At 43.6% G+C, this 288,358-nt stretch overlaps 4 protein-coding genes and 1 long non-coding RNA gene across 10 annotated transcripts; 3 read left to right on the top strand and 2 right to left on the bottom strand.

Moving 5' to 3' along the window:
• Positions 1 to 481: 481 nt before the first annotated feature.
• On the bottom strand, positions 482 to 61,884 carry SCRN1 (secernin 1). 3 transcript variants are annotated; one of them, XM_045062838.1, is made up of 8 exons: positions 61,758 to 61,884; positions 39,131 to 39,290; positions 25,587 to 25,768; positions 21,263 to 21,465; positions 18,119 to 18,313; positions 14,978 to 15,143; positions 6,577 to 6,757; positions 482 to 4,475 (listed from the first exon to the last, which is right to left on the bottom strand). In XM_045062838.1, exons 2-8 carry the CDS (start codon positions 39,287 to 39,289, stop codon positions 4,317 to 4,319), a joined length of 1,245 nt encoding a protein of 414 aa, XP_044918773.1. In that variant the 5' UTR covers position 39,290; positions 61,758 to 61,884; the 3' UTR covers positions 482 to 4,316. The 3 variants fall into 3 exon arrangements, with proteins under 3 accessions (XP_044918773.1, XP_044918772.1, XP_044918775.1); XM_045062837.1 differs by lacking the exon at positions 61,758 to 61,884 and adding an exon at positions 61,590 to 61,727; XM_045062840.1 differs by lacking the exons at positions 18,119 to 18,313; positions 61,758 to 61,884 and adding an exon at positions 61,590 to 61,728.
• Positions 61,885 to 72,922: 11,038 nt separating this feature from the next.
• FKBP14 (FKBP prolyl isomerase 14) lies at positions 72,923 to 85,162 on the bottom strand. Its single transcript, XM_004762562.3, has 4 exons — positions 84,628 to 85,162; positions 81,670 to 81,821; positions 77,892 to 78,019; positions 72,923 to 75,163 (listed from the first exon to the last, which is right to left on the bottom strand). Exons 1-4 carry the CDS (start codon positions 84,879 to 84,881, stop codon positions 75,005 to 75,007), a joined length of 693 nt encoding a protein of 230 aa, XP_004762619.1. The 5' UTR covers positions 84,882 to 85,162; the 3' UTR covers positions 72,923 to 75,004.
• A 46-nt stretch (positions 85,163 to 85,208) lies between these two features.
• On the top strand, positions 85,209 to 145,411 carry PLEKHA8 (pleckstrin homology domain containing A8). Of its 4 annotated transcripts, none has more exons than XM_045062843.1 (14): positions 85,209 to 85,328; positions 104,210 to 104,326; positions 105,294 to 105,449; positions 106,829 to 106,953; positions 109,721 to 109,879; positions 110,860 to 110,900; positions 112,429 to 112,586; positions 114,638 to 114,797; positions 115,167 to 115,252; positions 120,172 to 120,230; positions 120,609 to 120,739; positions 121,360 to 121,430; positions 131,096 to 131,157; positions 135,974 to 141,855. In XM_045062843.1, exons 2-14 carry the CDS (start codon positions 104,305 to 104,307, stop codon positions 136,169 to 136,171), a joined length of 1,428 nt encoding a protein of 475 aa, XP_044918778.1. In that variant the 5' UTR covers positions 85,209 to 85,328; positions 104,210 to 104,304; the 3' UTR covers positions 136,172 to 141,855. The 4 variants fall into 4 exon arrangements, with proteins under 4 accessions (XP_044918778.1, XP_044918777.1, XP_044918776.1 ...); XM_045062842.1 differs by lacking the exons at positions 85,209 to 85,328; positions 135,974 to 141,855 and adding exons at positions 86,743 to 87,214; positions 143,436 to 145,411; XM_045062841.1 differs by lacking the exon at positions 85,209 to 85,328 and adding an exon at positions 86,744 to 87,214.
• Positions 145,412 to 175,790: 30,379 nt separating this feature from the next.
• On the top strand, positions 175,791 to 204,698 carry MTURN (maturin, neural progenitor differentiation regulator homolog). The gene is made up of 3 exons (XM_045062845.1): positions 175,791 to 176,221; positions 186,596 to 186,718; positions 199,289 to 204,698. Exons 1-3 carry the CDS (start codon positions 176,060 to 176,062, stop codon positions 199,397 to 199,399), a joined length of 396 nt encoding a protein of 131 aa, XP_044918780.1. The 5' UTR covers positions 175,791 to 176,059; the 3' UTR covers positions 199,400 to 204,698.
• Positions 204,699 to 253,210: 48,512 nt separating this feature from the next.
• On the top strand, positions 253,211 to 259,142 carry LOC123394819. The gene is made up of 4 exons (XR_006609545.1): positions 253,211 to 254,929; positions 255,798 to 255,879; positions 258,008 to 258,115; positions 258,468 to 259,142. It is a non-coding gene; the product is annotated as an uncharacterized LOC123394819 (long non-coding RNA).
• Positions 259,143 to 288,358: the final 29,216 nt, after the last annotated feature.

Below are 288,358 nucleotides of genomic sequence, written 5' to 3' on the forward strand. Positions count from 1 at the left end.
GGGTTGTTTGCACCTTTTGGCTATTGAGAATAATGTTGCTATCAACAGGGGTGTACAAACATCTCTGAGGCCTTGCTTTCGGTTCTTTTGGGCATCTACTCAGAAGCGGAATTTCTGGGTTATATGCTAATTCTATCTTTTCAACTTTTGTGAGGCACGGCCATACCGTTTTCCATATCAGCCGCACCATTTTCCACTCCCACCAACACTGTACAAGGGCTCCAGTGTCTCCACAGCCTCACCGACACTGTTATTTTCTGCTTTTTGATAGTAACCATTCCGATGGGTGTGAAGTGGTCTCTCACTGTGCTTTGGTATTTATTTTTAAGAGTGACTTATCCACAGAATGGTACACCACGTTGGAAATGCTGAGCTGACTGGGTTTTCTGAAGATGCCAGTCAGAAAAATATATTCCCCATTCGTACATTTTCTATTTTGTGACTGATGTCCACATTTATTCATGAAACACAAGGACATTCATTTGAGTGTTTTTTGTTTTTTCTTTTATTGTATGCTTGATGTATTCAGAGACAATTCCAAGGGCAAGCACTGGAGAGGGAAGTTATCTGGTTCATAGGTGTTTGTACAAAAGGCTGTTAAGACTACATGGTCAGTTCCCACTGCAGGAAACACAAAGATTTTTCTTTTTTTATTATTCCCTGCCAATAGCATTTTCCAGCTCACACATTTAACTTCTCACAACATGATTGCAAACATGTACCTATTCATTCCCATGAGAAATCTGCATGTGACATTTCGGAATGTTTGAAGTCAGTCTGATAAAGCACACTTGACACAAGCCATAGGAGGAGAGCTGGGACTTGGGACTGTGCAGGATGAAATGTCACCACCAAATGCACAGGGTGGTGCTGGGATAGCACGTGCTTGTGACCCGCCACTCCTCCCCCCCATACAAGAATAGTCATCTGGGGGGGGGGGTCTCTCCTCCCTCGTTCTTCCATGTGCTTCCTTCCTAAAGCTGAGAGCTCAGTTGAAGACCTCCCTTACAAATGACCTGACTGTTCTTTAGCTGAGAATGCAGTTCGTGGTTTCCTAGCGGGCACATTGGTCCCACCTGGTTTCCCTGCTGGGCCAGCCAGGGTGGTGTAACACCTGTACCAATGCGGGATGATGTAAGTTAGGGAGCGAAATGGTTTGCCTGATTGGCAATTATTTTTTATACCTAATGATTCACCCAATAGTGAAGGAACTTCACTGCTAATATCTAATATGCATATACCTGCTCTGTTAGCTTGTAAGAAAGACTCTTCTTAATGGTAACACTGTGTCTTATGTTACTGGGCACTAAGGAATCACCATAATTTCAAGTACATCCTTATTCTACCTAAAATTCCAAACCAGCCTCCCAAGAATTAAGAGTACTATTCTGCTTTGCTAATTTACTTTTACTGTAGCCTCTTTCCCCCCGAGGGGATAAGGGGTGTCTTCATCTATGGTAAATCCCATCTACTAGACAAGATGAAATAGCTTATGTTTGGTTATGGGGCATGGGAATAGGGGAAAAATTCCATCGTGGCCATGTCTTCTTTCTGCACAAAGCATGCACAGCTCCCCCATCCAAGTCTTAATGGATACACAAATGGTATTTCAGGAAGCTATTTACACACCGACCTTTAAACATTGCTTTCATAGTTATCTTGCATATTCATTTCCCCACACTGCCTTTAGAAAAGCAATCCCTGGTCAAGAAATCATCCACGTAGTGATAAGCATTTTTCAAAAGCAGAGTCTGTTAGGAGCATTTAAAAAGAAACATCTCACCAACAACCTGCCCAAAATTCAACAACATATTTTAAGCAGTTGACCTAAGTAGATAAAAGTCACAAAAAGTGAGTCCAGGCGCATCTGCAGACTCCTTACTCTCTTGTTTTTCCCCACAACCCCCAAGGCACAAAGATTATTACTATTATTACTACTACTATTACTGGGGGTTTGACTGTACACAGATCCCGACAGCGCCAGAGGGAAGCATCCCAGCCCCATTGAACTTCTGCCAAGCTGTGCCATGGCGGGCTGCCACGCCCCCTGGTGGTAAGACAGGAGCATCACAATTGTGACGTATAGTGTTCGCCAAGACAATTTTCATTTTGGGTTGGCCCTACTTTGAGATGCTGGCCAAACGTCCCCTAACAGAAGTAGCCATTGTATTTCCCACTTCACAGTGGCTAGGGAACACACAGTCTGGATGGGTTATCCATGACCTTTGCTTAGCCCATAATAAGGGAAGCCGTCTCACTAGACTTCTTTTGGTAAAACCCTGAATCACGGTGGGTATCTCTGATCTGATCAAGTATTTCTATAACAGGTGGAACTGAAACCATGTGGTGAAATTTTATGGTGGCTCTTCTTAAATAGCCACTAAGCAGGGGGACTTAGGAGAGGCAAGGTACCTCTGTCACCCTTCCTCCCCCACCAAGCCTCCCCATCCCCTGCCTTAGCATCCGTAAACAGATGCACTGAGGGTGGCTGCTCCCTCTAAGAGAAGGCCCTGCATTCATCGACAGGGAAAGCCCTGGATGAGATTCAGCTACCACAAGCCACCATGAACGGCTGTGTTAACTCTCTCAGGCCAAACATCCTCCCCACCATCTACCACTCATTGTTTACGATTTTACAACCAGAATTCACAAAACTGCTGGACCAAAAGCTCGTGGCGCTCTGACACCCACACTCTTCAAGGGAAGTTGGTAGCCCAAGATGTGTTCTGGTAAGACCCGTGGCCCTCTGTGCCCACATCTGTGTGTGGGACCATGTCCCTTCCAGCCCACACAGCCTACCATGCACTGTGGTCAGCGCAGAGTCCCTAACCCTAGGTCACTTTGAAGAGTAAAAACACTCTCAGTATTTCCACTTGCCAGTTCCTACCAGTGATGAAGTGTGAATGGGCCCCATTGGCATGGGGGAGGCCAGAGTAAAGGAACTGCTGTCCTTCCACTGGTGGCTACACCTGCTCCCCCGTCTATCCATCATCTCTGCCCCCCAAGCATCTCACAGCGCTCGAGAGTATCGATGGCCAGAGCGAAGTCCCCCCACGCCGCACCTGCCCACTTCAGCTACCTTCCGAGAGCAGCTGCAAGCACTAGCAGGAAGGGCCAGAGAGAGCCAGCTGCCTCCTACGTGGCTTTGTGGGCTAGAGCGAGCTGGGCAGGAAGGCTGGGGGTTGGATCGCTACCCCGCGGCGAAATGCTTCTGCAACCATCTGTCACCTCCTTGCCCTCTGTCTTCCCAGTGTGGAGCCCATCTGGTCCTCCTCACACGCTCTTCTATGCTCTGGTGGTAAGTCAAATCCTCCGTGTGAATGCGACGATGGAAACAAATCAGTTTAATTCAAGTCTCTGCGGAGATAATGTCATCGCTGCTCAGATTCCAGCTACTTTAGCTGAAATCTAGACAGTCAAGAGTTTCTCCTTTTCTTTCCCCTGCCAGCTGGGGAAATCCACAGCTTTGTGGGGTGGAACTATGCCCTGGGGCCACTGAATTAATCCTGAAGTAGATGGCCATCCTCGGGCCCGAAATCACTGCACCCAAAGCCACATCCAAGGGGTGGGCACGCCGCTGGGCAGGGAGAGCCACGTGGTGATGCGGGGATATGCCACCATGCGGCTGCCTCGGAGTCTCTCCCGTGGGCACTCCTGACTCCACTAACCAGCTATCCCGCACACACGGGCTGTCTGCAGGTGGCCCGCACACAAGCATGGTGTAGAGACTCTAGTACGATCCTGGGAATCAGGATGAGCTGGGACCACAGAAGGGCTCCCTTTGTTCCTCGCCAGTGGTTTGGTCCCCTCATGTGGGGACACTCTGCATGACAGGCATTCACTCATGGGACGGGAAGCCTGGAAGCTACTCCCTCAAGCACACACAGAAGAGCCCTGTGCCTTCTGTCAACCTGGAAGAAATCAGTACTGGAAGGAAGAATAAGACTTCAAAAGATTTTGCTTTTCCCGCACACTTAAGCGCTGTGCAGCCCCCTCCTGAGGCCTGATGAACCCTCGTCCTCCACGAGAAGGCTAATGTGTCCACTGTCACTGAGAGGCAACCAGAGCGGCTGGAAGTGCACAAGCAGTCATACAGTCGGACGACAGGCAGATGGAGACGCGTTACATTGCAAAAGAAGGGAAGCTACGTGGTAGGGGAAGGGGTCACTGCTGAGCTTCGGGCAGAACGCAAGAGTGTGACTTTAACACATCTGAACTGTCTCATTTTACTCACACAGGAGAGTGGTTTGTTTTGCTGGTAATTTAGTAAGGTGGGAACATTTAAATAAGAAGGGGAAAGATTCGGAATGCTTACTTCACTTAAAGAACTTAATCTCAGTGTCAACACAGTCATAGAAAAGATCCCCCACTTCGCTGGGGTCCAGGGGGTCAGAGCCGGTCAGGATTTCTTCCATGGCCTCCAGGCCTTGCTTCTCTAGTTCCAGCATGGTCTTTCTCAGCTGGCGACCTTGCTCCTGAGGAAGGACGGAAACAGCGCGGGTCACTACAGCGGACAAGAAAGCCTCCCAGAGGCCCCCCAACCCCGTTCAATCTGTTTCCCCACAACTGCTACAGGGACCATTCTAGAATGCCAGGTCGGTTATGGTACTTCTCCCCTTGGCATCCTTAACTCCTCGCTGCTTTCAGGTCAAAATCCAGGCTCTCAGGAGACACTCAGGAAAGGCCTTTTGTAACATACATAGCTCTCTCTTGCCTCCCCTCCTACCATGGCCCTCATGTCTCCTTCCCTTCAGCCAGACTGAATTAACTATGCTCTTCCAACCCATGACACTCCACTCTGCTCTTCCTCAGCACTTGGTCAACTTGTACCCATCTCCAGGCCTCTCTGAACCTTTCCTCTGGGCTCTCTGTCAATGCCTTTACTCAGTCATGGCTGTTCTTTTCCTGTCTTGTTAGGTCTGTCAACTTGCCTGCATGCCCCATTAGCCCACGATCTCCTGGGAGTGAGAACTGAGCTCATCACTATGCTCCACTGCCTGGGACACAGTAGACATTCCCAAGAGCCGTTTGTAGAATGAATACATGGATCAGCGAACAAACGTGTTCCACACATCCCAACTTACTTTCATTCTGAGGTGGGGAGATCTCTTCTTCCACTCACTCACGGCGGATGACCGTGAGAAGCTTTCATGGGCCCAATTTGTCCCAGAATGGAGAAGCTGCCGTCACCACCCATCCACCACTTCCTAACAAGGCTTTGACACAAACCAGTGGTCATTTCTCCATGTCAAAGCCCACCCAACCTCATCGATCTCAACTCTTTGACATTTTATGCAGACTAGCTCAAACACACAGCCCTTTCTCCCTCTGCCTTCCAGTTGCCAAACATTCAAAAACCACCAAGTGGCGTTTTTATTCGGGGCTTGCTATCCTCCCTAGAAAACACGCACAGTTGGGAAGCGAGGTGGACCGCTCTGAGCAAAGCCCAGCGCGGCGAGGTGGCCGCGCTCATGCTTCCAGGGACACGTTTGGCAGGGAAGGCAGATGTGAAAACACTGTGACTTTGACACGTCCAAATGGTTGTTTCTGTGGCATAGAAAAGCAAACTCTAGGAGTAGCAAGGCTACCCTTCTCTGAGATTCTTTCTGGATTTCCCTGGATTTACTGTTGATGTTGCCCTTCTTTCTATGCTTTTCACAGAGTCTGCCAAGCTAGGAAGGAGAAAATAAGCTCCCCCAGTCCACACAAAGGCAGGTACCCATTTGTCTACAAGGTGTCCCTTTCTTCAGGACAATCTGGACCTGTTCTAAGTTGTTAAACACATGCATGGGAGGCCAGTGGGCATTTAACGACCATGTTCCTTCCCCTCCCCTTCAGCAAAACAGAGGCTTGGGGGTTATACATGATCTGTCACGAATGGCTGCCGTGGGCAAATACAGTGTGTGTCTTGTTTGAATTGATGTCTTGTGACTTCATTTACCAAAGCTTGGGCCAAGATGGGTGTGGGAAGCTGCACAAGAAGAATAACTTTTTTTAAAAACTTGGAATTTGGGAATCTTTTTTTAAAACTTTTTAAAATTATAGTAAAATATACATAACCTAAAATTTTCTGTTTTAGCCATGTTTAAGTGTACAAGGTCAGTGGCATAAGGATATTTGCACTGTTGAACACCCATGACCACCATCCATTTCCAGAAGTTTCTCAGAGTTACCTTTTTTTTTTAAAACAACATATGACTGTACCTTTAAGTAAAGTTTTGCCATCTTGTACAACTCTGTACCCCCAAAAGTACAGAAAGATTTTTAGGCAGCAGAAAAGCAGTTATCCCTACTAGGACCACATATTTCTGTTATTCCTAGGTAAACAGTAAATGAAAGAGGGATATTCCAAGCCCACTGAGTTCTGGAACAACATCAGAAGTAAAGGCTTTGTTTCATTTGGATTCAAGAGACTGGCTGGAAAAATTAACAGCAGGCTTCTAGGAAGGGCCTTGGGTACCTGGATTTCTGAAAGAAGGCAAGCTGGTGAGGAGGAAAGTGATGAGTTCCATAACTGCTCCCCTGTCTCCCCTTTTGCAGACCACGCCCCCTCCACAGGCTTGGCACCAGGCTCACCTGGTCACTTTCGATGACAGCACGTGCCCACTCGTGGGCCTTGTACAGCTCATGCCGGCGGTCTGGCTTCTCCAGGAACCGAGGCTCCTTTTTGGCAGGGTCATTGTCCCCAAAACAAGGAGACTGTGCTTTGGGGACAAGTTTCACATCATCAACAAAGATGAAAGGCTTGAATATGGACCTGGAGAGAAAGGAGGGGTGCTTTAGCCAAACTGAACTTGAGGCTTGAAGACACCAGACTGTCCTTCCGCTCAGCAAACACTGCCTGAGCCAGCTCGTGGTGGGCGGTGGGTGGTGGGTGGGTGCCAAGACAGAGACACCACTGCATATTTTAGTAAATATTTTAGTAAAACTGTCATTTACCAGCTGCAAATTCTCCTATTAACAGCAAGGAGACATCAAAACAGACTTGCTTTGTTCTGGGAAAACCATTTGAGAGGCCCCTTTTAGTTATGTAAAGCAAGGCAAACAGACACTTAGTGTCCAGAGGAAAGGGTGCCATGGGCCATCTATTGGCACTGGGAGAGGTCTGCCTTTCTCTACCACAGCTTGCTGAAAGTGGCCTCCTGGAAAGGAAGGGTCTGAGAACCCATCTCTTTTTTTTTTTTTTTTTTAAGGTAACCTATTGGCAGATGACACAAAGGTTCCCAGAGTCCCCAGACACACTACAGAGAAACAGAAGCCCAGTTGTGTGAAAGAGGAGCTCTGGGCATAGGAGGTGACTAATGCAAGAACTCCTTCAGCTCTCTGCCACGATGGTGCACCTTAAGGAAAACGGCTGTGTGGGTGAGCACATGCATGTGCATGCACATGTATCTGTGCATACCTGAGCACATGTACACACATACACACACACACCCCAAAAGAGCCACGTTTCTAAAAAACTGCATCCTGGGATCCCAAGCCAACAGGGAGTGTGGAGAACACATGGGAGTGTAACACAGGGAGGGAGCCCTCTTCTCCTCTCTCTGCACCCAGAGAAAACAGTGCTGAACGACGGCAGTGCTCCTGGACCCCAAGGGTGGCTTGCATGTAGCCGCACATGGGGCAGCACCTGGAATAACAAGAAGACAGAGAAGACTACATCCAGACTCCCACGCGTACTGGTCAGATTTGGGTTCTTTTCTCTCCTCTCAGCCAGTGCCCCTCAGCCATTCCACGCCTCAGGTGGGGGAGCAGTGAGCTGGGACATTGACCCCTGGGCCCTGAGGTGGCAGCCTTGCCAGTGTGCCCCACAAACATTTCCAGGTGTGTCATAATAAGAAAAGAACCAGAAACAATGACCCTGGCTACCCAAATTGTGTCCTTAGATGGGAGGCATCAACAGCCCCCTACAGCCCCAGCCCCCTCCTGCTGGATCAGAACCTGCATGTGAAGAAGGCACCCAGGGGACTCCTGACATACCAGGTCTGAGGAGCCCAGCGAGGTTTCCCCAGCTGCTTGAAAGCAGAACATTCTGAAGGGAGAACATTCCTCGGAAAGCTCTCGTAAGCCAAAACGGCATAAGGCGAAGAAGCAATTACCATTTTGTAACAGCAAAAATCCTCTCGGGATTTCTTGTGTGTAGTGAAAACAGGTACCATACTAACGTCCATCTTTCATACAAGTGAAGTGGGGTAAAGTGAACTTGCAGATAGTGGGGAAAATCTGTAATGAGAACTGACCTCTTAGATTGGTTCCCTGGGGTTATCGAGGGAAGGAGGCTCAGGAGAGGAAGAAAGAGCCAGAAGTCACTCTGCAAGACTGGGCTCCAGCTAAGTTAATGTGAGAATTAAAAGCAGTGAGACCTTCATGCTCCCAGCTGGTAGAGTGGATGGTGCTGACTAGGGATGGGTGCCAGGCACCTTGCTGTCTGCAGGGGATGCGAACATTTACAGGAGTCTAGACCCATCCTCAGCCCCTTCTCCTGGAAGCACACAGTATGTGGGCTTGCCTACTTCCACTGGGCCAAGGCTGCCCAGGACGCAGCGGGGCTACCCTGCACAGAGGGCTGGCAAACCGCCAACGGGCACCTCCTCCAACCTCTTGGACGTACATGGGTCCGACCCTCCCACCCACAGAAGGCAAGCACCCCACCCTTCAGGGCTAAGAGCAAGCCGGGCTCCTGAAAAGTCCGTGTGCAGCACACTGTCCTCCAACAGACATTCAGCTGCAGCCTCCTGGGTGGGCAGGGTCTCGTCTGTATGGGAGGCAGGGTCTGGGCTCCCGCCACACAGTCCGAAGCCTGTGCAGTGCACATCGTTTCAGCCACAGGGTCGCTGGCCAGAAAGGGTCAGAGCTGTGACCTCCACGGGCTAACGCTGGGCGATGGGGCTGGCCCCAGGCCTGGCCTCTGGCAAGGCTTGACTTGACTCTTCATTTCAAGGCCACTCTGGCACAGTGACCCCGTGGATGAGATTGGATAAAAATTGCTGCTGATGACAGATGACAATAGTACTAATATTTATTTAAGTCAGAATGTTGGAATTATAACTCAGGCTTGAATATTTGTGGCTAGGTATCCAAAAAAAGCAGAATGTGGATAACTCAGTGGTCCCCAAACCTTCTGATTTCTTGCCAAGCCTCAGAGAAAATCACACTAAACTTCCAAATAGGTGAGGAGTATCTCTGGCACTTTCCCACACTTCAAGTTCAAATGGTAGCTTTTCAAATGCCACCTGATCGAATCTATGTTCATTATTGGCCCAGAAAGTAGAAGACTTGACCAAGGTCACAGCCAGTGGCAAAGCTAAAACTGTCCCCGGGGTCATAAGGCACCACCCCTCCTAGGCCACCCGGACAGGGCAGGGCACACTTTGTCGCACTTTGGAGCTCTCCCAGGGTGTCCCAGGGTTGGCTCTGATGTGAAACACAGCTGAGGGGGATCCAGAAAGCTGGTTCTGCTCTGTCTTTGGTTTCAGAGAAGCCATCAATCCCGGAATTTACCCTGGTCACTCAGCCCCTCCATGGTGCGCTGTGACAGGAACACAAGCTAATAGGACCAGAAGGGGAAAGTGCTTCCAGTAGCAAAAGGCAGCCCAGCAGCTGGTCAATGAGGAGGTTTAAAGCTGGCTGAGCTACTCTGAGAGACAATCCAGCCTCAGGAGAGACAATGAAACAAAAGAAGCCATGAGCAGCACAAAAGAAACCACGTCACCACAACCATCAGCTCTCCCTGAGACAAATCTCAGGTCTGATGACAAGAAGCACAGCACGGCTTCCACAGTCTGGCTCAGAGGTCTGCAGAATGTTAGCCTTGGAGACACTTGGAGCCACAGCCAAGAAACACACTCCCCTAGAGGAATCTTTGCCATATCTGTCCTTTCTGTCTTCCAAAACCTCATGATTGATGCACTGAGCCAGTGTAAAAAAAAAAAAAAAAAAAATCTGTTTTCCTTTCATTTGTTTTCTCATTTGGAAGGAAAACAAAATTACCATGAAATCCCCTACCATTTTATAGTGTATCATAATTCTCAAAGTGCTTGCCTTCAGTTCTCCTGCTACTCCTATTTATCCATTCACTCATCAGGAAATACGTGTTGAGTGATGACTGAGCAACAGATCCCTGTTCTAGGTGCTCGGGATACAGCAATGAATAAGGCAGGACAAAAATTCCCATCCCATTTTACAGATGCAAAGACTGAGGCTCCTAGCAGCTAAGTGCTTGGTCCAAAGTGGCAAATGGAGAACTAAATTCAGATGTCCAAAGCAGAGGTCAGTTTTTCCCCACTACTTCTCAATATTACAGCCTTCTATTGGTTTTTTATACACATTGTCAGAAAAATGACACCCTTTTTGTGCTTTGGGATTTGGAATTTTATTATCAGCGGCCAGCTAGCACTTCTGACCTCAACCACGGCTCTGTCCTCACTGAAGGTGCAGGAAGTCCCTTAGTGACTAAGCCAGGCTTACCCAGGGCCCCAGAATCCCCAGCAGATCCGCTGAGGGGAGTCTGGAACAGAGCAGGGGAGCAGCACAGGCTTCTGCTCAGATGAATCTATTAAACTTTCAAGCAAGTTCAGAAGAACCCAGAATAGCCAGTTTTCTCTCAATTGCAGGTGTCCCTCTGCATAGGTCACTCTGACATTTTACTGTGAGTCACTTTAATCACACAGTCACAGCCACATCTGGCTGAGAGCAGAACCTATCAGTGAAGAGCCTTTCTATTTAGAGGGAAGAGAACTAGTACTTTTGGAGCATGGGACAAGCTTCGGGCTGGATCCAGACGCTCTGGAAGGTTCTGAAGTCAAAATTGTAGGGTAGGAGAGAGGAGAGAGATGGTGCTGGACAGATTCAGGATGAAATGGGATGGGAGGTTTGCTATTGTACATGGGGCCCTCAGCTCTGTGGGCGTCTGTGCCCTGCACGGGACCAGAGCTGTACTTACAGAGGCTGGCGTGTCCATGGCTCACGGTGTTATCTCCACCAACAAAGAAGTGCCACTCGTTGCTACATTTGAATTAACCAGATGAGACAGTCTCAGTTAATCCAATTTAGCCTCTCAAGCTTGGCACACTGGGAGAAGAGGAGAAAATGCGTGTGCGTGTGTGTGCGCACACACGCGCACACACGTACACACACACCCCAGGTCCCTTGCATCTCCCCAGCTCTTTGCCATTAGCTAAACAAGGTCAAAACCCTGTTTTCCTAGAAATTCTCTATTCTCTGTTTTCTAGGTTTTACAATTAGAGAAATGGGTTGGGAAAGAGCCTTCTAATATTTAAAATGGAACATTTTTCAGGGTCCTCTCCCTCTTGGTTTATCCATCCTATACATTGAGTATTTGTGGGCTTTCTCAGAGGTGGGGGCCTCTTGGTGATGTGCCAGTAGGACAGCTTCATCTGAAACACATAAGCTCTGACTCATGAGGTCTGCCAGTTTCTGCGGTGTGACCCACGGCAAGTTCCCAGTGTGATGTCACTGAGCACAGGGGTTGGCAAGAGAGGCACATAATCAGCTCTCGCCGGCTCCAGCACCCTGCGGGACTCCGAAGGTCACAGTCTCAAAGTGCTAAGGGACTTCTCTACTCTTTCCTTCTCCCAATTCTTCATGTCGCTGAAGTTTTGGCAAGTGTCAGCTTCCGCCAAGGCTTGCAAAGGTCAGAACCGGAGCACTAATGCCAGTCGGTGTCACGATGTCGGTGACCGAGTCACCGGCGGATTCAGCAGAATATTACTATTACGGAATCTGCCTGCTCAGTAAAATTAATGAAAGGTCTCTGGCATCTCCCTGTATTTCCCAATCTCTGACTCCTGCATCTCCATCCAGCTCTCAAACTTGCATAATACCTACTACACGCTAGGAGGGAAGGAGAAAGAGGAAAAGAGAATGCAAGAACAAGTTATTTCAAGAGAAAGATCGGTAATGAACGCGGTGAGCAAAGGGCAGAGAAGTGCTGAAGCAGACAGAACAGTCAGATCACGTCCTTTGGATCCACACATTAATTGGGCGGGATCAAGAAAGAGTCTTGTTCTTGGATCATCATCGTTTGCCACCCCCCTGCTCTGAAATAATTTCCTGAAAACATCTCTCTCATGCATTCAGCGTCAGCAGAAGCCAGCTAAAATTTCCCCGATTTACTACCTAAAAGCCTAAGAGTAGGTAATTATGCTTCCTGCTGACAAAATACAAAATGTTAAGCATGCCCAATTACGGAGACACATGGAAATGTTGAATGTGTGACAGTTCTCACGGTCGCAGTAAGAAATGCTGCTCACTTAGCCCTGGAAGATAAAAACGAATGTCTTCCGGAAAGTCCTTCATCTTCTCAAAGGTCTTTTCAATTAATTTAACCGTGAATAATTTTCTTCTAAAATTACTTGAAATTTTCCATATTCAGTATGAAAAGGCTATTTCCCAGCCTGGTTTTAGAATTGTACAAGGCCGTGTACTTCACTCTGCGAAACAGCATTTCTTTGTATCAGCATCCCGGCCTCACAGAGCCCTGTCTTCTAAGCACACTTGGAGCAGGTGCCTGACCACATCAGAAGCAAAAGGGGTGGTACAGGCTTTCTTCGGTTCAACCCACTCCCTCAAAGGCTCCTGCTTCCTAATGAATATGTCGAAATGCATTGGCAGAGCACTCCCGTCACTTGAAAGTAGGGCTCTACATGCGCATGTGTACCCCTGTGAGCCAGCAGAGAGTGTTCTCAAGAGGAGGCTGAGCCCCCAGTGCTGGGGGCAAGGGAAGTCAGAGTCCATGAGCAGAAGTCCAGATGACGGGGAGGAAGGACGCCCACAGCTGGTGGACCATAAAGGGGGCGAGAACGGGGTCATCCATAAGACCAAGCTTCGAGCCCTGGGAGGTAAGATCAAAAGGAGGCAGCTGGGATCAAACAGGAGTGCATCCTGGGGGGCTGGGTGGAACCCTGTGGAGTGGAGGCTCACAGCCAGAGTCCGGAAGAGGGGCTACATGAGGGCGGCCGGGCTCCTTTACTGGAGGAGTCAGGGTGGAGGAGAGAAGGAAACTCAGCCTCCACTGGACACTGCTTCAGGGCTCTCTGCATTTGCACATGTTCCCTCTGCCCAAAATGCCATTCCTGCTTTTTGCACCTCACAGATTCTTCCTCTTCCCGCAATGCCTGGCACTCAAAGGGATCCTTCCTCCGTGAGGTCGGCTCCTTCATCATCGCCTCCAAACCACCTGTTGCCTTGTACATACTTCATCCCTTGGACCCAACAAGCATGATATTTTGTACACAGTAGGTGCTTAATAAGTCTCAGTGAATGAATGAATAAATGAATGAATGAAAAACTAAGAATAGCTTATACTGAATTTAATAGTCAGCTCCGGCCAGAAGGATTTGATGATATTGGCAATAGTTTAAAGTTAAGGCTGAGGGGTGCTTGGGTGGCTCGGTCCATTAAGTGTCCGACTCTTGATCTCAGTTCAGGTCACGATCTCAAGGTCCTGAGATTGAGTCCCGAGTTGGGCTCTATGCTGGGTGTGGAACCTGCCTAAGATTCTCTCTCTCCCTATGCTGTGCCCCTCCCCCCACCCTACTTGCGCACATGCTTTCTTTCTCTTTCTCTAAACACAAAAAAATAAAAAAGTAAAGAAGTAAGGCCAGAGGGTCAAGAGAGGTACCGGGCTTTTCCCCTGAGTCATTTAAGAAAAAGTCCCTAGATAGACACCGTCACTGTCTTATATTCCTGAAACAATAGGAGAAGAATAAATATGTTCAGCTGGAAGGAATGAAACTGAACAGCTACAGACCTCTTGGTAGCAGTCAAAGATTTGACACCCAATATTCAAATAGTAATGATGGTTTTCAGCCAATGGAACCCCCTAAACATTACCAGTGAAACTACTGGAACAGAAAGTCTTCTAGAGTTTTCCAGGCTGAGGATCAGTCTTAGTTGATAGATTCCTAAGCCCACCTTAAAGATTCTGATACAATAGGTTTGGGTCAAGGCACCTGTATTTTTCAAAAACAGAATTTCAAAAAAATGCTGATAATGAACAGAATTAGACACCATTAGATGGTTGTGTCTAACTAAGCCACTGATGATATGACTTGTGGTATATGTGACTGAACATGACCAGGGAATGGAGCTGCTGTGTGCCTGGCAAATCAGAAATAGTTTTAATAAAGAGAAGTTAAACCTACTGTGTATTTACCTGGATTATCTCATTTAATCCTCCCAAGAAGCATACAAAGTAGGAGCCAGTATTATCCTCATTACACAGTACAGACACTAAAGCTTACAGAGGTTAAGTAACTTACCAGCTACCAAGTGAGACACATGGAAATCAAAATCCTGACAATCTACTCAGACACTGTATTCTTAAACACTGAGTAGTACAACCCCTTTGCTAAGTATATGGGCAGAAAGCATCTCCCTGAAACATCATGTCTTAAGGAAGTAGCTGGTGCACTTGACATTGCTTCCATCTGCATGCCTCTGGACCATTTTGTCCTCTAACTTATAGGACATGATTGCTTTGCTGAATCTTGGGCATTTCTGCATCTGTCTCACTGTGTGGTTATTTATGTTTGCATCCCTCAGATACAGCACAACACTTGGCCCATGGTATTAACTCAATACATACTCGCTGAATTTAAAACAATTTGACTCCATGAATGTCATAAAAATGATGTGACTAAGAGCAAGCACTTGGGTGGCTCAGTCAGTTAAGCGTCTGACTCTTGATTTCAGCACGGGTCTTGATCTCACGGTCATGAGTTTGAGCTCCATGCTGGGCACAGAGCATACTTTAAAAAAAAAAAAAATGATGTGACTAAAGCCGAGAGCTTCCCTTAGTCAAAGTTCTTTGTGCTGCATTGGCCACATTGGACCACGATGGAAAAATGTGACTCAGCTACAGAAGGGGGGGTACAGGAACGCAGTGTACACTTATTGGATGAGCTTTCAAGGGAAGAGCACAATTCCTGCCAACACGACTGTGTCTCAGACAAACCTGGAAGGATCTGGGGTCCCAGTGAAGTAGTGAATGCACGGCAAGCTTCTGTTCTGAGGCAGAACGGACACTACGCTGGCTGTGGTAAGGAAAGACTCAGAGTCTATACAGACGCCACTGGCTTTGTCCCGTAAGATGTCAATCATAGTCTGCACAGTGATACTTTCTGTAAAGAAAAAAAAGAAAGAGACAACAGAAAGAGAGAAACTGTAATAGTGGCAGGTTGTTAACCAAATTCCATTTCTGCTTTAGTAACAGAACCCTTGGATGGATAGCTGGGAACACAACTACCCAGCTACAAACTACATTTCCCAACTTCCCTTGCAGCTACGTGTGACCACAAGACCAATATGACCAATGGGAGATGAAATGACATGGGCAACTTCCCTGTCACACCCATAAAAAGGATGGCTTGTCCTTTTTTTCCCCTCCTGTTGTTGCTGCCTAGGACACACCTGCAAGTGGACCACATATAGAAGTCCTGTGTTCAGGCAGAACAACCCACCAGCTCTGGACTCTCCATATACATCTAGACCATGAGAGAAAAATAAGTTTCCATTTTCTTTAAGCCATATTATTTTGAAGTCTCTTTGTTGGAGCACTTAGCAATTCCTCAACAAGTGTAGTACACAATAGAATGATTATCTATAGGAAGGTACATGCAGTCTACACACACTCCACTAAGCAAGCCCTCTGGTACACTCTTGCTGGTAAGAGTCAATGCGATATTTGGAGAACGTCCTCTCTGAAATGGGAGAGAGTCACATACAGAAGTATCCAGAATATTCAGAGCCATTTTGACTATCGGCTCTGACTTTAATTTAATGTGTCAACAATTCCTTGACTCCACAGGACCCCAGCTTTACATTTTCTCTCTCGGATTAAAATTCATTAAAACTATTCTTTTTTTTTAAATTTTTTATTTTTCATAAACATAAATTTTTATCCCCAGGGGTACAGGTCTGTGAATCGCCAGGTTTACACACTTCACAGCACTCACCAAAGCACATACCCTCCCCAATGTCCATAACCCCACCCCCTTCTCTCAACCCCCCTCTCCCCAGCAACCCTCAGTTTGTTTTGTGAGATTAAGAGTCACTTATGGTTTGTCTCCCTCCCAATCCCATCTTGTTTCCTTTATTCTTCTCCTACCCACTTAAGCCCCCATGTTGCATCACCACTTCCTCATATCAGGGAGATCATATGATAGTTGTCTTTCTCCGCTTGACTTATTTCACTAAGCATGATACACTCTAGTTCCATCCACGTTGTCGCAAATGGCAAGATTTCATTTCTTTTGATGGCTGCATAGTATTCCATTGTGTATATATACCACATCTTCTTTATCCATTCATCTGTTGATGGACATATAGGTTCTTTCCATAGTTTGGCTATTGTGGACATTGCTGCTATAAACATTCGGGTGCACGTGCCCCTTCGGATCACTATGTTTTTATCTTTAGGGTAAATACCCAGTAGTGCAATTGCTGGGTCATAGGGCAGTTCTATTTTCAACATTTTGAGGAACCTCCATGCTGTTTTCCAGAGTGGTTGCACCAGCATTAAAACTATTCTTACAGTCTCTGTTCACAAGGATGGATTCAAAGCATCACAAAGGGAAAATGTCTTAAACTTCCCTAACAAAACTCTGTCTTTATAAGTTAGGATGCTTCCTCAACCGTGGGAAGTGCTTCTCCTTCTGACGTTCTTTCTCCTTCAGACATTGGTGTCTTTGTACTTGTCTTTATGATACTTAGTACAGCCTTTCTTCTACATTTGTAAGTAGAAGTCTTTGTAAGTTTCTATTTGTAATATGTCATACCTAAAAACATTAACAGTAAAAGCCTTGATTTCTTCAACTACCCAGTATTCAAAGGTTCTCATCGCCTCATAAATGAGTTTCTTGCTTTAAATCAAAATCCAATTGGTTGGTAATATATCAAATCTCTTTCAATCTCTGCCTCTCATTTTACTCCCTTGCATTGTATTTGTTGGGCCATTTCTCCTGTAGAATTTCCCAGAGTCTGAACTTTGCAGATGGCATCCCCTGGTGTTATTTAATGCTTCCCCATCCCTGTACTTAGATCCAGAGGCTTCATCAGACTTAGGTGTGATGTTTTGGTCACATGCGGCATTATATACTTTTATCAAACTTGTTTTCTTTTTAACTTTTAGAGGTTTTTTTTAAGTTCCCATTTTTAAATGGGTACTTTCTTACTTTCCTACGCTAAATCCATTAATTAAGCTCCATAGCAAAAGTCCTTGAAGTGTTCTTCTATACTGAGGATCAGCAAACTTTTCTTAAAGAGCCAGATGGTAAATATTTCAGACTTATGGGTCACAGCATCCCTGTGGTAACTTAGTGTTCAACTGCACCACTACAGCATGGAAACAGCCCTCGACAATCTCTAAAGTAAGTGCACATGGCTGTGTTCCAATAACACTTTATTTACAAAATTCTGGCCACCAACATATCATAATCTGCCAACCCCTGTTCTAAATGATCACAGGTTTACCTTACAAAACACATGTGTCACTGGCAAATGCAAAATGTGGCCACGGTGGTTTTCTTTGGAAGGCACCAAAGTAACAAGTTACCCAGTCACTACATTTACCTAATTTGGGATTCTGCCGGAGTCAGTAAAGGGAGGGAAGACAGAGGGTTCGGGAAGAGAATTCAGGTAAACAGTTCAAATCAATAAATGTTCTTGGAGCAAAAAACCATAATGGGCACCACAAGGGGATCCCATGATGAGTCAAGGACAGTGCCCCGCCCTCAAGGCCCAGCAGGCTAATGAGAGCAGAAAACACAGAAGACAATAAGGCAAATCCACAAAGGCTGAGGTAGAAGGAAGGCTATACTAAGTATCATAAAGACAAGTACAAAGACACCAATGGAAATGGAGAAAGAATGTCAGAACGAGAAGCACTTAGCACGGCTGAGGAAGCATCCTACAACGGGAGATACACGTCGTCATCCTGTCGGCTCCTCAGGGCCGTCAGCACAGGTCGGTCTCTATGGATAGGGTCTATTCTCATCTCCTCCTCTTTGCTCACTCTCCTAAAATCAGACATGTTCTCCACAATAGCTGCAAGACAGCAGGTATGAGAGGGAGAATCACACGGGATACACTAACTCACCTTCTTTCTTTTCTATGCTGTCTTTGCCTGCACAGCAGTCTAGATGGTCTTCAGCTGAAGAAAAAACTTTGGAAAAATTGAACTCATCCTCTCCCGTCCACCAGCCTTGACTCTGAGCGTAACTCCGGAGTTCAGGGTGCTCCGCATCGATCTTAGTGGTGAGTGAAAGCTGATTGCAAATGCACTTCACTCCCTCTGTAGAGAGTACAAAGCCCCTTTAGCTGGAAATAGGCTTGCAAAGACTTAATCAAGAAATGGAAATTTACAGGGAATCCCTTCTCTACTCCTCAACTTTAACTCCAGAAAGGAAGAGACTCTATTTTTGAGAGAGAAACACACAAACCTTTGTCCTCTTTTAAGGAGACCTCCCAGAAGTTTTGACCAGTGACCGGGCATTACCACATTTTAAATGAGCAACAGTCACTTGATCTACAATTCACATTCAAAAGGAAACAGGTGAAGCCCTCATTATGGCTAAATGAGCCCCGAGCATTTATTACTAAGGTTTCTTAAAGAGACACAGCACTACTAACAAGACTTATGAATGTCGCAAATATAGAGATTTCCCTTCCCAATTTAACCTTTTTCTACTTGAAGGAAACCTCTACACCTCCACCCTCTGCCCAAATACATCATTTTTGGAAAATACAAATATGATACTTCTTCATTCAGCTTTTTATTTTTTGGGGTGCCAATATTTATTAGAAAACCACAGTGGCACTGATAATGAATTATTCTAAAATAGTGGAATGCACCTGTCAACATGTGTCTTGGAGTATATCAGTAGGGGTGTGTGTGTGTGTGTGTGCACGCGCACACGCGTATGGATGTGTCCGTGTACATATGGGTGTGGGAGATCTACGAGAATTTTTTCTCATAAGAATATAAGTGTGACTAAAGAAGTCTCGAATCAGAAAGACCGGCACTCTGAGTACACTCGGCGGGAAGGCAAGGCCAGAAATCCTCTCAGCTGCTGGCAGGCTCACTCTGGCTCCTCCAAAGCCTCAACCTCAAATACCCTGAGGTTGACTTGGCCTTCAAGCTTCAAAATGCTCTCCAGAACCCTAAAAGGTTATGAGCTATAGTGCAGAAAGGCCCTCCATATTTGCTACTTCCAGGGAGCATGCTGATCTTCTACATTTTTGGACAATGAAGTAGAGGGAAAGAGCTCAAGCCATGGGCCGCAATAAAGCCATGACTGCCTGAGAACCAGATCCGAGAGACAAGGTCAGTACTGGACTCAGTTCTCCAGCATGTTCTGCTTCACTGACTAATTCTTCTAGAGCAAGTATTCCTAGGTGACGGGCACTGGCCTTTTGCCGTTCATCTTTCCATAGGACAACACAAGAATAAAACCACTTTAAAAAATTAAAAATAAAAAGTAGCTCTGGCCTAAATAAGTGATTTTGGCATTCTTCACACTAAGCTATCAAAAAAAAAATCTTGTGCACAAGATTTTTAAGATTTTTTTTTGTCTTACAAGACAAAAAAATCTTGTCTACAGACAGTATGTCCCTCAAGGACTGATTTATAATAGATGTTTGCTTTTGGGGATGGGAGCATTCAGGGACCAGACTGAGGAGATCCTACTCTTGGTACCCTCCTGCAGGGAGTGAGGACATAATCATGCCCAAGGAAAGAGTCCAAGGAATGGCTGGGGCTTTATTACAATAGTTGGGGAAAGACATCACTCATTTTGAGGAGATGGATATTTTTAAGCTGTATCTTGAAGGGCAATGAAGCTTTTGAAAGGCAGGTATAGATCAAAAAGTTTTAAGTTCTACTAAAAAGCAATCAAGGACTACTTCCTTAGCATGGACCGCTAGCCCTCTGGATGGAGCCATTTGATCGTAAGGCTTCGTCCTAGGAGAAATTTTTGGTAAAGGAGTGTTAAGCTCTTGCCCAGCAGGAGGCTTGGTGATACAGTGGCCCACACAGGCTGCATCAGTCCTGTGAGGACCGCAGGAGTAGGGCAGCAGGCACACGTGGGTGTGTGCTGGGCACGTGGGGGTGGGGGAACCCCCTGACATCGTTGCAAGGGTGCCGTCAGCCCATACGACACCCTTGTGAGTATGAGAAGACGCCTTCCTCCTCCAGGCAAGCACCACAAGCCAGCCTCACACAGGACACAACATGCCTGTCGCCCATGGCAACCCTGATCCCCACACTGACGGCGGTCATGGAAAACAATGGGCTTAATTCCCAACTATTACAGTAGAGCTTCTGCTTCTAACTCAGGTCAGATTTGGCTCCAATCCCCCCTAAGGCAGAGATGGAAAACCGGTTTCATCCCTATCATCCCCATCATCAATTCTGAGAAACCTGAAGAGACTTCCCTACAAATTCAGTCGAGAAAAAAATACATAGACCAAGTCTAGGTCCAATACGAGAGAGTGTTACGACCTACCAGCTGTGTCAGGGAATGGCAGCTCACAGTCCACGTACTTGTCATTCAGTCCTAAGGAATGTCAGTGGGGCTTCACTGGCCAATTCTCTCCTCGAACTCCTTGGTCCTCTTGGAAACCCTATAGCCCTTTCTGGGACCCCATCTGGTCCCCAGTGTGAGGCTGCTAAGTGATGAGAAAGGACAACCACACCCCCTCTAACATCTCCCTCAGAACCAACTCAAGACAAATGCTACAGGGAGCGTGGAGCAATAACTGAATGCATCCTTCTGGGTGCATTCCCTAGTCCTCTGCTCTTCTAGAAACACTGTCTCACGGAGAAAAGAGCTTGTTGGCCCAGAGGCAGTCAACGGTCCCCACACAGATCCAAATTCCTCTTTCAGAGGAGCATTCCAAGTGCAAGGAGCTACAGGACTGGGGGTGACGAGGGGCAGCTCCCTGTCGTAGTGGTTCGCTGACTGAACGGACTGGGAAAATCACCATTCCTTTGACAAAGTCAGAGTAACCATTTGGGTCACGGAACTGCTGGTAGTCAAAATTGGGTCCTGCCCAGAAAGCAAATAGAAAATAAGAAATGTCAAGGGTGTGTTTCCCAAGTGCTGATGTCCCCACACCCCAGGCTCATCTCTAGAAGCAGAGCCCAGAGAGAAGGTCCAGCACAGAGAGGGTGGGCACCAGCAGCAGGATTCCTGCACATCCGGCAGTGCCCGCCTTGGCCGCCCCATCCACGCGGGCTCACCTGCGATCTGCTCCGCAGCCCAGTACTTCCCCACGGTCTCCAGCACCCAGGCCTCCTCGCGATCCACGATCAGATATGCGCTTTGGAAGCTGTGGCAGGAGTCTGCGTCTTCATAGTAATTCCCACCTTGTCCGTGTTCTTCCAACAAGGCTACGATGACATCTAAGGCTTCTTTAGCTGTCGTCCCTCTTTCTAAACCAAGCCTGGAGGAAGAAAACCAGAAGTGTACCTCAGTCCTTTCCTAGCATGTGGTTGTTACCACGGCAACCAAAGACCAGGCCAAAGCCGAGCGAGGAAGCCGGCCAACGTGCGTAAACATGTTCCATCCATGGGCTGAGATGTAGATGCAGGGCACTTGAACTCAGAATACATCTCTCCCACGTTTGGTTTCAAATCATGGAGGTGTTTTCTGTCTTTGGGCACCCCCCTCCCACACAGACAGAAGAGTCAGGAACCCAGTGGTTTCTGCCTTGTGAAGGGCAGCTCAGCCTCCTCTCTGTTTCCTTTCTAACTCTGGCTCCCCTGGAGCTAGGCAGCTCAGCTCCAGCCTTATCAAGACCCCCTTTCTGTGGCTTATCCTCCCTCCTGCCTTTGGGCAAAAGGATAGCCCTGGGGACGACTGGGTGGCTCAGTGGGTTAAAGCCTCTGCCTTCAGCTCAGGTCATGGTCTCAGGGTTCTGGGATCAAGCCCCGAATCGGGCTCTCTGCTCAGCAGGGAGCCTGCTTCCCCGCCTGCCTCTCTGCCTGCTTGTAATCTCTGTCAAATAAATAAATAAAATCTTAAAAAAAAAAAAAAAAGGTGGGGGGGGATAGCTCTGCCCAGGGAAGCCCTGATCTGTGCTATTCTACACCAGGTATGTGGCTTAGTGACAGAAGTTTTCCATGACCAGCCACTGTCCTCGGTGCCTATAATTTCCTGAGAGATCTCACTAGGTATGGTGCCTGGTTAGGACATGGATGCTTTTCAACATATCTCTCCTCCACCCTATCGGCCTCCCTCTGCTGGTGTGGCTTAGGGCTTCACTTATCAAAAAGTACATCCTTCGTCTGAAATCAGACAGCAGTCTCCTCCTAGCCCTTCCAATTAATTGGCCCCCTAAAGAGGGCACGGATACTGTCTTCTGCGCAACCTGGGCCAGATGCATACTGTATTGAGCTCAAATTTATGTCCCCTATAAAAAAGTAAGTACCTATATCCTCGGGTTGCCCGTGGGACAGGTTTATGAGGTAATGAATGTGAAAATACAAGCACAACCAAGGAGCTGGGGGGTCCGTTGGAAAGGCAGCCCCCTCTGGCAGAAAAGCAGTGACTCAGAGAGAGGGCATGTCTTCCAGGTCCGGTCCGGCCACCCACTGGCAGCACGACCTTCGATAACCTAACCTTTCTGAAACCTGGTCTTCTCCTTTGCCAAGTCAAACGGGCAGTACATCCCTCTCAGGCTGATTGGAAAGAGGATGACATACGATACGTGCTCAGTACATGTCTATTTGTCCATCTTTTCCTCCACGTTGTCATTCTGGGGGCGGGAGTGCGAGAACCTTGGGGCAGAGGCTGCGGCGCATGCTAGGACGGCAGCGACAGCCAGCTCTTGGTGAACCGCCCACACACCGGTCGTTATTGAAATTCACCCGGCTTGCTTCTTTCTGAAGGGATGTTCCCTGTGCTGCCAGGGAGAGGAACAGATGATGCTACGGATGCATTCTTGTAACAGGCTTATTTTCACCATCAGATCATTGTGATCAATTCATTGGTCATTTCTCAATTTTAGTGTATGTAGGAAGACTTGGTAACAAGCCACTGATTTGCAAAGCTGGTCCCTAACATCTTGGGAGAGTGACCAAAAATAACCTCACCAGAAGATGGAATTAAGTAGACTTTTCTGTTGGTCAGTGCCATCTTCTCCGAAGAGGAAAGGCAGAAGCAAGCAAGCAGTCATCTGCTTTTGGGGATCCAGAGCAAGTAAGTGTGTTATGAGCACCTCTATAGGTCTGTCCAAGCTATTTCCCAGGAGGGTCCCCCTCCTCCCTCCACAGGTCCTTGGAGCCTCTGGTCACACGGCCCCATGCATGCATTCCAAGCAGAAGCCTGTCCCCGGGGCTTGTATGGAGCTCCGATTTGCCCAGACAAACATGTGTGAGCACCATGTGACACCTCGCCAGGGGCACCCCGCCTCCGGAACTTGTGATTTCTCTTGTGCAGGTCTAGCTCACTCTCCCGCTGTGCTGCCTGCTGTGTTCCACACTGAGACTCCCAGTACAGCGCTTGCCCTCCCACGCTGACTCCCACGCCCTCTGTGCCCAGCGTCTGCGGCAGGACCTCGACACCCATCCACAGACACGACTCTGCTCTCACACTCCTCTCCCTGTGCCAGGACCACAGGAAACGATACTCCTCTGTCCGCCTGGCCATTCCCACCTCGCCGCAGTGCCACGGGGCGAGGACAGGACAGCCTGCTCCACGGACTGCCAGTAGCCACAGGGTTACACACCATCCGGCTCCAATGACGGGTGGACACACTAGGGCTACAGCGGTCTAGGGCCCCAAGTCACTCGATGTCAAGACGCCTGTTCCAAAGCCTTTCAGGTGGTCTAGATGGCCTCGTAGATGGGGCAGGTTTGTGTGATTCAGAACGAGAACAGCCTCTCTCTGGCCCCCATGCCTACTTCCACACTGGCTGCTCCACCTCCTTAGGGGCATGACCGGGGCAGGCAAAGGGATGCAATTTACCGGGCCAAAGTTCAAGTCTCGCTCCGACATCTACCTTCGGTACAATCCAGATCCTCCAAAGGCATGTGCTTGGTCCGGGTTTTTTCTGGGTCTTGGAGTTAGCTCCTCCCAAATTCAAATTCTTGTTTTATGGCAAGTCCTTGGAAGAATCCCTGCTTGAGGCCCATGACTCACACAGGTGTGTCAAGCCCCCAGGGCCCTTCCCTGGAAGGTGAACAGATCTGGCCATGGGTTGGTGGGAGCTACAGACCACAGAGGTCTCGGCGTAAATGTGCACGTTCTCCCTACACAACCTACTAAGGGTCAAACCTCTAGTCCTTTATACAGAATGTTGGTTTGGGAAGGTTCTTGAGAGGTCAACCCATCTAAGGCCTCCCTTCAAATAAATGTGGCCCAGAGACGTGTTACCACTTGGTACATTCACACTGAAAATCAAGGCCCCTGGCTCCCAGCCTAATATTCTTTCAACTCGGTCATGATTCTGTTGCATGTCACTGTCTCAGAAAAAAGGAAAGTCGTTTCAGAATGTCATTCCTCTCTCTCTCGCCTTTGGTCATTCAGTCATTGATCAGCCACAACCCTGCAGGACAGGCCCACAACCCAGGCCCACAACCCTTTGGAACAGGCCACTGCAGGACAGGCCCACAGGACAGGCTCGTGGCACAAGGGGAAGCGAGCAAAGGTCCCCATCAGCATCTGCTTCCCCGTTACACAGCAGCTGGCAGAGCAGCGAAAGGAAAACAGATGACGGAGATGAAAAGGGCCGGGAGGGCCACGGCGCTCTCCTTTTTTCCTTTATATCAGGTATTTTATATGATTCCTTCCTTCTTTCCTGTATTTTAGATGTATTTCAAACCATAAACCATAAACTTCGCCCACTTAAAAAAATTCAGTTCAGTGATTTTTAGGGTCTTTGCAAAGTTGTGCAATTATCACCGCAATCTAAATTCAGTAAATTTTCCACAGCCCACACAGAAGCCTCATATCCATTAGGAATCACTCCCCATTTTCCCATCCCAACCCCAGGCAACCACTCATCTACCTTCCACTACCATGAATTTGCCTCTTCTGGACATCTCATGTAAATGCAATCATACCATATGCAACCTTTTGTGTCTGGCTTCTTTCACTTAGTATAATGTTTTCAAAATTCAAGCATGTAGCAAATGGTTGGTTTTTATTACTTACTAATATTCCATTGTAATCTACTCTTTTTTTTCTAACACCTTGAACTTCATATCAAAAGGCACACGTCAGGGCACCTGGATGGCTCAGTCAGTTAAGCATCTGCCTTCGGGTCAGTTCATGATCCCAGGGTCTTGAGATGGAGCCCTGTGTCGGGCTTCCTGCTTAGCTGGGAGCCTGCTTCCCCCCCACCCCCGCCTGCCTCTCTGCCTACTTGTGTGTGTGCACGCGCGTTCTCTCTCTCTCTCTGTCAAATAAATAAATAAATAAAATCTTTAAACAAACAAACAAAAAAGGCACAGGTCTTCTTTGGGAGGCTTGTGTTACAAAATATGATTTTTAGAGGAAAGAAACCCTATCCCCTTTCCCTGCCTGTTCGAGCAGGTGTTTCAAAGAATCGTCTTGTAGTACCTGACCAGATCCATCCCCAAGAAGGCTTCTGTCTCAGCGGCTGGTTCTCTGGCATTGATGGCTTCATTGGCTATGCACACACCATGCTCGTTGGCTCCCATTTCTGCCCCCCAAAGCCAAGCAGGTCTGCTTATCACGATGGCATGGGTCCTGGGGACTTGGTCGATTGAAATGTAAGTGCACTGAAAAATGAAGACAGGAAAAAAAGGACCATCACCTGCCAGGATCTGCTTAGTTTCCACCCTGGAACTTACAGTGAACCACCACATGAGTTACAAACAGACACCCCCCCCCCAAAAAAAAGAAAGGCCTCAGGAACACCAGACTTCAAAAACACCCCAAGTCTTAATGTAGCTCAGAGGTGTCTCTAGCGAGTTGCAGTTTCACTGATCAGATGTCCGTCTCTGGTTCAAGCCCAGCTGATCCACAGGGCTCTCATCTTCTTGAACCAGGCATTCAGCCAACATCTGCCCCGAATATTCTGCCCGGTCATTTCAGTAGGCACAGAGGGCACCAGCATTTGAAACACATATAGTTATTTATGCTCAGAGACAAAAATCCTTCTGGATCAGTGGTTTTCAAACTTCCTTAAAGTTATAGCACCCTCCTATAGGAGACACTTGACCTGGAGGGCTGACATAGAAAGTGGATTAAAAGGAAAATGTGTTGCCTGAAGAACAGGAGTTCTTATGTCCCTGGCAATGATACCGAGTGCTCCCTGGAACCAAGTTTGACAACCTCCACAGCTGCTCTAGGGGTAGAAAAGGGAACATGATGATAGTATTTTATATTAACTAATGCATTAAGTGTGCTTTTATATGCTGTGCTTCCCTGTCTGTCTCATTTGATTCACACACTAAGCCTGTGCAGTGTACCCAAAAGGAGACAGTCCAAGAAAGGCATGTTTCTACTGTTGTCAGGACTGCAAGACACACCCCTTGGCGTGGTCTATCTTACCTTCTCCAGGCTGCCATGTCTCTACGTGGAAAATGAGTGAGCTACTCTAGATCAAATGATCTTTAGCCTCAGAAGCCTGGTTTCACACAAATTCTTACATTGAAGCATGAAAACAATCTAAGTGTGTTGAGGCAAATGGAAGATGGGATGTGAGACCAGCTCACTCAGAGCCTGGCCTGCTGGTTCTTCCCTCTGCCTCTGCACACTGGGCCCATGGGAGAGCTCCTTGGGGGAAATTGGAAAGCCACTAAGCTAGGTTACCCCAAGGGGCCTCCTGACTCTGGCGTTCTATCAGTCTAGGTCTACTCTAGGTAGACGCAGCACGGAATTCAGGGCTCTAAATTAGACGGAGCTCTTTGGCTCTCAGGGGAGAGCAGCAGCAGCAAGCATTTACCTTTTAAATTGGGCACAAAAGCCTCAGTTCAACATGGCCCTAGATCTTTTTCTGATTTGAGACCCAGTTACACTGACTGAGTGCAGCCTGGAAAGTGATTCTGCGTTGATTTTCCATAATCTCTAAACATCAGGTAAGAGCTGAAACACGTGTGGCATTGCACACTCGTTGATCAGGCAACACACATGTCCTCATAATTCACATGAGGTGTTGCTTTGCACTGGGATAATGTTCTTTCACTTGATAAATATTGGTAAACTTACAGCTAATTAAATCCAGAGGCTGTCAAGAGACGCTTGAGTTTTTCATGGCAAATTGATAATAAAATACACTCTTGAAATGTTTTCCCCTATTCAGTTCCCAAAAGTTGTTTACTTTGAAAAACAATTCTGTTAGAGCAAAAACCTAGCCAAAGCAGGAAAAAAACTATGGTCCTCTGTGCTCTTCTAATTTGCAATTGAAATTGACATCTTATAATTGTGTTTTTTCATGTAAAAAGCAGTTCAGGCATTTGACCAATGTTTTCCAAAAGCCCTGTGCTCACTGAGCTCCAGTGACAAATTCTGTCTTGAAAAGAATGAGTAAATATAGAAGGAATTTAAGATTTTTTTTTAAAAGATTTTATTTATGTATTTGAGAGAGCGCACATGCACAAGCAGGGGGAGGGGCAAAGGGAGAGGAAAAAGCAGGCTCCCCACTGAATAGGGAGCCTGACATGGGACTCTATCCCAGGACCCTGAGATCATGTCCTGAGCCAAAGGCAGAAGCTTAACCGACTGAGCCACCCAGGTGCCCCTTAAGATTCTAAGTATAGATTTATCATATTTTAAGGGCAGGAAGAAAGTGAAAATAAGAATGGGTTTATTGGGGGCACCTGAGGGGCTCTGCTGGTTAAGCACCTGACTTGGTTTCGGTGCACGTTGTGATTTCAGGGTCCTAAGACTGAGCCCCACATGGCGCTCCAGGCTCAGCAGGAAATCTGCTTGAGGTTCTCTCCTCCTTCCACCTCCTTCCCTGCTGGTCCTTCCCTCACCCCTCACCCTCTCTCTGTCTCTGTCTCACTCTTTCAAATAAACAAATAAGTAAAATCTTTTAAAAAAATAGACAGGGTTTCCTTATTTGTCTTCAAATTCATGTTTACATGTTCATTTCCATTTTACCATTTACAGAGCACCACACACACACACACACACACGGCACTATGTGCCAAGTGCTGCTGGCAGATAAGGCAGTTGAGGATGCCCAATTCCTGTCCTTTCAGTTGGGAAAGGAGAAGGTACACATGCAAATTACCATGGCCACCAGGCCAATCTCAGTAGCTGTCACCAAGGCCTGTCTACCTAACATACACTGCATCTTCCCCCTCCCCCCACCTTGGACATCTGATCAACCTGATCCTGCTTTCCCTTTTTCACATTCCATTCCACTTTCCCCTTTCCAAAATACTGCATAACTGACTTATGTACTGCATATACTGTGTATTATGTTATCTCCCCCAACTACAAGATAAGCTCCATAAGGGCAGGGAGATAGCTCTGTGGTTTAGTTCACTGACATATCCGAAATCTGGTACATGCGAGGCATCAGTAGATCTTTTTTTGAAAGAATGAATAAAGGGGTGAATGAAGGAATAAGTGAGTAACAAAGATCAGAGGGACACAGTACAGGTTCAAAAGAAAGAGGGAAATTACCCCACGTGGGCAGAGGCTTTATCAAGTGGGTGACATCTGAGTTGATCTTTTAAAATGGGCTAGAAATCAAGGTATTCCAGAAAGAGGTAAGAGCCAGAGAGGAGAGAGAGAGATGGGGATGTCAAAGGTGTGTTCATGGTCCAAGGGCACCCTCCTCTGTGATGCTCAGGGAAGCTACTGCAACAGCGTTGGGTAACAGGACTGCAAGAGCTCAGTAAGTATTGACCGATAAAAATGTTGAAAATTGAATCCAAAAGACCATATGGTCTTCATAGGAGTTCAAAATATTTGCAGCCAACTTGACACTTTTTGGCCAAACTCAGAATGAGGAGGAAGAAAGGAGATGCCCAAGAAGCCAGATGGGCCAAATCAGCTCCTCCTAAACACTGGGCTGAAAGCCAAGGCACCAGATCCCCCTCATATGCTACAGAGCAGGGGGGCAGGGAGATGGGGAGATGGGAGATGCACCAAAGCCTCAGTGAGCAAAACACACACCCCTTAGGGCATCTCTGTCGTGGACTGCAGCAGCCTGGGCTTAACAAGGACCCTTCTGTGGCTGTAATTCACACCCACTCCATTGTGTTTGAGATGTGACTAATCACACCCAGGTCAAAGCCGTCACGCTTGTCTTGTATAGATTGGTTATCTAAAATCCCAGTCTGGGAGCAAACCTCATAAATAGGGAACATTTACAGAAGATGTAATTAGCCAAAGTTTATAAAGTCAGCCATCTAGAACCTGAACTCTGCAGGCAGTCACTTCTTTTTTAAATAAAATTCACCGACCTTCACAGTCGTCACATCATTAATTCATTAATGAGGCGGACAGTACATGTGATTTGAGGCAACAGAGAAGGTCTCACCAGGAAAAAAAAAATCCAAACAGCACCTGAAATCTTCTTTCAGTGTGACAAAAACAATTTTGCTTCAAGTCAGAATTCTATCCAGATTTCTAGTAGAAAACAAAAAGAAAAAAGAATATGTTCACCACTCAAGAGGTCTTTCAAGGAATGGTTCTGGCCTCAGCTTTGGTGATGAAGCTGTTTGGAGGCCTGAAGCTCTCTGCAGGCCTGCAGAGAGGGGTGCCTGGGGGCCTCAGTCGTTAGGCATTTGCCTTCAGCTCAGGTCACGATCCCGGGGTCCTGGGATTGAGTCCTGCATTGGGCTCCTTGCTCAGCGGGAAGCCTGCTTCTCCCTCTGCCTGCCACTCCCCCTGCTTGTCTTCCCTCTTTCTCTGTGTCGCTCTGGTAAATAAATAAATAAAATCTTTAAAAGGAAAAAAAAGTGGTCTGCAAAGAGATGAGCAAACCGTCATGCTGCCCTTTGGCCACTCCCAACCCTCTTTAATAAAACAAATCTGTCAGCTAGCACAACTTCTGGGTGCCAAGGCCACATAACAACCTAAGAATGTCCAGCGTGGGCCGCGTCGTGAGGCACGTTTCTAAATGTCAGCGAGGTTTTAAAGGTGCCGCCTGCACAGAGCCTGTCACTTTCTCAGGCGGCTCCTGGGGACCGATGCTAGGTTGGAAGGTAGCAAAGATGAGCCTTCACAAAGCCCTCAAGACAGAGACAAAAGACGATTCTTCTGCAGAGCAAGCCCTTTCTTATTTTGCGTGATTGTGTTGAAAACAAAAAGCAAAATCAGCTTCACGCTGTTGCCTACCCTCGGCACATTCCAGCGCGCACACTTTCTGGAGATCACCCAGGGAAAGGGGAACAGAGACACACAATAGACGTTTCAATTAATGAAATGCAGCCATTGTGCTTCCTACTGTACTCAGATGGTGAGCACAACCCTGGCACCACCAGTGAAAACTGCTCTGAAATGAGCTGATGAGTCAGCCAGACTTCCTAGGGTGCTGCTTGGGGGAGGGGGAGAAGGCAGGGAAAATGGGACGCTTTGGAGGAATATTTTTAGTTTTAGGAAATTTGCAACTCTAAGGCAGCATTTCTAATTATCACGGTGGTTTTGGGAGGTTTGTTTTTGTCTTTTTTACCCCAGTGTCTTGCCTGCTACTTGACTGGTTTTTGAAAATGTGCCCTTAAGGTTCATTATGACTCCAAAAAGAGACAAAGGAAAAAAAAAAAAAAGTCAGCCACATTTTAGAAGAGCTGCTTTTTATTTCCCTGAAGCCACAATATCTTTGAGAACGGCTCGTGCCAAGGCCTGGGGTCGGAAACAGGAAAAGGGGACACAGAAGGAAGGTCCCTGCTGAGCCATGCTTGCCTGAGGTGAGGGCTGGAGACTCCTGGGGCCAAAGAGAGCAGAGAGGAAGACCGGCACGCAGTCTCTGCCCTTGGCACGGACCTTTGCTCAGCTCTCTCTGATTCCAGAACAACCTGTGCTCTCCGACTGTATAGGAGAATCTTCAGAATTTCAAATTCAGACACTCTCCCCTGCAAAACACATGTCCATCCCACAAACCACAAATAAAGCTGCCATCTGGACCAAGTCACTAACAATGTTACTGACTCTCATTAATGGGTAGTTTTCTATTCTTCCTATAAGTACTCTTATCCAGGAAGAAAAAGGAAATGAGCTACCAACAGCCTGTCCCAAACTCTGAAAGTTGTACCTGGAGATACTGAACTCATACAGAACTTCAGATGGAGGAAAATATAAATAAAGTAAAATTCATTCTCCCCAAAAAAAGGAAACAATGAAGACTTTAAACTTTAAAGGAAGGGGTAAAATGGAGATGAGGTTTATTATATAATAACAAGAGACTTTTTAAAAGCATTATGTGTCAAATCTGACTTGGCTATCAAGAATTCTGTCTCAGCTGAGAGTTGCTGGAGAGGCGGAGGATGGGGGATGGGCGAGATGGGGGATGGGCACTAAGGAGGGCATGTGTTGGGATGAGCACTGAGTATTGTATGGAAGTGATGACTCACTACATTCTATTCCTGAAACCAATGTGACACTGTATGTTAACTAACTTGAATTTAAATTAAAAGAATAAAAGAATTGTGTCTCCACCAATTGGGATAGAATTCTTCTCTGGGGCACCAAGTATAAATCATATCCACTTTAACTGAAATTCATTGTTTTCTCGAACAGTCTTCTAATGTTGGATCCCTTGTTTCTTAACTAGAAAAGTCATCCATATAAGAATAGATACACATACCCATCCACAGGCATGCACACGTACACACACCTTGCACTCATGGAACATCATAATCCAGGAAATTATCCACCGGCTTCCTCAACACTCCTATCTATAGGAAGGAGCAGGGTTTGAGGAAGAGTCGAGAAGAGTTCTGTGATGCACAGGGTTACGGCATCCTCAGAGAGGACAAAGGGCCTTTCACAAATGGATATACATTTTATCTATCCTACTCCTCATCCAATAGTGATTTTGTTAAAAACAAATAACCAAATAAACAAAAACAAAAAAACTCAGAATCCACAAGAGAAAAACTAAAGAACATAAAATAAAATGCAGCCATCTTCCAACTGTGCAGCAAAATGAAACTGAGGAGTGTAATTTTAGAAACTGGGGAATTCTGTTAAGGGACCCGATTTCTCATCCTTCAACCTTCAAGCAAAGAGATCTTGCTGTAGAATGGAGGATCGATGGACAGACGGAAGGAAGAGGAAGGGGTGGGTGAGTGGATGACTTGGAAGGGAAGACTTCCTGGAAGGATGGGCCAACTGGAAGGGGGGGGCAGGTCAGCAGATGAGTCATCAGGATGACTTTTAGTACAGAGTTATTCCCAGAAAATGAATTCCTGGAATCTCAGAACTCAAGTATGAGGTTTCTAGGGAAACTGCAGAATATGTAAGCTTGTAATGTCGTGAAATGGCTAAGAAATAGATGGGATTTTATGAAAAATTCTCACTCTTCATAGTTTAGAAAAATAATTTCCATATGCTAAGGAGAGCTTTTGTGAAAGTTACATGATAGTTGTTAGGGCTCATAAGCCTAGCTATGGAAAAGAACCCATCATTCTGTACTTGGGAAAGTTATAGGTATAACTATAAGGGAACTAAAGGAGTAAGAGTACATTTGAAAAGCAAATTTAGAACCATATGCTACAGACAGGAGTTTGGGATCTCAGACGTGGGGTCACAGAATCTCTCAACCCTAGTTAATTCTTAAGAGAAAAAGAAAAAAGAAAAGAAAAGAAAAAGAAAAAGAACTCTTCCCGATGTTCTCCTTAGAGTTTACAAAGTACTTTTAAATGTTGGTTCCCATGTGTTTCACAAAACACTCTATAAGGCAGACACAGTGGGTTTTATGATCCCTATCTGGCAATTGCATAAACTGAGTCCGAAAGAGGCTCAAAGACCCAAAATACAGGAAATGCAGAAGGCAAGACAGGAAGCCAGGAACCCTGTGTCTGGGGCCAGACTCTTTCCACTGGTTTCAGGCAACTAAAAATTTCCACTGATTTATAATGGCAGAACATGCATATAGTACTACATGTTCATAGAAGGAGGGCGGGCTGGGGCACCTGGGTGGCTCAGTCAGTTAAGCATGTGACTCTTGGTTTTGGCTCAAGTCATGATCTTATGGGTCATCAGATGGAGCCCCAAGTCAGGGTCCACACTCAGTGGGGAGTCTGCTTGAAGATTTTCCCCCTTTATCTCTCCCCCCACTCACACTCTCATTCTCTCTCTCTAAAATAAATGAAAAGATCTTAAAACAAAAAAAAAAAAGAAGAAGAAGAAGGAGGAGGAGGAGGAAGACGACGAGGGCAGGCCAGAGGGAGGTGGGAATTTTGGTATTCGGGCTTTGAAAGATGCCTGAGTCTACCAAGCAGATGAGAAGAGGGGAGAAGAAGGACCTTCTTAGCAAAGGACAGAATGAGTAAAAGCACAGAGAAATACAAAAGTGTGTTATTTGTTCAAGAAATGATGAGCTCTAGTGTGGCTGGAGCCTACGGTACAAGCTGGAACAGAAAAACTAAGAATGAGGATAGAAAAGTAAGCCAGAAACTGTACAACTCTTACGGAGGGCAATTAGTACAAGAACTTTATTGGACGTGTATCTAGCGACTATACATGGACATGGGCAGGATGACTCATGTTCAAGGTTCTTCGTGGCTGACTTTCTGGACTAGCAAACAGTCCCAGTGTCTACCAGCAGAGGACTGACTGAAAAGTTATGGGATAGCTCCACAATGGACAACTACGCATCTGTTAAAAGAAATAATAATAAGAAGAAGAACAATCTCTGTGTACAGATGTAGAAAAATCTTTAAAAAATATTATTAAACAAAGCTATAGACCTTTTTTGTGAGTTTGGAATTTTATACTTAAAAAATCAAGTTTCACAAGACAAAACCGGAGAGGGAGATGAACCATTAAGAGACTCTTAATCTCAGGAAACAACTTGAGGGTTGCTGGGGTGTCGGGGTGAGAGGGATGGGGTGGCTGGGCGATGGGCATTGGGGAGGGTATGTGCTATGGTGAGCACTGTGAATTGTGTACGACTAATGAATCACAGACCCGTACTCCTAAAACAAATAATATGTTATATGTTAATAAAATTTTTTTTAAAAAATCAGTTTCAGAATAATATATATTCTGTGCTACCTTCATGAAAAAAGTAAGAAAATAAGGCTAAATATTCATATTTGCTTGCATTTGCACAAGACACTGGAAGGATGTGTAAGAAATTAATAAGAAGGGCTATATGGGATGGAAATCAGAGTGACTGGTAATAAGGGGTAGAAAGTCACAGTTAACCTTTTTAATATCACTTAATCTTTGAACCATATGAACATGTTACCTATTCAAAATGTTAAATTACATTAAAAAGTAACTTTATTTTTTAGTTAAAAACTAGGTCCATACAAAGACTTGCATACAGGAGGGAAGAAGGGCTAAAAAACAAAACAAGACAAAACAATAAACCGAAAAAAAAAAAAAGTAAAAAAACCCAAAAACCTGCACACAAATATTTATAACAAATTTGTTCATAATTGCCAAATCTTGGAAGCAATCAAGATGTCCTTTAATAGATGAACAGAAAACTAGACCATGGTTCATCCAGACCATGGGATAGTTTTCAGCACTAAAAAGAAATGCACGACCAACCCAGAAAAGGTCTGGATGAACTCTGAAAACATAACTACTAAGTGAAAGAATCCAGTCGGAAAAGGCTACACACCAGGATTCTAACTACGTGACATTCTGGAAAAGGCAAAATACTCTAGAGACAGTGCAAAGACGACTGGTTGCCAGGGATTAGGAAGAGATAAATAAAGAGGAGGAGCACAGAGGATTTTTAGGGCAGAGGAAGTACTGTGTATGATGCTATAATGGTGGATAGGTGTCATCACATACATCTGACAAAACCCATTAAAATACACAACACCAAAAGCAAAACAGAATGTAAAAGATGGACTTTAGTTAATAATAAATGTTATCAATGTTGGCTCATGGATTATAACAAATGTATCACACTAACCTAACATGTTAATAACAGGGAAAGCTGAGGGGGGCCCCAGCTTTCCCAGGGTTATATGGGAACTCTCTGTACTTTCTGTTCATTTTTCTGTAAACATAAAACTGTGCTTAAAAAGAAAAGTGAAGCCTATCAATTTTAAAGAAGAGAAAGGGAAAGGGAGCCCAGTGCCAGCCAGGAAGAGTTCTGAATGGCATACAAATCAGCCCAGACTCTGATCCTGTAAACACAACCGTTTTTAAACGATGCAGTGACAGAGTTGTGCTCTGAAAATCCTGGTGACCTCACAGTCTGAAGGATCTATGAAAAGGAGAGCCAGGGACCAATAAGCAGATGACAGCGGAAGGGAGATGGGGGTGGATCTGAATGAGGAGGAGATGTGAACACAGGACCGGAAGCAATAGGACTTGGTGGCAGCCGTCCCCAAGCATCTAGGGATGCATGGGAAAATGAGGGTCAGAGTTTCCCTCTAGTCTCTAGATTAAACTATGTGGCAGACAAGGGTCTGACAGAGGAAGAGGAATAAGATGGGGAAAATGAATTTGGTTTCTGACCTGTGATGTTATTTTATTACCTGCAGAATACGGATGCGGAAATGTACAGAGGCAGCTCCAAACACAGGTTGGCAGCTCAGAAAGGAGGTCAGGTTGTCTTGGAAACGAATTCTGGTATGGATCAAACTGCACTTGTTTATGCAAGGGGACGTCATTGAACTTCCAGTGTAGGTGAGTGATTACATACCATGCATTAACAAGGGAAAGGAATCTAGTCTACTTTCTAACCTGATTGTACCCGTGAAAGGAAAATACTGGGTTTTTTAGCCTATCCCTCCCAAAATTAAACATATTTTTCTAAAATATCTATTTCAGACATATTTATAAATGGCTTTTGTGTGATACTGTGGTTACTATGGCTACTAACAAGTGACCCCAAGATTTAGTGGTGTAAATCAACCATTTATTATCTCATGAATTCAAAGGGGCAGGAGTTTGGAAAGGGCGCCACAGGGACGGCATGTCTCTACTCCACAGTGTCCGAGGCCTGGAATTGTCTGAAGGGCCATTCACTCAAACATCTGGCGGTTGGCTGTGGGTTGACACTGGCTGTTGGTTGAGGGACTTCGGTTCCTCTCCATGTGGACCCCTCCCTGTGTTCTTCCTACGTGGGCTGGTTTGGGCTCCCTTCACCATAGCTCCTGGATGCTTAGGGCTAGACCCCAAGATTGAGAGACTCCATGCCCAATGCTTCAATGGCTCAGCCCTGGAGGTCACATGGCATCACTTCCACCAGGCTACGCTGGTCAGAGCAAACGTAAGCCCTCACCTAAGTTCATGACCCTCACCTCCCCACCGAGGCATGTTCATCACACTGTACAAAGTACGTGTAGGATGGGTTTTGGTGCAGCTATCTTTGGGAAATTAAATCTGCCCACGGGAAAATCAAAGTGTTGTTTCAGTTGGTATGACTCTTTGAGAAAAAGGAACATTGAGGGAAGACAGACAGGGGAAGTCAAAATAACTCAGACCTGCAAACTTCATTTATGCCCAGTGCACTCGGCTCCAGGAAGGGAGAAACATTCAAATCCAAGCAACATGGACATGGAAACATGAATGAATGAAAACCCACTTAAAAACTAGTGTGATCGGGCACGTGGGTGGCTCAGTTGGTTAGACATCTGCCTTTGACTCGGGTCATGATCCCAGGGTCCTGGCATCAAGCCCCGCATCGGGTTGTCTGCTTAGTGGAGAGTCTGCTTCTCCCTCTCCCTCTGCCTGTCGCTCCCCCTGCTTGTGCTCTCGCTCTCTCTCTCTCTCTCTCAAATAAATAAATAAATAAATAAAGTCTTTAAAAAATATATTTAGGCATTGCAACATTTAATAAATAAAATAAAATAAAACCTAGCACGATCATCAGAAAACCTAGCACTCTTCTCTGCCTGTACGAAAGAAAAGTCCAGAAGTTTAGGGGCTTGGACCTGTTAGTGGCACAGCACAAGAGGAGAGCAGTTCTGAGAAAGTCCTGTGAGAGACAGGCTGTCACTGCCCCAACCGCACACAATCCATACCCCAAGTCACGCTCCCGTGTTGCCAGCCGTGTCCCCGCCTCTGCTCCATCCACCTAACACAGCCACTCCTAACAGAGTTCTGTTGCTCTCTGGTGCTGCTTTGTTGCCTTTAAAGGTTTGAAACAGTTAAAGATTCAGATAGGAAAATAAAACACACATTGATGAATACCTTTTAAAACCTAGCACAATTACCAGAAAAAAATAAGTTTATCTTGAATGCATAGAATGCCAATGAGTAGAGGTTTATGTCAGTGGAAAGAGCTCATCAATTTACCTGCCCCTTTAGTTTTTTTCTCTACATTCTTCATCCTTTAACAAACAACAACCATTGAAACACACACACAAAAATGAATACGCCATAACCAAGACGTTTCTTCTATGAATGCAAAGATAGTTCAATTTATCAGATAAACTGAAAGAAAAAAAATCCAGTGATTATCTCTGTATCACTGAGGGGGGGGCCTTCAACAAAATTTAACACCTATCCTTGAGGGTTTTTTTAACCACTAAAAATAAAAATTTTGATGTATACTTGTTAACACAATAAAACTATGCAAAGCTCAGTTCTCCTCCAACCTTTCTAGTCTGAGTGACTAGAGAATCACTAGAGGTTGCCCCACTCAGGTCAGGAAAAGACAAAGAAAACCACTATCGTCACTAAATATTAACACTGAATCCAAGCTATCAGCCAATCAGATAAGAAACCAGACACGTAAGAACAGACTGCCTCTGTTTGTAGGCATTGATAACAATAAACCTGGAAAACCCAAGAGAATAAATGATAAAAGCTGAAACAACCAATGAAAGAATTTAGTAAAGTAGCAGACTTTAAAATTGACATCAGGCATGGTGAAAGTTTGACGGTACACTCCAGGAATATGGAGAAACAGGCATTGTTCCATCGCTAGCAGAAATGCAGAAGGACACCACCTGTGCAAGCAAATCAGATAAAGTCCAAAAAAATTACACACTTACTTACTCTGTGACCCAACAATCCCACTATTGGGATCCAACAATTGGGATATCCCAGTGAAGGACCGACAAAGATTTTTAAGCACTCAAAATAGGAATTGATGGATAGTCTTCTACCATGATACAATACATAAACCAAGACCAGATATTGTGACCGATACACCAGGCTATCAGCCCCTCCAAAATACAACAACATATCTGCAATAACAAAAGACTGGAAAAACCACCCAGATGTCCAGCAACCTGGGACTAAACCATGATACATCCATAGAATGGAACTCTCTGTATAGCTCTAAGTGAGGAATGAGGAATAGGACCTCTGTTTACCACATGGGGTGATCTCTAAGATATGTTGTTTTTTTAAAGATTTTATTTATTTATTTGACAGAGAGAAATCACAAGTAGATGGAGAGGCAGGCAGAGAGAGAGAGAGGGGAAGCAGGCTCCCTGCTGAGCAGAGAGCCCGATGCGGGACTCGATCCCAGGACCCTGAGATCACGACCCGAGCCGAAGGCAGCGGCTTAACCCACTGAGCCACCCAGGCACCCTCTCTAAGATATGTTTTAAGGTAAAAAAAGAAAAGTGGAGAAAAGCATACACGGTGTGCTACCATTCATCCAAGAAAGAAAAACATATGGGATAAAGGGGCATGTGTGTGTATGTTTGTGTGTGTAGTTTCTTACATGCGCAGGTAATTTTTTAAATGGAAGGACAAACCAAAAAAACTTTCAAGAAAAAGGAAAAAAATAAGTAGAGTAAATGAGACAAAGAAAGATACCAGACTTCTATGAATACACCTTATTTTATACATTTGACTTTGAAACCATGTAAATATTTTACTTACTTATAAAAGAAGGGCTATAGCCACGAATGTAGTATTAGTCCCCATGTGATGCTGTTTTTTAAGGCCACGAACAAACTTGCGTGGGATCAGGAATCACAGAACCGACATGGCAGTTCTGACCAGTGAGCCCAGTTAAGGAAAGGTGCACTGAGCCAAGCCGGAGGAAGGGAATGAGCACCAATGAGAGACTCTAACACGGGACTTACCTCAACCTTGCTCCCGGGTTCATGATCAGCAGCCGAAAAATACATAACCTCCTGTACTTCATCCCTGGGCCGAGCTGAATTTTTCCCAAACACCACCAGCCCGTCCTTAGCACGTGGTGGGAAGGCCACAAAACAGTAACTCGGAGGAGCAACAGCCATCCTGCAAAGAGAGAGAATGCCAGGGATGGCCTGGAAGCAGTTGTGACGTAGAACATTCCAGGAGTGAGTTCTTCAAACACATTGCACCAGCGAAAATAGTTTTCACATTGAACTGTGTGCAGCTCGCTCATTAAGGGATCCCAGCTGGCACATGAAGTTGGGCGCGCGCAGTAGAATTAACACAGCTACTGAGACCAGATAGTGTTTAGTACTCCATGGGATTAAACAAGCTCAGATTTGCAACAAGCTGCAGTCAGGGACAGCCAAAAGCGCAATGACGTAAGAGAAAGGAAAGGAGGTTATTGTTCCCCGCAGAAAACACAAACAGACTGCAATCTGTCACAGTAATGGAAAAATAAATAGCTACACTTGTAACATTGCCCAATGCAAGTGTCTTGGATCTAGAGTTGTGTGGCTTGCACCTAATGGATTTGGGGGTTGTGATGAGGAAATGAGTCTAGAAACAAAGTGACAGATACACCCCCTATTTTATATATTTTTACTCCACCTCAATGACACGACGCTCAGGGATCTCTTGGTTCTCCTCCAACCTTTCCAGTGCTGCTGGGCTGACTCGTTCTCTTTGACCTGGCCAATGAGCTTCCTCACTGCTGTATTCCTCTCTCCTCATTTCATGCTCCTTTCTCTCTGGGAAAGCTCATCCATGCCCATTGGTCACTCATGTGCCCGGAACCTCCACAGTCAATCCCAACCCATTCTTTCCTTCAGCTCCAGACCCGAAGACCCAAATGCCTTCCTGATACCCAAAGCTGATTTCTTCTTCTTCCCAAACATCCAAAACTCAAAAACTATCCTTATCACCTGCTTCTCTATTACCTAGCATATCACCAAATTCCACCTGTAAACTTGCTCTTCTAAATCCCTTTGGAAACTCGCCCCTTCTCCCCATCCACTACCACCACTCTGCACCAGCCAGCCATGTCTAGACTGGATCCCCATAATAGTCTCTTAAAGGGTTACTGCATAACCTCTAGTATTCCCCCTCCAAAACATTGGCACACAGCAACCAAAGCGATCTTTTTAGAAGAAAATTTGACCATGTCAGTCTTGTCACTATGCTTAAATTCCTTCAGGGGTTTCCCACAGTTATTAAAATAAAGACCAAAATCGATCAAGCCTGTGCCTCCTCCCCAGCCTCACCTCCCGCCACTCACCACTCACCATTCTTGCTCTCTCAACGCCAGCACCGAGGCCTTTTTCCAGCCCCTCTGATCCTCCCAGGGCCTTTGCACATGCTTCACTCCTCTCTCTGAGCACTCCTCCCTTTGTTCCCTATACCAAAACTATTTTTTCTACTTAACTTCCACTCCCTCACGTACCAGCTCAAATGTCAGTGGAATTTACGTCACTGTACTGTATGCGTTCATAGAATTCTACCTTTTTCGTTTATAGCAAATCTTAATCTGAAATACTTATGTAATTATTTTATTACCAACAATCAATGCTTGGTCTTTCCCCCCAAAGTCTAAGTTATATGAAGTGGGGGGGCCATGTCTCCTTTGTACACCCCTCTAAACCCAGCTGTATGCAAGGTCTTCTGCAGGGCAAATTTTCAAAAAATAATAAACAAGTGCTCTTTTCTTCTTTCTTAAAACTGAACCCAACCATGCCTCTGTATCCGGCTAGAATGCCCTCCCCTTAGTCTGTGCACATCCTTCAGGGTCTGATTCAAAACTCTTTTCTTTCAGGACGCCTTCTATAATGGACTCTGTCATTTTCTCAGCATCCATTGCCCTAAAGCATCCAGTTTGTTCTGGGGTGATATGTATTTATTGCTAGTAAATGTACTGCTTCAAATGTTTCAAGTAAAGATCCCTGAGGGCAGGGCCCAGACACCCAACTACACAGCCCCTTTCTTAACCTCCTATTATGGGCACTCAACAAACATTATATTTTACACTATCATATTTGTGTCACCCATTATCCGACTTAGGTGTGTTTTATTTTACGATCCCAAAATATGAGTCAGAAGGAAAGCAATGTCCTCAGCAAAGCCCCCTGGGATTCAAAACTCAGCCGCACCACCCACTACTGTGTGACCTCGGCCAAGTCACGTCACCTCTCTGGGCCTAGGTTTTCTCTTCTGCAAATGTCTGGTCCCAGCCCATAAGTTCATCATCCAATGACGTGATGCTTGAGAACAGATTTGGCAAACTGTGGAGGCTGCATGAGTGTAAGATATTTTATTTGGGTTTTGATTGTTCAAACAGAGCCACATCTCAACATTTCTACAGGGCAGGACAACCAAAACCATCTCACGCATAACTGGAGCAGCTATCAAGTCACAGAGTCAGTCACTTTCTGAGTTTGGAACCTTCTTTGTGAGAGACCCTATTGCTAAGTCTGCATCCAGGCTGTTTCACATTAGTCTGTCCCTGTACACACACACACACACACACACACACACACTCACACACACACACACATTGTGCAGGGCAGGCCCCTCTGAGGGTACTGAGAAGCATGGGAGCTCAGAGCTCTGAAAATCATTCCCCTTCTAGTGCAGAAAATCCCCCCCCCGCCCCTTTGTGAGAAAGAAAAGGCAGGAAGATAAAGAAACTCCAGTTCCTTCTCCCTTTATCCTTTCCTAGTTCAACAAAAACGGCATTATCTTCAGACTTGAGGGGTAGGCAGCAATCAACCAAGACTTTGTATGTGTAAGAAAGACCTAGAATAATTATAAGATAAAATGCATTAATAGTGTGTTCCCAGAATTTGAGGGTGGGAAGAATTGCTGGCTGAGCCAAATAAAGTGAAAACCCAGATGAGAAGGTGGAGAAAGGGTACATTCACCTGTGTTTGTTTGCCTGCCACGCGTGATAGGACCTCCCTTCCTTCTCCATCACTGGGTCATTTCAAAAGAGCTGGTGTCTCATCTACGAGCACAACCTTACCTTACTTGGCCCTTAAAAATAGTAGCAATCCACTCTGCATTTATGAGCACCTATTCTATTCTTCAGCCAGGACATCTGCTTGGTTAGCAAGTCATAGGAATCACGTGATCGTGATCTGGATATAGGCGACAGAAGCCCAGGGGTATGTGGGCCCAGAGAGGCTGTCTTTTCCACTACATCTGGTGAAAGACCAGGAATACAAGAAGGGAACAGAATTTTAATGTCTATTTTATTTTACTTTATTTTTTTAAGATTTTATTTATCTATTTGACAGACAGAGATCACAAGTAGGCAGAGAGGCAAGCAGAGAGAGAGGAAGTGAAGCAGGCCCCTCACTGAGCAGAGAGCCCAATGTGGGGCTCCATCCCAGGACCCTGAGATCATGACCTGAGCCGAAGGCAGAGGCCTTAACCACTGAGCCACCCAGGTGCCCCTGTCTATTTTTTTTAATGCTAAAGTAACCAGCAAACTGTGTAACATATCCAGCAGAAAACTAGCCAAGAACAATTATGCATTTTTCCTCGACTACCATTCTACACACTGACTAGCCTCAGAGATGACTTAGCTGGATCCTCTTCCACTCTCTAGAGCAGTGACTCCCAAAGAACTTTCTACCTTGATGGAAATGTTCAAATGTTCTATCTCCACTGTCCAATATGGTGGCCATTAGCTCCATACAGCTATTAAAGTACAGTTAGTGTATATAATATGAACAGTGGTAGCCTGACCATGTAATTCTTTCTGATCTTTTCATATTTTCCTTTAATTTCCAATTTCTCTACAAGTATTTATACTTAACACAAACACAAAAATGATTTTTCAAAAATAAACCCAGTGGTTAGTACCAATCCGGGAATTTTATTTTATTATTTTTTTCTTTTTTTTTAAATATTTTATTTATTTATTTGACAGAGAGATCACAAGTAGGCAGAGAGGCAGGCAGAGAGAGAGGAAGAGAAGCAGGCCCCCTACCAAGCAGAGAGCCCATTGTGGGGCTCGATCCCAGGACCCTGGGATCATGACCTGAGCTGAAGGCAGAGGCTTTAACCCACTGAGCCACCCAGGTGCCCCTTATTATTTCTTCAAAGATATATTTATTTATTTATTTATTTGGCAGAGAGAGAGGATGGGCAGAAGGAGAAGGAGAAACAGAATCCTCAAACAGACTCCCTGGCTGAGATCATGACCTTAGCCGAAATCAAGAGTCAGACACTCAACCAACTGGGCCAGCCAGGCCCCTCGAATTTTATTTTAAAGAAAACACTTTCGCTCTAATTCTATGTCTTGATACATCTAAAGTTTCAAAACTGGCAAATCCTTATGATTTACAGTTATGATGCCATTTGCTATTGAGGTATAATTGACATACATCATATTAGCTTCAGGTACACAACATAACAATTCAGTATTTGGATATGCGGCAAAATGATCACCACAGTAAGTCTAGTTAACATCTGTCACCACACTGGTCAAGGAATGTTTTTGCTTGTGATCAGAACTTTTCAGATCTACTCCCTTAGCAATTTCAAATACACAATACAGTATTATTAACTATAGTCACCATGCTGTACCTGACATCCCCAGGACTTTTTTTTAAATTATTTTTATTAACATATAATGTATTATTTGCCCCAGGGGTACGGGTCTGTGAATTGTCAGGCTTACACATTTCACAGCACTCACCATAGCACATACCCTCCCCAATGTCCATGACCCAATCACTAACCCCACTTATTTTGTCACTGGAAGTTTGTGCCTTTGGGCCACTTTCAGCCATTATGCCCATCCCCCAACTCCCAAGGATGAAATTTTTTTATTCAGCATTATTTACATTTATTCTCTGATACTTTCTTCTACTTTTTTCTACCACCTGCCTAATTCAGAGCTGTTCAAGGAGTACATAAATTTTCCTTCAAGGCCTCTTAATAGCACTATCTCCTCTGTTAAAGTAAAAAGAAAAATAGGCCCTTCCAGAAGTAAATTCTCCCCTGACCCTGAGATGAAATGCTTCTGAAAATGATTTAGGGAAACTGCTCTTTGTTTCTGTTATTGTCAAAATACTTGTTAATATACCAAATAGTTACACTACAAAAGAAAAAAAAAATCTGACAAGTTGACTCATCTATATACTTTATAAAGCATACATTTGGAAATCTTTGTTTACAAGATTTTTATAAATTATTAAATTCTTCATGCATGACACAAGAAACTAAGACTTTTTTTCTCCTTTTCCCTCAGTTACCTTATATAGTATTGTGATGTGATACTCTCCTCCACAAAGAAAAGTAAGCTAAAATTCAATGAACTCCCAATCGCACATGCTAAATAGAAACTTATTGCCTGAAAAAGTGTTCATCATTTATATTTAGCTTTGGAAAGCACAGTCTGCCATTTGATAATGGACTTTTCTATCATAATACTCTCTACTTAAACCAGCATTAAAATGAGTAGACAGAACTCACTCAGAAGTAAAGCCATGATGGCTTTTTTAAAAACTTGCTTGTTTTAGAGTGCCTGGGTGGCTCAGTCAGTTAAGCATGTGCCTTCAGCTCAGGTCATGATCCAGGGATCCTGGGCCCCAGCTCAGAGGGTGGGCCTGCTTCTCCCACTCCCTCTGCTCGTGCTCCCTCCTGCACTCTCTCTCTCTCTCTCTCTCAAATAAATAAAATGTTAAGCAAAAAACAAACAAAAAAACAAAAACAAAAAACAAAACAGGGACGCCTGGGTGGCTCAGTTGGTTAAGCAGCTGCCTTCGGCTCAGGCGTGATCCCAGCATCCTGGGATCGAGTCCCACATAGGGCTCCCTGCTCAGCAGGGAGCCTGCTTTTCCCTCTGCCTCTGCCTGCCTGTGCTCGCTTTCTCACTCTCCCTCTGACAAATAAATAAGTAAAATCTTTAAAAAAAAAAAAAGTTTAAAAAACAAAACAAAACTTGCTTGTTTTAAGATGCAATTTGTAAACCATTTTCTGAGTCATGGGGACCTGAAGAGGGGATGGGGAACAGCATTACAAACCAGGCCTGAAATGGAACCTAAGTGTATTTAAAGTTGTGTTTTCTAAACAGCATGTTGTGGCCCTTTTGAGGGTTATGAAATCAATTTAGTGGATAGGATCAGCGCTTTTTAAATAGGCAAGCATTCTTTTTTAAGATTTTATTTATTTATTTGACAGAGATCACAAACAGGCAGAGAGGCAGGCAGAGAGAGAGAGGAGGAAGCAGGCATCCTGCTGAGCAGAGATCCCAATGTGTGGGGCTCGATCCCAGGACCCTGAGATCATGACCTGAGCCAAAGGCAGAGGCTTAACCCACTGAGCCACCCAGGTGCCCCAGCAAGCATTTTTTAAATAAAATATATGCATCACACTTAATACGAGTAAGTGTTGTTACAAGAAACTTTAATTTGGGGCACCTGGGTGGCTCAGTCGTTGAGTATCTGCCTTCGGCTCAGGTCATGATCCCAGAGTCCTGGGATTGAGCCCCGCATCAGGCTTCCTGCTCTGTGAGCCTACTTCTCCCTCTCCCTCTGCCTGCTGCCCACCCCCCACCACTGTGTGCGCTCTCTGTCAAATAAATAAATAAAATCTTTAAAAAAAACTTAAAGGAACTTTAAGTTTGGGTATACATATATAAACATATAAGTGAGTGCGGGCACTGGGTTGAGATACGACATTTCTCTTACTGTGGGTCTCAAGCAAAAATCTTTAAAAGCAACAGCTTAAAGGGTAGGTCTACTGAATAAGACTTCTTTGTGATAAATACCAATTAGGATTCTTGCCAAGTTAGCGATAAACTAATAGTTCCCATTAATGAAACACTCCAATTCAACTCCCATTGACGGTTAAACTGACAGGCATTTCCTAAGATGTACTTGCTAAGAATATTTTAAAGTACATTTGTCTGTGACCTGTACTGTATATTTTCTCAAACTGGATTATTTCTCACGTTCTATGCTGCTAGAAGACTGGAGACTGGGAGAAGGATGCGAGTGGCACTTATTAAAACATCAGGTAGCTGGTATTGTTTCTGTGGTGGAGAAAAGGAGTCAGATTATTCACCATCAGGAATGGCTCATCTAGCTGGTACTTGCCTTCTCTCAGCCCCCAGCTCCAGGCACGTCTCTGTATAAGCTGCCCGGCTTCCCTTAGATGTGCCCTGTCCAAGAGAAATTTCTGGGATGTTCTGCATTTGTGCCATCTAATACAGTGGCCACTAGCCAAATGGGGCTACTGAGCACTTCAAATATGGCTAAGTGCACCGGGAGCTGAATTTTTAATTAATTTAAAATTAAATAGCCAACATTATACTAAGTGAAACAAGCCAACCACACAAAACAAATACTGTATAATTTCACTTGTAAGAGGCTCCTAGAAGAGTCACATTCACAGAGACAGAAAGTAGAAAGGTAGTTGCCAGGGAGGGGGGAAGGCGGGGTGGGAATGGGGCGTCGTTGTTTAATAGGGACAGAATTTCAGCTCTGCAAGCCAAAAGAGTTCTGGAGGTTGGATGCACAACAATGCGAATATACTTAACACGACTAAACCGTGCACTTAAAAAGTGTCATGAAGATGGGAAATTTATGTTATGGGAATTTCACCACACTCAAAAAATTTTTTTAACTAAATATAGCCCCATATGGCTAGAGGCAGCAGACCCGTAACCCCACAGCTTCAGGGATGCTGCCGACTGCTGGGGTGACGTCCCCCAGAGCTGGGTCTAACCACCACTGTCCTCCTTATCAAGCTTCTTTGGGGCATCATGGCTCCTCCTGAGAACAAGATGCTTGAGCGTCCCTGGGGTTCCCTGCACAGGGGCTCATTTTCCCGCTCGGGCTGGGGACCGTGGGCGGGGTGCAGGCGTGCAGGGCTGGAGCACGGCACCCCTGTAACTAGGAGACCACCTACAGAATGTCTAGACAAGGAGGGAGGAAGCTGCAAGTGAGAAAAGGTCTTTGTCCTCAAGCCCAGTGAGTTGTTGCTGCAGGGCACGAATGCTCTGCGCTGCTTTTCTTCGCCTGACTGCCAAACTGCCCATGCCCCCTCTGTCTCAGAGCAGCCCCGGAGTGGCTGGCCCTCATCAGCCACCTTACCCAGTGAGAAGAAAGCCTTAAATTGCCTGAGAGGAAGCAAAGGACTGTCTCTCTAAGCGAGAGGCTTATTAACTGTCACGCAAGGAATGGTGACAAAGTGCTTTTACTTGCACACAAAAATGAAACCCAAAAGTCCAGCAAGCTTCCTTACTCTGCGAGCTCCCAGGCTGACCGAGCAGACTGGGTAAACATAAATCCGGGTTCTGTGAATTACCAGCCTCCAGAAAAGCCAGGGAGATATTATTTTATTATACTCTTTATTGATAAATTCATTTGATTATTGACGTTTCTACTGAAGTGAAAACAGGACAAAGGAGAGGCACTTATGAATTGGCTTTTCTGTTGTGGATCTACTGCTGGGATTGTAGAGAATAAATAAGGTGTTTGGGAAAGGAATTATCGAACTAGAAATTGGATGTAAATGCTAACCGAAACCAATGAAAGGTTCAGCAAGCTCTGCCTGGAAGAAAGTGTTTGGTTGAAAAGTTCCAGATAGAGCATAAGGCTTTGGGAGCCCACAGCCAGGGAATTCCAGTTTCTAATACTCAACACCTTGAACAAGGAACTATTTCACAGGAGAAAGACCACACAGGGCACTAAGTAAATAAGCAGTTTTGAAGTCAACCTAGGTTTGAATCTCATACTCCTGTCACCTTTCTATGACAGGATAACAACGAGCCGCAATGAGGTGAAAATGAGCTGAAACTTGCGGATTCGTATAAAGTGTTCAGTCCCCATCCGGGACACAGTAAGGACTCATAGGTCCTCGTGAGGATGAGAAAAGGCCGTTGAGGAGGGCTGTTCCTTTGTCAATCAAGGTCTGATCTGTTCAGACTTCAGAAACTGGCTTTTTCCTTGACATATCTCAATGTTCTGTCACCTTTTGAAGATTTTGTTCATTGTTACTTGATGCCTTGGCCCTTTCTCTAATTTCAGGGCCAACACCTCTCTGTGACAGTTAGCTGCCTTGGTCATCAGCCCAATCTTCAGCTGATGTACCTCCCAGCAGCATGTGGTGGGACGGGGACGGCAGGCTGCACGTTGGCTTAGTGTGGCCCACGATGTTGTCCTCGATAGCATTTTCTAAAAATCTGAACTAGCAGCTAACATTTTTGGATCTAGAGCTTTTTCACAGAAATTCAGATACTTGCCTTCAGAAAACTGGCAACCCTGGGTCCACATTCCTGCAGGCCGTCAAGACTGGAGCTCAGCAGGGGCTCCTCCCCACAGTCCTCTCCACCCCTTGCCTCAGACACCAAAGACAGTGACTCCTAGCCTCACCCTAGGGCTATTGCTTTTTTCATTCTTTCTTTTTTCCACGTTGGATCAGCTGTACTCATTTACCATGCCTACGTGGCCCTGAAGCCCCATGGGTACAGAGGCAAGAGAAGGATACACTTTAAGACAAACAGACCCTTCTTGCTCATATCCTGACTCTACCCACCAACTGCAAGAGACAGGCAGATTCTGAACTCTCTGCTCCAGAGTTTCCACATGAGAAAATGGAACTAATCCCGTATACACAACATAGAACTTGCGTTTATGGGAGAGCATATGGAAAGCACCAGGCCCCGTGGCTGTATACAGTGGGCGATAAATAAACATTTACTTTCCTCCCTCTTACTCACTGGTGATGGTTTGCCACCATAATGCCAATCCCTACTATGGCTTTCTCACCCTTTATCGCCAACGGTTTACGCTGACAAATCAGACACACGGTCCAAAGTGTAACTAAAATGTAAGGAATTGCACTGCAATGAGAACATCCAGATCTTAACCGCCGGTTTACAGAGAATGCAAATGACACCAGAGGGAGGCAATCCAGAAAGTCTAGAAGAACTAGAGAAACTATAGGACAAATCTGATTTCTTCAAAAACGACAACAAAAACTGCAAGGGAAGAAAGAGTAAGAGACAAAGTTACTGAAGAGATCTATCAACTAGTAGCACTTAATTGAATTTATTTGGGTCCTGATTTAAATAAATGGTGCAAAAACTTTATGAGACAACTGAGGAAATGTGAACACTGATTGAATATTCGATGATATTAAGGAATTCTTGTTTTAGATACTCAGACATTGTAGCTATGTCTGAAAAAAGAGCACGTATCTTTTAGAGATACATGCTGGAATATTTCCATGTGAAATGACACAATAAAAGTAATCCAGGGTGGGAAGAAACAGTGGAAGTTCAGATGAGACAAGTTTGGCTATGTAATAAAAATGGCTGAAGGTGAGTAATGGGTACACAAGTGGTTTAATATACTGTTCTATACCGGATATGCTTGTCATTTTCTACAATAAATAACTTTTTAAAGCAAAGCACAGGAGGAGTGCCTGGGTGGGTCATTTGGTTAAGAGCCCAACTTTTGATTTCAGCTCAGGTCATGATCTCAGGTCCTGAGATAGAGCTCCCGTTGGGCTCTGCACTCAGTGGGGAGTCTGCTGGAGACTCTCTGCCCCTCCCCCTGATCACACACTCTCTCTCTTCCTATAAAATTAAATAATAAATCTTTAAAAAAATAAATAAAATAGAGCACAGCACATGATGAGATGTTCAAATTTCTTTTAAGGTTAGAAACAGGGGCGCCTGGGTGGCTCAGTGGGTTAAGCCTCTGCCTTCAGCTCAGGTCATGATCTCAAGGTCCTGGGATGGAGCCCCGCATCGGGCTCTCCACTCAGCGGGGAGCCTGCTTTCCCTCCCTCTCTGCCTGCCTCTCTGCCTACTTGTGATCTCTGTCAAATAAATAAATAAAATCTTTAAAAAAAAAAAAGGTTAGAAACAGCACTAGACTGATCAAATACAGGGAATGTTTTCTTTTTCTTTTTTTTTAAGATTCTATTTATTTATGTGACAGAGAAAGAGATCACAAGCAGGCAGAGAGGCAGGAAGAGAGAGAGAGAAAGAGAGAGTGGAGGAAGCAGGCTCCCTGCTATTTTCTAGAGTTATTATTTGTAACTTGTCTGGGACTCAGATAACCTCTCTGAGAAAAGACTTTTGGGGAAAGGGATGGAGAAGGATCTTAGTTTGGGTTGGTGTATTTGTGCAATGGGGGAAAAGGTGAGCCCGTGGTTCCCGCCACCCTGCTGTACCTCTTTCCTTCAAATTTCAAGATGTCTGCCTCTGCTCATCAGCCTGTAATTCCCATGAAGGCAAGAACTCTTGCATAAGCCCTTATTTCCCTGGCATCTAGCACACAAGCTGGCACATAATAAGACCTCAAAAAACGTTTGTTGAATAAAGGAAGGGGAAGGGACATAGCTATATTTTACCTTCAATGAGAGAAAAAGAGCAGGAAAATCCCATTTTGCCAAGGTGTTCCCATGCTGTGGTTCAGTCCATGGGATTCATATTTGACCACGCATCAAAATCATCTCGGAAGTTTGTTACAATGGCAGATTGCTAGACACACCCTCCCTGTAGATTCTGTTCAGCAGATCGAGGCTGTGATTACAGGCAGGAGATCTCTAACGAGTGCCCAGGGGATTCTGATGCAGTCAGTTCACACCGGTGTGTGATACCCACTGGTGCAGATGATTTAACTTCTTCGCTCTTCAGAAGCATTACTCATTTTTTTCTGCCTGGCTCTGACTCTGAAAATTTGCAGCACACACATAACAGGACAATAAACCCCCATAAGGCATCCACCAGCCTCAAAGGCCATCAACTTTCTGTCTTCTTTCTCAATTCTATTTTTAAGGAAACCATTTAATTTTAATTGAATACCGCTGAATTCTCTCTGCCCTCAGGACAAAGGTGGGTGAAACCCATCCCTGATTAACTGGAGAAAGCAGGGTTTTCTTTTCCCTAATAAGACAAATGGTGGGGGAGGAGGATATGCTTTCTTGGTCTCTAGCTTTAACACAGGGAAATCAGAGTGCATGATAATGAGGAAGATTTGGGTTGTTAATTGTTATTTCAATGTCTTGCATTTTTTACTACTTTAAAGAAGTCAAGTTTCATCCAACTCTTTAAAAATACCTTTTAAAAAAAATGTTCTTCGTTGAACAAATGCAAGATAAGCAACTATTATGACTCCTCTGCCTTGGATAGAAAGTGAGAATTTGAGACAGGAAAAAAAGAAGAGTTAAATATTTCGAGTAGCTGAATATTCTTAAATCAGTAAAATGGCTAAGAAATATCCTCTTGTATACTTTTTTTCTTAATGATTGAGATGATCACAAAGTTAGTTGTTATTCATCCCAAAAATACTGCTAATAAAGGTTATTAGCTACAAGAAATGAAAAGAGTGTCTATTTAAAAATTCAAAACCAGAGTGCCTGGGTGGCTCACTCAGGTAAGGGTCTGACTCTTGGTTTTGGCTCAGGTCACGATCTCAGAGTCATGAGACTGAGCCTGGTGTTGGGCTCCACGCTGGGCATGGAGTCTGCTGGAGATTCTTTCAGGGCGGCTGGTTGGAGCAGTCAGTTGGGCATCAGACTCTTGTTTTCTGCTGGGGTTGTGATCCTGGGGTTGTGGGATTGGACCCTGTGTCAAGCTCTTCACTGGGCATGGAGACCCTCACTCCCTCTGCCTCTCCTCCCACCCTGCCCCCTGTTCTCTCTCTCCCTCTCTCTCTCAAATAATAAATAAATAAATCTTTAAAAAAAAAAAAGATTATCTTCCACTGTCGCTGCCCCAGCTCACGATTTTAAATAAATAAAAATTGTAAAACCAAAATTCCAGATAATGAATGACTATTCAATTTCATCATAACCCCTGATAATTTAATGGGCCACTGCTGCTTCATTCGCCTCTCCCAAAATACAGCCATTTAGATTATCATGAGTCAAAAAAATAAAACAAAGCAAAACAAACATGTGATACGTCATTGGCTATCTGTACATAACACGGAAAGCCGGAAAATATATAAACACACAGAATTGGGGTGTCTGGGTGGCTCAGTTGGTTGGGTGACAAACTGTTGGTTTCACCTTGGGTCATGATCCCATGAGGGTCATAGAATCGAGCCCTGCACTGAGCCCTGCCTCAGACTCTGAGCTCAGTGCAGTCTGCATGGGACTCTTTAAAATAAATAAATAAACAAACAAACAGAATCAACCTGTTGAAATGAAAAGAGGTCATACAAATTAAATATGGTACCATTCGAATGATGTATGTTATCTAAATAGATGAAGCAAAAAGATCATAAGCAAATGCAACAAAATTTATAAGAGCTGTAGTATCTCCTGAGTTGCAGAATCACAATTTCTTAACCTCCATATATTCAGGTATTTTCAAATTTCCCACAGGAGAGTACAGAATTTATAATGAAAATATTTAAAAAGAAAGAAAGGAAGGAAGGAAGGAAGAAAAGGAAGAGTTGTAATCAAATAATCTACTACCCTAACTCACCGCAGGTAATAAACACAGTCTCTCACTAGGGCAGAGACCCAGGAATTGAGGAGAACTGTATGGTCATGGCAAATGAACTCATTTTACATTTGGGCCAAATCTGATTCTGCTTCATTTGCAATATATGGTCACATTGAGAAATATGAATAAAGCAAAATGTCCAACGTAATCATTCATGTGACAAACTAACAGCTAAGGAAATGTAGAGTTTTTTATATATAGTCAAACAGAATATTGTGTATCAAAACCTGAATTTATTCATTGAATACATGGTAAATGGTCACTTCACAAAAGTATTCTTCAAATCACTCCGGAATTTCTCTATAACACAAAATATTGTAATATGATGTGTTCCAACTTACAGATGTCAAGAATTTTTTCATGGAAACCCCCAAATAACAGTCATTGTAGTTGGCTTTGGTAATACTTCCAATGAATTTGTATGTACTAAATGGCAAGAGAATCCTATACTACTTGAAAAACAGTAGTGCAGATACATATGGCTCATTATTTGTGTACGTTCAAGGTTGGGACACATGAATTCAAGGACCATCTGCAAAAACTCTACCACACCAAGTGGCCTGTCCTTCACTCCTGGTATTTAAAATATGGTACCACTTACAAAAAAAACTCAGGCTGCGAGACTGGCGACTATCATGACTCCTCTGCCTTGGATAGAAAGTCAGAATTTGAGCCAGAAAAAAAAAAAATGTCCTTTTAGGGATTTTAGAGTGAAGGAAAAAGGAAAGATTAGTTGAATAGCGTCCATTTCTTATGGCTATAACAATTTTTTTAATGGCAGGAAAGACTAGATAAATAGCACAAACAAGATTAATTTTCTACTGGAGCTTGCCAAATTAGAACAATATAGTCAGATCAAGTTCATTGTAAGGAAGATGTTTTCCAGTACATGGCATATGGGAAGACATTTTCCGTCTTTCATAGTAACACAAAGAAAGAAAATGACTTGTATCACATTAATGATATAGGTTAGAGTGTACAGTTAAGTTACTCTAAGAGGTTACATTATAGCTTTTTAAGGAAAAATCAGACACCTCCCAATTCCATGTACAGCTCCTCCACTTATTAAATTCTTTCATCTATGAAGTGTAGCCATGATATTCACCAGGAAATAGTATGGGGATTAAATGAGATAATATATATATAGCATATACGGAATAGACAAACACTCAAGGCTTGCTCCTTTAACTTGTTCTGGAAGAATGTGTTTGAGATAGGCAGGTATGTGGTTAGCTACCAAAAGCATTATCTGTGGGAACGATCTTGAAACTGCTAAGCAAGCCACATCTAGGGTCCTTTCATTTCCTTCTTTTCTCATTTCTGACATTGCTGCCATTGTGTCCACTAATTTGGCAAGGTTGCTTTGAATCATGACCTTCCTACTCCCACCATCTGTTTTCTTCTCCCATCTAAATAATGCATTGTCTAGTCTCATCTTTTCCCATTAATGTGATTTGATATGTACCTGTTAACTCTACAAAGTGGGATTTCAAAAACTCTTCTCAATCATTCTTAAAATGGTGATTTACATTCTGTCTCTGTAAAAAACTGGCCAACTATTCATTTCCTACAGAAGAAACAAAGTAGTAAGACTTAAATCTTGTTGGTAACCAGGGGATAACTTTATTATATCTAGCAAAATTTGATCTAAAAACTCCTTTGTAAATACCCATTAATGCTAGGGCCATTTGCTGTGTTTTGCCTTCAGAAAATGTATCCCATTTATTATAAAACAAACAAACCTGTATTTGTATATGTGAATATATACATGTATATTTGTATATACATATATGTATGTGCACACATACATTTATGTAAATATAAGTATATACAAAAGGGAGGAAGAGAGAGAGAGAGGGAGAGAAGAACCTAGAAGGACTAATGGATTACTATCTAACAGAATAGGCAGTGAAAGTAAGGACAGGATACAGAGATAGAAGCTTTAAATTTTACTTTATCTAGTTATGTCATTTTAGATTTATAGAAAGCTCATATTACTTTATTGGGCTTTTAATTATTTAAAAAAATCTGTTGCTTTAGTGCTTAAGAAAGACATTTTAAGATTTCATTTAATTCTTTTAGGTCACTAGGGCACTTCTAAATGCAATTTTAAAAATACACTAAGGTTTTACTTTGAGAGGAGAAAGAGATATTCAGAGGAGCCTCTGATCATTACATTATTTTAATTAGAATTTTAAGAAGTCAAATGAATTACGAAAATGTACTTTGAGCCCCTAACCACCTACAAGCACCTTGTTCAATCCGGAGGAAAATGAAACTAAAACGATGTTTTCAAGGTCTTTATCACCTAGAAGAGGTGCTCATGAACACAACCAAGAGAGAAGGGCAGCGACCTAACTTAAAATAATGATTAGAAATCCTTATAGGAGCTTTCAAGGATATGTAGCTCACTTGAGGGGGTTATAGTAAGCACTGGGAGATTTAGGCTAACTATTAAGGACAGAAGGGAACATTAACCTCTCTCTGCTTCAGGTGAGACTCAAGCTGGTTGGCCCTCAGCTCCCTCCCCTCCCGGTCACCTTGACTGAGTAACCTGACACTCCACCCAGTTCAGCTCACCACCATCCCAGACTGGGCTGACGATGTGGGAGCTTGTAGAGGAGGGTGTGATTAACGCCTACATCACTCCTGCCTTCTTGGATAGCAGGTTGCTCTTCTGTCCCAATGGGAACAGGACATGTCATCTTAGCCATCCCTCCCACTACAAAAGCTCTGTAACCATCCTTTAGAGTTGCTGAAAAGACTGTTCCGAATAAGGCACAGACTAGAGGTAAGGATGACAGTGAGGATAGAAGAGACCCACAGAATGATGGGAAAGGATGTGCCTGTCCCTGGCACAGGGCAGGGACAATGTGCTAGAGGGCTGTGGCTGATCTACCTTGGAGATAAAGCAAGTATAGATCCTACCTCACCCCCAATAACTATCTTCCACATTTCTTGGCTCTTCCAACCATTTCTTTCCCAAGTTCCATTAAACTTTTTAAAAAGTTGGCAAAATGTTTCCAGAGCCTCTGAGGACCTATGATCCAAAAATGATACTGGCTTTACATATTCATTTAACCAGGAGTAACTAAAATAATGAAAATCACAGAATCTTATATTATTACATGTAATAATATAAAACACATAAAATATTACAATCTTACATATTACTATTGAGTATGAAGCATTCACTATGTGCTTAGTAACATGCTAAGCAATACATGTAAATATATTAAATATATAAATAATAAAATAACTTAATCCTCACAATGACCACTTCACAAGGTGTTACTATCCCCCTTGTTTAAAATATTTTATTCATTTATTTGAAAGAGAGAGACTGAGAGAGCATGCACATGAGCACGGAGTGGGCAGAGGGAGAGGGAGAAGCAGACTCCCCACTGAGCATGGAGCCTGACACAGGACTGGATCCCAGGATCCTGAGATCATGACCTGAGCTGGAAGTCAGATGCTTAACCAACTGAGCCATCCAGGTGCCCCTTATTATCCGCTTTTTAAGGGTGAGAAAATTGAGATCAAGAGTGGTTAAGTCTTGTCCGGAATCATATAACTAGAACATAGCAGAGAGAGAACCCAGACTCTAGAATGCCCCAAGCACCCAGACTCTACCTGCTATCCAAAGTACGAAGCGTCCCTGTTGGTATGGGCTCTGAGCCCATCCTTGGAGTTCTGTAGTTTTCTTTATAGGGCTTGGCTTCTGCCCACTTTCAGATAAGTTTACCAGAGAGAGATGTACAAATCCTCAGTCGAGGAAACGGTAAGGGTTTATGGGGACACAAGAGAAGGTATGAAGAGCAGGGAGAGATGCCTGCGTTTTGCTGGGAAGATCCAATACTATATGGAGGTGTCAGTCTTCCCTACAGTAATCCATGGAGTCACTGGGCAGTCATCAATCTTGGATACAACCATGACCAAAAACGACCCTGAAGCTCATCTAGAAAGGATGTGGGACAAGCCAAGAAGTTTCATAAATGAAAACTAATGAGGAAAAACTAGCCCCACACGGTATTAAACCATGTTAGGAAGTTTTAATAATTACAACCGTTCAAGACTGACACAAGAACAGACAGATTGACAGAGCAGACATTACTGAAATATACTCATATAATGTAGGAAATTAGCATATGATGAAAGCTGAATTTGAAAGCAAGGTGAAAGGATGTACTGAACAGTAAATGTTGTTAGGATAATTAACTATTTGGGATGGGGAAAGCAGGGGAGAAATCTGGGCAGATCACCAACTCACTCCTAATCTCCCCCCTCCAAATACTGTTACTCAAATTTTTTAATTTTTAGAACACATATTGGTAGAACCAGAGGAAGGCTGGTCTTCTTGTCCTTGTTGTCATCTTATGCACACGTGCATAAGGAAAAGTGATCTCAGTGTGTAGTGTTGTAATAAAGTAATGTAAATTCTAATAAATCTTTGTGTTTTAATGTCATATCTCATCCCACAGAAACCACCCAGCAAGTCAGGGGACAGTTGTCATTCACCCCATTTTAAAAAGGAGACTGAGGGGCACTTGGGTGGCTCAGTCAGTAAAGTGTCTGCCTTCGGCTCAGGTCATGATCCTGGAGTCCTGGGATCGAGCCCCACGTGAGGCTCTCTGCTCAGCAGGGAGTCTGCTTCTCCCTCTCCCTCTGCGTCTGCCCCCTGATTGTGCCCTTTCACTCTCTCTCGTGAATAAATAAATTTTTTTTAAAAAAATCTTTAAAAAAAAATAAATAAAAGGAGACTGAGAAGCATCTTGATGAGTGACTGGCTCAAGGTCACACCCCCTAATTAGAGGCAGAACCAGAGCTTGGACTGTGAATGAGATGTGTTCACCTCATTTTGATGTGCTAGATATGTTTGTGAAACCAGCCATCTCAGATGTGGAAGTCACTTTCCAGTGTGACATGTAGTTGTGTCCACGCTGCCTTTCCACCACCCTGGTTCCTGTCCCACCACCACAAACCCTACCAGTCACAGTTCCAACCAGTCCAAACCCTGGACCACTGCACGCTCTGCTTTTTCCACCTCAGAACTCTCATAACTCAGCAGCCCCCAGGTACTTCATATTCATGCTCTCCAACTCCCTAGGGTCCCCACGCACTCCCTCTTCATAATCTCCCTCCCTCTTCTATCCAAGTATCTCTCTCCTTATACACACAGTTCTGTGCACAGTACCACACACCCCAACCAAACTCCGCTTTCTGCTAATGCAAGACAGATGCAAACCACATCGTGTAATCTTATGTTTTCTAGAAGCCACATCTAAAAAAAGAGAAACTGGTGAAACTATTGTTAATAATATAGTTTACTTGAACTGGATATATCTAAAATATTACCTCAATATATAATCAACACACAAATTATTAATGACATAAATTCTTTTTTTATACAAATTTTGAAATCTGGGGTGTAGTTCACACATCTTTGTGGACTAGCCACATTTCAAGGGCTCAAGAGCCACATGTGGATAATGACTACTGGCTATTGAATTGGACAGCACAGACCTAGGCTGTCATTCCAATGAAAATGGCTTCAATTACTGCTGGATAAAGAGATCATGTGTGACTTTTTTTTTTTTAAGATTTTATTTATTTATTTGACAGACAGAGATCACAAGTAGGCAGAGAGGCAGGCAGAGAGAGAAAAGAAGAAGCAGGCTTCCTGCTGAGCAGAGAGCCTGACTCAGGGGCTCCATCCCAGGACCCTGAGATCATGACCTGAGCTGAAGGCAGAGGCTTTAACCCACTGAGCCACCCAGGCACCCCATGCATGACTTTTTAAAAAATAACTGAATTATTCTTCTTCAACAAACACAAATTGCTCATGTTCAAGAATCTCCAAACCTTGTGATTTTAAGTATCTTTGGCATGTCAGGGGGATTAAGTGAGTAAATCTTCAATTCAGGCTCTAAGGTAAGCTCCTGCTTTTTTAAACAGCACGTGTGGCATCATCTGTCTTCCTTTGCACATAATCATCCATACCTAGCTCCCATCCGCTTCTCCACTGTGAATTATCCTCCCTCTTCCCTGCAACCTGTGCAACTTCTTCTATAGATCATTGGCCTGAAGAAATGGAATGCACAGAAGAAATATTTTGTATCCTCATCACTTCCATGCAAATATTAACCCATTTACACTTTCCAATCTGGCTTTAGTAGATCTTTGGTTACTGGTATATGACCAAGAGAAATCAAATTCAAATTCTAGAAAAAGCCTCTGTATGCAGTGCTGCTTCAAAGTTATTTTAAAACAGTCTCGTTCACATTTTACTTAAAATTCGACATACTCAAAAGCTATTATATATCCCACTTTGGTTTCTTTTAAAAAGAAGTTGACCCAATGATTCTCCACAAACACGAGCCACACATTTCTTAATCCAAGAATGCATGTCTCACTTTAAAGAATAGGAGTAAAATTATGTTTTTGGTGCTTAACTATATAAGCAGTCTAGTCACTGGAAAATGTGGAGATAAGGTGCATACAACTTAATAAGTTAAATGGTTTTGGGATGCCTGGGTGGTTCAGTGGGTTAAGCATCTGTCTTCAGCTCCGGTCATGACCCCAGCAGGATAGAGCCCTACATCAGGCACCTTGCTCAGTGGGGGGCCTCCATCTCCCTCTCCCTCTGCTATTCCCTCTGTTTGTGCACATGCTCGCTCTCTCTCAAATAAATTAAAATATTTTTTTTAAGATTTTATTTATTTATTTGACAGACAGAGATCACAAGTAGGCAGAGAGGCAGGCAGAAAGAGAGGAGGAAGCAGGCTCCCTGCTGAGCAGAGAGCCCGATGTGGGACTCGATCCCAGGACCCTGAGATCATGACCTGAGCCGAAGGCAGCGGCTTAACCCACTGAGCCACCCAGGCGCCCCTAAAATATTTTTTTAAAGTTAAATGGTTTTGAATTTGGAAACTAAGATGTAGTCACTCACTTTAAATATCCATTGATTTTTATATTCATGTTACAGTTTGCTTTCGAATTGCTCTGCTTGCCATCCTAGTAATGACAGGTCCGTCCCTTTTTCCCTAGGCTGTGAAATGTGGCATGTAGAACCCTGACCTGGGCAGTTACGAGACCTGGATTTCGATCCTCACTGCCAGTTGCCAGCCAGCTATCTGACCTTGGGTGCAGCCCAGTCACCCTGCTGGCTTCAGCCTCCAGGGCTGTAAAAAGACGGTTGACAGCAGAGTGCTTCCAGATCGCCATTCCTGACCGAAGCACTAATCTTCCTCTATTCCCATTATCCCTGAAACACTTGCCTCCTCATGCATCCCATTCTTCCTAAATGAGAAAATGGCTGGCAGCACAGCAGTGAAACCACAAGGAAAAACTGTTTAAAAAAAAAAAATCCTAAAATGAGTCACCTTTCAAGAATTTATCATTCTCTGATGCCTGGGTGCTTGATCATGGAGCTGTATCAGGTCTTTCATTGAACTTGCTCTAAATACCTGGTAATTGTTATGTATCGTTCTTGGGTGATGTTTACACTAGACACTCAACCCTTTGAAGATCCACTGGTAGGTATAAAATAAACAGAAGTGAGTTATGCATCAAACAGACATAAGCAGCCACATAAATTGTCCATAGTTGAGCCTGGAGAAAAATTAGCTCAAAATCACAGAGAATTCTAATTAGGTCTTTGCACCAGCTTTCAATAAGTTAGAGAAGATAATTACAGCTCCCCAAACTTCCCACTTCACCTCCCCATGACCCTGCTGCCCCCTTAAAATCTAGCCTGCTGCAAGAATCACTCCCTACCCCTTAGGACCAGCTGCAGCAACACCCAGAAGAGCCTTCCCAGCAGCCTATATCCTCACCAAGGCTTAAGTCGGGGCAGCTGATGTGAGCTGTGGTCTCAACGGCTTCCGCCTGGCCCGACTTTTTCATGCTGCCATTTTGAATTAACATAGATTTCCTCTGCAACCCATGGCATCTTCTGGTCAGGCTGGGAACACAGTTGCACACACCCACACACACACAGCTGGGGAAGCTGGACACAAGTCTAATTCAAGACTAAATTGCAAGTCAGAATTAAACAGCAAATCCAGAAAGCCCATATGGAAAACCCTACCAAGTCAGTTTTGAGTCAGTGAATAACAGTTTCCTTAGATGCACTTGGGTTTAATGGACATTTTAAACCCCTAAATCCGAGTGCTCGTCAATTCTCTAAAAGTTGAAGCCTTCCCCCTGTTTTGCAGACCCCACCAGTCTCAGACCTCAGCAATGATGTCGCCAAATAATCAGCGCCCAGACCAACAAGCGAACCGAGGGCTGACCAGCTATTTCATAGCAGAAATGCTATTCTGGCGCCACCGCGTACCTGTCCTGACACCCCACCCCCAACTCCAAAGAACCGAGTGTGGCTGGGGGCGGGGGATGTCGTGTCAAGTCCTGCAGCCCGCTCAGACGACAGTAACAGCCGTTAAGGGGAGGGCAGTCCCCTGGACACGATTAGCGATCGCAAACCGGATGGACGTGGGCGCAGAGCCAGGTCAAGGACAGCGGGCCCCACCAGGCAGCCATGTTCGCGCTACCCGGGTAGCAGGTGCGCTACCTCCCGGGAAGGTGCCAGGCCCACTCCGCCACCAACGCTGCCACCATCGAGCGAGCTGCGAACCCCGGGAACAGCCCAAGAGGTGGAGGGGTGGGGGTTCACAGGCACACACCCCAGCGGAGCAGCAACTTGGCTGCTAGTTAATGGAAACACAGAAAAAGCACCCGGAGGTCAGAGTAAAGGATGGGGTTGGGGTGTAGAGCGGGGAGACAGAGTCAAACCCGGCGGCAGTGCCCGCGCCTGGGGTGGGGCGTCCCTGTCCTGCGCCCCCTCAACCTCCTAGCTCGAGTCATCCGCACCCGGCCCGAGGCCACATCCCCATCCCCCCATCCCCCCAGAGTCCCCAGCTTGCCTGCCACCACCCGCCGGGTTTCAGCCCGGGCTCTGGCTACCCGCGGGTTCGAAGGGACAGGGGCCGGCAGCGAGGCACAGGGGACGACGATGGCGGACGCGGCTGAAACGCTCGAGGAGAAGAGGCGGCAGACGCCCCGCGCTCCCAGCCGTGCCCGCCGCGGCTCACCTGCCGGGCGGCGGGCTCCGGGCTCGGCTCTGCGGTGCTGATGCTGCGGCCGCCGAGGGTGCGGGTGCTGCCGCGGCGGCGATTACTGCGGCGACATCGGCGGCTGTAGCTGCAGTGGCGGAGGCGGCCGTCGGGCGCTTCCCCCTCCACAGACTCTGGGCGCTGGAGCCCGCCGCCCCCTGCGCACAGCTGGCCCGGATCACGTGACCGCGGGGCCCACCCCCGCCTCCCCAACCCGGGCCCCGGGGCCGCGCCGCACCCGCCGCGTCTGGGCGCCGGGGCTGCAACGCCGCGCTCGGGCGGTAGGGGAGGGTGCTTGGGAGCAGGGGCCCGGCTGCGAGGGCGGCTGTCGCCGCAAAAAGTGGCTCGCTCTAGGCTCGATTTCAAGTTCTTGGTTACGGCCGGGATTTCTGCTCTCTCGAAAGCGAGAACTCGGGCTGTACGGAGCCAGGCCGCACTCCCGCCGCGCGCACTCAGGAACTCCGCAGTGGGGTTGCTACGTGCGGCCTCAGTGCCTAAGCAAAATTTCCCCGCGGGAAAAACGTTTCCTGAACGTCGTGGACTCCCAGGTCCAAGCCGACTCCCTGGTTTTAAAGGTGCTGTCCTGCACCATGTTGCTAAGAGGGACCCTATGCTGGATATTTAGACATTGAAGCCAAAAGAGGTTAAGAACTTCGCCCAAGATTACACAGCAAATAGCAAAGCCAAGATTCCATACCTTGGGTTAATAAATACGCAGACAGGTGACAGGTGTGTTGATGCTGGCATCAAGGTCATTGATCAGGACATGACCATCTGTTACCAGATCACAGATTCTACCTCTAACAAACTGAGGAGAAAAGCCCAACTCAAAGGATATGAAGAGGTAGTTCACAAGAAAACAAACTCAGTACCACTCAGGCACATGAAAAGATATTCCGGTTCACTTAGCTGTTAATCAAATATACAAGGTAGCATTTTCCATCTATCAGATTAGCAAAAGTAAAAAATTTTATAGCCTCCACAGGGGACAATTTTGCATTATGTCCCCAAATAACAAATAAATATATAATCTTTGATCCACTTCTGTAATTTATCCTATGTATATACTGATAGAGGTGTGAAGTGATGTGAGTACAAGGTCATCCATTGCTACATTATTTGTGCTAATGAAGACTGGAAGCCAATGTCCATCAATAAAGGACCATTAAGGAGTGCCTAGGTGGCTCAGTCGTTAAGCATCTGCCTCTGGCTCAGGTCATGATCCCAGCGCCCTGGGATAGAGCCCCATATCCTGCTTGTCAAGGATCCTGCTTCTCCCTCTCCAGCTTCCCTGTACTTGTGTTCCCTCTCTTGCTCTCTGTCATAAATAAATAAAAATCTTTAAAAGCATAAAAAAGTAATAATAAAAAATAAAGAACCGTTAAATATATTGCTACATATCATTACAATGGAATGTTATTCACCTATAAAAATTTTAAAATGGGGAAGCTCTATCTCTGTGTACTGATATGAAAGATTCCCAACCCATACTAAGGGAGGTGAGGGGACAGAATCCTGTGTGTGTTACCATTTGTGGAGAAAAAAACAAGACCATACTCATATTTGCAAATGCATGGCATATCTTTGGAAGAATACAGAAAAAACTGTAATAATAAATGGCACCAGGAAGAATTGGGTGACAGAATTCAGGGGAGGAAAGGAGACTTTTCTTTCATGTCTTTTGAATGTTACCCCTGTGCTTGTGGTTTGCCACATGAGTGAATGGACAGTGGGAGAAGACTGAGGGGATCAGTGGAATACTGCAGGGGAACAGTGGTCAGACACTCTTCAAGCACAAAAGGACCATATTGTGCAAATAGGCCAACCATGGAAAACATCCTTTTACTTTGAACCTATTTCTCCCTTTATGTTAGTGTAGGTCTTTGGTTTTCTGTTTTGTTTTTGGTTTTGGTTTTGTTTTGACACACAGAGAGAGAGAGATCACAAGTCGGCAGAGAGAGAGGGAGAAGCAGGCTCCCCACTGAGCAGGGAGCCCGATGCAGGGGCTCGATCCCAGGACCCTGAGATCATGACCTGAGCCAAAGGCAGAGGCTTTAACCCACTGAGCCACCCAGGTGCCTGTTGTCTTTTTTTTTTTTAAGACCAAATATAATTGGATCCTGCTTTTCATTCAGACACTCTTTGTGTTTTAGTTAGAGTGTTTAGAGCAGCAGCTCTTGACATTTGGCAATGTCTGGAGATAGTTTTGGTTGTCAAAATGGCAGAGGTAGGGGAGGTCTCTCCTGGTACCTAGTGCACGGAAGTGAGAAACGCTATTAACACCCTAGGACACAAAGCCCAGCCTCCCACACCAAGAGTTATCTGGCCCTAAATGTCAATAGTCCTGACATTGAGAAAATCTGGTTCAAACCATTGATTTTTAATGGAAATATCAACATGGTGGGTTATAAATATAACATCTTGATGCTTCCATTTGTTCCATCTGTTCTTTACTTCTCTGCCTCTTTTTCACTTTTTATTTGCCTTCTTTTGAAGACTTGAGGGTTTTTTTAGCACTCCATTTTATATCCATTGTAGATTTATTAATCATACTGTGAATTTTACTTTGGATAACTCTAGGATTTACAATATGCATCTTAAACCTTGCACTATCTACCTTCAAATAATATAATTTCAGGTATAGGGGTGCGTGGGTGGCTCAGTGGGTTAAAGCCTCTACCTTCAGCTCAGGTCATGATCCCAGGATCCTGGAATCGAGCCCCGCATCAGACTCTCTGCGCAGCAGGGAGCCTGCTTCCTTCTCTCTCTCTCTCTCTCTCTGCCTGCCTCTGCCTACTTGTGATCTCTGTCTGTCAAATAAATAAATAAAATCTTAAAAAAAAAAAAAAAAAAGGATGAGCTTGGCCCGTTTAGGGCTTGTTTATAAACTATTTAGGACAGGTCTAGGGTAGCTTTAACTCTAGGACTACTACAGCCCTTCGACCAAGGTATGACTCACACGGGGGCTCTAATAAATGTTCCATGGGATCCATAACGTGATCCCAGCTGGTAGAAACGTGAACAAGTCCCAGTTTTGTGTTAGATCTGAAAGTTGTGGAGGCCCAGTTCCCAATGGTTATTCTTTCCTCAACCTTGTGGAGATCCCTCTGCTGCAAGCAGAGACTGGTATTCAATCAATGACTAAAATGAAGATTTCTGAATTTCTTTTCCAGCTAGTTTTCTACAGAACCCTACCCTACAAACTCTAACTGCTTTGACCTTCCTGAACTCTGATCTCCGTTTCCTCAGCCCCACAAGACAACTGGGCTCTGTTTTGTTTCCCTTCTCTTTGCTGTGCATGGTTCAGGAATTGCCTCCAAGCAGAAAGCTGAGGTAATTGTTGGACTCATCTCATTTGTTTCCTTTCTCTTGAGAAACAGTCCTGTTATGCCTGCTGTCCAGTGTCTGACCCAAGTTGTCTCGTGTGCTTCGTTCCAGGTTTCTAGTTGCTTACAATAGGACAGCAAGTCTCATAGCAATTTTCCCTCATGGGCAACTTTGGAAGTCCAGGAACACTGATCTTACTGCCTGTAAGGAACCAAATGTACTGATATAGAATCAACTAGGCCCATTATTTTATAAACTATAAATGCATAGTTTACTTATAGAAGTTCTTCAACATGCCTAATTTAACAAGAGTCATTTATGGAACACCTGTACCAGGAACTGCATTTTTGCTACAAAGATGTAAAAGGTATGTCATAGGCTCTCCTCTCAGAAGACAGAGGCAAGGGAGGAAATTAATTAAGTATAAAGGTAATATATGCATATATGCTATGCTCCTGTCAGAGTGACCTAAGTGTCCTGCACAGATAAATCTGTTGATCTAGCATACTGGGAACTGTGAACAAATGTGAAAGATGATCATAAATGAGGGTTATCCAAACAGAGACCATTAAAAAAAAAATTATTGGGGCGCCTGGGTGGCTCAGTGGGTTAAAGCCTCTGCCTTCGGCTCAGGTCATGATCCCAGGGTCCTGGGATCGAGCCCCGCATCGGGCTGTCTGCTCCGTGGAGAGCCTGCTTCCTCTTCTCTCTCTCTCTGTCTGCCTCTCTGCCTACTTGTGATCTCTGTCTGTCAAATAAATAAATAAATAAATTCTTAAAAAAAAAAATTATTGATAACAATGTTGCCTTTTTTTTTTTTTTAAAGCAGAACTGCTGTCTAAAGAACTCTACCCTGGGCAATGATTATGAGGAGCCGAAGTACATGAGTAATTGAGAAATGCCTTTAACACATTACTCATGGAGATATTTTCCACTTAGTGCTTCTTTTAGTGTATAATTGCAGCAGGGAGAAAAAGATCTGTCACTGGGCAGATCTCATGGGGATGAACAGCAGACAGTATTATGTGAATGAGATACTCACAAATGGGTAAGAAAGCCTGTGTAATTGCTTTGTATGTAATCTTATGAGAACCAAAGAAGCTGAGAGAAAAGCCATGGAAAAAGGAGAAAGAAAAGCACCAGTTAAGATTAGTCAGCCACCTGCCTTAATCCTATGACAACCATCTTTAAGAGGTTAGTGTTCTGAATTTGGTTACCATAGAAACAAACCTTTAGAATGCCCTTAAATCAATTTACAGAATTACTGCCCATATTGAGTATTGGCAACCCCAAGAGATCTTAAGTATTAAAATCTATTTATTTTTAGAATTTAAATGATCCATCAAGCCTTTTGAATATGTAATTAGATAGCTAGAATGGTTTACTGTAAGGATTTTTCAGATTGTCAGTTTTTCTTTACTGTGAATATAAAGAAAGAATTGAGCTTTAAGAATTATTAGGAAATTTCTAGAATAGGCAAATAGATAAAGTAGTTTGGTAGTCGCTTAAGGAGTTGGGGGGGGATTTCTTTTTAGTAAAAAAAAAAGTTCGAAAATTAATTGTGATGGGAGCTCCTGGGGGGCTCAGTTTGTAAATGTCCAACTCTTGATCTCAACTCAGGTCTTGAACTCAGGGTCGTTGAGTTCAAGCGCTGAATTCAAAAATTACTTAAAAAGCTTTTGTAAAATTAATTGTGATGGTTGCACAACCCCGAGAGCACTAAAATTTATTGAACTGTAAAAAAATTACTGTTACATATTAATTTTAATTTTTAAAAAGTACCCTACCTAAAAAAAAAAAAAAAAAGACAACCATTGCACATTGCCCAGCTCAGAAGAAATAGGTCAATGACAGAGAGTGAATGAATACTTTTGAAGAATTATTGCCATAGTAATAACGTTAGGAAAAAGGAGTTCAAGGAGCAGAGGTGATTTACTGTTCAGTCTTAATGAGAGTAAAAATCAGTTAACTTAGTAGGCTGCCTTATTTTCTTAAAAATTGTAACACAGAAAACCTTGAATACTCATGCATGTGGAAAGAAAAACAAAGGCACATGACACTTCATAAAAGATTATTTATCTTATAAAATTTAGCCAAGGGGCACCTGGGTGACTCAGTGAGTTAAAGCCTTTGCCTTTGGCTCAGGTCATGATCTCAGGGTCGTGGGATCGAGTCCCACATGGGGCTCTCTCCTCAACAGGGGGCCTGCTTCCTCCTCTCTCTCTGCCTACTTGTGATCTTTTTCTGTCAAATAAATGAATAAAATTTAGCCAATACAATATGTGGAAAAACAGGAGAGAATAATTATGCTGTGGGGAAATTTGACAATTGAAATAGGGATTTCATGGAAAGATCCTTTTTGCTCTTCTCCATTTTCCTGCAAGTAAAATGTTTCTTATTTTAAGGCACATTTCCTGTATTTATACTAGTCCTCTTCATGGTTATTCTAGAAAGTATTTTACCCATTTAATTTAGCTCCTAACTTAAGAGCTTAAAAAAATCTTAAACTTAAAAAAATCTAAACTGTCTCATGCAAAATGTGGTCTGTACAAAATAGCTGCACAGCAATTCAAGGAGATATGATCATAACAAGGGAAAAACCACCAGTATGTGGTTGAATGTTATAATACTTAGTCTCCTGCCCAGAGGTAAAATTATAATCAGTTATATTGACATAAAACACACTCGGGCAGAGGAAGTCCAACAAATGAGTGAGAAAGTGCTCTAAGAAATTGGAATTAAGGTCCAAAGGGTCTCCTTACCCTTACTTCATTTTTTATGATAATAAGAACTGTCCCTCAATGCCTCAATTCGCATCGTGTGTGGCCCTGTTTCTACTGCAACTGTTTATTGGACAGGAAATTACTTTTATCCTATAGCAGTGTGGAATTTTAAATTAAAGAAATGACTTGTAAATTCCCAGAAATCCCCAAGTGGGATATAGTTTAGCTGTTACTACAGACCAAGGGGATAGCATTCACTTTAGATTTTTAGAGTAAAACCTCAGCAAATATCTCATGCAATTTGTGTTTAGATCATAAAATAAAACTAATGTGAGTCTAGCTCCTAGGCACTTAGATTGGCTTTGTAAATGATCAGCTGACTCGTACTCACTGAAGTCATCCATTTTATGCCAGAGGCTTTATTAGTGGTACAAGAACACAGAGCATGGGTAAACAAAAGAATCTGTGGAGAGTATGCTAGGTGTTACAGATCTCTCGAATCTTCCAAATGTTTGTATTTGTTTCTTTTCCTCAACAATGACCTACGTATATCAAAATGAGTCACTTCATCACTTTAGCAAACCAAAGCTGAAGGGATTAAAAAAATTACTGTTGGTTTTATATGGAGAACTATTAGGAAATTTTACCTAAATTATAAGAGAAATATAGAAATGCAGGCAAAGCACAGAAAGATTCCAAACTGACCAAATGGAATTTTAGCTGCATGGTCAAGGCAAGTCTTCAGAGCGGGGAAATCATGTACTAGAGAGAGCATGTCAATTACTATCTTTGATACAAAACTGTATACATACATATATGCTTATGTATGTATATAATATATATAATTTATTTATATGTATATATTATACACAGCACATAGTTTATACACTACACCTAAACACACATACATACACATATATTTATATTTTTAAGAGAATAGTTTTACTTTTTCCTATATCTCTTGACCATATATATTCTTCTCAAGGGATAGCCTATAGATAATTCTGAAAAAATAATATAGAACAATAATTTGGAAAGTCTGGGACTCTTTCCTCTCTTCTAGTAGGAAAGATGTTCACAAAAACATATTTACTAATGATCTAACTTTTTGCTGTAAGAATTCAGAGTCATAAAAAAATTTCCAACTCTGGAGGAAATACTATCTCCATACAACTTACCCTTTTGACTGTATGTTCAGTTTTTTTTTTCTTTTTTTTTTTTTAAGATTTTGTTTATTTATTTGACAGAGAGAGATCACAAGTAGACAGAAAGGCAAGCGGGGGGGGGGAAGCAGGCTCCCCGCTGAGTAGAGAGCCCGATGCGGGACTTGATCCCAGGACACTGAGATCATGACCTGAGCCGAAGGCAGCGGCTTAACCCACTGAGCCACCCAGGCGCCCCGACTGTATGTTCAGTTTTAGGCAGAATTAGTTGCCCCAGTGACCAACATTTTACAGAAGACAAAAAAAAAAAAAAAAAAAAAAAAAGACTATTAAGAGAAAAATATCAGAGACTATATATTCAAGGGCAGGGAAATAGTTAATCGTCTCTCAAATTAAGATTCTTAGGCCACCAGTATCAGTATCATCTAGAAAGTGGGTTAAAATGCAGATTCATGGGCCCAATCCAAGGATTAATCAGAACCTCTGGAAAAGGGTTTAGGAATCTGGCTTTTTAACACATATTACATGCAATTCTGGTGTACACTAAATTTGAATGAATGCTACATTTCCGCAACATTTGGGAACCAGAGCATACCTCTCCTTGTATTTGAGGGTGGAACTATGAAACCAAGGTTCGTAAGGGTCTTTCTCTGCTGTCAGCCTGGAGCTGGAGGTAGCAGAGGCAGGGCTAAAAGCAAAGGCAAAACAATATTTTTTTCCAGATTTTTAAATTTAGAGCAAGAGTACAAGAGCATGGGGTGGAGGTGAGGGAGGCAGAGGGAGAGAATCTCAAGCAGACTCCCCACTGGGCAGGGAGTCCCAAGACCAGGACTTGATCCAGAGATCTTGACCTGAGCCGAAATCAAGAGTCTGACACTTAAGCCACCCTGAGCCCCAAAGCAAAACAATTCTTTTAAAAGATTTTATTTATTTATTTGTCAGAGGGAGAGAGAGAGAGCACAAGCAGGGGGAGTGGCAGGCAGAGCAGGCAGAGAGAGAAGCAGGTTCCCTAATGAGCAAGTAACGCGATGTGGGACTTGATCCCAGGACCCTGAAATCATGACCTGAGAGTCGAAGGCAGCCGCTTAACCAAATGAGCCACTGAGGTATTCCCAAAACAACATTTTAAAGACAGAAAAGAATTTACTTTCCAAGAAAGACTCCAAAACCAGATATAAGAATGTATGGATTTCATTGTACTAAAGGGATTATGCAAATTTTACTAAAAAGAATGCTACAAATATTAAGAGAAGTACTATAATTTTCATGTTTTCAAATGGGCATATGAATGTATAATCATGTTTGACATTTTAAATTTCAATTAAAAAAAAGTGGGTAAGAAACGAAAACAAAACAAAATAACCTCTTTGGGCAAGTGCTTCTGCATCTCTTGAAAATAAGTTCCTTGTTATTTTTTCTCAGGGTAACTATTACAATGATAATTTATTTTTTTTAATAGAAAGGTGAGAGACTCTCCCAAACACTCCACCAAGTCCCTTCTTCTCCTCTTGCAATTTCCAAACAACACTGAGAAATCACCCATACACTCAATTCAGTGGGGACAGATAGCATGCTGAAATCTTAAGAGCATTATAGATGTACAGAATATCCTATAAATCATGAATGAGTACAAATTCATTTCCACAAGTGAAGATTCAAATGGCTAATTCCCCATCTAAATCAGAAATCATTTTCTTATTATTTTTATGGCAACCCAGCATTTCATTTAATTACATAATGTATTTTTATAGTGCTCATTTACTCTCTGGGCATTAATTATAATGTCCATCTCTGACAAAATAAAATCCCAAACCAAAACAATAGTGATAACTACCACCAAAACTGAACAACTAAACAAAACCCAACACACACACTTTCTCCAGTAACAAATATTCACTAATAACTACTGCCTGCAATACTCAATATTAAATGCTTATTTCAAAACTATTTATTTTTTTAAAGATTTTATTTATTGTCCGCAATAGCCAAACTATGGAAAGAACCTAGATGTCCATCAACAGATGAATGGATAAAGAAGATGTGGTGTATATACACAATGGACTACTATGCAGCCATCAAAAGAAATGAAATCTTGCCATTTGCGACAACATGGATGGAACTAGAGCGTATCATGCTTAGCGAAATAAGTCAAGCTGAGAAAGACAACTGTCATATGATCTCCCTGATATGAGGAAGTGGTGATGCAACATGGGGGCTTAAGTGGGTAGGAGAAGAATCAATGAAACAAGATGGGATTGGGAGGGAGACAAACCATAAGTGAGTCTTAATCTCACAAAACAAACTGAGGGTTGCTTGGGGGAGGGGGGTTGGGAGAAGGAGGGTGGGATTATGGACATTGGGGAGGGTATGTGCTTTGGTGAGTGCTGTGAAGTGTGTAAACCTGGTGATTCACAGACCTGTACCCCTGGGGATAAAAATACATGTTTATAAAAAATAAAAAATTAAAAAAAAAAGATTTTATTTATTTATTTGACAGAGAGAGAGGGAACACAAGTAGGCAGAGAGGCAGGCGGGGGGTGGAGGGGAGCAGGCTCCTCGACAAGCAGAGAGCCCCAGGTGGGGCTTGATCCCAGGACCCTGAGATCATGACCTGAGCCAAAGGCAGAGGCTCAACCTACTGAGCCACCCAGGTGCCCCTATTTCAAAACAATTTAAAAGGAAACACAGCTTTCCTTATAAATATATCTAAACAGAATACATAATCAGAGGCACATTCAAAGTGTCACCCTCTCCTACAACAACTTGTCCATCCTCCCCATCTAGTTTCAACATAAAAATCAAAGGAAACAGTCAAGAAAACAAAGAGGCAACCCAGAAAATGGGAGAAGATATTTGCAAACATCTTCAAATATTCACTACAGAAAAAGGGCTGATATCCAAGATCTATAAAGAACTTCTCAAACTCAACACCCAAAGAGCAGATAATCAAGTCAAAAAAATAGGCAGACATGAGCAGACACTTCTCCAAAAACATACAAATGACTAGCAGACAACATGAAAAAACGTTCATCATCATTAGCCATCAGGGAAATTCAAATCAAAACCACACTGAGATACCACCTTACACCAGTCTGAATGGCAAAAATCAACAGGGCAAGAAACAACAAATGTTGGAGAAATTGTAGAGAAAAGGGAACCCTCTTAAGCTGTTGGTGGGAATGCAAATTGGTGCAGCCACTTTGGAAAAAAAAAAAACAGTGTGGAATTTTCTCAAAAAATTAAAAATAGAGCTACCCTATGACCCAGCAATTGTACTGTTGGTTATTTACTCCAAAGATACAGATGTAGTGAAAAGAAGGGCCATATGCATCCCAAAGTTCATAGCAGCAGTGTCCACAATAGCCAAAATGTGAAAAGAGCCAAGATGCCCTTCAACAGATGAATGGATAAAGATGTGGTCCACATACACAACTGAGTATTACTCAGCCATCAGAAAGGATGAATTCCCAAGTTTTGCAACAATGTGGATGGGACTGGAGGAGACTTTGCTAAGTGAAATAAGTCAAACAGAGAAAGTCACTCATCATACGATTTCACTTATTTGTGGAACATATGGAATAGCATGGAGGACATTAGGAGAAGGGAAAAATGAAGAAGGAGAAATCAGAGTGGGAGACAAACCATGAGAGACTATGGACTCCAGGAAGCAACCTGAAGATTTCGGGGGGGGGGGCAGGGGGATGGGTGAGTCTAGTGATGGATATAAGGAGGGCAGAGATTGCATGGAGCACTGTGTGTTATATGCTAACAATGAATCATGGAACACTACATCAAAAACTAATGATGTACTGTATGGTGACTAACATAACACAATTTAAAAACAAACAGAAAACCCTAGAACAATAGTTAGGAACATCAGTAAAGCTGCTGAGGAAACAGGTACTTGAAGAATTTTTCCCAAAACCAATTATTCCCCAAATAAAGTTTATTTTGAAAATATAACATAGTCATATAAATTTAAATAGGACACATCTAGCAATACTAATGAGTCAAATTATATTACAAGTGAGTTTGCCGTTCATGTCTGATTATTCCAGTGAATGGAAAGACACAAAGTTGCAGCTAAACCAAAGGCAGATACTTAAAAGCATCGTAACTTATTTGTATGTTTTCATTTCATACTTGTGACTACATATTTAGACGGGAATAAATGTAAATTCACATGAGATAAAGAAATACACTGCCCAAATAATGAAAATTATTTTTACTTTTCCTGCTCAACCAATAATGTCTATACAAGTAGCACCCCTTGACAAACTCATTCCTTCCCAATGAACACAGCATAAGGCTTTCAGTACTGTGGTTCCTAACTTCTCCAGGTTGAGGAAAACCGCGGTGACAATTTAAGAGTTTTCTACATATAGCTGATTTCATCAGAGAAAGGTGTTATATATGCTCTTCCCAAGACCTTTATGTTTTAGTGAGGAAAATGCAATATACAACTAGTGAAAATAGCCTGTATATGATATAATAATTATTTATAATTCTCTAAAACAAACAAACAAACAAAAACCCTAGAGGTAAACAAGAATGAAAGAACTAAGACACATATCTCGACCCTCTCACAGTACAGGGTTTTTGAGGCAATTCAGTGCTAACCCCAACAATGAACCCAGAGCCAGTTCTAAATTAGAGGGAGAATTCAAAAGCACCCAAAACAGCCAGTAAACCATCTTCAAAGGATAAGGACCCAAAGACAAAAAACAGCACCAACTGTTGGGAGTACAAATTGAAGAGAAAATGAGGCCCAGTGAAGTCAAAGGAGGGCAATATAAGATACTGAACTTGGGGACTGCAATCTTGATGCACAAGTTAGCTGTAGACCTCAGGCAAAACAACCGATCTCCTCGAAGAATAACTTCCTCATCTATTAAATAGGTACACTAAGATCCACCAGCTTTGTTCATAGGCTTCAGAACAACTAAAATCAAAGACAACAATGCACTTGAGATCACATTATAAACGATAAAGAACTATTCTTAGTAAATGAAGATTTGGAGGGTTTTTCAAAGTAATAAGAATAAAAGCTAATTTCAGGTAAAATTAGAAAATCATCCATTTTTTAACCCAGGACAGATTTCTATGCACTAGTAGCTGCTGTGGGAGTGTGTCATATTTTTGTAAGCAGAAATGGGAAATATCAGGAGGGAAATAAATTTCCCTCATGATATAATGTTATTGTAGTATAATACACTAGTTACAGATTTTATTCATTAGTAAATCAGGAAAGGTCATTGGCTAGACTTAAAAACTAAACACTAACTAAACATACTCTTCCTCAGTTACAAAATTTTGACACATTAATACAAAGAACCAGACATAAATAATTTGTCCTACCAACTATTATAGGTTATCAGTCTATAGGAATGGAACCTTATACAGCTAAATCCTGCGTAGAAGGTTTCAATGTATACATATTTATAAGTCATTAACTTTGTTACTCACTTCAGCATTGCACATCTCCTCAGTAGAGCAGGAACTACTAACAAGGCCAGCTCAACAACCATTTCCTCTTTGCTTAAGCAGACTCAAAGGCAGTCACAGACACACTGTTTCATTATAACGTGAAAATAGTAAGCCCTGGATACTACACATGGCTTTTCAAATGTTAGTGTCTAACTTGGAGAAAAAAGAGGGAAGTAGATAGGGGGAGCTAATTCGTGCTACAACCTGGTCTTATGTTGGACATGCTCCCAGCTGCGCTATTTTAAAATTACAAGTAAATAAGTAAAACAGAAGGCTTCATGTGTGAAAGTGGAAAATGGTCCAGAAGTCTTCTATTAAAGACAAATTAATTTTTTCTTCCCAATAACTCACCAGAAAGAAATAGGCACTTAGGAATCTTAAGGGCTTCTTCGAATAATAGTCAGAAAAATATATAAAAATAAAAAACAGAACAAGAACAGCACATTATAAAAAGTAAGACTTTTAAAGAAAAAATGATTGTCCTGTCTTTAAGGATGCATGCCATATAAAATGGGCACATGTATCTCTATAACTCATCATGTTTATATGTAAATTCTCTGGCAGATATAAATCCATCTTTGTCTTCATCTTCTTTATCAAAAATATCCTCCACCAAAACATCATGATGACTTTCATTCACCACTGCACCATGCTTTTCAAACTCCTTCTTTAAATACACTTTCACCTACAAAATAATGGGTCTCATTAATAATTCTAATTCATAAGATACCCACATCAATCCAGTTAATATCACAGAGTGGACTGGTAGTTCATTTGATTAAATATAACAATGACTGAACAGCTACCATATATTTCTAATGACAGTAAAAGAATTATAAGGAATTTTCTCCCCTTAAAAACTGTTGCTATAGTGTTACAGTAGAGACACAGAATATTGCTCAGAGGCAAAGATAAGGCTTATATTATCTGAAAAACACCCAGTGAAAGCATATTATCTATTCTTAATCAGAGTCTAAATAAAGCCAAGCATTTGAAAGGCTGTGGTCTTTCACTCCATTGAATTATCCAGATCTCATTTTCTAACTAGGGTCAGAATTACAGATATTTCTACTAAAATATGATTAAAGGATTAAAGATTAAAGGACATTTTTTAAAGTTATTTTTTAGAATTTTTTTTTAAAAATTATTATTTACAAAAAATCCAGTATAACATACAGTGTTACTTAGTTTCAGATGTACAATATAGTGAGTGATTCAATAATTCTATACATCACTCAGTGCTCATCACGGTAAGTGTATTTTTAACCCCCTTCAGTTATTTCACCCATCCCCCACTTGCCTCCCCCACTCCTAACAGCATTTTTAATTTAAGTAAGTGTTTGCTAATAGTACATGTTGTGGACCTGACTATGATCATGCCTTATGACCTTCCAATCTCAGAAATTAAAGCAAAATCCAGCTTTATGAGTGCTTAGATTAAAATTTTCCACTCTCGTTCAGACATTTAAGGATATAAACATAATGCCGCTCTTAATTACTCACTAGATTCACCATAATGCAGTTCAACCTGCATTTTCATTTTTCATCAGATCTCTAGGACTCCTTCTGTTAGATAAGTAATTTCAAATCCTTCCCCCCTTACGGCCAATATATAAACATATGACATACATTTACTTTTAAGATTCAGGAGATTTAATGAAGTTGCAAAAAAAAAAAAAGGATTAGTAAAGCTACATGGATTAATATAGAATATATCTCTAGGATTCACTGCAAATAAAATAAGATGCCAAATATTATGTATATCATGTTACTTTTTGTGTAAGAAAAGGGGAAATAGGAAAAGGTATTCATGTTTGTTTGTATTTGCATAAACACTAGAAAGATACATTAGAACCCAATAAAACTGCATGCAGAAGGGGAAAGATCACACAGTAGAATAGGATGTGGGTGGGAGAAAGACTTCCTATTAAACACCTTTTTTAATTGGATTGATTTTTTTTTTGAACCATGTGAATGTGTTGTATATTTAAGATTGTTTTCACCATTTTTTTTTCTAAATTTTTAAATTTTTTTATAAACATACAACGTATTTTTAGCCCCAGGGGTACAGGTCTGTGAATCGCGAGGTTTACACACTTCACAGCATAGTTAAGATTTTTTTTTAATGAAAGGTAACTAAAATTTATCTTGGACATCAAAAAGTCCTATGACTGGTAATAATATGATATGTTATAAATTGAGTTACTGTAGCTCATGACTCTGTGAGTTCCTAACAACCGTACTTATTTAAGACTTAATCATTTCCTGGCCATTAGAGGGAAATTGATCAAAACATAAAAAGGGACCTGATTTCTGACCAGCCAAGGGAAGATGGAGAACATGGGCAAGCAGAAAAATACAGAGCAGATGTCTACCTCCACTTCTTTCCCCACAGCTGCCAGACCAAGACAGGTATGTGTAAAAATGGCTGCAAAAGCCCAAATAAATGTTAGAAGACTTCTTGCTTTCTCCTTACTCAGATATCAGGATTAAGAGGGGGCTGAGAAAGGTCTGGTTCTTCCAGGTCTGAACCAGAACAAAACAGCATGTGGGTTGTTTGCAGTTAATTGCTAGGAAATTACAAGTACATTTAACAGCCAGTTTACAGTTCTAAACAGAAACCATCAACATGAGATATTTCTCATGACATCTATGTTTCTTATATAGCAATTCCAAAATGGGAATTGTCTTAGCAAAATGGATCTTTCAAAAACTCAGGGTGAGGGCAAGAGACAGTGAACCTTAAATATGGTATGGATGAGGGCAGGTGGGGGCAAAAGAATGAATGATGTTTCCTAAGTCTCAATATATTTCTCTCCAAAACAAGGATTTCCCCTTCTCTGCACAGCCCTGGGTCAGTCATTAATGCCTATGCACTCCGGTCTTCAGATTTTCAGTGAGGCTTATTCCTATCCTCCCTACTTCCCAGTATTGTTTCGAGAATAAGAAGGCAAGAAGGTACTTTCCTATACATTATTGCCTTTAATCCATAAATAGCTGTTAGAAGTAAATATTTTCAGGTGAGGAAATGTAACTCGGGGGATCTGTGATTCTGTTGTTGCTCTGAGTGGTGGAACGGGGACTCTCACTGGGTCTGCCTGATTCAAACCCTCCCCAACCACTGTATTGCTTCCTGGACCCTTTACCAGAGGAGCTGTCATCCCTGAAATGTCCACATGCACAGAAAAGGGTGGAAAAAACCAACCAACCAACCAACCAACCAAACAAACAAACAAAAACAAGGATTTCCTATTTTTTAAAAAAGCGCCAACATTCAAAGCATTAGTATTTTTTAAAAGCTTGTAAATATTTTATCCAAGTAAAAATAAATTTTCATTAAAAATATATTTTTTAAAAAGTGAGAAGAAAGAAAGAAACAAAGAAAGAAAGGAATATGACGAAGGAAAGATCACCTCAGCTTTAGAGAGTTTCCAGTCATCATTAAGATCCATTTCTTGGAATGACTCATGGGATCTTGGTCCATTCCGAATCTCCAGGAGATCGATGTTGAATATCAGTGTACTCTCTGGGGGAATTTTACCTGACATGAGAAGAGAGGGAGGTTAACTTTTATTTAAACAACCTCAGAGTTTTTATGACAGAAAACTTATGACACTGAAAAATATTCTTTTGATTGAATTAAATGAAGAGCCTTCCTAACATTATCACACATAAATTATTTTATAATTATATTTTACTCAAGTAAATAGAGTAGAGAAGGAATAATCCAAAGTAGTAGATCAAAAGCAGTCTGTTTCTGACTTTGCAATTACAAATTGTGTTGTGCACACAAACATACACATACGTACAGATATACCCAGTGGCCTGGTATTGTTTCAAATATAATTAATATATTACGTATTACATGCAAGAATGACTTAAAGGGCTTTAGATAATTCAGAGTTAATTATAGTACAAGTGATTTACTAATTTGAGGGTCATCAAAAGTCCTGACCTAGAATATACCGTCCTGCCATTTTGACCACTGGGAGGCAGTATCTAGCTGAGTGAGAACTGGTGTCACACTAGCTGGTATTAAAGCTTACTCCGGCCCTGGTTTAAGCCTATTTCCTCATCTGAAAAATGCAGAATCTGTCGGGAGGATGAAGGAAGATAAATCCATGCAAAATATTTAGCATAATACTTGGTAAATAGTGAACTGTCAGTATATATTAATAAGACAGAATTCTCCTACAGGCTTAAAAACAATACAGAAAGTTTCAACAATTTCAGAAAGTTAGGCAACATCCCCTCTGATATAGAACATTATACCTATTTTGAAGAAATTTCATTAGAGAAGAAATTAAAACAGATTTCTGAGAAGGGAGATAAAAATCTTTAAAAATGAAAAGAGCTTTGTTAAATTCCCAGGGACCTTTAAAAAAAAAAAAAAAACTTTCTGGGAAATACAAACAATTTTTTTCAACTTATTTCCTTACAACTATATTTAACATACAGGTCTGGGTAAACATTACAAATATTTCTTAATTCCCCTCCACTCACCCACCCAAATCCCACATATTTTTATGAAAGATCGTTTGTTAAGTATTAAAGAGAACAAAACTTACACTGTGTGCCCAAGCTTACCATTCCAGATCTAGACAGAGAAGGGGCATATACTAGGTCGTTGAAAAAACTGGTGTCTTTCCAGAGGCATGCAAACATGGTACCAAAGGACGACAAAATTAGTGTTAAAAACATATTAGCACAGTTAGTTTCACGGCTCTCAGTTTGGAGGAAATGACTCAAATTTAGATCTCTACCTGTTATAAAGTAAAATTGAGTTAAAGACAGTATGGAGGAAGAATAATGGACTAATACTACCTCTACATTAAAGGTGAGACAATAAAGATACAGCGGGAAGGTAATAGAATACATCTGAACATCAGAGAAACATTTTCTAGATATTTGATTTTCTTCTCTAAAGAGATTATTAAAATAAGTATTGAATTTGGTTAGTAAATCCCATTCTGTGCATAAGATTTATATAGCAAGTTCCATTTTAGAACATACAATGCTTCACAGATGGCACTTACTTTCTTCTCAGGAAACTGGGGCTAGGATTCTCACTTTGTGAATGGTTAAGCTTAGACCTAAGGATACTGTGCAGTCTGTAGAATCACAGTGATTCTATAAAATCTGATTCTATAGAATTAGAGTGGTTCCCTGTCTGGATCTGATGACTGCTCAATATTATTTGGGGGGTGAGGGTGGGCACCTGGGTGGTTCAGTCCACTAAGAGTCTCATTCTTGGTTTTGGCTCAGGTCATGATCTCCTGGGGCATGAGATCAACTCCTGGGGAGGGCTCCATGCTCGGCCGGCAGTCTGCTTGAGATTCTCTCCCTCTGCCCCTCCCCCTACTCATTCATGCATGTGTACTCTCTCTCTCCCTAAAACAGATAAGTCCTTTAAAAAATATTTTTTTCCTGGGGTGCCTGGGTGGCTCGGTGGGTTAAAGCCTTTGCCTTTGGCTCAGGTCATGGTCTCAGGGTCCTGGGATCGAGCTCCACATCGGGCTCACTGCTCAGCAGGGAGCCTGCTTCCTCCTCTCTCTCTCTCTCTGCCTGCCTCTCTGACTACTTCTGATCTTTCAAATAAATAAATAAAAATCATTAAAAAAAATTTTTTTTCCTTCATTATGTAATACATTCCCATTGTAGGCAATTTGGAAGAAACAGAACCAGAAACAAAAATAATTCCCAGCCATCCACTGTCACTATTCTTAATTATTTCCTTGTGATTCACTGTATATGTGTATATACTTTTTCCTAATACTTACTCTTGCATATACTATAGCTTTACTTTCCACTTTTACATATAACATTATATCATACACACTTGGATATATATATATATTTTAATCTTTGAAATGCCATTTTAAAATAGCTGGGCCCTATTTTATTTAGCTAAAGCCTTCCCATTATCCACTGAAGTTTTTTCCAGGTATTTTTGCTATTAGAAACAATGTAGTACTAGACATCACGGTTCATGAATCTTTCTCCTGACACCTGATTATTTCCTTAGGTTAAACTAGATAGGATAAATAAATTAAAAAAAAAAAATCTTAAAAATAAATAAATAAATAAAAAAAACTAGAGAGGAAATACGGGACATGTGCATATCCTATACAGAAAACATCATCTGGCCTCTTGTAAATAGCCCTTTGGAAAGCCGCACGGCTTCCCACACCAACCATGAGCGTGCATGCCTGCCCGGCAACAAACTAGCACAAAATCTCCTGGAATAAGCTAGCCCATTTGTTTCTGTTTTATTAAACTCATTCTATGTCACTCCATTCATTTTCTTTTTTTTTTTTTAAAGATTTTATTTATTTGACAGAGAGAGAGAGATATCACAAGTAGGCAGAGAGGCAGGTAGAAAGAGAGAGAGAGAGGGAAGCAGGCTCTCCACTGAGCAGAGAGCCTGATGCAAGGCTCAATCCCAGGACCCTGAGATCATGACCTGAGCCAAAGGCAGAGGCTTAACCCACTGAGCCACCCAGGTGCTCCCGTACTCCATTAGTTTTTATAAATGAATGTTTAAAAAGTTACAAAACAACTTTAAAACAAGAGTGAAAACAACTTCCAAAAAAACCCAAAAAACCTTTGTTGTATAAAACTTCAGTTGTAAGTCACCAGCAGTCCACATCTAACCCTCATTCAATACCTTAACCATCTACATTTTACATGTTCAACTCATCAAAACATGTCTGTTGAATAATCTTTCTTTTTGCATTGTCAAAATAAGTTGATGAGTTTCAGCTGGAGAGAATGAAAAAGTTTTGGAAGTGGATAGTGGTGATGCTTGTACAACCATGTGAATGTTCATAGTGTCACTGACTTGTACACTTAAAAAATGGTTAAAAGAGTAAACATTACGTTATGGGTACTGTGCCATAATTTTAAAAAACAAACAAACCATTATTTGGGTTAATATGGTGGTTAATTGTTAATGATAGAGTTGAAGGTTCCAGAACTTTTTATCATTAACTCAATTGACTATTAAGATATAATGGCTTTAATTTGACCATTTCAAATGATAATCAAGACACAATCACACTTCCAAAAAAAATACACATCCTCTACTTACTTTTAGGGGGGAAAAAACCCCATATAGTAGTTACTTTGATTTTGGTCTCCTAATCCAGAGAAGAACTCCAATGCTATAGTATAAAGGAGAATTGTTATTACCTTTTCCTTCTTTTCCATAGCCCAGGGCAGGAGGAATGGTGAGCTTTCTCTTCTCTCCTACACACATTCCCTTCAAGCCCTGGTCCCAACCTTTGAGAGCCTCCAAGATGCCCAAGGTAAACCAAATGGGCTGACCATTGTTATGTTTGTGACTACAACAGAAAACAACAACAACAACAACACATTAGAACTGTTTAGAAACTTTATTGCTGGTATATATTTTTTCTACCCATAAGTGATTAAATTTGGAAATTAACAAAAACAGTTATATACATACACAAGTCAATTTTGTAATTCACTGCCCATATTTCTTGACACAAATTTCACACAATTGACTCAGATAGAGAAGGGCAGAGGGAATAATAATAAAACAGTTAATAACTATTTGTGATTTTTTTGTGTACCAGGTATTACCCTAAATGCTTTGCTTCTTTTAACTCTAACAATGACCATAGGAAGTAAGTACCATTATTCCCCTTCCCACCTGCCCATTGTACAGAGGAAGAAACTAAAGTGTGCCAGTATATAATCCAGCTCCACAAAGTTCAAGGTCTTAACCACAGGGATGCTGTCCCAGGAAAATTGTAAGGGGGCAGAAAAGGGAAAAATAATGGAAAATGGGAGAGTTGGGGAAGGAAGATGAGAAGCTAAGGAGAATTTACTGCCAAGACACATGGGTTCATACCTACATGGACACTGGAGAGTCAGGAGCACAGCACCTTACAGCTTACCCACAAACTGTCCTGATGTACACCCTGGTGATGGCTCTGATAGATGGAAAAGGCTGTTCTTCAACCCTGAACCCCTAGATGCTGGCTGCAGGCATCTTCTGTGGGGCTCTGCAGGGAAGCCTGGAGGAGTGGTCCCTCAAAGACTGAGGGAGAACGAAATAGTCAAAGTATCCTGGCTTATGAGCTGGAGAGAGGCCAGCCTAAGAAACCAGCTGGCAAGCTGCTAGGGGGCTTGTGGGCTGAGCAGGACCTGAGCCCCAAATAGCTCCCTTCAGTGTAATAAGGAAAGTGTTCTCAAAGATATCTTAGAGGTGAGAACAAGAAACGACGCTGCTAGGTTTCATGGGCACCAAGGTTAGTTACTAAATCCAGGTAAAGGCCATTACTTCCTCTTTTCCTTAATTTCCCCCTATTACTAAAGAAACAAACTGCCAACGGTAGAACACTTGGAAGGCTAGAAAAGAATAAAGTAGGAAGAAAATAATCTGCCACCCAGCACTGAGTACAGTTTGAACATATTTATTTTCACAGCTAAAGGATTTAAGCTATTTACCACAAGGTCATCGTTCTAGAAATGGCAAATGTGCTTTACGGTGGACCATTTGATGGTCACAATGCTCGGGGTGAGCAGTTCCTGACCATTTACACTGAAGCCACATGACAACAGTCCCCTCATCAGATACTATAACTTTAGTGGCAAACTGCTAAATAATGTCTTATGGCTACCATCAAAGTCCACATAAGTTCTGAGACCTGAAAGAAATCAGGCTGTGTCAACATCGAACTAAAAATAAACATGTGATAGAAAATTTAAAACACAAACCTTAATATTGTTTAACATTCACTGTGGTATTGGCTTGGTGGATGAGAAGACAGAGGTGTTGCAAATTCTATGGCAAGCCACTGTTTTGAAAGTTTTAGAAGGGCTAACAGAGTTCAAAGAAGGGTGCCATTCACTTCTCTAAAGACAGACCAGGACTGAATGCTCAATGATGGCAGGTTATCAAAAATCAGATCCAGGAAAGGCCACAAAGTTACACTTCTTTAGTTCATGCCATTCTCTACCTGGCATGTCCTCTCTGCCCCCATTCTCCACCGGAAGGAATCTTCCACCCATCTTTCAAGGCCCATCTCAATTATGGTCTCTGAAAAGTCTTTCTCTTTGTCCACATCTCAGATCATAAATAAGGCTCCATTATGCCTTGTGAACATCTGAACATTCTGTACTATATAGCATGAGTTACTGACTTGTCTTCCTCCCCTCTGTAGATGATGTTCTGCTGAAGGACAAGGATCCACTCTTAATCATCTTTGCATCCTCAAGGCCTGACTTGTGGGCACTCAACAAGGGTTTGTTAGATGGACAGATAAATGAATGGACAAGGATGGAGAAGCAAAAATTTTTTAATCTCCCTAGTATCAAGCATAAGGCCTAACATAAAAGAAATGCTCAATAAACACTTTTGGAATGGAATGAAGAGAATCAATGCTTAATTAGAAATCAGTACACTTGTAAAACTTTTCCATGTTGCAATTTCTTTGTTTATAGAACAGAAATAATGATAGTGTAACCACCTGAAAATCCTTCACTGTAGGTATTGGATTAATCTTCCATAACCACACCCACACCCATCAATGAAGTCTTTGAATTTCTAGAAAGAAACAAATAATGAAACAAATCATGGTACTGTGCCTTGACCAAAATGTTATCTGTAAGTACAAAGATTAAATAGACCAATGGACTGGATTAGCATACCCTACAACAAGCAAATAAATGATTGTGTATACGTCTCATGAAGTCGCTGTGTAAAGTTTTAAGTAAATTTCACTTACACCAAATAAAAAATGGAATTGAGACCTTTTTCTCTCGGGAATGAAGTATGAAAAATATGAATTCCTTTTTTTTTTCTATGTACCGCCTAACTATACATCTAGATATTTCTGCAGTATTTCAAAGATTCTAGCGCGAATTTTTATAATAAAAAATTAACCCCTTATCCTTACCACGTTTCCAATAAGAACTTCACAGGCCCCGTTATATAAGATTGTGGTTAAACAATTTCCTTTCCCAAAGAAGGAAATAATATATTGCCTATTTTTTTTTTTTTTTTTTTTTTTTTTTTTTGTAAGAGAGGTGAAAACTTGGTGCAGGCTACCTCTCCTGCCCGAGGTCTGGCATAGGTGGGTGGGTTCTTCACTACTTCGCCTTCAGGGTACAATTACTTACGTGGAGTGAAATAAGGAGCCATCCTTTTCTAAGTAACCTTCATAGTGGACCAACATCAAATCCCCCCCTTTGGTCTTGCGATGGCAGATGAAAGGTTTCTGGAGCACCTCAATTTTCACTTCTGGTTCAGGGATCAGAGCCCCGCTCAAAGAAGTGACCAACAGCGTCAACACCGCGTTGCACAAGAAAAGCCTCATGTTGCTGGAGCTGGAAAGAAGTTCCCACAAAAACAGAGAAAGGACCCCCCACTTCATAGAGCTAGGAATATAGTTGAAGGCGTAAGGACAACGGCCTCTGGCACGTTCATTATTCCCGGATCCTAGCAGACGTGGCACATTCACTACAACTTTCCCACGCACGGCGAACCCATCTCTAAAGAGTTAAACTCCAAACCCGGGTCTAACTGGCTCACATACCTCGGCCGCCGGAGAAAGGCGACTTCCCATTGGCTTACGGTGCTGTCCGCTGGAGACCCTCAAACCAATGATGCTGCAACAATTACAGCGGGGCGGAGCTGTCCGCGGGTCTGGCTGCGAACCGCAGGGAGTGGTCCTAGAGTTCGGCGGATTAAAGAATTTCACAATGTCGGACTTCTGGGGACCCGGAGACGCGCGGGGCTAACCGGAAACGCCTCCGGCCGATTTACATCTGTAAAATATGCGGGCTCAGCTTCCTGGGAAGAGTACTGGGCCGGGTGAAAGGTTAGCGGTTTCCGGAAACACTAGTTTACTTTCGCAGATGCTGAGAGGCCGCCCCCAGGATTCCACCCTCCTGCTAATGTGATTATTTAATTTACGGTATAGACGATAAAGACTTTAATAGTTCTGTAGGGTTTGCAGAGCGCGTTGCGTTCCCGTGCGTACACACCTCACAGCACTGCGGGTAAAGCAGGTTCTTTAATCCCAGTTGAATGATAAGTATATCTGGGCTGGGAGAGGTTAAGGTCCCGTTTAAAGTTGTTCAGCCTCAAAGCAGTTGAGCTCCGCCCTCAAACCCGATCCGTTGCGTTCTACAACGCCGCGTAATGTTATGGCTGCTAATATTTATCACAAGGTGGTAACCGTAGTGTAGAGGGTCAATGATAGCTTCTAGCGTGGATAAGGAGGCGCAGACCTCCACTTTAAAAAAGAAACAGTCATCACGGTGATGAAGTACATGGGCTTATTTTAGCTTAAAATTACTTGTTTTACCTTTTTAGCCTAGTTTCAAAAGCAAAACATGTTCGTTATGGTCGATTTGGAAGAGACTGGAAAACACGAAAGTAGCTTTTCCGGTTAAAATACAGGAGTCGAATTAAATATGAATTTCAGAAAATAACGAATCCATTCTGTATTTTACATGCTAAATCTGGCAATCTTATGCTAAAGAAAAAGAGAGAAAAAAAGATCGTCTATAGCGCCACCATCTACAAATAATCACCTTAACATTTTTGGTGCATGCTTCCCTGACATAAACCTAAAATAATTTGGACCAGATTGTACACTTTGTTTCGTACTCTGCTCTTTCCACTTAATCTGTTGTTAACATTTTCCCTGGACAAATATCCTTAGCACAGTAATTTCTCACACTTTAATATGCTTAGGAATCCCCCGGAGAATCTTGTTTAAAATGCAGATGTCGACTCAGGAGTCCTGGGCTGGGGGTGAGATCCTGCGGTTTTGACAAACTCGTAGGTGCCGCCAATGCCGCTGTCCGTGGATCACACTTCCAGCAGCGAGGCCTTAGGGTTTAGACAACATGTTTACTAGCCTCACAGTATCCTATTGTGAAATTCCCAGCAACTCTGTAGGCTCTATTGCTGGCTAGGTCGATTTTGTGGGATTAATTACCCTTGAGCTAAGAATTGGACCCTGGGAAGTAGAACGCAGGAGGCACCCCAAGGGGTCACATTGACCCCCAAACACAGAGTGGTGGGTTCTTCCCAATCTATGGTACCGTTAACATGATTGTATGCCACACTGATCCTTCGGATCCTCAGACCCTTCGCTTACTCCCAATCCCGCCTCCCAGGACTCAATTTCCCTGCCTGCCCCTCCCGCTACGTCAGCCCTGCCGCCGCCGCCGCCGCCGCCGCGGTTGCTGCCAAACTCCGGAGTGGATTTTGGGAACGTGCGCACGGACGGCGCCCTGGGCATGCGCAAGCGGGCCCCGGGCCCGGCGGGTCGGGGACTCAGGTAGCTTGCGGTTGCACCGCCTGCGACCCGCTGCCTAGCTAGCTGCAACTTGGAGGCTGCAGCCACCACTCGGGCCCACAGGGTGCCTTGGCCTCCTCGTGGTCAGTGCGCCGGCTCTACCGCGCGGGCCCCCTGGCCAGCCGCTTCCTCCGTGCCGAGGCAGCCGCAGTGACCCCGCCCCCGGGCCGAGGATGTGAGAGACTGGCCAGGCGTCCCCGCACCGGGCCCGGGCGCCGGGAGTCGGCGGCTCGGCAGCGCTGGGCTATGGCCCTGCTGCCGGTGCTCCTCGCTTCCTGGGGCTTGGGGCAGTGAGGTGCCGGCGGGCGAGGGGAAACGGCCCTGACGCGGCGGGGACCAAGGGGCCTGGGGCGCCATGGAGGGGGTGCTGTACAAGTGGACCAACTATCTGAGCGGTGAGTGGGGGACGCGCTAGACGCCGGGTCCTTTGTTTGAGCAGCCGGAGGGCGGCGTCGGGACGCGAGTCCTGGGGGTCGGGGTCATGGTCCCTCCTGAAACCAGAGAGGCCTGCATGGCCCGGGAGTATTTACCCAAAGGTATTCTCACAGGACCGTGTCACCCATGCTCTTCGGATACAGACCTCTGTTGGGGCTCGATGAGGGCCTTGGCTGCCCTTTCGCTTCAGGAGAAGCTATGAAATACTGAGTTTTGGGGTGACTTGAAAGGCAGGATGCCCTCGGTGTCAGCGGGAGGGGGCCGCTGCCTTCCGCAGTGGGGTCTTCTGGGAGTCTGTCGAATTCTGGCCAACGAGCTGGTCTCGCCCGGCCAGCAGATAGGTTGGAAGGTTTCAAATGAATGCCGAAGGTGAGCTGGAATTCCGGAGGTAAAAGGTCCTTTTTTCAAACAAAGTCCCCAGTGCAAACACTTTCTTTTTGTCACCTTCGGAGTCAGCTGGGCGGACCAAGGTATCAAGAGTTCCATCTCAACAGTTCGAACGCTCCAAAGTAGGTACACGGTTTTTGCTTTTCTCACTGAGCATTCTTTTTGTTTTACAGACTCACAAATTACCATAATGAAACCGTAGCAACTGTTTTGTTGCACTGCTGAGCAGAATGGCTTAAAAATAGTACCCCGCCCCCTTTCCCATGTGTGGAAGTACTTAATTTCGTATCTTGGAAGGTCATAACTATTCTCCAACTGTGAATATGATTCAGAACTAGCTTTTTTTTTTTTTCCCCCCCATTTGTGCAACCAATGTTTAGTAAAAGCCTTCTGCTTGCTGGAAACTTGTGTTACTCACCTTTTGGGAACTGAACTTTGTTGTGGAAAATGAGCTGGACACTTATTAATTTTTGTAGCACTGTATTTGAAATCAAAAGTATTCCCTGTATATCTTATAGTGGGAGAGATATATTGTCCCACCCGTTCTTTGATAGAACAGTTTTTAAACGTTGTAATGTGCTGATGCTCTGGGGTGGTTTAAGGACTGATGTGTCTGGGAGGATCAGTTGGCATAATGACTTTGATGAGGTTACATAGCCCAGCCAAAAGTGCACCTGTTGGGTGTACCCAGAATCTCTTCCTTATGCAAACTATGGTTAGGAGTGAGTCCTGTTTATTTTTCGAATAATCATTAGTAGAGGCTGATTGAGGAGAAGTGTTAGAAGATCTTCCCTTTGCTTTTGAGGACTTTCTTTGATGTCAGAGGATTAAACTAGATGTGAATAACTCGTGGCTGGGCTTTGGTGAATGTCCAATGCTGGTTAACACTCTTGTAAGCTAAAGGGAACATGCTTGATCAGGTAATTTTCCTTTGAAGTATCTCCAATTCCTGAGATATATAGCTCTTATGTCCTAGAGTAATTTTAGTTCCTGGTTTTTCACTCCTTTCCATCACACTTGCTTTTTAACTTTTTTTCTTTCATCCTGAATACTCATCTTTCTTTTCTTCTACCTCCTCTCCCCCCCCCCCCCCCCCCTTTTTTTTTTTTTTTTTTTTTTTGCTTCACCTTTCTTCCTCTCCTCATTTATATGGAAAGGTTAATCTCTGGGTACAGTACCTGCTTCCTGTTGTGAAATGCCATTTTTACCACCCCCTCTCCACTGTTGTTATGTATCCTTCAATAAATTGAAATTCCTCTAGAAGAATCTTTTGGAATCTTTATCATGTGATGCTTATACCATCTGTCCTGTTGGAAAAGCCTTTTTTTTTTTTTTTCCTGCCCCAAGCACATTCTGCGAGTGTGCCAGGGTGAAGCCCTAAAAAAAGGGGGCTGGAGCCATTGCCAAAGGCAACTGTCCTTATATCATGCTGCTTGTTCCCTTGAATCAGGTGTCTCCTCATTGTGGTCACACTGTTCATAGAACCCCATCACACCGCTGGGTACTTTTCCTGAGTATACTTATAGTTATGTTTCAGCACATTGTCTTTCATCAGGACAGCAATTTACTTCAGAAAGGAGCAGTATAGCCTAGGAGGAACAAATGCATTCTTGTTTCTTCCACCCTCCTATGTGAGTTAGTATCCCAAAAGAGCATAGTGTGACTGTTGTTGTTGTTGTTTTTTAAGATTCTGTTCATTCATTTGATAGAGAGAGCGCACAAGCAAAGGGAGCAGGAGAGAGAGAAGCAGGCTACCTACTGAGCAGGAAGCCTGGCATGGGGTGCGACACAGGGCTTTATTCCAGGACCCTGGGATCATGACCTGAACCACACAGGCACCCCATGAAGCTGGTTTTTAAAAGTAATATTTTGTCTTAAGGTTTTGCATGTAGTAATTTTAAAATACATATAATCCGAACTCCAGTTTTTGTTCATTCTAAATTTTTCTCTAAATCAAAGCTGCTTGTGTAATTTTGTCATGCCCACAGCTTGATATGGAAACCTTTTGTCAAAGTTGAGTGGACCAGTTAAGAAATCAGTTTATTCGCTGATCCTTTGACTACTTGGAGGACATTGTTAATTTCATTCAGCACCTGCGGTGTCCTGGGCACTGTGTTAACCACAGGGCAAGCAACATTGAGGAAGAGACACAATCCCAGCCTTCCTTGAGCTTATAGTCTAGGGGCAAGAAAGACATTCGTTGAATAAGTACTTAGAAGCATGTTCCAAGCGTGTGTGATTTGGGGAAATGTGAAGGAGAAAAGCTAGTCTGTGTCATTGGTGAAGGCTTCTCTGAAGAAAAAACACAAGCAGAGCCTGAAGGATAAATAGAAGCTAGTTAGCAAGGCCAAGGCAGAGCTGCAACTGGAGGTTGCGAAGAATTTTTAGCTATAGGGAATGTCCGTATGGAGGCCCCAAAGCAGCATAGAGACAGGCAAGTGAGGAAAGGAAAGAAGACCCAGAAAGCTGCAGAGTTTAGAGTGAGGCTGAGGTTCCAGCAAGGCTGCAGGAGTCTCTAGGAAGCTCCATAGGCCCCTGCAGGGCTTCTTACACTGGTTTGAACACTGTGGAGTGGTTGGAGTGTGGGAAAGAGAGAGAGATGATGAGAGGATTGTTTAAAAGCTTACTTTGATTGCATTTATTGTATTTTGCTAAATACTGTATTTTATGAGTTTCTCTTGCCTCTTGAAATAAACTGGTAGGTATCAATTACTGGAAGTTGGAAGCATCATCAAGCCCTGAGAATAACATCTAAATTGTTTGCATGAGTATAGTGCTAAACTACAGAAATAGAAGCAGTCCCTTTTCCTAGTATACTAGGTATTATATTCAGGTACCCCGTGCTCCTTAAAAGGAAAATGAAAAAAAAGAAGAAGAAGAAGAGAGAGAAAGTGAGAGCTTTTGTGTATTTTCTTCTTCAACAGCCCTAAACCATTCCACTTTTTAAGCATCAGAACATTGGACTTCCTGGGATTTAGTGTCAAGTCCTCTCTTCAACTATTAGATTAAACCTGGAATAAAGAGGAAATGGATCAGACATTTCACAAACACCTGTACTGTGTGAGATGCAGAGCTAAGCATTGTATGTTTGTTATTTGTATCTTTCAAGCCCTAAAAGTTGGTCAAGGAATATTATATATGCTCGGTTGTAAATGGATGCTCTACAGTAGAGCTCTAGTTGAGGAGTCCACTGATACCAGCTCTGTCACTGCCAGCTTCAGAGTCGCTTTTCCATTCTGAGCTTAGCATCTTCCTCTGTAAAAATGATGAGATTTACCAGTTAAACATTATAAAAATAGTAAAAGACTCAGTAACGGTCCAGGCATTATTCTAAACATTTTACATGGATAACTCATTTAATCTCCATGGCAATTTTAAGGAGCAGTTGCCTTTATTATTCCCATTTTCCAGATGAAGATACTGAGACACAGAAAGGTGAAGGAACTGGCCCAAGGTCACACAGTTAGTAAGTGGCTTCAGAGTCATTGCTCCATTACATAATACTTTGAAAGGTCCTTCCTGCTTGATCATTATATAATTCTAGCTGATTCATAATGCACCTATATTTAAAGTATGTTGACCTAGAATAGCAGACTCAATTTGGGGGTAGGAGGAAGAGAGGAGCTCAGGAGTGAGGAAGACTTTGCTCAGCGTTGTGCATATGTTTTGTCACAAGGAAATTTTCTGAGCTGTGCTGTGAGCATTCTGCTTTGCAGTTTTAGGTCCCTTTCCTGCTCACTCAGCAAACAGGAACACTGCTGCCCTGAGCACTATCCACTGCAGACTTCATGGGCCCAACCAGCAGGTTAGGGCACAAGCATATCGTAGTACTGCCTTCCAAAAATAACAAAAACTTGCATCATGCTGACCAGATGTTTGTCTGAGGAGGTGCTATAATTTTGCTTACTACCTCCCAAACCCAGGTGGAGGAAGGTTACTCTTGCCCATATATGTCTGTGCTGTATAGACAGTGCCAAGAGGACCTCTAGAATGTGAGTGATCCAGAGTAAGATTCTCAGGGTCTCATAACCACTGGTCAGCATTTTTTTGTTGTTGTTTTAACATTTTTATTGAGATGATGATTCACTTACCGTAAATTTCATGATTTAAAGTATACTTGTTAATAGTTTTTAGTGCATTTACAGAGTGCAACCATCACCACAATTTTGAAACATTTGCATTATCCCCAAAAGAAACCCAGTTAGCAACCATTCCCACCCCACCCCTTCTTCTCTTTGACAACCACTAATCTTATGTCTGTGTAAACTTGTGTATTCTAAATGTTTCATATAAAGGGAACCATATATTATGTGGTCTTTTGTGACTGACTTCTTTTTGGGGGGGGGCTTATGAATGTATAACATGCATCAGTACTTCATTTCTTTTTATTACAAATAATATTCCAATGTACTAATATACCATTGTTTTGTTTATCTGTTCATCAATTCAAAATTTCAGTTGCTCTATTTGTTTTGATTATTATGAGTAAAGGTGCTGCGAATATTTGTGTCAAGTTTTTATGTGGACATGTTTTCATTTCTCCTGAATTATAAACCTAGGAGTCCAATTGCTGGGTCATACAGTAACTCCGCTGAATAGTTTGGGGGAACTACCAAGCTCTTTACCAAACTGGCTGTTCCATTTTACATTCTTAACAGTAATGAAAGAATGTTTCTATCTTTCCACATTCTCATCAACATTCATTATTATCTACCATTTTTATCTTACCCATTCCAGTGAGTGTGAAGTGGTATCTCATTGTGGTTTTGATTTCTGTTTCTCTGATGACTAAGGAAGTTGATCATCTTTTCATGTGCTTATGAGCCATTTGTCTATCTTCTTTGGAGAAATGTCTATTTACTGCCTTTGCCCATTTGTTGACAGAGTTATTTTGTTATTATAGAATTGTAATACAGGTTCCTTATCAAATATATGACTTGCAAGTATTTTTCCTGTTCTGTAGTTTACCTCTCACTTTCTTTTTTAAAGATTTTATTTATTTATTTGACAGAGATCACAAGTAGGTAGAGAGGCAGGCAGAGAGAGAGGAGGAAGCAGGCTCCCTGCTGAGCAGAGAGCCCAATGTGGGGCTCTATCCCAGGACCCCGGGATCATGACCTGAGCCGAAAGCAGAGGCTTTAACCCACTGAGCCACCCAGGCGCCCCTACCTCTCACTTTCTTAATGGTATCATTTACAGCACAAAAGTTTTTAATTTTGATGCCCAGTTTATCAGTTTTTTGCTTTTATTGCTTGTGCTTTTACTGTCGTATCTTAAGAAACGATTGCCTAACTTAACCCAAAGTCATGAAGATTTACTCCTGTTTTTTTCCTAAGTTTTTATAGTTTGAGCTCCTACATTTAGGTCTGTGGTCCATTTTGTGTATGGTATGAGAGTCAAGGGTCCCCTTTATCCTTCACATTCTCTGTCATATCCAGTGTTCAACTCTTTTTTCATAATTTCAGTGATGGGATCATGGGCCAGTATATTTGAATATTTTAAATGCAAAGGTTTGAAGTTGGAAAGGCCTGAATTCAAAGTTCCGCTTGGCTACTTACTAGTGCTGACACCTTGAGTAAGTTACTTAATCTCCCTGAGCCTCAGTTTTAAGATGACAGCAAGAATAATAGCCATACTAGGTCTATTATGAAGATGAGATGGGTAACATTATATGAACCTGCCTGGTACATAGTTTGCTTGCTGTTAGGTTAATTTGACAACTGTTTGATTAATGATGCCAGAAAAATTCAGTTGTTAATTTTATCTGTGTGCAAACTCTGGCTCCTCATGGCTTCTGAGAATATTTGTATCCTGAATTCTTTAAATCCTCCTTTTGGGAGTTGGGAGTGGTATAATTTATAAAGGAAGATATTCAAATGAACCCTCAGAATCTTGAAATTGATGGAATTGACTCTGTAGTCCTATGACTGTCATTCTTTTGAATGAATGCTGATTACAGATCAAGTAATTTTGTGTATTACTGTACTTTTGCTTCTAGCAAAAATTAATAATCTGGTAAGGAACATAAGACATGTCAGACCATTGCCTCATTGGCACTCCATCAAAAGCAGTACCAGTCTTTCCCTTGATTCTCATGTGTGATGTAGCTGGGGATGTTAGGAGTATATGACTGTGGAATCTTATGTCTGTAGACTGAAGAGGTTTGGGGACCATTTTTCTCAGACTATACTCTCAGCGTTTAATCTCTGCCATTTCCTGTTACCATTACTTCCATCTTATTCAGAATTGAGCAAAAGATAGTTGAATTCCATTAGGAATAGATTTGAGACAGACAAAACATGCAATGGAGCTCTGTTGTACATAAGACAGATGAATGAGACAATGGGGAGGGTAAGTCCAAGAAAAATTCCATGGTGCTTGGGCGTTTCTCTCCTTAGATCTGTTTTCAAGTTTGTGGAGGGTATAACAGTACCAGGAGAGATGGAAAAATGGCTGACTTCAAGTGTTAGCCAGAGAGGAAACAAAATATCATTTGCTTGAGAATCTATTCCATGCCCTTTAGGTAGAATTGTTCTTGTGTAATCCAAGGCAAGGATAGCTCTGTCTTGGTTTTTAAATACCTGAGGAATGGTTTCAACAATCTACTTTTTAACACAGTCTACTAGCCCCCAGTCAGCCAATCATTCATTCACTAAGAATGAATGAAACAGTAAGTATCAGCTTCTTACTAGACCCTGTGTGTATGTTAGGGATACTGTTTTGAATAAGACATGATCTGTTCTCAAGGAGATCATAGTCTAGTGGATATCCCTCTTAACTATGAAAAATGCCCTTCTAAATTCATGATTTTGACCCTTAAACCTTTACATAGTTGTTTCAAGGCTGTGGCTTGACAGGCCTAGAAGAACCACATTGCATATCACTGATCCCTAGGTGTAGTTAGCTGTTAACTATCAGCCTGTGTCTATACTGGAATTTTAAAGGCAAATTTGGGGCAACCTTGACAGGCTGGAATGTTAAAGTCTTTGGTTGTCCAAGTTGACATCACACATGTCCTTTTGCTTTTCTGCCTCTACTGGCCATTATATGCAGCTTGGATGGAGACCAGCCCTCCATCTTCTGAGGCCCATGTAAGCAGCCAGAAATGATACAGGGAAGAAAGAATATGAGTAAGGTATAAAACTGGTCCAAGGAAATAGGCATACCTTTGTTAAGAAAAATGTAGGAATCCTAAAAAGAAGGGAGGGAGGAAGAAAGAAAGGCATGGGGGAGGGAGGGAAGGCGGAAGGGGATGGGAATAGAAAGGAAAATGTAGGAATCCTTTTTCAGAAGTGGTCAGGGAAGACTTCATGGAAGAGGTGGGACCAACAGGTGGGTGGAATTGACCTGGGCAGCAGGGAAAGGCGAGGGAACAGAAGTGACTCTCAGTAAGGAAACCAGCAGTACTGAAAAGGAGAGTTCTGTCCTGAGAGCAGGAGGAAATACTGGGGTGTTGTTGGGTTAAGCCAAATCAACCCTGATAGTTTTTAATTGGTAGGGAGTTACTTGGAGTTTCTCAATAGGAGGGAAGAACAGGTAAAAACAGTACGTAAGGAAGATTTAGCTGGCTAAAACATAATAAGGAAGGAGGGAAAGCTGAAATACAGGACAAGATGATGATGGAAGAGGAAAAGGGAGGCAGTATCCTCCATTTCACAGATTAATAAACCAAGGCTTTTACGATAAATAATTAACTTAGAATCACACAGTATGGGGCACCTGAGTGGCATAGTTGGTTGGGTGTTCAGCTCTTGATTTCGGCTCAGATCTGATCTAAGGGTCATGAGATTGAGCTGTGTCCAGCTCTGCACTCAGCAAGAAGTCTGCTCAGGTTTCTCTCTCTCTCTCTCTCTCCCTCAAATAAGTAAATCTTAAAAAAAAAAAAAAAAAAAAAAAGAATTTGCACAGCAAATAAATCTTGAGCCAGGTCTGCCTGACTTCATGTCCTTCCCATGATTTTATGCCATATGCCTCAGCATGGGCATGGTATAATGTTGAAGCCAAGAGTGAAAATGAGGGCAGTTGGGAAAGACTTAGAGACTGAACTGGAAGGATGGGGCAGAAGTGGCCCTCAGATGTGGAGCTAGGATAGTAAGAGGATGCTGGGTTTGTTAAAAGTGACATTATAGTCAGAAGAAAGATGACATGTTAAACCTTAGCTATTCTGTTTAGTCCACCTCTTTCATTTATAAATGGGAAAATAATGCCCAGAGGAATTAAGTAATATGCTCAAGATGACACATCTAGATGTTATGAGTCTGAACTTGAACCAGTTTCCTATTTTCTTGATTAAGGTGATGGTAGGACATGTATCAGAAGCATTGCCTAGAACAAGTAAATATAACAAATACACGGTTCCATAGCCCAAAGCACACAGCAGAGGTAACTTACAGCAGGCTCAACAGAAGAGAATATAATTTGTATGATATACTGTAATTACAGGCTCCTCACCATCTGCATGCCTGACTCCCCAGTAGACTATTACTCTTTGAAGTCTGAGATCTTCTTTTCTCTAAATCTCTAAGCTTGGCAAATTATAAGTGCTCAAAAAATGCTTTGTGAATTAATTAATGGTAAATTGAGGAACCTATAATTTAGTTAATGCTTGGTTATTTTCTTTACTATTAGGGATGTCTCTTCCCTTCTTCCCAGCTGCAACAAAGTCTTATGACTGACCTGGCAGAGGAGCCCACAGCTTTGTTATCCACTGTCCAGTCTGAAGCTCCCAGAGGGAAGCCAAGTTTGGGGGGAGGGTTCTGATGAGGTGGAATATGGCTGAGCACCCACCATTGGACATGGAAAACACCAAAACTGTAGAGGTCAGGGGTTAGTAGCTGCTTTCCTTCAATGTAAAAATGATAATAGGTTTTCTCACCTTTAACATATCTATAGAACATCCCTAATATACTGTATTGTAACCATCATATAATATGTATGGGTTATGAATACAGCAACCATAATTTATGGTGAATAAATTAAGTCTTGACTCACCATTTCAGAAAGATTGTTACTCCTATAAAGACATTTCGTCTCCCTTTATTTTCTTGACATTAGCTAATTCTCTTGAAGTAGATTCTGCAAAAGAATTGACTTTCCTATTACTTTGACTTAAGATAGAGGTTTATGGGTTTTGAAAGCTGAAAGAGACTGTTAGACTCATTCTGTAATTCTGTAGAAAAGGAAATTAAAGCTGAAAGATGCATTCAGCCTTTTTGCTTCTTTTCTGTTCCTGTTTGATTATGGTCACTAGTGTTTACCTCTTATGGTTGATGAAAAAGCACCTTTCATTAATTTTTTTTCTTTATACTTAGCTTAATTTCCTTTTTTTTCTTTTTTAAAAATTTTATGTATTTGAGAGTAGTGAACAAGAGAGAGAGCAGAGGCAGAGGAAGAGGATGTCGACTCCCCACTGAGCAGGGAGCCAGATATGGGGCTGGGTGCCAGGACCCTGGGATCATGACCTGAGTCGAAAACAGGTGCTTAACTGACTGAGCCACCCAGGCGCCCCTTAGCTTAATTTTCGTTAAGAGATTTAAATAGCCCCTTCTTTTGTTTTCCTACTTTTCTATACAGCAGCATTTCATTATGTATTTTGAGAAGTTTGCAACGTTATTTTTTTTTATTTAATTTTTTCCTGTTAGGCGATAATACTGTAAACTTTTGGTTTCCCATAACACCTAATTGGTAGAAGTTCTGAAGAAACTATGGTGGGTTTATAGGCAGAGTGTAGTACCTTAGCATGAGGTTGACATTTCACTTAGTGGGTTTCCTACTAGTCCTGTTTAAGAGTGTTATTATTGGGCTAAGATGGAGTAAGCTCACTGTAGCCTCTTTCCCACTGAGTACAACTTAAAACAAAGCAACATACTCGCGCAACTATCTGAGAACTCTGAAAAGTAAATAATAGCAAGCAGACCGGGTAGGGAAGCAAAACCACCACCATGGTAAAGGTGAATACTCTTGAAACAAATGGAAAGGTATAGGTTCTTAGCAGAGAATTATAAAATACTGAAAAGGACTAAATGGACATTTTAGAACTAAAAAGTATAATATAATTTTTAAAAATCAATCAGTAGATGGGCTCAGTAGAATATAGATGGCACAGAAAAGAAACAGTGAGCCTGAGGATAAGTCAATAGAAATTATCCAGTCTTAAGCACAGAAAAAAAAAAAATTGGTATAACTGAAAGGAAAAGTAAATCCACAATTATCTTTGGAAACTTCAACATTCTTCTCTTAGTAATCCATAGAACAAGTAGACAGTAAATCATCCAAAGATACAGAAGATCTGAACGCTCTCCACCAATTTGACCTAACTGACGTTTGTAGAGTAATCCTTCAAACAGCAGCTGAATACTGTACTTTTTTCCCTTTGTAAAAAGATTTATTTATATATTTGATAGAGAAAGTGAGCATGAGCAGGGGGAGGGGCAGAGGGAGAAGCAGCCTACCCTCTGAGCCGGGAGCCAAACCTGGGGCTGGATCCCAGGACCTTGGGACCATGACACCAGCTGAAGGCAGACACTCCACCCACTGTGCCACCCAGGCACCCCTGCTGCATTTTTGTTGTTGTTGTTCAAATGCATGTGGGACGTTCACTAAGATCAGTCATGTTCTGGGCTACAGTAGAAACTGTGCCCGATTGAAAAGAATGCCCTTTCTTTAACAGAAATAAACTAAAAATCAGTGACAGAAAGATGTGGGAAATCCCCAAATGTTAGGAAATTAAACAGTATACTTCTGAGTAACCTGTAGGTCGAAGAGGAAGTCTCCCAAGAAAATTGTGAAATAGTTTCAACTTAAAATGAGGACACAACAGTGGTTGGCCAGGGATAAAATGTGGGAAGAGGGCTTGACCTCAGAGGAGCAGCACAAGGGAATTTTAAGGGGAGGATAATGGAATTTAACTGTATCTTTATTTTTTTTTAATTTTTAATTTCTTTTTAAGATTTTATTTATTTACTTGAAAGAGAGAGAGAGAGACAGTGAGAGAGAGCATGAGATGGGAGAAGGTCAAAGGGAGAAGCTGGCTCCCTGTGAAGCTGGGAGCCCAATGCAGGACTGGATTCTGGGACTCCGGGATCATAACCTGAGCCAAAGACAGTTGCTTAACCAACTGAGCCACCCAGGCACCCTTTCTGTATCTTTATTTTGGTGGTTGTTCAAAAATTATGCATTTATTGAAACTCAGAACTTTTAACCAAAGAAGAAATTTCACTACATGTAAATTTTAAAATATTTTTAAGAATTTAAGTGTCAGGGTGCCTGGCTGGCTCAGTCAGAGCATGTGACTCTTGATCTTAAGGTTGTGAGTTCAAGCCCTGTGCTGGGGATGGAGATTACTTAAAAATAAAACCTTGGTGGGGGGAAAAAGGAAGTAAAGTCCCTTTTTAAAGGAGTACCCCTTTTTTTTTTTTTTTCCTTTAGTGAAATGTTTGGATGAGTTACTTGTCACAAGGGTACTGAGTAAAAAAAAGAAAGCTACAGTATTTTTTAGACATGAGTATGACTCACAAATAATCACTTTTTGGTTCAGATCTTTAAAGGAATAAGAACATCTCTAGAAATTCGGATTTAAAAATGTAGTTGTGAAATAAAAAAGGAAGAAAATATAGTATAAATTAACATGAGCTCTGCTATTTTAGATCAAAATATATGTACATTTTTATCAAGAAAATTATGCTCGTTGAAAAAATATATATTGTTGAACAATTAGTTGAGCTGAAAAAAGTGAATTTTGCAAACAGTTTCTGTCAATTAAGTATAGACAGACATTGCACTATGTGAGAAAAGAACAAGCTGGTAACAGTTTGGGAATAATGATATTCAGATTTTCAATTTCTTTGAATAATGTTTTAAATTTTTTAGAGTATAAGTTTTATACTTCTTTTGTTGAGTTTATTCCTAGGTATCTTTTTCTCTTTGATGTTATTATAAAAGGAACTGTCTACTTTCATTTTCAGTTCATTGCAACTGTATACAAATACAATTGATAACCTGTATAGTGGTCTTCTATCTTGCAACTTTGCTAAACTTATTTTAATAGTCTTTTTTATTGGACTCCTTAGGTTTATGCTTTGTTTTGTTTTGAAATATACAAGAGTGTCTGCAAATAAAGGTGGATTTGCTTCTTCCTTTCCAGTCTGAATTGCTTTTATTTCATTTTGAACCCTAATTGCCCTGGCTAGAACCTCCAATAATGTCGAATAGAAGTGGCGAGAGGAAGCATCCATATGTTGTCTCTGGAAAAGCATCCAGTCTTTTGTCATTAAGTATGACTGGCTCTAGTTTGGGGTTTTGGGGTTTGGGGTTTTGCCTTTTTGGGGTTTTTTGCCGGGGGGGGGTGGCTTTATCAGGATGAAGTTCTCTTCTGTTCCTAGTTGCTTCAGTTTTTGTTATGAAAGGGTGTTAGATTTTGTCAAGTGCTTTTGCTTTTTCTACATTTAGTGAAGTTGATTCATGTGATATTTAATAATCTTTTATTTAGGGAAAAAACCAACTCAGACTTGAAGGGGAAAAAAAGATATTTATTGGCTCACTTAAAAAAAAAAATCTCACTTGGGGCGCCTGGGTGGCTCAGTGGGTTAAGCCGCTGCCTTCGGCTCAGGTCGTGATCTCAGGGTCCTGGGATCGAGTCCCGCATCGGGCTCTCTGCTCAGCAGGGGGCCTGCTTCCCTCTCTCTCTCTCTCTGCCTGCCTCTCCATCTACTTGTGATTTCTCTCTGTCAAATAAATAAATAAAATCTTTAAAAAAAAAAAAATCTCACTTAACTGAAAAATTCAGTGGATATCTTATCTATGGTTATAACATGGCCTTATTGTGAATGTCAGTCCAGATTTGCATCCTTTTCCTGCTTCCCTCAAATCCTCCTACACCGATTCCCTTCATATGTGAATCATGTTTAGATCTCTGGTGATGGCAGAATGACTGGTGGCTGCTCCAGGCAAACATCTTCAAGACCAAAGGAAAAAGAGTCTCCATTTCTTTCTGCCTTTGTCCAGACCCAGCAATAGTCCCAAGTTTATCTTGGGTTCACTTGTCTGTTGCAGAGTGTATCATTGAGGACAGGGGATGTGAAGTGCCATTTAAGCCTGAATCACATGTCCCCTCTGGAGCTGGTCAGCCCCACCCAACTACGTGGATAGAGTATGGAGAAGGAGATTTTCAGTAACAGAAATGTGCCGATTGCCAAAAATAAATATCCACTATGCCTTCTGTAGTGAAATAATCCAGGATAATGTGAAGTGTGTGAAATTGTCATTTAAGTACTTTTATTCCCCTACCCCATCCTTGGCAGGGGTAGCTTATATAAGCTAAAACTTTTCTCTGCTCATTGAAGTTTCTTGTCTAATCCTTCCAAGTGGGGAGTTTGGCTGATACCACATTCCATCTCCAATAGAGAATGGCTTAAAAAAGCAGTGGGGGTTGGACAGGAAGATTAATCTAATGGTAATCTAAGAGAGCAGGGACCTGTTACACCCACAGTTTTCATCTGCTTTTTTGTTACCTTGAATATTTTATCATTTCCAAGTATGTTAGTGAGGGTTTTCTAGAAAAACAGATCCAATAGGTACAGAATTGCATAGGTATTACATGCATACATGTATATGTATGTGTGCATATATCATACATGAAAGGTTTGATCCAAGGAGCTCTGGCAGTCATGTATGAGAAGTCCCATGATCTGCTCTAGGCAGGCTGGAGAATTAGGAAAGCTGGTGATGCAAGTTCAGTGTGAGTTCAAGGGCCTGAGAATTGGAGTGGTGGATGGTATAAATCCTGATCTGGGTCTATAATCCAGAGAACCAGGAGCATCGGTGTCCTAAGGCAGGAGAAGATGGATGTCTCAGCACAAAGAGAGAACAAATTCTCCATTTTTCTGCCTTTTGTTCTACTCAGGCCCTCGGTGGCTTGGATGGTGCCCGCCTGCAATGATGAGGGCAGTCTTTACACAGTCTACTGATGCAGATGCTAATCTCTGCCACTGATACCCTCACAGACAGAACCAGAAACAGCATTTTATCAGCTGCCTGGGCACCCCTCAGCCCACCAAGTTGACACATAAAATTAACTATGACATCAGTCAAGGTAACCGCAAATTAATTTAAAACAGGAAATGGATTGATGGCCTCTTCATTCTTGCCTCTTTTCTCATATAGTTATTAGTGAGCTGTATCTGCGTGTCCCAGTCCCACTCCAGACTCTCCATTTCCCTGCCTGTAAATTTCATATAATGAGAATGAGACCTCTGTGGTCTTTTAATGTACTTTCTGAAAAATCCAGTAACTTTATGCTTTAAAGAAAAGTTATTCCTGGTCATGGTTTTTATAGTTACAAACTATAGGATAAAATAATGATATGTAGAACTTCCCTTGGTATAATTATAACTTCTAGGTAAATGTAGAACCTATTACAGGGAAGGTGGTGTTTCAGTTGCTATTACAGTTTACCAGCTACTTTCAAGACTTAACTGCAGCTGTGCTTCTCATGTGTGTATGGGGGGGGCTGTTTAACTTTTTTCAGATTACTGGAAGATAAACCTAGTTTAGGGCCACATTTTTTCAATTTGTAGATATTTTTTCACATTTTAACAACTGAAGTTGGGAAGCATCTTAGAATCAGCACCATGTCATTACTTAATGGGCAGGTATTTTTTTCTTGCATTAAATAAAATAATGGCATGTCTTAAAATTGATGGTGTATGATTAATTTTCTGTGTCAGTTTTCCTGCACCCTGGGGTGCCTAGACATTTGGCCAGACATCTTTCTGAGTGTGTTTATGAGGGTATTTCTGGATGGGATTGGCATTTGAATTGGTAGATTGCCTTTCCTAATATGAGTGAGTCTCATCCAATCAGTCAGAGACCTATACAGAATACAAAGGCAAAGAAAGAGGAAACTCCTCCTGCCTGACTACGCTGGGACTTTGGTCTTTCCCTGCCTTCTGACCGGGACTGAAGGACAGCTCTTCTTGGGTCTTAAGCTTCTTGATTTGTGTGAATCAGGCATCAGATATCTATACCTAAGCAGCCCTTAGGGTTGTGCTCAAAGCTCCTACAGGCCTCCTCTCTGTCTGCCTCAGCCGCAGAAGAGTCTCATCAGAAAAATGTATCCCTAAAGGGCTATAGCATTTCTGAGAAAGAAAAATATATATCTGACTGAGGACTGTGACAAGGCTTATGCAGAAATAGTCAGAGATGACATTTTAGAAAAGAAGATTGAGCTCAGGCAGTAGCCCAGAAACAAGAATACAGAAAATAAGTTTGGTGTGTCTAGAATATAGATTGGCTAACAGCACTAGATAAGATGTATATTTCAACCGAATATGGTTTGTCCCCTGAAATTCTCCAAAGTAAATTGAATTGTTTTAAGATTATTTCATTTCAGTGGATCAATATTAAGTATTAAGTCAAAGTTATCTTCTCCTAGGGCTCAGATGCCCCTACACACAGGCTTATTAGCACTCTGTAACTCTGTGACATTGAAAGGGCTGTAGCCGGGGCATAGTGCAAGAGCCCTGGACTCAGTGGGGAGCCCACACAGACCAGCTTCAGCCATTTGCTGCTGACAGATTCCAAAGACAGACTGAGTGGTGGTGAAACAAGAAAATAATGTATTTCAGTGAGACCAACACTAACAAGTCAGCAGACTGACATCTCTAGGACAGTCTCCAGAGTGCTGAAAGTACTCTTGAGTTTATTCTTTTGTTTTTTAATTTTATTTATTTTTTAAATTTATTTATTTTTATTAACATATAATATATTATTTGCTTCATGGGCACAGGTCTGTGATTCATCAGTCTTACACAATTCACTCCTGGGTTTAGATAAGGAAAATGTGGGACAAATGTCAGTGGGTATGTACGCTGGGCAGTAAAGGTCAGGTCGATCACTGTCTTAGGGTTAATTGTGCACGGTCTTGCTGAAGTCAGGACAGTGGTTTTAATGCTTGAGGGGGTAGTTTCAGTTCCTATCAGGGAATGCTTTGCCTCTGTTAAGACATAAGTGGTGAGAAGAACTTATCAGGAAGCGGAGACTAGGGTCAAAATGGAGGTGGTTGAAGTCCTCTTTCAGAGCAGTGCGATGTTCTGCCTCATTTCGAAGTTTTCTTTTTTCTTTTTTTTGGGGGGGGGGGTTAATTTTTCTTAACCAGAGGAGAAGAGAGCAAGAGTGTGATAACAATGTTCAGGAAACAATAATCTTTTATCTTAAAAAAATTAAAAACTGGTGATTATTAGTACCATATTAAAGGTAAAGGAAATAAAAATCACCAATAATCCTGTTAACTAGAGAATCATCACTATGTTCCTGATCCTTGCAGACTTCTACTATTATATTAAGTGACTAAAAATATATGCCCCTGTGGGTGTTTGTTTTTAATTAAAAAACGGGATCATGCATACAGGTAATTTACTAAGCTACTTCTTTCCCTTAGACTTTCCTCTGGAATTTAAGCTCCTTGGAGGAGCTGGGACCCAGCCTCCCTTTGTCAGGTCCCATTGTTGTGTCCTGGGAGGCAGCTCCCAGGTAGGCAGTAACTGAGACCAGGCTCTTGCTTCTATTTGCAGGTTGGCAGCCTCGGTGGTTCCTTCTCTGTGGGGGGATATTATCCTACTATGATTCTCCTGAAGATGCCTGGAAAGGTTGCAAAGGGAGCATCCAAATGGCGGTCTGTGAAATTCAAGGTGAGAAACCAAGACATTTGCAGGTATTCTTTTTCTTTCTCCCATAAAATAAAAAAGCACTGGCCTCTGCATGTCTCTCTCTCTCTGACGTTCTTATGGTACAAAGATACATAGTGCTATGTCCCAAAGAAAGACTTGCAAATAAGACCTAAAACTGCAGCCAGTTTTTACAAGGAGGTTGTTGAAGAAGTAGTCAAAATAAATGAGAGCAATGTACTTTACCACATATCTCGTGCTCATTTTTTAATCACTTGCTCACCTAAAACCAGCAACTATGTGCATAGCTTAGTTAGTTTTTTTACTGCAGCATCAAATGCTTCTGTGTTTAGATCAGGACGCACGCGCACACACCCTCTCACCACCGCTACATACTTAAAACAAGCAAACAGATACAGACCTGCAAATAGCCTTTACTTCTTGGTTTGCAGACGTCTTGAGCCATGCTAAGAAGATGTGGCTCTGAAACAGATTAGAAGAGAAACAAATGAGAAGGGTATTTTGCAGCCAGATGGGAGGTGAGAGTGTGGTTTGCTTATTTCTTCTCCCAAAGGTCTCACACTTTTGTTCCAACTTGTGAAGGACAGTAGAAAAGGAAAAATAATTGTGTTCTTGATTGCTTTCCAGTAAATCCAAGAAGATACAGAGGCGCACCCTTACTTGCTGGCATGCAAACCTTTTTGGCCTCAGAGTGCTATTACTTTATACACAAAAGCCAAAGAGAGATTCTGTCTCTATTCTGATAAGGAGAGTTGAGTGCTTCTTTTTTAGTCTTAGTGATATGTTGGAGCCAGCCAGGGCTTTTCGTCTTCAGCAGCAGAGGCATCAAAGAAGAGATAAATAAACTAGGGGAGGTGGTAAGTGCTAGCTAGAATTGACTTGTACCAGTTGAGCTCAAGAATTTGGGTGGGGTGGAGGCTACCCAGATAGGGCTCTTCTGGTTTCTGACCTCCCTCTGCCTTGCTCCCAGTTCATTCCGTAGATAATACACGCATGGACCTGATAATCCCTGGGGAGCAGTATTTCTACCTGAAGGCCAGAAGTGTGGCTGAGAGACAGCGGTGGCTAGTAGCCTTGGGGTCAGCCAAGGCTTGCTTGACTGACAGTAGGACCCAGAAGGAAAAAGGTAAGTATCGATTGTGCTCTGGTCTGGAAACCTTGGGAATCTCCTCTGGCATCTCTGGGTTCTCATATTTGTTATCTTGCTTCTGACCATGTAGCCAGCTTTTTGTATCTTGCAAATGCCATGTACCTCTGGAATTTAAACCACAGTTTGTATCTGACTCTTCTCTCTTAGCATATCATACTAGAGAGAGCACAGGCTTTGGAGCCAGACACAACTGGATTCAAATCATGGCTTTGTAAGTTTCTGGCTTTTTGTCCTTGGCGTAGGTTACTTAATCTCTCTAATCCTCAGCTTCCTTATATTTTAAAAAGAGGTAATAACCAGGGTTAGAAGGGCTGCCATGAGGATTAGTAATGATATGAACCTGTTTAGTACCCAGTCTGGCACAAAGTTGATCTTTGGTAAACAAGCCTCGGAGCAGGGTACTTTCTTCTGTAACACCCCACTCCCCGCCCCTTCCCTGAGGTGGGATGGATACTTAATTGTTAGGTTGCTACTGCTTAATGCTCATTAACTCAACATCATTAGGTCTCCGGAGAACCCTGGCACAACTTTCTGTGGGGACAAGTTGAGGGGGGGGCGGTAAGTTCCAGGGCTTACTGCCTGAGCCCTAGCGTCACCTTCCCAGCCCCTGTCCCCGAAGAGATTGGCAGGGGACAGGGGCCTCTTTCTCATGACAGGTGTGGTAGGTGTGCTTAACTCTTCAAGTAGACACAGGAAAATGGCCTCTTCCTTGGTTGTTTTCTAATGCTAAATTGGGAGCATATTCTAGACACTGTCAGCTTTGACTCAGATTAGGTTGTAATGTGTAGCTTTTTCATGTGGAGAAAAACAGAAGTGATAATGACTCGCTGAGCCCTCAGCGCCAGAGTAGCTGGAGCGCTGTGCTAATGAGAGAGCAGCAGGTGCGCTGGCAGCGTCCTTAGTCTTGATGGGTGGCGTGCTGGACCAGTTCTGTGAATCAGCAAGCCATCTTATTAGTGATAATTGCACGTTACAGAGCAGTTTCCCAGTTTTGGGTACTGTTAACAGGTAGATAGCTATGACCCCATTTTACAGATAGTGAAAACTGTGCAGCAGATGAACCCTTGACTCTGCTACCAGTTCTGACACGAGGGTTTGAAAAGTATGCTATATCCTTCTTCCTATACTAGTGATCATTCAGTGTGTTAGCCCAAGAAATAATATAGATTACAAAAGACCAGACATCTCCTTTTTCTGTTTTTCTTGCCCCCATTATCTTCATATTTATTTTACCGGTAACCCATACCATAAACATCTGACTTTACATACAGGTTATAACTTCTACTCTATGGTATGCTCACTAGTCAATTACTCATTCATCTTGATAATTATATTATCATCATTTTGTTATTTAGAGTTTGCTGAAAACACTGAAAACTTGAAAACTAAAATGTCGGAACTGAGACTGTACTGTGACCTCCTTGTTCAGCAAGTGGATAAAACAAAAGAAGCGACCACAACTGGTGTGTCCAATTCTGAGGTAAAATACTACTCGTCTTAGTGACAGGAAAAGTAGCATCAGATGTTGCTTACAGGTATTGATTACTCTCACACAGCCCTTGACTATTTTAGAACTTACTATTTTTCAGAGGAAAAAAGTAATAAAATTCAACGAAGAGAAGAAATGTGTGCATTTCAGCATACGGAAGCATATACTTTTCCTTCATGGAATGAAGTCAGGATTAATTAGTTGGTAACATTTGGAACCTTTAACATTGGTGCCACTAGCCTAGCTGATGTACTAAAATATGTTTTTCCCCACTTTGCATCACTTTATTAATACAGCTTTACCTGTGTAGCACAGCTACTTCTATAGGTGTGGCTACTAACATACCAACATACCAACATCATGTCTGTCAGTAATGTGTACCTGTCATCTTTGATGAGACTGTAACAAGATTTTACTTTATTTATTTATTTATTTTTAAAATAAGTTCTATACCCAACATGGAGCTTGAACTCACCACCCAGAGATCAAGAATTGCATGCTGGGGCGCCTGGGTGGCTCAGTGGGTTAAGCCTCTGCCTTCAGCTCAGGTTTTGATCCCAGGGTCCTGAGATCGAGCCCCACATCGGGCTCTCTGCTCAGAAGGGAGCCTGCTTCCTCCTCTCTCTCTGCCTGCCTCTCTGCCTACTTGTGATCTCTGTCTGTCAAATAAATAAATAAAATCTTAAAAAAAAAAAAAAAGAATTGCATGCTCTGTGGACTAAGCCAGCCAGGCACTCCTGTAAAATGGTTTTCTTGGTGACCATAGTAACTGTGCTTTAGTATAGACTAGAGCTTTCAAAGATGGAGACACAGCTTTTTTTTCTGCCCATTGTCAGTAAGGATTACAATTTTTAATGTTTATTTATAAAGTTGTCATTTACTCATCCTAATGTATTCAAAGATCTATCTGGTGTTAGGCTGTGTGTTGAATGGTTCATACTACCCACGGAGGTCTCTCTCTACTCTCAGAGTAGTTATAATCCGAACAACAATGCTTACAAAATGAAGAATTGATAGATTCTAGTTAATGGTTTTAGTAGAAGAATATTGTGTTGCTGATGGTTATATGCTTTCAGATTTTCTTGTAAGGATGATTTAACTCACTTTCATTCACTTCCATTTGGGCTTTCTTAGTCATTCTAACAACTGCCTGTTGTGTACAAGACAGTGTGGTGGGAGGCAGGAGGAGAGGGATACCAAAAAAACCTTTCAGTCCTGCTCTTGGGATGCTTACAGTTCAGAGCAGTGATTCTCAGCCCAGAGCAGTTTTGCCCCTTAGGACAAATTTGCAGCATTTGGAGACATATTTTGGTCAACATGACTGAAGGAGTGCTATTGGCATCTAGTGTAGGGAGGCTAGGATGTTGCTTCACATCCTGCAGTGGGCAGGAGAGCTCCCCCACCAGCTTCCTCCACTCCAAAAATTAGCCCCCCATGTCAGTCATATCACAGTAGAGCCCTGGCCTAATGGGGAAGGGAAAATGGGAACATAGCAAATTTTTAAAATTAACATATTATGTATTATTTGCTTCAGGGGTACAGGTCTGTGAATCATCAGTCTTACACAATTCACAGCACTCACCATAGCACATACCCTCCCCAGTGTCCATAACCCAACCACCCCAACACCCCAGCAACCCTCAGTTTGTTTCCTGAGATTAAGAATCTCTTATGGTTCATCTTCCTCTCTGGTTTCATCTTGTCTCATTTTTCCCTCCTTTCCCCTATGATCCTCTGTCTCGTTTCTCAAATTCCTCATATCAGTGAGAGCATAGGATAATTGTCTCTCTCTGATTGACTTACTTCACTTAGCATAAAGACCCTCTAGTTCCATCCATGTCATTGCAGATGGCAATATTTCATTTTTTGATGGCTGTATAGTATTCCATTGTATGTATATATGTATGTTGTATCTATATCTATCTATCTATCTATCTATCTATCTTTATAGATAGATACACACATGCATACATACATTCATATTATGTTTTCTTTACCATTCATCTGTTGATGGACATCTAGGTTCTTTCCATAGTTTGGCTATTGTGGACATTGTTGCTACAAACATTCGGGTGCACGTGCCCCTTCAGGTCAGTACAATTGTATCTTTAGAGTAAATACCCAATAGTGCAATTGCTGGGTCATAGGGTAGTTCTATTTTCAACTTTTTGAGGAACCTCCATACTGTTTGCTGATGTGAGGCTTAGCATGAACAACTCCATCTTGGGCCCAGTCTTGTTTCATTTATACCATTAAGATTGTTTACTGTACTCTGTAGTCAGGGTGTGACCTCAGTTTCCTGAACAACTTATTAATATCAATATTCAGAGGAAAAACACCCTGAACAAGTAAAATAATGGGAGAAAAGGTGATTAGATATTCAAAAAGGTGATTAGATATTCCAGTTGCTAAAAGCTCTTTAAGTCATCTGTACCAAAAGCCAAAAACCCATTCTGAAAGTAAATGATGAATGACTTACGGTTTCTAATTCTTCTATTCTAGAACCTAATTTTTACTCAGGCAATGGGAGACATTTTTCCATTGATTCCACTGATCATTGGTCCATGTGATTCCCTATTTCATGTTAGTAGATAAAGTGGACTCAGTATTTTCCTTTTGTAAATGATGTACATATTTGTCCAGCAAAATAGCTGGGTACATTATTACTACACGGTGGATAAAAACCTCTACGGACATTCCGCCATCAGGCTCTTTCTTTTTTGGTAAGGTAAAGGAGTCTTTCTCTCTTGTTCCATAGGAAGGAATCGATGTGGGAACTCTGCTGAAATCCACCTGCAATACTTTTCTGAAGACTTTGGAAGAATGCATGCAGATAGCAAACGCGGCCTTCACCTCTGAGCTCCTCTATCGCACTCCCCCAGGTTCACCACAGCTGGCCGTGCTCAAGTCCAACAAGGTAAAGCCAGCTCAGCTTGGCAGCACAGGACATAATGAAAAGCTTAGAAGTTAAAAAGTGATGTAATGAACCATGTTAATCATCACCCTTTGGTGATTGAGAAAGACATTTTTTTAGTGACCTTCCCTTGAGGTCCACTTAAAAATTTCTGCCCTCAGTCCTCCGTATCCATTAATTTGTAGCAGTTTTATCACCTAAACCTGTCTTCGATGTAGCTAGTCTCTTTTCATCCTCCTTGTCCTGTGAATCTTGCCAAGATTTGTGGTGACCTTCTAACTAGCTACTTTCAGCCTAACCCTGCAGCCAGTGGTATTTCTGTTCATGAAGTGTAAACTGGACCACTTTACCTAAACCTCTCAGTGCCTCCTTCATTGTCAAAGGTTAATGTCAAAAATTCCAGAGCCCCAGCCTCTTACTCTGGCATTACCTGGCTTAACATACTAACTGCATACGGCTCCCTGACATCGTCACACCATTTCCCAGTGCCAAGCATGCTGTTCTCATTTATCTTCCCCTCGTTAGCCCTTCCCCAGCCTTCAGTATTTAATTTCCCCTCCCTAGAAACACCTCTATGCATACCCCTATTTTAGGGTTATTCTTATTGAAATTACCTTAAGGGTAGGAACCTCCATACTGTTTATCTTTATACTTTTAGTGTTTGAGACAATGCATCATCATCTTTAAAGAATATAACTAAAATTATGAGAAAGCCAACCAGCAGGGGTTTGGCTATAGCAATTAGATCCTTCAGAAGAGCCATCTTCCTTTTCCTTAGAAATGTGGGTACACTTATTAGAAAAAATACGAAGTACTGGTTGAGATTAATGACTCCCTTCTTTTGGGAGAAATTGTTCCTGTTGAGTCGGGCAGTTATATTATGGTCATATTTACCACTTTGATATATGATGAAACTTTAAATATGCTCTGTTGAAGTTTAACACGAAGCTTTCTTTTTTTTTTTTTTTTCGCTTCTTTTAAAGATGAAACATCCTATTATACCGATTCATAACTCATTGGAAAGGTACAGTAACTCTTTTGATTTCTCTTCTTTCTAAAAACAAATAATTTTTTATTGTTTGTTTAAAAAAAAATATTTTGATCATCATTTGAGATAATACCAGAAGGAAACAGTATCTGATTTCCCTCTTGGGGGTGATCTTGAAGCAATGCAGACCTTTCACTCAGCATAGACTACCTGGGAAGATGTTTGCATCCGCCCCCACCACCCCGGTAAGGTTGGGCCTGCCCAGCACCGTAGTAACTTTTAATCGCTCTAGTGTGCTGCGGGTTGGGAGGAGCCGGACATCGACTTCAATGTGCTTTTATCCAGAAAAGACAGTACTATTTTGTTTTATTTAAAAATAAAAATGTTAGGTTGCCTTACAGTTTAAAAAAGAACAACAACTTAATATCGAAATCTAAACTAGTTCTTCCTCTAATTGCCCCTTCAGTTTTAGAAAAAAATACACATTTACATAGTTGTGTTCCTATTATTCGGGGTCTATATTCAGTTAGTATTTTATATAACCATTCCTATATTTTGACATACTCCATATATTTGTCCTTTCAAATTACTATTTAACGTTTCAACTCTCTTTGTATGTTATTGTTTGCTTTAGTATAAGGATTGTTCTAGTTTGGTTAACATTTTTACTTTGTTCTACTAGAAAACTTTGTTTTTTACTTTGTTCTACTAGAAAAATTTCTACTAGAAGAATTTCTACTAGAAAAAATTGTAGACTTTTTTCTCATGATAGTTCCTTAGTAAACACCTACATTTTAAATTGGTAAGTTGAAATATGGAATTTCTTTAGGGAAAAAATGCTTTTCCTAGAGTCACCATAGAGCTTGGATCCTTTCCCTTTGTTTTTATTAGGCGAAAATATTTTTGTTCTAATTTGGTTGGATCTAATCACTTAGAAGATGTTGTGATTATTCCTTCAACAGAATTAGCTGTTCCACTTGCATGTTAAAAGAGCCTTTTCTGTTAACCCTGAAGAGCAACAGATCCTCAGGAGGTATCCTGTGTCCTCCTGGGCTTTTTCTGTCAGACATACTTGGTGGGGCGTATTCTCCCCTAACCACAGCATGTAGCTTCTAGACACTTAACTGGTAGGCAAACACGTAGGAGTGGCTAGTGAGTATGAAAGCTAAAGAGAGAGAAAAACTTCCCAGGGAGAAGCTGAGGAAAGTGAGAAAAATGTTAAATGTATCCATATAGAAAGCTGATTGAAAACTAAAGAGCTGTCAATGACTTTTTCCTGTTGCTGGTGGGGAGCAGGAAGTCAGAGTCACCTGAGGGTCCATGAGAAGCCAGGAATGGCTCTTTGATTGCAGAATCTCAGTTGGGAGATGGGCCAGATACACGTCTGGGAGGCAGAAGCCTGAGAGGTTTGACTGATGCAACAATACTGGTTTTTAATCACTCTTAGAAGGAGTTGATGCTTGTGAACCCCTCCAGCCTTTCTCCGAGTAAGCTCTACATAGGCAGTCTATGGAAGATGAAATAATTGGACTTTTTGGTTTTTCTCCTTATAAAAAATTTTCAGGCAAATGGAGTTGAACAGTTGTGAAAATGGATCTTTACATATGGAAATAAATGCTGATGAAGAAATCCTAATGAAAAATAAAAGCTCCTTATATTTAAAACCTGCAGAGATAGATTGCAGCATATCAAGTGAAGAAAATACAGATGATAATATAACAGGTAAAAACAGAAGTGAGGTCTGAAGCAAGCGATTAAACTCAAACCATTGATCTTGGGAGTTTGATTGTTTATCCATGATGTGACACTTGACAGGGATTGGCCTCAAGAGAATATACTAGTAGATCCGAAGGCAGACATTAGCTTGATAACACGGCTCACTTGACCACGTTGTGCCATCCCATCCAACCCAGTATCGAAAAGGCAGAATGAGGAGGGTTTTTCCCACTCACTGTTCTTATCTGTGATGTCTGTGGGCTGCAGTGAGTAACAGCTGTCTGTGCTGACTTTGTAGAAAATATGAGTGCTTCACTGGCCTTCTACTCTAAGTTCAAGATCCTTTGAACGTAAACTAAGATGTCAGACTTAACAGAGTATAAAGGTGTGTCAGTTTAGGTTGCTCTGCTGGTTTCTAGTGAGGCCAGAGGATGGCAGAATTCACCAGCCACCCATCAGGTTTTCACCCAGCCTTCTCTGTCCATCAAGCCAGAGTCCCACATTTCAGATAATAGCTTGTGGTTGAAAATGCCAGCCTTTCAAATTTGCTAATTCCATTGACTCTAACCACTAAAACCAGCTTCAGATCAGTCCAAGACAACCATAGTAAGCTTTTATTTATGTTTAAGTGTTTAATATATATTTTGAAAATAAAATTTTAAACAAGTTTCTTGCTCATCTCCCCTGAAATAAAAGACCCTGTTTTTTCCATATGAGTTGTGGGAAAAGAAGATGCATTTCATAGCTGTTAATCTGAGGCAAGGAGTCTTATCCCTTGAATAAATAATAAAGATAGGAGAATTTCTGTGGAAACAGTACTGTTATTTGACCAATAATCTTACTTCTATGAATTTGTCTCCAGGGACTAGTCAAGTTAAGGACAAATATCTGTGGACAGGGATATTCTTTATGACATTACAATTGATTCTCATTATTCGTGATTGTGTTCTATAAAGTTACTACAGACACTGAATTAGCAAATACTGAACCATTGCTTCTAGGGGAAAAACAGAGTTTGGTTCCTACAAATTGTTGTTCACAATTTGGTCAACTTATCAGTATATAGACTTGTTTTATGTGTGTTTCTGTTTAAAGACACCTTATTTAATATGTACACCTTATTTGATATGTACTGTTGATTCATTAGCATTGATAACTTGTGCCTGAATGAAAAATACCTGACACATGTATTTTCTCCATAAGGCACATCACAGCCTTCTTACATTTAGAAAGAGTAGACATGGGGTACCTGTGTGGCTCAGTCATTAAGCATCTGCCTTTGGCTCAGGTCATGATCCCAGGGTTCTGGGGTTGAGCCCCACATTGGGTTCCCTGCTCAGCAGGAAGCCTGCTTCTTCCTCTCCCACTCCTCCTGCTTATGTTCCCTCTCTCCGTGTCTCTCTCTGTCAAATAAATAAAATCTTTAAAAAAAAAAAAAAAAGAAACATTAGACAGCACTACACTTGAAGGCACCTGTAAACAGCAAAATCAATAACAAAATGCACAAAGCATCACCCTACATAAACACAGTTGTGTATAGTATAAGAACCAAGCAAGAAGACAGATTGTTACCTTGTTTGACCTTAGCTGGAAGCATGTATGTCAGGCGACTCAAATGTTCACCATCTACACATGTCTAGAAATGACTGTAAACGTGCCACAAGCATTGATTTTTAGGATTACAAATAAAATATTATGAGAAGGCAAATTCACAAATACAGAATATGCTGATAATGAGGATCGACTGTATAACACTAAAATTTTAGAAACCACCTAAGTGCCCTCCACATGAGCTTGATGCAATATATATGGTCATTAAAATCACATTTTAAAAGTATTGAATGATAATGAGAATATTCCTGATAAACTGTTGAGTGAAAACAGGACACAAACCTACATGTATTTAAACCCAATTTTGTTTGTGTGTGTATGTAGCATTTCACTGATTTTTATTTCTGTAAGCTTTTCTGTGTTTTAGAAATATTCAACAAGGAATATATATATTAATTTTATAATATATAAGTAGTAGTTTAGTAATGGGTATTTTCTATGCACAGTCCAAGGTGAGATCATGAAGGAAGAAGGAGAGGACAGCCTGGCGAATCATGATAGCCGCTTAGCACAGCCTGCTTCCAACTCCTCCAGTAGCTCTCCGGAATCCCACTGGGAAGAAGGCCAAGAAATCATCCCAACTTTTTTTAGTACCATGAATACCAGGTATTCGATACTTTCTAAAATCAGTGACAATTGGATACCAGCTTCCCTTCTAGAAAATCAGGGTGGTGTTCCTTTCAGGTGATGGCATAGTCTTTAACAGAACAGAGGTTAGTATCTGCTTTACCTTTCTGAAGCAGTGAGGAATTGGATTGTGAGACTATATCCTGAACACATTTTAGCTTGCTTTGGTAGATTATCTCTGGAAAATGATTTTATTGGACCATAATATACTAGAAGAACAATCACTGAAATCAGGCCAAACGACTTGCTCTTCAGATGGGCAACTATTTTCATGACTACCTCTGAACTGCAGAGAGTATTAATGTTATATTTTCGATCTTTCTCCTTTTGTATCACCAAATTGTTTAGCTTTAGTGACATCGAACTTCTGGAGGACAGTGGCATTCCCACAGAAGCATTCTTGGAGTCATGTTATGCTGTGGTTCCAGTATTAGGTAAGAGTACTGCATTTGTCTTAAATTCATTAGTCTGTAGAATCTGTCCCACTGCTGTTATTTTGTAGCAGAAATATTCTGAACTATATATAGAGTGAAATGACCCTTCTTGGCTACCTCTCCATATCACTAGCCATATGTAGTTAAAACTGTTTGGCTTTGAGCATTATTGCATATTTGCTTTTTATTCCTACTAATGATTAAGTATTGGCCACAGAGTAGTATAAGGAAAAAAGGGAATTTTGTTTTTGAGAAATTATACTTTAAAAAAAAAGTAGTTGCAGCACAGACCTTCAAATCCATTAGTATAATGATACAGTTAAAACATTTTTTCAAAGATTTAAAAATTATATGTATAAATTTCAGTTGAAATATAGAGTCAGTAGAACCAGGCATCACTAATGTGTTCAAATTTGTTTTATGACCTACTTAGCTATGCATCTTTTTTTAATTCATTTTTTTGAAATTTTACATCTTTTTTTGAAATTGAGATATAACTTACGTAGAACTTAAGTATTATGATTCAGTAATGTTTGATAAACACATATACGCCCATGTAATCCATTTCCCTATCAAGATATAAAATGTCTTCATCACACCAGAATGTTCCCTGTGCCAGTCAACCCGTGACTATCACCCAGCCCAAGGCAACTATTTTACTGATTTCTGTCACCATAGATTAGTTTTGCATTTTCTAAAGTCCATATAAGAGAATCATAACCATATTATCTACTCTTTTTCATCTGTGTTTTTCTCTCAGTGTAATGTTTTCATCCTTATTGTTACATGTATCCGTAGTTCATTCCTTTTTATTGCAGAATAGTATTCTATTAAATGAATGTGTAATTTGTTTATTCATTCTTCTATTGATGGCTGGACATTTGGGTAGTTTCTTATTTAGGGCTTTTACCAGTGAAATTGCTCTGATTATTTTTGTGTCTGCCGGCATATTTTTTCATATCTTGAGTAAATACCTAGGAGTAGAATTGCCAATTCATTGGGTTCATCTGTTTAACTTTATAAAAAGTGGTTACACAGTCATACAGTTCCAACAGCAATGTATGAATATTCTGGTTGCCTCTCATCTTCACTAACACTTGGTGGTATTGAGGTTTTTGGTCTGGCTATTCCTCTGAGTGTTTAGTGGTATCATTGTGGTTTTAACTTGTGTTGGGGAGGAAGAAATTTACTCTGTCTCAGGGTCCTCTGGCTGGACCAAGAATCACTTTGACATGAGACAGAATAACAGGAGAAAATCAAATTTAATTCCATACATATGGAGAATCCACACAAACATGAAATTACAAAGACAGGGAACATGAGGCTTATATGACTTCCTGCCCAAAGGAAAGGGTTAGGGGCCTGAGGGTGGAGGTACAAAGGGGAGGAAAACCATTAGGAAGATAAGAGGACATGGTTGGAAAACGAAGGCTGCCCAGTTATGCACATAAGTTTCTTAAGTAAAGAGAAATCTGTTAATTGCATTCTTCCTGGGACAGGCTTTCCTTTCCAATGTAAATTTAAGCAGTCAAAGGGAAGGTAAAGAATTTTTCCTGAATCTGCTGGGATTTGATTGCTGTTAACTCAAAATAATCTTCATGTTCAAGTGGCCCACCTTGGGGTGCTCTTGGTCTCTACACTTTCTCAATGACTAATGATGTTGAACACTTCTTAATGTAATTATCGGCCATTGCTGTCTCCCTCATTGTGAAGTCTTTTCAAATCTTTAACCCATTTTTTCAAGTTGGTTAGTGTTCTTTGTATTGAGTTGTAAGCATTCACTATATATTCTCAAAAGCATTCCATATGTCTACACATATGCATTATGAATATTTTCCCTAAGCTATGACTTTCTTTTCTTGATGTCGTTGAAGAGCAGCTTTTCATTTTCATGAAATTCATGTATCTATTTTCTTTCTTTCATAGTTAGTACTTTTGGTGCCCTAAGAAATCTGTGTTTACACCCAAGGTCATGAAGATATTCTCATGTGTTTTCTATTCCCTTTAGTCTTGATTTTATGTTTACATTTATACATCTTGGAATTAATGTGAGGTAAGGTTTGAGATTTTTTTTTTTCCCTTATGCTGTCTGGTTGATCAGAGAACATTTCTTTAAAAAAAAAAAAATTCCCTTTTATATTATTTTGGCCACTTTGTTGAAAATCAGTGGATCTTTTAGGTGTGGGTCTGTTTCTGGACTGTTTCCTGTCCCAGTGGTCTGCTTATTTTTTTATGGTAATACTTACATTGTCTTACTGTGCCATTATAAAAAAGCTTGAAATCAGATAATGTAAGTCTTACAATTTTGTTGTTCTTTTTCAAGATTTTGGCAGTTGTTGGTCCTTTGCATGTCCATATAACTTTTAGCTTTCTAATTTCTACTTTAAAAATATTGGGATTTTGATTAAGATTATATTGAATCGGTAAACCAATTAGGAGGAAGTTTACATCTTGAACGATTTTGAGTCTTCTATTCCTAAAGCATGCTGTATCTCTCTATTTACCTATGTCTTCTTTATTTTCAGTGTTTTGTATAGTTCTTAGTGTAGAGATTGATATAGGAAAGATGTTAGGCTTTGAAGCCCATGCCTAAGAATGAATTCTTGAGATGTCTTTGGTGGTTTTGTTAAAGCACAGGGACAGAACCTGTGGGCAGAAAGAGCTGCAGTGGGGTCATGAAAAGTGGCCCATTATATACTTTCAAGTTGGGAGGGGGTTAGGGATAGCATAAATCTCAAAGGAATTTTGGCAGCAAGGTTTCCGGAACCTTGAGGGGGCTAGCTGTTCTTGGGAAAATGTCAATTTTTACCATCTAATAAACCCTTAGCCATGAGACCCTTCAGATGTATACTGGTGGGATATGCTTGGGGAATGACTGCTAACATGGATCTTGGGGACTTAGAGATAAAGGAAGTTTCCAAAGGAAATTTTATTTGTTAAAATAGACTTACAGGATCCTGTTGGGGCGGGGTGGGATGGTGGGATGAGGTGGGGGCAGATTCTGGCTAGGATTGCCTTTTGGAGGCTGAGGCTAATGAGTCCCTAGAGGACTGTCATTCAGCCTGTTGTAAGGACTTTCAGTGGGCTCTAGGTAGTAAGGATATTTAATAATTTTTCTTCTGCCTTTGTTTCCCGTACCAGAGGTCATGCACAATTTTTGTTAGGGATACATTTTAAAATCTTAGGACTCTTGATGCTATATAAAGAATATTTATTTTTCCAATTGTTTGTTGATAGCATACAGATAGAGCTGACTTTTGTGTCTGAGTAGTTTTTTATAATCATGAGTGAGTTAATTTCATGAAATACATTTTCAGCATTATTGAGATTGTGGGGTTTTTTCCCCTGTACTTTTTAAAAAAAATTTTTTTATAAACATATAAGGTATTACTAGCCCCAGGGATACAGGTCTGTGAATCGCCAGGATTACACTTCACCGCACTCACCATAGCACATACCCTCCCCAAGGTCCATAACCCCACCCCCCTCTTCCTGTACTTTTGTATATAGTGAATTACATTGTTTGAATGAATTTACATCTGTTATCTTGCTATTTGTTTCTACCATCTTGCTATTTATTTTCTATTTGTCCTATCTGTTCTTTGTTCCTTTTTTATTTTTCTTAAATTCTAGCCATTTTATCAATTATTTTTTATTCTATTTTATTTCCTGTTTTAGGTTTTTAGCTACCTATATTTGTTCCTACCTTCCCCCTGCCTTTTTTCCCCAATCAATCAAGTATTGTTTAGAATTCCATTATTTTTTCTCTTCTGGCTTTTTAGCTATACCACTTTGCTATATTTTTAGTTTTTCTTGTCCCACAGAAATATTTGAACATATATGAATTTAAATTTTTGAACATATGTGAATTTAAATTTTCTAGCAGGCCCATCAACTAGTAAAACAAAGCAGATAAAACTATTTTTAAAACTAATTTCAATAATACATTTTATATAATCTAATATATACAGAATATCATTTCAATATATATAATCAGTATAAAGGAACCATTAATGAAATAGTTTGCATTCTTTTTTTGATACTGAGTCTTTGAAATCTAGTATTTTGTGATGACCATATCTTAGAAGTCCTTGAAGCTTGTGTTTGGAAAATGATTTAAAAATAAAAAGATAAAAGTTTTGGGAAGAGGGGCGCCTGGGTGGCTCAGTGGGTTAAGCCGCTGCCTTCGGCTCAGGTCATGATCTCAGGGTCCTGGGATCGAGCCCCGCATCGGGCTCTCCGCTCAGCGGGAAGCCTGTCTCCTCCTCTCTCTCTCTCTGCCTACTTGTGATCGCTGTCTGTCAAATAAATAAATAAAATCTTTAAAAAAAAAAAAAAAAAAAAAAAAAAAAAAAGTTTTGGGAAGAAAGGCATGCTAAATTTTTTGTTTTTATAAAAAGATTTGCCCTTAGGGACGCCTGGGTAGCGCAGTTGGTTAAGCGGCTGCCCTCGGCTCAGGTCATGATCCCAGGGTCCTGGGATCGAGTCCCGCATCAGACTCCTTTCTCAGCAGGGAGCCTGCTTCTCCCTCTGCCTCTGCCTACCGCTCTGCCTGCTTGTGCTTGCTTGCTCTCTCTCTGACAAATAAATAAATCTTTTAAAATATATATATGTAGGGGCGCCTGGGTGGCTCAGTGGGTTAGGCCGCTGCCTTCGGCTCAGGTCATGATCTCAGGGTCCTGGGATCGAGTCCCGCATCGGGCTCTCTGCTTGGCAGGGAGCCTGCTTCCTTCTCTCTCTCTCTCTCTCTCTCTCTCTCTGCCTGCCTCTCAGTGTACTTGTAATTTCTCTCTGTCAAATAAATAAATAAAATCTTTAAAAAATAAAAAAAAATAAAAAATAAATAAAAAATATATATGTATATATTTGCCACTTAAGGAAATTGCTTTTTCAAAGATGTTTTCAATCTTTTCTTCTAGACAAACTTGGCCCTACGGTGTTTGCTCCTGTTAAAATGGATCTTGTTGGAAATATTAAGGTGAATATACTAGCATGTCTCTATGGAGACCATACATTTGGAGGGAGTAGTGCATGAGACCTCATTCAGAAACACTTGTGATTGTTGAGTTTTATAGTCAAGATGAAAAGTATAGGTCAGCTGTGAGAAAAGTTCTTAGGCAGAAAAAAATGCTTTAAAAACAGTATTTTAAAGCTTTGAGACTTTAATGCTAGCCTAAGCCTCCTAAAAATTCTCAAACAAGAACACATTACCTGGAAACATAAGGAAAAATAATAGAGACAATTCATTTTGATGTCTTAAAGCCTGTTTGACAAGCTTATCAGTCTCAATACTATATTGGTTTACTTGATAGCTTTAGCATTTTTAACTTAGATCGTTTCCCTGCTTTTCCTGCAGAAAGTAAATCAGAAGTACATAACCAACAAGGAAGAGTTCACCACCCTCCAGAAGATAGTGCTGCATGAAGTGGAGGCTGACGTAGCCCAGGTTAGGAACTCAGCTACAGAAGCCCTCTTGTGGCTAAAGAGGTGAGGCAGCTGGGATGGGGCCACAGTTGAAATCCAGCTCAGTCGAAATGCTACCAGCAAAAAGTGTTCTGTTATACAAAGAGTACTTCTGAGTGGAGGATCCAACCCAGTAACCTTCTCTAGAAGGCCTGATGAATAGAACGCCAACTCTTTCTTTTCCTCCCTTCTGATGAACACCGTTAATATTAATAGTATATGTAACATAGGAATCTTAAAGGATGATAGAATTGACTGGTTCTCTTTAAATCAGTGGATCACAAACTTTGATAGCATCCAGTCACCTGAAGGGCTTTCTTAAGAATACAGATTGCTCCACTCCAGACTCAGACTTTCTGACTCAGTAAGTCTGGAGTGGGACCTCAAAACTAGCATTTCCAGCAAGTTCCCACTGGTCCCAGGACCACTTTTTGGAAACCACTGTTTAGGTAGATCAGATGAGAAGGGTGTAGAGTAAACTAAAAGGAAATGACGGGGAAGAAAGTCAGAAAAGAATTCCATGTGACTTGACCTGTTTGCTGCTATATTCGAGATATTGAGGAGGACACTGACATCTGCCATTTCTTTATTCCCATTCAATATAAGTGAACTTTGAAAATATTTCTTCCTCTTTTTTGTTTTAGAGGTCTCAAATTTTTGAAGGGATTTTTGACAGAAGTGAAAAACGGAGAAAAGGATATCCAGACAGCCTTGAGTAAGTATCCATTGAATCATCAAAATGGAATGGAGACCCCTAGAGGAGGAGGCGGGGTATAGGGGAAATTTCTGCTTCTCTGAGGTGGATTTTGTTTCTTTTCTTTTTTATTATTATTGTTTGTTTCTTATATGCTCCGTTAAAAAAAAAAATCTTATGAGATTGTGACCTCGTAATGTAGATCTAACTTATTAAAAATCAGTATATCTTGAAGAAGAGCTAAATTAATGGAGAGCCATCTCTTAATAGGAAAGCCTAATATTTTTAAGAAGTGAGCTCTTCCTAAATTAATCTTCAAATACAGTGCAGTTCTCCAAAATCAATGTCCCAAGAGAAGCTAGTTTTAGAGACCTTAACAGGTAGGTTTTGGGGAACCCTAGGAATTTGCTCTGGAGTCAGATAAAGGGGGGGTCGTGGTTGTCATCATCATGTACTCCTCAAATGCCTCATGTTTGTAGCAGTAGAGCCGAAACCAGGATGAAGGCCTTGGTCAGAGGTCATTCTGTATCTCCAGCATCTTATAATGCAGGGACTGAAACCCTGTAAGGTGCTTAGTAAACACTGGTGTGGGTAGGTACCTGGATCTGTCAGATCAGTTTTGGAAAACATTAGCTTGGGAACATCCTCATAGTCCTCTTGATGGAATGGCTGAATTCTCACTCTTCATCCAGAAGAAATTCTCCCAGCATGGGCCTTGAGGCATGAGGGATAAGGAGTGGGTATTGAAATTCCATATTACTTTGAAGTCCTATATTATTGTGATGTAGAGAAGGACATCGCAAGCTCTAAATAGCCATGATTATAAATAATGAAATGAATGAATTAGATGCTTCTGTTGTGGAAAGGGAGCTAGTATTCACGGCAGCATTTTGTTGGTTCCTTCTGTTAATCTTCCCTCTGAGCCATGAGTCCTGAGGGATTCTGCCCCCATGTGACTTTTTTAGGCCTTCCTATCTAGAAACTTGCCAGTATGCTGTGAAACAATAAAAACTTTTTTCTGTAACACTTTATGAAGAATTTAGACGACTTAATCCTTATGTCAGTCCATTTTTGCAGGTTAGGAATCCAAAATTCATAGAGATTAAAATAGATGCTAAGGCCACAAAAGATCTGAAGCAGAGTCACTTTGAGCCCCCTGTCTCAAGACTCTTCATTTTGAGGCCCCAGGGCAGCTCAGTCAGTTAAGTGTCTGCCTTCAGCTCAGTGGGACTGAGCCCCACATCATACTCTGCTCAGCGAGGAATCTGCTTCTCCTTGCCGCTACTGCTCCTCCTGCTTGCCTGATTATGCTCTCACAGAATCTCTCTTTCTGTCAAATAAATAGACTCTTAAAAAAAAAAAGTCCTCCTTTCTCCCACAAAAGGTCTTCAACACCATCCCTGGGCTGTGTATTTTTTGGACTTCTCATACATCCCTGAATTTCTAGGACAGTCTGTTGTACTCTTCCCACATGTCCTGATTTCTGTACTCGAAGTATTTCCACTGTAACTATTCATGCCCCCTAATCAGTATCATGGAACTGTATGATTTGTGGACTGATTAAGATCTTGGGCTCTCTGGATTCCACCATTGATAGCATTGTGCCCTTAAGCAACTTGCTTACCCTTTCTGTTTCTGGTTTCCTCATCTACACAATGGGAATGATGATACCGTTTTCCTAAAAACATTGTTGTAAAGATTAAATAGGTTCATGCACATAAAAAGATTAGTAATGTGGTACATAATAAATACTTAATAGAAGTTAGCTTCTCTTGGGCGCCTGGGTGGCTCAGTGGGTTAAGCCACTGCCTTCAGCTCAGGTCATGATCTCAGGGTCCTGGGATCGAGTCCCACATCGGGCTCTCTGCTCAGTGGGGAGCCTGCTTCCTCCTCTCTCTCTCTGCCTGCCTCTCTGCCTACTTGTGATCTCTCTCTGTCAAATAAATAAATAAAATCTTTAAAAAAAAAAAAAAGAAGAAGTTAGCTTCTCTTGTTTATATTTTCATTATCCTGACATAAGAAGTTGATAACTGGTCAGAAAATGGAGCTTATTGGTCCCAAATTAGAATTGAGAAGTTTACAAAGCTCTGGGGTCAAACCAGACATTTCTCTCCATATTAAGTTCTTAGAGAAATGTCACACAGGGAGGAAGGCTCCTTTACCCCCAGGAAATACAGAAGCTCTGGGACTCAGCAGTGTGCCTGGTGGGCTCTGCTCTGTTACGGCTGTCTGTGTGAGGGCCCAAGCTGGCTGCGACTGCTGACATCCTTCACCCCTCCCCTGGAGTGGAGGCAGAATAGAACCAGCTGCTTACTGGACACACAAGTGAAAAAGGAAAGCTTAGCCCTGGAGCTAGGGAGGAAATTAAGGATATCCCCTTTCTGCCATAGCTCTGCTCCTAATTCTGTCTTTTTTCTCATCTTCTTTTTGCTTGATTTGGAGTCTGGACCCTTCTGAAGAGAGGAGACTAGAAGGGGAAATGCTGCTTCGAAATCACAATAAGCACAGTCAGTCTCAGCTTTTCCTTCTCTCTCTTCCCCCTTCAGCACTATTTTCAATGGGAGGGAAACAGGGACTGTAAACTTGAGAGTTTCATCCTGATGTTCAGGATTATTTTAGAAGTTTTCATGACTTAAATCATAGTTTTGCTTGTAGGGGTCCCGAATTTCCTGCTGCTGTTCAGTGTAGAGAAAAGTTCTCCTAACCACCCACCCCCCCCTCCAGTTGTGGACACAGCAAGCTCTGTGCAAACAAATACAGCTTTATAAGAAATATCTACACATTAACTACTTAAAGCCCATAGGCTCCTCTATGTAGATTTCTCTGGGTCAACAGCTTCTCTTCTCGTTTTGAAGTCATAGCTTTTATAAGTAGAACTGATACCTTGTCTAAAATGAGGGAGTTTAGGAATGTAGGTAAAAGAAAGGGTTTATACCTATATTTATAAAGGCAAATAGCTTGCATGTTTTAGGTTCTAAAATTGAATTTGAGTTACTGTAATAGCAACTACCATTTATAGAGCACCCAGTGTAGCAATGACACTGGGTTCTTGAGTGACATTTCATTTAATCTTCCAAATACTCCTTTTGACAGTGAGTAAACTAAGGTCTAGAGAGGATAGATACCTTCCTTATATCTCAAGAACAGTGGTTCTCAAAATGGTCCAAGGAGAACATCCGTTGTTACCTGCAAGCTTACTAGAAATAGAGGCTGCCAGGCCCCACCCAGCACCTGAGGCTAAAAACTCCCTGGAGATGGGACATAGCATCCATGTTAGCAAGTTTTAGGTGATTTTAATCCAGGTCAAGGTTTGGCACCCAGCCAATAGAGCAAGGACGTTGAAGCCAACCTGTCACTAGGCTACATTTTGATTATTTGGGAATTTTGATTCTTCTGAGTGACTAATGAATAAACTGGAATAAAAGCACTGAGATTAGTGCCACAGCATCAGTTCATTTTGCCTCCTTTTCATGACAATTAGCTAGTTCTCCAGTGACAAAAATTTTCCTAACTTAGAAACAAGATAATGGGGATAAATTAAGGATAAAACTTGACTAGCCCTCCCAAATTTAAAAATACTGCTTAAGAAAGGTTTTGAGGTAAATGTTCATAAAACTTATATTATCTTAGTGGCCTTGAAAATGACAGGTGTTATATAAAAATTCCTATATGAGGGGCGCCTGGGTGGTTCAGTGGGTTAAAGCCTCTACCTTTGGCTTAGGTCATGATCCCAGGGTTCTGGGATTGAACCCCTCACTGGGCTCTCTGCTCAGCGAGGAGCCTGCTTCTTCCTCTCTCTTCCTGCCTCTCCACCTACTTGTGATCTATGTCAAATAAATAAAATCTTTTTTTAAAAAATCCTAAATGACACAATGGAAACCTTGACATCTATTAACTCTCTGGAGAGTATAGGTTTATTCATTGTATTACTGAAGTTCTGTGACCTAGAATGAGTTTTTCCAGCATCTGGAAAGAAGCCTTATGTACTGTCCCCTTTCGCATTTGAACTATCACTTGGATTTTCCATCATGATGGTCAGAGTGGACTGTTTTGAGTGGTCTCATGTCAAGAGCTTCTGTGAACGCTTAAATGTCCTATGGCATTCTCTAAAGTTTGTTCTGAGGGAAGAGTTAGGTCCACAAGGCCGATATGTTGAATGGTCTACCCTATAGCTGATGCCACATCAGAAAGAACTTTTGGAAAGCCTCTGTGTAAGCAGATGGCAGAAAAGTTGCTCTGGCCTTTCATATACCACGGTACTTAGTGTTACACACTCTGCACTTTCTACTCAGTGTCAGTAAGCATACACTCACCCAACCAAGATCTCTAGCACAAAATGGGAAAATTTATCATAAGATGCTCAGTTAAATGTATTTAATATAAAAGGCTTTCCAAGACAAAGAGAGCTGTGTAGAGAGCTAAAGTCAGAACTCATGACCTGATATTTACAAACAAATCATAACTTGTCTAGTTATTCTGAAAATACTTTGGAAGAGGAATCAAGTCAGTCCCTCTCCTAAACTATTCACAACATGTGCCTTTCTTGAATGGTAGACTTGGTTTCTAATACATGTTTTTATCTTGATAATGCCTAAAGTTAGCAAAGGGCATCTCTGGGTACTTGCTTCACTTCTGTCCATTGGTTATTGATTTATTGATTTGGCTTTTCTTCGTAAAATTCATTTTACCTGAAGCTTAGTCACTATTAAAGAATTCAGTACTTTCCTAGCTAGCTCAGTTTTTTTTGTTGTTGTTGTTGATTTTTTGGTTGTTTTGTTACAAATATTTCACACATTGAACAAATATCTACCACTTGACCAAATATGTAAAACAGTTCAATACTGTACCCATGTACCACCCTTAACCCCGTTACTCCTTCCATTCTCTAGAGACGATCTTCACCCTGAATTTGCTTTTTATTATATTATACACGTTTTTATACTTTTACTATACATTTATGTACCTACAAATAGCATCTAGGAGTGTACTACATACTTTAAACTTTTAAATACTTGGTGTAACATTACATACATTATTTTTCACCCAGTATTATTTTTCATATTTATTCACTTTCAAACCTCTCCTGGTTCCTAATTCTTGCCAAGGACTGACTGCATAGCTTATTAAGAGCTGAGGTGATTATCATCTCATAAACTCAGTGAATGACTGATTCCACCTTTCCCTGCTTAAGGCTTACCTACTTCCTAAGTTCTCTTTTAGATTTGTATCTCTCCTTTGTCTTCTCTACAACCTGAAGTGACTTGACAGATTCTTACCAATTACAGATTGACAATAGAGAAACACTGTCATATATGCAGTTCCTGGAGAGAACAGTTATCTATCAACAGTAATGGAAAAGTTGTTCTCTCTCACTTACTGTAGCAGGTTTAGGCATAATCAATCCCTAACTACCTCAGCAAATATCTGGGGCACCTGGCTGGCTCAGTCAGTGGAGCAGGTGACTCTTGATCTCAGGGTTGTAGGTTCTAGCCCCACATTGGGTGTAGAGATTACTTAAAAATAGAATTTTTTTATACATACATACATACATACATATATACCTCAGTCAACACATTTCTGAGTTACCAATAAAGAAATCACATTTCTGTTGTTTCCATTAACAGAATAAGGTTCTAATTCTTGCTGGAAAAGGGACATTTTTCCTTTTTGTTATTTTGTCTCACAAAGAGTAAATATTGGTTTTTTAGAATGGGTTAATGTGAAAAGAATACCCCAGGTTCTCATTGTTTTTAGCTTTGTGACCTTAGCCAAGTCACCATCTCTCTGGGTCTTCTGTTTCTACTTTTATAAAAGGAAGAGAATTGAGCAGGGTGATTGTCAAGCTTCCTACTCAGAAATTTCGATTCAGTCTCTAAGGAACTGACACATCTCAAAGATCTGGGAGAAGGGAATCATTTATGTCTTTCAGAGGCCAAAAATACTTCCAGATTATAGAACATGCATTATGGTAAGAATGGATATTACAGTGAAGATTTATATATTTCATTATCTAATCTTCTCTAGGTAACTAAAATAGGTCACACTTAGACTTCATTTTATTTTAATGCAGCCTCATGTGGCAGGGATATTTGAAGCTGTAGGAGTCAGCTAAGGACTTCTGGCAAATTGCGTTTTTTTGTGGTTTTGTTTTTGTTTTTGTTTTTAAGGAGTTTTCTCTCGTTTGTTGGTTTTAAATATTAAGAGGGGTCTTCCTGGACCTGGGTCAGGACCCAGCGCAAATTTTCTTGAATGATTCCCTCTTTGTTAGACTTGTTGGCCCACATTTTGTACCGTGGCGAAACTCTTCGCTGACAAGGTGCAGGCCCAGCAAGGAATGGCTGCTTCCTCTGGGAGGGTCAGGCAGGAGGACACAGATCATGCTGCTGAACAAACATTCTCCCTTCCATAGACCAGACTGCCTGCCTTATTGAGACTCACAGCACCTTCGTTTTCCTGCTCTCCCAAAAAAGGTGGCATAGAGAAGGGTTTCTGGGCTTTTTTGAAAGGTGAATTTAAAGAGCAACGTGTAGGAAAAGTGTAGAGTCCTGCGGCTGGAATAGCACTGGATCCAGAGCCTTTGTAAAGAGGCAGAGTGTCCAGCCAGGAATGCTTTGGAGCTGAGGACTGAGGAACCCAGAAGGCTGCATTTGCTGCATACCGAACTTCTACCACAGTTCCCAGTCAGAATGATCGTGACTGCTAGATCATGATACAGTCTGTGTAGGAAAAAAGACTAAGAGAATATAACCCCAGAATGCCTACTGTGGCTCTCTCTAGGAGGCATGATTATAGGTTTCTTTAGTTCCCTCCTTTTTGTGTTTTCCTTACTTTGAACAATGAGCATGCATTACTTGTGAAATTAGGAAAAAAACAGTTAAGTATTATATTTTTTAGAAATATCACTGGGTCTCCAGAAGGGATTTCAGAATCCTTGGCATGGCATATGAAGGTCCTCACCACTTGGCCCCAGCCCCAGTGAGCTACTCCCCATTGCTCTGCATGCCCCCGTCTCTCCCAGCTCCTTGGTGCTTGCTGGCTGTAGCCCCAGCCACCACCCTTCTCCCTGCCCTACCCAGCCTTTGAGACTTCTTTGTCCGCATGTCTGCAAGCTAGGTTCGTTTCTGTCGTTTTATTCCTGCAGAAAGCACTGTATACACATTGTTACTCTAGCAGTTATCCATTTACAGAACGCCACTTTGTTAAGTGGCTGGCTCTTATAAGCCCAGGAGCTTCCTGAGGGCAGTGGACTGACTGATTTTAAATCACTCAAGGGTCTCCCCTGCCTTGCACAGTATGGGGTGTGTGATAGACCCTCATTCCATCATGAAGGTCCGCCAGCAGATTTTAAAGTCATTGAATTCCATCTATTTATTTAAAATGTCATTTAATACTTCACCTGGATAAAGATCACAAGAAATACAAAGTATTCCCACTATCTTATCTCTGTGGCTCACTTCATGAGTGAGCACCCATGACCTGTACAGTGTATTGCCAGCCCAAATGGCTTCTTGGAAAGGATGGGTGGAAAGCTGATCATCTTCCTGATTTACCTCAGAGGCTGTGCTTACTATTTTCTGCCCATCTGCACTGTACACTTAGTGGGCCGGCAACCCTTTCTTCACTAAGGTCTTATACCACCTAAGTGTCCCTAATACCATCTTTCCCCTTAGACAACCAGATAAATTTTAACATTAGAGGACTTACATTATGAGCACACCCTAAGTCTATTCAGACTGTTCTCCTAAGAAAATATGAAATTGAACCTTGAGCTTTGTCCTAAGAAAAAATGAAATTGAACTCTCTTTTAGGCTGTCTGTAAGAGTCTTCTCCATACTTGAACTTATTGGATGCTGGCATCTCCATCTATTCCTAAAACCTTAGATAACGAAAGAAATCTGTTATATTTCAAATGTGTAGTCTTCTTTTATACAAAATACAGATTATATTTTGTGCAAAGTTGAATTATGTACAATTGATAGTGGGGTAAGCTAAAAGTATTAATAAAGCCTCATCCAAATTTTCAAAAGAAAAGTTTAACAAGAATTAGCTAGAGGGAATAAGAAAAGCTAGAGGGCTTGAGTAAATTGTAAAGTGTGTTCAAGCTGCAGCCACAAGGCCAGTAAAATGCAGATACCGGACATCCTTCGGCAGTATTCTGTCAGCCTCACTGTTGTTAACTGCATAAACTTGTGGCTGTGGTTTGGTGTCTGTTTTTCCATTATCTTAACATCTGCTCTTGTGATCATATGAAATATTTCCATATCCTATTATAATGTCACTTAAGCATTGATTGAATGGTGGCGGCACTTGTACTGGTGCTAAAACTAGGACATGAAAATCTTGTTCGGAATAAATTTTTTTTTTTTAAGATTATTTTTTTGACAGGGCAGGGGGAGAACATAAGCAGGGGAGGCAGGCAAATGGAGAGGGGGAAGAAGGCTTTCCACTGAGCAGGGAACCCAACACGGGGTTCAATCCCAGGACCCTGAGATCATGACATGAGCCAAAGGCAGATGCTTAACCGATTGAGCCTCCCAGGCACCCCCGGAATAAAGTTTAGAGGTGATAAAGCATGAAGAAGGTTAAATGACCCCTGTGATATCCTATGTTATTACTTAGGAATGAGCACTCTGTAAACACTGGAGGTGCCACTTAGAAATGAAATGGAGCATTGGGACACCTGGGTGGCTCAGTTGGTTAAGCTGCTGCCTTCCGCTTGGGTCATGATCTGGACGTCCTGGGATCGATCGAGTCCCACATCGGGCTCCTTGTCCAGCAGGGAGCCTGCTTCTCTCTCTCTCTGCCTCTGCCTGCCACTCTGCCTGCTTGTGCTCTCTCTATAACAAAATCTTAAAAAAAAAAAAAAAAAAAGAAAAGAAAAGAAATGGAGCATTGATACAAGTACACTGTGGTGATATAGATCTGTGCCTCCAGAAAATGCATTTCTTCCTATGGAAAAATTGGTTTTGAATTTTGCATGTGTTATTCAAAGTCTTTAGGAACACATCCCTTGCATAAAATGCAGTTATTTTGTTCTTGAGATTTTTTTTGTAATTAAAATTACTATATGCCAGTTTTTGAATCTCATTTTAAAACACATTGGAACAAAAATTATAGGTTTTTATCTTTAAAGTCTAGAATATGAATGAGTTACATTAATAGGTCTCACCAAGTACTTTACAACTAGCTTAGTAACTTTAAGCTGTTCTTTCGACAGTAGTTTTAAAGGTTTCTTGGTTTAATACTGTATATCCAGGGTCACAGGGACATCGAAGACAAGCATTTGACATCCTGGAATAGGATGTTAGAATTGAAGAGACTCAGATCAGGTTACAAAGAAGAAAACCAAGAGGACAGCTAAGGGATGGACATTTAGAGACCTGCATTTTTATATTCTTATAGTGTATTTTTCTCCAAATTTCTTCCCTCATTTTTTTATATGGAGGGAATTTTTCCCACTGTGGTAATAAACTGAAGTACAGATACATTTACACAAGGTAAGAGTGGAATTGTCTGTTTTTCTTTTAAAAAAAAAATGGGGGGACATAATCTATTAATTAGACTTTTCTCGTCAGCTCGTAGTACCAGTAGGATCATGCTACCATGTACTTGAGGAAGGAGGTGCTACAAATAGCACATCAGATTCTGGTGAAATCGGGGCTCATGGAGTTTTTCTTCTTTTCAAGATAACGCATATGGTAAAACATTACGGCAACACCACGGCTGGGTGGTTCGAGGAGTTTTTGCGGTAAGTAATCCTCCTGCCTTCCAGTATTCTGATGGTCCCAGCAAGATGTTTTGTTTGTTTCGTGTGCATGGCGTTTCTTTTGCTTTGTTTTGCATGGCGTTTCTTTTGCTTTGTTTTCAAGAATAAGAACACAGTGTTGCCTATTTAAGTCTGAAGGTCTTTGTTGTATGGAAATGTTGGCAATAAAAAATGTTTAGACTGGAAAAGACTGTTAGCAAGTAAGCTTTTCCCTGGCCAGCTCCTGTGACTTTCGAAGATTATGTTTGCCTCTCTGATCAGTGCAGAGATAAGCAGGAAGCTGCCGAAAATTCTGCAGTGATGGGAGGCCCGTGTGGTGCCTTCAAGCTCATAGCTCCCTCTGCTGCCCGTTGTATTTGGTCCTGTTAATTCTCGGGTTTTAAATTGATTTTGTCTTCCACTTAGTCAAATTTTGGTTTTGAATATTAACTCAACTGGGCATGCCAGCAGCCAGGGCTTCTTTGAAACCTCTTCTTACTCAGTTTTTTGTTTGTTTGTTTGTTTCATTGTTGAATGTGTTTGTCTTCCACCTGTTTTGGCGCCTGTTACCCTGCTCCTCCTTCCTTCCCAGCATGTTGACCTAAGAAGACACACACCTGGGCATAAGTATCCCCTGCACAAAACAGTTAGCCTGCTTTTTTTTACCAGGCGTAGAGGGCACCTTTATGCCAGCAGTAATGCTCTGTGATTCTCCCAGCATCTCAGGAGAGGTCAGCCTTAGGTACAGCTGTGAAAAGGTAGAGCCTTGTGTAGCGGACACTAGCAAACACCGCCCAAGGTGAGTGTTCCGTGGCCAGTCATAAGGTAGAAATAACCTTGCACATGTCTTTCACTAATTTAAAGGATAAGAGACATTATTTGCCTGCAGTGAGAACTGTTTAGGTTATGATTTATTAGGGGATAGGTAAAGAACGGGGGAAGAATTGACAGTGGAAGAAGTAAGTTGTAGTGACATGAGATGTGTTTTGAGGGCGTGGCAATGACTAGCTCCACACCCCGGCGCTCACTCAGCCAGAGCCAGCGCAGAAGAAGCTGCAGAGTGTCACACTTGCCTTCCGTGCGCCAGTCAGAATCCTCACCAGAGCTGCTGCTTGGCTGGCCCTATTCACAAGAAACTTAAATGTGGTGTTGTAGCTGTTGTTGTGGTCTAGAAGTCAGAGTTTAATCCTCAAATAGTAATGATCCAAGAGATGTTGCCTACAAGAATGCAAGTGTAGAGTTTTTACTAAAACTCTTTATTTCCTAAAGAGTTTATTTCCTTAAGAGTCTCTAAGAGGACTTTTCAATTCATAGCATTTTCCCCAGTATATAGTAATGTAAACTCATTTAAAAAATATAGAAATCATGGACGAATAAAAGAAAAAATTAAAATGTCCATAGTCTCACTACTCCATAATAACCATTTTAAACATTTTTGTGTTTTACCTTCTTAGCTTTTATTTTTATATATATTGACATATTCTTTTAATATTGTTCTATTTAATTTTATATATTTATCTAAATATATATCTCTTTATAGGTGTTTATATTTTTATACCTACATGTTACATTTGTAAAATTATTTTGCATACTCTGTATGTGTATGTACTTTTTTTATATTTACCTCGTAGTACAATTTTGTATTATTTTCCCCCCACTTAAAGATTCTATCATGGGCCATTTTTAAATGCCATAACGTCTTGGAAAATCATTATTTTTAGTGACTGGATAATATTTCCCTAGTATGGAGGTACCATGATTTATTTGCCAGGCCTCTGTGCTAGAAGTTTAAGCTGTTTCCAAGTCTGTTGTTACAAATACAACAGCATTCATTTACATGCATTTTTTACTAAAACTCTTTATTTCCTAAAAATAGGTTCCTAGAAGTGGAATTGTTATGTCTAATACCAAGAACTATTAGAACTTAGAATTTTGAGCACTTACCATGCACCAGCTGTGTTTTAAGTGCTTTACGTACGATTAGTAATCTCATAGTTGCAAAGTGTGTTCTCTTACTTACCCTGTCATAGACAAAGAAACTTTAACCGAAAGTTAAAAAGGAAGAACATTCTGAAGGCTCTTGATATTATTGCCAATAATTTTTAATAGTTGCTGGTTTCTAAGAAAATAGATTAGGTTGAGCATTTGCCAACAGCCATATTCACAGAAGAGCTAGATTGGCCCTTCCAGCCCCTCTCCTGTTATTCTGCAAGCCATTCCTACTGTAGAAAGTATACTGTTTCCCAGTGTGCTAAGTGATCAGCAGGGGGCAGAGTCATTAACTGCTTTCAGTTGCTCAGGGAAACATCTTTTTCACTCCAGGAATTTGAGTCATTTACCAGCCAAAAAGTGAACTTTTATCTTCAGGCCGTTGTAATTCACAGGACGGTTGCAGTGCACAGGATGGAAGCCCAGGCCAGGCTCTAACTCTGGCATGCGTCCTAACCATTTGTCGTTTGACCTTTTTGGTTTCCTCCTCAGTTGAGTTCAATCACTGGTTCCCAAGTAGGCTTGGCTACATCACAGACCCCTAGGAACCTTTGAGAAATACTTTTTGAGAAAACTTTTCACAGATTATATTGTACCTAAATACATGTGCAGAGAGCTTAATTTGTTTTTTTAATCAAAAAGCTCAAAAAGGTTTTAACAAAAAATAGCTGTCCCTACCTTCTGTCCATACCTTCCCAGATTCACTCCAACGAGGCTGCCACTTTCAACTACTGTGACTGTTTCTCCAGTACCTCCAAAATCCTAACAATGTTTGCTGTTCTTTTTGGCCTTACCCATTTTAGTCATTAAGATTGACTTTCTGTTATTATTAGAATTTAGCTTTCTTTGACCTCACTATCACTATCTCCCTTCCCCTGGCTCTACCTTCCCAATGTAATTACATCACAAGTTAACATGATGAAGATGAGCCAAAATTCTATGGGCCTTTTTTTCCTATACAGGTTTTGTACTTTCCTCTGCATTATCAAATCTCTCAAATCACCATTATTCGGAACCCATAGATGTATAATGTTATCTGTGTTGCTTTTTTTTTTCTTGAAGACTTCCCTTCCAGAACTTTCTAAACTCAATGCCAATCTTAATTAGCTCTTCAGGCCTGTTGTACTGCTATGCATTAAGCTCTCCTTTACAAGTTTTCCTGTGCTGAATCTCTATCTCACACTAACTTCCCAGGCTCTATTACTTTCCTATTTCTTGATCCTCTCCCTTGTTTTAGTTGTGTCTTCTAGTTGCTTCCTAGAAGTGGTACAAGGGAGCTAAACTTCTGAGTTCTTACATACCTGAAAATGTCTTTATTCTGCACTTTTCTAGAGTGATGCTTTGGTTTGTATAGAATTCTAGGTTAATAATAATTTTCTTTCAATTTTGAAGGCATTCCTCTGGTGTCCTTTAGCTTCTACTGTTGCTACCGTAGACTCTAATGACATTCTAGTTCCTGTTCCATTGTATATAAACTGCCCCCAAATCACCTTCTGGCTGCTTCCAGGATCTTTATCCCTACATTCTAAAATTTCATGATATTCTCCTTTTAGTCTTTATCATTCATTTTGCTGAGCACTGGGTAGGTCTTTAAATCTGAAGACTGATATCCTTCAGTTCTAGGAAATTTTGTCATATTATTCTTTACATAATCGCCTTCCTTTCATTCTCTGCTCTCTCCCGTGTACTTCTGCCATTATTTGAGTATTTGGTACATGTCATAAAGTGGGCTGAATATGTGATACATATTCCATTAATCTTTCAAATAAGAAAATTGATACCAACCCTTTCTACAGATGAGGAAATGGAGGTTTTAAGAGGTTAAGGAGCTTGTTTAAATTTCTCAGGCTAACATGGCAAAAGTTTGGGATTCAAGTCCAGGTCTCCTTCATCCAAGCCTGTGCTTTGACCACTGCCAGATCATGCCAGGCACTCTCCAGCTGCAAAAAGGGGGTGTGGCTCGATTCTCAAAGACTTTTAAAGAATAAGGAAGCTTAAGAAAGAGTGTGGAGTAATTAATTCAAGATTCCATAGTCTCCAGCACTGTCAGCAGCGCCAGTCCGGTGGATCCCAGATAGCAGATTTGGGCAGGCTTAGGGGAGAGCTGGCCTACAAAGGGAAGAGAGCTATCCAGAGTCTAGGAGTCATTCCATCAGGGAAGTGGGTTGGTGTGGCAACGTGGTGGAAAAACACAGAGTCGCTCCTAAGTTCAGATCCTGGTCCTGACAGTCATTAGCTGTATAATGTTCATCTGTAAAAGGGGGATATCAACTGCACAGGGTCCTTCTACACATTAACTGGGGCCAAATATGCCATAGCATTGGTGCACTGGCAAACAACAAATGTGAGCTCCCTTCCGTTTTAGAAGATTCAAGGGTGCAGAGGAAATATTATCCATGCAGGGAGAAAGAGAGATAGGCAAAGAAGTCTATCTGGAGGAGGGACACAAATGAGATGCCCAGGAAGCCTGGCCACGTGGGAACACGACTGTGGGAGCAACATGTATGCAGGTGGATTCTGAGGACGCAAAGAGAATAGTCTGGATCACACCATGCATGAGGAGGGGGCTTTTCTCAAACTCTTTTTTCTCTCAGCATTCCCTGATTTGTTGGCGTCGTTCATCCCCAGGATGGCCCAAGTATACGCTTGCTTCTTCCAGCCTTAGAATCGGTTGTGTTGGTGTTTGAAATATGCATGGATTGGAAGGTGTATTCCTGCTGTTTTACTCTTGCTGTGCTCTCTCTGTGTACGTGTGAGTGTGTGTGCATGTGTGCACTTGGGCGATAGCGAGAGCCATGCAGCGAGATTCTCATGGGCAGCTCTTTTGCAGTTAGCTCTGAGGGCAGCTCCATCCTATGAAGACTTTGTCGCCGCATTAACCATAAAGGAAGGCGACCACCAGAAAGCAGCCTTCAGTGTTGGGATGCAGAGGGACCTCAGCCTCTACCTCCCCGCCATGGAAAAGCAGCTGGCGATCCTGGACACTTTATACGAGGTCCACGGACTGGAGTCTGACGAGGTGGTATGACGTCTGCAGGACCGCGCCGCCTCCTAACTTCAGGGAATAAAGTCTGCTAAAGTGTTTTGTTGCCCTGCTTAATTTCCAGCAGCAGCTTCAGCTCTCTCCAACCCCTTCCTCGGGATGGAGAGAAGGAGGCAAAGCCTAGTGCTTTTATATATAATTTTTTTAAATGCATATGTCTTTTGTGTGTTTAAAAATCAAGGTGCTATATATTTCAGTTCAAAGGGCCTCCTGGAAACCAAATCATAGCTGTTATGTTAGACTTGAACAGCAAGTGTAAGAGCAGATTTAACAAATTAATTTGTTGGTATTGTGTTTTGTTTTTACCCTTTAGTTCTAATGGGCCTCCCAAACCCAAGCTGAAAATGAGCAAATACTGTATCAAGGACTACAACACATAGCCAGTGCTTCAGTCAACTTAGACTAAAAACTGGGGGGAAGCTAAGTCACTTTGTGGAAGCTATTGAAATGTGGAGTCTGGTATTCCTAGACATTCAGAGAATCCTCTTCTTCATGGTTCTGTCAGCAAGAAGAGCCTGTGTCGTCCAGGTGTTCGCGGCACTGGTGTGGGCCTGTCCATATGGGAGGAGGAAGACACAAGGAGCGCCATCCCTATTTATCTGAGGGGAGACGGCAGCTCCTATACCCAACCCCACGGTGGAGGACAGCATGGCAGTGACGCAGCTTGTCACCCGAGATGATCCCTATTCAGTGCTTTGCCAGCGTGCTTTCCCAGGCATCATCTGACTTAGACATTACAGTGAAACTGACATCCAAGCTTATTGTCCATTTCAGAAGTAAGGTTGGGAAGTTGAGGGATGCGGGTCACTCCAGAGTGTGATCTGGACCACCTCTGCATCAAAATCACATGCTTCTTCAAAAAGCAAATTCCCCATCATTATATGTTTATAAAAAAATTTAAAAATTAAAAAAAAAGAAAGCAAATTTCCAGGCTTTACCCCCACCTGAAGGACCAGAGTAGCGGGGGTGGGACTTAGGAATCTGCATTTGAATAAAATATAGTGATTCTTTTGCACCCAGGGTTGAAGAACCCCAAGATTAAATTCTAGTTTAAATTCTAGTTCACAGGACTCCCCATCTTCCACATGAACTAAATGATAGGTCCCTTTTTCCCCCCAAAATGGAAATTGTATTTCCATTGAAATACAGTAGTTAAAGGGAGAGCGAGAAATGGAGCAAGTTTGCTCACAGTTTTCTTGATTGAACTGGTCTCAGCGCCCAGCTAGCAGGCTTCGGCATCAGATTCAGAGACCACAGTTCCGAATGTGCAAAATGATCAATCCTGGTATAGCCGCCAGTAGCACACAGCAAGCCTAAGACAGTTGCTCATCAATCTCAAAAGCTTTGGGACTGTGTCCAGATTTAAAGGTGGGATTTAAACTTGGATCCAGCAACCCTGGGTAGGCATTCTCCTGAAAAGTGTGTGATACCAGGAATCTCTAGTAGGCCAAGGTGCCAAGAGTGGGCATGGGTGGGAAGTCACAGTGGCTTCCCCACCGGGGGCTGCTTCCTTCTAGTAGCTAGAGGAAAAGTTCCAGCAGGAGGTAGTGCCCCAGAGTTCCTTCAAAGGACGCAGGTGAATGCTACCTGAGCAGCCCCTAAGATGATACTTTTCCTAGGGCAAAGAGAACCCACTCTTTAGGCAGAGACTGACATAGAGAGGGGTTTTGATTTTGTCTTTTGTTTGTCCTTAAACAAATTGGCATTCACTTAGCTCGGGTTAATGAAACAGGTACTCCACTCACTAAGGACCTTTGGGAAATGCTTAAACTTAGAAAAATGAATGTTTTAAGGCTGGGGAAAACAGTGCTAAAATAATATTGATTCTTTTGTATTTTAGCACTTGCTGTGGACAACTGCTGAGGGGGGTATGTCATTTCCCCCCACTCCCACGAGTAGTTAGTGTGGATATCCTCTGATTAGTGTGAGTATGATGGCAGAACTAGAGGATAACTCAGACTTCCTGTCCTTGACCTAGCCTTCTAAAAGGAAAAAAAGAAAAAAAAAAACAGCCAGTCTTTGCTTGAACCTTGAATGAGGACACTTTAGGCATTATACTGTTGGGAGAGGATTTCCCCAGGAGACATCCTGCCCCCCCATCACCTCAAGTAAACTCTGTGGGCTCTTAGAAAAGGGGCAGGCACACAAAACCACTGCAGATTGGCCACCGAGGCTCCCGGTACACACAGAAAGCAAGCTGCTCGGCATCATCCTTTTACATGTATTTAGGTACTGCCTTGGTTTATAGACTTCCGTTTTCTGGGGAAGAAGAGTTTAGTATTATCTAGGATCCTTGGGAACCCAGATCAGGGTAGCTTCAATAACTTGAATAGGTTATATTTTGTACTCCCTCTTTTCCCACCCCTATAAAAGGTTTTTGATAGGTACATTCCTCGCTGGAGTGTGTTCAGTTTGCCTGAGAGGTATAAAGCTTGGAGGGTCCTAAATAACAGCTTAGATTAGGTGATATACAGGTGATAAATTCAACTTGGCCTGAAGTTTGGCACAGTCAGAGCTTCCTCCTGGAGCTATGGCATTAGCTTCTAGTTCAAGTACTAATCTGCAGTATCGCCTAAGATGGGAACAAAGAGAAAAGATAGTTAAGACCTTTTCTGCATGATCTCCAAGGTTTCTGGAACATCTCAGCTTTCTTCCCCCAAGACAGCGAGAGGAGATGAAAACACTAGTCTGCCTGTGGACAGAGGAATCACCTTGCTTTCGTTCCTCGGAACATTTTTAGGAGTCCTTTTTTAGAGTAACCTTTAGAGAGATCTGGAAGAAAAAGGTTAATTTGTCTTCTAGGAATTAGTAGAAGCTAATAAGTAACATTTGGATAATCCTTACAAAGTGCTTGCAAAGACATAATTTCATCATATGCGCACTTCTTCCCACAGGAGAAGCCAGACTTTACATGTAGGAGGGATCGATGTGTAGTTGTCCAGTGGAACAAAAATCCTTTCAGCGATGGCAAGTTTTTTGTCCTTTGAAAGTAAATTTGATTTGTTATAGATAGCTAATCCTGATGAAAAATGTTAAGTGAGAGGGATACCTTTTGGGGGCAAAACCAACTTATGACTCTGAGGTGGAGATGGTTCTCTCGTCAGCTCTTGATTCGGCCCTGTAGGGGGTTCTGGAAGCAGGGCTCTCAGGATGTGGAACATCTCCGTCCCCACGGACTGGACTTGGAAAGGCAGTGTTCATTAGGATGTGTAAGTGGTGGCTTGGGGCACCTTGTCATCATTCTTTGCATGTCATTCTGAACATAAAGCTTCCTCAAATGTCAGTTTGCACACAAAGGGGTATCTGAACTCCAGAATTCAGCCTCATTGCTTCCCTCCCCTGTTTTCTCTTATGAAAGATTGCCTGCAGAGCCCCCTCCAAGCACCAGATCCGAGCACCAAATCCATGCCCCGTCTTAGCTATTCCACCCCAGCCCCCCCGCAGCATCCCCAAACATGTATGCGGGGCACCCAGTACAGACCTAGCCCAGGGTGAGGTGTCAGTAAGTGCGGGTTCTGTTCCTCTCTTGGACTTCGGGAGCTTCTCTAAAGACCCTCCGTTCCCACACGTAGCTGGGAAGCAGGTAGCACCATGTGCGGCAAATGCCCTCTCCTCCGTTGAGCGCTGCTGGGAAAGTATTTGGGCTTCTCTTTTTAACTCTTAATTGGACGTATGTAGATGTCCCAAAAGTTAGTGCTTTCAACTTTACATTTCGCAACAGTGCTTTTAACTAAGAAAAATGCATGGTAGGAATCAGTATTTCTTAAGTAAGAGGCATCGTATTAAGGAGACTTAGTCTGATGATGAAAGTCATATATGTGAAGAAACGTCATTTAAGCAGTGAGTCAGACGGTCACGAACAATATAAGGTGATGTGAGGCGACTTTCAGAAAGAAAATTATTTTTATGGTTTTTTCTATTTAAACGACTACATCCCACAAGCAGTTGGTTACTTAATGGGGCATTTCTGAATCATTGATTAAAATCAGTTGCTTCTGGTTTTAGTCCTGGGTTTTACAACTCTTCAGCTTCCTATTCTGATGTTTTGTGTGTATGTGTGTTTTTGTTTTTTTTTTTAAGGTAGATGACCAACCTTTTTTACATTTTTAGATTTAGAATTTGTAAGTAAAGTATATTTTATGCTATCATTCTGTGAGCTTAACTGATGTGATTGGTCGTAGAGGGCCTGACATCAGATGCTCTCTGTGATGTGGCATGGTCTGTACATCAGCATCAGCGTGTATGGTAAATCTGTCCGTGTGAGGTGTCTATAGAGGGCTTTATTTGGAAATACGTTCTGCTTCTGGACGTCCCTTTGTAACCTGCAGTTGCTTACTCAGGGCTTTCATAATAATGACATAAAAAGATATTCAGTAGCTGTCTAACAGTATTTTAAGACTGCTTATCAATTACAAGGTTGTTAGGGATCATTCAACAATTCCACGAACATACTGTTCACCAGACCATCTCTGTAAACACTCCTGGTCCCCTCCCGTCACAGCCAGTAGTCGTGTGTACAGAGACCATTTGCATGATTTCTTGTTGCACTGCTGCACTAAGGCACTCCAGGGCATGGTTCAGTGATCAGTGGCGGTATGGTTGACGCATGCATTGATCTTTCTCCCCCACTGTTTTTATATAGCCTTTCATTAAAAGGAACAACAACAACAACAAAAAAAAAAAACTACGACTCTGTAATGCAAAAGTTTGCAAGATTTTTCTGGTTTTTAATGGCTTTTTAATCACTTCTCTTTCAGAATGAATAGGTGTTTTCTGCTAAGCTATATGAGAACCCAAGAAAGAGACCCTGCTTGTTTTAAGCACCATTCTTTCTAGTACATAGGTTTTAAAGTGTGGTCAGTGTTTCTTCCCTGAACTTTATAAACAGCAACTACCCTGGGATGGCTGGCACCCCTTGCAAAATGGATGAGGTCACAGACTCCTGTGTATGTATCTCTCCAAAGGTGTGTGTGGATTCAGGGATGACAAGAAGGGTGATAGAAGTATTCTGTCGCTTCCAGAAGGCTAATGAGCCAGTGTCGTGGCATGTTTGGTGTCTGAGTCCCCAGTGTCATGACAGTTTCACTAGAATGTCAGTAAACAGCCCAACTACCTCACGTGAAATTGGCTGTGGACAATCTGTGTCAGATGAGACATGCATTTAAGGTTGACTTAATCTGGTTAGTAGATTGGACAAAATGATGTCTCTATAAAGAAGAAAAACATTAGACCAGATGCCAAAGGCTACAATGTACATAGATTTCCTTGGATTAATTTTGTAAGTCAGTGTTGAATTCCAACCCCAGTATTCTTATCGCGAGTGTTTGTGGTCTCATAGATCTGTGCACTTTGAATACCTGTCACATGCAGTCTGTGTTAACTGTCCTTGTCCTAAAGCATTTTGAATGAGCAGCATAATGACAGTAGAAAGCAAGTGTCAAGTAGTTTGTTGGTTTGTTAATTTTAATGGGCTTTTATTTAGAATAATGTATTGGAGCCATTGGGGACCAACCAGTGAATGAGAATTTCATGTTTAGTTTTCATGTAAAACTCTGTCCGAGTCCTTACTCTATATCTTGTGGGGAGGGTTTTACTTTTTTGGCAAAAATATTTGAAAACATCTGTCAGATTTTATATTCGTTAGTTATAATAAACTTATTTTTAAAGTATTTTATCAAGTGCTTCTCTTAAAGACATTTGTGTGCATTTCTGCTTAATTGAATACGCCAATGATAAGGATCATTTGTGGAACGCATACTGTTTGCTGGGCGTCATTTTAAGCCCTTTACAATATTAACACACTTAATCGTCCTACTCACTCTGTAAGGCCAGTCCTGTTTTTATCCTCAAATCATAGATGAGAAGACTCAGGTGCAGACTGAGGGAAGCCCCTTGCCTAAGACCCCACAGCTGTTAGGGAGGAGAATCAGGCTACAAACTCAAGCCGCCTTGCTCCAAAATCTATATAAAACTGGTTAAAACTGAGCGCTTAGGTGGCTCAGTCAGTTAAGTGTCCAACTCTTGGTTTCGGCTCAGGTCATGATCTCAGGATTGTGGATCAAGCCCCGTGTCAGGCTCTGTGCAACAGAAATCTGCTTGGATTTTCTCTTCCTCTGCCCCTCCCCCCACTCTTGCTTGCTATCTCTCTCTCTCTCTCTCTCTCTCTGTCTTTCTCTGTAACTCAAATAAATAAATCTTTTTAAAAAGCTGGTTGGAACCTAAACAAAAATTAATTTTGAAACACAAAAAGACCACTAATGGCATTGCCGTGGACGTTCCTATTCTAGAAAGACTAGCTCCTTTCATGGTGGCTGTGTTCTTTGGTCTGGTTTAACTGTTTTCAGAGAAACCACAAATGCAGTTGATGAGAAAGATGAATTTGTTATACATAACATTTGCGTGGTTTTGTGATTAATTTTACATTCAGTAGTTGGTACTTTGGGGCCTAAATCACTTGATGCCAAAGTAGGGTTGAACCTGTTGGGTTTTTTTCTGTCTTGTGTGCTTGTCGGTGGGTGTTAAGATACCTGCAGATAGATCTGCGTGGCTGCAATTGGGGTGCTGCCCTGTCCACCCGTGTATCGCCCACATGAGGCCTTCTCTCCGGCCACCTCTTTAAATACATGAGCCGAGACAATTAGATGTGGAGGAAACCGGATGGAAGGAAGGGGAGAAAGTGAAGAAGTGAAGTGTGGTAGGTGCTTGAGCCCAAGAAGTCGGCTGGAGTGGCCATTTTGAGCCACATGCAAGAGAAGCAGGTCCCACTGAGGAACTGTGTAGTCTCCAGGACACTCACAGACTTTCTCTGAAGGCCAGCTTTCCTTTCTAGAGGCCCGTTTCCTGCCCTGCAATTCCTTCCCTGGGGAAACCTGGACCTTTACCTCACAGCCCCCAACCCTTTTGCTTACACTGCCTCTGGTGGGCTTCTGTCCTTTGAAACAGTCATTATAATGAGCATCTGTGTCTTTGTTCCACACCCAATATGGGCAAATCTTAGAGAAAAAACAAAGTGACATTCCTGGAAGAACCACCACCACTGCCCTCCTTGCTGTGTAAAATGTGAGTGCCTGTCCGTACCTGAAGGCAGTCTGTACGAGCTCTGCTTGTTCTAAGGTATAGATACGTTCCCCCACAGAACTCTAGGAGCTGTTTTGTAATGGCTTTGTTCTTAGAAATCTTAAACGTCCGTGCTGCCAGAGACGGCTGTGGGAGGACCTGCTCACTCTCCTGCCTTCACTCCATCTACCAGGAGCAGCACATTCAGCTCTCCACTCTGGAGTACTTGGGAGCCATGAAAAGAGAAGCTTCCTGGAGGTTGAACCAAAGTGTGTTCAAAAAGGGACCACGCTTGACTGTCCTGAGTTCCAGTGGGTAGGAGAGTAGAGCAGCCTCATGATCGTGAGGGACCATGTACAGAGAGGCCACCTCTTCTGCTTGCCATTCTAGAACCTGAATACTGGTGCATTTTCTGCCTGATCTAATGTTCTGCAATAACATGGGTTCACCTGGAAAATCTGTGCTTAGTGGCCGTGATGGAGAAACCAAAAGAGCAATTGGGACTGGTACCATCCTAAAGGTGATATTTTAATTTATTCTTACATTCGCATGTGTCCGTCAGCTGTCTGAGACCTTTTATACAAGCACACGTCACATGTGTATGTGCATTTTCATGCGCGCACACACACACACACACACACACACACACCCTGACCCTCACCGTCACCATCCTTCTTTCCAGAGGCACAAAGTGGAGATGAAATGCCGCCTTTGGAGCAGGGTGGTTTGGGTGGATAGAGAATTGATGAGTGCGTATGGTCTGACATCAGAGCACTGGGGACACAAACCACATTTGGGCAGTTTGCTGGGGAATCACATCTCCTTTTTCAGAGTACAGAATTGTCACACCATTGCTAACACTGTGTGGCCAATTTTTAGGGCTTTTCGCTTTGATTTGACAGTCTAAGTTGTCATAACGTTTTTAGATGTTTTAAAAGTCAGATCTTGCTTCAGGGTTCAACATTCCCCTGACCTTTCCCCTGACCATTACATGTCACTGACCAAGTCTTTCCCTGGGTTTTGTGAATCACGGGGACACGTGGGGTGACTTTCTGCCTGGTTCCTCCTGATTGAGACCTGGCTCTCACTTCCTTTCCTGAAAACATGCTAAATGTATTCATCTCCAGCAAGCAGCTTCCTTGTAGACAATCCTTAAATTACACTTCAGGTGTAGGTCACTCACCTGGGCTGTGGTCTTATCTCCACAAGAACCCCATGCCTCCTGATCTTCCACCCTTGGATGTCCTACCTTCCTCTGAAAGCCCAGGTCCAAACTTCGTTGCCATTTAAGTCAGTAGTGTCACTGTAATGCCAGTCTTGGGCATGAAATTCTGACGCCCCAAGCTCCTGCTCAAATCCACTCTCCCCACCTACTTGGTTATGAAGACCTGTCTCAGCCTCCAAGGCTACAGCCTTGACCTCTGAATTTGGTGATCTTTCAACTGATCTACCACTGCCTTCCAAATCTGAAAACTATAACTCCATGCCATGGTTCAGGTTCCTGAACTTTGAGTGCCTTTCCCCTGGGCCCTTCCTCAAAGCCCAGACTGAACCTCTCCTCAGAAACTACCCCACACAATAAATCCCAGCCATCAGTTTCACCTCATCACCTCCTATATTTGTAAACAATACTGCATGAATTAGAGCTTAGGGATGGGAAGCATGACTCCAGGGGAATTAGACTAATTTTTTGATGTCTGTTTTTGCTTATTGGTTGTAGCACCTTACTCACTAAATCATGAACTTCACCTTGTCCAAGTCAGAGCACCAGCACCCGCCAGTGCCTGCCTTCCCCATGGGAGGATTCTAAAACTGTCTTAGAGGTTGGGCATTAACTCACAGGGTGTTCCCTGGTTCCTTCAGATGTGTTAGTTCCATTATCCAGCTAGATAAAAAATATTTGAAGCAAAACCACGCACATCTCTTCTTTCCTGCTTCCTTTGCTACTCAAAAAATACTCTGAGTGCCTCACCACTCAGAGAATAAATAATTTGTGGTTTTTACATTTTGCCTCTGTTAATACCGATAAAAAAATGTTTTTTGAATGGTGCTTATGTGTATCAAATTATGAACAATTAGAAGGCAAAGTCCAGCTCATGGTTTTCAGCTTTGCTTGTATGTTTAAGTAAATCACTAGAAAATTAAAAAATAAAAAATAAAAAATACCAATGTCTAAGCTTCTCCTGATCACTTTAATCTGGCTCTGAAATGCAGCTTGTCACTTGTATTGGTAAAATCTCCCCAGTGTTCTGATTTGCAGCCCAGACTGAGAACCCAGAGCTGCTGGTTTAGACGTTTAAAATTGTGCTTTGTGGGGGCACCTGGGTGGCTCACTCAGTAGGGCATGTGACTCTTAATCTCAGAGCCCTGAGTTTAAGCCCCATGTTGGGCATGGAGCCTAGATTTAAAAAATTTAAAGATTTATTTATTTATTTTAGATTGAGAGTGGGGAGGGGCAGAGTAAGAGGGAGAGAAAGAATCTGGAGCAGACTCCCTGCTGAACAGAGAGTCCAACGCTGGGCTCAATTGCATGACCCTGAGATCATGACCTGAGCCAAAATCAAGAGTTAGATGCTTAACCAACTGAGTACCCAGGCGCCTTAAAAATTTTTTTTTAATCTTTTTAAAAATTAATAAAATTGTGCTTTGGGTTTTTTTTAAGGCCACATCACAGAATCTCTATCCCCTAGAACCTGACAAAATGAACTACCAAAATAAGTAAGAAGTTTTAAAGGTGAAAATCAGTTTGAAAAAAAAAATATATATATATATATATTTTTCTGTTCCTTCTGCTGGTGAAAAAATATATATATATATTATATATAATATATATATATATATTTTCACCAGCAGAAGGAACCCAACCTTGTCATTAAGCCCTAAACTTCAAAAGACAACCACCAAAGAAAAAGACCAGATTTCGTGGCAAGAATGAAAAGAGCTCCCAATCCTGCCACCCCCATTGGGGGAATTTGCAAAATCTAGAATTCTCATTAAAATCTCAGATTTTGAAAAGAAACTGATTGGAGAGTTGGGTCAGGATGAGTAGACCTCTCTTCCTTTCTCTGAGAGGGCCTGGCGTGTATGTGTGTGTATGTGTGTATGTGTGTGTGTATGTGTTGGGAGGAGGGGGTGTTGCTGGAGAAAGATGGGTGAAACAAAGGATAGGAACAAGCAGCCCGTCCCTGAATTAAGAGAAAAAAACCACACCCCAATGGTCTCCTGTCCCGTGATACAGTAGATTGCCTCCTCACCATACGGAATTTACCCTGGGATAGGACTTGAAGCTAGTATCAGAAGACAAAGCAGAGTCCAATCCCCCCAACAAAAATGTGTACTCACAGCTCGTCCCTTCTCCCTCATACAGACACAGACACAGATAAGCAGGTTGGTTTGGCTGGTCCACCCTGGTGGGCTGCCCTGGTCATTAAAATATCAACATACTTCCATACTAGGAGGGGAATGACCACTACCTGAAGTGTTTCACGCTGCTCTGGCCACCGCAGCCCCTCTCACAAGAAGCCCCCCAACTCCAGACCCCCTTGCAATCTGGCAACTGAAGAACTAACACATGGCCCACTACGGAGCCTTCAGGGGGCCCTTGCCCCAGAGCTGTGGCTAACCTCTGTTCTGCTTGCTCACTGTCTGTGTCATGCCAGCTGTTAAGGACTTTATCATTCATGCCAGTAAGGACACAGAACAGAAGCCCACAGAAGAGAAATCGTTGTCAGATAAGATGGGAAGTGTGCCAACAGATGGAAATATGCCAACAGTATACCAAAGCAAACGAGTGGTCTGAACAGAGCTACTACCTTACATGTGAGCAAATGTAAATAAAACGACCCGGTGACTACATAAATACACAGCCAGCAAAAGGAGTGGTAGGGGGAACAGATGAAACCAACTGGGAAGAAAAACTAACCTAAAAAACAAAAGTTCCTACAGGTGTACTGTGTTCTCAAAAGAATTCAAAAGAACATGAATTCAATAAGACAAGATCTGATATATGAGCTGATTAAACAGCAGAATGATATAAAAAGGCAGACTGCAGAGCTAAGAAAACAACTTGGCCAAAATACCACTATTCTAGAACAAATAAGTGAATTAGAAATAGCAAGAAGCATGGTTGCAAACGGGAAAACAAAGGGGAAAAGGCTTGAGAGGGCTGCAAAGACCAAAATAATTCTTGAGAGGATAATTGTAGGAAGACAAAGCTACTCTAGCATGTATATGCATAATTGGTGACCAAGAAAAGGCATGAAGAAAGTACTGAAAGAATTCAGGAAAGTTCTCCTGAAATGAAGGAATGAGTCTTCAGATTGAAAAAGTGTCCTGTATTCTAGGAAACCTGACAGAAAGCCCTTGATTCCAAAACATAACCTGATGGAGTTAATGAACTTCAAGAATGGAAGAAAATGAAAAAAAATTGAAAAAGCAAGTCATCAAAGGGTGTTAAACTTCTTACCACAAGATTCAGTGCCAGAGGTAACAGAGAAGTGTCTCCAAAATTCTAAGTAGGGAAAAGAGTGACTAAGTATGTGGTCACCAGCCAAGTTGTCAAATACAATGTCAAGTACTCAGGCACACAAGAGCTCAGGGAATACAACATCTGTGAGCCTTTTTTTTTTTTTTGAGAAAGAGAGAGTGCACAAGCAAGCATGAACTCAGGGAGAGGCAGAGGGAGAGGGAGAAGCAGGCTCCACACTGAGCATGGAGCCTGATGGGGGACTCGATCCCAGGACCTTGGTTAGGATCATTGGGATCATGACTGGAGCAGAAAGCAAATGCTTAACTGACTGATCCACCCAGGTATCCCCCGCAAAGCTTTCTTAAAGAAACCTTTTGATAGAGTCTAACCAAATAACTCAATAATGGAGGAGCTTGTAGCAAAAAGGCTGGTGGTGAGCACTGAATTTGTATAAAGAACCAAGACCAAACTGGGAATGATACAGGTTGCACATATTAAAAGCCTTGATAATATAATATAATATAATATAATATAATATAATATAATATAACTAATAAACTAAAATTTAAAAATAATAGTATAACTAATAATATAATAAATTGGGGGTGGCGAAGGGAAGTATAAGTGTCAATCTCTTATTTTCATAGCAGAGAGTTGATACTGTCTAAAAAAAGAAAAAATACGACTAATCTCTTTGTTGGTAACCTTTAAAAAAAATAAGCTTGAATAGATTTTTAAATAGCTGTTGGGGGAAAAATTTAAATTTAGTAATTGCTTCAGTTTACTTTGGTTTCTTGTCTTAAATGCAAGCCAATTAGCTGAGTGCTATTCTTTTAAATAAATGTAATTAGAAATAAACATGATAAATTAAAATGAGCATACATCTGTATTTATAAAAAGATCCTGTATCCTTTTATTTCTATCTGTGTAAAAAAATAAGTCAGAAATGATATCCAACTAAATATACTCCATGACGATTATTGTTAGCTGGGTATTGATTTTGTTTTACTCTCTTTTTGTCCTTTATTATATTGCTTGATTTTTATTTGAGAACCATGCTTTTTATTTTAAAATAAAGGGGAAGTATTTTTAAGACAAGTTTAAAAGCACTGTGTAGTGTAGACGGACGCCTGGTGTATGCTGCTCCTTGTAATGACATTTACTTCATAACGCCCAACAAGATAACTTTAAGTTTTTAACTCAATCTCACCACACTTCCTTTTTTTGCACGGGTTATTTTTCACTCATGAGCCGCTATCCCTTTAGGCACACCAAGATCTTACTCATCTAAAACTCCCGTTTTATGCAACTCGTAAGTGTTGTGTTCTTTTGGGGCTAACCGGAAAAACTAACCACCAGGATGATACCCAGTGACTCGCCCAGTACATCTGAAACAAATGAGAAGATGGAAAAAGACCATTTGGAGCGGCTGACAGTAACTCTCACGAGAGAAAGCCAGAAAGTGTCAGCAACGTAGGAATTCTGCACATGCCTTGGCTGCAGTCCATCAGAGGAGCTGAGCGGTTTCTATCTTTGTGCCTCTGTGAGTCTGGACATAAAATGTCAGCCCCTTCCCCACCCGAGTGAAATTGCTAGGCAGTAGAGCTAGGCCAGGCCAGCAGAGGGGCCATGTGGCACCCCGACCTTGGGCCTCCAGCGCTGGCATCAATAAACGTCTGTTGTTGGAGCCGCGCAGACTGTGGCATTTGGTAATAGCAGCCCAGACTGATGAAGACAGTCCCTTTTCCCTCGGGTTACGAACTGGGATGGCACGAGAATGACTCATCCCCAGCCTGCCCTCCCTGGGCTGGGAGGAGGTCTGCACTGGGAGGAGATGAGGGCAACAGAGCTGAGAGATGGCAGAGAGATGGCGGAGAGCAAGAGCAAAAGAGAATGTGGGGTGCTGGATCAGACTGTGCCTGAGGCCAGCCAACAAATAACACCTCCCCAAATTAGAATTAACCTCTGTCACTTGTAATTGAGAGAAGCTTGAGAAACTCTTTTTTTTTTTTTTTTAAAGATTTTTTTTAATTTACTTATTTGACAGAGAGAGATCACAAGCAGGCAGAGAGGCAGGCAGAGAGAGAGAGAAGGAAGCAGGCTCCCAGCTGAGCAGAGAGCCCGATGCGGGGCTCGATCCCAGGACCCTGCGATCATGACCTGAGCCAAATGCAGCGGCTTAACCTACTGAGCCACCCAGGCGCCCCGAGAAACTCTTTTTTTTTTAATTAAAGATTTTTGTTTATTTATTCGACAGACAGAGATCACAAGTAGGCAGAGAGAGTGGAAGAAACAGGCTCCCCACTGAGCCACCCAGGCACCCCAGCTTGAGAAACTTAAATAAATTCGAGACCTTTGCCTTTGGCCAGATAACCATTCTTCTCTCCCGAAGCATTCCACCTCCACAGAACATATGGATGTGTTCTTTTGTGTTTAAGAGAAGAAAATTGAGCATCATGCTAAAACAGGGGCAGCCTGGGGGTCCGATCCGGTCCGAAGGATTTGGTACGGCTGCAGCACCAGGACGCCGGTTGAGGCTCTGGTTTCTGTTAGGCTTTCCCCTCTTCCTAAATACCAATGAGAGTGACGAATACTTCTGTACTACCCAGGACTGTATGAGGAATGTCAGATAGTGAATCTGAGAGAACCATCTAGCCTCTTGAGTCTGGTTTCCTCATCTGTAAAACTGAGATGGTGTTGTCAGGAGCGTTGTGGAGGAGAGTGTATTTCTAGTACAGGGCACTGTGCTGGCGAGTTCTGGTTCAGAGATGATGGTGGAGTGGTTCGAGAAGGTCCGTTTTTCCTTCTAAGGTCACGCCAGATGCCCCTGGACACTGAGGAAATTACGTCCTCCGGAGGGACAACTTTAAACTGTTCATCAGCGCCATCACTTATATTGCACTTCAGGCTTCTTCTTTTAAGTTCCTTTTTGTTGATTTGATTTGATCTTATTCAGGATTAGCAGGAGAGGAAGTTTCCAGTAAAAGAATATTATTTTTAAAATCTTGCATTTTAGAAAATAAGGTACTTAATCAGACACCAAAACAGCGATCTCTGTCTAATCATACAGCTCCCTGCCAGGCCCCACATCGTAAAACTGACTTATGTCTGCAGAAGCGTTTCCATGCCTGGGCAAAAAACCAAAATGCTACAAGCAAATGAATACCCAGGGTATGCAGGCATTGTGATAGGTGCCTTGCAGACAGGCATGACTCAGATCCACGTCCTGCTGTCCAGGAATTTGTAATCTAGGAATGGAGATAAGATGTGTTCTTGAATAACTATGCCATAAAAAAGAACATAATATACGCTCCACAAGCAGTGTAAACAGGGCGCCTGGCTGGCTCCATCCGTAGAGCGTGTGACTCTTGACCTAGGGGTTGTGAGTTCAAGCCCCTGTTGGGCATAGAGCTTACTAAAAAGAAAAAATAAATAAATAAATAAATAAATAAAAGACTTTAGGAGCCCAAGGCAAGAAGTACGTCTTTTTTAGATGAGGGCATAGGACAAAGGCTTCCTAGAGAGGTTGGCCGTGAAGTTGGGGACTAGGAATGGTGTGTCAGTTCGCATTCTTTTGGTTGCGAGTGAGTGATTGGAGACCAGACAAACACTATTCGCCAAAACTCACCTTATGGATGTGTGTTGAACACAGCATCTGTTTGCAGAATACACATTCTTTTCAAGTACACGTGGGACATCCGCCAAGTTGAGCCCATGGGCTGGACCCTAAACCATTTAAAGGCCCTGATTTGAAGAAAGATTCTGGGAAGATGGGAGTAGAATAGTTCAGTCTCCGAACTCCCACGTAAGAACAGAATGACGAGACAGCAAAACCAAAAGTTCACGCACAGCTACAAAATGAGGTGTATTCATTACCCTAGAGCAGTATCAAGTCACCACAAACATAGCAGCTTGAGAGGGCAGTCACTTTTCTCTCCGTTCTGGAGGCTAGATGCCCCAAATCAAGGGTTTAGGTGGGCCATGCTCCCTCTCCAGGCTCTAGGGAAGACTCGTTCTTTACCTCTTGCTGGCTTCGGATACTTGTCCACGGTCCTTGGAGTGCCCTGGCTTGTGGCAGTGTAACTCCGATGTCTACTTCTATCTTCACATGGCTGTCTGTTCCCTGTGTCTCCAAATCCCTCTCCTTGTAAGAACACCAGTCATTGGATTTAGGGCCCACCCTTATTCTGTATGACCTCATCTTAACTTGCTTGTGTATCTGCAAAGACTCTATTTCCAAATGAAATCCCATTCACAGGTACCAGGAATTAGAATTTAACTCTCCTTTGGAGGGACACAATTCAACTTGTAACACTAGGTGGCATTATACCTAAGGATATGGTAAGGAAGGCTTTGCGGCAAGATCAGGAACAAGGTAGGGATGTTTGCGGTCAGCACACCACTCCTAGTCATGATTGAAGTTGAGTTCCTAGCAATACAGTAAGGAAAGAAAAGAAAACATATACAGCTCGGAAAGGAAGAAATGAAGCCTTTCATCTGCAAGTGATATATGTAGAAAACCCTAACTCTAAAAAGACTAGTAGAGTTAATAGCCAAACTTAGGATGCTTGTAGGACACAAGATCAGTACAGAAAAAGAAATTCTATTTCTACATACTAGCAAAAAACAGAAAATGCAATGTAAAAAATAATACCATTTAATATATTATGAAATCTATAAGATAATCAGGAATAAATTTTATAAAATTTGTACCAAACCCCTACACTGAAAATTATAAGACCTATCTAAGACCTCAAATAAAATTTTTAAAGGTATAACGTGTTCCTGGGTTAGAACATCTGCTAACGATAGGAAGTCTCTGATATTTTGGTTTATTGTTTTTTTCACTCCACCAAGCAATTCTCTAACAGCAGCTGGGTGTCCTACAATTCAATTTTGCTACTATCTACCCACAGGAAGCATCAGTTTCCACCAGGTAAGGGCTCAGTCCTATAGGACTGCCAAACCCCCTTCAGATGCACTCACAAGTCTGGGTTGTATTACCTGTCCAGCTGTAGCTCAGAGGTTCCCACAACCTTCCTCTTGAGTTTGACTAGTTTGCTAGAGTGAGTCACAGAACTTCGAGAAACATCTGCTTACACTAAACAGCTTATTATAAAAGGATACCATTTGGGAAGAGCCAGGTGGAAGTGAAGCATAGGGCAAAGTACACAGGTTGGTGCAAAGATTGCCGTGTCCTCTCCAAGTGCACCGTCTCCCAGCACTCCCTTGTGTTCAGTGCAAAAGGTCTCTGAACCCCATCCTTTTGGGTCTTTTATGGAGCTTTGTCACTGATGAAATCATTGGCCATTGGTAATTGAACTCCATCTCCACCCCCTCTTGCCTTTCTGGAGATCAGGGGCAGGGACTGAAAGTTCCAGCCTTCTAACACGGAGTTGGCCTCCTGGCAGGGAGCCCCTGTCCTTAAGTGCTTTCCCAAAGTCCTCTCATTAAGATAAAATCAGGCATGGTTGAAAGGAGTTTGTTATTAAAATGCCAGTATCACTCTTAAATTTTAGGAAATTCCATGGACTTTATTATCTCTGTGCCAGAAACAGAAGACCAAATATAAATTTTTTCTAAATCATAGTATCACAATGTCATTTATTCCAAAATTCATCTAAAAATTCCATGCAATCCCAGTAAAAATACCAGCACATGGATGATACCAAAGGCACAAGCAACAAAAGAACAAAGAGATAAATTGGGCTTCATCAAAATCTAAAACTTTTGTATGTCAAAGACATTGACAAGAAAGTGAAAAAAAAACCTATAGAATGGGAGAAAATATTTATAATTCCTATAGCTGACAAGGGACTCATATCCAGAAAATACAAAGAACACTAACTCAACAACAAAAAGGACTAATAATCCAATTTAAAAATAGAAGAGAAATTCTCCAAAAAAGGTGTACAATGGCTGTTAAGCCCATGAAAAGATGCTCCACATCATTAGTCATTAGAGAAAAGCGAATCGAAGCAACCATGAGATCCCCCTTCACACCTACTAGAAGGATGATCGTGATAAACAAAACAGAAAATAACAAGTGTTGGCGAGAATACGAGACACTGGAACCTGTACGATGCTGGTGGAAATGTAAACCGGAGCAGCTACTATGGAAACAGCTTGGCAGTTTCTCCAATGCTAAACATAGAACTGCGGTAAGACCCCGCAGTTCTACTCTCCAGCATAGACCCAAGGGAGTTGAAAGCAGGGCCTTGAAGAGGCACTCATATGCCAATATTTACTGCAGATTATTCACAATAGCCAAAACGTAGAAGTAACCCAGGTGTCTATCAACAGATCCATTGATAAACAAAATGCATGTCTATGAAAAGAGTGGATTATTCAGCTATAAAAAAAGAAAAGATGTTCTGAGATAGCCTATCACAAGGATGAATCTTGGCTCAGCAGGCTTCTTGCTTGGTTTCCTCTCCTTCTACTGCACCCCCTGTGCTTTCTCACTCTCCCTGTCAAAAAATAAATAAAATCTTAAAAAAGAAGAAGAAAGAATCCAGATACAAAGAATGTACACTGTATGGTTACACTTACTTGAAATATCTAGAATAAGCAAATTCATAGAGAGTTAAAGTCCATTAGAAACTACCATGGTCTGGGAGGAGGAAAAATGGAGAGTTACTGCATACCAGCTAGAGAATTTCTGTTCAGGGTGATGAAAATGCTCCAGAATTAGATATTGATGATGTACATACTATGTTGTGAATGTACTTAATGCTGCTGATTGTTTACTTAAAAACTATTAAAATGGCAAGTCTGTTACATTTATTTTACACATCTTTAAAAATTAATAAGGTAGATGGGTATTAAGGAGGGCATGTATTGCATGGAACACTGGGCATTATACGCAGATAATGAATCATGGAACACTACATCAAAAACTAACAATGTACTGTATGGTGACTAACATAACATAATAAAAAAATTAGTTGGACAAAATTAAAAAAAAATAAAGTAATATGTCAAAAATCTCTTGTGAATTGTATAATTTGGATTGTATACTTTCATTTTAAACTTGTACACTTTAAATTGGTAAATTGGTTTTTATCTCAAAACTGTTAGGAGAAAAAAAACACTGTAGGATTTTGTAGAAAGTGATGAACTAATCCTAATATTTATATGAAAATGTTAAGGACCTAGAATAACCGAACAATCTTGGAAGTTAAGAGGTTGGAGGACTTACATTAGCTAATTACATGATTTTCTATAAAGATGTAGTAATCAAGATGGTATGGTATATACATTCGTGAACAAGAGAGAGTTCAAAAAAATATTATTTTTAATTATACAGTCAAATAATTTTCGGTCAAAATACCAAAGTAATTCAGTGGTGAAAGGAAGATCTTTAAGCAAAAGGCTGACAGGAAAAAATGCCTATCTGTATGGGGAATAAATGAACCTGGACCCGTAAAAAATAATTCGAAGTAGATCATATAATCAAGTAAGTATAAATGTAAAAAGTCTAAAGGTTCTACAAGGAAACGTAGGGCAATATCTTTGTGAATTTGGGATATACAAGATTTCTTATGACACAAAAGCACTGATTATAAATGTATGTAAACCAGGTTCATATTTTAAAAATTAAGTAAAAATCATGTTTTTAACAGTGTTAAAAACAGCAGGGCCAACACTGCAAGGTAGAGTAGCCAGATCAAAACAGGGAGTTCAAAACGAAGTATTCCCACATATCAGTTAGGAAATACACAAACACCATAGGGAAAGTTACAAAGGATCTGACCAGGTAACTCACAAATGAGAAAATACAAACTGGATTAATAAAGGGGGGTGACTCAGCCCCTGGGTGGCTCAGTCGATTGAGCATCTTGGTTTCAGCTCAGGCCATGATCTCATGGTTCTGGGAGTGAGCCCCATATCGGGCCTCCACCCTCCACACCCAGTCAGCTTGAGAATTCTCTCCTTCTCCTTCTGCCCCTCCCCTAGCTGTCAACTAACTAACTAACTATCTGTGGCACCTGGGTGGTTCAGTTGTCGAGCGTCTGCCTTCAGCCCAGGTCAAGATCTCAGAGTCCTGAGATCGAGTCCCACATCAGGCTCCCCGCTCAGCGGGGAAAGCTCCCCCTCCCATTCCCCCTGCTTGTGTTCCCTCCCTCCCTGCGTTTCTCTCAAAGAAATAAATAAAATCTTAGTCAATCAATCTGTAAAAAGGGGGTGGTGGTGAGCATGGTCTCTTATGTTCATGGCCATTCAGGGTTTTCCCTCTGGGTATCGCTGATATTGATACTGGTCATCATTTTCCTCTTGGATTGTTGCTTTTCTTTTGAATTCTAATTATACTGGTTATATGAGCAGTAAATATCTTCTCTTGGATAGTGGCTTGTCTTTTCACTTTGTATCTCATGACTTTCATTATAAAACAAGTTTTTAGTTTTAATATAATCAAATGTATCAGTGTTTCCTTTATGATTAGGGCTTGTTGCCCTAATTTGGTTTGGTTTGGACATTTAGTTTGGCTTAGAAAATAATTCTGTATGCAAATGTCACTAAAATGTCATGTGATATTTTTCCCAATAATTTTATACATTTTCACCCTTAGGTCTTTAAACCGTCTGGAAGTTATTTGTGTATGCAGTGGATTAATTTTGTCTTTTCTTTGTGGACAGCCACTTGTCTCAGCACCGTTAGGGCTATCCTTTTCCTATAAGTAAAATGCCACTACTGCCATATGTAAATGAGTTTAATTCTAGACTCTGTTCCATTCCATTTGCCTAATTGTCTCTGTCTGGGCCAATACCGCACTATTATTTAAAGAAATTGCTATCTGTTTGGAATCCGTTTCCTCCATTCCACTCACACACCTCTTGTGTTTTCTCTTAAAAAGAGTTTTTATTATTTTTCACCCTTTAATTTTCTGTATGAATTTATGGACCACCTTGTCACATTCTCAAACATACCTTGTTGGAATGTTTACTATAATTATACTAAATTTATTAGACCAATTTAGGGGTTGACAAGTTGTTACTCTTATTATAAAATTGCATCTTCCCATCAGTAATATGGTTTATATTTTCATCTGTTTAGCTATTCTATAATATTCCTCAATAAAGTTTTATAGTTTTATTTATAAAAGTCTTGTACATCTCTTGTTATATTTATTCCTAGGTACCTTATACTTTATTGTTGTCTTGAAAAATGTATCTCTTTTAAAAGTCACATTTTAAGGTGCCTGGGTGGCTGGGTGGGTTGAGCCTCCGCCTTCGGCTCAGGTCATGATCCCAGGGTCCTGGGATCGAGTCCCGCATCGGGTTCTCTGCTCAGCAGGGAGCCTGCTTCCCCCTCTCTCTGCCTACCTCTCTGCCTACTTGTGATCTCTCTCTGTGTGTCAAATAAATAAATAAAATATTTTTAAAAATCTTTAAAAAATAAAATTAAAAAATCACATTTTATAATTTGTGTTGCTGGTGAATAGCAATATAGCTGATTTTACATATCTGCTTTACAGTCAGCAACCTTGATAAACTCTTATTTCTAGTAGTTTGTAGATTCTTTTTATTTTCAAATTGTTTCCTTTCCAATCTTTATAGCTTTTATTTCCTTTTTCTTGTCTTATCACACTAGTGAAATACTCTGGTACAATGTTGAATAGAAGTGATGGTAGAACAAATCATTGTGTCCCTGATAGCCAAGGGAATACTTTCAACATTTCACTATTATATATGATTTTTGCTATATAATTTTGAAAATTGCTATAATTTTGGTAGCTACCATTTACCAGGCTAAGGAAGCTCCTTTTCTAGTTTGCTATGAATATTAATTATGAAAGTGTTCCATATTATTAAAAGGTTTTCAACATTTATTGAGATAACCATATGGTTTTCTCCTTTAACCAGTTAATATGGTAAATCTCACTAATAAACTTTCTAATTTGAGCCATCTGTGCATTTCTAGGATGAATCCAACTTAGTAATGATGTATTTTTATTTAATAGGCATTTCTGGATTCAGTTGACTAAGGTTTTTATTTAGGATTTTTGCATCTCTGTTTAGAAGTGAGATTAGCCTGTAATAATTAGTTTCTCAATCTGTCCTTATCTAATTTTGCCATTAGGATTATTTTTACTTCATAGAATGAAGTGGGCAGTGTTCCCTCATTTTAAATTCACTGGAACAGTTTGTTTAAGATAATGATTAAATGTCCTTTGAAGTTTGGGTCTGACTGGTAAAATCTTCTAAGCTTAATGGGTTTTATTTTCTCTTTCCTTCTTTCTTTACTTACTTTCCTTCTTTTCTTTCTTTCTTTCTTTTTTCCTTCCTTCCTTCCTTTCTTTTTCTTTTTTTGAGGGAAGTAGGTGGATTTTAAAACTTCTGATTCCAGTTAAAATGTAACTGAAATTCTGTTTCTTCTTGAATGGTTTTATTAAGTTACATTTTTCTTAAAACTGCATTTTTTGAGTGTTGTCAAGTTACTGATTAGGAATATCAGGTAGAATTGTGCACAAATGACCCTGAGAGCTTGTTCTGGGTAGACCGGACAAGAAGCTGGTTCGTCCTGGTCCTGCCTTCTCCTAGAGGGAGAGGCTGCACCCAAATTCAGCTACCCACAGGACGAGGCACCCCCTTCCTTTGGCTTCCCACAGCACCCACCCCCAGGTCTCCAGGTGCTGGGCAACTGTTTTTCTCAGCAACTGTTTTAAATGTCACTCTGCTGAGCAGTCTGTTTGCCTCCCATGGACAAGCTCATCACCCAGGTCCTGACATGACTCCTTACCGTGACAGGAGGACCCACATACCTTGTCTGTCTTGCTGGCCCTTGTGTTGTCATTTCCCCCCAACAGAGTCTGTTCCTTATCTCAAACTGTGTCACATTGTGGAATTCATCCTGAGACCAGATACCTGATAGGTGGTGACCGTGAAGGAACCTACCTTGCACAGCATTGGTACGTAATGTTCTTGGTATCACATCTCCACTGTTTTGTGATTTATATCCCATGTGTCAGTTCTAATTGTTTATCTGTGCCTCCTCACTCCCTTCCTCTCTTTCTCTCTGCCTCACTGAATCAAGTACACTAAAGGTTTGCCATGGGGGGGGGGGTCTTTAACTTTTCTTCTAGAGTAATTTAAGATTTACAGAAAAGTTGCAGAGATAATCCAGAGTTCCTGTTTAACCTTCAACTCATCTTCCCTAACGTTAGCCACTCACCTAACCATGAACATTTGGTAAGAACTTAACATCAGTACAATTACCTTAATACAACACTATTAATTACAGTACAAACATTATTCAGACTTTTACAAGTTTTTTCACTAATGCCTCTTTTCTGTTCCAAGACCCAAACTGGAATACCACATTGCATTTAATGTCATCTGACTTAATTTTTCAAAATGCAATTGTATTGGGTAAAATTTACACACCATAAAATTTACCCATTTAAAGTGTACAGTTCAATGGTTTTTATCATATTTACAAAGTTGTACCATCCCGACCATAGTCTAACTTTAGAACATATGCATCACCCCAAAAAAGAAGCCCTGTACCCACTAAGCAGTCATTACCCATTCCTCTCTCCTCCAACCCTGGGCAACCACTGATCTGCTTTCTGTCTCTATGAATTTTACTATATTGGGCTTTTTGTATAAATGGAATCATATACTTTGTGGTCTTTTATGACTGGCGTCTTTGACAGTCTGTTCTTGAGGTTCATCTGTATTGTAGTGAAAGTCAATATCTCATTCTGCTTTATTGCTGAGAAGTATTCTGTTGCATGGATATACATTTTGTTGGCCCATTCATCAGTGGTTGGACATTTGGATTGTTTCCATTTGGGGCTATTATGAATAAAGCTGCTGTGAATATTCATGTACCCATCTTTGTGTGGCACATACGTTTTCATTTCTCTTGGGTGTATACCTAGGAGCAGAGCTGTTTGGTCCTATGGTAACTCCATGTTTAACATTTTGAGGAACTGTCAAACTGTTTCCTAAAGTGGTCTCACCATTTTTTAAATCCACCAGTGTGTGAGGATTCACATTTCTCCACATTCTCACCAGGACTTGTTACTACCTGGATGTCTTCTTTTTATTATATTATTTTTATTTATATTTATATTATATTTATTTTTATTATAGATATTTTCATGGGTGTGAAGTGGTATCTTGTGGTTTTGATGTGCATTTCCCTAATGACTAATGATGTTGAGCTCCTGACCAAGTGATTATTGGCCATTTGTGGGTCTTCAAAAGAGAAATGTCTTATTCAAATCCTTTACCCAATTTTTTGAGTTATTTGTTTTCATATTATTGAGTTGTAAGAGTTCTTTGTATATTCTGGATACAAGTCCCTTTTCAGATATCTGAATTGCTTTTTTTTTTTTTAAATATTTTATTTATCTACTTGACACAGAGAGAGAGATCACAACTAAGCAGAGAGGCAGGCAGGCAGGGGGTGGGGGGGAAGCAGGCTCCCTGCCGAGCAGAGAGCCAGATCCGGATCTCAATCCCAGGACCATGAGATCATGACCTGAGCCGAAGGCAGAGGCTTAACCCACTGAGCCACCCAGGCGCCTCAGGTATCTGAGTTTTAAATATTTTCTCATAGTCTGTGGGTTGTCTTTTCACTTTTTTGATGATATAATTTGAAGCATACATTTTTTTTTAATTTTGATGAAGTCCAATTGAGCAAATTTTTTATTTTATTCCTTGGGCTTTTTTAATTGTATCTAAGATCATGAAGATTTACTCCTGTGTTTCCTTCTAAAGGTATTATAGTTTTAGACGTATAATCCATTTTGAGTTAATTTTTATATATGATGTGAGACAGGGGTCCAATTTCATCCTTTTGCTTTTGGATATCTAGTTGTCCCGGCACCATTTGTAGAAAAGACTATTCATTCCCCATTAAGTTTTCTTGGCATGTTTGCCAAAATTCAGTTAACCATTAATGTAACAGTTTATTAATGCCACACTGTCTTGATTTCTGTTGCTTTGTCGTAGATTTTGAGGTTGGAAAGTCTAAGTCCTCCAATTTCACTCTTTTTCAAGATATTTCTGGCTATTCTAGGTCATCTTATTTTCACTTTTTTTTTTTTTTTTAGTCTTGTGGTTTTTCTCTATTGCTTCTTCCTTCTTAGTTTTCTACCTTATTAATTCCTATATTTATTTCTATATGTATTTATGCATTATTTCCCAGCTTCTACTTTTCCTGGGTTTGCCATATTTGTTTTATAATTGGAAAATGGACACTTCTCTTACTGTTTTCCAGGCTTTCTTCTTTTCTAACATGCAGTTAAGGCCGTGAATAACTCAAGTCCTACTTTGACTCCATCCCATATGCTTGACTCTGTATTGTTGTCGTTGTCTTTTGATACTGAGTACAGACTCACTTCCATTAAGGGTTCTTCTTTGATGCATGAACTCCTTAGAAATGAGTTTTTGTGTTTTTTGAGGGGTTATTTTTTCATTAGCTAATTTCAAATGGTAGTACATTATAGCCAGAACACCTTAGCTTTTCTGGTACACACTGAGTGAGGTAAATTATGTTGTTCAGATCTTCCCTATTCTGTTTTTGTCTGCCACATTCTGAGTGTGACTTTGTCTGTTTTACTTTCTCAGTCTTGCAATTATGCTATGTGATTTGGTGCCTAGAACAGGGGAATGTTTGAGTATTTCTGGAAAATTCGTCGTGTTTTCATTTTGCATCTTCTTACCCCTAAAAATTTTTAAATTGTCATCTTTTTTCTCAGATATCAACATAATTACGTAATTTACTGTCTTCTGGCTTCTGCTGCTGCTACACATTTAAAAATGTGTATTTATGGGGGCGCCTGGGTGGCTCAGTGGGTTAAGCCGCTGCCTTCGGCTCAGGTCATGATCTCAGGGTCCTGGGATCGAGTCCCGCATCAGGCTCTATGCTCAGCAGGGAGCCTGCTTCCTCCTCTCTCTCTCTGCCTCTCTGCCTACTTGTGATCTCTCTCTGTCAAATAAATAAAATAAAATCTTTTAAAAAATGTGTATTTATGGTCTAATTTTTCTGCCATTCCATTATTTTCAGTCTTTCTGAGTCATTAGATTTTAAGTGTGTCTCATGTGAACAGCTTGTGTTTGGGGTTTTGTGTCTGATATTTGAGAGCCTATCTTAATAACTAACTTAATGAAGTGAGAGCATACATACATACATGTGTGTGGGTGTGTGTTATGTATTGTTTCTGCTGACTCTTATGGAGGGTATTTTCTTCTGCATCTCACCATTATTGCTTGTGAGCTCATGTTTACAGTTTTGGGATACACCCAAAACTCAGGCCACAGGGGGTGTATTCCCAAGAGCTGTTTTGCTCTGCTTTATTCAGGGACCCTGCACCCGGCACCACCTGCAGCAGCGTCTCATACCCTAGCCCTTGCTTTCCTCTTTGTTGCTGATATGCATGGCCTTCCTTTCTCTCTTGCCAATTCATTCACACATTTCAAATAATGTTTGCTGTATGGTAGCAAGCATTTCTAGCCAATGTGTCAGGAGAGTTTTTAGATTTTTTTTTTTCCCTCTCATCTTATCTTATGAGAATTGGAAGTTTCATTTCACTCTTTCAAAAAATATGATGTTAATCCTAATTTTCTAAGAATAATAAAAAATCAATGACATATATATAAAAGTGTTAGGAAGAGGGGCGCTGGGTGGCTCGGTCAGTTAAACATCTGCCTTGAGCTCAGCTCATGATCTCAGGGTCCTGGGATCAAGTCCTGCATCAGTCTCCCAGCTCAGCAGGGGGTCTGCTGCTCCTTCTGCCCCTCACCCACCCCACTTAAGTTTTCTCTCTCTCTCTCTCTCTCTCAAATAAATAAATAAAATCTTTAAAAAAAAAGTGTTAGGAGGAAAATGTAAGCTACTCATAATACCATCATGTAGGAGTGACCACTATGTAACACATGTGGTTAGATATACATAGATATATATGTATATGTGCGTATGTTCATATTACATAGCTATAGTCAAATGTGTCCATCTGTTTATTACTTTTTTTTCACCTGGTATTGCATTATATTTTTATTATATCATTAAAATTCACTAAACTTACTTTTTTATAGCCTTTCACCTAGAAATGAAAACCGGGATCCCTACTTTAAGAGCCCTATAATCCTAATTCACTTTATGCCACTGACAAATGCTTTGCATTTAAAGCAAGGTAACGTACCTCTCCCGCAGAACTGATTTTCCTTGACTCTTCTGAATAACTAGTTATATTTGAATATATTTGTTGCCATCCAGTCTTAGAAGCTCCCCCCTTCTAAGTTTCCTGTTGAAATTACTCTCAGTGAAGGCTGGAATGTCCGAAGCGGCTCCCCAACGCAGTTGCTGTTTATTACTAGCCAGACTCTCCCTGGGCCAGGGTATAATGATGACCTGAAACCAAAGTTGGGGAATGACAAGTATGCTTGATGGAATGCCATTCCTGTCCTCTCCTTCCAAAAGTACTCTGGTTTCGGGAGACCCGGCCTTGTGTTCCACTTGGCCTTGCAAATGCAGGTCTAAGTTTGGCGGAGCCTTTCCATCCGCCGTCCTGGCATGTATGCCCCAGCTGACATGATTGTGGAAGGCAGGCTGCACATGAGGAGAAAGTCCTAAGGGGCAGGCGGGGTCAAAGGATGGAAAGCATTCTTGGGAGATTGGGGTTTCCACCTCCCAGCAATCAAGAAATCAACTGAGACTCATGCAGCAGGAAGAAATAAGCATTTCCTGGGCCCTCCCCAGTTCAGTCACTTCTATGCCGTGTCCCCGCTAAATGGATTTCAGTTCCAAATTAGCTTCTTAAAACTTAAATTAGTTCTAAGTTAGATTTGTAGTATTTATAGTAGAAACAGTAGTTTTAAAACCCAACACGTTTGATTTTCAACAGCCAGGATTTATGAGGGGGGAAAAAAGCATTTCTGGTTTCAAAATGCTGTCCCCTAAAAAGACCAGTGTACAAAGTCTTTGTGGTAAACAAGATATTAGAAAGAACTTAGAATAATAATTGCATATTAAAGATTGCCCAGACTTAAGTAAAAAAATACCTTTTTATTTAAAAAAATATATATATATATGCAAAAGACTCCAATGCTGGTGAGTTCCTAAAAGGGGCACAAAAACATCTGTCAGTGGCCGAAGAGCTGTGGAGGGGGGTCATACAGAAGAAGGTGGGTAGAGGGCTGCCTGCCAGGACATGGGGAGCGGGGGAGCGGGGAAGACTGGAATTCATCACGTCTCAGCCACACCTCTCTCCAGCCGGATGGGCACAGACTAAATGCTTCCCCTGAAGCCGGGGTGTGACAATACGGAGAGCCAGAAATGTGTGACAAGATCCTGAATTGAGTGAAAGCGAAAAGGCATGGAAAATGCCCAAATGCCTGAGCCTACCTGGAGCTTCCTGATTGCTTTTCTGCCAGCAGGTGGAATGAGGGCTCAAACGGAATTGTGTGACAGGAAAATAAAGTTCAATCGCTTGTGCATTGAGTTTGTGAGCTATGAAAGTCTTGTCCCCCAAACATTGAGGAGCAAAATGAGGGAATTGATGATAAGCATGCATGTGGGCGTCTCGTGGAATTCAAGGGGCAAGTGTGACCTGGACTCAGAAAGGGCTAGAAATGGGAACTGGCAAGTCATCAAGGTCCTTTCTCAGCTCCCATTCTGCCTCTCTCTGCATATCTACTTCCTTCTTGTCTCTTTGAGCATCAGCAGTCTCCAATACTCTCGTCTATATGCCAGAATACAGTGGCCTCTTGATCTTAAATTATGTGGTGGTTCTAGTCACATAGAGACTCTAACTTTATGTCTCTTGGTCTCAATTCCAAATTCTTGCACAAGAACCTGAATGGCCCACTTTGGCCCCATGTCTGTCTCCCTCAATTCAATCAATAGTGACCCAAGGGGCAGTGGCCAGTAGTACAGGGATGACTGACGGGATCCATCACCCTGATTCAGACCTCAGTCCCCGGGGAGCCAGAGATGGTTGGGAGCTGAGAAGGCACCCCAAAAGATGATGACTTCTCATTCACTGTGAGGCTCATGTCTCACATTCCCCATCTATAAAATAAGAGGAAGAATATCCGTAACATCCCTACTTCTAGAGAAGGCAAAGGGAACCAACGTGTTCTCTTCATGTACTGGCCACTGCAGTACGTTAACCAGATTATCTTAGCCGCTCCTGAAAACAGCCCTGGGAGATGGACATTTTATTTCTGTTTATAGATAAGGGAACTGATGCTCACTGAGGTTAAATCTGCTCGCTGGTCAGTTGCAGAGTTCAGCTGCGAACCGAGACACCGCCAGGGCAACAATGGGGGAAAGGCTGTCAGTAAGATTGAGAAGACATCTGGGAGCTGTGCATTACATTCCCAGCTATTAATAAACTGCATGGGACAGTGTCTTGCACGTCGTAACTGCTCAGGACTAAAAGTCTCATTAACGAGAGTACCCAACCCTTCAGTTACAGCAGAAGTCTTATCATCATGGAGTGTTCCGCTTGCATTTATCTACCAAACACTTCTGGGAAGTGGGCGCCCATCTGCCTTAAGAGGCTTCTGCCAAGACCCATTTGATTAAAAATGAAAAGGGGGATGAAAACAGCAGCAGATACCTGTTTTAACTGTAACCCATGTTCAGCAGCCATTTGGTGCAACGGATCAGAGAGGTTCTAAAGCTTCCGTTGCAGCTCCTCAGTGAGGTGTGAATTTCCCAGCTTCCCGGCCTGTTTTCACAGCCTTTAGAATGTGCTCTGAGCTGCTGACCTCCTGAAGCTAAATATAACTCTTTTTGATGGGTGCTGAGCAGATACACAGAGCTCAGGCTCTCTTTGTGAATGTTTGCCGAATGAAAGGTTTGTCAACAGGCAATGATTAATCACCTACTGTATTCTCAACTCTGAGACTCTTAAACCTCTAAGATAATAGTCCATGCCTCTGAGAACATTTTTCTCTGTGCAATTAAAACAAAACAAAACAAAACAAAAAAACCCTAAGAACCCAAGTAATAGGGAAACGCAAATCAAAACCACAATGGATACCTCTTCTTACTCACTAGAATGACTATACTCAAAAAAAAGGGGGGGCGGGTAATAAGTATTGGCAAGGATGTAGAGAAATTGGAACCCTCATACGTTGCTGGTGAGAGTTTAAAACGGTACAGCCGCTGTGGAAAATAGTCTGGCAGTTCCTTAATAAGTTAAACATAGGATTACCATGTGACCCAGCAATTCCACTCCCAACCCAGGTACACACCCAAAAGAACTGAAATCAGGGGCTCAAATAAGAGCTCACATACGGATATTTTTTAAAAAGATTTTTATTCATTTATTTGACGAGAGAGAGGGGGTCGGAGAGCACAGGCAGGGGGGACAGCAGGCAGAGTGAGAGAGAAGCAGGCTTTCCGCTGAGCAGGGAGCCTGGGATGTGGGACTCAATCCCTGAACCCCAGGATTATGACCCAAGCCGAAGGCAGATGCCTAACTAACTGAGCCACCCAGGTGCCCTCACATACAGATATCCAGAGCACCACTATTCACAATAGATAACAGCTGGAAACATCCCAAATGTCCATCGGCTGAGGAATCGATAAACAAAACATGGTTTTATTTATGTATACTATGGAATATTATTCAGCCATAAAAAATCATGTAGTATGGATACATGATACAACATGGACAAAAATGCTGTACTAATTGAGAAAAGCTATCTACAAAAGACCACATGTTCTCTGATTCTATTTCCATGAAATGTCCAGATTTATTTCTTTATATACATAATATATACATTTATATTTTTGTATTGAGAAATGTAAAAGCTATGACCAGGGATGAGAAAGTCAATGTCAAATGCCTTGTGGTTCTCCCTGGGGATTCTATCAGATGGTCTTTCTTCTAGGAGGTAGAATCAGAAAATGTGAGCCTGGAGCTGCTGTTGGAAATTGGTGCACCTGCTTATTCTAATTGAGTTCAGAAAAGAAATACCACCAGATCCATATGTTGATATATCAGTAATGTCATTGCCAAAAATATACATAAATCTTACAAGACCCTAAAACTATTTATGTGTTAATACTTTGGGTTGCACTTCCCACTGTGTTTTTTTAAATGCTATAATTATGACTCATGTTCAGTTTCTTATACTCTGTGAACCCACCCCCTCCAAGAAGATTGTTTAATCATGTTCATCTACCTATAAGCTTTATAGTTAGGAAGTTCTTTTTTTTTTCTTCTTCTTTTTTATTATTAAGGTATAAGTGATAGATCACCTTATATTAATTTCAAGTACATAACATAATGATTTGATATTTGGATGTATTGCAAAATGATCATCACAGTATGTCTAGTTAACATCTATCATCACACATAGTTACAAATTTTTTTGTGATGAGAACTTTAAGATCTATTGTTTTAGCAACTTTCAAGTGTACAATATACAGTATTATTAATTGTAGTCACCATGTTGTACATTGTATCCCCAGCACCTAATTATTTCATAACTGCAAGTTTGTACTGCCTTTTTTTTTAAAAAAGATTTTATTTATTTGTTTATTTACTTATTTATTTTAGAGTTAGAGAGAGACTGGGAGGAGGAGCAGAGAGAGAGAGACAAGCAGACTCCATGCTGAACACAAACCCTGACACGGGGCTTGATCCCACCACCTAAGATCATGACCTGAGCGGAAATCCAGACCCAGACACCCAGCGGACTGAGCCCTTCCAGGGCCCCTGGAAGTTTGCACTTCTGATCACCTTCACCCATTTCACCCACTTCCCCGCCCCTGCCTCAGACTAACACCGATCTGTTCTCTACGAGTTCAGTTTTGGGGAGGGGGTATTGATTCCACATATAAGTGAGATCATATGGAATTTGTCGTTTTCTATATGACTTATTTCACTTAGCATAATGCCTGCAAGGACTATCCATGTTGTCACAAATGTCAAGATTTTCTTCTTTTTTTTTTTTTATGGCTGAATAATATACCACATCTTCTTTATCTATTCATCCATCAAGGGACACAGTTTCCTTCCATGCCTTCCTGGCTATTATAGATAACGCTGCAATGAACATGGAGGTGCAGGTAGCTTTTCAAGTTAGTGTTTGGTGGGCTTTTTTCTTTTCCGATAAATACTCAAAAGTGGAATTGCTGGATCATAGGGATGTTCTCTCTCTCTCTTTTTAAAGTTTTTATTTACTTATTTATTTGACAGAGAAAGCAAGAGAGCACAAGCAGGGGGAGCAGCAGAAGGGGAGGGAGAATCAGACTCTCTCCTAAGCAGGGACTCCCACATGGGGCTCAATCCCAGGGTTCTGGGATCATAACCTCAGCTGAAGGCAGACACTTAACCAACTGAGCCACCCAGGTACATAGGGCAGTTCTCTTTTTAATTTTGAAGGAACCTCCATACTGTTTTCCATGGTGGCCGCACCAATTTACATTCCTACCAACGCATGCGCACATCCCTTCTCTCCACATCCGCACCAACACTTGTTATTTCTTGTCAAGTTCTTCTTTCTTAGTGGTTGTTTCCTGCACTTGTCTGTATAAAAAAAAAAATTACCCTGACTGTTGAAATAGATACTTTTGGGGAGTGTCTTCCCAGCTCAATAACCCCCTTTCATTGAGAGTATCTCTGTCTCCGTGAGACAACCCTGTCTGTGATTGATAACCCCACTTTGCTGGCCATGAATGGACACCCGACCCCAGGTGAAGCAAGCAGACTGCAGTGGGCATTCGGAGATGAATGATTGTCTTTCATGTGAATGCGGGTTATGGAAAGTGCTAAGCAGTAACCATGGAAAGCCATTCTCATCCACATGTCAGAAGTGGAGAAGTGAACGTTTAAAGAGAAGAAGGGATCAGGATTCCTGAGTGGCTCAGTCGGTTAAGTGTCTGCCTTCAGCTCAGGTCGTGAGTTCAGGGTGCTGAGATCAAATCCCACATCAGACTCCTTGCTCAGTGGGGAGCCTACTTCTCCCTCTGCCTTGCTGCTCCCCTGCTCCCCTGCTTGTGCAGGGAGGAAGGTGGTGGGTTGGGGAGGAAGAGAGAAATTAATAGTTCCTGGTAGCTTTCCAGTTCCTGGTTCTGGGCTATCATGAGATACACTCCTGCCCTTGGGTTCTGTGGGATTCTCTGGATTTTTATCAAAGTTCTCTTGACATTTTATTCTGTTGCCTAAACTAGTATGAATGAGTTTCTGTTATTGATGAACAGAAGACCATTGACTAAGACTGCTTGCTAGAACCTACTTCTCTATCTTGTTCTGAGTCCCAAAACAAAAGAATAGACCTTGACTCTTTCTGAATTAATGAAACGCAGTTATAGACTCTCAGACCTGGAATCATCTAACGCAAACCATGTATTTTCTAGATGAAATAGTAATGTGTGACGAAGTGAGATCACCCAAAACTTTCCACTGCATCATGGATCTCAGCGGCGTTCTGTTTAACAGCTACTTTCCCTGCATCGTAGCTGAGGACACACACATCCTCCCAGGCCAGGCTGGGCCACAGCGCACCGAGCGATCATCATCCGATCATTGTATCTCCTAAGAGATCTGTCTGCTGATAAGATGATAACAGCTTCTGGCTTAGCAAATTACCTGGATACATGCCTTTTCCCAGAGGAAAGCCACACCCTCATAGGACCTCTGGAGTAATGGTCTTGGGACCCCTCTGTAGAAGATAATCTAATCTAACGGGTCCTAACAAGCTTCAACAGACAAAACAGAAGCAGAACTACAATCTTTATCAGAGAGGGAGAAGAGAAAAATGTTAAAATAACTGTCTTGCCACCTTAAAGTCTGTGTTTCTCCCTCAGCAGCACCAGTGAGATATTGCCAAAAAGGAAGTTTTGTGTGTTTTACTGAAGAAAAACACAAATGCTTAGAAATAGGGGGTATGAGAAAACATTTTAGTTAAAGGTAAGGGCAAGGCGGGGAATGATTGAACGACATAGAATATTGAATTCTTTTGTTTTGTATTGAAATCGAAAGTTTTGGGGGAAAAAAACTTAAAAAATAACCTCAAACTATTTGCTTCTTTGACATATATAAAGGAAAATATCTACCAGGTGAGTTTGATCAGATAGACTTGTTCTGAAGGCAAATGTAGCCAAATTGTGTGACCCAGAGCTTCCTCAAATTTTAGATGCACACTTTTTAGAGGAACAACGACAACAACAAAAAACGTGATTTGGTAAACATTTAAGATTGACAGATTCAGAAAAAAATTTGGAATGAATTTTTCTGGCCAGAGGGCAGGAATGCTGGAAGAAATCTTTCTCCTGAGCCTGACAGGATATTTGGGTCACAATGACTCATTTATGTAGATTTTTAATTTTGGGTGATCTTCCAATTTAATTTTTTTTTTTTTCAAACTCTAGTTGCAATGAAACAGACTTTGGCCCACATATGTCTACCCTCCTTCCTCCCTACCCTGCTGCCCAGGTGTCCCTTTTCCTGAGTGTCTTGGGAGAGATTGGGGATAAGTTCATCCTTCCTGTGTCCCCCTCTCAGATGTTGCTTTTCCAGATCCTGGGAAAAGCACATTTACCTCCCCCACATTACAGCGGTGACACACACACATTTGTCTACTGACCACCACCTCTGGCCCTTGGGGTCGACTGTTCCTCTGGATACCCTGAGACTACCGTGGGCTCCCAGGGTACATGGGCAACCAGCCCCATTCCCCTCTCTGCCTGATTCCTCATAGCATAGAACCAAAGGCTGAGTGGATGAAGCATATTTGCTAGCGGGGAGGGCTCATTAAATGGACTTACACTGCGGGAGGAAAGAGAAGGTAGAATTATATGGCAAAGTCAGCCTTAATCACACTAGAGTAAAAGCCACAGAAGATTTAGAACAGGGGTAGGTGGAAGAGTCTGCTTGAGCAGGAGAATCTAGGGTGTGCTTGGCAACTCCAGATTGGGTTCCTGAGACCTCCCGCCAGCATGGGGTTTGCATAAGCCTTCTCGTTTTACCAGCACACATCTCCCAAAGACAAACAGGGGTTCAGAGATTGAAGCTGAACTCTAAGCTCCACGTAAAGAAGAGAAACATTTATCTGCATGCAGTGAGCGCTACACAACTCTCCACCCACCAATGGGGATATGCTTTCTTCACCTTCCTTCTGTTTCTAGAGGGAGAACAATGAGGGGGCTTCACGAGGCCCTAATGAAAGATCTGGCTGGAGTTCCGGAAAGACCACGGTCCTGTACCTGGAGCGTGAATACACCCCCACACGGGAGGCCTCCCAGGACTCTGTCGGGACGGGACGGAGCAGAGTGATTTATCATCTTCCTGTCCAAGCAACTGACTTTCCAAGTTGGTTGAGGGAAACTGAGGTTTAAGCGACTTGTGTAGATGCACCTTCCAGAACTGATTTCCACTGCTTTATATGCACACCCCTTCTGTTAGTTAATAATAATGCTTGCTTCAGCCTTGTGCAAAACGTTCCTCTCTAAATCAGTAGTTCTCAAAAAGGGGCAGTTGTGCCCTCCAGGAAACATTTGGTGATGTCTGGAGGCATTTTCGGTTATCATAGGCTGAGGGTGGGGTGGTCTGTGGGGGAGAAGTTGCTGGCATCTCCGGATAGAGGCCAGGGATGCTGCTGAATATTGTATGACACAGAAGGCCACTGTCCATGAGAAAGAATTATCCAGCTCCAAATACCCATAGTGATGCTATTGAGAAATTCTGTTCTAAGTGCTTGGAAAGAATAAGGTTTTCCTTCATCTATGACCAGTATTCACTAGCTTCTCACTCTCATGTCACTCCTGAATTTTACTTTGAAAATTCATCAGCCAGGGCCACCTGGGTGGCTTGGTTAAACATCAGACTCTTGATTTTGGCTCAGTACAATCTCAAGGTTGTGAGTTCAAGTCCTGTGTCAGGCTCCCTGTTCTGCGGGGAGTCTGCTTCTTCTTCTCCTTCTACCCCTCCGCCATGCTCATGCTCTATCTCTCTCAGATAAATAAATAAAATCTTTTTAAAAATTCATCAACCAATCTTCCTACAAATCCTCTTCCAGAAGCAGAGTTAAAGTAATAATGGCATTTACTGAGTTCTTCCTGTGTGCCACGTTCTGGAACAAGGGGTTTACATACTTTTGTCACTATTCCCCATTTTTCAGAAGAGAAAATTGAGGCTCCAGGCAGTTAAGTAGGTTGCAAATGTCCATAAAACTTAAAATCTCAGGGGGAATCAATCCAGAATTCCAAAGTTTCTGCTCTTTAACTCAGTGCCTTTCTCTTGCTTTCTTTCTCTCTCTCTCTCTCTCTCTCTCTCTCTTTCTTTCTTTTTAAAATAAGCTCTATGCACACTGTGGAGCTTGAACTCACAACCGCAAGATCAAGTCACATGCTCCACTGATTGAACCAGCCAGGTGCCCTCACTCAATGACTTTCTAAGGAAACCAACAGTGTTCAATTCATTAAGCAATTGTTTTACACTGAGAATGCTATTTTTCCATCGTGAGAATTTTTCATCTTCTGACAAAAAATATTTGTTACATAAATATGACTTTGTAATTATGGTCATCCATCACTTATAACAAACTTTATAGATAGATTTAAAAACACATTTTTAAAATTCCTTCCTTTCCATGAAAAGCTATGTACTTTATATATATGTTTTTAAAGATTTTATTTATTTAGGGGTGCCTGGGTGGCTCAGTCATTAAGTGTCTGCCTTTGGCTCCGGTCATGATCCTGGGGTCCTGGGATCGAGCCCTGCATCTGGCTCCCTGCTCAGCTGGAAGCCTGCTTTCCTTCTACTCCCCCTGCTTGTGTTCCTGTTCTCGCTGTCTCTCTCTCTCTCTGTCAAATAAATAAATAAAATCTTTTTTAAAGATCTTTTTTAAAGATTTTATCTATTTATTTTTGTGTGTGCGTGAGAGAGAGAGAGAGAGAGAGACCGCATGAGAGCATGAGCAGGGGGAGTAGCAGAGGGGGAAACAGATACCCAGCTGAGCAGGGAGAACCACACCAGGCTCAATCCCTGGACCCTGGGATCATGACCTGATCTGAAGGCAGAGGCTTAACGGACTGAGCCATCTAGGCGCCCTGTAGTCTATATATTTTAGACTCAAATTTAAGGAATCTTTTCATTTTGGGAACTTTCAGACTAATGCATATAATGCTTTCAATGGCAGAACCAGAAGCTTGCTTTATCCTGAGGTGCCCGTATTAAGAAACATGAAGGAAAACAAGCAACACTCTGTAACATTTACAAGAGCATATTGAATTTTTTTTATTCAGGCGCCTCCTCCATTGTCTTGTGTATTCGTTTTCTAATGCTACATAGCAAATTAAACAACTTAAGAAGCTGCCATTTATTAGCTTACAAGTCTGTTAAGTCAGGACTTCGGGCAAAGCCACTACCTAACTGAATTCTCTGCTCACGGTCTCTCAAGGCTTACATCATGGTATCAGTCAGGCTGACTTCTCCTCTGGAGACTGCAGGAACCCAGCTTTCAAACTCATTGAGGTTATTGGCAGAATTCAGTTCCTTGAAGTCGTAAGAGTGAAGTCTCATTTCCTTGCTGACTGTTGGTCAGGGTTTGCTCTCAGCTCCTGGATTTGGCTTGCCAGATGGCCCCTTCCTTCTCCAGCATCATTAGTGGAGAATCTCCAGATGATGAATCTACCTTATGCTTCGAATCTCTCTTCAGGAAAAGCCCAGTCCCTTTTAATGTCTCCCCTGATTAGGCCAGGCCCACTAAGGACAATCTCCCTATCTTAAGGTCAATTGATTTGAAATCTTATTTACATCTGTAAAATCCCTCACAGCAATACCTAGATTAGTGTTTGAATAATTGGGAGAAGGTACGTGTATATTAAGCAGGCATGGAGCTTGGGGATCAACTTAGAACCCTGCCTACTTTATAGTCTGTAAGTTCCTTGGTGGCAAAAATTGGGCCTCATGTATGTGGTACCCAATAGATGATCCATAAATGTTCATTAAACTAAATTGTTTTAAAGGAATTGGGAAATTCTGAAGTCAGGAAATGGTTACATGGGAGCATTAACTTACAGGTGAAGACGAGCTCCCATCAGGGAAAAGATAAAAGGTAGTGCTGAGAATGCCTTTGTGCTGATCACCATCCTGCCCTCTGCCTCTACGAAAAGATTAAGGGGAGTTTCTACTTTCAGTGTGGGAATGTAGCTGTGATTTATTTATTTTCATTTTTAAATTATTTATTTATTTATTTTATATAATGTATTACTTGTTTCAGGGGTACAGGTCTGTGAAATCATCAGTCTTACACAATTCACAGCCCTCACCATAGTACATACCCTTCCCAATGTCCATTGCCCAGTCAGCCCGTCTCTCCCACCCACTCCATTTCAGCAACCCTCGTTTTATTTCCTGAGATTAAGAGTCTCTTATGGTTTGTCTCCCTTTCTGGTTTTGTTTCGTTTTTTTCCTTTCTTCCCCTATGCTCCTCTGTCTTGTTTCTCAAATTCCACATATCAGTGAGATCATATGGTAACTGTGTTTCTCTGAACGACTTACTTCACTTAACATAACACCCTTTAGTTCCATCCATATTTGTGCAAATGGCAAGGTTTCATTTTTTCATGGCCGCATATTATTCATATATATATATATATATATATATATGCACAGCACATCTTTATTCATTCATCTGTTATCTGTTGATGGACATCTGGGCTCTTTCCATAGTTGGCTGGTGTGGACATTGTGCAGCTGTGATTTAGTAAGGGAAATCAAGGGGAAAAGAATCCATATCCCTGAAATGTGCAATAGACCAATTTTCTAGAATCACACCCATTCTATTGAGTAAAGGGTGTGTTCAGAGGCTTGATGGTGTCCTGAGCTTCCCTTGGCTAGCCTGTCATCCCTTTCAGGGTGGAACTACACTTTGTTCATATTTATATCCCTAGGGCTAGCACAGTGCCCAGTTCAAAAGATCAACTTTAAAGACAAAAGCTGATCGAATGTTTGTAGAATGAATGCTATTTAACGTGTCTCTGCTAGTAGGCATTCAGTTCCTATGGGCGGGGGCTCTTCCAATGCATTTTTTGCAATCCGGCAATGCCTATCCCATTCCTGGCAACTAGTGAGCATTCAACAGGTGCAATCATGGGGTTGTGTACACTTGTTTTAAAATGTACTTTCTCCTTTCCAAACTAGTTGGTCATTTTAAGTTATACAATATGATCTGAATGTTAATAATTATGAGACTTATTTCTAAGAAATATTCAGCTTTATGGTCATGCACAAAAAGAAAGAAAAAAGAACACTCTCCCCCCCGCCCCGCCCCCGCCCCAAACCTTTCATCTTCCTTTCAAATGGATACTCATGGGGCGCCTGGGATGGGGCGCCTGGGTGGCTCAGTGGGTTAAAGCCTCTGCCTTCGGCTCAAGTCATGATCCCAGGGTCCTGGGATCGAACCCCGCATCGGGCTCTCTGCTCAAGCAGGGAGTCGGCTTCCTCCTCTCTCTCTGCCTGCCTCTCTGCCTACTTGTGATCCCTGTCTGTCAAATAAATAAAATCTTTTAAAAAAATGGATACTTATATCAGTGGCTAGTAAATGTATTTAGGATAATCTTTTTTTACATCGATCGGAGGAGGGAGCTTTGATTTCCGAAAAAGAAAAGCTCCGTTTCCCTTAGATTTTCTCAACTCCTCCATCGCCAGCCTCAGACAAGGTACAAGTTATTTGCAATTCTGTGGGCGTCCCCTGCACTTAAATGGCATTCAAAAAAACACTTTTCCCAACGAGGCCTTCTAACTAAGAATAAACGCTAGACAGGACTACGAGCTTTGCCAGCTTCACTGTAAACTGGAAAGTCGCGGATTTCGGGTCCGCGCTGTGACGTCACCCGGCTAGTGGACCGCGGCGCGGGTCTCAGCCTCCAGTGATTGGCTGGGGCGCGTGACGTCACGTGACGGGGTGGTCCCGGGCTCCGGAGGACTCCGGGATGCTCCGATGCTCTGGGTTCGCTTATAAAAAAAAGAAAGAAAGAAAAGAAAGAAAGAAAGAAAGAAAAAAAAAAGGTGGTGGGGGCAAACCGAGGAGTCCGCCCCGCCCCGCCCGTCCGCCCGCAGCAAACCGCGCCGCCCGAGAGGGGCGGGCTGGGAGGCGGGTCGGGGAGGAGCCGGGCGCGGCGCCGCGCGGTCCAGGCCGCCGCCCACCCCGTACACACAGCATGTAAACAGTCCCCGCCGGGAGGAGCCCCGGGACCGGAGGGAGCCGCGCCGCCCGGCCCCGCCGCCTGCCCGAGAGCCCGCGGAGCCGCGCGCTGGCCGCCCGGGAGGAGGGCGCCCGAGGAGAGAGGAGGGCGGGCGGGCGGCGGAGGGAGCGGGAGGCGGGCAGCGCGCGAGGAGGCTGAGCGAGCGGCGGGCGCGGCGGGCCAGGATGGATTTCCAGCAGCTGGCTGACGTTGCGGAGAAATGGTGCTCCAACACGCCCTTCGAGCTCATCGCCACAGAGGAGACCGAGCGCAGGATGGATTTCTACGCCGACCCTGGCGTCTCCTTTTACGTGCTGTGTCCGGACAACGGCTGCGGGGACAATTTTGTGAGTGCCGGGGGAGGGACGGCTGCAGCGCGCGGGAGTGGACGCGCGGCCGCCTCCCTGCGCCCGAGCTGCCGCACGCCGGGGAGGCTGTGGGCGCGGGGTGGGGGCGTAACCGGCCCAGCGCGGCGGTGTCAGCTCTGCAGGGGCGGGAGGGGCGGAGGGAGGCGGGCAGGGGCGCCCTTAGGACCGGGGAGCCGGACTGGGGCGGGCTGTTTCGGGGACGCGACCCTGCGGCCCGTGCTTGATGCTCGGCTGGGAGCTTCTGCCGAGCGTCCCCGCCGCTCACCAGCCCGGGCCGGGGCGCACGGACTGTCCCACAGGGCCCGGAGTCTCGAGCTTCCTCCACCCGGGCGTCCCGTCGGGATGAGGAATCCCGTTCTCCTCCCGATGCGCAGACACAACTCCTCGAGTCACCGCGCCGGCCCGGGAGAGCCCCAGCCCCCGTGTGATCCCTTGCGCTGCCGGTTTGGACACAAAGCCTCTGTCCACGCTAGCGATGCCCCATCTTCTGGACCTTCTTTGCGGAATTACACCCCGGATCTTAAAAATGCACACGCGCGTGCGCGCGCGCGTGCACACACACACACACTCACGCGCGCGCGCGGGCACGCCTATCCCTCCCAACACTCCTCCTGTGCTTCCATTGCTCCTGTGTGAGCTTCCAGCGAGGTGTGCGGGGCCCGAGCGCGTTCCGTCTGGCGGAGGCGGCGGCCGAGGCCCTGGGGAAGCACCCCCATCCCCCAGGCTTTTCCAGATGAGGGGAAATCCCCCTTATCCCAGCCCACTCCCGCCCCGAGCTGGAAGGGACCGGGACCTGGAACTGCGGTGTCCACATCTTCCACTTTGTATCCTGCGCCCACTTGGGATCTTGGGGCTGGCAGTTTAAGATGTGGCGGACAGGGGAGTTGGGGTGGGAAGTGCGGAGGATGGGCGAGGATGGCGCTCCATGAAGTGTTTTTAAGGGCGGGGGAAAAAATAATGGTCCCCAAATGTAAGATGGAGGCGGCTGTGGGCTCGGGTTACCGTGTGGTCGCCGGCTGGAGCCTGGAGCTGGCGCTGCCGCCACCCCTGCGGACCGAGGTGGGGCGGCGCCGAGGCGCGGCCTGGCGCTGGCTCCTCAGGTGGGGCGAGACAAAGGTGCCCCTGCACCCCGTGGCAAGTTCGTGGTGGAGTTAGAGAGACAGCCCGATCCCCTTCTTTGGCACCTGAGTGGTGAAGGCTTGTGTGCAGCTTGCCGGGAAGGCGTGCTCCTGCCCCTCCCCGCACCGCCCCCCCCCCCCCGCCCCATATCCCCTCGGAGAAGAACACACCTGGGCCCCAAAGTGCGATACTAGAAGAGAGATGGCCTTGGGTGACAGCCAGATTTTAGTTCTGCCTGTGTGACTCTGGTCAAATGCCTTCTGGGAGCCCAGTTTACACATCAAAAAAATGGGCATGATACCAGCACCCAGGGGATCCACAGATCAAACACCTAATCATCTCTTTGCAACAGCAAAGGCCCTTCAGAGACCTGGGCGTCCCCCGAGTTTAGAGCTTGTCTTTCTTTTTTAAGAGTCTCAATTTTCTCGCCTGTAAAATGAGGTTAATCAGAACACCTCCATCGTGAGGACTTGTGAAGAGCAAGTAAACTCTAAATATAGGTAAGAACAGGGCTAACTGCAGTTAAAATATTGTTATTTGTTGTTGGGGAAAATGAGAGATCATTCAAAAGGGATTTACTCCATTGCAAACATGTGAGAAAACCCCAGGGTTCTACTGGAAAGGGCACCAGTGTCCAACTGGCTGCCTCGTTAAGAGTTTGGGAATCCCTTCTAACCCTAGTCTGCCAGTGGCCTTTCCAGCTCCTTACTGTGTGAGAGAGCAAGATCACTCAAGGTTCTGGATTTTATGGGGGAGAGCTCCACACAGCCTTCTTGCTAGAACTGCAGGAGATTCCCAAAGGAATTACTCCATGGAGAACCATGGTTGAGAAACATTATGTATATCACAATTTTTCAAGGCAATCATAATATTAAATGTTTTCCCACCTGTGTGAGTAAAATGCTTAAACATGTTCACTCTCTAACAATTAAATCAAATAGGTAAGGAAGAAAGTGGATGGAAGGAAAAAGTAATTTCTTGGGTAGACTGGAACATTCTTTAAGTTTCTGGAGGCCATGATGGACAACATGCCAACCACCAGAGTTTCCTTGGCCCAGATCTCTCCTCAGATCTTTCGCAGGCCAGGTTTGTCAAGCTGCCCTTTGCCTCTTGTTAAAGGGACTCAGGCATGAAGTGAGTGTCCTACCTCCGTCCTTTTCCTTTCCCCAGGAAAATCCTTTTAAGCATTAGAAGAAATTTGAGATGAATGGAACTCCCGTAACCCAAAGGATTTATTAACAAAATATTTACATAGCATTTCTCAATTTACAAAGTGTTTTCACGTGACTCATTCGCTCATTCATTTATTCATCAAACATTTTTTTTTAAAGATTTTATTTATTTATTTGACAGACAGAGATCACAAGGAGGCAGAGAGAGAGGAGGAAGCTCGATCCCAGGACCCTGGGATCATGACCTGAGTCAAAGGCAGAGGCTTTAACCCACTGAGCCACCCAGGCGCCCCTCATCAAACAGTTATTGAGGCTTACTTTGAATCAGGCCAGGGCTACCTAGAAGGTAAATAGTATCTCTGCCCTCACTTTCTTGGGACCATTCTCCCCATCTAAGAGGCAGTGTGGCACATTGGTCGGAGTGCCCAGGCTTCTGGGTCAACCCCCCCGCCCCAGCTCCCATGTCTAACTGTGTGTATTGGGGTGAGTTCTTTAATCCCTTCATGCCATGATTTCCACATCCTTAAACAGGGGAATGATGACATTAGTTCCCAGCAGGCTTGTTTAGAACAGTGCCCCAAATAGGGGTGGCGCTATTAGTGACTCTCTGGCCGTCTGGACATAGAAATCAGTCTGGGTCTTTTTAAAATATAATCCAGGTCATGACCTATGACTCTCCATCTCACCTAAACTGACTTCCTATAACTTTGACCATAGAACCTGAGCCCTTGCCATGGCTTCAAACCCCCACACAATCTGTCTTCTGCCACCTTTCTGATCAACTATTAGACCATTCTTCTTCCTTGCTCACTGTGTTTGTGCCACACTGACTTTTCTGGGTCTCAAACATGCTGCATTCATTCTTGCCTCAGGACCTTTGCATTTGCTGTCCACTCTGCCCAGAACACTGTTCCTCCACATCTTTGCATGGCTAGCTCCTTTATGCCATTCAGGCCTGGGAAAAGCCTTCCTGACCACATATTCTTTCATCTCACCCTCTTTTATTCAAGTCATAGCACTCATTAGTACTTGATACTCTCTTATTTATTTTCTGCCGGCCCCATGAGGCTCTAAGGTTCTTAAGAGTATTGGCCTTGTCTGTCTTATTTGTCACTGTATCCCAGAACTTGGTGTAGTGTCAGACCCATGATAGGTGCTCGGAATGAATGATAGTGAAGAAGGCAGATGTTAAATTTTAAGAATGATGGCTTCAAAGAACAGTAATTACCACTTATGTGCCATTACTATGTGTCAGACACCGTACTACTTTTATGTAGGCAGTAGGTACTTTGTGTATATGTGCTTATTTAATCTTAGTAATACTGCAAGGTCATCTCTGTGATTTTCTCCATTTTACAGAGGAAGAAACTGACACACAGCAAGGTGTACTGACTTTTCCACAGCTAATAAATAGTAGAGCCACTTGAACCCTAGCCCTATACTGGAAACATAGCATCCCAGGAGTGACAGCCAGAGATCCAATTCAGACTGCAGGTTCAAGGGTGGCTTCTTATTGCAAAAAGTCTATGAGTTAGGTATGATACCCGTTTTTTAGGTGAGGAAACCGAGTCTCCGTTGAAGGAATTTTGTCCAGGATAATGCCACTGAGAAATGATAGCCAGGACTCGAGCTCAAGCCCAGAGGCCTGTCATTTGCACCACGAAGAGTGTCAAGCCAAGAGCTCCAGAGGGTCTGGGGAACAGGGCTTCCCTTTACTTTCCTTCCACTTTGGCAGCTCCTGTTTCCCCTTCTCATCTCACAGGCCATCCTGTTCATACCATCCCCTTCCACACTGCCGCCCTGATTCAGGCCTGTCTCTGTGGACAGTGCACAAGGTCAGCTCCTGAAAGAAAATGAAGCTGCCTTCGCCCTCTTTATTGGGTGATCAGTGACAGAGCCAACCCTGCCTGGCTCTACAGGTCTGACAGGGAGGGACCGAGAGCTCGCAGACAGGTGGCACACTCCCTTCTGCCAACACAGAAGGTCCTGAGGGCTTCATCAAGCTGGAGGAGAGGGGTGCTGGCATCCACTAAGGGACCGGCCAGACAGAGGGGCTCGTGTGCGTGCTCTCCTGGGCATGGCAACCTCAGCTGCTTCCCCTCCTTGTCCTAGGCCAGGAGAAAGCAGCTCTAAACCAGGAGTACTGGCTCACGGCTCCCTGGCGCCTGGGTGCTCATGATTGGAGAAAGGGAGGGCTGCCTTATTGTCCTATTTTTTTCCCTGCCAACCCATCAAAAACATGTTTGGATCTAAGATTTTGTGCAGTTTATTCCCTCCTCAATATGAACACAAAGATAGCAGTTGTCACACTATTAAAGAAAAAAAGGCTCTATTTATAGAAGGACCATGTGATTTAATTTTATACATGTGTGTATACATATAGCTCTATATATTTTCCCCATTTTTGTTCTAGGCGTGTCTCTGTTCTTAACCACGTGACCAAGTAACAACCTAATAGAGCTTGTCTAAATGAGATTGCATCACCTCGTGTGATGGGACAATGGAGAAAAAGCACCTTCTTGTCCAGTTTAAACTCCACCCTCCATTTCCTCCTACATCAAGTGGAGATAATCGTACCTATATTATTATTGTGGGGGTTAAATGAGGGGTCATGGTAACTGTAAGGCTTTCCACAATGGCTGTGCATTATTCATACAGAGATTCTTTAGGGGAAAGGGTATGTCCTTAGCATATTTGTGAAGTGGTCACCCTGAGGACAGTGAAGTTATGCTAATAGGAATTTCAACAGATGGAAGAAGCACTCTGGGCTCCTGCTAAATGAGAGGCTGTCTACAGGTGATCCCCTATAATCTTAGTAGATAACCATACTATATTATTATTTTCTATGACTCATGAAGGAGCTGAGGCTCAGGTCGAAGATGTGGTCACCTCCATGGATATCTTGGCTTTGCCCCTGCTCTGTTTGACCACAGATAAGTTGCTCAACCTCTCTGAACCTCAGTTTCCTCCTTGCTAAAATGTATCCATGGTTGGCACAAAGAGCAGGTCATAGGTATGGCCAGCCCCACTCTTCCCTGTGCAGAAGTGTGTTGGGTGGTGTGAGATGGCATGTAGCTTTTCTCCTGTAGCATCTCTTCAAGGGACAGCAGTCGGTTTGGGGGTAAGCCACACTAACTCAAAATAGACTTTCCGGTACTGATGATGGCAGAAGCCCCACATGGCAGTACTATAGTGGGAGGGAGGACCCTGGCAATGACCTTTGACTCAAGTAACTGAGTCCAGGGAGGAGAAGCAGCTGTGTTCTTTGCTCCCCAGCACCCCCCCTCCCCCGCCTAAGCACCAGGAAGCCAAGCACCCTACCCACAAGCATTAGAATGGTCAGAGCACCCAGACTGTGGTCAAAAAGATATTTGTAGGATTGAATTACCATACTGGTCTAAGACCATTTTGGGATGAGCTGGATGTTCTCATCTTTACTATAGGAAACAGAAAGGTGCTCATTTTCCTGTGTGCAGATGCTATGGTTCTCAATATCTTTGGCTGGACAAACTTTGATGATAAGCTGTGGTCCAACTTAATGACAGAAAGAAGAGCTGCAGCTGCCCTTTTTAAAATCAAAACTCTCAAAAAATAAATAAATAAATAAAGCTCTTGCCAGGAATTTTCATCCCCAGCCCCTAAATATGATTCGTCAAAGTTCAGTTCTGGTTGTGGTTCTCAAAGTGTGGGCCCAAAGCCAGAAGCATGAGTATCACCTGGAAGCCTTTTGGAAATGTAGATTTTCGGCCCTACCCCCAGCATTTGTATGTGTATAAGTTGGGGGATGAGAAGGGAAGGTATTGTGGTGCTTATGGAAGCTTTTGAGGACCACTGCTGTCCTCTCCTTCAGAATCCTTCCCTTGGCATTCCTCCTATTATAAGGTGCCTTAGCCCTCACTGCATGGTGGGAATGTCAGTACGTTCTGTAGCAGGATTTTTATTTGCAGGATTTTTATTTTTATTTTTATTTATTTTACATTGTTCAAAGCCACAGGTTCTATGGCCCCTGCTACCATTTCTTCGTGGCCAAAAGCGGCTGTTTGGTTGAATTTCCAAGCCGGAGTCGTTATGGACACGCCTGGTGGTGCAGGACTGTGGCTCTTCAATCACCCATTTATCATTGTTTTAAGACTAGACCCCAGAATCTGCTTTCAAGAGCATCAGCCTGGCCACCAGACATTCTGTCGGCCCTCTCCTGGTTTGGGAACGGGCCCCAGAACCTAAGTCAGGTTCGGTGGGGTGAGGAGGTTCGGAGCCGATGACTAAAGAAAGAATTCTTAAGACGTCGTTGGTGCAAAATGGTGGTTTATTAAAGCACGGGGACAGGACCCGTGGGCAGGAAGAGCTGCTGCCCTGGGTTGTGAGGGTGGGCATGTTATATACCCCACGGTTGGGGGGAGGTGGTGAAGGGATGGGAGGTTTCAACAGAGTTTTCACATGCTAGGGAGGGCCTACAAGGTGCTGGGGGGGGAGGCCTTGCCCTTATGGCTTGATCAATGTCGTCCTTAGGTCAGGCATTAACATCAAGATAATTGGGAGATTCTTGGTGGGGTATTATGATCCTGCTGTCATTTACATTCCCTTCTACCTCAGTCTCCTCCAGTTTATGGTGGGAGGGAGACATTAGGGCTTCAGGAACCGAGAGAGTTATTTGCCTCTGGAAATTTGTGCTGTTGATAAGGTAACCTCCCTGTTTAGGTCTCTAGGACATTTGTAGGGCAAGGGAGATTCCTTTTCTGCAGGACTGCGATCCCTGCAAGTTAACTATTTATCGTTTTATGGCAGTCAGGGGTGCCTGAGGAATGCTACTCATATGGAGGGGAGCGGGTGAAGAGGGGGTGCAAGGCGCCAGCTTTTGCTTTGTCCTCAGCCAGCCTCCTGCTCCCTCATCACTAAGATATTACCGTTGTACCCTCAGCCTGTTGCCTGTTGGTTCTGCAGAACTCATCTGTTTTATCCTGGGACACTGCCTCGGGCTGCTGATGGAACTTCCTTCTCTGCACAGGCCTGTGGAAGGCTGGAGAGGCTGTCTGTGTCCCCATCCTCAGCAAGTGGCCAAGCCTGTTTACCTCACTTGGTTTTATATTCTTTTCCTTCCGTTGTTTTCCCTCTGTCCTTATTTTCTCAACTACGGACCCTTACCTTGTCTTTTATGGATCTTTAATGACTGCCTTGATTCGTTTTGGAAGGAAACAATTTCAAGAAATAAACCAGGGCGCCTGGGTGGCTCAGTGGGTTAAGCCGCTGCCTTCGGCTCAGGTCATGATCTCAGGACCCTGGGATCAAGTCCTGCATCGGGCTCTCTGCTCAGCAGGGAGCCTGCTTCCTCCTCTCTCTCTCTGCCTGCCTCTCTGCCTACTTGTGATCTCTCTCTGTCAAATAAATAAATAAATAATTTAAAAAAAAAAAAAGAAAGAAATAAACCAGAATACTTTTTGTGATGAGCTACGGTGGGTACGAAACAATTAGCATTAAATCGGGGAGGTCCTTTAAGTGGCCACGCGCACCCAAGTGGGTCTGATTCCAAACCCCACACACCTTCATGTTATCATCGGGGCAGGCATTCCTGCCCCACAAAACCACAAAACCACAAAACCAACGTGACCGAGAGTTAGACAACCAAATGAAGGAGACTCAGACTGAACAGAAGGTCCTTTAGCAGGTGGTAAGTGTTCCTGCTCTAAAATCTATTCATAAATCAACAACTCCAGAAGTGGAGTAATGAAAATTGTGGCCTGAACACTCTCCTCACGAGGTTAGGAATGCCTTAGAAACACGTGGAGAACCTGTCTCATTTCCGCAGTAGAGGATACGATGCACATCTGTTGCCTGAGTGATAAACTTTCCTTAGTTTACTTTGTAATTTAATGCCCAAATGTGCTTTCAAAAGTAGATACCCAAGGTTCTTGTACTTCTGAATGAACTAGAACTCGGGTTGCCTTGGGTACTGTGCTCCGTGAAGTCACCATGGGGGTCTCATTTGCTGAGTGCTTGCCCTTCAGCTCAGGGTAGGTGGAAAGCCCAGCACTGTGCCGGGCACTTAAGAAACTTTTTTTTTTTTTTAAAGATTTTATTTATTTATTTGACAGACAGAGATCACAAGTAGGCAGAGAGGCAGGCAGAGAGAGAGAGAGGAAGAAGCAGTCTCCCCGCTGAGCAGAGAGCCCGATGCGGGACTCGATCCCAGGACCCTGAGATCATGACCTGAGCCGAAGGCAGAGGCTTAACCCTCTGAGCCACCCAGGCGCCCGAGAAACTTTTTACTTTTTCTCTAATCTCTACAAGTCTAAGAAAGGCAGGATTGAAGTTTTCTCTCGTGCAGTGCTAGATATTAATCCCATCTTTCAGCTGGGTAAGAATTGGAAACATGCTGGAACTTTTAAAAATGTGAGCCTGAAAACGGGTGCTGAGCAGACTTATGTGAAAGCCGGGCTTTATTGTTCTTGCTGAGTCCCTGCTGCTTGAGAATCAAGTGTGATAACAGATCTAAAAGCACTTTGTACTATTACCCTTTTGTGCAATGTAAGAGACTATTCCTTAAATGGCATTTCAGTGGCTCAACAACTATAAGGGTTTCTAATGAATAGGAATTGTGTTTGAGCTATTGTCTAAATTTAGAGAATTTAGAAGTTCTCTTCGTTACATTGGGGCAGAAGTTCTTCCAGAAGTCTTCTGGAATTAGAGCGGTGGGTGTCAGAAATGGACCTTTACATCAACTAAATACAGATAATTGGGGCGGAAAGAGGGCCCATTAGCACCTAGTTAAGTCTCTTGGATCTGAGTGGTATGTAAAGTCTGTTTAGGTCCCATTCTTAGAAATGCTGCAATGAGAAGGAAGGAGGTGAAATATGTATGTTTCTCGAGTGATTGACATAGAAGTTTCTGGGGTGATGCCCTAATTATTGTATTAATGGAAGGAAGCAAAGCTTTTGCTTCCAAGAAGCAAAGTTCTTGATGTGGAGTATTTCTCCAAAAACATCTTCTCTCCTGCTGCCTGGTTGCTGCTTCTTGCTTTAATTGGCCAGATGTCTTCCTCTCTCCCACATCCCTTTGCTTTTCCACCAATGGGGTACTGCCATGGATCTGTCCCCTCTAAACAGGGACTCTTGGTCAGGTACCCTGATGTTATCCTGGTAGCCCAGTGCCTCTCCTGAGCTCAGGTACACAGAGCAGGGGGCTTCTGCACTTGGATTCCCTCAAGCCTGTTTCTTGGGCTTATTCCAGATCCTTGAATATATATGGGAGAGTCTCCTCTAGTCTTCAAGAGGTGCTAAAACAGATACCCTCACACAGGAAAACAAAACAAAACAAAACAAAAACCCCACCAAACCTTGTCTAGCCTTGAGAAAAAAGTAAACCCTGAAACCAGCCTCCTCTCGGTGCATGTCACCATTGGGAAGCAATGTCCTCTTGGGGCATTTGTAGCTTTCAGAAAGCCTTTGATTCCCAGTGACCTGGCGATGGCTCTTCTGGGTCTTCGTCTAAATTCATTTCATTTTTGTTTGATTCTGTTTTAATTCATTTCGTCTTGAAGTAAATATACCATCACCCCTGCTCACAGGCTCATCTGGGTAAAGAATATCTTGTTGCGAGTTAGTGGTTACAAACTATGCTTAATTAATCTTTCAGCTACAGCTGAAGGCAAATCTAAAGATCAGGCAGGCTCTCGGGTTTTCCTCCCTGCTGCTTTAAAACCCTCCTTACCCAGCTCTTGAGAAGGAGGACTGTGGAAATCGTGGGTGGGGGACTAGCGATTCCACTGCCTTTTTTTTTTTTTTTTTTTTTTTTTTGCTATGGCTGAACAGATCCACTGACGCACCAAGCAGGTGAGATTATGGATGGAAAGCCCAGGGATTTTCTATGGGGTAGGCATTTTCTCATCCCCTTCAACACAAGCAAATCGAGAATGAATGTCGGAATTTTGCTGGGAAACAGAGGCCTTCAAATTTATGTCATTAAAAAAAAAAAAAATCTTTTGGGCTTTTTGAATTTCACACTGAGGGTAATGACTGTGTGTCTTTGTTTTCTCCTTCCGCCCCCTGCCCCGGCTGTGGGCACGTAGCACGTGTGGAGCGAGAGCGAGGACTGCCTGCCTTTCTTGCAGCTAGCCCAGGATTACATCTCCTCCTGCGGCAAGAAGACGCTTCACGAAGTCTTGGAAAAAGTCTTCAAGTCTTTCAGACCTGTAGGTGCCTGCCTGGCTTGCAAAGCCACCTTGTTTTCTGCTGTGATTGTGCTGGGGAGGACAGGGATGCTGGGGAAAGTGGGCAAAACCTGGGATGACTAATTGTTTTTTTCGGTCTGCTTTGTGGCTTAAAGATAGCAGCTAGTGGAAGGAGGGAGAGGGCGGGGAGGGAGTGGGGAGACGGGATGTGACACAGCTGTTTGCTGGAGGAATGATGGTTATTTCTAGCATCACTTGAGTTGAGAATCTCTGACAGGGTGGGGAACAGACAGAGCCTTGACGAGACCTCTGAGTATTCCTGCTTTTGTCCGGTAGACTTAAGGCCAGAATGCTTGGGAGCACAGTGGGGGTTCTCTTACGGTAGTGAGGCCTCTATCTGGGGAGCTGTTGGAAGGCTATACGTGGGACATGCCTCCGTGTCTGTGGGTACGGAGAGGGATGAAATTGGATCCTGGTTGTATTCTTTTCTCTTTTAAAAACTCTCTGTTAGAGAGCTTGCTTTCTGCCCACCACCCCCCACCCCACCGCCTCTGATGCCCCAATGTAGGATTTAGGAATCTGTCTATCCGGGGCGAGCTGGCAGTTCGTCTTCATTCTAGTTGAAAAACAGGTAAAGTAATTGCTCACCCCTATTTTGAAGATTCCCTGTTTCCCTTTATCTTTACTGGAAGGTGAAGTCACATGGCCGGTGTCAGGACACTCCCCCACACCGAGTTCTGTTCCCTGTCCACCATAAATTCTCTACACCTTCAATGATGTTTGCTCTAGAATGTTTTTAAGATCTTTTAAAAGAGCATCTACTTCTCTGTTGTTGTTTTCAAGCTCGCCCTTCAGGGCTCTGAGCAAAGTGGGCACGATTGCATGGTTGTGTAAGAGACTATGTCTGACGTTCCCATATTTTAAGGTGTGTAAGTCTTGTTTTGTTATCTTTTGTTTCAACCGGCTCTCATTCTTGGTATCTGGTTTCTTTGTGTATTGGATTATCTCTGTGTGCTGGTTACAGTATTTGAAAATGGGTATTTAGGAGTGAATCGAGGCCTGAGATGATGGTAACTTCTTCCAGAGAGGATTTTGATTTGTTTCTGCTGGGGCTCCAGAGGGCCTATCAGCCTGAGACCACCTGCAAACAATTTAAGACTGATGGTTCTTAGAATTCTCCAGATCATGAAAAGCCAGCCTGCACATCTGCTTTCGTCTCGTTCACCCTCGTCCTGAGAGCTGTCTTAGTCCATTCAGGCTGCTGTAACAAAATATAAAAGACTGAATAGCTTCTAAACAACAGACATTGATTTCTCACAGGTGTGGAGGCTAGGCAGTCCAAGATCAAGGTGACAGTCGATTAGGTGTCTAGGAAGGGCCCACTTCATGGACAGCTGTTTTATCGCTGTAACCTCACATGGTGGAAGGAGGAGAGGTCTCTGGGGCTTGTTTCATAAGAGCACCAATCCCATTCATGTGGGCTCCACATTCATGACCTAATCACCTCCCAAAGACCCCACCTCCTAATACTGTCTCCTCAAGGGTTAGGATTTTAACACGTGAATTTTGGAGGGATACAAACAGACAGTAAGAGGTCTTTGGGATCTCAGTTTCAAGTGGGGATCGCTTATCACGGTCTTGCTCCTTTGGAAGACGTTGGGTTTGACTTTGGTCCCCCGAGCTCTTAGAGTAGGCCAGGAACACAATAAAGTTTCTAGCTGTTTCTTTCTAGGTCAACAGATGCCCTCAGGACAAAAGCAGCTTTTTATGTTTACCTCTCAAGATTCTTCATCTTCAGTATATTTAAGAAGGCATTTTTCACATTTAATCCAGCACTTTCAGTTCTCTGAGGAAGAGTTGGTCCCAGTCACTCAATCCACCACTGCAAGGAATAGAAGTTCAGTAGCTTTTCTCACTCTCTCTGATCTGTTTCATTTGTCCAGCCAATTCGTTTTTTCCTACTTAATTTTCTAAGCCTGCTTGGCTCATTCAGAACAGACTCATGACTGCAAAGTACTGATCTATCCCTCATTCATTCTGTTTATATTACGAGTACCCGGCTACGCTTTTCCTAACACTTAATTCCAACAGATGGAAATCTTATCTTTATATTCTAGTGGTGGTGGACGGGGTGGGGACAAGGTAGATAAGTCCGGCACATCAAGTATTAGTGATAAGTGCCAAGGAGAAAAAAAATAGATAAGTCAGGGTAAGGAAGTAAGAAGTGTCAGAGGTACCGGAATTTTTTATTAGGAAACCAGAGGAAGCTTCACTAAGTTCACATTTGAGTACAACTTGAGGTGTGAATCAGGAGGAGATCCAGGGAAGAGCTTTCCAGGTAGAGACAACAGCAAATACAAAGGCCAGGAAGGGGGTGGGAGGGGGTGGGGAGGAGACTATCAGTGTCAGGGAGCAAGGAGGGGCAGATGTGGCACAAGTGGAGGGGTGCTGGGGAGGAGCGAGAGAGGAACCTAAGGAAGTTCAGGAGTTTGTGGGGCACAGAAGGGTTTGGGTTTTCCTCCGGTGTGATGGGGAGCCGTCGGAGGAGTTTGAGTGCAGAAGGATCCGACTTGGGGCACCTGGGTGGCTCAGTGGGTTAAGCCTCTGCCTTTGCCTCAGGTCATGATCTCAGGGTCCTGGGATCGAGTCCCGCATCAGGCTCCTTGATCAAGCAGGGAGCCTGCTTCTCTTTCTCCCTATGCCCTTTCCTCTGCTCCCTTTCCTCTCAAATAAAGAAATAAAATCTAAAAACAAACAAACAAAAAAACCCCAAAACACAGATGTATCTAACTTCACATTTTGAAAAGCTCCTCCCTAACCAGTTAAGACCTCCTCCTCCTGGGATCAGGAGGACCAGGGCAGAGGCCGTTGGGTCACACAGGTGAGAGGATGAAGGTCACAGCGATGGCGGAATGAAGGGGTCCGCTTCTGGGCTTGCTGGCGGACCACAGTGGGGAGGGAGAAAAAGAAGGCAAGGGCAACCAGAGTTCGTTGCCCCTGCAGTGAAGGGAATGGCGCTGTCCTTTACTGAGGAGGGGGAGGCTGTATTGGGCAGATGACCAATACTACCAGGAGCTTGGTTTGGCATGCCAGTGTCAGAAATGCCTATTAGACATCCAAGCAGAGATATGAAAGTAGTCAAATGTTTTAAAAAATTAACCCCCCCCCAGGGGTGCCTCGCTGGCTCAGTCGATAAAGCATCCCACTTGACTTTCGCTCAGGTCATGATCTTGTTGTCCTTGAGGTGGAGCCTCGCGGGGTCAGGCTCTGCACTCAGAGGGGTTTTGGCTTCAGATTCTCTCTCCTTCTCCCTCTTGCTCACTCCCTCTCTCAAATAAATAAATAAAATATTAAAAAAAAATTTTGACCCCCTCAAGTATTAGCTAAAAAAAAAACCCACAGGGGCGCCTGGGTGGCTCAGTGGGTTAAGCCCACTGCCTTCGGCTCAGGTCATGGTCTCAGGGTCCTGGGATCGAGTCCCGCATCGGGCTCTCTGCTCAGCAGGGAGCCTGCTTCCCTCTCTCTCTGCCTGCCTCTCCATCTACTTGTGATTTCTCTCTGTCAAATAAATAAATAAATAAATAATCCAAAAAAAAAAAAAAACCCACAAATCTGTTCGCCAGTGAAATTCACTATGCAGCTGGTGTTCTCACAGGGCTTACATTCGTGGCCTGCCGCCTGGTTTTCTTCCTGCGCCCCTTCTCCTGGATGACAAACACAATTCCTGCAGAATTGGCCTCACCGGAGAAGGCGAGCTCCCGCCAGAACTCGTTTTACTGTTTTTCTTTACCAGGAAGACCTGGCCGCATCTTGGCAACCAGGCAGCCACTTGTAAAGGGAAAGAAACAAATGTGGTCCAAGAAAATCCAGGTGCGCAGCTGAATGCAAGTGGGTCATTTGAACATTTTCTTTGATTTTGCTGCTGCGTGTCCCAGAGACACACAGACCTGATCTGATGTCGGACTTCCAGGGTCCCCTTTTAAAGCAGAGCCTGACATCCTAGGCAGGGCTGTGCTCCCAAGGAGAGGAAGCCCTGGCACAGCGCCCCTTTGGTGGGAAAGTTGATGTGTGCCTGGGCTTTTTTGCCCCTCAAGGAGAAGCAGGTGGGAGGTACCTTCTCAGGATCAGGGAAAGGAAGTACATGCAGGGCTTTGGGTTTCCATCAGCCAGGACATGTCCCAGGTTGGGTGATTCGAGGAGAGTGATGTACTATACCGAGGGGCTACTGGATGTCCACAGGAAACTTTCTCTTCTCCCCTCCACTCACAGATGTGGTCCTTCCCACGGTTGCTATTTATCAGTTTCCTGTAAAGGAGCTTTGTGTTTAGAAATAAGACACAGCAAGGCCCCTGGGTGGCTCAGTTTATTAAGTGGCTGCCTTTGGCTCAGGTCCTGGGACCGAGTACTGCATCCAGCTCCCTGCTCAACGGGAAGCCTGCTTCTCCCTCTCCCACTCCCCCTGCTTGTGCTCTCTTTCTCTTTCTCAAATAAATTTTTTTTTTTTTTAAAGACGAAGACCCAGTCCAAGGACTAGCCCAACTTTGCACACAGTGCTTGTCCCCCTTCTCTCATGTGTGTCCCCCACCACCAAAACCGGCAGTATCATAGAGTCCTCCCCCAGCACATCAAGAAATCTGTTCCTGGATCTGAAAAGCAAAAAATTTTTTTCGTTTTCTCCATCTCACTCCTCCTGTTTTCTCTCTATTTCTTCGTCACATTTTCAACAAAATATATTGATCATTTGCTGTTTACCAAACACAACTTTGGAGAGTGAGGAGCAGGATACAGTGTCCAGCTCTCGCCCTCGAGGAGCTGACTTGCTGGTAGGAGAGATAGTCATGAAAACATATGTGTCACAAGGTAGAGCACTTATTTCGATCCAGACAGTCTCCTAGATACTGGGCAGAACAAGCAAAGGAGTTCCATTCCCTGCTGTGCTTACTCCACTTTGGGGAAATATTTCCTAAGAGGATGTTAGTGACCACGTACTGCGGAGTGTTGTTTATGGACTCTACCCAGTTATGTAGGTTCAGGATACTACATGTTGAGAAACCCATGCTTTGTGGGTAGGCCACTGAGGAACGTGCTGGCTGTGTGACCTTAACCAAGTTACTTCTCTGTTTATTAATGATATTACTTCAGGGATCTATGAGGATCAAGTGATATGGTTCTTGTGGGGTACTTAGTACAACATGTTACACAGGACGGGCACTGAGTAAATAAATGCTGGCAGGGATATGGATGGGGTGAGGACACGAGGCAAAACACCATTGAGAAGTAAGCAGGATTCAGTGAAACCTTTGCAGGACTCTCAGATTTCTGTTGGAGAGAGAAAACAATTGCTAAGTGATTTCAACGCGTGCTATCAACATGTGATTTCAGCACATGATTTCAACAGAAGCATCCAGCTAAGATAAGGGATTTTTGAGGAAGTCTTATTGGGGTATTCTAGGCATAAGTTAATCAGCATTGGTCTTGGCAAAATACTAAACATCCTTTCAGTAACCATGCACCTCACTGGGTAGAAGCTGGTTCCGCAGGGAGGACGGAACACCCCCCCATCCCCTAGAGGGGCCTATGAGCAAAGAGCCTCTGGGCGATAGGGTTATGGCTCTTAGTTTTTTTCTTTTCTGTAGTCCCTCGATTTTCAATGTTGTCACAGAAGACATCATCAGAAACTGTGTTGTATTTTTTTTTTTTCAAACCTATATTGTCTACACACTGTGTAAGAAGGGCTGGGGATATCAGATGAGAGTGGGCTCACTGAGGAACAAAGTGCCAGGCAGTGGCTTCCTGAGAAGGTAAAACCTGGAGACATGGCAGGATCCAGATGGGCAAGGAGGGATGGAGAGCTGGCCAAGAAGGAAGTCCAGAAGGGCTCCTCATGGCCCCGTGGCTCCGAGTCTTCAGAGATGCCCCCTGGGATGGGGGAGGTGGCTCAGCTCTACCCTGGGCTGTCAGGCTCCCCTGCCTTTGTGGCCTCTAGCAGGTCGCTTGACCTCAGTGTCCCCATCTTTAAAATGGAGGTCATGCCTGTTCTGCTCTCTGGAGGGTTCACGTGGAGCTTCAGAAGCAGACTAAGAACATCAAGGACCGTCAAAGCCTGTTCCCACTGCTGAGGTTCGTCTCCATTTCTGGCTCCCTGGGTGAATTCATGACTCTGGATGCAGCGGGAAGCGTCCTTCCCAGAGGGACACACCTTCGGCTCCTCCTCCAGGGGCCTCCCGGCTTGGGCCACTTCCCTACTGGAATGTCCTATCCAAACAGTACCCATATGCAAATGACAGCGCCAAGCAGGCTGGCATGGGCATCCGTGAGCGGGCAGGTTTCTCCCTGTCCGGCAACCAGTAATGGCCTCAGAGACACCCATCAAGGGCCTTGATAAATGCTAATTGGAGAAATGCTGGAGTCTTCTATTTTTCTTGTTTCAGTGGCCCTTGGTTGACAGTTGCTGGTCATCAGATGATTGAGGTAGATAATAAAATAGTGGTGATGGATCTAAATAATGGTGATCATGCCATTTGTTTTTTTCCTCCGTGTTTTCATATCTTATTTACTGACAGCTGACAGGCTTCCTCTGGTTAAAAAAAAAAAACAAAACAACAACAACAGTTCACAAGAAAAGAGCTCACCGTTTCCAATTTAGCTGTGAAGTCAAACCTTATCATTGCCCTTTCAGCTTCTCTCAAAGCTTTATTTTATTTTATTTTATTTTATTTTATTTTATCCTGGGCTATTACTCCTCCTCCTCTTACCAGCGCTGTGGACCTTAGGGTCACGAGGCATCTGTTGTTATGACATCATTGTGTCCTGTTGGGTTGATGTTGCTTTGATGGCCCTTCCTGGAGTTAGAGCTCATGGTTCCCCAGGTTTTCTCGCTCTCTTTGACCCCTGGTCCCCTCCCTGAGGTTGCCGTTCCAACTCCGTGTTTTTTATTTCAAAAAGCAGAGATGCTTCTACCAGCGAAATTCCCCTAACTCTAGCTTGCAGGCCTGAGCAAAATTCGTATTTTCAGTTTACGGCTAATGGGTGAGGAGCGAGGGATTAAACCCCACAGAAAAGGCCTTTGTGACCCAGAAGAAGTCCAGTTCTTGGCTTCTACTCTTATCGTCTGGTTAAGGCCCTGGGAGAGGAGAAAGAATCCACCTGTGGGTCAGAAAGTCTGATAAGAAAAGATTATGTCCTCCTGTGGGTTTTAATAAAAGACATTGAATGTTGACAAGCTTATCATAGCTTTTGTTTTCTGCTCATGTATGAAATTTCAAATGTGTGTATTTTTTAGGAAATATGATGACCCCCAAAGGTAGGAGAGTACCTATGCCTCTTACCCATTTGGGTCTTATCTCTGTCTTGCCACCTACCCCTTTTTTCTCCTTTTTTTCAGACTGGCCAGAATCTTATAGGTTTGTTGGTACCCCCAGCGTCATTGATCATTAAGGTAAACAGTGGCAAGTTCCCCAAAGCTTTAGGGTAATACTTAATACTCAAGAGTATGGTTTTTGGACCAGTAGTATCTCCATCACCGGGGAGCTTTTTAGAAATGCAGAATCTCTGGTCCCACCCGAGACCAGCTGAATCAGAATCCACATTGTAAGTAGATCTCTGGGTGACTCACACCTACAGTAAAGTGCTCCAAGGAGTCCTTTGGAAGGAGCTTCCAGGGACCTCTGAAGCCACAAGACACCTGCTAAAAGCCCCCTAGCTAATTGACTGTGTCCTCCAAGGCAGAGATGTCCTCTCCCTTTCTTCCACAGACTCAGTCTAGCCCCCTATGCTGAACGAGAGCCACCTTTGGAGACAGCAGATGGGAAATCCCAACCAAATGTGTCCTCAGCTAGTTTACCCCACTTTCTAAAGGACCTGGATTGAGTCTGAAGATCACTGATACTCTCCTGGGTCTAAGAAACTTTAATGCTTAAGTGTTAGCATTTCTGCCCTTCAAGTACATCCCTGTTTAGGTGGGTGGGTCCCAGAAGTTCCTATGTGAAACTGTGGGTTGCCCAGAGGCAGCTTCTTGCACAGCAAACCCCTGGAAATGCCAACACTATTGTTCAGGGTTAGCATAAAAATTTTTTTTTCCAGTCAAATGAAAAAATTTTACCAAACAGAATTAATGATTATGACTGTTAAAGCAATTTAATTTAAATGTATCAAGATAAGATTTCTTGGTCTGTATCCCTTTCTTTATAAGAACGTATACACAGGGCGCCTGAGTGGCTCAGAGGGTTAAAGCCTCTGCCTTTGGCTCAGGTCATGATCTTGGGGTCCTGGGATTGAGCCCCGCATCGGGCTCTCTGCTCAGCAGGGAACCTGCTCCCCTCTGCCTGCCTCTCTGCCTACTTGTGATCTGTCAAATAAATAAATAAAATCTTAAAAAAAAAAAAAAAAAGAACGTATACACACCCGTAAAAGCAAGAACCCCAGGGTCCTTACCAGTCTGTTTGTATTCCTGTATTTGGCATGTCTTCTTGACTGTTAAAAATTTGGATCCAGGGGAACCTGGGTGGCTCAGTTGGTTAAGTATCTGACTCTTTTTTTTTAAGATTTTTATTTATTTATTTGACAGACAGAGATCACAAGTAGGAAGAGAGGCAGGCAGGGGGCGGGGAAGCAGGCTCCCCCCTGAGCAGAAAGCCCGACGTGGGGCTCGATCCCAGGACCCTGGGACCATGACCTGAGCTGAAGGCAGAGGCTTTAACCTACTGAGCCACCCAGGCATCCCAAGCATCAGACTCTTGATCTCAGCTCAGGTTTTGATCTCAGGGTTGTGAGTTCAAGCCCCATGTTGGGCTCCACACTGGGTGTGGAGCCTACTTAACAAAGACAAACAAAAAACAGATCTGGAAGTTAAATGTTGATTTAACATGCCATAGATGCGACTAGAGACAGAGGTGGGAATGCTGGACTATTACTTTTCTGTATGGTATTCTTTGCAATCCCAAGCAAATTATAGTTCTAGTGCTTTTCCTGTTCTCCTCTGTGCTTTTTCCAATTGTATATACTCATAAATGTTGAATTTTTTAAAAGGTGTATTACTCAGTAGAAGATATTGAAGCTTCCAGTTGTAGGAGCAGCACTGACAGCTGGAAGGGAGTCTCCTGGGTGCCTAGAGTTTATGTTGTTGTCTGTGATCTGATGGCCTGGGTTTGAATTCTGACTCTGATACTTACTAGGTGACTCTGTGCAACTTACTCAGCCCCTCTAGGTCTTATCTGTAATAGGAGGATATTATCTACCCCAGACAGCTATAATGAGGACTAACAGAATTCATATATGTAAGGCTGCCCAACCCTGTACCTCGCACATAGTCACGTAACCAATATTAACTGTCATTATTAAATCTGAAGTAGGACCAGATTGCTTTGTGGAATGGCATGCTGACTGTGAGTGTGAGAATGAAGTGAGGAGGCTAATGGAATTCAGTTCCTTCTCTTCCTGCTTCTTGTCATACTGATTAACAGTGAGCTGGTCCCACATCAAGCACAGCTGAAGGGAGAGGGAGAAGCAGGGTCTGGAGACCATGTCCCCTTGAATAACTGAACTGCTGGATTTTAAAATGAGAAGCCAAGGTAACAGGATCTAACCTCACGAATTCACATAAAGCTCTGCAACTTGCCACCCATGGAACATTCACTTTCTCGTTTTTTTCTTTTTTTTTTTTTTTTTAAGATTTTACTTATTTATTTGACAGGGAGAGATACAGAGAGAGAGGGAACACAAGCAGGGGGAGTGGGAGAGGAAGAAGCAAGCATCCTGCTGAGCAGGGAGCCCGATGTGGGGCTCGATCGCAGGACCCTGGGATCATGACCTGAGCTAAAGGCAGCTGCCTAACGACTGAGCCACCCGGATGCCCCAATTTCTCATTTCATCTCCATAGTTTCTCTGGACATAGAGCAGGTGTCGTGGTCTCCAGTTTACAGAGAGGGATGCTGAGGCTCGGTCCCCAACTAGAGCCCTGGCTTCTGGATGCCGGGTCCAGTGCCTTTTCTGCACAGCCTCTCAGTGACTCTGTAGACCCGGCATTAAGGGTGCCTGGAAAGTCGGGAAGGCCTGTCAGAACTGCTAATGTTCTTTCTTCCTCCTGGAAGGGTCGGGAGTGAGCAGTTCTACAAGTCACATCCCAGGGAAAGGCCTCACCTGTGCAGATGCTCTAGACCTAAAACTATGTGCTTTGGATTCTCGTCAAAGGGAAGGCAGGGAGCTAGGTAGAGGAGAAAGGGGAAGAGAAGTGGTCATGGCTCACCGGAACCTCTTCTACAGACCACCCTAAGCCAAGGAGAGGAAGGGTGTTGAGGGGTACCTATGGTTGGGGCCTGGGTTTGAATTACTGAGTGAACAGTAATTCACTCAAGTGTATTATGAAAAAGAATAACCAGTGGTGTGTGTCTTTAGGACAAGATGGCAAACGTGTAGATGTGTGCCTCGACTGTGCCTTCTTTACCCATGGACACATGGCGAATTGACCAGTCTTTCCCACTGAGCCTTGGAATCCAGGCAGTGGCTACCAGTCAGATCTGTTAAATGAGAGAGAACCCACTAGCTGTTCCTCTTTTAAGGGGTATCTCTTAGTGCAGTGAGGAGTCACATTTATTGTTTGAATTAATGCGTCCTTTGTTGGCATCTAGGTAATTCTAAGGTTCTTGGTAGGGGCAATGATATTTCTGTTTTTGTTTTTTTTGTTTTTTTTTTTTTAAAGATTCTTATTTATTTGACTGACAGAGATCACAAGTAGGCAGAGAGGCAGGCAGAGAGAGGAGGAAGCAGGCTCCTCGCTGAGAGAGTCCGATGTGGGGCTCGATCGCAGGACCCCAGGATCATGACCTGAGCTGAAGGCAGAGGCTTTAACCCACTGAGCCACCCAGGCACCTCGTGATATTTCTGTTCTATCAGCAATTGAAATATCATCATTCATTTGACACTTTCACCTCGTTGTGTCACCAAGCAGCTCTTCAACTAAAAAATGGGACATCAAAATACTTGCCATCTGTGTTCGCTGTAGCCATCTTTTCTCTCTCTTTAGAGGCGAATGTTATCTTGGGCTTGTTCCGCTATGTGAGAGGGTGACAGCAGGAGGAGAAACGGGCTTCTCTCTTCCCCCAAGCATACACGAGATCGCTCCACAGATCGCTCCACTCCAGGATAGCGGAGACGTGCTTCTCTCGCCCCACCCCTCCAAGTCAGTGGTGGCCCGTTGAGACAGCTGCAGTGCTCTGGGCTCAAAGGGGAAAACTTGTGTGTCTACAGCTGGTCACGCCCGGCTTGCCAGGCCCCACATAGAATATGACCAAGGGCCTGGCAGATGATCTTGTCCAGAGTGTGTTCACAGGGCTCTGTGAGACCCTCAGGAGTTGGGGTCGGAGAACTTCACTGGAAAAGCATTTTTTCGACTGGGACTTACTGTTTCCTCCTGTCAGCATTTGGGATGGGAAGAAGGGGAAGGGTCGCAGGGCATTAGGGAGGCAATGCAAAGCAAACCGAATGGTCCATCTTACTGTAGTGGCTTCATCCAGTTAGCTAGGATCCCGGCACCATTCAGCCAAGTTGCCTGAAAGTGACCAGTCGAGAGGGCCAACATGTGAGAACGTCAGGGCCACCATGTGAGAACGTCATGGCCACGGGAGACTAAATCTGAGGGAGGAGCTGTGGGACAGAAGCACGATGATCACAGGCAGGGCCCAGGGGTGGCCAAGGCCTCCGCTCCCTGCCAGCACCAAGGCTTTTCTTTCATACTGATCAGGCCCAGCAAACGACACTTAGTTTCCAAGCAAAGACCATTCAGTACTTTGAAAAGATGTTTCCTGGGTATTTATTGTGAATATCCCCAAAGATAATGATAGAGCCTTTGGAAAATGCAAAAAGATAAAAAGGAAAAAACTTACCCATAACCAAACTGCCTGAAACAATACTCTTAAAATTTGGATGTATTTCATTCAAAGTCTTTTTTGCCATGGAGTTGTGGATAAACTTTAATAAAATCTGTATCATAATGAAAATGCAATTTTCACCATGCTCTTTTTACACTTAGGTACATGTTTCTGTATCAAGTCACTCAAAATACTATTTTAAGTAGGTATATAAGATCCCATCTTACAGATGCACCATAATTTAATGAAAGAAAATTAAAATTTTCAGTAGCTTTTACATTTTTACAGGTGCATTATAAATACTAGCAGCACTTGGTTTTTGGAAAGAAAATATAGAGGGGGTAGATTTTTTATGTCTTGATGGAATAGTCAGCATGTTCATTGAATTATGGCTGACATCCAGGGGTGTGTGTGTGTGTGTGTGTGTGTGTATACGATATTATTCTCCATTGGTTGTGTGTGGTGCCATGTTTTGATACTTAGAAGTAGAGAGTCTCCAGGATCCCCAATAAAACCTAGCCCTTTGGGCTCCAGTCCATTGAAGGACTGACATTTCCTTCCAGTATGTTCATAAACATGGTTGTAGGGATGGTTGACTCCAGTGGGAAATCTGTAGCTGCTGTGCTGAGTCCTGTTAAATGTTGATGAATTTGGATCGGATGTCTTTGGTTCTCTTCCTGCCCCTGGGCCATTTGGCGCTCACACTGTACTCTCCTCTCTCCTCTAGTTACTGGGGCTTCCGGATGCTGACGATGATGCGTTTGAAGAGTACAGTGCAGACGTGGAAGAGGAGGAGCCAGAGGCGGACCACCCCCAAATGGGAGTCAGTCAGCAGTAACCTTCCGAGGGCTCCCACCTGAGGAGAGTGGACCCCCTGGTACCTGAGGTGGGGTCGCGTGCTCCTGGGTTAGCATTTTTTGCATTAGCACTTCGAAACAGGACGTCTGACTCCCAGCATCCAAATTCAAACTAAGTACCTTTTTATTGACCGCAAAATATCTGGGATGAGCTTTGCTCAGAAGTGACCTGAATTTTACTCCCGTTTCAGTGGGTTTTTATGGGGTTGTCTTGGTAGCCTTTGCCATTTTGAATTTAGAGTCCATTTTGTGGCTGACTGTTCTCTCTTGAGTTTGTGTTGAAGAACTACCATTTGCTGACTCGAATGTGGAGAACTCTGAATGCATTAAGGATATGTTTTGAGTCCTCACAGGTGACATTATTGAGGGAAAGCATGACAGAGAAGAAATGCAGTCTGCACTTTTTATGTACTTTTTAAGTGTGTCCATAAGTGAAGGAATTTGCTTATAAAGCATGAATTTTAATATCTAGTCATTAAACTGCACAAATGCAAATACAAGAGCAGAAAAGGATAATCACTTAGCTTTGGAAGAAGAAGGGAAGAGAGGCAGAGAAGCCTTTGTTGAAGCGTTCTGCCATTACTGAGTTACCTGGATAGATAGCAGCGGGTTCATGGTTGGTATAAGCATTACTTGCATGTTCAGTTATTTTAAAACATGCTAATTCCAAAGCCACTTTTAAAATCTAATAGTCGAAAATATCAATGGGGTGACATAAATGATTGATTTCTTTAAAATATCTATAAATCGTCCCACATATGAAATGAAACATTCACATTCTGTCTTTATAACCAGATGGCAACTTGTTAAATCATGAAAACATTCAGAATCCAAGTGCCACTTAAACTTTGAAGCCATAGATAAATTTAATGGGGGAAATAAACCAGGATAAACAGTTTTTTTAAACTTATAATGGAATCTTTCTTTACTTTCTTAATTTGTCTTTTATTCCTTAAAAAAGAAAAGGTCAAGAAAAGGATCCCACTGTATAATTTATTTAAAAAACTATAATCAAGTCCTTGGACGGACCTAACAGAAGTGAATTTTTAAAGTGATATCAAATTGGGACTCTTTCAGTCGTGGGTTAGCTTGGTTCAGATGGGAAGTTTCAATGGTCAAAATACTAAGACAACTCCCAGAAACAGCTACTTAATAATTGGAAACACTGCTGTCACTTAGCCAACAAATACTTACAGGGGAAATCCTTTGTAATGCTTACGTGGAATTATTTAAAGTATTCATTTTCTTGGACCCTTCTGGATCTCTCAAAGCAGAATGCCTCTTTCACAACCCTTGACCAAACATAGCATCTGGGGTGGAAATGTTATTAACATGCACACACATGGCTGTTAGGTTGTCATAGTTTGGAACTTAAAAAAAACAACAACAACAAAAAAGCAGCAGCAGCGAGCACAGAGCTTCCAGGAGTCTATTTCTATAGCCTCAGGCCTGTCAGTATTAACCTGATTCTATCACCATTTTCTGTTTGATTGACTGGTGCCATGAAGAGTGCGGCTGCTAGTGGTAGAACAGGGTACTGCAGTTTTAAGTCATGGGGAAAACCCTACAGCAGTTTCCCTCCATGCTTCAGTACCCACATTTTTTCTGTTCTTGGAAAAGCGTATGGAAGGTTAATTTCACGTGAAATGAATTTCCTTCCGAGTAGCCTATTCCCAGCACAAACCTTGATGTTTCCTCCAGTGGGTGAACATGTTCTGTGTTCTGTCCTTGCCTGTCTTCCCATTGACTAAGTACCTGGGCGCAGGCAGTTGTGAGCTGCATTCTGTAGATAGCGCTGGGGTTTGGTAACCCTCTGTTTTAACACAATAGGCTAAAAGAATGACTTCTGCCACTGACTGAGGTGAAGAATCTTGACTAGCTTCCTCCATTGGAAGGTAAACTGGAATTTTACACATAGAGGCTTAGAAGCTCAATTTACATATGTTTGCGAATGGAATGGACATTAATATAAAATGTATTTTATGAAAAAGCGTTTAGGCTTTGACCAAATGCATTTTGGTATTATTATGTTAATGTTCTATTTATAAACACAGAACTGAGATCAACTCAGCCATTCAGTGGGCTGAGGAGAAATCTCCTCTTTGTTCTGCCCCAGGAATTGAGAATAACAGTACTGTGTGTCACTTATTTTCATGGCAAAACCCCAGAAGGCATTAGCAGATGGAACCGTTTCCTCCAAAACTTCCCTTTTTCTGACTGTGCCCCTCCCCAGCTGCCCTTGCTGCTGCATGTGCCTGTGCTGGCTCCCACGGCTGCGGGTTCACAGTCCGGGGTGTGCATGTGGCGTCAGAGCTCGCGTGGTGCAGAGCGCCCCCTGACAGCCAGCAAGGCAGGCGGCCGTCTTTGCTAAGGAAGAGGTTCTGTGCTTAGATGAATTCCTGACTTTCACAAACAGATAAACACTTAAGAAGAGTTAGTTTGGTGCGGTGGGAAGAGCATGGACCCGGGAGTTAGAAGAGAGACCTGGATTCTAGCCCTGGCTCTAACAGGGACCACGTGACCTTGGGCAAGTCCCCTGACTCGCCTGAAACAAGGGCTGTTTGCCCTTCTGCTTTCACCACTGTCATTCCCTAACTGCCTTATGGTATGTATGTGTGCTAAGAGCAATGGGCAAGGACACTTTTAGGGAAAGGAGAAAGAAATACATTTTGGATCTTGCGGAGATGCTGTCCTGAGAATGCTGGCCAAGGACTACCTTAGAATAGGTTTCTGATGTTCTATGAGTGTCTGAGGGGCTGATGACTTCCGGTCCCTTAGATGGAGGACACAGGCCCAGAGATACAGAAACGTACTTGTCCCAAATGTGTAGGCTCTGTCGGCTGAAGGCGTGGCTTTCCCTTGTGCCCCGACAGACTGCGGCTTTGGAAGTGGAATGAGTTTAACTTAACTGAGAGAGGAAATTTTGCATGAAGAAGAGCAAGGAGAGGGTGAAAGAGGAATACTTTGACTTTTTGCCATGTTGTCCAGGAGAGAGAAAGAAGAGAGAGACTGTGTGTGTGTGTGTGTGTGTGTGTGAGCACGTGAGCATGTGAGTGTGTGTGAACTTTGTGGGGAGAGGATGATTGATGGCTTATTGATCACTGTGGGCCAGCTGTGAAATCCTGCCTGTGATAACCTTACCAAACCTTGATGCTGGGTTTGAGTGAATCACAGAGACATATTTCTTATGGCCACCTAGTCACTGGCTCTGCCTGACAGTCACACTGAGCACACTTTGGGAAACCAGAGAATGAGTTAGGGAGCCAGGCAGGGAGGTAGGACCCCCCCCCACACAACGCCTGCCACACTCTGGCTCAGTTACACTCATGCCTCACAGGCTCATAGCAGCATATAGGACTTTGGGGTTTTTTTGTGTGTTTTGGATTTTTTTTATATGACTAGAACATGAGAGTCTCTTATTTAGGAATCCTCCCGTCTTGGTGCCAGATTTAGGTTTCCAGGGTCCTTAAGTGAAAAATTTCTCTCCTCTCATAGCTACTGTCATTTTTCACATACAGATAGCAACCTTTCCTTCAGCACAATGACATCTCTAAAGATTGTGTCTGTCTCATAAGAGCACAAAGTGTATGGACCTCGGGGAGCTGCGCTTCCCAGCATCATTGGAATTTATATTTTAGAAATCTCCCTTGCATATTAAAATTCACAAGTTGGGAAACGGATATGAACAAACCTGATTTTCCATGGTTCAAGAGGCAGAGAGGAATAGGCAGGACTTAATCTGCAGTGGGAGGAGATGAGAAAGGACGGGAGAGTTAGTGTCTAATTCTTTAAAAAAATAATAATAATAAAGAAAAAGCTGGAAGACAGGTATTGTGCACGGTACAGGAAAACTGTTTTTAGGGCTATCCCACTAGGAGCTAGCTATTCTCGAAGGAACCGCCTGCGTGTTGAGAGGCAAGACCTGTGTTGGGAATGGATTTGCAGCTTTGCAAATGCCCGGCAGCCAAGGAGACAGCAGGTGTCCCACAAAGATGGTGGAGTTTTCCTCAGTAAACCAGCTGTTAGCCAGAGAACCCTGTCTTTCCAGAGTGCAACCACATGTGCAGGCTCCAATCACCTGGCAGGCAGCAGGTGAACCGGACTTGATTTTGCTCTCAGTGTGGAGGAGGCCATGGGTCAGGAATGCCCCCAGGGGCTGGAGGGCAGAGCCCGCCTACTCCACTTTTCAGGGTTGAGGAAATAACACAATTAAAACTCAAGTGCATCACAGATCCTTCTTCCCTAGAAGGACTGTCAACCCCACAGAGGGGCCACTGCCTATTACTTAGTCTTTAGATTACCAGAGAAGCCCAATTTTTTTTTTTTTTTTTTTTTGGTATGAAACATGAATCCTCTTCCACAAAGACCCAACAAGTTATCTTGGTTTTGTGACACCAGGTATGACCTGAAAGGCTGAAGCCTTTTAGATGTTATTCAGAATATCTAAAACTTGCCAGGCTGCCCGTAGCCTCTGGTGTCCATGGCAACGTGGGGTCCGTGGTAAATGTCTATAGCTCATGTTCCCCTGGGTAAACTGTTACATAAGATGGTGTCGTCGATATTTTTATTTAAATTTGTATTACAAAAATAGAGGACTGTGAGCATCACACGTTAGAAACCTTCTTTACAGCACCGTGTGACTGAATAGACCCAAGCTGTCGAAAGTGTGTGCCAGGCCACGTAAAAATAAACACTTCATTTACTGAGAACTGTATTCAAGTTACTCAGTCCCACCGAGAAAGCAGATAGTCTGTTCTTTGTACAGCTGCCTTTCCCTGGTTCGTTCTTCTGTATCGCTTTTGTTTCTTAAGCGTTGTTTTTTCACTCTGAGTACCTTCTGATAGCAAGGTGGGTAAAGATACAGCAGTCCTGTCCCCTTTTTAGAGGAGAAAGCAAATTGTCCGTTCTCGGGGAAGATCGGGAATGATCTGTGAGCCAGTCTTCGTTTGGCTAGGAGAGCAGAGTTTAGCCATCTACATGAGAAGCAAAATCAAGGAACAGTTTGGGGGTTCTTTTTTCCTTAGGCAAAAATGTTTCCTGCAGGGTGTGTATGTTTTCTTCGCCTTTATATTTCTTTTCCAAGAAATCTCTTGTAAATGACAAAACTGTGAAATGGGTTGCCAAAAAGACTTGTTACCCTTTGTTCTAGAAGCCTCGAGCAGTGTAAGCCCGAAAGTGAGCCCTGTCCACATCTGCTCCGTCCTCCCTCCCCGGGGAGTGAGGACCTCATCTACCAATGTAATTACCATACGCTTGCTATTAAAGAGCCTTCCAAATCTGGTGATGTTTGCCTCTTTTTTACTCCCTCCATGGTGTTTGGTCCAGAGGACACCTCATGGGAAAGGAGGGGCAGAGAATGAGGATCACCAGCCAGGTCTGTGGTTGGCGATGTTGGGGCTGGGGTTGCCGGGGGCAGCCGGGGGGCAGGTGGGGTGGGAGCGAGAGAGGAGGTCATTACAGAAACCACTGGCATGGTTCAGGGGTGAGTAATTTAAGACATGCATGTATCTGTTGATGTGGCTGGTAGTGAGTGATTTTCCAGCTTTCCTTCAAGCCAGTACTTGAGGGGCATATACGAGGACCCTGATTTTTCTCTCATGGTGAGACACCACAGGCACTTTGTGGCACCAATTAGAAAGCTGTGGTAGCTCTGTGACAACAGGACACTGTTTCCCGATGACTGTCCTCCTGGTGATTATTCTTCAGCGAACAGTGGCATCTGAAGGCTAAATCAGGTGGTAAATCCTATTATTTGATTAAGAACTAGCTTCTTTCCCCCAAATGAATAGGTCTCCAGAGATTGTGAGATGAGATTTGAGTTTGCCTTAGCAGATGCAGGGAGAGGGGTGTGTGTGTGTGTGCACACGCGCGCGCACGCTCTCACTAACTTCATTGGTGGGGTCCTTGGTTCGGGACAAGGCTCTCGTCAGAGATTGGACCTGAGTGGTGGGCTGTGTGCAAGCCTGAGCCCCCCTCATCAAAGATTCTGGCTTCAGTGGGGTGGGGACGTGGTCTTCCACAGACGAAGCCATTCTTCTGGGGGTGTTTCTTTGTTACTGTTATTTGATCCCTTGCACAGATAACCTTCATAAAATGTAGCATGCCTCCTTTATCTAAGTGCTGGGACTGGTGTTAGAAAGACCCACATTTTCCCGTTTGCAGTGAATCACTCTGGAATCTGTTGGCTGGGGAAAATGATTCTAGCCCAGTGTCCTCCCTGACCACTGCGTGGCCGTTGGCATGTCAGCTCTCCCCACCCCCCGACCTTTGTTCGCTCATCTGTAAAAATCAGAGTACGCTCTCATTTCCAAGTCCCCTCCAGGCACTAGCATTGTGGGAATGTATCTTGTCTTGGCTAGTGGGGTTAGAGAGGGTGGAAAACAAAGTTTATAAGGAAAATTCTGTCTCACAAAACCAGGGCTGGGCAGCTGACATTGGCAAAACTATTTCTGATTTTGGTCCCATCTTCCCTAGGATCCCTTTTAGAAATAAAAGCCCCAGACAAAATAGTGGGTGGATATTAAGCCAAATGCGGACATCCCAGAGTACTTTCTACCATACATCTCTTTGTACTTCCTATACTTCTCTTTGTGATCAGTGTTACGGAATAAAGAGCTATAACAAAATAGGAAGCTCTGGGGTGTTTTGCTTTGGAATATTACAACCAATCTCATCTCCTTTAGAAATGAATTTTGTTTCCATAGGAGAGTCAGGTCAGGTGGGATGCCTCATTGTTTCTAGTGTTCATCGTGGGCACGAAGGGGTTGAAGTCAGACAGAGTAAACGAAACTATAGCCGCTACCCAGTGCTGGGATCCTGTGCCGGGGTTAGGGTGAGCGGGTTTGTGCCTGTATGCAGGGTCTTGGGGGACTGGCACATAGTTTTGCCTGATGCCCTTCCGAATTGGGGTGAGCGAACATTCCTTTCCCTGCAGTGGGCCTGGCCACCCGTTACTTTGGAAACTTAAGAAATGCCTCCCGACGTAGCTGGCAGGGTCCTTTTCCTCTCAGAGCCACAGTAGGAAAGTAACTTTGAAATACTTTGCTTATCTCTGACCCACCTTTTTTCCCCTCTGGGAGCAGAAAACATTGACATTTATAATAAATCTGGGAGATGTAGTTAGGCAGCCTAAGAATGAGGTAGGCATTTCCTGTTAGGTAACATTTAAGGGAGCCAGAGACATTTTCTTCTTGTTTTCTAGGAAAATGTGGTAACTGCACAGATGGAGAAACCAGCAGTAAAAATAAGTTGGTCCTTTGGGATGCTTTTTAATTGGAAGCCTCTAGAGGTCAGCACTGCATAAAGAAGGGCTTTCTAGTTCTGGGTCATCCCAGTGCCCATTTCTTGGTGCAACCTTTGGGAGAGGAGGGCCAGCAGGCCACCAGCAAGGGGAAGGAAGGAGGGTGAGCTGCCCGGCTGTGCGTGAGAGAGAAGGCGTAGGGTCCTTAACCTTTATAGAAAATCCTAACATTTGTCTTGGGTTTCTGGGTTTTTTTTTCCCCCCTTCTCATCCATCTTTCTCTACCGCTCCCACACCCTAGTATGCACACACTGTCAGCTCAATAAACACGACTTATTGACCAATCGATGAAGCCTAGCATTTAGCTTCCCTGGAGAAAGGCTGGGGAGATGCCAGAGAGGCGATGGACCGCACGTTGCATTTTGCTTCGAGCAAGGGGAGAGGCTCTTCTGTTCCTAGGCAGCCTGGGCCTTTCTTATTACCAGCCAGCAGGCTCTGCCAAGCCCTGCAGCTTCCAATCAAACTTCAGGATGCCGTGGGCAGTGCCGGGATCCCGGGTTTCTGCTTGGCACCCACATCGGATGTCCTGAGGCTCCCAGATCAGGGCTGGGTAAGGAAGGGTTTGAGTATATGTAGGAGATCCAGCCATAACAGGTTGTTGGGAGTCCCTAAAAACTGGTGGGACCCTCCCGGGGCTGGGGTGCCCCAGTGCGTGAGAAGCGGTGGGAGTACGTGGCAGCAGCTCAGGCTGCATGGACTGCTGCAGGCCAGGGGCTCCCTGAGATGCCCCTGGGTTTCTCTTTAGCCTAGCAAGGAACAGGAAAGCCTTTCCTCCCCTCTGTCTCTCCTGCTCAGGGGTTTTATCATTCCTGTCTATTGAGTTCAGCCTAATCCACCTGACAGACAGCGTTGACAACCGTACTTTGCTGGGTGACTTGACAGAGCTGGGACCCACTTGCTGAAAAGGGACATTGGTGGAAAGGGCAAGCCACATGTCACAAGCAAATGGAGACCAGACTCCCCCAAAGAACATCTGAACACTTAGCAACTTAACAGCTTTCTCACTGCCTATCATTAGATTTCAAAATGGCACTTTTTGATACTGATAGGTGTGGGCCAGGCCCAAGGTACCCTGCTCCCCAGGATCGGTGATATTCTGTGCAAGTGTAGAACAGCCCGATGACTCTTCATCTCGTCATGAAGCCCACTGTGCTGAATATGTCCTGGGGTGTATGCCATTACCTACAAACCCTATTTTAACAAATTTTCATAAAGCCCCTTCTAAGTGCCCGTCATGATACTAAGTTCCTTTTAACTCCTCACATCTTCCAACGTGAGGTGGATGTTACAATTGATAGCCCCCTTTCCAGATGAGGAAACTGAGGCACACAAAAGCTAAGCAACGTTCAGGAGATCACACCGCTAGTCCGTGTGGGAGCTGGGATTCGAACCGAGCGCTTTGGCTTCAGAGCCCTTGTAAACGACTCTGCTGGGAATAGGATCCTCAGAGTTGGTCTTTCTTTCAGTGAAGCCTCTGGCTCTTTTTGTTCAGCACAGCAGGGGCCTGCCCTTGAACTCTGTGCAATGAAGGCGATTCGTCTGCCTGGTTACTGTGCGGGGGACAGATTCAAGAAAACGGTTCAGCAGGTCTCTGCCTTGCCCAGGATCTGGTTGGGCATGCCGAGCAGATTCGGATGATAACTGATACGTTTTTTTTCCAGTATCCGTGTCCTTGCAAAGATCTGAAGGTGATCGGTGATCGGAAGAACTGGAGCAACAGGTTTGTTGGAATCATTTAGTGATTGGTAAAATGAGAGAGTCTCCAGGCAGGGTGAGGCTGTGGAAATAATCTGTGTGCCCCCCCACCTTTCTGTGCCCTTCTTCCTAGGTCTTGCCCCCGAACAGCCCTTTATGAGGCCATTACAGACTTCTCCACTAAGAAAACAGGCTATGACAGACTCCTGGTCGTGAAGGGTCTTCCACCCAAGCTTACCCTGAAATAGCCAGGAGTACAATTCACTCTGTATTCAGGCCAGGACCTGAGAGCAGGGAGAAAGTTCTCCTCATTCCCTCCTATCTGACACTGGTCAGTCGAGTCACCACCACGTACTGGAGACACGAGCTTCTGTGTATCTCCTGAAGCCATCCCAGCACGCTTCCAGCCCCCCCTCCAGCCCTAGTCTCCATGCCAAGCCCGTAGCATATGCCCCTTCCACCCCTGCCACTGCTGCTTGTCTTAGCACCGTTTTGCACAGAAGGAATGCCTGGCAATCAAAGAACACATTTCAAAGGCAAAATCAATTTGCTTTGAAGCTCGTTGGCTTGTTGAGATGCGTTTCCTCCACGGGCGCAGGAAGAGAAGAGCCGGCCAGGTCAGAACCCATAAGAAACGCGGGTGCTCAGCCTGTTTTCCCTGGTTCTGAGATCCCAGGTGTCATCACATCGATCCCTTGTGATGGGGACCTGTGGTCTTGGCATGCCAGTGTGGCCTCGTGGGTGAGTGGCTGCAGGGAGAGCATGCTATACCCCAGGAGGAGTGCTTCTGCATTTTCCAAATGATGCACAGATGAAAGGAAGGAAAGCAGAAAAGGTGGGTCTCCTTAGGGACATCTGGATGGCTCAGTCGTTAAGTGTCCAGCTCTCGGTTTTGGCTCAGGTCGTGATCTCAGGATCAGGGGATCTAGACCTGCGTCCGGCTCTGTGCTCAGTGTCGAGTCTGCTGGAGATTCTCTCTTTCTCTCCCTCTGCCCCCGCCTTGTTTGTACTTGCTGTCCCCCCTCACTCAAATAAATAAGTTAATTTTTTAAAAATCCTTAAAACAGATCAATTCGCCAAGGCACACGAGGCTGCATGGGTTTAGAAAGAGAAGGGCACTGTGTCACAGGGTAACGAAGACAAGCTGGTTTTCTGGATCTGGCTCTTCCTTCCCATATGGCCTTGGTCTTTTAAATCTGTACTTTCTTCTGCTCAGAATTTTTAGGGGCCACTTTGGGCCTTGGATTGTGAGGGGCGATAAAAATACAAACTGTTGTGGAGAATCAACTTTAAAACGGGTCTGGGAACTGTCAGAGTTGACCCAGTTTCTGACTCCAGTGTTCCCTATTATCAGAAACGTAAATCTAATAACTAGAGAGGATGTGAGGGACAGCTGCACCCCAAATCTCACACTGCGATAGGATTTCAAGTAAAATGCGCCCTTCATTGGGTGCAACCCCGTGAGGGCTGTGTGGGGGTCTGCCTCTGCCCCCACCCACCCCCCTCCGTTCACTTCTCCCCCACCTCGCCTGACATTGAGCTCTTGGTAATTTGCAGTCCATCTATATTTAATATGGGGGTATGATCATGTTCTTACTAGGCAACACTGTCTTCAGAAGCACGTCCTTTGTACTTGCAAGTGGCCTTAGCTTTCAAGTCATACTAAGAGGACAACCTGTGTATGAAACACGACCGCTGCCTAGCCTGTGCCATTCACCTGCTCGCTTGTACGGTGTTGTTCAAACAAGTGCCATGGCTGACAAGCTGGGCTGTAATTTGTGATGGAGCTAAACTGTCCTGATCTCTTGATTGCCCCTTCTTTTGAAGACTCTTTCTTTCTGACTCCAGCCAGCTCCTAACACACTCTCGTAACTGGGTAGAAGAAGGGTTAATGGTGACGACAGGACTGGTTTGGGGTAAAGCCCTCGTCATGCTGAAAACAAACACCAGGGCTCTCCTCAGGGTGGGTGGGAAGCATCTTCTAAGTAGCCTTCAAGCTTTTGAAAAATCATCTCATCCAAACGCAAGCCAACAGCATGCTCTAACTCAGTGCTAACGAACTCGTCAAATCCATCCACGGAGTCTGCTGTCTTCAGAGCCGGGGTGGGCCCTCTGCAGGATGCGTGAAAGCCTACTGCGCGAGCTGTCCTTCAAACCCTGCTCTGACCCCGTCCTCCTCAGCTCTGGAGGAACACACACAAAATGGGCCACGTGCTCATGAAAATCACATTTGGAAGCTAGCGTGGGTGAGTCCGGGTAGGATTTTGACAAAACAGACACTGTATCAGGTATGCTGGGGCTTCCGGGAGTCCGTCTCCCCACCTCGCCCCAGGGCGGAGGGTCCTGCCTGTGGCTGAGAGAGAGGGTTCCAGATGTGGAGCGGGGCCAAGCAGCTGCTGGGAAACACAATGACCACCATCTCTGGGTCTGTCTTAAGACAATGGCACTTTTGTGAACAAGCTCGAAATCGAACTTTTCATCTGGCACCACAGTGTGCTGCCCTCTGGAACAGTGATGTCACAAGGAGGCAGAAATGAGGGAATTCATCCTCTTGGGCAGGGTGACTAATCTTGTTTCCCAACCTCTGCACTTGTACTGATGTCACCCATTTTCCCCAAACCGCACCAGCCTGGGCTGAGCAGAGAATCACGACTACAGACAAATTCTCTTTTCTCAGGCGCTGATGCCGACTTCAGGGATTCCCAGCCCTTCTGAGGTTCCTCCCACTTATTCTGGGCTGTTCTTTGGAATGCCTCCTGTATGTTTCCAGAGCCTGTCTTCAGTGGCGCCCGCTGTTCTCCTTTCTGGCTGTAACTCCCAGCCATTCCTGCTAAGCCTGCAGAGCTTCAAGTACACGCTGGGTTGCCACTCCCTGGGGATAGGCCCAGATGGTGTCCATGAAGGTGGCCATTTTCGTGCCCCTGTCTGCCACCGTTGGCCCTGAGGCTCCTGGTACGAGGTGCTGAGGCCAGGGTGTGGGGGTGCTGCCCTGGTGACAGCTGGCCTTCAGTTTTTATTTATCTTTTAATCCAGCCACTCTCCTGAGGAGCTCGAGTCCAAAAAGTTAGATGTTCCTGTGTGTGACAGGCTCAGAATAACCTTTCATCCAGTCTTCCCCAAGGTCACCCTCCAACCCTGTTTGTGAGCCTGACATGTTTCCTGTGTGTTCAGCCCAGAGAGGCTTGTCAGCCCCTTCTGGAACAGGCTTCAGGAGGGCCTACCTGTCATACCCATCTGTCCAGAAATGGCAAAGGCTGGAACTTGCCATCTTCCTGAAATGTGGTGGGTGGCTCCCTGGGGTGATCCGCACCGCGCTGAGTGGGGGTGATTTGGCCAGAGCAGGAAGGCTCAAGGTTCTGGGGGATCTGAAGTCTCCTTTCCCATCCAGAAAGTACCTCACTGAAGACATGTGCGTCAGGTGCCTCCACATTGTGAAAGCTATTATGCTTGGAGTTGACCATTAAAAAGTGATCTCTTGACCCTCAAAGTAACAAAAGCCTAGGCCACCAGTCAGAGCTGTAGATGAGCCAGTCTCCGACTTCAGGCTCTTAAGTGGCAAGTCTGTGAAATGCGCAGGTTCTGATGGACACATACAGGAGTGTGTTGACAAATACTCCAGGTGGTGCTGTCTCAGGGAGTCCATGGACCGCACTTTGAGAAACCCTGAGGTTGAGCTGGCCTCCAGGCTAGGAATCATTCACTGAATTAAGACGGAGCCAGGACCTACCAGGCGGTTCCTGGCTGCCAGGTGCCGGGCAAAATCCTTTCGTGGTCCTAATACATCTTATTCCACAAAGAGAAAATCCGAACAGAGATGCCACAGATTTGTCTCCATTAAAATCTCATGACTTGGAGGAAAAAGCCACTCCTCTAAGCTCACGTGGTGGCGGAGCCAGGAATAGAAGCCAGTTCAGTCTGATTGCAAAGCCTTCGTCTCTTGTCACAAGGCGTCATGCTGCTTCTGTGGCATTTAGGGAACAATAATGGGCAGAGGCCAAGTTGTATTTGGCAACAGTGCTTTATTACAGATAAAAACGATTACACTGCCCTCTGCACAGCTGTCAGCCCCACAGCAAAGAAATGGGAGTATTGTAAAGAGACAAGTATGGTTAAGAATCAGAGCCCCTCCCCCCGCCTTGAAGTTCAACTACACTTTCCATGATATAAATGTACCATAAGGCTGGTCAACTGAAGGTAATCCTTCTCAGGAGAGGACAGAAGGCAGGAGACTTCATTGTTTAAGTATGCCATTATCTTCTCATTTCTTAGTTTACTTATTTATTGCCTATCAGCCCCATTGGGCGATAAGCTACATGAGGGCAAAGCTGTTGTCTATCCTGCTCTCCATTACATTCCCTGTGCTCAGCACAGTCCTGGCATGTAGAAAGCTCTCATGAAACCTTTGTGGAATGAATGAATGAATGAATGAATTAGGTATGGGGGCAAGAAAGAAATGCTACCCTTTCAGGAACATAGGGAGACTGCTTTGCCCTGAGATTGACCTGCTCTTAGTCGTTCATATATTGAGTGGCAAGCATGGAGGTACACAACCCCCAAGACAGGAGTCTTGGGGACCTGCCTTTGTCCCTAGATCTCAGGGAAACAATTTGTGTTCAAGAGTTGGTAATGTTGTTGGTAAATCTCCAAAACCTCTGCATTTTCCTGGAGAATGGAAACAGGAGTGGGTAGATGTCACAGGTGTCTGAGCCCCTAACCCCATGATCCCTGAATAACTTTCAAAGAAGTGTCATCAGTAGACAGGAAAGTCAGAAAGCAGATGCAACCATAGACACATCCTGGTGGGAAAGCAAGAACATAAGCTTTCTGCACGATTTCTAACCAAGGATAGAGGCTGATCAAGATGCAAGATACCCACTTTCTGGTGCTTTCCAAGGCTGCATGCCTATACACCATCTCCAAGAAGACTCAGAAACTGTCCCATTCCGGCAGGATAACCTGGGAGTAGAAAAATGCCCTATGGACCTCCTAGGCAGTGGTGAGAAATCAGTATGACATTGCTCTGTCAAAGAGACTTTCTTTTTTTAAAAATATTTTATTTATTTATTTGGAAGAGAGATCACAAGTAGGCAGAGGGGCAGGCAGAAAGAGAGAGAGAGAGAGGAGGAGGCAGGCTCCCTGCTGAGCAGAGAGCCCGGTGCGGGACTCCATCCCAGGATCCTGAGATCATGACCTGAGCCGAAGGCACTGAGCCACCCAGGCGCACCAAAGAGTCTTAATCATCATATTCGAGAAGATTGAAATCATACCGTGTAACTTTTCCAGCCACAACGGTATGAAACTAGAAATGAATCAGAAGAAAAAATCTGGAAAGAACATAATGTCTTAATGAATTTGGGCTTCTGTGACAGAATACCATAGACCGAGCGCCTTATAAAAAATGGAGATTTCTTTCTCACAGTTCTGGAGATCCAAGATCAAGGCACCAGCAGCTTCAGTGTCTAGTGAGGATCTGATTCTGGGTTCTTATATCCTCACATGGCAGAAGAGTTGAGGGAGCTCTCTGGAGTCTTCTGTAAGCACACCAATCCCATTCAGGAGGGCTCTGCTCTCACGACCTAATCTGTTCCAAAGACCTCACCTCCAGATACCATCACGTTGGAGATGAAGTCTCCCCATACGAGTCTCAAGGGAGCCCACTCAGTTTCTAGAATAAAGTCACCTACGTTTCTGCATCTAGAATAACACACGTGGAAACCACCCCCCCAACGCCCGTTTTCAGAGTCACAGGAACCCTGGCACTCTAGGGTTTCTTTTTCCAACACTGTCTTTAAAAAAAAAAAAAATCTACCAGAAGTACTCACCACCGTCCCTTAGACCCCACGATTTCATAATCGCCAAGGAGATGGGGTGGGTCCGTGAAGGCCTCACAGGACCTGTCGACCAGGGCCGGGCCACTAATTCTAGGAAAGTCATTGGCACAAACAGCCTTTGAGACTCAGTGTCCTTGCTGTACCTTATTTGTTTCTCGCTTCCATTTTTCTTTTCCCATCATTTAATTCCATCCGGTGCCTTTCCTACTCCTCCCATCTCCCTTCTCATGACTGCTCTGACATTCTTCCCACGACAGGCCTGCCTTGCTCTCTCATGGGCCCTTCAAGCGGGCTACAGACCTGAGCCTTCTGCTTCAGACCCCACAGAAGACTGAGTGTCGTTTCCCTGCTCTTTTCAAAGATGGAGACGGGGGTTTTGCCCTGAGAGGGCTGCATTCGAGCCCTGACACCTTCTCAAAGTCGGGCCACTGGGTGGCAGAACAGAGTTCTCATTGGGACCAGGTTCCACCCGTTGTTCTCGTCCAGCAGTATCTGTGTTGACTTCAAGGAACACCAAAGTCGCTGTGATGTGTGCGCAAAGACACACCTGGAATCCCGGTTAAAGAGGCTCAATGAGTCTAGAGTGATTGAAAAATCCGGTTCATGGACTGGCCAGTCAAAAAAACTCCTAAGCTGCCTGGTTTCCCCGTGACAGTAATAGCAGCCCACTTCAGGAGAGGTCGCCCGGGTACTGGTAGGTGACAGCCACAGGCTCTGGGGTCCTCTGCCCACCCTCTGCCAAGCTTATCTTTCCCACCACGCCTGCAGCTGGTCCTGTGCAGGATGGATAAATGTGGTGTGGACCCTGTTAAGGGTGTCAGCCCGTAGCAACCCTGCAGAGGACTTCTGTTTCTAGGGAAGGCATTCATTCCTCTGGCACCGAGGTGCTCCCGGCTCGCTGAGAAGTCGGCTGAGATACTGGAAGGCAGGGCTTCAAACCTCCTCCGCCAAAAGAAGGCGTTGTTCTGCCACAAACAATGGCCTGGTGGCTCTGGCATGGTGTCAGCGGCCTTGACAGCAGCTGCTGATGCATTTGCTCTCCGCGTTTGCAGCTGAACCCCTGCCAGGTCCAAAGTCGTCTTGGATTTGGGTTTTGGAGAATGAATTGCACCCAAAGCCAAGGATGGTCTAGCTCCAGTTGGCTTAAGTGAGGAAATGGCAGTAAGCCAGCGGTTGTTATTTCTGGCCGCCTGTGTCTTTAGGGGCAATGTAATTGCTAAATGTGGCAGAGTGGGCGGCTAGGGCCATATTGGGCTGGCAGGCACAGTGGTCACCCAGGCAGCCCCACAGCCTCCCCGGGGGACCTCCTGGGAACTGCCACATACAGCAAGCCAGTTTCGGGCAGAAGTAGGAAGGGCCACCCGTCTGCAAGTGAGTGACACTCCTGTCCTCATGAAGCCTTCAGGCTTTCAATCATCCGTTAAACTTGACCATAGCCAAGAAGCAGACTAAGCGACCTGGTGGTTGAGAATGTGCCCTTTTGAGAGACAAAGCCAAGCTCAAGTCCAGCCCAGCCACTTACTAGTTGTGAGACTTAAAGCCAACCTACTTACTTTCTCCAGTCCTCAGATCTTTCATTAGTAATTTGGGATAAATAATCCATAGAAAAACAAGCCCAGAATGGTAGAGAGGCCATGCCCTGAAGAACGAATACAAATGGCCAATAAACACCTGAAAATGTATTCAGGCTCTGGTTATCGGGAAACTGTAAGTTAAGACAAGAGTTCCTTCTTGGAAAGTCTTCGAAAGATTGATAACATCCAGCACTGGACACAGAGTCCCTGTCACTCACCAGTGGCGGGAGTGTCAACCACATTAAAGGATCGTTTGTCAGTCTCCACCACATGTTTTCTGTGTAAACCCTTTGACTTTGCAGTCCCACTTCAAGGAATCTGTCCTGAAGAAATACTTGTGCCTATGGATATGGGTGTTCATTATGGTATCGCTTGTAATATTCTCTTTTTAAAAAGGGAAGGAAAGGGTCTAGCTGGGCAGCTGCAGAAAGGTAGTAAGCCACAGGCAGGTGACCGCAGGTAGCCCTGTAGATTCTGATGCAGAAACAGTTAGAATGTATGTGATGGGAGAGGAGTGAGGACAGCAGGACGGAGGGAGGAAGATGTCCAATTTTCACTTTTTTAAGTTAAATCTAGATTTTTGCCTCTTTTATAATATGCAATGTGAGGTCATCGCTGTTCACTAGAAAGTGGAGAGAGCAGGACTGAAATGGGCATGCAGCAATGTAGCAGGGCTCTGAGGAAGAGTTGGAAATCAGGAGTTCAGATCTGGGCATGTCAAATCTCAGATGCCCTCCGTTATCCCAGGGGAGATGCTGAGCGGGCAGTCAGCTAGAGGAGTCTCATGTGTGGGAGGCTTGGGAATCACATTCGAGGAGGAGTCCCCTGGCATTTATAGGCGGTGTGGAGAGGAGTTCCATCAATAAGGGGATGGCACTCAGACCCAACGGTAATGGGCACCCAAGCCCTGGATTCCATTGTCCTTCACACAAGTTGACTTCAGCTATGCATTTAAACACTTGCCGTGTCTTAACTACTTCTTCCCACTCACTGGCATCACAGGAATCTTATGAAAGGCTCCCTCTGTCTTCATGTTAGCACTGCTTCCTGCTTTTCCTTCAAACCTCTGGCTCTGGCTGGTTGAACTCTTTTGCTGGTCTCTGGAGTCCCCAACTTTGCCTTCACTTGACATCCTGCTTTAGCTCCCCAAGCTCCAAGCTTCATAGCTGCAGGGAAGCCCTTGCCACCCACTCTTCCCACTGAGAAACTCCCTGCGCAGCTCTTACCTCTGTCCTCCAGATGCAGCTGAGGCAGAGCCCAGATGCTTTTCCCTCTCAGATGTCAACACTGATCATCATCATCATCAATCATCATTATTTTATTATTTTTAACCCAGCCATCTTGACAGATGAGAAAAAAAAATTGAAGTTTAAAGAGGGGAGATAACCTGTCCAAATCCCCCCAGAGAAGTGTCTTAACATTCTATTGCTGTGTGACAAATTGCCACAGACTTAGCCATTTAAACAGCATATGTGGACTATTTCACGGTTCCCGTGCTTCCAGACCCGGGTGCATCCTCAAGGGGTCCTCTGCTTCAGGGGGTCTCCTGTGCTACAATCAGTATCAGCCAGGGCTGGGGTTCCACCCAAAAGCTCAAGCGGACAAGTATCTGCTTCCAAGATCCTCAGTGGTTGTTGACAGAATGCAGTTGCCTAAAGCTGTTGGTCTGAGGGCCTCCTTGCTGGCTGTGGGCTGGAGGCTAGTCTCTGCTCCTTGTCGTGGGAGCCTGTACGATGTGGCTGCTTCCTTCATCAGGCACGATGAATCTTCTAGCAGGACAGAGCCTGTCATCTCTTCTAACCTCAGAAGTGGCATCCCATCGCCTTTGCTCTCTCCTCTTGCCAAGAAGAAAGTTGCTAGGCCAGCCCACACCCAAGGGGAGGGAGCATGGCAGGAAGGGGATCGCTGGGGAACATGTGAGTCAGGCCGCCGCAGGAAGTAGCACCTGAGGTTGCGGCTCAGATCTGTGAACCCCTGATGTTTGGGTTCTTCTTCCTCTGCACACTTGGGTCCTGACGGTTGTTCCCTGCTATGGTCTGAACAAAAAGGTCATGCGAACATCCCTTTGCACGTGTGACTCCACCAACTAGAAACTCTCAGTCAGTGATACCCGTGTAACCTGATTTTAATAAGCGAGAAATGGGAGTTTCAAATCAATATACTTATCGGAAACCAAGTGTAATTTAAAGCTGAGTAGCTTAAGGCGTGCAGAGAGGAGCACGTGGTGCCCTCTTATAAAGATGGCTGATCCAATTGTTGGTCCCTTCCAAATCAGTCCTGAACCCTCAGACCACTGATAAACAATCTCTGTATGCCCTGTATCCTCAGCCTTCTCTGTGAGCCGTCTTCTTCCAAGCCACTTGGTGCATACAGGTTTCAGTCTGGGTGATGAGTCAGCCCCCGAAGGACAAGCATGGTCTCAGTGGTGACAGCTGGGAGAGATGGTTAGTGTCTGCCCTCTCTGCCCAGCTCCCCCACCAATACGGTCGCTCCCTGAAAACTTCCGACAGGGACAGTGTGCCGCACAGTGGCTCCTTGGCAGCCCGTATGACAGTCACACACCCCTCTGCTCCCACACCTACTTCTAAAGCTGCTGCTGGGTGGGGCTCTCTCACCATTGCCGCTGTCCCCTAGAATGGGTCACTTGGTTTCCACCACCCCTATTCATCTCCTCATCTGGGACCTCTGTCTCTAGTTTGACCTAGATGTGTATATTTAATTAATAACACTTTATTAAGAACTCACTATAAGGCTCTAAGTTCTTTTATAAGAACTCACTCCTGGCTGGCCTGGTGGGGAGAGAGCATGTAGCTCTTGATCTTGGAGTCATGAGTCTGAGGCACATGTTGGGCATAGAGATCACTTAAAAAAAAAAAAAAAAGGAAAGAAAGAAAAAGAACTCACTATATATGGATATTCTTCCAGGCACTCGAACAAAAGATATTCCTTGTATATGGACATACATACACGCATATCTATGATATAGAGGCTAAGGGTGCGGCTTATAAATCAGATCCTGCCACTCAGTGGCCATGGCCTCCACTTTGGCAAGCTCCTTAAATTTCTGAGTCCCAGTTTCCTCTTCAGTAATGTGGAGATCATTCTTCCTACCTCGTCGGACTGTTGAGAGAATTCAGTGAGATAATTGGTGTGTAGCACTTAGTACTGTGCTGAGCACCTCATAAATACTTAACAACAGTACTTCTGTGGGATCAGTGCAGTACCATGAGCAGCAACTTCCCGTCCCCACCCAACTGCAGGCTCCGTGATTGCGGGGACCAGGTATGTTGTCTTTACAGCTGTGGCCTCAATACCTAGCAGGATATCTGCCACCTAGTAAGGGCTTCTTAAACAATTGTAGGATGGGGTAATAAATGAATAAGTAATACTGCAGTTAGTGACAAAATATTTATCTAATTTACCCTTCCAGGGAGCATGAAGATCTCTCAATATCATCCAGTTCAGTTTCAAAGTCTGCCGTGGAGAATAAATAGCAAGTTTGGCCAGTTAGGCAGTTGACCAAGGTCTAAAGGAGTAGACTGGGACTCAGCTTCAGACTCTCAGCTCACCACCCCTGCATGCCGGGTATGCTGACTTCATCTTCCCTGCCTGTCTGATTTAGCAAAAAGGGAAAAGCCCCTCTGAATGGGGACTTTCTGATTTGTTGTGACTGTGACTCATTTCGAAAGAAACGGATCAGTTGGCCTGGGCTTGGTGCTAAGCATGTGGTGGAGTATAGGCGAGCTGCCTTCTACTGGGGAGCCCGAGAATATCATCTGAATGTCCCTGCAGAGGTCACCCGGTACCCCCATGGGTGATTGCCCTGCATGGCGAGGTTATCTGCTCAAGCGTGACCAGCAGCCATTCTTGGAGATTGAGAATAAATCTCAGTATCAGGTGATCTGGCTTCTAGTCCCAGCCGCACTAGCCGGGTGACCTTGGACGTGTTTACTTAATGTCTCTGCCCCATGGGGTGACAGGCCTGGGGAAAGTCTCCTTGTCCCCTGAATCTCCCCCATAGCTGGCCAGATTTCCATTGGTACTGGGGGTGAGGTGGTGATTTTCCAGATTTATTTCAGAACAGAACCCTTTTGTCCAGCAAACTTAATGTGGATGGTACCGAAGTATATGAAGCTGATTAAGTGAAGTTCCTTGCCAGAGCAGGGCTGGGGACAGCCTAGATCTTTGCCCGTGACCTGTCCCTGGAGACTCAGAGGCGGCCTCCCACATATCTCCCTAAGCTTCCCGGGACTTTGAAAATGACTGCTCTGCAGTATTTTACATGGCCCCTGTCAAAGTACTAGTCATGTCAGTGCATTATAATACAAATGTTAAATGTTATATAATACATTATTATTATAATTTATTGCTGACATTTACCACGGTGGTTCTCAAACGTCAGCTTGTGTCAGAATCACCTGGAAATCTTGTTAAAACAGACGTTATTGAGCCCCACACCCAGAGTTTCTGACTCCGTTGTTTTGGGCTGGGACTGAGAATTTGCCGTTGTGACCAGCTCCTTGGGATGCTGATGCCGGAGTCTGGGGACAACGCTTGGAGAACCCACTGATTTCATGTGCACTTTCCATGGGACAGGCACTGTGCTAGGCACTTTACTTGCATAGTATTACTTCCTGCTCCTAAGTAGGCTGTGAGGTAGGGATTGTGCTATTTATAACCCCCACTTATAGATGAGGAAATGAAGGCTTAGAGAATCTAAATAACTTGCTCAAGGTCTTAAAGCTATTGAGTGGACGATTCCAGTCCAGGTGTGATTCCAAAGTCCTTACTCTTCACCATAACATTAAAATTAAAATGTTCTATAAGGAGGGGATGGGCACACTTATTGCCATATATTTATTTTCACTCATTGACCCAGTACAAAGGAGTTAATGAAATGAACTGGTTCTGAGAGGGAGGGTTCCAGCATACTTTGAGGTTTGAGGGCGAGCAGAAAAATGAAACAAAAAACAGGAATGCTTGAAGAATAGACCACAGGCACCTGAGGCACCTGGAATGCTACCAACTTCTCAGGATACCCTGGAGATATTTGACCAAGAGAGGTGTATGGTGACAAAAGAGGACAAAGTTCACTTGATTGATTAATTACTTCATTCATTTACAAAAATTTACTGAATATGCTGGGTCCTACTTGGTGCTGGGGATACAGCAGGAAGTAAAAAGAGGCATGGTCTGTGATTCTCAGAACCTACAGCTCACTCAGCATTATTAAGTCTAGTAACTATTTTGTCCAAGTCTTGAAATCTTGAAATTTAGCTTTGGCCATATGATTCTTTTATGTCTCAGCCCGTTGGTTCTGACTCTTCCAACTCTTATTATCTTATATTATTCACTCTGTCTGTTGACCTAGTGACTAATTTCCATTCTGACTCACCCATGCAGTTCAGCCCAGCTCTGACATCATGATCTCAAAAGTCTGCCTTCTCAATAGATCTTTTTTGAATTCTTGAGTATGGACAAAATTTGGCTAGCATTTGGTAATTGGTAACTTGCAAATGTGACTAATAGGCAGAGGGTTTTTAAACTGGTCTGCTCTTGTGTTCTTACTCATTACTGCTAATTATGCAATGTGTCTGATTTGCCAGGTGGATGCTTAATGAATGGTCTCATTATTGGAGCTGGAACACCATATTTAGGTCCAAGAGACCATGGTTCTGGGAGGCAGGTTTCTGCAGTTCTTCATTCTGTCATCCAGGACCCTTCCTTCTAGAGTAGACTTGAGGAGGCCACATCCGATCCTGGAGATCATGTAACACTGATTGCAAGAAAATGTGCTATGCATCCTGGGCCTTATTTGGGAGGACACTCTTTGTAACTTATCCCAATTTGGATTTGCTCACTCCAGCAAAGTTATGACCTATTAAAAAAAAAAAAAGTAATAGCATAAGTAATCCTGATAGCTAGCCTGCCAAATTTCAGAGAATCATGTGAAAGAAAGAAAAAGTATAAGGGAAGAAGGAATGCTGGGAAAGAAAGGCTAATAAGAAATTCATGACTGTTGTGAAACACGGTTTTCACAGTGAGCTCAAGAAAACCTCCAGGCTGCCTCCCAGAGACACAATTTCTGGCTCTCTCATCTGCATATTGGTTTGCATTAAAACCAAAATGAAATGTAAGCTTCAAAGTAGGAAGTTAGCATTCAGGGCAGACATAAGGACTGTTTGGAACGGGTGGCCGTGGCCAGTCTTCTCCTAGCGCTGGCCGGGAGAAAATGTGTGAAACACAGACTGTGGTGATAGCTGGCACCTGGGGCCCGTGCAAGGAAATAAGTGTTTTCAGAAAGAAAAAAAATGAAAAAGAGTAATGAGAAGAAGCACCCCACACATTCGGTTCTTTTGGTTAATGTCAAATTTTACTCACTGATCCTAGAAGATTCACTAGGGATCTTTCTTATTTGGGTGTCTCCAGTGGAAAGGTAGCCAGTTGTAAAAAGCCTCGGTACTTGTGTCATAAAGACATTACCTCCGTTTTGACATAAAATTAGCCTGGGCTCATCTCCCCAGCCCAGATACCCTCATGCTGCCTGCTGATGTCCTGCTCTGCCCTAGATTTTGGCGGGGCACCCTCCAGCATGACGTTTGGCCTTGGCCCCATCCCTAGATTGCCTAGCCAGGCCCACATCAGGGTAGAGAGCAGAGGAAGATGAGGGTGAGGAGTTGGTATCACTGAGCTTTTGAGAACTCGAGCTCTAAAACCAGAAAGACATCGGTCAGCTCTCCAATCTGCCTCTTACTATGTGGCCCTGGGCCTCAGTTTCCTAATAAATCTTGATAACACCATGAACATATTATAAAGATTCAATGAGAGAGTATATAGTGAGGGCTTTGTTCAACGCACAGTACATGATATGTCATCAGCAGTCGGTCCCTGAGATTCCCAGAGTCTTGGTCTTAGTGTTAGTCTGGGCGGTTTAAAAGAAGAAAGTAGGTGGGTCAAGAGAAGTTTTCAAATGGATCTGTACCAGTTATGAAGTTTGTCCAAATTAGTTTCTAAATCCATCATACAGCGCTAGAACATTCAGTAGAACATTCTGCAGTAGAACATTCTACAATAATTAAAAAGGCCTATATCTGTACTGCCCAGGATAGTATAGCCATTGGCACAATGAAATTTGGCTAGAGAAAGTAAATTTTCAAATCGAACTAATTTAAACTTTCATGACCATATGTGATCTGTGGCTACTGTGGAGCGGAGCTCCATAAGATGAAAATTGTCAAGTCTGTATGAGAAAGGGCAGCCATTGTGAGGGAACAGTTAAATGTGAGTATAGAGCTCGTGGGATTGAAAATGTCAGAAAGAATCAAATGTTTAATAAGGGATGGGCATAAATCTTATTATGGCCCCTTAGCACAAAAACAGGTAAACTATGAAGCATCTGCAGACATCGGAAGTCAAACAGCCCAGTTTCAAAAGCTATGTGACAAACTAATTCCAATGAAAGAGACTGGACTTTAGCTTGGAATGAAGAATCCCAAAGGGTGTACCACTCAGGAAGCAGCCCCGGTGAGTAAATGAGGCAGCATCAGGCCTAATGGAGAACCCCGTTTGGGGGAGGAGCTTCGTGAATGTTTTTCTCACAGGCATACGACACCTGTGCAGGTGAGAGTCATTTGGGGGGAAGCTAATAGAGGAAGCAAGGCTTGTCTAATCACCGCTGAATTGGCAATGAGCTCGCTCATTGGCAACCCAGTGAAAAAGCCCATATGGGGAGAAAATAAAATTGGCATGTTTTCTGTTCCTATTGGCACAACCCAAGATATAGGTATAAATGGTGTTTGTTCAGTAATAACTCAACTGTGTCATGGACATTGTGAGCATGTCCATGAGCATCTAGTGTCGATAATAAGTTTTAAATATTAGGAGAATTATAATCCAGAGAGTCAATGGTCTAAGATGAAAAAAATATATATTTCCAACAGCACTGGTTTCACATAGCACTGAATATATACATGGAGATCCCACAGAGTTGGGGCAAAAGTGGCCCTACCTTGGGAATGAAGATGTTTGATTTTGAGATCTGGTTTCTGCTGGTTCTATGGGAGGGTCCGTTAGCAAGTTACTTACATACTCTTTGCCCCATAGTTTCTATACGTGTAAAAATGGGGTTGGGACTGACGACCTCCTAAGAGTCTTATAAGGGTCAAAAAAAAGTTCGAAAACTGCAACATACTTTGCCAAGTGTTACTCATCCCTGTTGTTTTGACCTTCTCCTCCATGGTGCTCTGAGAGGGTGAATGGTGCAAGTTGATCACTTTACAGATGAAGGAACGAAGCTGAGAGGGAGGGGTTTAATGACCTGCCCAAGGTCACATGGCTACATGGCCAGCACTTTCATGGGGCTATAAAAATCCAGGTGGGTTTAGCTGATGATCACAAAGGTTTCGTATTTCTTAAGAATCCCCTGCTGGGGCCCTGGGTGGCTCAGTATGTTAAACCTCTGCCCTTGGCTCAGGTCATGATCCCAGGGTCCTAGGACCGAGCCCCATGTCGGGCTCTCTGCTCGGCGGGGAGCTTGCTTCCCTCCTCTCTCTCTCTCTCTGCCTGCCCACTTGTGTCTGTCAAATAAAGAAATAATTTAAAAAAAAAAAAAAAAGAATCTTCTGCTTTAGGACTGCTTAAATTCTTGAGACTGTGGGACTGGAACAGTCAGGCTGCCTTTAGATCCAGACAAGAGAGGCACTGCTCAGAATCCCGTGTGTTAGTTAGAAAGGACTGCAAACTGGACCAAATCCAGGCTGTTTGGGTCAAAAACGTTTTATTAGAACACAGTCGCGCTCATTCATTTACGGACTCTCTTTGGCTGTTTTTGTATTGTGATGGCAGACTTGAGTAATCTCAGTAAAGACCCAAGCCAAAAATATTTACTCTCTGGCCCTAGACAGAGAAGGTTTGCCCACCCCTGCTTTTGAGGGCCCCAGTATCACAAACTACACAAAAACAGATGTACTGAAGAGCACTAGGGCCTTCTCTCCCTGGGAATCCGATCAGCACCTGGCAGAGTGCGACCCATACCTGCAAACATCCCCCCATCCTGTCTCAGACCCCAGACTTCCACATCTGCACTGTGTCCACAAAAAAAGACCACATCTGGATGCCAGGAAGGTTTAGGGCTTCTACTCTTCCTGACTCAGGTGGGCACAGAGGCCTTTGGAGAGCAGGGAGGATTAGAGGCGCATAAGTACTGAGCTAACCGAAATGGCAAAGGGATCAAGGCGTCAAGCCCTTCCTCTCAGTGAGCATAGATGCAGTAGGCTGTTGCATAATCCAGGGCCAGTTCCTGGTGGAGCCGGGCATCCTTGTTTCTCTTTGAGTTTCAATTCCTGGTTCTGGGTCTGGGGGTTTTCACAGATTGGCACGGTATTTACAGCAGATGCACATGGCAACTGGGGAACATTTTGCCACATTAGCCCATATTACATTTAAACGATTTTCGTTTATATAGATCTTGATATAACATGAGTAAAATGTGATGCATCCTTACATTAGCAACTTGATGGACGTGGAACACTAGAATCCTGAACAGTTTTATTTTTCTGAAGTGATTTTATTGAAATAATTTTGATTGAAACTTTTGGCATTCACATAGTATATGTTATATTTTGCCTTTTCATTTTAAAGATAAATTTCTAATGTTTAGAAGACATCTCTGAAAATGTGAATGTTTTCAAGTGTTTCATGTTTTTCACCTTCATTTGCATTTGCATTATTTGATGGAAATATATTCAAATTACATATACTTTGAATACTGCTTTGACTTATGATCCTTTGAACATTAATGTCAATGAAATAAGATTCAGGTTTCTTATTTATGGTGGTTGTCATGCCTTTTGGGATGGCAGTAGCAGAAATAACATGCCTATACTTTATTTTTTATTTTATTTTATTTTTAATTTAGACAACAGATGGGAAGTTGTCTGAACAGAATCATTCATAGGGTTATTTGTCCCCCATCCCCCAACCTCCTGAAAGGAATTCTCTAGCTGGAATTATATTGATTACCTTCTACTTTAATAATTCTGGGAATCTGTTTTTCAGGGGATAAATGTTCTCTTCAGTACTGGGACTATGCAATGTCATGTGACTGCTTTCTTGGTGGGTTCAGGTGTCTTTCTCCAGTGGCTAATTTACTAGGAGTCTGCTTCTGAGAGGTTCCTGCAGCTGTTCCAGCCCAAGCTCTTTGAAGCCCCTTCCGAAGCTCCCTTGCCCAGGAGGAGGAGGAGGGAAGACCTGGCCTGGAAACTGGAAACAAGGTGGCCTTTGTCCCTTTTGTCCTATAGAGAGCTGCTTCCCATGGAGTGCATTAAGACTAGCCATTCAGAGAGCCAACCAAAAGCCTACTTCTCTTGTGGAGAGGAGAGACACACTTCCAAATCCACCCAGGGCTCTCCCAGAAGACTGGCACAAGCCATTTTTAATTATCTAAGGGGCTCCAATTAATTATCCAAGTGGCTCGCCTCTGGCGTCCCAGCTCCTAGGGAAGCTTATCCTACACGTCAGAGGAAATATGTATTCATTGGTTAGCTCACTCCTGCGCTAAGCAGATGCTGACCACTTGCGCACTGGACCAGCCACCGTGCTAGGCATAGGACACAGCCGCGAACGTGGTCTTCTTGTGGTGTGGTAAGACATGTATTTGGCCTTCATCTCTGGTTCCTTGTGTTGAGTTTCCAAAACCCTTGGAACTTCATCACGGGGCTGCCTTTTGTGTTTCATAACGAGCTCCTTTCCGTCACACATGACTTTATGCCAGCGAGGTGACTTCAGGTGTAGCCCCTAGGGAGGCTCAGATGGCGCCGATCACCAGAAGGACCCAGTTTAGAGGGTTGGGGGGGGTGTTTCAGCCCCATCCGCTGTCAGGGAGCAGGGGGATGGGTTAGTGGAGATTGAATTTCACAGAAACTCTTAACACGGGCAAGAGAGAGTCAGAGCAAGAGTGTGATTATAGGACTTGAGCGCCTGGGCCCGGCAGTACCTCATCGGAGATGGACGGATGTCTTACTTTGCAGTTACACAAACCGACACATTCCCTTTTTTGTTTTAGTTCATTGAAGGTGGGGTTTTCTTCATTGACAAGCAGGAGTTTTGGCTAATAGTGCAGACAGGCAGAAAACCTTCCCCAGAATGTGCCGGATGCCATTGTGAGAGACAGAAGATGGGAGGCATGGATGAGCGCATTCTCTTGGGCCCTTGGCTAACCCTGGGCATCTCCCTCAGCCTCCCAGTCCATTTCCATACACTTAGCCAGCTTCCTCCTCAGTGCCCTTGTGTCTGTCTGCCATCAGCGGCACACCTTCCAGTCTGCTCTCCAAGTACAGGCCAGGCTAAATCACAGTCTCTTAAATGAGAGAGTTGATTTCTTTGTCACATGACAGTTTATGCTGGAATAGCAGCCTGGCCCAGTGACATTGTCAGAGGTTTGAACTCCTTCCACAGTCTCTTCTCCTCACCCCTAGGGTGCTGATATGGTCCTAAGGGGTCCCCGCTGTGCCTGTGTCCACGTGTCTGATGTTCTGGTTGTTGATTCACCACTGACTTACCCCGTGTTCCCTCCCGTCCCTGCTCTCTGTGGGAGTTTAGTGCCACTCTTGGGTACCTGGTGGACTGCTGGCCCTCACAGAGAGGTTGGTAAAGCTTGCAGTCATCTTCTCTGCCATTTTGCCACTTCCATAAATCTCCACGCTCCAATCCCCCCACCTTCCAGATCCTTCCATCTTCCCTTGCCTTCTTTAAATCTCAGTGTGGAGTAGAAAGCAGGGCACAGCATGCCTCCAAGACCCATCAGTTGCCTCCCACTCCTTCCAATCTGTTCTCCTTCTCCCACTGGGAAAACTCCAGTTTGGATGAGGGAGTGGGGATCAGGAGAGTAAACCATGTCCCCTCATCAGGTTTTCTTCCAAATCTATTTTTCACACCCTGGGTTTTTCTTGTTACTCCTGAGACTTGGGCTTTCGACAATCAAAGGCCCAGAACTGACTTCTTCAAGTATCTCAGCTTTTTGCAGTGTCTCCATCTCTGAAGCAAGGTGGGTGTTAGGCTGACCAATGGGCAAGGGACACACCATAGAGGGACAGAGGGGAGGGGAGAAACACAACAGAGAACCCTTTGGTCTGGCCCTAGAGCTCCAGGAAAACTACAATGCCATGACTGAATAGGGCGCTGTAGCTTCCTGCAGTCAAGATTAGGAAACCTGTCTCATGTACCAATTTGTGGTACATATTTTTGCCATGAGAGCCTGAATAACCCTTGAGACTATTTTAATTTTGCAGAGAAATATTATGCACATTTCCACACTTGGGCTGCTAGGCTGCAGACCTATTTCAAAGTAATAGCACATTCCATGAACATGCCCTTAAATCTAATATTCGTAGGAAATATGCCGGTCTCTGATCTGCCACTGACCTAAGTGTCAAATATGTTTCCTGGGCAGCCACGTGACCAGCCACGACTCTATCCCTGACCAACAAAACATTACTGTGTCTCTAGGAGTGAAACCCAAGCTGGGGGCTAGTAGCTCTACCCCATGGTGCCAGCTTCTGCAAGGCTATGCAATCAAGTTACCCACTTTCAGGTCTTTCTGGTCTACCTGCCAAGCCTTGCTTGCAGGGCATATAGCTACATGTAACTCCTATGGCAGATGGTCAGGGTCACCTTTCAGTAAAATAAGGGAAAATGTGTTGGGAGCCAATGACCTTGCATGCCATTTCTGGCGCAAACACACTGCAGGTTGCAGATCCATGCTCCACCTGGATGAAAACACTATCAGTGAAACTTCAGGAGGTAATGTCTTTCTTAAAGTGGGTTCTGTGCAAAAGTGACATATGTTATATGAAAATAAGTTTCTGTGATCAAATCTATTTAGCAGACCCACTTCCCAGAGTCTTTAACATGCAAGTGTACATTGTAATGCCAGAGATGGGGGCATAGTGATATTGGCCAATTCACTTGCCGCCCCCCCCCCAGCACTTTCTGGCACAGATAGCTCCTGAGACTGTGGCTGGGTGGGACACGCTTTCAGAAATGCTGTGGCTGTGAGCACTTCTCTTGTTATGGTATTTTGTTCTGTGGCTCTGACCGTTGTGGTTTGGGGTTAGAAGACAAGATTACCTTGTAGAAGCTAAGTGACTAAGTCACTTTGGAATCACTATCAATTTGGAGTCACTGTCAAGGCAGCATTTCATCATTCCCATAAATGTCCAGATATGGAGAAATCAATGGCTGGATCATTGCCACTGCTCATGTGTCTGGCTTTGTGACTCTGTCCCCAAGGTCCAAGTTGTTTCTTTTATTTATACCTTTTTTTTTTTTGGAGGGAGGGGCAGAGGAAGAAAGAGAGAAAATCTTAAGCAGGCTCCACGTCCAGCACGGAGGGAGCCCAATGCGGGGCTCGATCACATGACCCTGAGATCATGACCTGAGCCCAAATCAAGAGTCAGACGCTTAACCGACTGAGCCACATAGGCACCCTATACTTTCTTTTTTGAGACACAAGCATAGTCTTCAATAACCCGGAAACATGGTAGAGAGCATACAAAGCATCTCGGTGTCTTTCAGGGTGATAAAACCAGTGGCATATTTATTATTAAATTCACTCACCCACCTACTGCTTAGCACCTACAGGTAGTGGGCGCTATATAGAACACATGAGGTTGACTAAGGCAAAGTCTCTATTCTTAAATATCTCCTATGCCAGCTTTATCTGATGTCTTCAGCCATTTGTGTTCTAGGAAATGTTACAGTAATGCATTTATAGATAAAGGAACCCATCTGGAGATGAAGTAAATAGCTGGTTCCAGTTTTGGTGCTGTGAGAGGAGAGGCTGTTCCAAGGCAGCAGAAGAAGGAAGGAAGATCATTACTTCACTTCCACTTAATTTTAGTGAACTTCTTGGAAGAGGGAGTATTTTGACAGATCTGAAATAAGAGCATTGGACTGATCTCAAGACGAGTCGTTCAATAAATATATGAGGATCCAGGCTTGGAAATGTTAGCACTGTGAACAAAAGGAGGCCATCTCTACAACAGCTCAGAAGCTAGGTGTTCTAAATGTTTCTGTTCACTGTCGAAGAAAGTTCTTCTGCATTTCCTAATTCCCACCATTGTGAGCTGCTAGGCCAGAGTTTTCTTGTAATCTTGGCCCTTCAACAGTACAGTTCATCCAAAGACGACAGGGTTTCATGAACAGAAATTCGGCCTTGGTCCAAGTTTGTAATAAATCATACGCTTCATTATACAGGTGAGGAAAAGGGACCAACTGCTGGATGACAGATTTGCCATGGAGCAAGAAGGCAGACTCTAGGCAGTGTTTCAGAAATGGTCCATTGTGAACTTTGACTAACCCATGAGGTAGCTTTCTTTTGGAAGAAGTGGTGTGGAAGGAAGACCATAAGAGGCCAAGGAGAGAAAGAGGGAAAAACTGGGGGTAGATGTTCCCTCCATCCTCTACTCTGTCAAAATCATTTGAAGCCCCCAGAGAAATGTCAGCATGATATGATGGTTAATAAGTATTAAAGGAGAAAAAAAATGACTTTTCTACTCAAGTCCAATCAAGATCTAAACAAAGAACTGGAGAATTTTTCCTCTCACTCAAAAATTAACAAAAGGGCTATTAATAATGTTAGGATGTGACCTCACTATGGTTAAAATATCTGTGTCGCTGGTATGTGAAGTGGCAGGTAAACCATTCAGGACTAGGGTGGGCAATAAGAAATATAAACATAAGAGAGAAAAGGAAACCAAAATGCAGTGGCAATAAAAGACTTGGATTGACACCAGTATTTTCAAAGAAGCCCACACAACTTCAGATTCAATAGCATTGCCCTTGCCAAGGACTCTGACACATGGCGTCTATCAGCAGGCTGGCTGCTTATTCCTAAAGAATGTCCCTAAGATCACACTTTCCCATTGGTCCTCTGAGCCAAGCCTGCCTTGTTCTCAGCTCCTAATGGCTGCAGCCATCATGGTGCTGCCCTGAAGCTTAGGCTACTCTGGATGCTGTCTCAGAGTTATAATCCACCTTCTCTGATTTTGCCACACGCACAGACGTTCATTTTTTTTCTCCATCTGTACCGGAGGAAATAACAGATAATTAATTCAATGACTAATTAAGCCTCAACAAGGCACTGCAGACCTGTCCTGGTTTGTAAGGCGGCGTGCTGAAGCAGATGGACCCAAATCTTTGGTTGATTTAAGTGGCCTGGAATCTCTGCATTTGACTGCAAGAGAGAAGTGGTGCCTGGTGTTGGAGAGTTCCTTGTGAGGGGACAGGATGCAAGTGACTGTGCCTTTCTTTGGTTCCTCAGACAGTCTGGGAGCCCTTCTAAGAGAGAAGCCCTTCTAAGAGATTAGCAACAAAAGCTAGAGAAGTTGTTCTTCTAAAGAGATCTGCAATATGTGAGATTGTAAGGTGGAGGGTGAGGGCAGGATGTCCCAGCAAAGCTGCTAAGTCCTCTCCCCACTGCCCCAGTGAAATGTATGTCACAGAACAGGAGAAGGGCTGCTTTCCCCCCAATGCAGAAAATGGCCCCTGTGAGGCCTGGCAGCTTTGAGAACAGGAGCCTGTGACAAACAACCACAGAGTGCCCAGGAACCTGATGTAGATTTGTGAATGGGCCATTATATGCTCTAGCTATGAACCAGTTCATTCGAGATAGAAGCTGCTGGTCCTGCCAATTATCTGTATGCTCTGCTCCTCCTGTGGGCACTGCCAGATGACATCTCCCAGCCCCCTTGCATGCAGGGACCATGTGACTAGTCTTGGCCAATGAAATGTGGGTAGAGCGATGGATACCACTTCCAGGCCGGGCTCCTAAAAGCTTCTGTGAGATCCTCCACACCCTCTCTCTTCGTTGATCTGCTGGCTGGATGTAGAGAACCCAGCAGAGGACTCGAAAACCCTAGGAGACAACAGAGCCACAAGATGGAAGGAGCCTGGGTCACTGAGTGACAGCATGGAGCAGAGTCTGTCATACCACACCACACTTCACTGGAATGTGATGTGAGCAAGAATGTAAACCTTTTTGTGTTGAATCACGGCGATTTGGAGCTTGCTTGTGATGGGCCACCATACTGGCTAACACTGAAATGAATGAAGCTGAGAAGTCATGACATTGAGAGAGGGGTCAAGGCTATCTAGTACCTTCTCAAATGTTTTTCAGTGAAGTTTCCAGAAGTGCAAACAAGAGTGCATGCATATCCCCAAGTCCTGGGGCTCATGACCCAGCTGATCTGATTCGCTTCAAGTTTCAGATGCCTCTTCATCTTCTGAATGGAAATTTTGTCCTCCTTTCTATGTTCCTGTTTTTTTTTTTTTAAGATTTTATTTATTTATTTGACAGACAGAGATCACAAGTAGGCAGAGAGGCAGGCAGAGAGAGAGAGAGAGAGAGAGAGAGAGGGAAGCAGGCTTCCTGCGGAGCAGAGAGCCCGATGCGGGGCTCGATCCCAGGACCCTGAGATCATGACCAGAGCTGAAGGCAGCGGCTTAACCCACTGAGCCACCCAGGCGCCCCTCTATGTTCCTGTTTATCTTCATATGAAAGTAATCTTTTACATTCCAGTTGAACTAACTTTTAAACTGACCTCCCAAGTGGCAACTATGTTACAGTCTGGCTCCAAGATCCCCTCCCCCTCCCTTTGCCCTGGTTGTTTGGTGCCAAGCAAAGCTCCGTCCAGAAACCCCTGTGCACGGTTGCAGTGAGTTAAATCCTTCAGATTTCAGACGCCCGATTTGGTTCTTTAAAAACAAAAATGAAAGCAAACTTGGTCTCATTTTTTGTTAATGCTGAGGCTATTCAAAATGTTATAATGATTTGGTTTGACCAAAAAGAACTTACGTTGTTTTTGGTTTTGTTTTCAGACTGAGCTAATTTAAAAAAAGGGGGAGGGGGATAAAAAAGTCTGGAGACATTTACTGAAGTCATGTCCCTCTTCGAGGTGGAGTAGCCAAGGCATAAAGATAGCTAGTGTCTTTTTCCCTGCCTCAGTGGGTTTTCCTCCTGTTCTCATGGAGGTCACACTGCTCAGATGGTGACAAGCCAGAGAGGCAGCCTGGGACCGGGAGACTCACCTAGTCAAGACTTGACTTTCAGAAAGGAATCCATCAAGATTACTTAAGTTTGGGAAAAGGCACCTGAGTCCACTTCTGGACAGATTGAAAGCCCCCAATGCTTGTTATCTTTCCTTGGTGTTCTTATTTGCTTACCTTCAGAGATTTACCTGGAAGAATCACTGAGAAATTCACGGCAGAGGCAGAGCAAGCTCACTGGGCTGCTGCTGTCAGCAGAGGTGTGAGCATCAAAAGAAGTCCCACTTGGGCCAGCTTCTCCGTGTCTTGCTATTAATTTTACCCTATGATCTTCAACATAGACTTAACAACCACTGTGTCCATATAGGACCTTCGAAAAAGCTGTTGAAGCAGAAAGAACGGAAAACAGACTGGAAGTGATATTTGTATTTCAATATTCATAGCAGCATTTTTCACAATAGCCAAAAGGTGGAAGCATCCCATGTCCACTGATGGATAAACATGGACAAACCAAATATGATACACACGTACAGTGGAATACTATTCAGCCTTAAAAAAGGAAGGACATTCTGACCCATGCTGCAACACTGATGAATGTTGAGAACATCCTGTAAATGAAATAAGCCAGTCACAAAAGGACAAATACTGTACAGTTCCCCTTTTATGAAGTACTTAGGGTAGTTGAAGTCATAGAGACAAACAGTGGCAGGGTGGTGGCCAAAGGCTGTGGGGAGGCAGAAATGGGGAGTTAGTGTTTAATGGGTCAAAAGATTCAGTTGGGAAGATGAAAAAGTTTTGGTGAACGGTTGCTGGGCCATGTGAATGTGCTTCATGCTGCTGAACTGTCATTTTAACACGAAGACAGTAAATGTGATGGGTTTTTGTTTGTTTGTTTTTTAAGAATTTATTTATTTATTTGTCAGAGACAGAGGGAGAGAGAGTGAGCGAGCACAGGTAGACAGAGAGGCAGGCAAAGGCAGAGGGAGAAGCAGGCTCCCTGCCGAGCAAGGAGCCCGTTGTGGGACTTGATCCCAGGACCCTGGGATCATGACCTGAGCTGAAGGCAGCTGCTTAACCCACTGAGCCACCCAGACATCCCAGTAAATGTGATTTTATGTGCATTCCACCACAGTTAAAACGGTGGAAGGGACGCAGCATTGGAGAGTACATTGGGAGGAGGGGACGGTCCCTTTGCAGTTCCCCACCCTCCCACACCTGGTAGTTGGAATAATTTCTTTTCTTTTTCTTTTTTTAAGATTTATTTATTTATTTATTTTATATAGAGAGAGATCACAAGCAGGCAGAGAGGCAGGCAGAGAGAGAGGGGGAAGCAGGCTCCCCACCGAGCAGCGAGCCCGATGCGGGCCTCGATCCCAGGACCCTGAGATCATGACCTGAGCTAAAGGCACAGGCTTAACCCACTGAGCCACCCAGGTGCCCAGTTGGAGTAATTTCTTGAGTTGCATATTTTGTTCGCATTTAACACACATTTAGGGATTTATTTTGCTGCTTTGGACTCCTGAGGAAAAGAATAAAACACTTCCCTCCCTTTCCTTCACAGCAAAGAGCCAGGCTTCTGTTCTTCAGTTCTGTGCCCACCTGTCCCATGGAGAATGATTGACTTTTCTGTGTTTTAAAAGTTGCGGAAAAGACAACCCCACCCAGGTCTCTATTTCATCATTCTGGACCCTTCTAGGGAAGACTGGGAGTTACCCAAAGTTGAGAAGGGTGGGAGGGAGCAGGTGGAGCCTGAGAGTGTGAGATGGGGGCTTTGAAGGCCTGGGAGGGGTTGCAGCCTGAGTACTAACAGGTGGTTGAGAGCTTGGGGATCGGGGGGTGTGGGCCCCTAATGGAAAGTTACGTTAACACTCAGGGGAGGAGCCACTGACTGCAGCAGAGGGTTTCAAGGCAGGGCCTGTGTCAGCGAAGAGAGGCCCAGATGCTCACGCTCTGGCCACCTATGGCTTAGAGAAGAGCCCCACAAAGGTATAGAGCCCATGCCAGCGGCAGCAGCAGGGAGGGAGCCTAGGCTTGGTGGGGGAGGAGGGAGGAATAAATGCTCAGATGGAGAGGAGTCAACGGAGAAGAAACAAAGAAGTATGTCGCTGCCTACATCTTTAACAAGTGCCTTGGAACACTTCCAGCCGTCACAATTGTCCAAATTTTACTCCAAATCCAATCTGTGACTCCTATTGTCTTCTTACACTGGGGGACACTTAGGAAAACGTAACAGATGGCTGTGTGCGGCAAGAGCGCTCCTTCCCTGCTGCCGGGAGTGAGTTCTGTCATCGTGCCTTTCCTTTCATCCCCAAATAATTTTTCTTCTTCTCAACAGCAGTACAATGGATTGATGTTGTAGAAAAGTATAAAGAAGCAGGTGTAAATCTCCCATAATGCTACCAGCCTCAAGACAGCCACTACTAACATTTCATGGCATTTCCTTCCTGGTTCTTCTTGTGCAGTGTTTCATGTCTTAGCCAGGCATGTCTTTCCGGTCCCACTGCCCACGTGTGCTGATGAGCCTCCACTAATCCTTTCTGATTCCAGGCCCTTCCTGAAGTGGCAGACAGAGCTGGGAGACAGTGTGGGACGCCAGACAGAGAGAACGCTAACCCACTCATAAGGAACACAAACATCACCTTCTCAGCAAACAGACTTGATATGAACATAAGCAGTTTAGATTATATTCAGTTGGTTCCAAATGTTTGTCGGCACTTTCATGATATTTACCCATAAAAACAGGACTGTAAATGATGATTAGATTCGAAGGCCATAAAACCCAAGAAGACTGAGAGGTTGTTGATAACTGCTCTGATCCCAGATTCCTCCCAAGCCTTCGGAATTCTAGGTCCCTCCAAGACCCAAATCCCAAATGCTCAAGTCTTGACCCCTCTCCTGGTCATAGACCCCTAAACTCTGAGGGTGTGTAGATTTGGTTGGGCAGAATGCAATGGAAGGTCAAAATCAAGGTAAGAGGACTCAAGTGGAAGAGACACACGCTGTTCACAAATATAGCACTGTTAATTAGGGAGTCAGCATTGAAGTCATGGGCTTTGGAGACAGCCCTGCCTGGGTTCAAATTCCAATTCTAGTTGTGTGAGTTTGGGCAGCTCACCGAAACTCTTCAAGTCTCAGTTTTCTCATCTATAAAATAGAAATAATAATACATAGTCCTAAGGATTTATTTGAAGATTAGATAAGATTGGACATGATTTCTCAGACTTGAGAATAATGATACCTTATAGATTCCCACCGTTGATCTGAATTACTTTAATTAGGACACTTTCTAAATATTGAAAAATATATTCTTTACAAATATAAAACCAAAGGCAAGGTTACAAATTAAAAAGACCCAACGAAATTAAAATGGATCAGTGTGATTAATGATGTTATTTTGCCAAAATTAATTCCGCTTCTTGAAATACTAGTTTCTAGGATGTGGTTCTTTTGAGCTTGGCATCCCTGACCCACCATATGCCGTGTGATGGTTCAACTTGCGTCCAACCATTCTCTAGTCTAGACGTTGTGAACTGGAAGACTGCAGGCTGTGCGTGGCCCTTGACAGGTCTCATCTGACCCTCAGGACTCATTTTTTTCAGTTAGCTGGTATTAAAAGAGAATTGAGACATTAACCATAAAAATCTGCCCTTCCAGCTTCTCTTTAAAATCTGGAAGCTGGGACGCCTGGGAGGCTCAGTCATTAAGCGGCTGCCTTCGACTCAGGTCATGATCCCAGCGTCCTGGTATGGAGTCCCGCATCGGGACCTTATGGAAATTAGAAAGTTGTATTCTTCCAAAGACACTGTTAAGAGACTAAAAAGACAAGCTCCAGAACTGGGATTTCTCCCAGTTCTATTTGCAAAAGACATGTCTGATGATAAAGGGACTTTTATACAAAGAACTCTTAAAATTCAAAAAATAAGAAAACAAACAACCTGATTAAAAACTGAGCAGAAAAACCTGAAAAGACACTGCCCCAAAGAACACATATAGATGGCCAGTAAACATAGGAAGAGATACTCCACATCTTTTGTCATTAAGGAATTGCAAATCAAAGCAAGGTACCACTGCACACCTGTGAGAATGGCCAAAATCCAGGACCCTGACCACACCAGCTGCCAGTGAAGAGTGGAGCAACAGGACTCCCGTTTGCTGCTGTGGAGAATGCAGAATGGTACAGCCATCTTAGAAGGTCACTTGGCAGGGTGCCTGGGGGGGCTCAGTCAGTTAAGCATCTGCCTTTGGATTAGGTTATGATCCAGGGTCCTGGGATGGAGCCCTGTGTCGGACTCTCTGCTCCAGAGAGATTGCTTGTCTCTCTCTCTGTCTCTGCCTCTCCCTCTGCTTGTGCTTTCTCTCTCTCTCTCTCTCTCTCTCTCTCTCAAATAAATAAATAAAATCCTTAAAAAAAAAAAAGGTCACTTGGCAGTTTCCTACACAACTAAATATACTCTTACCATATGATCCAGCAGTTGTGCTCCTTGGTTGTAAATCAAACGACAGACACTGCACACAGATCTTTGTGGCCTCTTTATCAGTAGTAGCCAAAACTTGGAAGCAACCAAAAGTCTTTCAGTAGGCGAGGGGATATATGAACAGTGGTACATCCGGACCACTGAATAGTATTCAGTGCTGAAAAGGAAGGAGTTATCAAGCTGTGAAAAGACCTGGAGGAAGCTTACTGGCATATCACTAAGTGAAGGAAACCAATCTGAATAAGGTATATACTGCCTAACTCCAACTATATGAGATTTTGGGAAAGGCAAAACTGTAGAGACAGTAAAAAGATCAGTGATTGTCAGAGGCGAGTGGGGAGGGGGGTGGGCAAAGAGGCAAAGCACAGAGAACTTTTAGGGCACTGAAATGATTCTTATGATAGGACAGTAGTGGCTACATAGGATTATACATTTGTCAAAATTCATAGACTGTACACCACTATGAATGACCTATAGGGTAAATGATAGACTTTGGTTGATAATGGTCTATCAGTGGAGGCTCATCAATTACAACAAATATACCGCTCCAGGGAGGGATGTTGATCTTGGGGTAGGCTGTGGGTGTGTGGCTGTAGAGTTCTATGAGAATGCTCGGTTCTTTCTGTTCAATTTTGCTAAAACTGCTCTAAAAAAGTCTATTTAATCAATAAATATTTTAAAAATTTGAAAAATTCAATAGGCACTTGCTGTGTGACCTTGTCATTCCATTTCTAGGTAGTCGCACAAGAGAAGTAAAAACCTATGCCCACATAAAGACGAGGACACAAATGTTCAGAGCAGCTTTATTCATATGAACTAAAACCTGGCAAAGATGTAAATGTCCATCAGTGGGTGAATGGATAAACAAAATAGGGCATATCTATGAAATGGAACACTGCTTACAGTAAAAAGGAACAAACTACTGATACCTATCACTACGCTGAGTCAAAGAAGCCAGAAGCAAAAGGGTACAGATTATACAATGCCATTTATATAAAATTCTGGAAAACGTAAGTAATGTGTATGGTGACAAAAGACAGATCAGCATGCTGTACCTGGGGTGGAGGAGGAAAGTACCACAGGGAACATGGGGAGACTTTCAGTGGTGATGGAAATGTTCTATGTCTTGATAGTGGTAATGACTTCACAGGTGTGTATTCCTATTAAGAGGCATAGGAGTGTACACTTTAAGAAGATGCAGTTCATTATATGTTATTATACCTCAATAAGGTAGAACAATCGAATCAATTGAATTAACAAAAGGCTTTCACTTGAATCTGGCTTGTTGAAAAATTGAGCATTAGACTAAAGAAAAGCCATGTCTGGAGGAGAATATATATTAAAAATAATTTTTGGTCCAGCATTTCCAAATCAGGGAATTGATTTTAAGGAAGTCACAAGAATTTTCATCCTAATATTACTCATAAAGGACAAACTGAGATGACCTAAATGGTTAATAAAGGGTGTTATGGCATATACCTATGAGAATCCACCATCCAATATGAAAAGTCATGTTGTTTGAGTATATTTATTGACACAGACTCTTATGATACACTAATGGGAGGGATCTGATTACCAAAACACATATATGATATGATCCCATCTTTAAAAAAAAAAATCATATGTCCCTAAATACACAGAAGAAAACTGGGTTTAGTAGTCACATAGAGGGGTATGGCAGAAAGCTAGTTGACCCAACATCTGTTCTCTCTTCCATGGTGGTAGAATTTTTGACAGGATTCATGGCCATCCAGCTAAAAGACTACATTTCCCAGGGATGACTGAGTTGCACAGTTGGTTGGGTATCCCACTCTTGGTTTCTGCTCAAGTCATGATCTCAGGGTTGTGAGATTGAGCCCCACATCAGGCTCCATGCTCAGTGTGGAGTCTGCTTGAGTTTCTCTCTCCCTCTCCCCCTGTCCCTTCTCCTTGTGCTCTCTCTCTCTAAAATGAATAAATAAATCTTAAGAAAAAAAAAAAGGCGCCTGAGTGGCTCAGTCAGTTAAGCAACTGCCTTCTGCTCAGCTCATGACTCCGGGGTCCTGGGATCGAGTCCTATATCTGGCTCCCTGTTTGACAGGGAGTCTGCTTTTCCCTCTGCCCTTCAGCCCACTTGTGCTCTCTCTTGCTCTCTCTCACTCTGTCTCCCTTTCTCTCATATAAATAAATAAAATCCTTTAAAAAAAAAAGTCTACGTCTCCCAGCCTCCATTGTAGCTAGGTATGACCACGTGACTATGTTCAGGTTAATGGGATCCCAATAGAAGTGCTGTTTGTGGGCGCCTGAGTGGCTCAGTTGGTTGGGCATCTGCCTGGGGCTCGGGTCGTGATCCCAGGGTCCTGAGCTCCCCTCTCCCTCTGCCTTCTGCTCTCTCTGTTAAATAAATAAGTGAAAATCTTAAAAAAAAAAAAATTGCTGTTTGCAACTATAGGTGATTCACCCAAAGAGAAGGGGCATGTTCTCCCCTCTGTATTTTCCCCTTTTCCAGTGGTGGAATGAAGCAGTTGTGAAGAGCCATCTTGGACCACGCACACAGATGAAACAGCCAGGAATTTTGGAGCAAGAAGATGGAAAGAACCTGGGCCTCTGACAATGTCTCAGAGCAGAGCCAAAATGCTGAGTCCAGTGTTTGCATGAAAGTGAAATAAAATCCTATGGTTTTTTTTTTTTAAGATTTTATTTATTTATTTGACAGACAGATCACAAGTAGGCAGAGAGGCAGGCAGAGAGAGAGGAGGAAGCAGGTTCCCTGCCGAGCAGAGAGCCTGATGCGGGGCTAGATCCCAGGACTCTGGGATCATGACCTGAGCTGAAGGCAGAGGCTTTAACCCACTGAGCCACCCAGGTGCCCCCAAATCCTACAGTTTCTAAGCAACTATTCCTTTAGGTCTCTTAAATGTGGCTGAATCGATATTTATCCTATCCGGTGCACATAGGGAAAAGACAAATCACAGATTAGCAGAGAAATGCAGCTGCTAAGTCAGATAAGGTGAGGGCTGAAAAGCAGTGGCTTGGTGAAGCAACCATGAGGTCCTTGCTGACCCCAGGGAGAGCATTTTCAAGGGGTGATAAGATGGAAAACTCAGTTCTAGGTGTGAACTCCAAGTGAGGAAGGATGGACAGTAAATGTAAGCCCATTGCCAAGTTTAGCTGTAAAGAAGGCAATAACTAGGTAATCACTGGAGAGTGACATGGAGCTGGAGAACAATCCTGCCTCACCTCTCTTGTACTCGTGGCATTCTCAGAGAATGGGAGCCTATTCCAACAAGAATCCCTAATGTTCTCAGCCTGTTTTAATTCCTGGCAATTGTGTAACTGAGTCACTCCAAACTTGGCGCCAAAACTACAATAATGTATCATTTATTACAACAGCTGGGCTACCATGCTTCCTGTCGTGTGGACTGGAGCACCGGTATGCCCAGAGGGACCAAAGGCCTGGTTATTGGTAGACCAGATATCTGCTCTACGTGGTTGCTTGAGCTTCCCCCACGGTGTGGTGGCTGGGTTCCGAGAAGAAACATCTCAAGTGCGCAAGAACGTGAATTGCTGGTATATTCTAAGGCTTAGATATGAGCATAGCATGGTGTCAGTTTCACCACATTCTATTGTTCAAAACAGATCACAGGATCATCCAGATTCTAGGAGACGGACTACCTCAGGATATGAAAATAAGAGGCACTGAGAACTACCGGAATAACAGTCTATCACACAGAAATGACTCAGACGGGAGGCAGACATTGCCAAGGGGCAGGAGGAAACTTCGGGGGCAGAGACATGTATTTCTGTATTGATTGTGGTGATGGTTTCACAGGTGATACATGCATCCAACTTATCAAACTGTACCCTTTAATCTTATACAATTTATCATGTACCCATTATACCTCAATAAAGCTATTTTTAAACAGAGAGCCATCTACTTACAGAATGGAGGAATATTTTGGTAAATTAGGGCATATCCATTAGGTGGAATCTTCTATAGCAATTACCACTGATAAGAAGAAAAGGAAGGAACACTGGGAAGTGTTTATGGACAAGGACGAATGGGAAAAGCAGTATGAAATTCAGAGCACGCTGAAAATTTCGTAAAAATGTGTATGTGTAGCCAAGGCTAGAAAAGCTTTTGCAAGATGAACATGCCTTCATTAGCGAAGTAGAATACCGCAGCTTTTCTCCTTTTCTTTCTCTTTCTTTTTTTTTTTTCCTCTCCTTTATTTGTCGACATTTCCTGCTATGTTGCTGTATTTTCTTTATAATGAACGTCCTGATCCTTTCATTTTGCATTCATTCAGTTCTGACATGTCAGGCCTCTTCAGCTCACGCTCTTGACAGTGCAGATCCTGCGTCTGTCCTCATCCCTCTGTGGTTGCGTGGGCCACTCCTGATGCAGGAACACTTGCCCTGGGCTTTAGAGGGGGGACAGTGGCGCTGCCTGGAGTGATGTGGCACCTTTGTGTTTGTCAGCCCTAATAACAGGCTCGCTCCCTCTCTCCCTGGAGCTGTCACGCAGGCTTCCAAACCCAGACAGATTCTATTTCATAATGACTTCCTTCTTAGTCCCTCTCTTCCCATTTCCCTTTTCTGCCACCTTCTTCTAAAACGCCCCAGCTCAGCAAGCTCTGTGTGCCTACACCACGGCCAGGCGGCCAGCTCCCAGACTGCCCGGTGTGGCTGCCCACCTCCATTTAGCAAGTCAGCTCTGCCCCTCCTGATGATAAGCACAGAAAGACGGCTGATGACAGGCCAGCATTTACAATCTCAGGGGCCAAGCTGCTGTCTGCATTCCCAGAGTGAAGTGTGGGCAGCAGATCTGTGATAAACGATTGCAAGCCAGAGCCCCAGAGGCACCTGCCGGGTCCCTGTCACCTGGCTGCGTGCTGGAGCCAGAGGGCTTGGTGAAGAGGCTGCAGGAGGGCCCCAATTGCATCCAGCTCCAGCCATGGGTTCTGTAGGGGAGGCTCTTTGGTTGTCAGCTGTCCACCTGGCGTCTGTTAAAAGGTTCCTGAAGGTGGCCGTGCAAAAACTCAGTGCAACACGACAGAATGGCCGGTGTGCTGTCAAATCGGTTTGTCCTTTAAATGAGACTCTTTGCTTTGGGCAGAAAGCCCATCAGTTTCCAGTGGGGGCAGCCGAGGGGCTCCCAGAGAAAATATAGGTCCTCGGCAGCTTATGAGGCACCTGGCTTCCCTCGGCTGTCTTTTGGGCCTCACCGGTCCTTGCATGTACCCTCAGCAGCCTTTCAGAGCCATCGTCTCTCCTATTTCCCTCCTTACCCTTAGCCTTTCTCACTGTCTTTTGACTCTGCTTTACGAAATAGATTTTGCAAGCTGCAGTCACACTGTGACAGTAAGAATGCCGGAGTGCCGTCTGGGCGGGGGACATCAAGGAACAGGTGATGGTGTGCTGTGTTGCAGCTGGGATCCTTTGCCCTTCTGCTCTCCTCGTCTGCCTTTCCCTGAGCCCCCACCAGGCAAGAAAATGGAAGCGTGGGAACAGGTGCACATCCGCTCCCCCCTCCCCCACATTCTGGAAGGAAATAGAGTACCCGGAAGCCTTCCTTTTTCATGTTCATGATTTACATGCTGAAAAATGTTTCCTGTCTGTGGCCGTTTCATTATTATGGTAAATATACAGGATGCCAAAACAGTGGGGAAACGTTATCAAGTTGGGCCCCAGTGATTTAAAATTACATTTATTTATGCCTCATCAGAAAGCTTTTTTTTTTGGCGAGAAGAAACTGGGTGGCTTGAGGAAGCTAGCGTAATTCTCAAGGTTAAAAAAATGCTAATCCTAAGTACTGGGAATAAAGATTATAGCTTTTATTTCCAGTTTTACAGATGGAGAAAATTGAAGGACAGATGGGACTTGACTGTCCCCAACGGCAGACCCTTGCCAGTCCCCACAAGGTGACGAGGTCCTCGAAGGTAGTCTCTGCCATGTGGAAACATTTTTGCAGTCCCATTAGATCGGGCACAGTAGGGATTCAGTAACTATGTGTTTATTTATCAATAAACAACTGTTTCCTGGAAGGGACCAAACAATATCCATATGTTGAACATGGGCACTTTTATTAGGACAGTTAGTTATTTAATAAATGTACGAATTGTGTATGCCCCCCTCCCCCCACCCCCACCCCCCACCCCCGGTTTCAGTCACGCTGGGGGAATTAGCTAAGCTAGCAGGTGTATCGAGGAATGGACAGCAGCGGGCGAATTCATGCCTTCGCTTCTCAGAGGGATACTATTCTCACATATGGCATGGATCCCTGGGAGTCTGTGAGACAATGAGGACTACCTGTGCCATTTTACAGAGCTGTGGCTGTTTATACAAGCTGCATTACTCGACCCGCCTTGCCGCGAAGCCCTCAAGGATAGAATCTCAGGCATATTTACCCCATGACGTGGCAGGACTGAAGGAGGCCAGTGTTGGGTGTTGGGCTAGCCTGTGACTGCCTCTCTGCCCAGGCTGTGTATTAGTATCACCTGTGGAACTTCTTTAACTCAGCCTGCTGCCCGGGCTCCTCCGTGGACCAATTAAATCAAGATCTCTGGAGCTGAGTCCAGGTATCGTATTTTTAAAGCTCTCTGGAGGGGTCTCACAGAGGGAGCCAGGGCTGGAAAGCCACAGGGAAAAAGAGGCACGAAGAAGGAAAGGTAAGAGGGGAGAACCCCTTTCTGTTCTCCACGAGCTCCCAGTTTGTTTCCACCAGCAAAACCATGCGAACTTGACTGTGCACGCAGGGGGTATGGGTGAAACGCAGATCTGCATTCGGTGGGCCTGGCTGGGGTGTGAGATTCTGCATTACTATTTCTTTTTTTCTTTTTAAGATTTTATTTATTTATTTGACAGAGAGATCACAAGTAGGCAGAGAGAGAGAGAGAAGCAGGCTCCCTGGTGAACAGAGAGCCTGATGTGGGGCTCAATCCCAAGACCCTAAGATCATGACCTAGGCCGAAGGCAGAGGCTTAATCCACTGAGCCACCCAGGGCCCCAAGATTCTGCATTTCTAATGAGCCCCCCAAATGGAGCTGGTTAGCAGGCCATGCTTGGAGTAGCAAGGATCTAGAGTTCCAGGTCTAGTAAGGTGACCAGGAGCCACGTGTGGCTACTGGGCACGTGAAACATGGCCAGTCCGAGTTGTCATCTGCTGTGAGTATAAGATACACACAATTTTGAGGCTTTATTATGAAAAAAAAGAATATAAAATATCTCAGTAGTAACTTTCATTGTGGTTCCATGTTGAAATGATAATATCTTAGAGCAGGTTAAATTTAATATATTGTAAGATTAATTTTGCCCATTTCTTCTTGTTTTTTTAAGGCAACTACTAGGAAATTCAAAATTCCTTATTTACTTGCATCATATTTCTATTGAACGGAGTTGGTCTAGAGTACTGTGTGTGGCAACTAGGCCACCGTGAGAGTATTTCAATGGGACTGGATGTGAATGTCGTTGTGGGGTGTGTGGTTTCCTGCTTAGAACACAGTCTGTCACTTACCGAGTGCTCCCTAAGAGCCCTCACTGTTCTAAGTGCCTTGTATGAATTTGCTAATGTTCCAGTGCTCACAACAGCCTGTGAGATAAGTGTTATTATTATTTCCATTTAACAGATAGGGGCTTTGAGTCAGAGATGGTGTAAGCAACTTGCCTACAGTTTGCAAGTACAGTGAGTTTTAGAAGGCCCTATTCAGACCCTCTCTGCCTCAGTACCTCCTCTGTGGAGCAAAGAGACCAGGGGGGCCAAGAGGATGTGCCACCTGGAAGTCATACTCCCAACCCTATTCTAGAACATGCTCTGGTTATCCAGACTCTCAGAATGGCCTGCAGCGTTAGAACATAATTTGCAAGGTTTCTGTGGATCTCTTCCCTAGATCCATCCTCCTAACAATGGGCTGCTCTTTGATTGACCTGGGTTGTGGCTGAAGGCAGCCTTTTGTGAGGGCATGGTTGGAGCGTCAGTGCAAGATGGAACCAGGGGTGGGAAAATGGGTAGGGCAGGCTGAGTGTTGGGGGCTTCCAGTCGTGCTGTTGCTCTGGGCCCCACTAATGTCAAGAGCAGGCCTAGTGCCCAGATCCAGTGCCCAAGACCACGTGCTGAAGGGCTGGCATAGCTGAAGGTGGGCTGCATTCCAAGACTTTGCCAGGGACTCTGGGCTTGGGGACTCGCCCTCATATACAATAGCCACAATGAAAGCATTTCTATGGCAGTGATTAGAGGCCAGTGGGCTTCTGAGCTGTGGAAGTCCTTGGTGTATGCCAACTTAGACTTTGAAGGTGGCAATTTCCCATGCCTGTCTCCCAACCCACCATTTTCTCCTCAAACTCAAAATGGCCCACCTTATGGAAAGCAGTCCTTCTGTTCTGGAAAGCAAAAATAGATGTCTCACTGTAGAAATCACAGTGCTAGAACTTATTTCAATAATATAGCCCCACCGGGAAAAAACCACCCTGAGCTTTGATAAAGAGTTCATTCATGTAGATGCAAAAAGGAAGAAGAGCATGTTTGCATTTTTCTTTCTGTAAATACAGAGGGTGGTACTATATATCCCTGAGTCTTGTTTGCTGAGGACCATTAGAGCATTCTCAAAGGAAGATTCTGGAACACAGAGCATTGCTCAGTCCCTAACCCTGCTGGGATAGTGGCAAGAGACCTTTCAGAGCTCTGGTCTGATGCCTCTGTGACTGTCTCTGAAACGCTGTTTTCCCCTGTCTGCCTTCCGCGGGTTCTTTCCTGGGCACTAGATGGCAATTCAGTGATCAACGTCAGGAAGAGCCCTTGTGGTCTGTGGCTTTTTCAGCAACAGGCAAATACTCCCCTCATCAAGGAGCCCATCCTCAGCCTCATTCTGAGACCTCTGTTCTTGCAGGATCATCTTTAAACTGCACAGAAGATAAAGTCTGGACATTCCTCTAAACAGCATCTACAGTAAATTCTTGCTTTTCCTTCACCCGGGAGAGAAAAAAGAAAACACAGCAGTAGGGGAAGAATCTAAACAGCCTTTAAGGTCAGGCCAGGGTGAAGGAGATAATCTTTATCTCCTCTGAGATCAAAATAAGAGGCAATTAATTCACTTGGCAGTGCCGTGGGCTCTGGGTAGACTTTGAAAACAACTCCCAGATAATGAGGATTTCTGACCTGGGGAGTGAATTACCTGGGTGGGATAGAATCTTCTTCCCCTGAGGTACTTCAGAGCTGGAGCGAGAGCGGGGCGGGACTTAAATGCTGATTGGTTTTCTTGGACAAAGAAGAATTAGCATGGTGTCTGCTCAGGAGGATGATGCGAGCAGCGAGCTGAAGGAAATCAGTCTTTCCCCTCCCTTTTAGATCTTCTCAGGCAATTCAGATAAACCAGGCCTGCCCTGATAAGTTCCTGGGACTTCAGTTCTTACAGCGGGAACTCCAAGAGTTAGGTGCAGAATGCTTGTAGTGTGGCCATCGGGAGGGAGGGGACAACAGAGCCCAGTGAACTGTCCCAGCCCAGCGTCCAGCGCTGGGACCAGCACAGGTTTCCCGATGCATTGCTCTTTTCCATTGAAGTTGGCAAACTCTGAATCTGGTGAAATGTTAGGGATGGTGGGGATTTCCATTACAGCTTACACGGCATTTCTGAAAGTTTTTCAACGTGTAAGAATGAAAATAATATGGACTTGCCACCTTACCTCCTTGTCTCCTTGTTAATGTTTGGCTGCGAGGTGGGATGGCTTGAGCCTTATTGTAATTGACACAAACCGCAGATGCAACTACACTGAAAAAGAGAGAGAGAGAGGGCTGTCCTCTGCCTAACTGTGTGGACGGCTTCGCTGTGACACATTGCCCCAGGGGCTTAACTCCAAACCGGAAACTCTGGGGACCGTACTGTTGGAAAAGCCCAGTCTCTCTGGAGGCAGAGAATCCAGGTGATCTGATTACGGCTTCACCCCAACTGGAGTCCTGCCTGGCTCCTTTCCTTGAGAAATTTAGAGTAAAACTGAATTTAAAAAAAAACTTGGAACCTCTTTATATCTCTCCGATGTAGACGAAATCTAAGATGGGAGGAGCTGAGTTTCTGTGGCCCGAAAGTTTTTTCAGGGAAGCAGAGGGTGGGGCTGTGGACAGACAGGGAAATCCACAAGTATCCAACTTCCAATCATCCCAAATGCCCTGGGTACTCCCCATCACTTCTGACCATTGCACTCACCCAGTCTGGTTTTGAGGTGCAGGCTTCTTTAAAAATGTCACACGTCCTGGGCACCAGGGTGATGCAGTCTGATTGAGAGACCAACTCTTGATCTGAGGGTCAGAAGATCCAGCCCCGCCTTGGGCTCTGGGCTCCCTGGGGAGGCTGCCCTCTGCGGGCCACCCCCCCCCCACTCCCCACCCCCCAGCCCCCACCTCCGGTACACTCACTCTCTTCCTCTCGCTAAAATAAATGTTAATAAACAGTATCACAAGGAGATCAGCAATGCCTGTGAAAATCAAAAGAAAAGTATTTAGTTTTCCATAGTATTTGCAAACATGAGAGAACAAAGGCATATTTAATACTTACATAGGAAATGTCAGTCTGGGGCTTGAGAAGAAGGGGTGCCTGGGTGGCTCTGAAAGGAAGGAAGGAAGGAAGAGTTGTAGCAGAGTTATTTGGGTGGTAGAGGTCTCCAGAAAGTGCCCTGCCTCTCACAGGCAGCAGAGAAGGAAGGAAGGAAGAGTTGTAGCAGAGTTATTTGGGTGGTAGAGGTCTCCAGAAAGTGCCCTGCCTCTCACAGGCAGCAGAGAAGATAGAACAAGAAACCAGAGGGGAGACTGCTCTGCAACCATTTCCCCACACAAAGAACCCCCCTCTTGAAGTAAGTGGGCACAACGCAGCTACAAGGTCAACTCGTCTTATCCATCCACTTTGATCCCATTCTTCTTTTAGGAATTTATCCATAGGAGACAACTGGACAAGTGTGCAAAGATGAATGTGTTGGGATGCCCGTTAGTGACAAGCCAGACAATGGTCAAAGGTAGATAATGCCTGTCAAGACAAGATCATATTTAATGTGTGTCCAATACATCTTACTACATCCCCACAATATCATCATGAACTGCCATTCAAATGGTGATCCGTATTTCTCCCCGCAAAGGTAATGGGAATTGCTATTTAATGAGTTGACCGCATGGCAGGTGTTTTATATACGTGGTGTGGTTCCATGCTCCTAACCACTCCTTAAGTTAGGTATGAGAATCCTCATTTTACTGATGGGGAATATCGCCTGAGGTTAAGGAGGCCTAAGTCACAGATTCAATAAGCAGTCACTTAAGGGTTAAACTTTACAGCCCACTGCCTCAACATCTTTGCCCATAGCACTTTTGGAGTGAAAGAAAAAAGAAAGTAAGGGGACTCCATTTACACAAATAAGTATTACAGCAAGAGGAAAACAGGAGAGTTGGAGAAATTGTACAATGGTTGAGACTTCCAGGCTTTGGGGTAAGTAGGAGTCAGGTCAAATCCCAGTTCCCCACATACCAGTTCTATAAACTTGAGCAAGTAGCTTGATGTGTCTAACACTTCAGATCCCATAATTATAAAAGAAAGGTAATGCTGCCCATCTCATAAATTTGTGGTAAGATTAAACCCTAATCGCGAGGCATCAGATAATGCAGAGAGACGTCTGGAAGGATGTTCAGCTATGTATTAACAGTGGTTGTATCACTAGAGAGCAAAATTTGGAGGTGATTTTTATTTTTTTCTTTCTCCTTTTCTAGAGGTCTTTAAAATCACTTCAAAGGGTTTATATCATTTTATAAATAGAAAATCCAGTAACGCTCTTTTTGTTTTGGAAAATAATAATCAGATGGCGAAGAATGAGGGTGAGCAGGACAGGGGAGAGAAGATGAACTCAGAGAAGGGGAGGAAAGTGGTGCCGTCCTCACCAGAGGGAACTGCTCCAGCAGGACCAGGAAGTTGAACTGGAGCCTTCTGCTTGGGAGTGAGCATCTCTATCAGGTCCAAGCACATTCTGCAGGTGTCAGGCATGCCCCATCTTGGAGCAGGATTTCTGCTAAGGCTGCTGTTTCCAGGCCTGGCCCATGTCTCTGTGCCCTTTGCCAGATTCCTGCCTTCTTCAGGGGCTCTGCTCTTTCCTCTGTGGAGGAACACAGTCTGAAAAATGATTCATGTGAAGATGTGATTCATCAAGTTATGGGAGTCCTCTCAAAGTCCTTATATTAAAAAAAAAAAAAAAAAAATCAGGGGAACTCTTGGCCTGCTAGGAGGAGACTGGATTTGCCTAACCACTTAAAGTTCAGTTAGATTTGTACCCAAACTCTTAGAATTATATGTACATTTTAGTCTAGCAATTCTACTTTTAAGAAGTTATTTCAAGGAAATAATCATAGGTATATAAAAGTTTTAGTTATAGGAATACCCATTATAGCAGCTCTTTATAATAGTGAAAACTAAGGCCTGCCTATATGTCTAGCATTAGGGGACTACAGAAATTACATAGCTCTGTCCAGTGGGACCTCTCAAAATATTGCTATAGGAGTATATTTACTGTCATGCTGAAATGGCCACAATATAATATTAAGTGAAACAAATCAGGAAAAAAAAGTAATCCAATGTAAAATATATATATATATATTTATTTATATTAAGATATATAAGTATATTTATATTTTGAAAAATGGCAAAATGTTGGTAATATTTGTTCCTATACTATATGTGATTATTTTCTTTGGTTCATTTATTGAATAGATCTCATATTTGAAATAAGAAATGTTATTACAATTTTAGGGTTTTTTTTTTTTTAAGATTTTATTTATTTATTTGACAGACAGAGATCACAAGTAGGCAGAGAGGCAGGCAGGGAGAGGAGGAAGCAGGCTCCCTGCTGAACAGAGAACCCGATGCAGGTCTCGATCCCAGGACACCGGGATCATGACTGGAGCCAAAGGCAGAGGCTTTAAACCACTGAGCCACCCAGGCGCCCCACAATTTTAGTTTTTTAGAGGCAAAGGAATCCAAAGTATACCCACCTGTCTCTGTGTCACCCTCCACTCCTAACTTCACAGGGACACCTACCGCCTCTGCTTCAGTGCATCAGTGTGATTCCAGCACTTGTCCCCATGCTGGACATGTGCAAGTTCCTCCTAGAGTAAATGCTGAATGAATGAAAGACAGAATTGAAGGGCAAACGCATGAAAAAACAAAGTGGTGGTAACAGGGCCCAGCATAGAGGAGAAACTCACAACAAACTGAGTATACAACTGCTTGACCTCCTCCATGTACTTTGGTAGTTGAGCTCCATGGACTGAGACCCATTCATTTGAAGCCCTCATGGTGCCATGCCTCTAATAGATGGAGCTCAATAAATGTCGCATGAAACTATGAATGATGGTTTATCCTGTTGCTACTTGGATTTCTGCAGACTTTCTGCAGCAGGGAAATGCATGTCTGGTGGCAGATCATGTGCAAGGACTGTACTAATGGCCATTGCTATAGGAAGCTGTGCTGGTTGAGGTTAGGTTTGTTATAAAGTAACAACAACAAAAAAAGGATATATATATATTTTTTTTTTTATAATTTTTTTAAGGCCAAATACTCTTTTTTTTTTTTTTAAGATTTTGTTTATTTGACAGACAGAGATCACAAGTAGGCAGAGAGAGAGGAAGGGAAGCAGGCTCCCCGCTGAGCAGAGAGCCCGATGTGGGGCTTGATCCCAGGGGCCTGGGATCATGACCTGAGCCGAAGGCAGAGGCTTTAACCCACTGAGCCACCCAGGCGCCCCCCTTTTTTTTTTTTTTAAATGAAAAGTTTCTTTCTAATATTCTGGGCGGGCAGCCCAGTTTGGAAGAGAGCTCTATGGTATGAAGGACCCAAGTTTCTTCTATGTTTTTGCTCTGCCACAAGTGACTTCTGTTCCCAAGGTCACCTCATGGTCCAAAATACGTCCTGGGGCTCCAGTAGTTTCATCAAAATTCCAGCAAGAAGGAAAGATTAAGAGAAGACATACATGCTCCCTCTTCAGAAGTTGCATATATGACCTCCATTTACATCCCATCAGACAGAACTTTGTCAAGGGAGCCTAATCCACATAATTTTCATTCTGGCATATCTTGCTCCCAGCTCATGATTGGGGGTTCTCTCTAGATTGCTTCTCTAACTGTGGAAGCCAAGAAGAACTGGCATTGGGAAACAGCTGGTAGCTTCTGTCACTGAGGTGTCCTCATCCATTCTATCACCAGCCAACCAGAGCCTCCCCGAATGTGTAACGCCAGCTGTAAGGATGTAGGGAAAATCCCCGTGATATGTGGCTTAGGGTTATCAGGTAGTTGGGGCTGCTGCTGATAAACACTCCTTTAGTTGCCCCTTAACAGCACACTTCCGTTTCTAGCACAGCCCCTGTTCTTGTCTCAGGGGTGACATGGGTCACTGCTTTCTGCCTAGTGGAGCTGGAGCAGGAAGTGCAAGTCAGCATCTTTCCTGCTGCAGCAGTTGCTTACGTCCCGCGGATCACTACTGGCTGCAGCTTTCAAATCATCAGAGAAATCAAGACTGTGCTGTGAGGGACTCTGATTATATAAATGGGGAAGGAAAAAGAAGAGGCCGATGTTTCTGAGTTTTATCTTTAAGGGTCCCTCTTGGGGGGGCCATGGGGTGCTGCCCTTCCTGATTTCACCAAGGATGGCACTGGAGGGCCACTAGATGTGAGAGTAGAAACGCAATGCTCAGCTCTTCTGAGCCAAAGGAAAGGAAGCATTCTTTCTTGAGCAATGGATATCAAGCAGAGGATCATAATCCTCTTAGGAGCTGCAATTTAGCTAGGAGCTGTGTAAGCTCTTGTGGTCGCCAGCTTTTAAGGCAGCCCTCTGCGATCCTTGCTTCCTGGGAGGCATGTGCTGGTAGAGGCCCTTCCCATACTGAATCAGAGCTGACCCGTGTGACCCATAGCCTACAGGGGAGGTGGCAAAATGCGACTCCTGGGGCTAAGTCATAAAAGGTCATTGCAACCTCTGCTTTGGTCTCTTGGCTGGATTGCTCTGGGGGAAGCTAGCACCATGCACCAAGGACACAGAAGCCGTCCTATAGAGAGGCCCTCAGGGAGAGGAGCCAAGACCTCCTGCCAAGTGCCAGCTTATCCACCTAATGCAATCGAAGCAGTTCCTCTAGCTCCGCTCTAACCATCATATGACTACAGTTCTAGTTGCCATCCAGCTGAACTGTCTGAGAAAATTCCATCCAGAACCACCCAGCTCCAGAACCACTCCTAAATTCCTGACCCACAGAAACTAGGAGACAAGGAAGGCTTATTGTTGCTTGAAGCCACTACCTTTTGAGGTAATTTGTTATGCAGCAGTGGATAACTAACACATCCTTTATATATAATGTATTTATCACAGCAACACTCTGAACTAGGCATTAGAACACCCATTTTACTGATAAGGAGACCAAGACTCAAAAAGGTGAGTTTGTTTTCCCAGGTTAGAGCTGCTGGTAGAAGCAAAGCCGGTGCTCCAGGTTAGCTCTGTGTGCACGAAACAGTGCATGAAACAGCTGCTCACTGAGCTGGATGCCATGGGGACCATCTAAGACTTCCAGAATGCCTGGCAGCAGAGAAAAGCTAACTGTTCCTGAATGAACTCCGTGGTCTTGTTACAGTAAGGTTTACCTGCTAACATTGGGGATTATACAGGCCCAGTAGACAGCTGTGGATCTGTGCCCTAAAATGCACAGCCAGTTTGAAACTCAAGGGCATGACCGCCCACCACGGAAGCCCCCATTTAGAACCCTGGGATCCAGAAAGTTTTCTAAACTCCCAGCTGAAATTTAAACAGCCTCCCAACAATGAAGGGGTCTCACTACGTTAAGTTTTAAAGTGTTCTGAATACAGAGGGCAGGGATGGGGTGTATGGCAAGGAATGTGGAGTGGAATGATCACTTGCCCTTCACTTTTGTTCCTGTGATGGGTCAGTTTCCATTTAACAGCATGGCTCCCTGCCAATGTGCTGATGAGGCCAAATCCAGCTCCTGCCTGCTTGTCAGCAAAAGAATGTGGGTGTTCCTCTGAAGTCATATCAAGTAATGAGCTTCTGAGCTCCTCTCTTGGACTAACTGGTTGATGTCTATCTCATTCTGTTCAGAGCTGTCACGGAGAGACCACCAGCCAGTGGATGTCTCGTGGAAACTTCTGGTCCTGCTGTCTTATTGGCTGAGAAACCTGGAGACGAGGGTAAGACAGAGGCCTGTCCTTGTTCCCCAGGTTTCTCCATCACCCTCCAGACGGAAGCAAAGCTGTTCCGGCAACCACTCAGTCATCCAAGTAAATAAAGGAGGAAGGAAGGTCTCTTTCCGAAGGATGAAATGTCACTTCTAAAACAGAATTTGTTCTCTCTCTTCAGCTCTCTCAAACTTTCCATTCTGTGGTCGGTGCCAATATGCCCCTGAGCTCAAAACTTTGGCATCAACATTGACAGCTTCCTCCACTTGCTCCTTCAGATTGAGCCAACGATCCAGGCTTCTCAGAATCTCCTTCTGAGTCTCCTGGGATGATTTCCTTGCTTTGCCTCTGGGTCACCACATAGGTGGGTATCTGGGCCTGATTCCCTCTCCCCTTCAGTGGCTCAAAACGACCCACTACAGTGATCCTCAATGGATTTCTCTACCTTTTAAGACCCTGCATGATTGTTTCCTGCCTCACTTGATTTTCCACAGCTCCCCAGCACTAGTCCCCATACACAGACACAGACACATGCACGTGTAAGCGTGCACAGCCGCACATGGACACACAAACACACTCCTGTGTGCAGATGCCAGGCCGTGCACCATCCCCTACCTTCCTCCTGGGCTGCCTCATCAGCAGTCTGGGGTGTTCTTTGTGATGCTTGCATTGTCTGCAGTAACCCACACCGAGAGGAAAACATGTTGACCACCTCAGATACCAGTCTCCCGTACTCTCTCCTGCCAACACTTCCCCAGGCTGTTATTTCCAGAGATGAGTCCTGCCTCTGCACTACCCCCATTTTCTGGATCCCTCAGGCTCCTGGAATCCCTCTAGACTCAAGAAGCCATTGAGACAACAGTCACGGCTCTGATGCATGGTAAAGCACAGCCCCCTAGGGCCAGCTCACCAGCACCCAAAGCGGAGCCACCATCCGTGGGACCACACAGGGCCAGGATTTGTGGCCCGCTGGGCTGAAGGAAAAGCACCCACTAATTGGTTCAGACCACAAAGGTCAACCCCATGGACACCCTGTAAGACAGCCATGATGAAAGCCCCAGAAGGCCAGGAGAGATGAGAGCCGCCGTGATAAGTGGTGCTGGATGTGATTAGAAGTGGCGACAGGAGTTACAAACTGTGGTAGAGAAGCGAGTGGCTGATGAAGTGACAGAAGATGCCAGCTCTGTGGTCTGCGGGGGTGGCAACAGGCCCACGCCCAGTCACGTGGTCTCTCGTTCTCTCCTTAGAAGCCAGGAAGATTCTGGGAAAGCAGCGGCTTCCTGTCCTGCCTAGAGAACACAGGTCTCCGGATGCAGGGGGAAGGGGGCCGCATAGAGCCTCTGGGCAGTGTGAGTGACCCCTCTGCCTCGTCAGCCAGAAGTTGCCACTCACGAGCCTCCAGGGGAGTCAAGCAGGTGATGTAAGTGTGTGAAGTAGGGCAGCTCTCAGGATCAGAGCGGGGTAGGGGCTGACTGATCCTAAGCACGCACACACACCGTCTAAAGACCTGAGCACACACATCTTAAGATAACTGGAGACTAAGGAACACAGGCCCTCAGCCCACATGTGACCCACAGGCGTCCTGCCTATAATCCCCGGGCACCACGGGTGTATGTGTAACATGCTCCGAGGTCTGGTGATGAGGTCCGAGGTCTGCGTTGCCAACACATCGGTTAAGCTCTTTCAGACTTCCTGGAGGGTTATTTTAGCTCTGTCAAAATAGGGGAGGTCAGGGACGCCTGGGTGGCTCAGTTGGTTAAGCAGCTGCCTTCGGCTCAGGTCATGATCCCAGCATCCTGGGATCGAGTCCCACATCGGGCTCCTTGCTCAGCAGGGAGCCTGCTTCTCCCTCTGCCTCTGCCTGCCATTCTCTCTGCCTGTGCTCGCTTTCTCCCCCTCTCTCTCTCTGATAAATAAATAAAATCTTTAAAAAAAAAAAAAATAGGGGAGGTCAGCTACAGGACATAGCCTCACCAGCCATGGAGTATGGTCAGTGATATGTCAGCAATCCTAACAGCTCCCATGATGCACGGAGCTTTAGAAGGTCAGCAGGGGAAAGACCCTGCATCTTCCCACTCCCTTACTAGCAGCCATTGGTGGCTTCCCACCTTGAAGGCTGTGCCATAGTTAGGGTTCTCCTCTTGTTACCCTATAACTTTTTGACTTTCCTTCTCACTACCTCTTGGTTCCTATGTGTTCCTGATTCACATTGCTTCGTAGTAGCTGGTTGTCTGTGATCATCTTGCTTAATGGCTTCTGCCTCGCATAACACAACTTCCGTTTCATAGGTGCGTCCGTCAGCAGCTACACAGTACCTTCGCTGGAGGGCTCGCATACCACGCCCCCCATGGGCCACTCGCTGACCTGCAGGTGGGTGCTTGCGGGGAAGTTCCAAGAGTCAGGGTCAACTCAGCTTTGGCTAGAGAATCAGGGTCCAAATCATGGGACTCATTCATGAAGAACCACCGATTCTTGCTCTCGGAAGGGGCAGCAGGCATAGGAGATACTTAGAGTGTCATACCCACAGCACCAAGATTTCTTTCTTATTTTATTTATTTATTTTTTAAAGATTTTATTTACTTATTTGTCACAGAGAGAGAGTAAGAGAGAGAGAGAGAGAGCCCAAGCAGGGAAGGGAGCAGGCAGAGGAAGAAGCAGGATCCCCACTGAGCAGGGAGCCCGATGCAGGGCTCAATCCTAGGACCCTGGGATCATGACCTGTGCCGAAGACAGACATTTAACCAACTGAGCCACCCAGGCATCCCTAAGATGTCTTTTTTTTTCAAAAGACATTTTTTTATGTTTATGATTTTTCTTTTTTATGTCTATGATTTATTTATTTGAGAGAGAGAGAGAGAGAGCATGAGTGGGAGGGAGGGAGGGGTGAAGCAGAGGGAGAGGGAGAAGCAGGCTCCCCATTGAGCAGGGAGCCCCATGTGGGGTTTGATCCCAGGACCCTGGGATCATGACATGAGCCAACCAGATGCCCTTAAGATATGTGTTTTTTGTTTGTTTGTTTGTTTGTTTTTAAGTAACTACTACTACCCGCAATGTGGGGATTGAATCCATGACCTCAAGACAGACAGTCGCATGCTCTACCAACTGAGCCAGTTAGGCACTCTTAAGGTATCTCAAATTACATTCAGGATACCGTCTTTCTTAAGGCGAGGGTGAAAAATCAGTTCAAATAGGCACAGAAATCAAAGGCTTACCTCTCAGGTATAAGGAAAGGGAGGCCACTCACTTCTTTCCAAAACAGCTAGGGTTATATCGGGCTGCAAGTGACAGAATACGGGGTTAAAAGAAGCTGAAATAGGGGCGCCTGGGTGGCTCAGTGGGTTAAAGCCTCTGCCTTTGGCTCAGGTCATGATACCAGGGTCCTGGGATCAAGCCCCGCCTCGGGCTCTCTGCTCAGCGGGGAGCCTGCTTCCTCCTCTCTCTCTGCCTGCCTCTCTGCCTACTTGTGTTCTCTGTCTGTCAAATGAATAAATAAAATCTTTAAAAAAAAGAAGAAGAAGAAGAAGAAGCTGAAATAACTATGAGCTTTTCTCCCACAAGAAGTAGAGACAGGTGGTCAGTGGTATTGGTTCAGGCGCTCTGTGCTATGAGGGCAGCTGTCTTTGCGCTTCCTTTGGCTTGTACCTCATGGTTCCAAAATGGCTGCTGCAGATCTGTGTTCAGGGAAGAAAGAATGAAAGGACGTCCCCAACTGCTGAGTTTGTCCCTTTTATTAGGAGAGCAAAAGCCTTCCTAGAGCCCACCCACCCTCACCAGCAGACTTCCCCTTAACCTCTCACTGGCCTGGACTGTGCCACCCTAGCTGCAAGGCAGGCTAGGAAGTCAAGTTCCTCGCCCTCCAACTAGATTGCCTGCACCTTGTCCTTATGCATGGGGATATTCTCATATTGTGTGTGTGCCTGTATATTTCTGGTTCAATGTACCAGAGAGCATTGGGTGCCTTAGGAAGCAAGTGTGAGCTAAACAAAGAAAGCACAGAAGGGCTTGAATACCAGCTCCATCATTTACTCTGTAATCAAAAGCAATTAACGTGCTGAATGTCATTGTCATGCTGGGTACAAAGGCGCACAAGATACTTCCTTGCAGGGCTGTTGTGATGATTAAATAAGATAGTGTGTTTCTAGTTATTGGTCCCAAAGAGATACCCCAAAATGATTAGTGTTCCACTGTGGTGTGGTGTCTTTTGCTTGATGGGTGCATGGTAGGAGGCAGTAGAGTTTAAAGGTCAAGAGCACGAGTCTGGGCCCTAGGTCAGGCTGTTGGGCCCAGACTCATTCTCTACCACTTACTTGCTGTGTGACCTTGGGGAACTTGGGCGGTCTCTCTAAGCTTCAGTTCCCCTCTTTGGAAGTAGAAATAATAGAACATATCTCATAAACTGTACTTGGAAGGAAACCAAAGATAGGACCTGGCACAAAGCAGACAGGCAGTAAGTGTTGACTATTATTAATTAATCGCACTTTTTTCTCTCTTGGCCCAGAACTAAAACCTATTGAACTGGAAGTGTCAGGGCCTTGTGGTCAAAGCTCTTTCCAACCAAGTAGTCTTCAATCCCCTAAAATAAGCCAGAAGCAGCAGCATATCAAGAGTAAGTCGCCGGGGAGCGCCTGGGTGGGTTAAAGTGGTGGGTTAAAGCCTCTGCCTTCCCTCAGGTCACAATCCCCATGTCCTGGGATCGAGCCCCGCATCAGGCTCTCTGCTCCGCAGGGATCCTGCTTCCCCCCCTCTCTCTGCCTGCCTCTCTGCCTACTTGTGATCTCTGTCAAATAAATAAATAAAACCTTCAAAAAAAAAATAGTAAGGCGTGAGAGTGGGATAGGGTGGTCTGCCCTGGATTCAAGCAATAAGAGGGTATATTGTCTATAGAGAATTTTTTAAAAAATAATTATTTAAAAAACCCAAGTAAAATTTAAAATTTATTTTCTCTTTATTATCACCAGGGGCCAACATTTCTAGACAATGTCAGTGATCCAGCAGGCTCCTGAGACCCCAACATGTTGCCCAAGTTCTAGAGGACGGCCACAGTTACTGCGGAGTTTTACTATTAGATAAGCAAGTTCCACATGACTGCGTTTTTATTACTGATCCTTGAATAAATATGGTGTTGCGCTGGTGAATTCCCAGCTCTGATGCCCACCTGCAACTCCGGCCCTAGCTGTTTGGGATCCCGAGAGCCCCCTTCAAATTGTCTGCAAACCACCAGCCCGCCCCCAGTCCTTCCCTGCCTTTCGTGTAAACCATGGGTGAGTCAACAGTGAGATCTCAGGGCCTCTGGAGACAAAGAAAGGGAGCTGGAGTTACTTCAATTCTGTGCAATTTCTGGGAATTCTATTTGGATTGAAAATTAAAACAGCTAACAGACTGTGAACTGAGAGGTGTGATATTTTTGTTTGGCAGATGCAAATTTTCATTCATACATGATATGTCTCACCACAGTGGAGGGAACTTTTAAAGTCAAATTGTTCTTTTAAATTTGTATTTGTTTTTAAAATTTAAAAGCAGATCAAGGAGAGAGTGCTAATTTCTGATGACTATAGGATTATTGCTAAAAATCATTTTGTTATATAGAGGAGGATATTAAAAATGATTTGCTCTCTCTAGGGGTACCTGGGTGGCTTACGCTTTAAGAGTCTGCCTTTGGCTCAAGTTGTGATCCCAGGATGGAGCCCCACATTGGGCTCCTTGCTCAGCAGGAAGCCTGCTTCTCCCTCTGCCTCTCCCCCTGCTTGTGGTCTCTCTTTCTCTGTGTCAAATAAATAAATAAAATATTTTTTTTAAAAAAATGATTTGCTCTCATGGGTGACTGGGTGGCTCAGTTGGTTAAGTGTCAGACTCTTGATTTCAGCTCCAGTCATGATCTCAGGGTCCTGGGATTGAGCCCCATGTCTGACTCTGTGCTGGGCATGGAGGCTGCTTTAGAGTCTCCATCTCCCCACCTCCCTCACAAGAGCTCAGGCACCCTCTCCAAAAAAAAAAAGAAAGAAAGAAAGAAAGAAATTTGCTCTGATTCGATCAGGTTTTGCCGCCCTGGTGCTGCTATCAGCAAAGATGGGAGAAGGCAAAGAATAGTGAGCAAACTACATTGATACATTTTTATTCATATCTCAATCTAGCTGAAGTCAGATTGTGTGTCCCCATCGTCACTGGCTGGGTGGTAGTCGTGATGTATTGTCACTGCAGAGCCTGTGCGGCTATACCAGCAGCAGCATGGAAGAAAATCCTGGGGACAACGGTGACACAGTCTTTAAGCCATGCTGCAGAGATGACAGCCTTGACGGAAGGAAGAACAGTAATACCGGGCAGATGGAAGGGAGGGATACTGAACTAGGGGTGGCTCAGCATAGGAAATTTTAGAAATACTTGAACCAATTTTTTTTTTCTTCCTTCCTTCCTTCCCTTCCTCTCTCTTTCTCTCTTTCTTTCCTTCCTTCTTTCCTTCTTCCTACTTTTGCTGTGTAAATGCCCATGCATAATAGAATATAAATGTAAAAGAATGCTCTCTCAATAAATACAAAATTTTAAAATTCTAAAAAAAGAAAAGAAAGAAAGAAAGAAAGATCTGCTCTGGTAGCAAACATGCTTAATAGGACACTGCACAGGAGGGGCCTCCTAGAGGCTCTAACCCAAGCCCCTCACTTCACAGCTGCCCGAGGGGAAGCTGTCCAGGGGTCACCCTGATGATCAGCAAAGAGAACTGGACAGAAGTCTCCTGGCTATTGTCTCACTACTTTCTTTCTCTCATCCACTCCCAAGCTAACCAAAGTAGCACTACGATGTTGGGGCTTTGCAAACGGTGATAAAGAAGCAACTTTTTAAAAAATTTACAGTCAAATATGAGTAGACAGTTCAGGCCATTTGTGACTCATTGTGGGAGTTCATATCCAAATGGCCTCACCCTGCTCCGTGAAAGAAGCCTACTCCATGAGGCCCGTGAAGATCCCATGGACCAGCAGCCCCGTCAAGCTGCCAAACCCGTCAAGGTTTCAAAGTTTACTCTCCATTCTGCTCTTGACTGTCATAGCTGGTACTGCTTTTCAGACCAGCCTTGAGGAGCTCTGTACCACCATTGTGTGGAGATGGATGATGGAGAACATCCCTGATATTTCTGTAGGCAAATTTTTAGTCTTGGGGTTGCTTTGTTTTCATTACATTCTTGAACATATTCTGTGAGGGCTGGGAGCACATCACTGAATGAGAGTTACTACTAGCTGTGTGGCCCTGGGCTGGTGTCTCAACCTCTCTGAGCTTGAGTTTTCTCACCCATAGGATGAGAGTACATTAGCACCCAGCTCAAGGTATGTGTGTGCAAATGCCAGGGAGCCTGCAGCACAGCGGGGCGCTCATAAGCACTGGCTGTTATTAGTGTTATTACTCCCTCCCCCACTGATGGGAAATGTCATCACAAAGATATGATTGCCCACCGGCCCCTAAGCCGGACCCAGAGGCTCCTTGCCTCCTCCCTGGTCCTGGGAACGTGACTTCCGCTTGCTTGCCTTTCCCGCTCCCAGAGGCTCCTCCGGGAGCACAAAGACCACGATGTGGTATAGAGAACACCTGCCTGGTCCACGTGACTGCACCTAATTAAAGCCTCCATATAAACTTTCAAGATCTGGCGGGGGAGGTGCGGAGAGTCATTCACCTTGCCGCCACCCAGGACAAGCCTCCTATGTGAGTTCCCTTTGCTTGTTAAAACTGCCACCTGCAACCCAGAGTGGCCTGCCTCTTTCTTTGGTCCCTCTCTGCCCTCCATGTGTGGGGGCCGATTTCAGATTACACCGGGGAGGCTCCTGAGAGAGCTGTGAATGGACACCTACCGTCTGGGCTGGGGAAGAGAGGTTATGTGTCACCGTGTAGCTACCGTTGAGAAAGCATAGGGCGAAAAGGGAACCAGGCCACGAGTCAGGGGTGTGGCTCTGGCCTTCTTCTCGGGTGGCCTGGGATGAGTCACCGTGTTGATGTGCATTCAGTAAGCTTTAATGGGGCCTTGTCTTTAATGCCAGGCCTTGCACTGGGTGTAGCCCAGAGAAAAGGTCTCTCAGTGGAATCTCTCAGGATATGGAGGAGACAGACACACGGGGAGCACACAGCAGGGGCCATCCCAGAGGTCGTGACCCCATGCAAGGGAGCCACAGCCAGCTCTGCTGGGAGAACAGGAGCCTCTCCACATTCTGGTTCTGAGTTCGAGCCCACAGAGAGAGCACAAGTTAGATTAAAGTTAAGACAGGGACCCCATCCCCTTCTCTGCCTCCCTTGAGCAGAGATTTTGCCCTGAATTATGCTCTTTACCTGCCCTCTCGCTTCCCAATCTGCTCTGGAGTGGTAAATCCGGGAGAGCAACTGGGTGTGGGATCCTCTGCTTAGCTCTTGTTGCCCCTTGAGAGCCCCCCCTTGCAAGAAGCCGAGCTCCAGGGCAGGCTCCTGCCCATCCTGAGGCCCTGGGGGGAGACCCTCCCAGGCCAGCTCTGCAACCAAATCAGTAGAGGGAGAGCCAGCCAGTTTGGAGTTTCAGGTGACGGACCCCCCAAGAGCCCTCCCACGGAGCCACATTCTCCTACTTCATTTTTGTCCATAAGAAAAGATGATACATGTTGGGCTTCATCTGCTGTTACTCTTTGATTTATTTCTCAGGGAGTGTGGAATTTGGCCAGTAGAGGGGGATACTATTTCTCACAGCCCTCAGGGACCACAGGAGTTAGATATGACATTATTACTAGATGGACCGCAAGCTCCTTGCCACAGGACCCGTGGCTGGCCGGAGAGAGCACATCTCTGCTTGGGACATGCAGGATGATTGCTCACTGATACTGGTTACATCAATTCGCAGTTTTGGGGGGGGGGTGGCGTGGGGGCAAGCAGAAGGGAGCAGGAAAAGCTGCAGAGAAGGGGAGATGTTTCATTCAGGCTTCAAGGGATAAGAAGAAATCTGCCACCAACACAAGGTAGAAATAGGCCCTGGGTGGGGTTGCAGTGCTGGGGAGGGGGGTGTTGCTGTTCTGTGACCATTTGTGAGTTTCCCTCATTAGGAGACCCAGTTTCCTCCTCCATAGGACGAGGATAAGATACTGGCCCTCGCCTCCCTCACAGGGTCCTTGGGAGTGTCCCACCATATACGGGGTAGGGGGAGAAATGTTTGAAAACTGTGAAATGCTGCACACATCATTGTGTATAATACTCAGCCCCCGGCACAAGCATCAACTGTCAGCAGAGAGGGTTGGAACAAAATTTTTTTCACGTTCATGAATTCTTTTAATCTTTTCTAAACTGAACCCTCCCAGAAGCAGTTTTCCTTAATGTCCGCTGCCCACCACTGAACCAGCAAGCCTCCCGTCTTTTTTTACTGAAACCTGGGTCCCACACAATCTGGCTTGCCTTTATGGATGTGTTAAAAGTGATATTTTGCGGGGAGGAAAACAGACAGCGTTGTCAGTTTGACATTCCAGGCTGGGCTATTTCCAGGCTGCTGAGGTCTAGATGCAAACAATACATCGAGAAACCGAACGGGTGCCTTACGAATTTCTTTCTCCCTGCCCCCCCACCCCCACCCCCCCGCCAAGTTTACGTGGAGAGGAGGCCAGTAGAAAATGTAATGGCAATCACATTTCAACGGTAATGAAACAAAGAGACATTTTGGACTGCGGATAGGTATTTAAATAATCATGAAAACAGCAGCTGGCTCCTTTCTCTCTTTTGTCCAATTAGGAGACGCTTTCTCTGGGAGGAAAACTCCGTGGCAATGTGTCCGGAGTCTGTCTGAAAGACCGACTTCTCCTCAGACAAAGCCAGTTAGAGAAAGAAACAGCACCTTTCTTTTTCTGTCTCGGTGTGATGCCACCTCAGAGAAAGGTTGCTAGCTCTGAGCAGAAATCGTCTTTCATCCCTGGTCGGGTGAGGGCTCTTTCTTCTAGGGCTTGGAGAGGACTGGACCAGGTGAGGTAAGAGCCCAGGAAAGCCAGCGGCTGTCAGCAAACAAAGGGTCTCGGTGGGACAGATGAGAGAAAGTGTGCCACGTATCAGCAGCTCTGGGAAGAGAGAGGCTCTGTAAATAACCGACTTGCAGACAGTTTAATGCTTTGAGAATAGTAACAGCCCAGGGGCAGAAACCACCCGGTAGGGCAGACTGCAAATTTCACTCCTCGCAATACGGATGTGCTTTCCCTGCAAGGGAAGGTTCTGGCAGCCTGGGGGAGGAGGAGGGATGGGAAAGAGGAGGGCTTTGAGATACAGTCCTGGGGAATCCTCTGTTCTGTGCTGCCCCAAGGAAGGGGCTCTGCCACAGAAAGGATCCTAGCAACTGACGGGAGCCAGGGTAATTTTTTCCCCAAGACTTAAGACCTTTCTCTAATTGCCATCAAGCTTCGGAGAGTTGGTGGCGGTCACTGACCACTGCTTGCCTATCCAGCTAGGTGCCCATTCTTCTGGGCATCAGAATCCCTAACATCGGCAGACGGGCGTCTGGCTTACGAAGTGTTTTCACCTGAGGAGCTGTATGTTTTTGCTTCCCGGGAATCCGAAGGGACTTGGAAGTTGCAGTCCTGGGGAAGAGGAGTAAAAGAAGATGACTTCGTAATACTGCTGACTCGGGTGTATTGAGCATTGTCGGAGTTACGCTGTGAATTTTCGCATTTAATTTCCACAAGCACCTCATCAGGGAGGGACTGTTAGCATCTCTAATTTGCAGATGAGAAGTGACTATGCAGGGCCCACTGTGTGTCAAAAATAGCTCTAGAGGCTATTCAGCAGAAATTTCCTGAGTTCCCACTGTGTGCCAGGCCTTTCCTTCTTTGTGCTTCGTGGTGAACAAAGCTCTCTCCCTTCCTGGAGCTTACATCCTCGTGGGGCAGGCAGCCAGTAAACAAGATACGCTCAAGGAGACCGTGTGATATATTAAAAGGGATCAGCTCTATGGGAAAAAGAAACTTCAGGGCACAGGCAAGGGGACCAGGAGTGCTGGAGGGCGGTGAAGAAGCGGGATATACTTGTGAATAAGGTGGTGGGGGAGGTGTGCTTGAGAAGGTGACATTCAACTATAAACATGAAAGGGAGAGAAGTAATCGTGCCTTTTTACGGGGAAGAGCATTTCAGGCAGAGGGAACAGGAAACGTGTGGTGTGTTCAACAAACAGCAAGAAGGCCGTGTGGCCACAGCAGTGAGCACCGTGGAAAGCAAAAGGAGATGTGTCCCAGTATAATGCGGAACCAAGTCACGGTGGGCCTCCTAAGCAATGGTACAGCCTGACTTTCGCTTTGAGTGAGGTGGAAAGCCTGCCAAGCTCTGAGCAGAAGAACAGCCTGTTCCGACTTCTGGACCACCCTGGTTGCTGTTTGAGAATGGATTCTAAGGGGGCAAGGGTGGAGGCAGAGAGACGGGCTGGGAGGCTACTGCAGTGATCAGGTAAGAGTATGTGCGGATTCGGCTGGCAGTGGCGAGCAGAGGTCTGATTCTGCACATGCTTTGGACACAGAGCCCCACTGCAGGGCTACCAAGTCGTTAGACCATCTGAAACCTGGTGAAAAGAGAGTTGTTTTCATAACAGAGGACTAGAGCACAGGGATCCTGAGTGGCAACTTAAAAGCACTGAGCCACAGTGCCAGCTAGGAATGAACTACACTCCTAATGACCCAACAGAAAGTACCAAATGGTAAACCTACAGAACATAATAAAGTCTTTGTTTTTGTTCCTTATATCATTGAAGTCAATGTATTCATGCAAAGTAGCCAGTCTGGCTGGCAAAGCCACGTCATTTATGACTTTCTCCTCGTGATGGTGCCATGAGTGCAGTCCGCAGAGAGAGTGACGGTGTTTTAGGAACCGTTTCTCCTTTGTTTCCCAAGCTGAGCTCTTAACTATTTTAATCCACTGGGAAATTCAAATAAAAGGAGAATAGGAAGCAAAAGAATGCACTTATTAGTGAACTGTTCCTGATTCCTAGGACTATAACATCTTGTGATTTTGAGAATTCAGAGGAGATTGGGCCTCACTTTTCTTATAGGTTTCATCTCTAAGATACTAACTTGGAAAACAAAAGTGGCCAGATGTACTGAGCATCCCTATCTCAGGAGAGGAAGGTGAGTTGTACATAGTGAGGAAGGCAGTCACCCTCGACTTGGTGTTTTTATCCCCTGGGAATGAGGCAGAGGAAGTGTTCTGCTGTGGGATCATCCCTCCATCTCATGTCACAAGTGAGTGTGGGTAGGGGATGAGCCCCAGCAATATTTTCTGGTTGACTCCTCCATGTCGGCACGCTGCTGTCTCATTCACCTTTGTGTACCCAGTGATCGGTCTTCTAATTCAGCCCGATGTTGTTCTTTATTGAGGTTCCTACCATCTTTAATAGTCACAGCTGAATGAAGATCTTGCTTTCTGCTCAATTAAATGCTTTAATGGTCTCCTATTAAGAAAATATTACTCTTAGTGGAGCTCACTCCAGAAAGTGGGTTCTGATGCTGGGTTCAATTCTGAGCATCAGGAACTAGCCTAGAAGATCCCTATTCTCCTGCTTTGCCGGGGGTGGGGGGCAAACTGTACAGCCAGTATCAGACTGTAGGTTAAGAAAGCATGACTCAAGTTTCCCATCAGAGAACTACTATGGATAAATGTCAAGGCATATTCTCTTCCAAATATGTTTAAATATTCAGAGCATTCTTATTAATGAGGACCACTATTTTTGGAAGGTCTAGCCACCAACAGACAAGAAAATGAAGTAAGTAAACAACACAATTATTCTTTGTGAGAATTAATCAGAGAAAAAAAGGGGGGGTGCTCAGTAAGGAGGCGCTGCCAGAAATCTGTGAGGGAAAGCTAAGAGCTCACCCCTGGCTGGGCAGAGCCTCAGACATTAGCTTGCTCACTTAAGGCAAACCGACAATTTTTTTCTTATGTTGAATTTTGTTTACACTCAAAGGTAAGATCAGAAGAAAAAGAAAAGTTTGTGAACCCTATGTCCAAGAATAAAAATGGAGGGCTGAAAACTAAGGTTCCCTTACTTTTTAACCATCTTGAAAGGAAGTCAGACATTCTAGACCAAGGACTATGGCTATAAGAACTTTGGATATACAGCCAAATTTCTCACATTTTTAAAAACCCGATGACCGGGAAGCCTGGGTGGTTCAGTTGGTTGAACATCTGCCTTTGGCTCAGGTCATAATCCTGGAGTCCCAGGATTGAGCCTCAAGTAGGGCTCTCTGCTTGGCAGGGAACCTGCTTCTCTCTCTGCCCCTCATCCCACTCATGCTGGCGCTCGCTCTCTCTCTCTTTCTCTCAAATAAATAAGATCTTAAAAAACAGGAGAGTCAGATTTAAAAAAAAAAACCCTCGTAATGATTCTTTGTATCCCTCTTCCTATTACTACACACACACACACACACAAACAGAGGAATTAGTGACAAACCGTTAATAAGACAGGAACCTGTGAGTTTGCTCTCAGCAACAATGACTATAAGATCTTTGTTCTATTCCACAGCCAGGTTTGAGAACTCAAAAGGGCTACAGTAGATGGTACCATGATGGATGTTGTAGCTAAGCTGGATTTGGGGAAATGGAGTGCCATGTGTTTAAAAATATATCCCAGATTCTGCTTGGAGGTGGCTGACAGGTCCAGCACATGAGAACGGCTGGGGAGGCAGGGATGCCAGCCTGACCTCCTGGGGGTCATCTCAAAGAATATTAGCATAGTATTTCTTTTGATTTCAAAATATCTCTTCCACAGCTTTCAGTACGTGGGTCTTTCTAAGTGTGTCTGAATCTAGGAAGATTGCTTCATGGCAAGGCATACTTTTTTTCCCCTGTTGCCATGGAAATGGCCCTGTGCTCATGTATTGGCAGCGTGCCCACACACACACACACACACACACACACACACACACAAACACACACGCACCCACTGTATATTCATATATTCTCAGGGAAATGCTTTTTATGCCTTCTCCTTCTGGTGTTCTTTAGAATTCTAAAAGACACAGTCAGAGCCAAAAATTTTAATTTTACTAATTCTTGCCATCCTGTTGTTATTGATCATGTCCTTTGTTTTGACATTAAAAAATTCTTTTTTAAAAAGATTTATTTATTTGTGGGGGAGGGGAAGAGGAAGGAAGAGAATCTCAAGGAGACTCCCAGAGCTGGACGCGGGAGTCAATCCCACAACTCTGAGATTATGACCTGAGCCAAAACTGAGAGTTGGACCCTGACATTAAAAAAAAATTTTTTTAAGATTTTATTTATTTATTTATTTATTTGTCAGAGAGAGGGAGAGAGAGAGAGAGCACAAGCAAGGAGAGCAGCAGGCAGAGGAAGAGGGAGAAGCAGGCTCCCTGATGAGCAAGGAGCCTGATGTGGGGCTCAACCCCAGGAACCCAGGATCATGACCTGAGCCAAAGGCAGACACTTAACCAATTGAGCTACCCAGGCTTCCCAATGTTAAAAATTCTAACATTAGGGGAGCCTGGGTGGTTCAGTAAGTTAAAGCCTCTGCCTTCGGCTCAGGTCATGACCCTGGGGTCCTGGAATCGAGCCCCTCATCGGACTCTCTGCTCAGCGGAGAGCTTGATTCCTCCTCTCTCTCTCTCTGCCTGCCTCTCTGCCTACTTGTGATCTCTGTCAAATAAATAAATAAAATCTTTAAAAAAAATTTTTTAATATTGGGTTTTTCTTCAATGTAATGTCAGGAAGTGGAATAATCTATTATTTGCCCCTTTATCTACCTTCGTCTGTTCTTCTACTCCTTAAATGAACATGCTGTAGATCTCAAGGTATTTAACTTATCAATAATAAATTCTATCAATAGAAACCCATTTCAGATCATACTCAGCTTCTCTGATGGGCAAATGATGCATTTTGTGTACTTCATTCCCGTAAATATTCTCTACCCAAAACATTTTTCTCTGGCAAAACAGCAATTCTTCAGAAGACTCTGGATGAGTCGCCAGTTCATGGGAGTGTGGGACTGAAGTTGTCTGCTCTAGTTTTCAATCGATGGTACCTAGAAAAGAAACTACAGGAAGCTCGGATGCACAGAAGTCGTTTATTCCAACAAGTATGACTTGTACCCTTATCCTCGGATTGTGTATGACCCATTTTCACTGGGAGCTGATCCAGACTGTATGGAGAAGCTCAGGAACAAGGCTCAGGCTGGTGGGGCAGCACAGGGTGTGGGACTCGGGAAGCGCCCTCAGATTGCACTCTCCTCTCTGGGCTTTCACTTCAACTGAATTGGGCTGTAGAATTGTAAGCTGTAAAATGAATGACCCGAACCACACAATCACCCTGGTCCTTTTAGCTCCAAGATGCTGTGGCTCTCATTCAACCTCAGAGCCAGGCCTGGTGCAGGTGTGTGATTGATTAGGCAAGCTTAGCAAGGCCCACAGGTCAGGGAGTGATTCAGGGGTGCCATTGGGTGAGGTCTGACACCCCGTCAGTTTTCCTGCCCCCTGTTGTACCCACCTCTACCCAATGCCTTGACCTACATGGTGGGATGGAGCTCCTTCCTGAGGGTCCCTCCCAGAGCAGACCTTCTCTGGCTCTCATCAGATCTGACTGTCCTTTGTCACTTTCTCACTGAGCTAGCCAACCTGATAACGTTCATTGGTTCCCAACTTATCCAGTGGCTTCTTTTGTGACATGTAAGGCAACAGTCTTGAATTATCAAGATCCCAGACCCAACTATAGTCTCCATTTCAGTTCTACCACTTGGCCTCTCACATGATTTGCTTTAGCCTCAAGGACAATTCCTGGAACTCACTAAGCTCTCAACTGCCCTGGGCATTGGCCTATGGCCAGTGCTGCTGCCAAGGCCCAGAAGAGTTCCCCCCGCACTCAGCCCTCAGTTAACTCCTTCCCACCCTTCAGGCTCGCTTCAGAGTCCCTCTTCCCAACTGAGGCCTTGCTCTTCTCTTTTCCTTCTTAGATCACCCCCACGGAGGACAACCAGTTTGTAACCCTTCCCTGTCCATCTCTCCCAGTCTATGATGAACTCTATGAGGGCTCTGTACCACCACACATCCCACACAGGGCTTCAGTGCATGGACGAGCAAATGAATGAAAGCTCTGTCTTAACCCAAAGACGAGACAACTGGTGGAAATGTCTGGGCACAGGCTGATGAGAGAGAGACGTTTTTGAACAGCTAAGACCTGCCTCTCACCTCTATCTGCTGTGCTTCCCTGGCTCTTGCTGGAGAGACACCACCAGCAGCAAATATCCTACCCTCAAATGTAACCAGCTTGGTGGCAACTATTTGTCAACAGGAAGCCTTTGACTCACCGTGAAACTTTCTTTATATAAATCCAAAGCATTTTACTTTTCATTTAGGCAAACAGATTGGTACTCTAGCCCTTAGAACATGAAGCACAATGGTAGGAACATCAGATTAAGACTTGCTCCTGTCTCTTGGTAAACCCGTTAGCAGACCCCCATCTCCCCCATCCCCCCCCACCTCCCATCACTCGGCCTCTTTGACCTTGGTTTTCTTCCTCTATCAACAAATTACCTCCCCCTGTTCCATATCACTCTTCAATGAACACAGGAACAACTTGATTTAAATGTGGGGAGGCCGAGAAAATTAAGGCCATCCCACCTCAGGTTTAGCTTTAGCGTAAGTACAGCCATCTTAGCTCTGGCAGCCATCTCAGACCCCTGTGCCCAAGGGCTGAACTTCCCTCTACTTTGCTTTAGTAAGCCCCACCCTGCTGTAATTCAGAGCCCCCCACCCTGCTTTCGTTCCAGAAATCCCCACCCTGCTTTAGTAACAGGAACCCATAAATACCCCTGCCTTAACTAAGCTTGGGGTCCAAGTCCCTGCTCCGCTGTGTCAGTTGTACTTGGGCCCAAGCTTAAGCTTGTCAAATAAACCCTCGTGTGATTGCATCAGTGCTTGGCTCCTTGGTGGTCTCTCAGACGCAAAAACTCAGGCACAACAAAACGCAACTCTTCTGACGTCAGTATTGCCCAAATCCCTCCCTTGTAAAATAATAATAATAATAAGGGGAGAGTATAGAAGTATGTCAGTATTATATAATACACAAAGAATATTTTTTAAGATTTTGTGATGTTTGTGATTTTGACAGCTCCTAAAATTTTGTTATATTCGCTAAATAAATATTCATGTTCTCTCACATGTTAACTTTTCTTTCAACAATTGGCTTATGGAGTATACTTATTTTGGGGAATACAAAAAGGCATTACTGCCATTTTTGCTGCCCAGATTGATGCTGACAGATTACTGTCCCACTTGTTCCATTTGTCCCGCCTGCAGAGTGCGTAAGACTGAGGGATTGCCCTTAGGTCTCTGGACATTTGTTCCAGCTTTAAAATAGATTTCACGTCCTGTTCTCAGGGCTAAATGTGAATTAGAAAACTCATCAAACCCCTTTATGTCTTAACTTTTTCACGTGTGAAATGGAAAGGGTACCTGCCTCTACTTATATCCCAAGGGATTTGGCAAAGGCTGTTGGAAATAGTGACTGTGGTCATGCCGATTCCATGGAGAGGTGTGACCTCAAGGCAGCGCAACAATGCAGCCTTGTCAGGGATCTGTGGCACTTTTGTTACTGGGTGCCACAGAAGATTTCTAGAGCAAGGTGCTAACTCACGGAGTACTGTGTCATGAGAAGACAGATTTGGTGTTACTTCTAGAATGGTGGCTCCCCCAAGAACCAAGTCCTATTGGGTCCGATCTATAGTCCATGAGAGAAATACAGAAGAACATATTGGGTGTCTGTGTGCAAGTGTGAAAGGACAGATTATCGCCAGCTGTTCCTCTGAGGACATTTCCTTCTTATTTTTTGCATTAAATTGGTGTTTTTAATATATCCATAAAATGTACTCATCCATAGATTTAAAGTCTGCTTGGAAAAATGGAGCTGAAGGACAATCCTGTTATTGTTTCTTGGATCTTCTGTGACCCGGTTTTGTCCATCAATGATTAACTTACTTTGGCCAGCAGAGATAATACTAAGCTTTGGAAATTTACCTAGCTTCTTCAGTGGAAGGATGGTAACATTTACTGAGCGTAAACTGTGTGTCAGAAACTGTGTTTGGTGCTTCCATTTCCATTATTGCATTACATCTTCTTAGTAACTCTATGAGGAGGTATTGTGCCCATTTAAAATAGGTGACATCTGAAGCTCAGAGAAGACGAGTCACTTGATCAGGGTCCCAAGCTGTTAACCAGCAGCATCTGAATTTGAACTTAGTTTGTCTGAGTCCAAAGTCCATTGTCTTTTTACCTCACTAGCTTCATTTCCACAATAAAACCACAAGATACATATATTAATCTAGAATATGCTTGTTCTTAATTGCAGTATAATTAATATACAGTGTTATGTTAGTTTCAGGTATATAATACAGTGATCCAGCAATTCTGTACTCATCAGAGTATAGTGCTCATCAAGATGAGTGCACTCTTGGAGCGCCTGGGTTACTCATTGGTTAAGTGTCTGCCTTTGGCTCAGGTCCTGATCCCAGGGTCCTGGGGTGGGGTCAAGTCCAGCTACTTGCTCAGCAGGGAGTCTCCTTCTCCTCCTGGTCTGCCCTTCTCCTCTCCCCACCCCCACTTGTGCTTTCTCTCTCTCAAATAAATAAAATCTTTTAAAAACAACAAAAAAAAAAGATAAGTGTGTTCTTAATCCCCTTACCTATTTCACTTATCTCCCCACCCACCTCCCCAGTGCTGTCAGTTTGTTCTTTATAGTTAAGAGTCTGTTTTGGGTGGATATACTTTGGATATCAATTGAAGACTATTTCCTGTCTGTAGAGTGAGTGACAGAATCTGAAGGTGTCCCAAAGCCAGGCACCAAGTGAGACCAAGTGCCCAAGTCACAGGGTGTCTTTGAGTGTACCCCAGCACTAAGTGGATTCTGGGTTATCTTTTCTTTTGGACCATCTTGATTCTCTCTGATTTGACCATCCTTGATTCCCCCTCTGTCGATAAGAATTACCCATGTTGGCTGGATTTCATGACATTAAAAACAAATGATTCATTTGCCCTCCATGGCAGCAACCAGCAATTGGCTTTGTATTCAGTGACACGCAGGCCAGTGTTGATCTCCATATCTGATTCCTTGTTTTATCCATGGTTGAATTCTACTATGAAGACAACAAAAGAAAATGTTCCAAATTTTATCAACTTCATTGTGAAGATATGGGTTCAAGAAAAAGGCAAGTCTTTGGACCGAGCGACCAAAAATCTCGAAGCCTTGGGTTTGCAGACCTTAGTTAAAAATGTAGAGTCCTGGCCCTCCTGCATGAAGGTTTCTCCTTCAGCTGGTCTGAAGTGGGGTCCTTGAATCAACATTTTAACAAACAAACCAGGGTACTAAGTACAGGCTGAAGAGTCAAGGAGCATACACCGAGAAACATTTCTAAGGTACAGTTCATCCAAGGGGGTTATAATTATTCACTTACTAGATGGAGGTTTTCTTCTTTATTATTTTTCTTCTCAACTGACAGAAATAAAGGACAGCACCTCTTTTTCCTAAATGCTGAGAGGGGACTACAAGAACCTCCACAAAGCACCCAGCATTTTCTGGGCATGTTTCAACATAAAAAAATGGGTCAAAGAGCAGACTCCTTGGCTGTGGAGAATTACGGAGGGCTGAGGTGGGGGAGGGGTGGTAACCAAGGAATGCTAAAGGTCCAAGAAGAGGACGGCCTCAGCATTCTCGTCCTAAGGACAAGAAATGTGCTGCACCCAATCAACAAAGGCCATAAATCTGGACTAAGCAGTCGCACTAATTCAGAAGTCCTTTGGAATTTCTAGACAGTTCTGTTTTTATTGAGTACACAAGTCAGGATATCTTTCAAAAGCTGCCTGAAAATGCCAGCATTCTGACTGGCTGCCATGCTTCTCCAAGGTGACGTGTACCACGTGTAGGGCTAGCCTCATGGTTGTTCATGGGCAGGGGGTCATTTTGGTTGATCAGCACCTGAGCCACACCCGTTGTTAAATATACTAAATGTCTCTGAAACTGTGCTAGTGCCTCTTGGACAAGTTGTGACCATGGAGGGTCACCAAGAGTGAAGGGCATAAAGGGTGCCTTGAAAAAGGAGAGCTAGAACCTGAGGCAAGGTGGCGGGAGGAGGACGAGGAGGAGCAGGGAACACAAAGTAAAAATACTTCGCCCACTGTCCCCAACTAACTGGGTTGGCACTCTCTTTAGGAGAATTGGGGCTGAAGCAGAGGGAGTGGCTCCTGGAGCCAGAAGCTGAACCTGATTCAGAGATCATGATCTCAGTAGTGATCTTCTCCTGTGACTGATGACTGATGTCTGCCAAGGGCTCAAGAAGGGTTGTGTGTGTGTCACATGCTCGTTAGCTGGGCTCTAGCTGACAGGCAGCTATGTTTTGAACTGTCCGGCTTTTTGCTGATGTCTCCCTTCAGAAACACGTATGAGATTTTTCTTTGTCCTCATGAATATACATAGCTATCAGCATGCTGCTCGAAGAAGAGATTTATAGTAGTTTCCACAGACTCTCTCAGAGGTATCTGGGCTAATGAGCAGTAAATGCCACTCAGCATATGTCTCTAAAAACTCTGAACAGGGAAATCCCCGTAAGATCGCTTTCCCTGTGTAGTCACTGATGCTGCTTGCCACAGATGTCCAGAGTGCATCAGATTGTCTCGTGCCCTGGAACCAACTGTCCCCCTCAGATCCCCTGGAGTACATCATGACTGTGGCAGGATTTATGACATCTGCCATAGGGCTTTACACAGAAGACATGGTAGATGAATATGAATTATGAATGAATTATGGCCAGGAGTCCACCAGCACCTTCCGCCACAACTGAGCTCTCTGGAAACATCTGCATCCCTTCCTGGTGTTGATGTCCCCAGTTATGTCCAGCTGAATGGAAAGGAAATGATACTGGTAAGGCACTCCTCTCACTTCCTTATCACAGCCCACAGCCTGGCTTTTGGCCTTTTTTTTTTTTTTTAAATAAAAATCAAACATCCTTAAATATTAAATAATCTTGTTACAAGATTTCTAGAAGGTGTGTTTTCATTGGAATACACCAGTCTTTGGTAGTGTAAATAACCAAAGTTTCTTTTTTTTCTTTTAAGATTTATTTATTTATTTGGGGGAAGAAGGGGGCAGCAGGAGAGGAAGAAAGAACCTCAAGCAGGCTCCCTGCTGAGCACAGAGCCTGACAGGAGGCTCTATCTCACCACCATGAGATCATGACCTAAGCCGAAATCAAGAGTTAGACGCTCAACTCACTGCCAATGACCAAAGTTTCTAACACCAAAGGTTTGCCTTACAGTTTGGTCTCAAAGTTTTGTGCTTTGCCTTTTTGGGGGTTTTGTTGGTTGGTTGGTTGGTTTGGTGTGCTTGTGGTACTGGGGTGGTTGAGTCAGGATTCACCAGAGAAACAGAATCAATAGGATATGTATGAGGGAATATTCTAAGAAGTAGAGAATCTGAAGGCTGAGAAGTCCCATAAGCTGTGTCTGCAAGCTGGAGAATGAGGAAAGACAGTGGTATAACTCAGTCCAGGTGTGAAAACTGCAGAACCAGGAGCACTATTAGGCTAGGGCAGGGGAAGATGGATTTCCCAGCTCAAGCAGAGACAGCAAATCCTCCCTCCCTTGACTTTTTGTCCAATTCTGTTCCTCAGTGGATAGAAGGATGCCCACTGGCGTGGTGAAGGCAATCTTCTTGGTCTACTGATACAAATACTAATCTCTTCCAGAAACACCCTCACAGACACATGGAGAAATAATGTTGTACCAGCTATCTGGGCACCCCTTAATTCAGTCAAGTTGACATGTAAAATTAACCATGATATGGGTTGAGAGCAAAGATCTTAAAAATCATTGTGATCTTAAAAATCAGTATTTTGCAGTTTGAGGAAAAAAAAAAAAACAGTGAGTGGTTTGACTGCTAATGCTAATCGTAGAAAAATGCCATTGAGGAACTAACTGGGTGCAAAAATACAGGGAGGAAACAGCATTAGGATGGGGGAAGATAGTTGGGGCTGTTTAACCTATGTTCTGTTAAGTGATGTTGAGACACTTCTGCTTGTCGAGTTATCAGTGTAACATAGACCTCAAATCCTAACACATCTGACCCCAAATCCTAACCCACCACATATTGGCAATGTGACCTTGGGCTAGTTTTGGAATCTCTCTAAGCCTCAGTTTTGTCAGCTGTAAAATGGGAGTAATAATAGTTCGTACTTCATGGCATTCAATGAGAAGAGCCAATGGCAATGTATGCCAGGTAACCTAGCACAGTGTCTGGAACATAGTAAGTGTTCATTTAAGTGTTAGCCATTATCAATATCATTTACTATAAGCACTAGAAAGCAGGAGCCCTTTCCTCAATTACTTACTTAAATGAATAATCAATAACAGCAACAATAGTGGCAAACACATATCACAGGCCCCTAACACGCATTCAACTACAATAACCGCCCTATGAGGAAGGTACTAGTGCTATTATAATCCTTAACCTATCATTGAGGAAACTGGGTCACAGAGAGATTAAGTATTTACCCTTTTGTGTCTGGCTTATTTCATTTATCATATTTCTAGGGTTCATCCATGGCCTAGTGTGTAGCAGAATCTCATTCCTTTCTAGGGCTTTTCAAAAGTTTGTCCATCTCTTGGGGTGCCTAGCTTGCTCAGTCAGTAGAGCATGCAACTCTTTATCTCTGGGTGGTGAGTTCAAGTGCCACGTTGGGTGTAGAGATTACATAAAAAATAAAATAAAATAAAATTCATTCATCTATTGATGGACACTTGGTTTGTTTTCACTTGCTATTGAGGATAGTGCTGCTATAAATGTGAGCACGCAAGTATCTGAGTCCCTGCATTCAATTCTTTTGGGGTATACACCTAGAAGTGGGACTGCTGGATCCTACAGTAATTCTGGGAAGTTTTTGAGGAACCACAATACTGTTGAGCCCAAAGCAGCTGCCACTTTGCATTCCAGACCAGGGATAGGCCACAGCTCTAATCTCTTCAAAGACAGATTACTATTTTCTTTCTCCTCCTCCTCCTTTTGTTCCTCCTTCCTTTTTTGATAATAGCTATCTTAATGGGGTTTTTTATATACTTTTTCGAAGGCATGATAGCTAACTTTATGTGTAACTTGACTAGGCCTCAGTGTGTGCTCAAGTATTTGGTCAAATGTTACTCTCCACATGCCTTTGAGGTTGTTTCTGGATGCATTAAGGTTTAAATCAGTAGACTGAGTGAAGCAGATGGCCCTCCCTAATGTGGGTGGGCCTCATCCAATCAGTTGAAGGACTGGCTGGAACAAAAAGGCTGATCCTCCCCCAAGGAAGAAGAAATTCCTCTTGCCTAATTGACTTTAAGCTGGGTCATTGGTCTTTTGCTGTCTTTGGATTCAAACGGAAACACTGGCTTTTCCTGCTGGTCAAGCCTACTGGCATTCAGGCTGGAACTACGCCATTAGCTCTTCTGGTTCTCAGGCCTTCAGACTTGGACTAGAACTGCCATCAGCAGCCCCAAATCTCCAGCTTGCCAAATGGAGATCTTGAGACTTACCAGTTTCCATAATCATGTGAGCCAGTTCCTTACAATAAATCTCTTGGTAGGTAGGTGGGCGGGTAGGTAGATGAGAGAGAGGAGGGAAGGAAAGAAGGAAAGAAAGATAGTTCTTATAGGTTCTGTTTCTGTAGACAACCCTGACTAATAAAAAAGGAAAGAAAAAATAATAAATTTTGGATTCTTATGTACATGTAACCTGAAATAATCCAACAGGACACAGTGCTAGATTTGATGATGCAGTCCAAGGGGAGATAGGCCAGCTGAACCCTGAGATTTCACTTCGCGGATGGTTAAAGTTTTAAACTGAGATCTCTAAATTCCAACCGGGTTGAACAAAATGTTTCTTCTTAGAATCCCTTAAGATGGGCTACAGAAAATTAAAAAACAAGAAAGATCATAGTTAAAAACACCACAATGAAACATTAAGGAAAAGAAGAATGAGGGGCACCATAGAGAGAGGAGAAGAGATAAAATCTTGGGGCAAATATGTTTAAATTATATTAACATTCCTAGGCCCCAGAGAAGGAACCTTCATGTATATATATTGACAACTCACTGAAAAAGAAATTTAAGAGGTACATACACATTTGAAAAAAATGTTCAACTTCATTAATGAAAGAAGTGCAGATCAGAGTTAAGACTCAATGCCATTTTCAAACCATTGAAATAATAATTTTTTATTTTTAATTTTTTTTAAGATTTTATTTATTTATTTGACAGACAGAGATCACAAGTAGGCAGAGAGGCAGGCAGAGAGAGAGAGAGGAGGAAGCAGACTCCCTGCTGAGCAGAGAGCCTGATGCGGGACTCGATCCCAGGACCCTGAGATCATGACCTGAGCCGAAGGCAGCAGCTTAACCCACTGAGCCACCCAGGCACCCGAAATAATAATTTTTTAAACAATGTTATTCTCACTGCTGGCCAGGATGTGGTATAGTTTAAGTTATACACCATTAGCAGGCAGATAAATGGATTTGAACTTTCTAGACATCATTTGGCAATACATTTTAAGAGGCTTGAAAAACACTCATCCTTTCATTCATGGAGATATATTTTTCTTAGGGAGACAAAGCTTTATATGAAAAGATGTTCACTGCATCATTACTTAGAAAGAAAAAGAAAGAAAGAAAGAAAGAAAGAAAGAATGAAAGAAAGAAAGAAAAAGAAAAAAAGAAAGGGAATTGCTAAAAAACAGCTTAAATGTTCACCAAGGTAATGATTCAGTAGATTATAATGTATCAATGAGAAGTAATCTATCATTTTTATGAGCTGTGTTAAGTGTCTGTTAACATTGCAAAGACTTATAAAGTTAAAGGAGAAAAAAAAGATCAGTATCTAAACATGTATATTAAGTAAGACTAAACTGCCTAGGATAGGCCTTCAAGTGCCAGCCATTTCTATGGTTCTCTTCTAGGGGTCTCTTACCCAGTGACCTTTCTGGCTGACTGCAGCTGGGCCAGGGGCAGAGAGCTGCAGAGGGAAAGCCGGTTTATCTACAGAAGGACCAGCAGGGAAGATAGTGATTAACTGAATCTTGCACAACTTTCTTGAGGCCCAGAGAGAGAAAAGCCGTTGGATGCCAGAGAGAAGTTAAAAAGGCATTGCGTCTCCCTTGTGGTAGTGATGAAGCCGTGTATCCGTTATCAATGGCTGTCTAACGCACCACCCCCAAACTTGTTGTCTTAAAACAACAGTGAAAATTTACCTGCTCACAAAGCTATAATTTTGTCAGGGCTGAAGGGGGACAGTTAGTTTCAGTTTTGTGAGAAGAGTAAGCAAAGGAAGTTCAGCTGGGGCTAGAGGGTCCAGTTTCAATATGGCTCACTCCCAGTGGCCACACTTGGGCTGACTACTTGCTGTGAGCAGTGGGCCTCTGTTCTTCTCCATGTGGTCCTCTGCGTGGACCTCCAGACAGCATGGTGAGTCGGGTTCAAAAGGATGAGGTTGGAAAGCGTGACTTTCTTTCTTTTTTTTTTTTTTTTAAGCACATGACATTCTTATGACCTGGCCCGAGAAGTCAGAGTATTGGGGATGTCAGGGTGGCTCAGCTGGTTAAGCATCTGCCTTTGGGGTCATGATCCCAGGGTCCTGGGATCAAACCCCATATCCGACTCCTCGTTCAGTGGAGAGTCTGCTTCTCCCTCTCCCTCTGTCCCTCTGTCCCTCTCCTCCACTTCTGTACTCTCTCTCAAATAAATAAAATTCTTTTAAAAATCAGGTTTTTCATGGTAGGGAGATTTGTCTTATAAACGGGTCTTCTATCAAGTTATGTCCAATTGCTTGGACCTAGTCCTCATAACGGCCCTAACTGTACCTGGTTCCTTCCTAAACCTCATTTTTAATAATTCCAGCTTAGGGCCTGTTATCTGCCAGAGATGGCTTTTTAGATATTCTCATGTGCAGTAATAAGCCTGAAACTGGGAGTTCAAGGAACTTGTAAGAGGCCTCTCATCCAGTCTGCATCTCTTACTCTTAACCAGCCTTAGGCAAGCAGTTCCTCAGAAAAGGCAGGCTATTAAGGCTGCCCGCTAGAGAACCACTGCACCTAGTTGGCCAGTCAGTCCTGCCAGGTTCCCCAGTGCCCTGCTGCTCATCATAAAGAACCATGGCATCGTAGCACAGTAAGATCCTCGTAGACTGACGACTCCATTTCAACTCAAATCCATTGGAATGCACCCATTTTATTATATCTGCTTTCCCATGATGGCCAGCTGGTTCAAAGGTAGCGAGAGGCAAGTTCAGGCCCAACAGTCTCCATTTTAGAGATCCCCTGGGACTGTCTCCACTTACTCACTCCCTTTCACAAGGTCACATACAGAGAGAAGGAGCAAGCAGCAAGCATGGCCCCTTGACATGGCAGGAAGTCAGCTGGCTCCCTGAGATGACAGGAGCCTTCTCTCTCATCCCCTATCCTCCTACCCCCACTTCTCTTTTCCCTATCTTGCTCACCCCACTTCACACACTCCTACCCCCTTTCACCCCACTTACGTGTGTAAGCACACAGGTGCACGCGCGCGTGCGCATGCACACACACACACACACACATACACACACAACCTCTCCTGCCATCGCATGCAGATCTGTTCCCCAGGGGATCTTTTACTAGCCTTCCACAGAGTCTTTGTCGTGTCTTGGTACAATGTGGTTTCCTCTCATTTAAAACCGAAACCTGTTTTATCCTTTATCCCCAGTACCCACCTCCTCTCTCACTGCCTGCAGACAGGCTGTGTTTCCAAACCTCTGTTAGCTTTGTAAGCTTTGCATTTGCTGAGAAGTCCCAAACATCCAGGTATTTTCATGGTCAAAATGGCTAGGGGGAAAAGGGGCTGAGGGTCAAGCTGACATGGGGGGCGGGGGAGTGTATCTGTGATGTTGGTTATTCCACATGCAACCTTAGGAGGGGTCCGGCTACTTACTAGTGAGCCAGGGCTTTAAGATTTGCCCTGTTTTTATCCAGGAACAGTGAGGACATCTCAGACAAACAATATTACTATATCTTGGATGCAGCTCAGTGAGCACGCGCTCTTCACTCATTTATTTTGGCAAGAATTCATCTTTGCTCTGACCTATACAAATGGGTCTGAGGGCTGGTGTGGATCAATTTCAGTGTGTTTCTCCTAGGTCAGTTGACAAGAACCGAAATATTAGCAGCAGCTCCATAGAATCATCTAGATCCCACAAGCACAATGTGAAAGCAGAAATTAATTTTTCTTTGGTCGCTGCCTTTATGAAGAAGTTTCACCTGTGAAGCCTATGCCTGCTGGCCCAGCATAGAGACAGCCCTTCCAGAAAGAGTCCCTTGGTAAGATGGTGCTTTGCATGCCTGTAATGTTGAGATTCAGTGCTGAGGTTATCTTAGCCCTTTTGAAATCCTTGGGGAAAAATTAGTTGGAATCATTTTGTAGCAATAAATCCAAAGACTGTCTGATGAAGAACCCATCTCTTCCTTGCTTTTTGAAACAAAACAAAAACTGTTACGTATGCCATATGTAGCATGAAATGGAGTTTGGACTTGAACTACAATTCAATAAACCTTTACTTAATTGCAACTATTTGTTCTAGGCTCCTAGAGGCAATGATCTTTAAGATACAATTCCTGCTCTCAAAGAGCTCATTTCCTAAACAAAAATGAGAGCTGTGTGATAAATACTAGAAGAGTGTACGAGGGACAGAGAGGATACAAAGGAAGAAGTAATGAACTCTGGAGGGTTCAGGAAGGCTTTTGCAGGAAAGCAGTGCCTGAGGTTTTGCAGGATGAATAGGAGTTAATCTAGCAAACAAGGTGGGGAAAAGGACATCAGTCTAGACAGAGGGAATACTAGAGCTAAAGGTAGAGACAATCAATCTGTATGGGGAAGGCAGGAAACTGATAAGATAAATAGGGAGAAAATGGTGAGGTCAAGAGCCTAATGGTGTTAATGAAGTCTTTTTTTCTTTTTTTTTTTTTAATTGAGATAATGGGGCACCTGGGTGACTTAGATGGTTAAGCGTCTGCTTTTGGCTCAGGTCATGATTCCAGTGTCCTGTGATGGAGCCCCACACAGGGCTCCTTGCTCAGTGGGGAGCCTGCTTCTCCATCTTCCTGCTGCTCTCTCTGCTTGTGCTCACTCTGACAAATAAATAAGTAAAATCTTTAAAAAAGAGAGAGAGAGAGTGGACTGAAAGTATGGGGACAGAGAGAGAGAGAGAGAGAGAATATTTAATGACTTGGCATTTCCAGGCGAGGTGATATGAGGACTAAGGAAGACAAGAGGAGGAACAGGTTTGGGGAGACACATTGAGTTGGAAATACTTGCTAGGTCTTGCTGTCAATGTCAGTGCCCTGCGAGCAGTTAGGGCTCCAGGTGTGGAGCTTGCAGGTGGAGATTATAAGCAGAAATTGGGTTATTATAGAAGAATGATACTAGGAAGAAGTTGCTGAAAATCATCAAGGGAGAGCAGATAGGGAGGGAGAAAATATTAAATATGAAACCTAGGGTACACTTGCAAGGAGCTGGTGGGAGAAGGGAGCCCAGAGAAGTAAGATGGAGTCAGCACAGTTGAAGGAAAACCAGGAGAGAGAGTGCCCCAGGAGGTGAGAGAAGGAGCAGTTTTGGGCAATGAGGACCAGTCCGCTCCCTCAAGACCCTCAAACAGGTAGAGCGCAATGAAGACTGACATCATTCTGGACAGGAGAGCATCTGTCATTTTGGAACTTTCTGGAGTGGTGAGGTGGAAGCCAGGCTGCCAGGGTCTGAGTCTCTAGACTGTGCTTTCCCCCCGGGGCCAACCATGACTGGGAGGAGAAGGGGCTACAGCAGCTCAGTGCGGAGGCAGTCTCCCTGCTTTCACTTTCTTCATGCTGTTTACTTCTAGCCTGGTGTGAACACGTGGTTAGCAAACAAGAGATAAAGAAGCTGAATTTTTCCCGGTCCCCTGGGTCTCACTTTCACAATCACAGGAGCAGAGCTTGAAGTGCTTTTCCTTGTCCAGAGTGATGGCGGCTTTAAGTGATTTTGCCGAGAGTGTGTTTTCCAGCCCCAAATCTTGATGTCTTGGCTTGTATCTGGATGTAACTTGGTTGTGGCCCGGTTAGGACATCACAGTGTCTAATACTTCCGCATATCAGTGTTGTAAGCCTCCACAGCTTAGCTGTTATAAACAGTGAAAAAGTCTATTAAAAGAAGTGTACTTAACGAATATTCATGATCTGTGTGTAAGACCAAAGATGAATGAATCTTGGGCCCTGAGGGCAATTGGGTTATTTGCCTTATCATTGAGTTGTAAAAGGATTTTTTGTATCCTGGAGAGCAGGTCTCCCAGGACACAGGATCTCCAAATATTTTCTCCCATTCCATGGTTGTCTTTCCACTGTAATCATCTCTTTTGAAGCACATTTTTAGTTTTGATAAGATCCAATTGATCTATATTGTGGTCTACCGTTGTTCATAAGCACTCCCTGTGAGACTGATAGTAATGTCCTGATTTTTGTAAACTTCTTCTTCTTTCAGTCCAACTAAAGGTTTGTAAATTTTATGATATTTTCAGGGCACCTGGGTGGCTCAGTTGTTAAATGTCTGCTTTCAGCTCAGGTCATGATCCCAGAATCCTGGGATCAAGCCCCACATTGGGTTTCCTGCTCTGTGGGAAAACAGGCTTCCTCCTCTACCACTCCCCCTGCTTGTGCTCCTTCTCTTGCTGTGTCTCTCTCTGTCAAATAAATAAAATCTTAAAAAAAAAAAAAAGATCACCATTGCTAACTGTGGTCAAATCCAATAAACCTGACTTCCGTTTTATCTTAACTACCAGACCATTCCTTCTGCAGCTCAGGAGAGTACCCCCTCACCCCTACCTGCTCCAAATATCCTATAATCTTTGTGCTCTTGCTGCTGTTCTACGGGTTTCATATTTTCCTTCCTCCCGTCACATCTAGCTGGATTGCAGAGTTAAGTTCATGATTATGAAATAAGAACTAAACAAACAAAAAAATTAGAGAGTAATTGTGAGACCCAGAAATTCTATTTCTAGATACATACCTAAGAGACTTGAAAACATGTGTCACACAAAAGGGTGTAGCTCGTAGCCGCATTATTTATAATACCCAAAAGGTGAAAACAACCCAGATGTCATCAACTGATTAACAAAATGTGTTTTATATATATCTGTATCTTGTATCTACATATGTATGTAGATATAGATATATATATATATCCATACAATGGAATCTTATTCAACCATAAAAAGCACTGAAGTGGTATTAAATGCTACAAAATGGATGAAACTTGAAGATATCAAGCTCAGTGAAAGAAGCCAGATTCAAGAAGTCACATATTCTGTGATTCCTGTTTATATAAAGTGTCCAGAACAGGCAAATCCACAGAGACAGAAAGTGGCTGAGTGTTTTCCAGAAGCAGACCAGGAGCAGGGAAAAAGGGGGTTTTCTTTTTTTAAGTTTTTTTAAATTTCTTTATTTGACAGACAGAGATCACAAGTAGGCAGAGAGTCAGGCAGAGAGAGAGGGGGAAGCAGGCTCCCTGCCGAGCAGAGAGCCCAATGCGGGGCTCCATCCCAGGATCATGACCTGAACCGAAGGCAGAGGCTTTAACTGACTGAGCCACCCAGGTGCCCCAAAAGACTTTTCTTAATACTTTAAAAGGGCAAATTTTATGGTTGTGAACTGTATCTCAATTTTTAACCAATTTATTTTTTAATATTTTATTTATTTATTTATTTGACAGAGAGAGCACATGTAGGGGGAGCCATAGAAGGAGAGGGAGAAGCAGACAGCATAGAAGTCGAGATAATAAAACCAAACAGACCTGAAAGACAGCGAAGGTAGTGGCCAGGCGTGCGGTTTCTGGAGCAAATTGCCTGGCACCATTTCTTACCAGCCATGTGACCTTGGGCTATTTGCTTAAAGGTTTTCCCATCTGATAATGGAGTATGTTAACTCAGAAGGCAGTTGTAAGGTCCAAGCAGCATGCTCCCTAAAGACCCAGGCACATACATGTGCATTGCTAATATTAAGATTATGTGTACTGGCTTCACTTACTAGCTTTGTGCCCTTGGCAAGTAACTTAACCTCGTTGAGCTTCAGATTCCTCAAATGTAAAATGGGAAATCATAATATCCATCTTACAAGGGTGGCTTTACATAAAGAAATGGCATGGAAAATTTGTAGCACAGTAATTGACATGTGTACATGATCAATAAATGGTTATTCTCCAGATTAGTTTCATTCGAGTCAGGATGAATCATTCTGACCTCCCATAGGCACATTCTCCTTTAGCCATCTGCCAAATCTCAGAATTTTCTCCTGCCCCCACTCTCCACAGGCCCTAGGCTGAGAGCCAGATGAAGGGAGATGGAAGGCTCATCTCCCTCTTTATTTCAACATGTTACACTTCAACAGCAGGACTTGTTTTTATCACCCTACTGGGTTCACATGGGTAGGTTTGGGCAGCAGCAATTATTCTCTATATTACTTTATAGATGAAGAAATGGGCTTGGATCTGACATGTTGGATTTTCTCTAGCAAGTCCCCTATGGAAGATAAAAGCTCTTCATTCTAATCAGAGCCAGAGAAAATGCTCCTGGCGTCATGCTTCTTTAAATCCTCTCTTTCAGAACACTTGGAAGACCTGCAGTGGGCCAGGTGTTGCACCAAATTCAAAGTAGAACCCATAGTTCATAGTTGGAACAAATCACGGCAGGATCCCAGGCTGGGGTCTGGGGGATGGGGAGAGGCAGGCTCTGACGGGTGGAGCTGAGGGTAACAGCATATGACGTTTCCCGGAAGAGGTGCCATTTTGGCTGGGCAGTGAAGGTTAAGGAGGAGTTGATAAGTGGCAAATGGAAAAGACGTTCAGGAAGGGCGAATAGCATGGACAGTGAGGACAAGGTGGGAAACTGCTTGGGACGGTCTGTATGTTTGGGGGATGGCAGGTGCACAGAGTGGAAGAAGACAGGGCTAGAAAGTTAGGAGAAAGAAAGGAAGGAAGGCAGTAGAGAGAAAGAGTCTTGAATCCCACTCCAGATGGAGGGAATCAGAATCTGCATTGTAATGAGATTCCCCAGGTCCAGTGGGTCTCAGCCCTGCCTGCATGCTGGACTCCCTGGGGAGCTTTGAAGAGCCCGGATGCTCAGGCTCCACTGACAGTGATTCTGTTTAATTGTCTGGGTGTGGTATGAGTACTGGGCTTTTAAAAAGCTTCCCCAGGGATTCTGATGGGATCATGGGTCTGAGAATCACTCTTTTAAGCAAATACAGCTGTGGGTTCCTTCCTTCGCTCATTTCTCTTACGTGCAACAGACCTCACTAAATGTAGGCACAGTTTGCTGGGGAGATGTGCAAACAGTTACAATAGAGTAGAATAAGCATGATGACAATCATTATCCCAGAGCCAGGAGAGACCCAGAGGAGGGCCCAACATCTAAGTCTGCATGAAGGAATCAAGGCAAATTGCTCACAGGACACCACATTCGTCTCAAGGATAAATAGGAACTCTAGGATTTGTTGAGGGGGGTGGAGCTGGTGTGGAAGTGAAGGAAGAATTTGGTGTTCACTATGAAAGTGAGAGTTGATAGAATTTTAAGCTATCATAGATTATAGAGATTATTTCATGAATCCAGTGGTTTTCTAACCTTTTTGACTATGGCTCTATTTAGGAGAAACATTTTATGTCTCAGTCCAGAATATATATATAAATTTTCATGAAATAGTGTTTATCTTCACTCTGTGTGATGCACTGTGATATTGTCTAGTCTTTCAATATATTTCTCTTTCATTAGAGAGAGAGAAAAAAATACTGGTCGTGCTTAACTGAATTTGTCTCCTGCCCCATTAATGGGTTATAACCTGCAGTTTGAAAGACCTGACTTAATCACTTCAATTTTTCCTTGAGGATACAATGAGCCAGAATATCTAAACAACTTAGCCTGGGAGAGTAAGGAAAAATGTATTCAAATTCATGCGAAGGACTAGTGTTAGAAATAAATAAAGTCTTCTATATATATATATATATATATATAGTATTGGTTGGAGATTTCAGAAGGATTTGCCTTCCCTGGAAGTCCTACCCATTTTCTGGGAGGTTAAAGCAGCCCTGTAGAGAAGGCAAATGAAGAGCCCAAGTACTCTCTAGCCCCACTAAATATTCTAGATGTCTGAATATTACTGAGCAAGAATTCTCAGTTTAGCTAGGTTCGGGGAGGAGTCAATGCAACCTAGAAGGGGGAGAGAGCCCTATTAGAACTTCATGGGGCCTTTGCCTAGTATATGTGACTGCCAGCCATTCTGATATGCCTACTGCCCCTTTGGGGCCCAAATTCCCCCAGACAATAAGCCCTATGGAGGCTCTGGTTGATGGAAGTGTATCATCCACACCAGTGCATTGGGGCAGGCAGGAAAAACAAAGGTAAGAACCATGGATCTCTTGAGCAACGGTTCCCCATCTTTTAGGTTTCACAGGCCAGTAAAAATTCAAACAGTTTAGGAATCAATATTTGGATGCAAATGTTTATTGTATCAAGTAAGGAAGTAAACAAAAACAAAACAAAACAAAAAACAAATCCCCCAAACTACTGACATCTACAATCATCATAAGGATGGATAGAAAGGACATAAAGGAAAGTCTTGTAAATTGAATACATTTAGCTCTAAGAAACTTTAAAGAAAATTTTAATTATGGTAAATATACATAACATAGAATGTATTACCTAGCCATTATTTATTTGAGGTAGAGTTCATAGTGGTAACAGCATTCAATCTCCCAAACTCTTCCTCTTACAAAACTGAAATTCTTTATCCATTAGCAACTCACCATCTCTCCTCCTCACAGCCCCATCATTCTATGGTCTGTCTCTATGAATTTGGCTACTACTTTAGTTAACCTTATACAAGTGGAATCATACAGTATTTGTCTATTTGCAACTGGCTTATTTCCCTTCCTATAATATCCTCAAGTTTCATTCCTGTTGTAGCCTGTATCAGAATTTCTTTCCTTTTGAAGTCTGAATAATATTCCAGTGTATGTATATACAATGTTAATATATCATCCAAGGATGGACACAGGTTGCTTCTACCTTTTGACTATTGTGAAAAATGGTGCTATGAACATGGGTATACAGTATCTGTATTTTTTATTCTTTTGGCTATATACCCAGAGGTGGGACTTGGTGGGTCATATAGTAATTGTATGTTCAAATTTTTTAGGGATCACCATACTGTTTGAAGACATTTAGCTTCATATAGATTTTCTTTTAAAACGACTATTGCATTGTCCTAATTTTTCTTGTTTCTTTTTTTTTTTTTTTTAAGATTTTATTTATTTATTTGACAGAGAGACACAGCGAGAGAGGGTACATAAGCAGGAGGAATGTGAGAGGGAGAAGCAGGCTCCGGGCCAAGCAGAGAGCCGGATGCAGGGCTTGATTCCAGGACCCTGGGATCATGACCTGAGATGAAGGCAGACGCTTAACGACTGAGCCACCCAGGTGTCCTGTCCTAATTTTTCTTATATCTCTATGAATATATCATCGCAGATAGGCATTGGTCTGATCAATGCCTAGAATTACAGCTCCAACAGATAGAAACTTCTTCCTGCTCTAACAGATACAAATCGTTACAAGAATCCAGAAAATCTGGAATCTTTATATTTTGTCTGACTAGAAAGATAATTATTTTAAATAATAAAACATCCATTAAGAGGCGCCTGGGTGGCTCCGTGAGTTGAGTGTCTGACTTTGGCTCAGGTCATGACCTTGGGGTCCTGAGATTGAGCTCTGCTGTGGGCAGGGGGAGTCCACTTGTCCCTCTCCCTCTCCTTCTGCCCTCCCCCACTCATTCT

Source organism: Mustela putorius, unplaced genomic scaffold, assembly GCF_011764305.1.
Source record: "Mustela putorius furo isolate JIRA1106 unplaced genomic scaffold, ASM1176430v1.1 tig00003845_pilon_pilon_pilon, whole genome shotgun sequence".
In the NCBI taxonomy this organism is placed as follows: Eukaryota; Metazoa; Chordata; class Mammalia; order Carnivora; family Mustelidae; genus Mustela; species Mustela putorius.

What these genes read in the sequence shown, in the direction of transcription:
- SCRN1 (XM_045062838.1), bottom strand. Translation starts at nt 39,289, where the DNA reads ATGGCTGTTGCTCCTCCGAGTTACTGTTTTGTGGCCTTCCCACCACGT. An exon ending in GGCTGCGGAGCAGATCGCAG is followed by an intron (nt 18,314 to 21,262) that starts GTGAGCCCGCGT and finishes TACTCTCTACAG; the next exon opens with AGGGAGTGAAGTGCATTTGC. An exon ending in CAGCATAGAAAAGAAAGAAG is followed by an intron (nt 15,144 to 18,118) that starts GTGAGTTAGTGT and finishes TTTTCTTTACAG; the next exon opens with AAAGTATCACTGTGCAGACT.
- FKBP14 (XM_004762562.3), bottom strand. Translation starts at nt 84,881, where the DNA reads ATGAAGTGGGGGGTCCTTTCTCTGTTTTTGTGGGAACTTCTTTCCAGC. An exon ending in GGCTCCTTATTTCACTCCAC is followed by an intron (nt 81,822 to 84,627) that starts GTAAGTAATTGT and finishes TTTCTGTTGTAG; the next exon opens with TCACAAACATAACAATGGTC. An exon ending in GGAAACTCTCTAAAGCTGAG is followed by an intron (nt 75,164 to 77,891) that starts GTGATCTTTCCT and finishes ATTATTTTGTAG; the next exon opens with GTGAAAGTGTATTTAAAGAA.
- PLEKHA8 (XM_045062841.1), top strand. Translation starts at nt 87,175, where the DNA reads ATGGAGGGGGTGCTGTACAAGTGGACCAACTATCTGAGCG. An exon ending in TTTAGTACCATGAATACCAG is followed by an intron (nt 114,798 to 115,166) that starts GTATTCGATACT and finishes CAAATTGTTTAG; the next exon opens with CTTTAGTGACATCGAACTTC. An exon ending in GGATATCCAGACAGCCTTGA is followed by an intron (nt 121,431 to 131,095) that starts GTAAGTATCCAT and finishes CTTCTTTTCAAG; the next exon opens with ATAACGCATATGGTAAAACA.
- MTURN (XM_045062845.1), top strand. Translation starts at nt 176,060, where the DNA reads ATGGATTTCCAGCAGCTGGCTGACGTTGCGGAGAAATGGTGCTCCAAC. An exon ending in ACGGCTGCGGGGACAATTTT is followed by an intron (nt 176,222 to 186,595) that starts GTGAGTGCCGGG and finishes GTGGGCACGTAG; the next exon opens with CACGTGTGGAGCGAGAGCGA. An exon ending in TCTTCAAGTCTTTCAGACCT is followed by an intron (nt 186,719 to 199,288) that starts GTAGGTGCCTGC and finishes TCTCTCCTCTAG; the next exon opens with TTACTGGGGCTTCCGGATGC.